General features: G+C 36.7%; 1 protein-coding gene across 1 annotated transcript; it reads left to right on the top strand.

Annotated features, from left to right (window-relative positions):
• Window positions 1-4010: 4010 nt before the first annotated feature.
• On the top strand, window positions 4011-181505 carry LOC103351386 (GPI transamidase component PIG-T-like). Its single transcript, XM_070057144.1, is given in 6 exon segments — window positions 4011-4178; window positions 69059-69147; window positions 179571-179789; window positions 180002-180635; window positions 180694-181300; window positions 181303-181505. Coding segments are annotated over 6 exon segments (1920 nt in total).
• Window positions 181506-288358: the final 106853 nt, after the last annotated feature.

Here is a 288358-nt window from a genome sequence, read left to right on the forward strand (position 1 = left end):
AACATAAAAAGATCTTTTTTTCTAGATGAAAAGGGGGTAATTACTAGTTGGCAGAAGAAATAAAAAGTCAATTTAACACCCTTCCATATCAATATGAGAAAGAAAACAAGGGTTTCTATAAATAAGTTCCCACCCCAGTTTGAGTTGTTCAAGTCATTCTAGTCATTCTATAGTTATTAATAACTCACGAACTGGAGAATCAAATCCATCATTTTGTGTTACCACTCCAGCCCCGCCTGTTGCTGACAGATTATGATTTACAACATATAAATTGTGCTACGGGGCTTGACAAGGTGAGTGTGATTTCATTTAGTATTTTTTGAAACCATCTTAGATCTCACTTTGACACATATCTCAACTGCAAATTTTCACCGAAAATAAAATGGATAATTTAATGAAAACAGATATTGTATACCAAGATGTGTTTGCATATTTACATACTTGCAATTAAATCTTGAATGAAATCTTTTGACTTTTTGAATATAAGTGTTTATAACAAAATCTAACAGTTTTATCCTTTAATTTCTTTTGTCACCAGAAACCTTTTAGTCTTAATAAATAATGTTTGCCTTTCTGGTCACAGCCCAAACAGAAAGCACATTACATCAGAATTTTAAATATTTGCAACACTCTCAAAAGCCAGTTTTCTGCTGCAACCATGCACATAGGAGAACAGGCCCTAACTGCAGTGTAAGAGAGAAATGAGATCAAGAGATTGACTTTGGCCAGTGCAAATGAGTACAGAGCACATGTATTCCATACAACTGAGTTGGCTCATCAATTCTCCATCTTCTCTGTTCTCGGCACAGGATGAGTAAGAAATATTAGCTAATTAAATGTGTCACAAAATATAAGCTACCTAGAATACTCTTTGATGCATGACTTGCATCTTCTCTAGAGACGGGTTGAAACCTACAGCACACTTTATGGAGGTCACAACATGCTTTTGCAGCCTGCAATAAGTCCTTGAAGTTCTGGGATTCTTTGTTCCTGTTAGAGAACCTAGTGTCTCTTGAATAACGCTAATACTTCTTAAAATGACCCTAAACCTAGCTTTAAGATTTTTTTAACAGCTAGTATAAATCATCATCAAGCAAGCCACAGACTTTAGCATGAAAGAGATGTGCTTCTCTCAAGATAAATATCCACACAGTGTCCCCAGAAATTTCATGGAAAATGCACATCAGAAAAAATGGTTCATGGATTTCAAAAAATTCGGGCACTAGAAGAAACCATTTTAATCCTATTTTCCATAATTTTTGTAGTAGCCTCATGTATATATAGTTCTAATTAGTAGTAATTCTTCAGAACATCTAAAAATGTTATATGATTTGATAAAGGAAAATAATAATTTGTAATACTTGCTGCATATTATGTTCTAGAAAATGAGTTAAGCATTCTCTTTTGAGGATTATTGCATTTAACACATATATTAACTCCTTTAGGAATTCACTACAAATGTTACTTTCAGTTTATAACTATTGAACATGAGAAATGTAAGGTTAAGAATTTTGGTCAAGTTCAGGCAGCTAGCAAGGACCATGGAATTTAGAAAAGAATGTGTCTTAAGGAAAATCTGGAAACATGAATAGTTAGGTTCTCTTTTAATTGAGGAAACTGTAAATTTCAAAGTGCTGGTTTCTCTTAAAGCAGGAAATCAACTTCAATTAAATTGAAACAATACACAACACTCCATTGTTCAGGCTCTATATTATAAATCACTGTGCCTGCTGATACTAAAAGCCAAAAATAGGGAATATTTACGACTCAAATTGGTATATAATGAGTCTACCTGATAATTAAACAAAAAACTGAAATAAAATTTGCTTTTTGATCACAAATAAAGAATATAGGATATTGTAATTTTACTGATAGGTACAAATGCAACATGACATTTTAAAGTAAATGTTAATAAAAGTACTTGACAAAACATGTTTTTGTAGGAAATAATGCTAGTTCATATAATTTTAATGACATAAATTATGTCACATCATACTATTTCTTTATTTCACTTTTCTTCAAAAAATTACAGAATACTTTCTTCTGCTGAGAACTATTATTTACCAGATTACTACTACTCATCTCTTTTGGGCAGAGCTTTTGAGATTGATTCAAAAATGATTAAGAAGCTAAAATATCTGTGAAATTTCTAACATAAAAGATAATGAAATAATGCAATGTAGCTGAATAGATATGAATATGAACAAACCACTTTCATTCTTTTTTTTTTTTTTTTTTTGACAGGCAGAGTGGACAGTGAGAGAGACAGACAGAAAGGTCTTCCTTTGCCGTTGGTTCACACTCCAATGGCCGCCGCGGCCAGTGCGCTGCGGCCGGCGCACCGCGCTGATCCAATGGCAGGAGCGGTACTTATCCTGGTCTCCCATGGGGTGCAGGGCCCAAGCACTTGGGCCATCCTCCACTGCACTCCCTGGCCACAGCAGAGAGCTGGCCTGGAAGAGGGGCAACCGGGACAGAATCTGGCGCCCCGACTGGGACTAGAACCCGGTGTGCCGGCGCCGCAAGGCAGAGGATTAGCCTAGTGAGCTGCAGCGCCGGCCCACTTTCATTCTTAAGGCACATGTTTTTTTAACAAATATTATCCAAATGTTGGTACATTACTTAAACATTCCCTGAGGGACAGCATGGGAGAATATGAAAATTAATAAAATCATTAATTTATTCACTACTCAGCTTGAGTATCAGTGCAATCTCCAATAAATGTAGTGAAACATTTTGAAATTTTTGCTGAAAAAAATATTTCTGTTAGCAGAGGCTTGGGATAGTTTGCTCACTGAGTGACATTCTTTGTGTCAACATGGAGTGTGTGTGAGGCATTCACCACAGAGCTGCTACAGTTCATGACTACGTCTTATCACTCTTAAGGATCTCAGTGTTCCTAGGTTTTCATGGAATTATTAATAAAACATCAGTGCTAATAGAAATCCTGAAAAACATGATCCCCAATGTCACATTCCAAATTTTTAAATCCCTAAAGAATTAACTGTCTAATGTCTGAAATCTCTCAAGTCCAAAAATCCTGAAAATGCCAATGTCAAATATTAAAACCCAAATGTTGAAATGCTGAAAGCTGAAATCTCCAAATCCATAGCCCCACGGAAACAGAAACAAGCAACAGACAAAGAACAGGCTCTATCATAAGAAGAGAAAGTAGAATTCTGGAGAAGGGTTGGCCAGGTGATACGACAATGATAGAAATTCATTTTAAAAATCAACATTTCTTTGCAAATGGCCTTTCAGTTGACAAAACTTCAGGAATATTTAATGATTTAAGCCACATTTGCTTGAAGAAGGCAAAAAAGTTACTGATAGTTTCAACAATAATTATGTGCATGGTAGGATAAGAAGACAAGTGATGGTATTGCCGTCTGATCAACAGAATTGTTTCCACCAACCGCATCATCTGCATGCATACAAGCAGAAAGGATTTCTGCGTTCGCAAGACAATACCGAAGCATGGCACAGAAGATGTGGAAAATGCACAGGGACTGCTCATGTCAGTTTATACTGCTTCACAGCGTTTTGAAGAGAAGTACTACATATACCAGAAATAGGAACACATTCTCCAAGGAAAGTCATGCCCTAAGAGAAATAAAGATAGCTTTCCACTGCAAAACAAGACTTCAAAATACAGTTAATAGGGGCCTGTGCTGTGGCACAGCGGGTTAAAGCCCTGGCCTACAGTGTTGGCATCTCATATAGGTGCCCATTTGAGTCCCGGCTGCTCCATTCCTGATCTAGTTCTCTGCTATGTCCTTCTCTGTAACTCTTTCAAATAAATCAAATCTTTAAAAATATGGTTAATAATCATGAAAGATGGCCAGAAATTAACTACCTCCATGAAATTGCCTCTTATCTCCCTATAAGTAACCTATGCAGTCCGTTGAAATACATGAGAAACTATAGGAAGAGAAAAGGTTTGTTTTTACTTATGGTTTTGAAGTTTCACAGGTGAAGGCAGGGTGGCTCCTTTGCAACTGATGAGAGCAATGGTGGAACACCTGCAGAAAAAGAATCACGTGAAAGTCAAGAAGATCATCTCTTACATGGCCCAACTCTCAGCCTTTTCCACGAACCTCAGTGGCCTGAGGACTTCACACCAACAGAGGCCGGGAGCATATATGTCCAGCGAAATCATTTGGCCTGGCACTGCCAAGGTAACTGCAGGTGGTACTCAAAATTCAGTAAGTCTACAAGCAGGCTGATTTTTCAAATTGATAAATTTGTATGGCCCACAAATGAAGTTGTAAATATCCAAATGGTCCTTGCAGGAAAAAAGAAAAATGTTCCCCATTCCTGCAAACTTCTGTAATTGAAGGTTGCACTTTCTTTGTACCATCTAATTATGGCACATCCTATTCAAATCACAACACTGTCTCAGTAATACACTTCTTCATATGTGAACTTTACTTTTATCTCATTACATTTTCCCTTATGCGATTTTTTTTTACAATTCACTGTTACATATTTCATCTTCACACAATTCCCAATAATGTTGTAAATTATGTAAAATCTTTCATAGAACAATTATTTTCATTTTATGTGTTTTTGGCAAATTTGACTGCTTGAATGCTCATTATTACAAACTTGACTTTATATGTAAGTTTGTATGTGTGTACAGAAAACTACTGAATCTTCAGTAAATGAAGAGGTATCATTTTTTCTATACTTGCATTTGAAAAGATGAAATTTCTCTGAACTAAGGTTTTTGAGTGGCTGCATAAACAGTGGTGACTCATCATGTGTTTGGTCATATTGAAATACTTTGTATTTCAGATGACAACAGCTGGAATATGGGGCACAGAATTACCAAACATGGATGTATGTTTTTATATTTAACTGTTTTGTTTAAATAAACTGAACATTTCTCTGTATTTTTTTAAATTATTGATATATCTGCCTCTCACTTTAAAGAGGGGTTGAGGGGGAGAGCGTTGTTCTTTCTTTCTGCTGATTCACTACCCACATGACCATAACAAGCAGGGCCAGTTCAGGCCCAAGCCAGGAGCCTCAAACTCAAGCTAGGGCTGCTACATGACTGACAGGGATCTAGGTACTTGAGCCATTATCTATGCTTCCCAGGGTGCACACTAGCAGGAAGCTGGGTTGATCCCTGGCACTCCAATATGAGACGCGGGCCTCTCAAGTTGGCATATTAACTGCTTCACCGAGTGCCCATCTCCATTTCACTTTTTGATCTATTTTTTTATGAAGATGATCCATCTGCTCATGACTGTTACATTCATGACTAACATCAGTATCAACAAATGTATCCTTATAAAAATATGTATCTCATTACAGCCTGTTTTGTTGTATCAAGTGGCCTAGAAAGCAACCTGTTGTATGTTTATGTTTCTCAAATAATTCTCCTTTTAAAAATGAAATAAATATCTCTCAGTTTTTAATGATTTTTTTCAGAGTCATGTTTTCAGGATTTTGATTTCTCATTATTTTAACTTTGAGGATATAGCATTCAGGACTATGGCTCAAACGTAGAGAATACTACTACACATGTGTTTTCCCCCTAATTGAAAATTTCCAAGTTTAGTGTTCAATGATTCAAAAGCAGCATATTTTTTCTTACACTAATCAACTTAAGACATTATTTTTATAGTAAAATCCTTCACAGAATACTAGCTACAACTAAAGAGAAATTACCTTTGCAAATGGCAATTGTTCCTATTTGACTTTGGCTCTCCCCTAATGATCCTGCATCCTATCTAAGGCTACATGCTGCAAATGTCCTTTTGTAGGAGAACTTGAGTCCAGCATGTGGACAAGGAAAGGAAAAGGTCAAACATAAATGCCTTGTCTGAAACTTAAATCCAATTACCAGCACAAGGGATTAAAAAGACCAATCTTTTTAAGACGATTTGCCAGAAAATCCTTTGCTCTACTAGCATGTGTTTTAAGTTACTCTTATACATTATTTGTTCTCCTTCTACTCTGCAGTTGTTCAACTGAGAATGCCATTTTCCATTTTGTGTTTCATAACACCTTCAACAGTAACCCTTAATTATCATTTAAATGTATTAATCATTTATAAATGACACAGCATTTTTTTCTTCATAGGTTGCCTACTTAGAATGAAGTAATGTTAAGCCAAGGATAAACAGAAAATGAAAAGAATACAGTAAAATAAAAACTGCCTATCAAAGTTTTGGATTAAAAAGCTGTAAAATAAATAGTTGAAACAAAATTTTAAGCATTTGTGTAGGACTTTTTAACTAAAATGAATGACCATTTAAAGATTATTTGATTCTGTGTTTATTTTCCCTGAAAATATTAGAATGTGTGTTTTGGATAATACATGTGTTTCTGTTGTTGATAACTGAGTATGCAATTGCCAGTTGATTTCACACATAAGTTCTTGCAAATAATATCATTTTAGAATTCAGGGATTTAAGTATTTTAAATATCAATCTATTAGTTCTTTAACTATATAGAAGTAAAAATTTATGGCACATGTAAGCCATTGTTAAATTGGCATGGTGCAGCATTCAAACTTGTCCTCTGTAATATTTCACAGCATTTGCATTTAATTTTAGATTTCAGGGGCCAGTGCCATGAGTCACTTTTTTGTTTGGAGACTCTTTATTACTGATTCAATTTCCATCTTGGTTATTGGTCTGTTTAGGTTTTCTATGTCTTCATGACTCAATTTTGATTATATGTGTCTAGGAATCTATCCATTTCTTTTAGGTTTCCCAATTTGTTGGCTTACAGCTCTGTGTAGTAATTTATGACAATTATTCTTATTTCTGTGGTATCTGGTTGCATTTCCTTTTTCATCTTTGATTTTATGGATTTCATTTATTTTTTGCTTGTTTAGTTTGGTCAAAGGTGTATCAATTTTGTTTATTTTTTCAAAAACACCAGCTCTTCATTTCACTGATCTTTTGCATTATTTTTGGTTTCAATTTTGTTTATTCTTGATTTTTTTTTCTTTTCTCCTACTAATTTGGAGTTTGGTTTCTTGTTTTTCTAGGTCCTTGAGATGCATGGTTAATTCATTCATTTGGCACCTAACCAATTTCTTCATGTAGGCATCAATTGCTAAAAACTTCCCTCCTAACATTGCATCTGCTGTATCCCATACATTTTTATATGATGTATTGTCACCTTCATAGGTTTCCAGAAATTTTTTGATATCTCTTTTGATTTCTTCTATGACCAGTTGTTTATTCAGGAGTATGTGGTTCATTCTCCATGTGTTTGTATATGATATAGAGTGTCTTGGTTTGTTGATTTCCAGCTTTATTCCATTGTGGTCAGAGAAGATACATGGTATGATTTTGATTTTTTTGAATCTGCAGAGACTAGCTTTATGGCCTAGCATATGGTCTATCCTAGAGAAAGTCCCATGCACTGATGGGAAGAATGTGTATTCTGCCACTGTAGGGTGAAAGGCTCTGTAGATACCCGTTAGGAACATTTGGTTTACAGTATTGATTAACTCTGTTATTTCCTGCTGATTTTCTATCTGGTTGACCTGTCCATTGCTGAAAGTAGAGTATTGAAATCCCCTGTTAATATTGTGTTTGAGTCTATGTTTCCCTTTAGGTCCATTAACATTTCTTTTAAACAGCCAGGCATCCTGTAATTGGGTCCAAATGCATTTATTATAGTCACGTCTTCCTGATGAATTGATCCCTTAATCATTACTTAGTGCCCTTCTTCAAATCTTTTTTTTGACAGGTAGAGTTGGACAGTGAGAGAGAGAGACAGAGAGAAAGGTCTTCCTTTCATTGGTTCACCCCCCAAATGGCTGCTACAGCCGGCGCGCTGCGCTGATCTGAAGCCAGGAGCCAGGTGCTTCCTCCTGGCCTCCCATGCAGGTGCAGGGCCCAAGTACTTGGGCCATCCTCCACAGCACTCCCGGGCCAAAGCAGAGAGCTGGACTGGAAGAGGAGCAACCGGGACAGAACTGGAGCCCCAACCGGGACTAGAACCCGAGGTGCTGGCACCACAGGTGGAGGATTAGCCTAGTGAGCCATGGCGCCGGCCCTTCTTCAACTCTTTTAGCAGTTTTTATGTTAAAATTTTGTCTGATATTAGGATTACAACACCAGATATTTTTTTTGGTTTCTGTGGGTATGGAATATCTTTTTCTATCCTTTCACTTCCATATGCATACATCTTTTGTTGGAAGGATATGTTTCTTGTAGGCAGCAAATAGATGGGTCTTGTTTTTTAGTCCATTCAGCCATTTTATATCTTTTATCTGTAGAGTTGAGGCCATTATAAACATTCCTCAACACAATCAAGGCAATATATGACAGACTCAAGGCCAGAACCCTACTGAATGAGAAGTTGGAAGCATTCTCCCTAAGATCTGGAACCTTACAAGGATGCTCATTTTCACCACTGAATGTAATATACTTCTGGAAGCTTCAGCCAGAGCCACTAGGCAAGAAAAAGAAATCAAAAGGATACAAATTAGAAAGGAGAAAATCAAACTATCCCTATTTGCAAATGCCACGATCCTATACATCAGGGATCCAAGAGGCTCCACTGAGAGAGTATTGGAACTCATAAAAAAGTTTAGTAAAGTGGCAGGATATAAAATCAACATAAAATAATCAGTAGCCTTTGTATAAACAGACAATGCCATGGCTAAGAAAGAACTTCTAAGATCAATCCCATTCACAATAGCTCCAAAAAGAATCAAATACTTTGGAATAAATCTAACCAAGAATGTCAAAGAACTCTATGATGAAAATTACAAAACACTAAAGAAAGAAACAGAAGAAGACATTAAAAAATGGAAAAATCTACCATGTTCATGGATTAGAAGAATCAACATCATGAAAATGTCCAAACTGCCAAAAGCTATTTACTGATTCAACACAATCAAAACCTCAATGACATTCTTCACAGGTCTAGAAAAAATGATGCTAAAATTCATATGGAAACACAAGAGACCCCGCATAGCTAAAGCAATCTTTACAACAAAAATAAAGCCAGAGGCATCACAGTACTTGATTTCAAGACATACTACAGGACAGTTAGAATCAAACCAGCCTGGTACTGGCATAAAAAAAGACTTGTACACCAATGAAACACAGTAGAAACTCCAGAAAGCAATCCATGCTTCCAAAACCAACCTACATTTGACAAAGGAGCTAAAATTAATACCTGGAGCAAGGACGGTCTCTTTAATAAATGGTGCTATGGAGATTGGATCTCCACATGCAGAAATATGAAACTAGACCCCTGACTTACACCTTAAACAAAAATCAACTCAAAATGGATCAAAAACCTAAATCTACAAACAGATACCATCAAATAATTACAGAACATTGGAACATTGGGGAGACTCTTCAAGACATTGGCATAGGCAAAATCTTCTTGGAAAATACCCCAGACGCACAGTCAATCAAAGCCAAAATTGACAAATGGGAATTACATCAAACTAAGAATTTCTGCCCTGCAAAAGAAACACTCAGCAAAGTGAATAGGCAACCAACAGAATGAGAGAAAATATTTACAAACTGCGCAACTGATAAAGGGTTAACATTTAGAATCTATAAAGAGCTGAAGAAATTCAACAACAGCATAACAAATAATCCAGTTAAGAAATGTGCAAAGGAATTGAACAGGCATTTTTCAAGTGAAGAAATTCAAATGGCCAACAGACACTTGAAAAAACGCTCAGGATCACTAGCCATTAGAGGCACATTAAATCCACAATGAGGTTTCACTTCACTCCAATTATAATGGCTCTCATACAGAAATCGACAAATGATAAATGCAGATGAGGTTGTGGGGGAAAAGTACCCTGGTACACTATTGGTGGGAATATAAACTTAAGACAGTATGGAGATACCTCATAAATCTCAGTATATTCCTAACACATGATCCAGCCATCCCAATCCTGGGAATTCATTCACACCAAAATAAATCATTATATGAGTTATCTGTACTCCTATGTTCACTGCAGCACAGTTTTCAATGCGTAAGATATGGAATCAAACCAGGTGTCCATCTACTGCTGACTGGATAAAGAAATTATGGTATATATACACTATGGAGTACTATTCAGTTGTTAAAAAATGAAATTTTGTCTTTTGCAGCAAGACTTGTTGCAATTGGAAACCATTATACTGAGTGAAATAAGCCAGTCCCAAAAAGACAGGTATCATAAGTTTTCCCTGATCTGAGCTAACAGAGTACTTGAAATGTAATATATTATAGTGAAATAGACATTTTGAGAATCAATAATTGTTTATAGCCCTTGACTCTTCCATTGAAGAATAGTGCTTTTTGTTTGTTTGTTTTCTTTCTCTTCGTACTATTTGCTCAAGTCTTTTACTTAGAGTAGGGTTAACCATATAATCACTAAGTATACTGAAAATAGATCATTGGAAAAATTAAGAGTGGGAATCTGAGATGGAGGGAGTGAAAGGGTTGTAGCCTTGGCGGGATGGAGGGTAGTGGGGGAAGTGTCACTATATTCCTAAGTCTGCATATATGAAATACACAAAACTTGTATAACTTATATAAAATTAAAAAAGGAAACAAAGATAAAAAGATTTAAATCGAGCAATAAATATCCCACTTATGGTAACTTTGAAATAAATACTATGTCATTGAAATATTTTCAGAATCAAAAGATTGGGACTTAATGGGTTAAGGCAGAAATTGTGCAGTAATTTATTCTGGTAGTCCTAGGAAAGTTAAATGACATGTTCTTCTAGCATGTGGTGAAAATAGAGCATATTACATTTGTGTAACAATACATACTACTGTTGATTACATCAAGGACATCATTTATTTTTATAAAATATTCCAGGGCCAGCACTGTGGCGCAGCAGGTTAAAGCCCTGGCCTGAAGTGCCGGCATCCCATATGGGTGTCGGTTCTAGTCCCAGCTGCTCTTCTTTCAATCTAGCTCTCTGCTATGGCCGGGTATAGCAGTAGAAGATGGCTCAGGTCCTTGGGCCATTGCACCCACATGGGAGACCCAGAAGAAACTCCTGGCTCCTGGCTTCAGATCGGCTCAGCTCTGGCCCATGAGGCCATCTGGGGAGTGAACCAGCAGATGGAAGACCTCTCTATGCCTCTACCTCTCTCTGTAACTCTTTCAAATAAATAATATAAATATTATAAAAAAAGGAAATGTTGCACTTGAAATTCTTATTATTATATTGATTGCCTTATATTTTATACCATAAAAGCCCTTACTTGGATGTGGTACCATTGCCTACTGTTCCTACACCTCTCTGCCTTATATTTTGAAAAAGTTTACTAGGTTTTGTTGTGAACTGAATGTTTTACTTCCCCAAATTTAGAAAGTAGAAGTCCTAACCACCAATGCAGTCATATTTTAAGGTGGAGCCTCTGGGAAGTTGCTGAAATAGGGCTATAAAGATAAAGCCCTCATTATGAGATTAATGTCCTGCTAAAAAGCAGATAAAACACCAAAGCTTTCCCCTCCCCACTGCCATTTTAGGACACAGTGAGAAGGCAGCTGTCTATAAGTCAGGGAGAGGACTCAAAGCAGGAAACAAGTTGCCAACTGCTAGAGCAATGAGAAACAAATGTTTGTTTTATAAACCACCTATTCTGTGATATTTTGTTATAGAAATCTGGGTTTATTAACAAAGGTTTGGGCAGAGTGGAGATGTGCTACAAAATCTAGTTTTAGGAAAATATTTTAAATTGCAAGATCTGATATAAAGTAATTTAAACATTGTCATCTACTCCAATTACATGACTAAATTAAGGAAAATTTTGTTTTAATCAAGCCTTTTAAAAATGAGTACACTCTCCCTGCACAAGTAATTAATAACCCATGAATGTTAATTACATTTGCTAGGTTAATTTTCATCCAGTATTATATTGCCGGAAAGGTTTGGAATTGATGAATCATCTTCCATCTGAAGTGTCACTTTCAGAACTAAGGGCTAACTATATAAATTTTAGAGATGTGTCTTTGTCAAGGCTTGGCTTCAGTCTTGTATCTCAAATTTGTGAAGAGAATTGACAATTAATCAAAAAAGCAGTGAACCCATTTGCAGAGTGCATGTCTGCCTGCTCCATTTTATCTAGTCTACAGAGTGACTCTTACTCACTTGGTCTCTACACCATGAACTCTATTAAGCCATTTTTGAAATGCAATTTTAAATTTTCATAAAATATCTCAGTATTTTATAAATTACAGTAAGCTTAAACAATCAAGAGAGTGGTAGACAAGGCACCTCCAGAAATGAACTCTTCCTGTGTTCAGGGAGAGCCTTTGGCAACAGTAACAACTTGCTTATAATTACCTGGTTGGTATTTTGTTCCTGGAAGAATAAGGCTAAGGCAATCCTGGTGGCTGATCTTCCCTCAGAGTCTCCAGGACAGCAGAGCCTGTGCCCCTCCTTCCATTCCACTTTAAATGAAGTCACTGTCCAAGCTAGTGCTATTGTTATACCCACACGGAAACCAGCTGTATTGTGATGAAAAAAGCTGATTAAGATAGTACAAATCTACCATCAGAGACACGCCAGACCTAGGTCACTGATGATGTCATTCAGTTTCTGACCCAAACCACTCTGAGGTTCCTCTCCATGGAATTATGCATAGTAATAAATTTCTTGAACATTTTTTCATGTGCCTGTTGGCCATTTGGATTTCCTCTTTTGAAAAATGTCTATTGGGCCGGCGCTGTGGCTCACTAGGCTAATCCTCTGCCTTGTGGTGCCGGCACAACGGGTTCTAGTCCCGGCTGGGGCGCGGGATTCTGTCCCGGTTGCCCCTCTTCCAGGCCAGCTCACTGCTGTGGCCACGGAGTGCAGTGGAGGATGGCCCAAGTCCTTGGGCCCTGCACCCCATGGGAGACCAGGAGAAGTACCTGGCTCCTGCCATTGGATCAGCACCGTGCACCGGCCACAGCGCGCCGGCCATGGCGGCCATTGGAGGGTAAACCAATGGCAAAGGAAGACCTTTCTCTCTGTCTCTCTCTCTCACTGTCCACTCTGCCTGTCAAAAAAAAAAAAAAAAAAAAAAAAAGAAAGAAAAAAGAAAAAAAGAAAAAAGAAAAAAGAAAAATGTCTATTGAGGTCCTTGGCCCATCTCTTAAGTGGGTTGTTTGTTTTGATCTTGTGGAGTTTCTTGATTTCTTTGTAGATTCTGGTTATCAACCCTTTATCTGTTGCATAGTTTGCAAATATTTTTTCCCATTCTGTTGGTGGCCTCTTCACTCTCCTGACTGTTTCTTTTGCAGTACAGAAACTTCTCAATTTGATGCAATCCCAATAGTCAATTTTGGCTTTGACTGCCTGCACCTCCAGGGTCTTTTCTAGGAAATCTTTGCTGGTACCTATATCTTGCAGGGTTTCTCCAATGCTCTCTAATAATTTGATGGTGTCAGGTCGTGGATTTAAGTCTTTAATCCATGTTTTGTATATTTTTGTGTAAAGTGAAAGGTAGGGGTCTTGCTTCATGATTCTGCACGTGGAAATCCAATTTTCCCAGCACCATTTATTGAATAGACTGTCCTTACTCCAGGGATTGGTTCTAGAAACTTGATCAAATATAATTTGGCTGTAGATATTTGGAATGATTTCTGGTGTTTCTATTCGGTTCCATTGGTCTATCCATCTGTTTCTGTACCAGTACCATGCTGTTTTGATAACAAGATCACTAGCAATCAGGGAAATGCAAATCAAAACCACAATGAGGTTTTACCTCATACCAGTTAGAATGGCTCACATTCAAAAAACTACCAACAACAGATGCTGGAGAGGATGCGGGGAAAAAGGGACACTGACCCACCATTATTGGGAATGCAAACTGGTTAAGCCACTATGGAAGTCAGTCTGGAGATTCCTCAGAAACCTGAATATAACCCTACCATACAACCCAGCCATCTCACTCCTTGGAATTTACCCAAAGGAGTTTAAATTGGCAAACAAGAAAGCTGTCTGCACATTAATGTTTATTGCAGCTCAATTCACAATAGCTAAGACCTGGAACCAACCTAAATGCCCATCAACAGTAGACTGGATAAAGAAATTATGGGACATGTATTCTATAGAATACTATACAGCAGTCAAAAAACAATGAAATCTGGTCATTTGCAACAAAATGGAGGAGGAATCTGGAAAATATTATACTGAGTGAATTAAGCCAGTCCCAAAGGGACAAATATCATATTTTCTCCCAAATCGGCGACAACTAAGTGAGCACCAAAGGGGAAACCTGTTGAAGTGAAATGGCACTATGAGAAACAGTGACTTGATGAGCTCTTGTCCTGACTGTTGATGTACAATGTAATACTTTATCCATTTTAGTATTTTTTCTTTGTTTTGTTCTAGTACTATTGGTTGAACTCTGTAATTAACACACAATTATTCTTAGGTGTTTAAATTTTAACTGAAAAGTGATCCCTGTTAAATGTAAGAGTGGGAATAAGAGGGAGGAGATGTACAATTTGGGACATGCTCAATTGGACTTGCCCCAAATGGTTGAGATAGAATTGTGCCAAGGGATTCCAAAACAATCCCATCAAGGTGGCAGGTACCAATGCCAACTCACTAGTCCAAGTAATCAATTTCAGTTCACAATTGATCACACTGATAGGTCTAAGAGTCAAAGGGATCACACAAACAAGACTAGTGTCTGCGAATACTAACTGATAGAATCAAAAAGGGAAAGAACAATCCAACATGGGAAGCGGGATACACAGCAGACTCATAGAATGGCAGATGTCCTACATAGCACTCTGGCCTCAGAATTAGCCCTTAAGGCATTCGGATCTGGCTGAAGAGCCAATGAGAGTATTTTAGGCATGGAAAGCCATGATACTCTGGGAAAAAAAAAAAAGAAGACCTAAATGAAAGATCTCTGTGAGTGAGATCCCTGTGGAAAAACTGGGCCATCAAAGAAGGAGGTACTTTTCTCTGAAGGGAGGAGAGAACTTCCACTTTGACTATCACCCTGGTGGAATAAGATTGAAGTCGGCGAACTCAAAAGGATTCCATAGCCTTGGCAACTCATGACTAGAGCCTAGGGAGATTACTGACGCCACAAACAAGAGTGTCAAATTGTTAAGTCAGCAACAGGAGTCACTGTGTATTTATTTCTCATGTGGGATCTGTCCATAATGTGTTGTCCAATGTGAAGTAATGCTATAACTAGTACTGAAACAGTATTTTACACTTTGTTTTCTGTCTGGGTGCCAACTGATGAAATCTTTACTTAATATATACTAAATCAATCTTCTGTATATAAAGAGAATTGGAAATAAATCTTGATGTGAATGGAATGGGAGAGGGAGCGGGAGATGGGAGGGGTGCGAGTGGGAGGGAAATTATGGGGGGAGGGAAGCCATTGTAATCCATAAACTGTACTTTGGAGATTTATATTTACTAAATAAATAAATAAATAAATAAATTTCTTAACTTTTTAAATTATATTGACCTAAACCTTCTTCAAACTACAGTTTATAGCACTCTATTCAAGCTAAATCTGTTTAGAGCAAATATATTTCTTTCTACTCTTAAGATAATTTTAATAGAAGTTTTAGCTTCATAGCAAAATTGAGAGGTAGGTACAGAGATTTCCCTTATGTACCCTCGCTCTACACATACATGGCCTCCCCACCATGAACACTAGAGTTGTATAATTTTTTCACTTGATGAATCTATAATTAACACATTATCATTCAATGGTAAATAACGTATACACATTTGTATATAACATGAAATTTACCACTTAACATTTTTATGGTACAATTCATTACTATTGAATATAATAACAATGTTGTATAACCATCACCACTATCTATTTTCATAACCTTTACATTACAACAAGCACAAATCCTTTACCCATTAAGCAACAGTTCTCCATTCCTCTTCTCTCATGCCTCAGTCTCTAAAATCCTGTAAATTTTGTTCATTCTCTATGGATTTTATTTTTCAAGATAACTCATGAACGTTGAACCACATATATCTCCTTTTGGGTCTGGTTTAGCCCATTGTATGAAGGACCAGTGGCTCCTGCTTCATCAAGTTAATCATTTTTATTCATATATTCAAACCTAATCACCAGTGTGACAGTATTAAAAAGTGGGGCAAGTTTGGCACTGTGGCACAGCAAGTTAAACTGTTGCTTGTAATACCTGCAGCTCATATTGGAGTGCCAGTTCAAGCCCCAGCTGCTCTGCTTTTGATTCAGCTTGCTACTAATGCCCCTAGGAAAACCGGAGATGATGACCTAAGTACTTGGGCCCCTTGCCACCTTTATGACCAGGCTCCTAGCTTCCGCCTGGACCAATCCTGGCCATTGGGGCCATTTGGGGAGTGCATTAGTGGGTAGAAGATATCTCTTTTTCTCCTCCCCTCTCCTTTTTCTATGTCACTTTTCCTGTAAAATAAATAAGTACAAATAAAAAGTTTTAAAAAGTAGGGTTTTAGGAAGTAATTAGGTTGTGAGACAGATGCTTCATGAATGAGATTAGTATCCTTATAAAAAATGCCTGAAGGGCATTTTTATTTGTCATTTCCATCATGTGAAGACACAAAGATGCTATACTATAAATCAGGAAAGAGGCTCTTACCAGTATGGAATCTGCTATTGCGTTATCTTGGACTACCCAGCATCCAGAACTTTGTGTGGTTTATAAGCCACTCAACCGATGGCATTTTGTCAGAACAGCCTAAATAGATTAAGTCAGAGAGAATCTCTGGCATTTTCAAAAAGAATTAGGAGGGCAGGGCTGCAGGAAGTTTGCAGCAAAGTCCCAAGGTAAAGAGCCTCAGGAATACGGTGAGGAGAAAGCATAGGGCCCTGAAAGCTGATACAACAATGACTACCTTTTATTCAGGAGGAAAAAGAGAAGGTATTGAAAGTTGTAAAGCAAATGAGTGATGTGGTTTTAGTTATGTTATGTTCTTGCCTGTATGTTGCAAATAGACAAAATGTGAAGGCAAATATAGAAAGAGAGAGGGAGGGTGGGTATATAAAAATTCAAATGGGACACGATGTTGTGCCTGACTACTGCTTAATAGCAGCAGTGAAAAGTGTTGAGATATTTGGAGACTATAGTTGCTAAGATATCAGGAATGTACACAGGAAAATTGATTGGAGACTATGTAATAATAGCTTATTGTATGAGATTATAGGTCCAGGATAGGTCAAGGTCCTGCTTGGGTTTCTGGGTAGGTCAAATATTTAAAAAGTTAAGAATTTGATAGGACACGAAATGTTGGTAGTGGCAAACTGCAAATAAAAACAGAAAATCAGAATTTAAAGATATCATAGAATGAGGGAGTATGACTACAAAAACGGGAGAAAGCAATTGACAGAATTTAATGGTATAAAATTCTAAATTGGAGGAATTTGAAGTGAAGAAAAAGGCAGAACATTCTGAAAATAGCAAAGAGAAGCAAGACATAATATTAATTCCACTTACATAGACAATGGTTAGAGAACAGAGGATGAGAAAATATGAGGATACTTCAAAAAGTTTGCGGGAAATGGAATTAAAAGGTGAGTTTATTTTGGTGCAGAAAATGTTGAAATCAGGCATTTTTTATCTTTTCAAAAAACACATGTCCCATTAACTTTTTGAAGACCTCTAATATTTACCATTTAGAGGACTGCATGGGAAGAAGCAGTACTGGGAACAGGTGGATGACAAAAAGAATGAGAAAGAAAAGGGAAATTGAGAGGCTTCTGGAAACTGAGAACTTTCTGTGTACCCTGTATAATTTCAGTAGAATCTTTCAAGACATTTAAGGATGCACTTGTATTATTATTATTCCCTATTTACCAACAAGCATTGAGTGGCCAAAAAATATAAATCACAGAATGAAAATCATATAATAATATTAACATAACATGGTAGCCAGACTATGATTCAATCCAAATGTGTGACTAGGTCCACATAATTTTTAACTTATTTAAAGAATGTAGCACCACACTAATTAAGTAAAATTATTAAAACTTATTTCAAAATGTATCTTACATTTACCAAGTTGAAGAAGAAAGAATGTATTATTCAGAAATAGACCTGGGTTAGTATCCCAATCATGTCACTTAATAATTTTGTGGCTTTTGGCAAGCCATGTAAAATTTCTATAATACTTTAAGATGAAAGCAATATTACTTAAATTATAGAATCATGATAAATATATAGGATGTTATTATGGCTATAAATCACTGAATCAATCACAAATGTATATGCATAAACATAAATATAAAATAAAGTATATCCTATTTAATAAGAGTAATTGGAAGAGTATCATTGAGACTGTTCAGTAAAATGCATAAATCCTCTATTAACTTCACCTGTTTATTCACCTCTGTTCACATTACCATATGAAATAAGGAACAGTTCTACCACCCCAGAAAGTTTTCTTGTGCTACTTTCCAGTCAATTATCCCCACTGGGATCAGAATATTATAACTACTATGACTATGGTTTTCTTTTGCTTATTGCTGGATTTTATTTATGTAAAATAATACAGTGTTTAGACTTTTATATCTGGATAATCTAGCTCAACATCATGTTATTAAGATTTACTGACTAATTTATATATATATCAATATTTTATTTTTATGATGTGCTAATATTTTATGTTAACATAATTTGGCTGGCGCTGCGGCTCACTTGGCTAATTCTCCGCCTGCGGCGCTGGCTCCCCAGGTTCTAGTCCCAGTTGGAGCGCTGGATTCTGTCCCGGTTGCTCTTCTTCCAGTCCAGCTCTCTGCTGTGGCCAGGGAAGGCAGTGGAGGATGACCCAGGTGCTTGGGCCCTGCACCCGCATGGGAGACCAGGAGGAAGCACCTGGCTCCTGGCTTCTGATCAGTGCAGAGTACCGGTCGTAGTGGCCATTTGGGGGGTGAACCAACATAAGGAAGACCTTTCTCTCTGTCTCTCTCTCTCACTGTCTAACTCTGCCTGTCAAAAAAAAAAAAAAGATTTAAAAAAAAATTAAAAATAACATAATTTGTTTTTATCCTTTGTAGATATTTTCCTCCAATTTTTACCTATTAACAAGAAAGCTGCTTTGAATATTACTATATCTGTCTTTCTGTGTCAATATATACACTAATTTATATTTGACATATCCATAGAAACTGAATGACCATGACTTTGGATATGTGTGCCATTTATCTTTGTAAAACATTTACAAACTCCTTTAGAACACAACTGTAAAGGTTTTACTCCCTCCCACAATGCATGAAGTTTCTTTGTTCTGTATCATCTTCACTACTTGGTATATTCAAATTTTGTGGTATGCTTCAACAGTGATATCTCACACAATCTTTAATTTCATTTTTCTGATGACCAAGGATGTTCCATATCTTCTTACTCTTATAATCAATATTGTTGTATCCTATGAATTTGTTGTTCAGTTCTTTTGCCCATGCTTTAATTGAGTAGTTTTTCTTGTAGATATATAGATTTTATTTACTCTGGGTAGAAATAATTTGTGATGCTTTAAACATATCCTATCATTTTGTAGCACCTCTATTCATATTTTATTGTGGTAAGAAAACTTATTTTGATATGTGTCCTCTTGCATAAATTTAAAGTACATAATAAAGTGCTATTAAGCACAGTCACCATGTTGTGTAGCAGATCACTGGAATTAATTCTATTCCTACGACTGAAACTTTATACATGTTGAATAGCTGCATCCATTTCTCCTTCCCCTAGGCCTTGGTAACCAGCATTCTGTATTCTAGTTGTATGATTTTTACTCTCTTAGATTTCTCATGTGTGAGGGTATCTCACAATGTAAGTAGACAAAATGCATTAAAGGACGTTGAATTTAGTGCAAAAATTTTGACATCCATGCATATTTTTTCATAATATGCATTTCCCATGACCTTTTTGAAGAACCTTTTGAAGTAAAATCATGAATATGTCCTCTGACTAGCTTATAACCATGAACACAATGTCCTCCAATGTTTTCACAAATGACCGGATTTCTTCTTTTCCAAAGCCAGAAAACATTACACTGCATTCATATGCCACATTTCTTTATTCAGTCATCTGCCTATGAGCGCATAAGTTGCTTCCAAAGTTTTGTTATTGTGATGCTGCAGTGAACTTGGGAGTACAGCTATTCTATTCCAGCTCCTGATTATTCATTCCCTTAAGTTTATCGCCTCATTGTCAGAACCATAGCCCTTAACTCATAAGAAGAAACTTCTGACTCTGTTTTGCTTGATGTGCTTAATGACAAAACTCTTGACTTAACTCATTAAGTAGCATTTATTGTAACCTACTCCTATGCATTTTGTCTAGCCTCATAAGTTATCTTTTTAATTTGAGACTAAATTTGTCCTTTAAAGACATCACTAATGTTCCAGCTTTGAATCATTTCTGAACTCTCTCATTGATTATGCTACCCTCTTCAATATAGTTCTTATCACAGACCCACACAGAAAACTCCATTCAAAAAAAAAAAAAAAAGAAAAGAATAGGCTCATTTAACATTGGACAATATGATCAACAGAAAATAAAGAACACTGGAAAGTCACATATAATCTCGCATTCTCATAAATTCCTTAGCCCTGTCTTAAGTCTACTTTTGGTGACCTTCTCATTCTTCCCTGTATGTTGACATACACATCTAGAAATCAGATTGCAATGCCGTATATACTTACACTCTAAAATGTGTGTGAGAGAGAGAGGGAGAAGGAGAAAGGGAGAAAGAGAGTGAGACAGCAAGAGGGGGAGTGGGAGGGAGAGAGAGAAAGGTTCCCAGAAGATAAAATGGCTTATATGAGCAGGTTGTACTCAGAATCCCTCTCATTGAGAATGATATTTTCTTTGTTTTCATTATTTTAATGCAAATAGAAGAGAGGAAGCATAAACTATATCTTTAACTTATGTTATTAAATGAGAAATCTAGTATGTATGATTATACGTAAATCCCTGAAAACAGTCAGTTTTTGTATTGCAGATGCTACAATCAACCTTCATGCCCTCCTCACAGGTCTAATAAATTCCCTATTTCAAATGTTTACCAATTTCTGCAGATGAACTTTATTCTAATAAATGCAAACAATGTCACAGGCATTTCTTTTACTAATTGCATGCTCCAATTCATCATTTCTAAACAAGTGACAAGAATCAAGATAAAGAACTGTTAGATGATGTTGAATGACTTTTGAATTACTGAGGGCAGGACTCAGCCCCACCCCACAGGCTTCTGCTTCCTTGAGTCCCAAATTAAATGCTTTCCTGATCGAAGCACCCACAAGATTCTTTAATTCATCCATCAGCATTTAAATACAAATGCCATTGTGTATCTGCTTGAGATCTCTCCCTTAGGATGGAAGAAACACTGAACACAATTAGGAAACACCACCTGCTCAGTACCTAGTATGGAGGAAAAAAAGGTTTTTTAAAATCTGAAATCAGTTAGCTTAAGCTCAACAATATCACCTGTATTACCAACCATGGAAGTTGTAACTTACCAGAGGACTGAAATGAAATTACATGACAGATACCTTTTTTGACTTTGGCAATTTCTGTGTGAACCTGTCAAGCTCTCCGTGTGACTGATGAGGCCACTGTAGACCTCTATTTAAATTCAACACTTGGCACTCTGTAGCATGATAATAACAGTTGTTACTAGGGAAAATAATAAGTCATCAGTATGATACATAGCATGGCCCAAAAGAAGGCCTGTCAAGTCCTCAGCTGTGGCTGACAGCTGTCCTGCTATACAGAATGAGGGAAAAGATGGTTTTTCAGCTGGCTTTTATTGATGCTAAAGCTAAAAAACCCAGAGAATTTTCATTTATTTCTAAAAATAAAAGGGAAGATCACAGATCATGTGGTTTCACCCTGTATTTTTCAGCAAACTCAGTCATTGGAAAACAGCCAGAGAACTGCAAAGGGTCACAGGACTCAACTAGTCAAACAACATTTGTTCTTTCCATTCTCTATCACTTAGCATCTTGCCAAGAATACAAAGGCTTTCTCTTACTTGAAATTTCTTGCTTTTGGTCTGTTTGTATCCATTTTCTTGTTTCTATTCCTATCACTTAGAGAGGTAATATTTAAAAAAGATTATTTTATGTTAATAGCACTTATTAGTTTAAATAGCACAAGAAATGGAAATTTTGACTACATTTGAAAAATATTTGCAATATAAATTTTGAGAGTATTCAGACTTAACATTTTAGGGAAATGAAAGACCAGACTATATCAATTACTAAACCTCAAACTAGAAGAATAAAAGTTCGCCTTTAGATTGTTTAGATATTATAATACATCCCCATAAAATTCTTGGACCTAGCCAGTAGAAAGCACATTAGGGTAAACTGTCTACCTGTAGTTTTCATACTTCCACAGCAGCCGAGGTAGGTTTCAAGGGTGATGTAGAGTTGATGGTGAAAATAACAATGAAAGCAAGGGCCAGCATTTATAGAATATTTACTGGATGTCAGATACTTGACTAAGCACCCCAGGTAAACATTTCTGAAGATTTATGAAAATCTTAGTCAATCTTCTATTGTACATTATTATATTATCACCACTTTAAAAAAAAACAGGAAGCTAACTTAAGTATTACAGAACCTGTGACATGGACTATCATTCCAGTTTGCTGTGCCTTTAAACAAAAAACTGTTCGTACTACCTGTACTACACTGTGTTTGGTAACCTTCAGGTAAATTCTCTAAGAGAAAATAGTATCTATTATACAACATTTCATCTCACATCTTCAGTAACACATTATTTATTAAGTGCCAAAGCAGAGAGTGCAATGGAAAATATGTATCCGAATGGCCTAGGCAAGGAATCTGAATCTATTTAGGAATCTACTTAAATAACAGGCAGCAGAATAGAATCTGAAACCCCAGATTTCTGCAATTGTTTTAGAGTGGACAATAAGAAAAGTGACTAGAACATACCCTCAGGGAAATGTTGTGAAGCACGAATGGCATTGAGAGAGAATAGGAAGCCTATAGGAAGGACATCTTTTTACTTCAGATAATTGTGGAACAAATTATTGTGGATGTAGTGGTAGACACAAATACGATTATTGTTACTCTGAAATACAGTTACTCTTTTCAGGAGAAGAGAATGAAACTATGATTCAGAATGAGTTTACATGGCAGTAAGAAGAGAACTGGGACATGCCTTTTAAAATACTGATGGGATATTTACAACAACTGAAGTGTTTTAATTACTGTTAACTAAATTAAATTCTCAGAAAAAATAAAAAATGAATTAACTTTCCATGACACACTCAGGACTTACTCTAAATAATTAGATATTTCAATAATATAAATACCATTCATATGCAGTTACAGTATGTGATAAAATAAAAATCTTTTTGCATGATAACTTAAGAATATAGGCAGATGGCATCACATCAGAGAAGGGCTATCTAGATGTTGAAGAAAACCCACCATCTTCATGAAGTAACTGAAGGGAAGGCAGATATTTTTGTGATACTGGATGATCATATATGAAAGCAGGAAATTATCCAATTTCTTTTATTTTTTAAAGATTTATTTTATTTATTTGAAAGAGTTACAGAGAAAGGTAGAGACAAAGAGAGAAGCCTTCCATCCACTGGTTCACTCCTCAGATGGCATCAACAGCCAGAGCTGAGCTGATCCTAAGCCAGGAGCCAGGAGCTTCTTCTGGGTCTCCCATGCAGTGCAGGGGCCCAAGGACTTAGGCCATCTTCCACTGCGTTCCCAGGCATAGTAGAGAGCTGGATCAGAAAGGTACTAGCCGGGACTAGAACCGGCACCCACATGGGATGCTGGCAGTTCAGGCCAGGGCGTTAACCCGCTGCATCACAGCGCCGCCCCAGAAATTATCCAATTTCTTCATTACTATTTTAAGATGTGGAACTAACAATAATGGAAGGGAAAGTAGTCCTACAGCAGTATATAAAATAATTTATGGTAAAGCATTTGGTAAGATTCAACACCCTTTCATGATAAAAATGCTCCACAAGTTAGGTATAAAAATAACATTACTCAAAACTATAAAGGCTAAATATCACAAACAAACAGTCAATATTATACTGAATGGGGGACAACGGAAAGCACGTCCCCTTAGATCTGGAACCAGGCAAGGATGTCCACTCTTGCCACTCTTATTTAATATAGTACTGGAAGTTTTAGTGAAAGCAATGGAGGAGGAGGAAGAACTAAAGGGCATCAAAACTGGAAAATAAGTCAAATTATCCATTTCTTAAAAACCTAGAAATAGACTTGCCATATGATCCAGCAATGCCACTACAGGGTATATATCTGAAAGACATGAACAGGTTGTACACACCATGTTTATAGCAGCACTGTTCACAATGGCCAAAATCTGAAATCAGCATAGTTATCAGATGAATGGATAAAGAAAATGTGGTCTATATCCACAATGGATTATTCAGCTATAAAAAATAATGAGGCCGGCGCCACGGCTCACTTGGCTAATCCTCCACCTGCGGTGCTGGCACCCCGGATTCTAGTCCCGGCTGGAGCACCAGATTTTGTCCTGGTTGCTCCTCTTCCAGGCCAGCTCTCTGCTGTGGCAGTAGAGGATGGCCCAAGTGCTTGGGCCCTGCACCCACATGGGAGACCAGGAGGAAGCACCTGGCTCTTGGCTTCATGTTGGTGCAGCACACTGACTGTAGCGGCCATTTGGGATGCAAACCAACGGAAGGAAGACGTTTCTCTCCGTCTCTCTATCATTGTCTAACTCTGCCTGTCAAAAAATAAATAAATAAATAAAAAATAATGAAATTCTGCCATTTGAAGCAAATGGATGCAATTGGAGGACATTATGTTGAGTGAAATAAGCCAGACCCAGAAAGACCAGTACCACAAGTCCTCCCTTATATATGGGAGCTAAAATTCAAAAAAAAAAAAAAAAAAACAAGCAAAAAAAGAAATAAAAAAGAAATGTTTATGTGTATCAGTATTGCTGCAAATATAGTTATGTAAAGTTTGTTTTATACTACGTCAAACCAATGGTTAAGAATGTTACACTACTATAGTTTTAATGATCTGCCGGCGCCGCGGCTCACTAGGCTAATTCTCCGCCTTGCGGCTCCGGCACACCAGGTTCTAGTCCCGGTCGGGGCGCCGGATTCTGTTCCGGTTGCCCCTCTTCCAGGCCAGCTCTCTGCTGTGGCCCGGGAAGGCAGTGGAGGATGGCCCAAGTCCTTGGGCCCTGCACCCCATGGGAGACCAGGAGAAGCACCTGGGTCCTGCCATCGGATCAGAGTGGTGCGCCGGCCGCAGCACACTGGCCGTGGGAGCCATTGAAGGGTGAACCAACGACAAAGGAAGACCTTTCTCTCTCTCTCTCACTGTCCACCCTGCCTGTCAAAAAATAAATAAATAAATAAAATAAAAAAGTTTTAATGATCTGTGATTAATTTAAATTTTACCATATACAGATGAATTGGTCATTTTTCCATTCAATTATTGTTTATACCTGTTGTCTGCATTATCTCTGAACTAGTGTCTTTTTTTTTAGTTGCTATTGTTATTTGGTGAAGTATTAAGCCTTTTTATGTAAATTTAAAATATTATTTCAAAAATAAACAAAACAGGAAAGGAAGGAGGGTGGGAGGGAGAGAGGGGAAAGGATAGAGAAAGTGAATATCATTATGTTCTTAGAAGTGTACCTACAAATCACATTGGATTTGTTAAAAACTAATAAAATTTAAAGTTAAAAATATTCAAAAGAGAGATTAACTTTGCAAATAAAAAGAAGAGATAAAAGTTTTAAAAAAACCTTTACTTTTGTGGAAGTAATTGCCAAAGAAATAATAATTCCATTTGCACATTTGATCACACAGCAGTCACTTCTCTGTAGTTTTTGTCATAGAGAAAATGAAAATATCAAATTAAAAGGTGAGCTTGACGGAAAAAGAACTGGTACCCTTTAGCCTAACAATATATTTCAAGAAAAATCACTACATTTAGGTAATAGAATTATTTGCCAAAAGCTTAACAAAGAGGAATATTTCATATGAATGTTTCAATATATTGTATATCTTTTAAAAACAAAACATCTCACACTCCACATGTATAGTTATGTGTCTCTGTAGCTTCTGCCATGTTTAGGCAAGTTGTCATATCTAATTATCCTCAATCCCCACCATTCCATGATATTTCTTGCAGCAACATTAGTAACAATTATCATTTTATTATCCAGCTTTAAATATTGTCTTTCATATCCAAATTCCTTCCACCATTTTAATTTCCTCTTTGCCGTGTAGGCTTTTCAGTTTCCTTCTCTTGTTGCGAGATAGCAATCTATTCTTATCTAAAACGATTTATAGTTGTATCTGAGATGCAAAGAGATCTATGGAGAGACACAGAGACAAACTGCATGTGGTGATTCAATCCCCAAAAGGTCTGCAACTGCCAGGACTGAGCAAGGCCAGAACCAGGAGCAGTGGGCCCAATTAAGGTCTCCCACGCGGATGGCAGAGAATAAACCACTTAAGCCATCGCCTACTGCCTTCCAGGGCATGCACAGAGAGGAGTTGGGACTTGAAACCAGACCTTGATTCAGAATGCTGGCATCTCAACATTCATGCACATGGATCCCTTTTGTACCACCACACAATCAATTCCTTTTAGCCTATTACTTTGTTTTTTTTTTTTCCTTTTCATTTCTTTTTTTTTAATTGTTTTCTTTGAAAGAAAAGAAACCACAAGACTCCAAGTACTACTTTCAAACTCAACCGCATCTAGGAATTTTAATGCAGAGCTACTAAGAAGGAAAATGAATTTCCTAAAACCCGTAACTACTCAATGACAGACCTGAAAATAAAATGATCGATCCTTTTGGTCTAGTGCTCTAGGAGACATCATCATGCAATCTTATGTAGTGACCTTAACAGTTAAAGAGAAATGCTTAAGGCCGTTACCGCGGCTCACTAGGCTAATCCTCCACCTTGCAGCGCCGGCACACCGGGTTCTAGTCCCGGTTGGGGCACCGGATTCTGTCCTGGTTGCCCCTCTTCCAGGCCAGCTCTCTGCTGTGGCCAGGGAGTGCAGTGGAGGATGGCCCAAGTGCTTAGGCCCTGCACACCATGGGAGACCAGGAGAAGCACCTGGCTCCTGCCATCGGATCAGCGTGGTGTGCTGGCTGCAGCGCGCCAGCCGCGGCGGCCATTGGAGGGTGAACCAATGGCAAAAGGAAGACCTTTCTCTCTGTCTCTCTCTCTCTCTCACTGTCTACTCTGCCTGTAAAAAAAAATGCTTAAATGTCAAGTATTATACTTTGTTAAATATAAGAGTGGGAATAAGAGGGAGGAGATGTAAAATTTGGGACATGGTCAATCGGACTTGCCCCAAAAGGTAGAGTTAGAAACATGCCAGGGGATCAGGCAGTCAAAACAAAAATTAACATTTGGAATTGCATCAAATTGAGAAGTTTCTCTACTATAAAGAAACAGTCAGGAAAGGGAAGAGGCAACAGAAAGAATGGGAAAATATTTGTAAACTACGCAACAGATAAAGGATTAATAACCAGAATCTATAAAGAGATCGAGAAACTCCACAACAACAAAAGAAACAACCCACTTAAGAGATTGGCTAAGGACCTCAATAGACATTTTTCAAAAGAGGAAATCCAAATGGCCAACAGACACATGAAAAAATATTCAGGATCACTAGCAATCAGGGAAATGCAAATCAAAACCACAATGAAGTTTCACCTTACCCCAGTTATAATGGCTCACTTTCAGAAATCTACCAACAACAGATGCTGGACAGGATGTGGGGAAAAAGGGACACTAACCCACCATTCTTGGGAATGCAAACTGGTTAGGTTAAGTCACTAAGGAAGTCAGTCAGGAGATTCCTCAGAAACCTGAAGATAACCCTACCATACAACCCAGCCATTCCACTCCTTGGAATTTACCTAAAGGAAATGAAATTGGCAAACAAACAAGCTGTCTGCACCTTAATGTTTATTGCAGCTCAATTCACAATAGCTAAAACCTGGAATCAACCCAAATGCCCATCAACAGTAGACTGGATAAAGAAATTATGGGACATGTACTCTATAGAATACTATACAGCAGTCAAAAACAGTGAAATCCGGTCATTTGCAACAAGATGGAGGAATCTGGAAAACATCATGCTGAGTGAAATAAGCCAGACCCAAAGGGACAAGTATCACATGTTCTCCCTGATCAGCGACAACTAACTGAGCACCAAAGGGGAAACCTGTTGAAGTGAGATGGGCACTGTGGGAAACAGTGACTTGATCAGCCCTTGTCCTGACTGGTGATGAGCAACTTAATACTTTATCCCTTTTAGTATTTTTTTGTCCTACTTAATACTATTGGTTGAACTCTGTAATTAACACAAAATTACTCTTATGTGTATAAATTTAACTGAAAAGTGATCTCTGTTAAAGAGTGGGAATAAGAGAGGGAGGAGATGTACAATTTGGGACATGCTCAAGCTGACTTGCCCCAAACGATAGAGTTAGAAACGTGCCAGGGGATCCCAATACAATCCCATCAAGGTGGCATGTACCAATGCCATCTCACTAGTCCAAGTGATCAATTTCAGTTCACAATTGATCACACTGATAGGTCTAAAGTCAAAGGGATCACATAAACAAGACTAGTGTCTGCTAATACTAACTGGTAGATTTAAAAAGGGAGAGAACAATCCAACATGGGAAGCGGGATACACAGCAGACTCATAGAATGGCAGATGTCCTAAACAGCACTCTGGCCTCAGAATTAGCCCTTAAGTCATTTGTATCTGGCTGAAGAGCCCATGAGAGTACTTTAGGCATGGAAAGCCAAGAAGACACTGTGGCAAAAAAAAAAAAAAAAAAAAAAACCCTAAATGAAAGATCTCTACAATTGAGATCCCAGTAGAAAGAACAGGGCCATCAAAGAAGGAGGTACCTTTCTCTGAAGGGGGCAATGAACTTCCACTTTGACTATGGCCTTGCCTAAATAAGATCAGAGTTGGCGAACTCAAGAGTCTTCCATAGCCTTGGCAACTCATGACTAGAGCCTAGGGTGATTACTGACGTCATAAATAAGAGTGTCAATTTGTTGAGTCAACAACAGGAGTCACTGTGCACTTACCCCCCATGTAGGATCTCTGTCCTTAATGTGTTGTCAATGTGAAGTAATGCTATAACTAGTACTGAAACAATATTTTTACACTTTGTTTTTCTGTGTGGGTGCAAATTGATGAAATCTTTACTTAATATATACTAAATTGATCTTGTGTATATAAGTATAATTGAAAATGAATCTTGATGTGAATGGAATGGATGAGGGAAGGGAGATGGGAGGGTTTCAGGGAGAGGGAATGGCACTGTAATCCATAAACTGTACTTTGGAAATTTACATTTATAAATAAAAGTTTAAAAAGTGTTTTTACACTTACAAGATGTAAATTAATAATGATATAATCAAATAATTACATTTTTCAATTCCAAACGACAATATTGTTTGTTTTAGGATATTAGCTCTTTTATGGAAGAAAGAAAAAAAGACAAGTCAAACACTGACATGTACAGTAAGACTTATCAAATCAGGGATCATATTGGTAATAAATATTACCTACTGTTGCAAAATACCATTTATTGAGATTTTTGAAACATTTCATTAGAATATATAGTATGTTTTTATAAAGGGAATATAGTGTACAGATTCAGCAGGCATTAAGCCCTTACTGCATACTCATTGCTACTTGAAGATACTTAGATTTATTATACAATTTAATTTCCATGGACATCTTATGGATAGGCTACTGTTACTGTCTCCATTCTTCAGTAGAAACTGAAGTTTTCATCAGATTGAATATATTTTCTAAGATACAGATTAGTAAAGCAAAATGGATCATTCCTAAATACATCAGGAAACCAGAGTTGCAGTCTTTTTGGTCTGCTGCAATCAGTTATCACAGACTTAAACTGTAGGCTTAATCAGTAAATATTTATTTCTCATGGTCATAGAGGCTGAGAATTTCACTATAAAGATACCTCTGCAGGTGTAATATCTGATGAGGGCTTGATTTATGTTTTGCATACAGCTCTCTATTCCCTGTATATCAGATACCTGAGAGAAGATAGGGGACACATGCTTTTTTGTGTCTCTTCTTATCACTACATTAATATCATTTAAAAGGTCTCCACCCTGATAATTAATTAGCTTACAAAAGCACTTCTTCCAAATGCTATAGCACATGGTGAATTTGATTTGATTTTTTTTAAAGATTTATTTTATTTGAAAGACAGAGTTACAAAGAGGCAGAGGCAGAGGCAGAAAGAGAGAGAGAGAGAGAGAGAGAGAGAGAGCTTCTCCATCCGCTGGTTCACTTGCCAGATGGTCACAACAGCGAGAGCTGTGGCAATCCGAATCCAGGAGCCAAGGGCTTTCTCTGGGTCTCCCACATGGGTGCAGGGGCCCAAGGACTTTGGGCCATCTTCTTCTGCTTTCCCAGGCCACCGGCAGAGAGCTGCATCGAAATTGGAACAGCAGGGACTGGAACTGGAACCCATGTGGGATGCCAGCACTGCAGGCAGCGGCTTTACCTGCTAGGCCACAGTGCCAGCCCCAGATTTGGTTTTCAATGTACCAATTTTGGGAGGACACAATATTCAGTCCATAACTAGTGCTAAAAGTGTTATTCCTACATAATCATTTTTTCTCATTCGATTATTTTCACTCAATGATTTAATAAGGAGATTCAGTGGAATTCTTCCTGGTATGCTTGTAAGAGTGTATTTGTAAGGGAAATGGGTGTGCATTGGAAGGCCACAAAACACACCAAACACCGGAGTCAGTGGAAGTGTTTATTGGAGAAAACCCAGCAGGTAGGAGGGAAGGAGTGAGGAAGGAGAAAGAGAGAGAAGGAGACAGAGACAGAGTTCAGGAAACGGAGAGGAAGAGAGAGAGCAACTGAAAGGATAGGAGAGAGAGAGGAGAGAAGACTAGAAGAGCCAAGAGACAGCCTTGTATTCAGGAACAGGTCCTTTTACAACTTTGCCAGAGGGCGGGCAGGGAAGTAGGAGCAGCGAATCCCATCAGGATGGGGGTGGAGCTTGACTCTGGTGGTTGGGCCATGTGGCCACCTGGCTTCTAGCAATGGTGGCGGGGCTAGAGCCTAGGATGGTGTCAGGGTGTAGATTGTGCCATAGATAAGACTGTGCCATTTTCCTAACAGGCATGCATGTATGTGTGGGTGAAGAGGGGAGAATTCATGAAGCAGGACCAGTGGATTGATAATCTGGACGATCATGACATATATTATTGATTCCGGTGATTTTATGGTAAGGTAAGAGCTTATTTCCTATTGATTTGATCAGTGAATAGTTCTGTGTGAGGCATACTTGATACTGACAATCTTAGCCTGCAAACTGGAGGTTAAAGTTGACTTAAAATAAGAACTGTCAAAAGCATAAATCTAGTCCTAAGTATTTCTACATGGCCTACTGACTTTTATAAATATATCTGGGATATGGGAAGCATGGTGGTCACCTGCCCCCAAGTACTTGTTTGGTAATGAAATGACCTCATTAAACAATTATAAAAATATAACTGAAACTGCTAATGCGTATTCTAATTGCAAAAGAAATCATACAAAATAACAAAAACTCCTATATATTTGATTCAAATTACCTGTTTTTCTTCCTGGAATAAAAGTATTAAAAGTGAAAACAAAAACAATAACTAAACTAAGAGTAGACAGAGGAAACAGAAATAAGTAATAATGTTTTATATAAGTGTGTGTGTATATGCACAGGGGTGTGTGTACAGTGACTGAATTTAAGTGAATAAATTTGCTAATGAATGAAAAGGTCAGTGTGTATTTTATTTATTTATTTATTTGAGAGTTATAGACAGTGATAGAGACAAAGGTCTTCCTTCCGCTGGTTTAGCCCCCTCAAATGGCCGCTACAGTCGGCATGCTGCACCGATCCGAAGCCTGGAGTCAGGTGCTTCCTCCTGGTCTCCCATGTGGGTGCAGGGGCCCAAGCACTTGGGCCATCCTCCACTGCCTTCCCGGGCCACAGCAGAGCACTGGACTGGAAGAGGAGCAGCCGGGACTGGAACGAGCGCCCACATAGGATGCTGGCGCCACAGGCGGAAGATTAACCAAGTGAGCCATGGTGCCAGCCCCAACTCGGTGTATATTTGTATATGTTTATGCGTGTTTGTGTGTCACTGGGATTATTATTTACCTTTAACAGAACTTTCAAGCAGAAAACCAAATGGCAGTGTCACTTTATAGTACATAAAGAATCAGAAAAAAAAGTCTTTTATATAATCCTGAGAGAAATGTTGGAAATAAATTAAGAGAATTATAGTTAAAATGCCCAAGTGCCTTGCAGTCCTGAAAAAGTAATTAAGTAGAAGAAATTGCTTTTAGAGCTTGGAAGGATTTAAAGTGTCACCATTAAACTCTGAGTTGGCTATTCCATTAACAAAATCCATCCTTGAACACTGCTATCCTGTGCATCGGAATGTACTCACTTTGCGTACAAAAACATAAAGCTCCCATTTTGGAGTTACTACTGGATAGAAATATCCATTAATAGAACTTCCCATATTTTCTTGATATAAATTTAGTTTACAGTTGTAATAAGCCTGAATAAGTCTTTCAGAAGAAAGAGATTCTTTGTACATTTTCAATGATCGTGCTGGTATGACAGAATGCCCACTTTATATTTTTAAAGGCCAAAAATAACTCAAGAAAAAATTTTTGGCATATAGAAATGATACATTTGTTAATTTGAGTGATTCAAATTTATCTCTGACTGTGTCTTTCTCATATTCCTGTTGGCCTGCCTTCTTTCTTTCCTTTTAATCTTCTGTTATTTTTAATATATTTTATTGGAATTCCAAGGTGGTTGGATTTGCATTTAAGTATACTGGTAGAAAATGAAGCTACAGAGTTAGCTCATAACTATGCACAAATGTTATTATTTGAAGAGAACAGATCTGGGGCCAGACAGAATTAAATTTTGGATAATGCCAATGACTAGTATGTGATTTTATTACTTAAAGAAACCTAGATTCCAAGACTTTTCATTTGTAAAAGAATAATAATGAACCTAATTTAGTATTTGTTAACCTACATAAGTTTCTTCAGGTATTCAAAGAAGATAATTTATTACCATTGATTTAGGTTTCTTACATAGAAAAATCCTCCGGAGTAAAACAAATTCAGCAATACTTGCAGGACTTCTGGAAAACCAGGCTACTTAGCAGGTGTGCAAATCCCTCTCTAGAGGTTTCTTGTCAGTTCAGCAGTGGGCAGAATGCCAGTCTGCTTAATTCCACTTTCACTTGGGCAGTTCTTAACAACGTGATATGGAGCAGGGAGAGGCATTTTAAGATGAAATCTGTTCTTCAGATCCCCACAAAACAGGATGCCTGCAAATGTGAAATGAAACTCATCACTAACACAAGCTGAGTAATGAGTTGACCACTCAAGTCTTGAAATTTCATAAGTTACATTTATCAGACCCACCATTTGTGGCTCAATCAACAAGCCATCAGGTATCCACAAAATCTATCCAAAATATATCCATTTAAAATTTGACATTAATGTTGTATCTTATAAAATATTTTTCAGTAGATATTTTGCCATAAAAATATAACAATTCTTGCTATTTTCTTATCTAGTTTTAAGAAAAAAATGAATAAAAATTCTTTGACTTGTCAGTTGTTTAGTTATTTGAGATTTGTGATGCTTTTTCCAGAAGTCATGAGGAATCCTCTCTTATAGAAGTGATTATGAATCTTTTAATTGTCATATTTCCACTGTTACAAATTAGCTCTCTTCTGCTAACATAGAAGAGCATACACATTTAACACCAACCTTCCCTTAGAATTGTCAGACATCACCACTGATTTTTATTTGATAAACTGAACTTTGATAAAAATCATACTCGAAGTTAATTTTGATATTAAATCTCTTCTGAAAGACTTCCTGATGGATTAGTCATTTATACACACTGATTAGGAACAAGACAAGAAAAAATGATTTTATGTACTACTTTTGGTCTGTTTGCTCTTTAAAATCTTTGTTTACCAATACTCTTTCTGTAAAAGAACAGCATGTTTCTGGGTTCTAACTCTACATACACAATTGTAGAAAACAGCATTTATAACTTCTGCCTGCTTTAGGAATTGTACAGCTAAGTGAGAACAATGCAAAAGAAGAGCTACATTGTAAAATGGATTTGTTATGTGTTAGTTCTATGTATTTAGGTACAGAAAATGTTCTCTTACATCATGTTCTAATCATGTTCTAGATAGATGATCGAATTAAGTGTGAATTTGTCTCATGGAGTCTTTACATGCACTATCTCATAAGCATTACGAACCAGAGAATTCAGACTTGAATACCCCAATACAGATGTAAGGGTTGATTTTATTGGTATTGACACTGCCTATACAATTTAAGTTTCTAAGAAGAAAGTAGAGCTGGTAGGAAGTGCTACAATCAAGCTGTCTGATATCAAAGAGGATAAATGTCCCTAGGTCAAGCCTGGGGGTGGAGCTGAAGGCAGGGGAATTCATTCCCCTGACCTGGATCCCATATTAGCCATAGAAATACGTGAAGCTCAGCACGTATAAAAGTAGGTTGTCCTCTCTTGCTTAGCTGTAGAGGGGAAGGGAAAATTATAATGAAGCATTTGATATGCCAATAGGAGTACTTGAACAATCTGAGGGGAAGGGAAATGAAGAGGATAGAGAGGGAAGGTACTGCTACTTCATCACATTCAGAACCATCTAACCCAGCAAAGGTAGAAACCAAAGTAGCCGGCGCCGCGGCTCACTAGGCTAATCCTCCGCCTAGCGGCGCCGGCACACCGGGTTCTAGTCCCGGTTGGGGAGCCGGATTCTGTTCCGGTTGCCCCTCTTCCAGGCCAGCTCTCTGCTGTGGCCAGGGAGTGCAGTGGAGGATGGCCCAGGTGCTTGGGCCCTGCACCCCATGGGAGACCAGGAAAAGCACCTGGCTCCTGGCTCCTGCCATCGGATCAGCGCGGTGCGCAGGCCGCAGCGCGCCGGCCGCGGCGGCCATTGGAGGGTGAACCAACGGCAAAGGAAGACCTTTCTCTCTGTCTCTCTCTCTCACTGTCCACTCTGCCTGTCAAAAAAATAAAAAATAAAAAAAAAAAAATAAAAAAAAAAGAAACCAAAGTAAATGCCGATGAATTAAAAAAAAAAAAAAAAAAGATTGTGAGCATACAAGTCTTACATTTAATGCCAGGGCATTCTCCTCTAGAATATGTAAACTGCAACCTTATTTTGGGAGGTAGTCTAGGAATATTATTATATTTGGAAACTTGATTTTGTTTGCCTCATTAGGTCCGTTCAGTTATATATTAATACATGAGCATAAGGTTTGTGATATCACACTAGCTTTAAATAGGCACAATGACATTTGAAGTTACCCACTAAGAAAGAATCAACTTCTACAAACTTAAATAACCTCACTTTGGGGAAATTACTTTTGATTGGTGAATATATGGATCACAAATATTGCTGGTGTGGGAAGTAGTGATGGGAAATAATCATATAAACCACTATTTAACATATGTTGTGGATAATTATATTAGGATTTAGATGTTAGTTTAGTGAGATCAGTCAAGCCAGTTAATTTAAGACAAAATCAACAACAATAAACACTTTGGTTCTATTATACAACCCTCAGCCATTAAACTTTGCTAAGATGTATCTACTTATCTTTTTATCATCTATAAATCTATCAAACTGTGTGTATTTCAGAGTAATGAGTGATATATTGTATCCTTGCATGTACAGATATTTTTCCTGGCTTCGCTCTATGCAAGTTATTAAGCAAATGCAATTTTGAGTAAAATATTCAAAAACTACTCACTGCCTTCAAGGAGCATAGTCACAAACCAGAGAACTCTGGCAAATAAACAGGCAATTACAAGACAGGTTAGCAAGTCTGATAAGCAGGTGAAATATAGAATAGACTCATAATGAGGCACATGAGAAGTAGGGGGCCTCATTTAAATTTGGGGCTTACCAACACTTTGCCAAGTGGATCAAAAGCATAAAATTTGCATTGTTCCAAAGGAGAGACAATATCTTCTAACACATTAATTTCATCATTGGAGAGTCTGTAATAAATTGGTTATTACTTGCCCAAGTAGCTAATTACTATCAGATTGTGAGCAAAATTCAAGATTCCAACTATGAACCTAGCGTTCTTTCAATTAGTGGTACAGCTTCTATTTAAAGTTCATTTTGGTCAGTAAAAATTAGTAGAAATGAAGCATCCAGAATATTAATTTTTGTTACTTTTTAAGACAAAATTTGCCACTTATATATGCACAATAAAAATACAAATATAAAAGAAATCAAAGTGATAGCCTACAAATGAAAGTCTTAAAAATTTTATTAAAATCACTGACAAAATTAGATCCACTAATTTTAATAAGATTTATATTTTTGGAGTGTGAAAATCCATGCCACATTTGGTAGGGATAAAATAAATTGGTTCTGTATCTGATCAAGTTGGTTTGGAATTTTGGATTTGTGTCAAATTGTATCATTTGATATGATACACTGTACTCTGAAATACTACATTTTTACTATACATAATATTTTATTAGCAATTTAATTAACAAGCACTTTAACCCCCATCTGTGATACTAGAAAAGAAGGTTCATTATTACAATTAACTTTAATTGTAAGCACAAGTCTACTCAGGATAATAAAAACAATGCAAATAAATTGGCCATCCTATAAGCCTGAGCTCAGGTGGAGAGGTGATGGCATCTGACACTCAGGATAAGAGGATTGAATACCAAAGCTCATAAACCACTTTGATATCACTATCTCAAACCAATTTGATATAGCGAAAATGCCTTTATAACTACCAAAGCTCATAAACCAATTTGCTATACTGATAATGTCTTTACAATTATGATTGGTTTATAGGTTACATATAAGCCTGTGACTTTGTTATAAAGGCAGATACATTTTATACAATATCTGTTTAAAATGACTAGTTCTTTGGTGTAAGAATTAGTAAAACCTGTGTCTGAACTGTAACTAAGATTCTCTAGGTTGCTTAGTCATAGCATTTTGAGATGTGCTCACGGAAGAGTTCAATGATCTTTGACATGTGCTAAGTGCTATCTAAGGAATGTAAACTTAGTGATCATAAAGGTGAAATATAAAGTCACAACTAATTACACTTTTGGAAGACTGGCCTTTGATACCCTGTAGCAGGTCTGCAAACTAGCCTATAACGGGCCAGAGACTGCATATTTTAGCTTTGTAGACTATATGATCTCTGTGGAACACAATGCATTGTAGCACACAAGCAGTCCTAGACTATGTAGAATTAAATTGGCATGGCTGTATCCCAAAAAAACTTATTTACTAAAAGAGATGAGGGAGAACACATCAGCAAAATGTTGGATTAAGCAACTCCAAGCTCCTTTCCCTGCATGGAAACATCAAGAAATGAGCAGAAACTGTCAGAACCAACATTGCCAGAACACTGAGAAATAGTCAAAGGTTTACATTTACTCCAATGTAAACATGGAATCAGGAACAAGCAAACTAAAAAATGGTAGGAAACCCTGTGGCATTTTTACTTGCTCTTATTTTATACACTGCCTGGTAGGGGAGCAATTTTTTAAGACAGCACCTCATATTTCCGGTGTGAGCAAATAGTCCATGTTTCCAGAGGAAGAAGAGCAAACTGTCTTCACAAGTTAAATGTGTAACTATTTTAACCTGTCTAGATGTAATTGAGGCACTTATATCAGCTAGTTCTCTCTAGTTTCCATAAATGAGAAAAACCTATAGATACTTGAGGGTAAAGATCCAGACCCAAGATAAAAAAAGCTGAAGAGCGAGTTTCTTTGGAAAATTATAGCACTAGAAAAAACCCACTGGGGCTGGTGTTTGGGAGTAGTAAATTAAACCACCTCTTGCAACACCAGCATCCCATATCAAGTGATCTTTCGATCCCTGGCTACTCTGCCTCTGATCTAGCTCCCTGCTAATGTGCCAGGGAAGCCAGCAAGATAGCCCAAGTGTTTGGGCTCCTGAACCCATGTTAGTTATGTGGTTGGAGTTTTTGTTTTCTAACTTGTTGGCCCAGCCACAGATCTTGCAGCCATTTGGGAAGCGAGCCAGCAGATATAAAATACTCTCACTAGCTCTCAATCTGTCTCAAATAAATAAGTATTACAACTAGGAATTAGAAGGGATTTGGAACACCTCACATATGCTGAGGATAAGATGCACGATCAGGAAAGACAAGAGATAATTTTTTTAAAGATTTATTTATTTGAAAGAGTTACAGAGAGAGAGAGAGAGAGAGAGAGAGAGAGAGAAGTCTTCCATCTGCTGGTTCACTCCCCAAATGGCCACAACTGCCAGAGCTGAGCTGATCTGAAGCCAGGAGCTTCTTCCAGGTCTCCCACGTGGGTACAGGAGCCCAGGGACTGGGGCCATCTTGTACTGCTTTCCAAGGCCATAGCAGAGAGCTGGATAGGAAGTGGAGCAACCAGGACTCAAACTGGCGCCCAGATGGGATGTCAGCACTGCAGGTGGTGGCTTTACCCACTGTGCCACAGCACTGGCCCCAAGACTAGAGAGAATTTTAAGTTGTCTTTTGCCAGAAAGTAATTCCAAACCTCAGTTAAAGCCTGGCTAAGTGTTTATGGAGGAACTCAACACAGACCCAACACAGACTCAAGACAGAGATAGGTAGTTTGTTGTTCTTTGTTTTTTCTACTAGTGTTCAAGGATGGCATTTTCAACATATCAGCTGAACAAAAGCTGAGAAACAGAGACCTTAATAAAAGCATATGAAAACAAACACATTTTCTCTAAAAACTATTGTAAAAAATTATCAGACTAACATCACTAAATCTTCCAACAACTTTTAAAAGTACAAGACAAAAAAGAAAAACAAAACAAAAACAGCAGACCTTGAGGAAGAAGGGGATCTGATTTCTAGAATTACAATACTGAATCTTTAAATGGTCATTCTCACCAAAATGTCACAGAGAATGTAAATAAGCAGGGTGTCTGACCTACTTAACAAACAAAATAAATGGCAGGTATTATCCTTGAGAAAACCCAGACACTTTATGTCTCAGAAAAATATCTTAAAATAATTACCTTAAGCCGGCGCCGCAGCTCACTAGGCTAATCCTCCGCCTAGCGGCGCCAGCACACCGGGTTCTAGTCCCGGTTGGGGCGCCGGATTCTGTCCCGGTTGCCCCTCTTCCAGGCCAGCTCTCTGCTGTGGCCAGGGAGTGCAGTGGAGGATGGCCTGGGTGCTTGGGCCCTGCACCCCATGGGAGACCAGGAAAAGCACCTGGCTCCTGGCTCCTGCCATCGGATCAGCGCGGTGCGCCGGCCGCGGTGCGCCGGCCCCAGCGCGCCGGCTGCGGCGGCCATTGGAGGGTGAACCAACGGCAAGGGAAGACCTTTCTCTCTGTCTCTCTCTCTCTCTCACTGTCCACTCTGCCTGTCAAAAAATAAAAAAATAAAAAAAATAAAAAAAATAATTACCTTAAATACATGCTAAGAGCTAAAGGAAAACATGGACAAATAACTAAAGGAAATCAGGGTGAAACATGTGAACAAGATAAAGATATAGAGACTGAAACCATAAGAGAAACAAAAAATTCTGGAATCAGAGTAAAAGAGTTGAAATGAAGAAATGAGAAGAGGGGTTTGATAGGAAATACGAACAGCTGGAAGGAAAATTAACAAACTGATGATGGGACAATAGAAATTATCTAATCAGAGGACCAGAAAGGAAAAATAAAATGAGTGAGCAGTACTCAAGTGATTTTTGATATATTACCAAGAGGACCAACGTATATAGCACACTCCCCTTTCAGAAGACAGAAAACTAGGGGAAGAAAAAATATTTGAAAAAATAACCAGTAAAAATTTGCCTTATTTGAAGAAATATATTAGTATACAAACAAACAAACAAACAAAACTCCAGATATTTCAGCTATGATAAACTCAACAGATTTACACTGAGACATATTGTAGTCGAACTGTTATGAGAGAATCAACTCATCATATACAAGAAATCATCAACAATTTTAAGAGCTGTTTTCCCATCACAAGCTATGGAAGCCAGAAGACAGTGAGATGGCATGTTTAAATTCATTAAAAAGAATATATGTCAACCAAGAATTCTGAATCAAGCAAAACTATAGAAATTGAGGGAGAAATTTAGAGATTTCAAGGTACATAACGCTTGTGGGCATTCATAATTAATAAAATTGTCCTATGAAGAATGTTAAGGTAGCATTTGATTTCTGGCTAACATGAAAAATTTTAGATAGTAACTTGAAAGTGGATGAGGAAACAAAAATCCTGGAAAAAGTAACCATGTGGACAACAATCTAGTATTATTGTATTTTTGTTTGTAACTTGGTTGATTCCTACTTATAAATAATCATAAATCTATGTTATTTGACAGAATATATAGAGATACAATTTATAAAACAACTACATAAAGTGAAGGTCAAAACTCTTCAGAAACAGTGCTTAATACTACTGAAGGCATGCTGATAATCATTAAAACTAGAGATTCCTTAAATTACAATCCTTATGATAACCACAAAGATATTATTTTGAAAATACAAACATAAGAAAATGAGAAAGAATTCAAAAAATTCACTATAAAAGAGTAAACTAAAAACAAAAAAGGCAATAAGAGGAGACATGGTAAAAATACAGACATTATACATAAAACAAAAAGCAAATGGCAAAGTGAATTCTCATCAGTTATTTCTAAAAAGGTAAATGGGTTAAACTTTACAATCAAAAGGATGGAATTTGTGCAATGGATAGAAACACAAATTAACTCAAAGTGGAGCAAGACCCAAATATATAGGAGCATAAATAATGAAAGTCTTAGGGGTAAATCATTATGAACTTGGACTTGGCCATGGTTTCTTATATAAGACACCAAAAATAACACAAGCAAAAAATTAGAAAAAATTATATGAATTATACCTCATCCAAATGAAAGACTCTTGTGCATCAAAGTACATAATCAAGAAAGTGAAAAACAACCTACAGAATTGGAAAATGTTTGCAAATCCTATATCTGATAAAGAATTAATATCCAAAATATAAAGCAAATTGCAATGTAATAGCAAAAACACAATCCATTTAAGATATGAGCAAAGGACTTCAGCTGATATCATGGTGTATAGGGAGGTGAAAAGAAAATATCATTAACCATTCATGAAATAAGAAATCAAAACCATGGGGCCAGCATAGATTGCCACCTGCAAGGCTGGCAATCTCATATGGGTACTTGTTCCTGTTCTGGCTGCTCCACTTCCAATCCAGCTCCTTGCTAGTGGCTTAGGAAAAAGTAACAAAAGATGGTTCAAGAGTGTGGATCCCTGCCAACCACTTGGGAGACCTGAATAAAGCTTCTGGCTCCTGGCTGCGATCTGGCTCATCCCTGGCTGTTGCAGCCACTTGAGGAGTGAACTGGTGGATGGAGGATCGATCTGTCTCTCTCTCTCTCTCACTCACTCCCTCTCCCTCTTTCTCTGTAATTTTTTTCAAATAAATAAGTACATTTAAAAAAAATCAAAATCACAACAATGAGGAATTAAATATCTTCAGATGTCTATCATCAAAAAAAGGAATGCAGCAAAAAGAAACTCTAAATTATGTAGCCACTTACAGGCAATCAAAGTCAAAACTGACAAATGGGATTACATCAAATTGAGACACTTCTGCACTGCAAAAGAAACCCTCAACAGCAAAGCAAGGAGGCAATTGACAGATTGGGAGAAAGCATTTGCAAACTATGTCACTGATAAAATATCTAGAATATATAAAGGCTCAAGAAACTCAACAACAAAACAAACAACCCAGTTAAGAAAAGGGCAAAGGACTTAAACAGGCATTTTTCAAAAGAGGAAATCCAAATGGCCAACATACACTTGAAAAAATGCCCAGAATCAATATGCAAATCAAAACCACGATGAGGTTTCACCTCACCCCAGTCAGAATGGTTTTCCTACAGTAGTCAACAAACAACAAATGCTGATAAGGATGTGGGGGAAAAGGTACCCTGATCCACTGTTGGTTGGAAAGTAAACTGGTAAAGTCACAGTGGAATACAGTATGGAGATACCTGAGAAATTTGAATATAGACGTACCATATGACCCAGCTATCCCACTCCTGGGAATTTACCGAAGGGAAATGAAATCAGCATATGAGATTATCTATACCCCCAAAGTATATTGTAGCTCATTTCACAATAGCTAAATATGGAATCAACCCAAATACCCATTAACTGAAGACTGGATAAAGAAATTATGGGATATGTACACCATGGAGGGAGGAGAGAGAGGAAGTAGAAGAGTAGAAGTATGAGTAGAGTAGGAAGAATCTCTATGTTTCTAAAGTTGTATTTATGAAATGCATTAAGTTAGTATACCTTAAATAAAAGGTTTCTGGGGAAAAATAAACCCTAAAAAATAAATTATGAGGCACTATGGAAATCAGTTTGAAAATTTCTCAAAAAGTTAAACATAAAATAATCATATTACCCAGTAATTATTATATACCTGGAAGAACTGAAAATAGTGGCTCAAATTTGTATTTGAACACCAATATTTATTGCAACATTATTCAGAATAGTCATAAGGTAGAAAAAAAAAACTCATGTTTTTAACAGATCAATGAATGAACAAAATGTAATACATAAATACAAAGGATTATTTTCAAAATGATATTTATTCATTGGCAAGGCAAGTGACAGAGAAAGGAAGAGGCACAGAAAAAGAGTTCTGCTGGTTCACTTCCCAAGTTCCCATAACAAGCAGGACAATGTCAGATCAAACCCAGGAGCCGGGAGCTCCCTCTGAGTCACTCACATACTGGCAGGGACTCCAGTACTTGTAGAATCATCTGTTACCTCCCAGGAGCATTCACAGGAAGCTGCATTGGAAGCAGAGAGGCTGGGTCTTGAACCAGGCACACAGATATGGAACACAGGCATCTCAAACAGTGGGTTAAGTCATAGTACCACAACACTCTCCTCATTACAAAGTATTATTATTTCACCAAAACGAGGGAATGAAGATCTCATGTATGCTCAAACATGATGACCCCTGAAAACATCAAGGTAAGTGAAATAAGCCAAACACAAAATGACAAATGTTGTACAATTCCATACATAGAAAGTATCTACAGTAGGAAATTTAGTAGAGGCAGAAATACACATTAGAAGTTTCTGCGCTTGGAGGAAGGGAGCAGTGTGTGGCTTAGCAGATTAAACCACCACCGCAGTGGCAGCAATCTATCATGGGTACAGATACAAGTCCTGGGTGCTCTGCTTAATGTGCTTGGAAAATCAGCAGAGGATGGGCCAAGTGCTTCAGGCCCTGCACCCACTGGGAGACCTGTAAGAAGCTCCTGGCTCCTAGTTTTAGCCTGGCCCAGCACCAGCCACTGCAGCCATTTTGGGGCGTAAACCAACAGATGGAATATCTCTCTCTGTGTGTGTGTGTGTCTCTCTCTCTGTAAATTTGACTTTCAGATAAATTAAAAAAAAAAGAAAACAGAAGTTCCCAGGGGATGAGGGAAGGGGTAAACAGACACTGTCACTTAATGGGAACAGAATTTTGTTTGAAGTAATAAAAACACATTGTAAATAGCCATGATGGTTACATAATTTGTATTTAACTGCCACCTCTAAACTGAATACTTAAAATATTAAATAATATACTTATGTTATATATGTTTGGCCATAATAGAATTATAAAACCAAATAGCTGCGGGCTAAATATAAGCCATGTAATACTAGTTTTCTGACCACTGTCTGGGAGTAATTTACAAGATTCACTTTGAGGGTTTTTAGTATTTAGAAGATTTTTTAGTATTTACAAGATTTATATTTAGTATTTACAAGATTTTTTAGTATTTACAAGATTCACTTTGAGAGTTTATTGAAACTCAGTTGCTTCTCAAAGCTTTTGATTCTTCAGTTGTGAAAACCAAGGATTTTCATTTCTAACAAAAATCTGCTGATTCCACTGATCCAGTTACTGTATTTTGAGAACCATTATTCTACATCATGTATAGAGGTGTTCTCTGCCTCATCATTGCAATTATTTATTTACCATATGTGAACTGGTTATTTTATTTTAATCTAATTTTGTGCTATCAGATTTTGGCTCAGTCAGGCAACAGCAAATATACATTTAACATCATTATTGCCTACCAAGAAATAGAGAGAAACAAAGTTGTGCAGAATTTAAATATGAACTCTGATGTCAGATTGTCTGGATTGGACTAAAGTCCCAGTTCTGCCACCTTTCTCCTCTGTAACCTTGAGACAATTAGTGGACTCCACTGACTTTAGATTCCTTATCTGTTAAGTAGAACTAATAATAGGGGCCCCTCATAAAATGTTACCAGAATTTAAGCATGAGAGTAACTCAAGTGTTTATGGAAACATGGAATTATAAGTTTATTTTGCTGCAAACAACTTTGAAATTCATGCACATGAATTAGCCTTAAAAGTTCACAGAAATGCATATTATGCAAAAATTATGCAAGGATTTCAATATTTGGCACCAAAATAAGCTTGTCTTTTACTGCCATTTTTCCACGGGTGCTTCAGTACACTCGTCCTTCCAGTAAAGGTGCTGGCACCCTTCCTTACAAGTTCTAGGAAAGGTTCACAAAAGTAAGGCAAGGTCAAGAAAGAGCACCCATGATGAAGCAACTTGAAAAATGCCCATGTGAGAAATCTTACCTATCATTCTTATGATATTTTCATGCATTCAGTGTGTTAAAACAAATATGACACAGAAATTTAGCTCTGAGTTTTATAAAGGATATGATCTACCTACTGGGGAAAGAGAAATGGCAAAAACTCAAAGAGAGTATACTAGGAGATCCTTAGTAGTAATGTTTAGTTTCCAAATTGTAGTAAAATGAATGTGTGGTTATTAACAGAAATGGGGAGAACATTTGAGCTTATGAATTATTCACATTTATTCTAAACCTAAGTAAAAATGTGATAAGGGAGTGAACAAACTGGCTATAAAGTGTCATTCTTCCTGTTCTCTTTTATTTATTTTGAGTTGGGAACAGACTGTGTTACGTATTTGTTCCTGCTAGTGAGAATCCTGGCTAAAAGTGACAGTTGTCTTGGTTACTACTGGAAAAGCAATGTATGCTCCTGGTTTTGAAGACTGACTTTTCTCATTGATTCAACTACTATGCAATGAAAGGTCTAAAGTCTCTCTAAAGTAACTCGAAAGCATTTCCAAGCTGTTTCCAATTTGATAGGCACTAATTTGCATAAGTTAGTATTGTGATGTGTGGCACCTTAGAGACCAATTTCTGGCTGGTATTCATGTCTAGCAAATAAATTTGCAGGAATGATTTCACCTTGATGATGAAGTTTTTACTGAGGTGGCCTCCAGTCAGCCCCAGCAATGCTGAAAGAAGTATTTTCCATCCTTCATTTCCTACTTCCCCTCATTGCTGTTTATAGACTCTTTGGACTTGATTCTCTGGCATCTCAAAAGATTTGCTGCTTGGGCATTTTCCAGTCTCCCTTTTTAAGAAGATTTATTTATATATTTATTTATTCAATTAATTTATTTGAGAAGTAGAGCAATGAAGAGAGAGACAGAGGAAAGAGAGAGACAGAGATCTCTTTCATCTGCTGGTAAACTTCCCAATGGAGAGAGAGACTGAAACCTTCCATTTGCCAGTTCACTTCCTAAATGGCTATAATACTCAGGACTGGGCCAATCCAAAGCCAGGATCTAGGGACTCCATTCGGGTCTCTTTTATGGGTAGCAAGAACCCAAGTACCTGGGCCATCTTTTGAAGCCTTCCCAGGCACATCAGCAGTAAGCTGGTGTGGAAGCAGAGCAGCCGAGACTTCAGTGAGAGGTCTAATACAGAATGCCAGCAGCGCAAGTGGAGGCTTAACCCTCTGGGACACCATGCTGGCCTCGATGGCATATTTTGTTTCACAGAAGTTTTTTCACAATTGTTAATTCAGCTTTTGGAGTCAGCTTTTGCATATTTATTTTGGACAAATATTTGTTGTGTGTTTGCCAGGAGTTTAGGGTCCAGGACAAGTAGGTTTGGGTTCTTACAGGTCAGAGAGAAACTCAGAGTTGTCTGTAGGTTTGTGTCTCCTTTACTGACAGTAGTGGTGAGAAATGCACAAGGAAAAGTCACTTTCCCTTTCAGCAGTGAGGTCACAGGAGACAACCACTTGTGTCCAGGGCAGCAAACATACACATGTATGTAGTGACATATACATACATCCACCAATAACCCCATATACATACATCCGCAAGCAGCCACCTGTGTGTCCACATCCATCCATAGGTAGCCACACACATCTAATCATGCTCCACTGTTGCTTACATGGGTTTACAGAAAAATCGTGGCCTGGAGCCAAACTGTTACATAACAGGACTGTGGGCAACTAGCCAAGCAGGTGGACCTCTTGGTTACTACGACACCGGTTACCATAGAGAGAGAGAGATGGGAGCACAGATATGGGGGGTAGGGCGAAATACATGGGGGTATTTGATAAACACCATCTGCCCACACTATGTAATAGGCATTCAGCAATCCCTTATTATATTCCAGACATTAAGCAGGTAGATTAAAGATGTACTTTTTAAAAAGATTTATTTATTTGAAAGTCAAAGTTACAAGGATACAGGAAGGGACACAGAGAGAAAGAGAGGTGTTTCATCCACTGGTTCTCTCCCCAGATAGCTACAGTGGCAGAGGCTGGGCTAGGCGAAAGCCAAGAGCTTCTTCCAGGTCCTCCACACGGGTGGCAGGGGCCCAAACACTTGGGCCGTCTTCCTCTGCTTTTCCCAGATCATTAGCAGGGAGATGGATTGGAAGTGGAGTAGCCAGGACAAGAACTGGTGCCCATAATGGATGTTGAAATAAGGTGGCGGCTTTACCCACTAAGACATAGCACTGGCTCCTGAAGGAGTATTTTTGTTTTACCACTCTTACTAGAGATATTAAGAATCTCAGATTGGAAAGAGAGCTAGAAGACAAATTGGACAGAAAAGCAGGAACGGAAATTTTAGCAACACAGATACTGGAAGTAGACAGGACTAAGTGTGAAGGGGCTCTGAAAAGTGTTCTGTTATTAGGAAGAGGAGAGTGATTAGCTGAGCATCATCAGAAACAGTCAGGTGAACCCCCACCCACAGTGGATGAAGGTTCTCTGATGCCTGAGTAGCAAATTGAAATTAAAATGCCTTTGGTATTATACGTTGGCTTGACAAAATGAGATCCCAGTTAATTAATATGGAAAAATGCTACTGCTGGGCTTTCAAGAACTAAAATATGTTATATTAGATATAATATGTGAGTGACTTTTTTCCCCATTCATCTTTATTTGACTGTGACTAAAACACACCTCACAGTGGATTATTGCAACCTCAGTACCATGGTCTCATTCATTAAGCCCCCACATTCAGTGCCCAATATTATTAAAATCACTAATTCCATTCAATCAGCATATGGCAAATATTTCTCTCTATAGATTTGGCTAGCATGTTCTGTTCCATCCCTATTTCTGCGGTCTCTCAGTTGCAGCTGTCCTTCCCCTCTAAAGAGACACTGTAACCTGTACTAGATTAACCATGAGGGACCTCAACATGCCAGTTTTGCAGACAAGATCCTAACTGCCTCCTCCTTTCTACAGGAGCACAGGTAAAGTTATTACACTGACAACATCCTCCTTCAAGGAGACAGAATTAATAAACTTGCTAAGGACTTGAAAATCCAACACAGCATTTTCTCGGTTCTGGAGGCAGCATAGTCCTAATTTACAAACATCATTTAATCTCATAAGGATGCTAGTTTATAAAACAGCCTAAAAACGCTATGGAATCTGTCCAGATTAAAACAGCAGAGCCCTCAGAAACTCCTTCACTGTTGAGGTCTTAGCTACTTCCTCCCCAGTCCGCTGGAGTCTCTGAATTACCTGTCATGGTCAACAGTTGCCCATGAGCTTCTGTTACAAAAAAAAAAAAAAAAAAAGCTGTTCTTCTTGACTCGTTGCTAGACAGCACTAGAATAAGATTTGGTTACCACACACAGTGGGCACTCCTGGACAAATATTCTCTCAGGGATCCTAAGCATGTGACCTCCAAACTCAGCTCTGGAGGTTATTACTATCTGGGACATTCAAAAAATAAGCACAAATTATTGGCTCCACACTAGTGCAAGAGCTGTGCTACTTAAGGAGTTTAGTAATGCTTCCTTGCCTCATTTCCTCATCAGTAAATTGGAAATGTTGTAATGGTTCCTCCTTTAAGATGTATTATGAGGATCATATTAATAAATATATTTAAATGGTTATAACCTGGCTAACATTCATGAACAATCCATAAATGTGAGCTATTAATATTGAGAAAACATAAAGAGTGACGGACATCTAAAAATATTCCATGTAAAATATTTTAAAAAATAGTTAGCTCCAAAAGAATTAAGATGCATGGGTGTTGTGTCATAGTTTATGTTAACTTTTTTGAGATGCCCGGATTCCGTATCAGAATGCCTGGTTGAAATTCTAGCTACCCTCACTTCTGACCTAGCTTCCTGCTTTAATGACAGTTAGGCAGCAGATGATGGTCCAAGTACCTGTGTTGCCGCCACCCACATGGTAGACCTACCTAGAATTCCTCATTTCTGGTTTTGGCCTGATCTATCCCTGACTTTTAGACATTTGGAGAGTGAATCAGTGGACAGAAGATCTCTCCCCTTGTGCCCCATTCCCTCTCTGTCATTCTGAATTCAAATAAATAAATAAATCTTTCATTTAAAAAATGTGGATATCACTTATGAATTATCAAATCAAATCAAATGTTTTTAATTCCTACACAAAATGACCAAGTGCTCATTCATACATAATGCTATTGTAAGTCAAGAGCAATGGCCACTTTAATGCATTTTCATTGGGTGTGTAAACAACTTAATTTTTATAGAATCCACATAAGTAGTATCTACCAGCATTTGCAATGTACATATTTTCTACTTGGCAGTTCTTCTATTTAACCCTGCAAATATTTTTTTTTAATCTTAAATGGGAACATTTCTGTACACACATTTATTTTTTTCTTTATAAAATCATACAAAAATATTTAAGAACCATTTGTTTAAACAAATTGGGAACAGACATCCACACCTTTTACTCAAAACATTGCTACACACACTATGACTACATAAACACTCTCATATGTATATAATTCAGCAAATATTATCTGGGCAAGAAAAGTGTGTTTCTTATTCCAAATTCATTTTTAAATAAATGAATACATTTTCTGTTTTAAAAATACTGAAATGGGGCATGCATTGAGTCTAGCAGTGAAGACATTAAGATACCTACTGATGCCAGTCTCCAGCCGCTGATTCCTGCCTTCTGCTACTGCAGACCCTGAGCAGGCGGCTGTGATGCTTCCATTCATGGAAGCCGGGTTACCAACTTGGAGGACCTACATTGCGTCCCCAGCTTCATCCCTGCAGCTCACCCCCTCCCCTGCCACTGTGGACATCAGGAGAGAAACAGCAACTCTGTCTCTCTTTTCTTTCAAATAAATACATATTTTAAAAATAAAAGTAAAATACTTATATAATGAAATTTTTATTGAGACAGGGAATTGCTTGAAGTAGTCAAATAGTTGGTAAGGAATATTGACACTTTGTAAAATTATGAAAAAAAGATATTTCTGTTTCATTAAAATGCATGTATAAACACACATGGTGTTACAAATGCAACATACAAAACATTAAGTAGGTATTAAAGATACCATATAGTTCTTCTATGTAGTGCCTAGAACAGAGACAATGCGGTCTATTTATTATCTTTTTGGCTATTGTTGCTAATAGATATTTATTTGACAGGTAGAGTTAGACAGTGAGAGAGAGAGAGACAGAAAGGCCTTCCTTCCATTGGTTCACTCCCCAAATGGCCAGCAAAGCCAGCGCTGCACTGATCTGAAGCCAGGAGCCAGGTGCTTCTTCCTGGTCTCCCATGCAGGTGCAGGGGCCCAAGCACTTGGGCCATCTTCCACTGCCCTTCCCGGGCCACAGCAGAGAGCTGGACTGGAAGAGGAACAACCGGGACCAGAACCGGCGCCCATATGGGATACTGACGCCGCAGGCAGAGGATTAACCAAGTGAGTCACGGTGCTGGCCTCATATTCTGAACATGGGGAAAATTTTGAAAACAATGTGGTCTTTAACATACTTTTAAATCAAAGTCTAAAAACAAGATTATGCCAGCTAGAATCCTTTATAAATAACATTTCTCTTTTTTTGGTAGATACAATGATATAGTCTATGGGTTCATCAGAAATAAATACTATGAAATATAATTTCTCATAAGTGGATACTTAATATTTTGAGGAAATTCAAGTTTATGTCTACAGCTTTATTTAGCTGCCATGATAAATCCATGCCCTATCTATAAGATCAGTGGATAGATACCTATATAATTCATTATGTGTGATATTTAGAAGCCACCTACACAAATCTAAAGCAAAGATCAAAGTCAACATTTCCCAAGGAAATGAATGAGAGAGAACTTTGTTCAGGAATTAAGTTATTTTAGAAAGAAATGAACCATATGAGCAGCAGGTGTGTATGGTAATAGAATGACTCTATGTTTCAATTAAGAGGCATTTCCCTACGGAATAATTACATATGTTGTTTACTCAACTATATTTTAAAGGCCATTAACACTTCTGTAATGTACTAATGTACTTTTCTCCCAGGCTACAAGGTACAGCTTTAAGAACATTTACTCTCATTATAAAATGAATACATAATAGGTACCCCGTTTATTGCAAATATTTGTTCCCTACAAAACAAGGTATCCTGAAATTAAAACAAAACATATTAATAGCCTTACTTACAAAGTTTAAGTGTATAATATTTGTCATAGCTTTATTGCAAGCAATTACACCATGGAATATATCGAAGAGGATAATTCTGAGACATGGTAATATGAGTATCACTCTTCCAATGGAATATTCTGTAAGTGCCATTAGTTATCATAATCACTTCCAGGAAGAATATAAAGGGAATGCCACAACATGTGCAACCAGAAAATTACTATGTGTTGTCTTTCAAACTAAGTAGCTATCAACATGAACTTAAACATTACTCCAGGAGACAGAGTGGAAATGATTGTATTTCTTTGGAACAGTTTCTTGAAAAATCACTACATTATTGTTTTGTAAACAGAAGAAATCCTGCACATTTTAAGGGATTATAGAAGACTGAAAATACAGAAAGCACAATTTTCTTTCTTAGATCATAAATCCACAGAAATTTTGAAAAATTTTTATAGCATTATGTTCTGCATCAGAGAAAATCAGCTAACTAGATTCTCTAAGACAAGCTCAGAATAAAGCCCATAGAAGAAGTCAATATATTAGCTTTCAAAATGTTGAACTTGGTTACAAAGATATCATATTTTAAAACTTTTAGCTTTTATTTTCAATGCTGCGATAGCAAAATTACTGAAACTGACTCCATATATTTATTGTCAACACACGGAATCCTAAGGAAAGAAGAGAAAGTAATTCTTGGGGCTTAATTTGGGGATTGAAAAAAAAGTGGCCTACTTTTATATCTCTATCAATTTTTTTCAATTATTGTCAAAATACTCATAGAAATGGCTGAAATACTTCTTGGCAACAAGTATTTCTGACAAAAATAATTTTGGACAAGTTGCACCAGTTTTTCCTAGGAAAGGCAATAAGTGTGACTGACTGTTGAGTGTAAATGTCATAGTTGGCTAAACTCCAGTCTCTTTCTCTCAAAAAGTTGGCCCCTTAGGCTATTAAAGTTGAATAGCCAGGATAAAGTTTCACATCATGCAAATCAGTGTTAGTTCAAAATGCATTTTTAAATGCCTGTGGGAACCACAACAATAAACCTTAAACTTTTTTGGTTTTTAACAGCTTTGTTCTGAATAATGACTGTTTTCTCAAAAGTAAACTAAAGACAGTTTAGCTGAAAGAAGTTCTGTTGGAGAGACAACCCTTTACAGTAATTTTACAACTAGCAGGTTTGAGTATTTTCTTCAAGTAATTGCCTGCTATTGTAGTGTCACACTTTCCTTCATGATAAAGTGTAAATTTTTTTCTTAGCCCTTAAATTTAGTCAGTATTTAATTTAGCAATGATATACAACCAAGTATGTGTCAGGCCTTTAAATGTTCTCACCTTGGGGACCTGTGTTGTGCCACAGCAGGCTAAGCCACTGTTTGCAATGCCAGCAGCCCATATCAGAGTGCTGGTCAAGTCTGGGCCACCGGCTTCCAATCCAGCTTCTTACTAATGTTCCTGGGAAGGCAGTGGAAAATCATCCAAGTGCTTGGGCCCCTGCCACCCATGTGGCAGACCAGGATGGAGTTTCAGGATTCTGGTTTCAGACCAATCAAAGTCCAGCTGTTGCAGGTACTTGGGGAGTGAACCAGCAGATGAAAGATCTCCCTGTCTTCTTGGTCTTCTTGTTGCATAACAGCAATCTTTGTCTACCTCCACATGATTTTCTTCCTTCTGTGTTTTAGTATCTAACACCAGTCATATGGTGTTAAGTGTCCCTCCTGCTACTACTCTATCACTTCAGCTTCACTAATTCTATCTGCATCACCCTATTCCAAAATACATCACACTCTGGAGTAGCAGTGGTAGGACTTCAATACGTCTTTTTGAGAAGATGCATTCAATTTATAATACTACCAAGGATCGAAAGTAATGTATATATATGGTTTAAAATACTATGTTGAATGACGCTAGGACTCTGTCATAATAGAAGGAAGAAGTAACATCACAATATGTTCTCATAGAGAAGACAAAATCTGAATGGTACCATTACTTATTAAAAAAATCCTGTATAGAGCCAGTCTCAGTAATTAAAGAGACCTTTATGTTTGATATTTGCCTTGATCTTCATATTCATTTTCTCTATGCCTTGTAACATGTTAACAACTAGTATATGTCTTGCCTATGATGAAATTTTAAAATCATGGTTTATATACTGGACATTTAATGTAATTTTGATATAAAACTGAAATCTTAGCATTAAGACAATTTAGGTTAGTATGTCTAGTAGTTCATCTGTAACATGCTAAGTAATACTTTTATTCAGTCTGATAAAGTAGCTTCCTGCTCACCTGGACTTCAATGAGAAATTACTCGAAAAAAACAAGCAGTTTACCTCTGGTCATACAACCTATCCTGTTCAGCTTCATTTTCTCACATAATTATTTCTATTGTGGTTTCAACTCTAGGAATGAGTCTAAATATTGTTAAGTAGGAAATTGTTTTGAAGTTCCCCTATGAGAATAAATTTTTTTTTAAACTTTTATTTAATGAATATAAATTTCCAAAGTACGACTTATGGATTACAATGGCTTCCCCTCCATACCGTCCCTCCCACCCACAACCCTCCCCTTTCCCACTCCCTCTCCCCTTCCATTCACATCAAGATTCATTTTCGATTATCTTAATATACAGAAGATCAGCTTAGTATACATTAAGTAAGGATTTCAACAGTTTGCTCTCACACAGAAACATAAAGTGAAAAATAATAGATGATTTTTTTTAAATGATGATGAAATCAGAGCAGACCTTTTGTCATGTTTAATCCCAGTGAGGGTCAAGTTGGGAATTGATCATTTCTTCTTTTTTTTTTTTTTTAACAGAAGATCAGTTTAGTATGCATTAAGTAAAGATTTCAACAGTTTGCACCCCCATAGAAACACAAAGTGAAATATATTGTTTGAGTACTTGTTATAGCATTAAATCTCAATGCACAGCACATTAAGGACAGAGATCCTACATGAGGAGTAAGGGCACAGTGACTCCTGTTGTTGACTTTACCAATTGACAATATATTTCCACAACAAAATATTATCTAAATATTTTCATGAAAAATAAAAAAATAGCTGACTCTCAAAACAAGAGTTATTTAAGTTTCATGATCAGGAAAATAGAAAAGAAAATATAACTTGGGCATCAAATTTTCAAGGAAATATTATTGCCCAGTTTTATGCTGAATAATGTTTTTCCCAAAAGGCTAAATGGCAAATTTCTACTAAATCTTAAAAAAAATTAAAAAAATTAAAAAACTAAAGTTGATGGACATCAATGAATTTTTTGCTTTATGAGTTTATCATTATCCTACTTCCTATGGTAAATTTTATAAGATGGTAGTACTAGGCACATGTACCCATTGAGTACTTGATACATGACTAGTTGTACTAAGGAGTTGAAGTTTGAATTTATATTTAAATTAAACTTAATTTGAATTAAAAATTATGCAGTCTAAAATACTGTTTGTGCTAAACGCCCCTTGATTGTCTTGGTTGAATTACTTACCTTAACCATTGAAATTATAGGTTTCGAACTGAGATGTGTCATGACTATACGCATCATAATTTGAATATTAAGGATACCAATGTAATGTAAAATACCTTATTAATAAGTTTTAATTATATTACATATTCCAGTAATAATATTTTTCATGTATATTATCTACCTAATTGAGAGAGAGAGAGAAAGATAGATAGAAAGATAGATAGATAGATAGATAGATACATACATACATACATATATACATAGATCGGATAGTCTCCCGCACCTTTGAAGATGGGCCAGGGCAAAAGTTAGGACCTGGGAAGTCAAACCAGATCTCTTACATGGGTGACAAGAACCCAAGAGCCCAATGACTTGAGTTCTCACCACTGCCTTGAGGGTCTGCGTTAGCAGTAATCTTAAGTCAGAAGTTGAAGCTGGGTATGGAATGCAGGTACTCCAATAGGTGAGGTAGGCATCAGAATCATTGTCTCATTTACTTAACCAAATGCCTGCTGCTAATTTATTTTTATTTTTTAAATGAGAGCTATAAATTTTACACGTACATATGTGGATTACTTTATATTTCTATTGGAATAGAATTATTCTATTGCTGTAGCACTGTGATCTGAAAAAAACATGGATGTTTCACATTATTGAAAGACTTTACATACAATTCAGTTTCAAGGTGAAGAAGGGCATTATGTTTACTAGAAAATGTAAAATGGAAAGGAGTATTTTAAGTTTGCGTCTGCCAGTAAAAGTAATTGTTGGCTATACTTCATAGCAGGTTAAACTTAATGAGCATATTCTTATCTTGGTGTCCCTACAAAATCTAGAAGTAATGCCATTGCCTTTTATTTCTAATCAAATTTGGGATTATAGAAAATGACTCTTTCCCCCACAACATACACACTGACTCACATACATGGGAAACCATATTTCAACTTGTTTCTTACCTTCGGTTTGGAACTTGTAAAGTGTAAACTGTGCAAAGTGGAGAGACTGATTTCAAGAAGTATAAACCCAAAAACAACTTTTTTGGAAGAGAAGGAACTGAAATTTCATATTCCTTATTTATTTTATTTCATCTTTCACTTGTTAATTGTTTTGTCTTAATGAAAGAAGAAAATGCAGTGGCAGATGAATTATAGGAAAATAGAGTAAAAGGAGCACTACAAAATCTGTGCCCGTCTATTCTTTTCATGCCAAATATCTCACTTAAACTTCATGATTACCTGATTTTGTAGTAGAAGTGTAGAATTTATATTGAATTCACTTTACTAGCAAGAAAATAATAATGTTGTGTTTTGCTTAAAGTTAATGTGTATCTATATAGAACATGCTGAGTTAAATTATTTCAAATTTTCCTTCACTCCATTATGCAGCAAAGTTAAAGACAGTTTAAAAAATAATGCAATTGTTGTTTAAAAGAGATGCTGCAGATTTTAATAATTGTTTATTTGCAAATTTTCATTCTTAATATCAGGTAATAATAAAGCAAAAATCATATATATGTATTTATGTATATATATGATTTCTTTTACAATATTTAATTTCAAATCAAATCACTTGGGAAAACACACACAATAATGAGTAATAATTTAATGTTTTACATCTCATTATATTCAGTCGATTTTCATATGAAGACTATACTCAGCACCTCTGAGGAGTTAGATCAAATAAGGCTCACTAAGACAAGCACTCTAAAAAGAAAAACCTAATTCTAATACAAACATACTGTGTGAAAGACCTAAAGACCTCTCCTTTATATATTTCCTCAAATAAAATACTGTCTCCATTATGTTATTAATTTGTTAGATTGCTGTTGTTTTTGTTGCATGTAACAACAGTCAGTCCTGGATTATTAGTTTTAAATAAAGCTAAGCAAAGCACAAATAACTTCATAGATATCAGTAGTTATTGCATTATATGCATTCATAAATATTCAGTTGTATATATAAGATATGTACCATGTATTTATTTCTGCGTCTTTAGTTTCAGTTAGATGTCAGTAACAGTCTCACATGATAAAAATGTTTTAATATTTTAAAAATGATTTGACTATTGTATATTATTCTTTGATTAAGTGCAAAATAACAATTTTTAACTCTACACATGATTGTAATGTTTTCCTTATTAAACAATGCATTGGTGTTAATTGTCGTAAAAAAAACTTGTATACCTCTGATTAGTAACATTAAGGAAATTTCCAAAAGATAGAATTAGAAGAGAAATATATTTTTAAAATATGGCTGAAGAAGATATAAATATCCATTATCTCCTCTGCAACTTTTCTATTTTCTATATAAAAAATATATCCCTCAATACAAGTTATCCTGTGTATCTCCACCACCTTGGGCTTGTTTCCAGATGACTATTGTTTTTAGGTGTGAATCACTGCAGGGCTTAATCTACTGTTTTGAGAATCAGGGTGCCAAATACAGAAAGCAGGGAGAAGGACTTCAGTGTGATCATAGTGTTTCTTGGTTTGGATCTGTAATTTAGCACAAGTAGCTTCAAAATTCAGCTCTATAACAGGGAAGTAATTCCCTATAAAAACCTTCTAACCATAAATGCCACTGAATTTAATTGGAAAAGCCTTGAATTTGAGCACCGATCTTCCAGAAAATGCCAAATTAAATGGAAAATTACTCTGGTTTACCTTGTAGATAGCTTCACACTTTAGGAAATTGCCTTGAAAAAGAGATTCATTCTGTAGTAATAAAGTATCCAGTGTGCCTTTAATACTACACAAAGACTCTCAAAACCCTAGATAACAGTGTCAAAATTTGAGTTTCATGGTATTGTTGCAGGAAAAGATAAATAAGCATAACACTAGGTAGTGTAAATTTAACTATATTTCCACAAAAATATTAAGGAATACAAATCTAAGAGTTCACTTACTTAGGAATGATCAGAAATTGGTCTGTAGTTTTCCTTTGTTTTTATTTTCATTAGAAGTCACTTTGAAGCTGCAAGCATGACTACATTTTTTCACGGCACTGAGCCCATGGGAGTTGTATGACAGGGGTACATGTAGGAGTTTACTGGCCTACAGTGAGGAAACATCATTTTTTTCACGAGGAAGAAAGAAACCTGAGAATCTGTTGGCTCATCAGGAAGCCTTGAGACAGCATCTCCCCTCTGAAGCCTTCTTTGGCTGTATCAACAGAATATCCAACTCCTTCTCTACATCTTTATTGATACCTAATGTTATGATGATGTGTAATCCCATATTAAAAGTCATTTCATTGACTCTATTTACTGGCATAAAAAGGTGAGGTGGGAGATTTTCAACTTGACTACAGATGTTAAGAAAGTATATTATCTATGAAGAGTCTCAAATAAAGGGACACCAGAAAGCTTGGTTTCATTTTAAATGGATATGGGATAAAATCTTCTTTGTATAAAATCAGAGAAAATAATATGTTAAACAAAGTAAATTATGTAAAGTTACTATAATGCTGTTTTCCAGGTTTTGTGAAAGACTACAGAATTATAGAACCAAAGTAAAATAAGCATTTACTTAACAAGAAGTTGTAAATTTCACATCTGTCCACAACAAACCTGACTGTGACTACCTGGAATAAACACTGAAATATGGCTTCCGTTTCTCATTAAATTTCTAAGCCTCACAAGAGTACCACCATATTGGAAAGAAATTCATAAACTGGAGAAATGGGTTTGTGATATGCATATCTTGGCTTCCCATAAAGATATGGAGAAAATTTTATGCTGGGAACATATTGATGCCAAGTTAAAAACAGTGAATCAAGAACAGTGGATCTCTCTCAGAAAAAATGAGTGTGATAATTTCACAAAAAGCAAAATCAGGAGTGGATATTTTTTAATTAAAAAAAGAAGGGGAAAAATTGGGTAATTCCACCAAAGTAGCAAAGTACAGGAAGAAGTATATTGATAAAAAAATTTTGAGAAATCAAAAATGTTTGAAGATGTAATCAAAAATGCTAAAGGAATATGGAATTTATATTAAATAAAACTCATATAGGCATATGCAGTACAAATATAATAGTCAACTATATTATGGCAAAAAACTCAGTTTTGACACTGAATAATTCACATGTGATTTAGTCAAACAAACAATATTGTATATAAAAATACATTAGTTGACTATAACAGAATTCAGTTTTAAATTTTCATGTGGAGTGAACATGAAGGCTAGAGGTACATATTTCATACAAAGTAGAAGGCTATTTGGTTCCACTGTAAATGCAGATTAAAAGGGAACAATAGCTATTATTTTGAGGCATACTCCTTTAAAATGAAATTTGAAATGTTACTTAAGGTTGTAAATTGCCTTGCATAAAACAAATATAAGGTTTGAAAAAGATTTTAATTTGCAGTAAATAATATTACATGTTCTATGCATGATATAATTAATGAATTATATTCATTATCTGTAACATGTTCATCTACATAGATATATATATATCATGCTATTATTTTTAAATAGTATATCATTAATGCTATGGATGGAATATTCTATCTCATCAAAATTAGTATGTTCAATGTGACTACAATTGGATATACGATCTTTAGGTTAAATTAGATCATGAGGATAGGACACTAATCTGATAAGACTGACATCCTTCTCAGAAGAGGAAGAGAGAGCAGAAACTTTTTACTGTAGGCAGACAATGAAGCCATGTGTAAACAAGTAGGTCATTTGCTATTCAAGAAGAGAGACCTCACCAGAAACCATCTTTGATCTTGTTTTTGTAGCCTCTAGTACCATGGTAAATAAGCATCTGCTGTTGAAGCTATTCAGTCTATGGCTTCAATGTAATTAGCTCTAAAATTGTGCAGTGTATAAATTTTATATGCCGTATATGCTTTATGAAAATTTTTCTGGATTTAAGTATCAATTGCCTGTAATATACTTAAAAATTGTAACTAAGTCAGAATTGAAAAGTAATGAAGAATGGTTAGTGGCATACAACTCAAAGCAAATGTTATCTTTTTATTAAGCTGTAATCTCCATGAGGATAAAGATCTTGGTCTTCTCTTCACTGCCCTATTCCAAGCTCCTAATAGTTGAATATTTGCATAGAAAAGAGCATCTACCAGTAGACATTCTTCAATGTGGAACAGAGAAAAACTATTGTAGAGCCAGAAAACAGAGAACAGGAAAGAATCCATTGCTGGGATATCAATAATCAGAACAATGTATATTTGAAGAATGTGAGAAAATTGTCACAGACAGAAACTACTCTGGAACTTAACTACCTTATTGCTAAATCATTTTGATTTCAGCAGAATATTAAGAAGTTGGCTCTCTTATCTAAAGTTGTTACAACTATCTTTGTCATTTAAGATTACTCTATGTAGACATTCACATTACCAGTTACAATTTACAATCTCCAAGGTAGTGCTTGCAATATATAGCATGGGTTTTTAGCAACTGTTTATTATTATTAGTCATAACTATAGGAAGATAGTGCTTGGCCACTGCTACCCAAACAGGAGATCCTGATGGGGTTCTTGGCTCCTTTCCTCAGTATGGTTCAGCATGGGCTGTTGAGGTTATTTGGGGAATGAACTAGCAGATGGAAGATCTTTCTCTTTGTCTCTCCCTCTCTCTCTGTTACTTTGCCTCTCAAAAATATTTTTTAAAAAATGCTAGAATTTGTAATAAATGGCACATTTATTTCATTTTATGTTTGTAAACATTTTGCTACAATGCAGTATACCTAACAAAAGCACATACATGTTCAGATCCATGAGTTTTTTGTCATCTAATCATTCTCAGAACCAAAACCCAAATTAAAAACAAAGCATCACTTTACCCCATGTCCTCAATATTTCCTCCATTCTTTTTGTTTTAATGTGTGAAATAAGAGTATATTGTCGGGGCTGGTGTTGTGGCATAGCAGGTAAAGCCTCCACCTGTGAAACCAGCATCCCACACTGGCACTGGTCTGAGTCCTGGCTGCTCCACTTCTAGTGCAGCTCTATGCTAATATGCCTGGGAAAGCAGTGGAGGATGGCCCAAACGCTTAATCCACGTGTAAGACTTGTATAGAGTTCCTGGCTCCTGGCTTCAGCCTGCCCTAATGCTGGCCATTGCAGTCATCTACGGAGTGAACCAGCAAATGCAAGATTTCTCTGTCTGTCTATCCCTCCTTCTCTAACTCTTTCAAATAAATATTTTTAAAAGAAGATTATATTGTCATTTACATGGTAGGATTCAGTGAAAAAACATTACATTTTGTAACTATATACCAAATGACCTGATATAAAAAGTATGCAGTCCTAAAATTCGCAACAAAGTGATACATCAAGAATCAATATGCCAAGTAAAACAAGCAAGACCCAAAAAAGAAAAATATCATGCTTTCTATTTTTTGTGGTCAGTAACATATAGAGAGAGGATAAAAATTGTGTATATTTTATTTTCTTGAGTTTTCTTTGCTCTCAGTTGCTTAATATTCACATATATCCATTTAGACAACTATGTTAGAATTTTGTTAACAAATAGAATTTTGTTTGCAAATAGATAATGCTCAATTTTTATTTCAGCATACTTTAGAAATGACAATTATGAAGATTAATGATTCTGAGTTATTTATCTTGTCTCTAGTTATAAGCATACAGTTTACCATCATTTCATGTTTATTACACAGCAGCTGATTTAGATTTATGTCCTTTATAAACAGTAGAGAAAAGTTCTACATGTGTTCATGAGAGTTTTTGTTTTCATAGGCCACAAAATATAGAATTTACTTCAGTTTGAATGGGAAGTTGATTCTACATTTCAGGAAATAATGTTCAGTATATATCAGAGTGTGAAATATTTATGTAGATTTTGGATGCAGGCCTGCAGAGTACTGCTAGAGTACATAAAGGCTAATTAGGAGGAGTTCCAAGATGGCAGAGTAGGGAGGGAGCTTACTACTCTAGTTCAGGAGAAAATAGTTTTAAAAAAGTGGAGAGAGTGCAGTCTCAAGGAAGATCTAGGGAGAAAATGGCTCCTCTACAGAAATTAGAGGGACATGGTGGACCTATGTGGAAGGCTTGGATACCCACAACTCAGGACTCCAGCAGCTAACAGCTTATGCACCAGTGTTGGAAAGTGAGGTGAGACCACATCACAGCAGCCCAAGCCACTGGCAGGAAGAGCCAAGCTGAAGGAAGAGCCCAGAGGGAACCCTGCTTGGAGCCTCATGGGGGAGAATATACTGCCAAACTACAGCAAGGAAAAAAAAATAAAAAGGATGGACACCTTTCTCTCTCCCTGATCACTTTAAAACAATGTCCTGTAATAGAGTGGGTACAATTTTGGACATATGTAACAGCTGTGCCAGCTCATGTCCATGCCCAGCAACCAGCTGAGTGGAGACTCCTGACTCTGGTGTGGAGAACTAACAGGTGGCTGGGAGCTTGTGACTATGGGAGGCTTCAGTACTGGGCCTTTTAAAAAAATCTAGGGTGTGTGGGAGAACTCCTGGTGTGGCTGGGACTTTGGGCTAGGACTTTGGCATCCACATGCTCAGGGCTTCCTGATGACCTGGTGAGAGAAATTAGTAGGGAATCTGAACTTGCAATGAGGTCTGCACAGATCCTTTGTGTGGTCCTTGGGTCAGAGTAGACAAAAACATCATACAAACTGGGGCTAGCACTCATACACTAGTCTCCTTTGATGGGAGGAGCTCAGCTGAGCAGAATAAACCTTCCATCTGAATAAAAAAATAAAAGAGAGGAGATTTACCATGACAAACCTGGGCGTGTCATTTCAGGCATGCACTTAATCCTGGATAACTGAACAGAGTTCCCTGGCCACAGCCACTACAAGCCTCTAGATATTTACTGAAAGCAGACATTCCACTTACCTACAAAGTACAAAGATTAAAGCCCCCACAGCAAAAAGGAGAAGGAGAAGGAGACGAAAGAAGAAAGAAGAAAGAAGAAGAAAGAAGAAAGAAACCAATGAGTATTTCCACTAATGTTGAACAAATGCTGAAGAAACAAGAATAAGAAGACAAGATGACACCCTCAAAAGAACACAACATTTCAATATTAGATTGTGAAGATGATGAGTGGAAGAAATGCAAGAAATAGAATTCAAATTATTGATCATAAGATTACATAGAAGTAATCAGAAGCCAATGCACCAACTACTGAAATCCAATACAAGACATGAAAGAAAATTTCTCTCAGATAATTGAGATTTAAAAGAGAACCCAAAATGAAGTGAAGAATCCAATGGAGCAAATAAAAAATGCAGTGGAAAGCCTGAACAACAGAATTGGTGAGGCACAAGAAATAATATCAGGCTTAGAAGACAAATTATACAGTCTAACGAAAGACAAGAAGAGGAAATTATGAAACTAAAAATCACTGTTGGGAATCTACAGGATACTATCAAATGACCCAACATATAAGTTCTAGAAATTCCTGAAGGCGTGGAAAGAGAGCAAGGATCAGAAGGTATTTTTAGTGAAATAATAACAGAAAACTTCGCTAATTTGGAGAAAGAAAGGGACATCCAAGTACAGGAAGCACAAAGAACCCTTAATCAACATGACCAGAAAGGATCTTCACCGTGACACACTGTAATCAAACTCACCACAGTAAAACAGAAAGAAAAGATTCTAAAATGTGCATGAGAAAAACACCAGATTACTTTCAGAGTATCTCCAATTAGACTCACAATGGACTTCTCATCAAAACCCTACAGGCTAGGAGAGAATGGTGACATATATTTCAAGTCTTAAGAGAAGAAAAAAAGTCAACACAGAATACTATACCCTGTAAAGCTCTCATTTATGAATGAAGGTGAAATAAAGATGTTTCATAACAAACAGATATTGAATTTTTCACCACTCATCCAGCCTTAAAAAAGATGCTTGATAATGTGTTGCATACAGAAACACAGAAACATGGTCATCACTATGAAAGAAGATAAAGGAGGAAAATCTCTCAGTAAAAGATTAAAGAAAATTCAAATTAAAAATAAAAAAAATATATCAGGGCAAAGTTGTCACTTATCAATATCACTTTGAATGTAAATAGCCTCAACTCTCCAGTTAAAAGATGCAGACAAGCTGAATGGATTAAAAAACAAAACCCATCTATTTGCTGCCTTCAAGAAAAACATCTCACCAACAAAGATGCATTCACACTGAAAGTGAAATGATAGAAAAAAAATTCCATGGCAACAGAAACCAAAAAAGAGCTGGAGTAGCTATGATAATATCAGATAAAATATACTTTAACACAAAAACTGTTAAAAGAGACAAAGAAGGGCACTATATAACTATTTTTTTTTTGACAGGCAGAGCTAGACAGTGAGAGAGAGACAAACAGAGAGAAAGGTCTTCCTTTCCATTGGTTCACCCCCCAAATGGCTGCTGTGGCCGGCACACTGGGCCAATCCGAAGCCAGGAGCCAGGTGCTTCCTCCTGGTCTCCCATGCAAGGCACTATGTAATTATTAAGGGATCAATTCAACAGGATGATGCAGCTATTCTAAACATATTTGCACCTAACTGCAGGGCACCTGGTTATTTAAAATAAATGTTAGAGGATTTAAAGGGAGACATACTAGGCCATAAAGCAAGTCTCAAAAAATTCAAGAAATTCAAAATTGTACCAAGCATTTTCTTGGATCACAATGGAATGAAGCTGAAAATCTTCAACTAAGGAATCTGTAGAACACATGAAAACAATTGAGACTGAACAACATGTTCTTGAATGAACAGTGGGTAATAGAGGAAATAAAAAGATAACTCAAAAAATTTCTGAAAAGCAGTATTAAGAAGAAAGTTTACAGCACCTGAGATCTACATCAAGAAATTGGAAAGGCACCATATAAATAAGCTATCAATGCATCTCAAGGACCCAGGAAAACAACAGCAAACCAAGCCCTAGTAGGAGAAAAGAAATAATTAATTATAAATAATTAAAATCAGAGAAGAAATCAACAAAATTGAATAAAAAAACAAAGATCAGCAAAGTGAACAGCTATTTAAAAAAAACAATATTGACACATAATTGGTCCAACTAATCAAAAAAAGGAGAGAGAAGTTTCAAATCAATAAAATTAGATTTGAAAAAGGGAATGTAACAACAGACACCACAGAAATAAAAAGAACCACCAGAAATTACTACAAAGATCTGAATGCCAGCAACCTGGGAAACCTAGAAGAAATTCCTGGACACATACAACCTACCTATATTTAGCATGAAGACATAAAAATTCTAAACACACCCATAAGTAAGACAAGAACTGAATCAGTAATAAAGGTCCTTCTAACAAAGAAAAACCCTGGATTGGATGGATTCACTGCTGAATTCTACCAGACAATTAAAGAAGAACTAACTTCAATTTTTTCCCAAGTTATTCAAAACAACTGAAAGGAAGGGAATCCTTCCAAATTCTATGAAGCCAGCATCACCTTAATTCCTAAATTGAAAAAAAGATGCAACAGAGAAAAAGAATCAGAGGCCAATTTCCATGATAAACATAAATGAAAAAATCCTCAAAAAAATTCTAGCCAATTGAATCCAATCACACATCAGAATGATCGTCCACACAGACCAAGTGGGATTTACCCTAGTATGTAGGGGTAGTTCAATATTCCCAAATCAAAAAATGTCATATATCACATAAACAAACTGCTGAACAAAACCCATATGATTATCACATTAGGTGCTGAGAAAGCATTTGATAAAATACAAGACCACTTCATGATGAAAACTCTAAGCAAATTGGCTATAGCAGGAACATTCCTCAACACAATCATGTTAATCTATGACAATAAAATCAAAATGTCCATTCTTCTGAAAGCAATTCACTGATTCAATGTGAAACCAATGAAAATACCAAAGACATTCTTATCAGATCTAGAAAAAAAATGATGCTAAAATTCAAATGGAGGCACAGGAGAACTTGAATAGCTACAGCAAACCTATACAACAAAAACAAAGCTGGAGGCATCATAATACCAGATTTCAAGACATTGTACAGGGGCCAGCGCTGTGGTGTAGTGAGTAAAGCTGCCGCCTGCATTACCAGCACCCCATATGGGCACCGGTTTGTATCCTGGTTGCTCCACTTTCAATTCAGCTCTCCGCTATGTTCTGGGAAAATAATAGAAGATGGCCCAAGTCCTTGGGCCCTGCACTCATGTGAAAGTCCTGGAAGAAGCTCTTGGCTCCAAGCTTTGGATTGGCACAGCTCCTGCTATTGTGGCCAATTGGGGAGTGAACCAGTGGATGGAAGTCCTCTCCCTCTCTCTCTCTCTGTCTCTTTCCTTCTCTCTCTGTGTAACTCTTTCAAATAAATAAATAAATCTTTTCATAAAAGGGATACTACAAGGCAGCTATAATCAAAACAGCCTGGTTCTGCCACAAAAATAGATGGATTGACCAATGGAACCAATGGATCAGAAATCAATCCAAACATCCACAGCCAACTTATCTTTGACCAAGGAGCTAAAACCAATCCCTGGAACAAGGACAGTCTCTTCAACAAATGGTGCTGGGAAAACTGGATTTCCTCATGCAGAAGTATGAAGCAAGACCCCTACCTTATACAAAAATGCACTCAACATGGATTAAATATCTAAATCTATGATCCAACCCCATCAAAGTATTAGAGAACACTGGGGAAATCCCACAAGACACTGGCACAGGCAGAGTTCTTGGAAAAGAACTCAGAGGCACAGGCATTCAAAGCCAAAACAACAAATGGATTTACTTCAAATTGAGAAGTTTCTGTATGGCAAAATAAACAGGAAAGTGAAGAGACAACTGACAGAATTGTAGAAATTATTTGCAAACAATGCAACAGATAAAGGGTTAATAACCAGAATCTACAAAGAGATCAAGAAACTCCAAAACAACAAAACAAACAACCCATTTAAGAGATGGGCCAAGGATTTAAACAGACATTTTGCAAAAGAGGAAATCCAAATGATGAACATACACTTGAAAAAATGTTCAGGATCACTAGCCATCAGGGAAATGCAAATCAAAACCACAATGAGGTCTCACTTCACCCTGGTTATAGAATGGCTTTGATTTAGAAATCAACAAACAACAAATGCCGCTGCAGATGTGGAGGGAAAGGTACCCTAATCCACTGTTGATGGGAACGCAAACTGGTAAAACCAGTATGGAAGACAGTTTGGAGATATCTCAGAAATCTGAATATAGTGCTACCATATGACCCAGCCATTCCACTCCATTCCACTCCTTGGAATTTACCCAGGGAAATGACATAAACAAATAAAGAGTTATCTGCACCCCCATGTTTACTGCAGTAAACATGGAACTGGCATGGATAAATAAATCACGGGATATGTACTCCTAGGAATATTATACAGTGTTAAAAAAGAGATATGGTCATTTGCAACAAAATGGATGAATCTGGAAAACATCATACTTAGTGAAATAAGCCAGTCCCAAAGGGACAAAGATCGTATGTTCTCCCAGACCTGTGACAACTAATTTAACACTTAAAAAGAAACCTATAGAAGTGAAATTGACACTATGAGAACCAATGACTTGTACAGCCTTGTCTTGACTGTCAAGGGAAAGTGTATTATTTTATTTATTTTATTATATTTTTTCTACTTAATACTATCACTTGAACTCTTTGCTTAACATCGAATTATTCATAGATGTATAAAGTCAATTGAAAATAGATACCAGTAAAAAATAAGAGCAGGAATAAGAGAGGGAGATGATGTATAGTTTGGCACACATTCCCATGTACTTACCCCTAAGGGTAAAGCTAAAACTTGCCATGGGACTCGGACTCCAAATCCCATTAAGCTGGGTGATACTAATGCCATCTTACTTGTTAAATGGATCATATAAGTGTGAATTGATCCTATAGATAGGATTAAGTGTCAAAGTCATCATAAAGATAAGCCCAAGTGTCTGGTAATAACAATAGATAGAACAAAAAGGAGCAAATGTTCTAACATGGGAAGCAGTCCATCCAGCAGACTCATAGAATGACAAATGCTCTAAACAACACTCTGACCTCAGAATCAGCCCTTAAGGAATTCAGATCTGGCTGAACAGCCCATGAGAGCATTTCAGGCATGGAAAGCCAAAACAACGTGGCAAAAAAAAATGTTCTACATGAAGGATCTCTGTGAGTGAGACTCAGTGGAAAGAAGGGGTCATCAAAGAAAAATGTACTTTTCTCTGAAGGGAGGAGAGAACTTTGACTTTGCTTATGGCCCTGTCTAAATATTGACAGAGTTTGTGGACTCAAAGAGCTTCCTTGGCAGCTCATGTCATGAGCCTTTAGGTGATTACTGATGCCATACATAAGAGTGTTAATTGTTAAGTCAACAACGGAAGGCATTGTGCACTTACTCCCTATGCAGGATCTCTGTTCTCAATGAGTTATGTTGAGAGTTAACTGTAAAATTAGTTTTGTGTGTGTGTGTGTGTGCAAATTGTTGAACTCTTTACTTAGTACAGAGCTGGTGTTCTGTTTACAAAGTTAACTTAAAATGAATCCTAATGAGAATGGGACTGGCAAGAGGAGAGAGGGGAGGAGAAAGGGTGGGAGTATGGGTGGGAGGGCTGGTATGGTGGGAAGAATAACTATATTCCTAAAATTGTACTTATGAAATCCGTATTCCTTACAAAATAAAAAATAAATTAAAAAAAAACAAGGGTCCATAAAGAAAGCCAATTACATTTGGTATGGGGTGAAGAAGGTATCAATTTAATAGGGGAAAATTTTAATGACCTGATAAATCTGAAACTGAGTATAGCAAGTTGCAATAACTGTCTCATAGTGATTATAAAAAATATTATGAGCCATCAATTTATTTGGTGTTATGTTCATTTAAAATTTATTCTTTATTCAACAGAAAATATTATTATGAGAACCAAAACCAAAATAGTGGTATCCTAAGAATCAAAAAGGTTTTGTCAAATGGTATTTGCCAGGGCCTGTGGTGATAGGGAAGGGGAGTGTCAAGGAGATATTAGTCAATAGATACAAATTTCTAATAAAAGGATAAGGTCAAGAAATATATCATACAACATGTTGATTATTATAGACAATATATGATATTCTTAAAAAATTATAAGGAAGTGGATAAGTGCATTCACAACACAAATGATAACTATGTGATGCAGTGAATATGCTAAATCTATGGATTTTATGTCTCCACAATGTGTATACACTTCAAAATATCGTGTATGTGAACAGTACATAAAATTTTATCAATCAATTTAAGCAGATCAAGGAAGCATTAATTCCTAATACATTTATTTTTAGGATGTTTATTAAGGAATTCTGGACATCTTTGTTTATCTATACTTTTATTTATTGCTAAGCACATAGAGCCAAATATTTTGTTATTTTGTAGTTATAATTTTGTAGTATTTGGGATAGCTTTAACAATAGAAGATACCAATACAGACTCCAAGGTATTTCTATCTGAAATATCACTGAAGCAAATCACTCTATCGATACATTAATTCAAGAATGTTGGAAACTCACTACACTCAAAGGACTGTGTAAGGCACTTTCAGGAAATGATCCAGATACTGTGTAAATGGACCACACAAGTTATTCTTGATTTACTAAACATTGTTGGCCTACCACAAAATAAGGACTAGGATGCTAACATTTATTCAGCATCTATTTTGTGTCCAACACTCTTCTAGGTTCCATCTCTGATGTTGATGGATGATCTTCATTTAATAATTGGAACACTCAAGTTGCAAGAAAAGAGCAACTGCACTGAGACTATGGAGTAAAGCTGGAATTCGATTCTGTTTGTTTTCATTTTAGTTCTATATAAACTCTCCACTTTTCCCATTTGACAATGGATTTTGAATATAACATCTAATTGATAAATGGCACTTTTCTATGTTCCATATATTTTGTATGTAACATTCTTTTGGATACTTCACAAAAGATTCTTTAATACTCAAAGGGCTGATTATATAGTTAATACATATGTGAAGAAACAAAAATAAAGTATATGGGTTTTTCATATTTTTTGATATACAAAACTTCCAAATTTTACTAACTTTTTAAATATAAAATTTATATTTTAGAATAGTTTCCAAATACAGAAAAATTACAAATTATGTAGAATAGTTCCTAAATACTCCGCAGACTTTCTCCTGTTATTATCCCACATTAGCATATTTGTTATATTTAATGAACCATCATTAATATATTATTATTAACTAAAATGTATGCCTTGAATATCCTTAGTTTGCATCTATTGTTCTTTTTATATCCCACGTTACTTTTAGTTGTCAGGCCTCACCGGGGTTCCTTCCATTGTGATAACTGCTCAAACTTTCTTTGTTCTTGGTAACCTTAGAAGGTTTTTTTAAAATTTATATTCATTTATTATAAAGGAAAAAAGAGAGAGAGAAATGGAAACAGAGAGAGAGAGAGATCCTCCATTTCTGATTTTTTCTCTAAATGCCTATGAAACCCAAAGTGAGTCAGCCTGAAGCCAGGAGTCTGGAACTCAATCAAGGACCCTGCTTGAGTGAGAGTGACTCAAGTATTTGAGCCATCACTATGGCCTCCCACGTGCATTAGTAGGAAGTTGGACTGGAAACGGAAGAACCAGGAGTTGAATCAGACACTTCTTTATGGAATTCAAGCATTCCAAGAGGCAAATTGTTTGTTGCATCAAGCTTACTTCTCTTTTATAAAACACATTTGTTGGGGCTGGTCCAGTGACGTAGCAGGTAAAGCCACTGCCTGCAGTGCCAGCATCCCATGTGGGTGCTGGTTCAAGTCCTGGCTGCTCCACTTCTGATCCAGCTCTCTACTATGGCCTGGGATAGCAGTAGAGGATGGCCCAAGGCCTTCGGCCCCTGCACCCACATGGGAGACCTGGAAGAAGCTCCTGGCTCCTGGCTTTGGATCAGTGCAATTCCAGCTATCAGAGTCATTTGGGGAGTGAATCAATGGATGGAAGACTTTCTGTCTCTCTCTGCCTCTGCCTCTCTGTAATTCTGCCTTTCAAATAAATATATAAATCTTTTTTAAGAAAACACATTTAAGAAAACACATTTGTTTATTTTCACTTTATTTGGAAGATAGACAGAAATTAATTTTATTAACAAAAATTGTATTTGTTAACACATTATAGCGCTATATTTCAATACTTGCACACAATATGTACTGAGCAAATCAGGGAAATCAACATTTCCCCTTTTTTGACCTTATTTTATGATTGGAGATTTCAGAGCCCCTTTCTCCTGTTTGCTTGTGAAATATATGTTAATGTACTTATCAAATGTTTTGTAGAATATCCTTCAATTGGGGTTTGTCTGGTGCTTGTGTTGTGCTAGTGTGAAGGGTATTTTAGGAGGAAACCAGAGAGGAAGTATAATTGTTTTCTATACTTAAGAGGAACACGCGCTATTAATGTGACATCACTGATGGCATTTTCCTTGATCACTTGGTTAGGTATTACAGGTTTCCCCAAAGGAAGTAATGAGCACTCCTTATTGGAAAGCAATCCCTAACTAAATCACATATTTTAGGGGTGGAGGCATTATATTCCAATTTTTGAGAAGAAAATATTTTTCCTTTTTATAATTATAAAAGTAATAATTACCAGTTGTACAAACAAAATATAAAAAAAAAAGCAAGCAACAAAGTATAAAAAGAAAAGTTTAGTGACAGATGTTTGGTGCAGCAATTAAATTGCTGCTGGGAACACAGGTAGCCCGTGTCAGGGCACCTGAGATCAAGTCCCGCCTCTGCTCCAATCCAGCTTCCTGCTAATGTGACTGGGAGTTAGGAGATGATGACCCAAATATGTGAGTCCCCACCTCCCATGTGGGAGACCAGGAAGGAGGTCTCAGCTCCTGATTCACTTCCCTTTCAGGCATTTGGGGAATGGAAAAGGAGATGGAATATCTAACTATGTCTCTGATCTCCAACTTTCAAATAAACTAAAAATAAAAGAGTGAAAAACAATTAAAATTTTTAAATAAAAATGAAAATGCAGCTATAACCCTATACACTCATTTCATAGTACCAAGGACTTCACAGTGTAATAGTTGTAACGTAAGTGACATTTATTTAGCTTATATTGTTAGGAACTTACTAGTTTACATTCACTTTCAGATTTACAATAAATTGAAGGGGAAAGATTGATGCCAGTCTGCTATTTGTTCTACATCGAGTCACTTTTACCACAATGGGAGCAGTCATAGGCTCACATGTTTACAGGCTACTGTTTCTACCTATATCAAAATCACAATATTTTGCTTGCATCATACTTTTAGTAATAAGTCTATTTTTTTAGTAATACTGGCTCTGAATTTGTAAAATGAAATTCGTTTGTTTAAAACAAATGTTTTAAAATTAAAAAGTGAGCCAGTTAAAAATGTGTAAGAATACAGATTTCATGCTTACATTGCAAAGATGGGAATGGCTGATGTTTGAAAATATTAATTTAACATAAAATAAAACTATATAAAATATTGGTAGGGTTCAGTTATGTTTAAAGTACATGGGGCTGTTGTGTAAATGCTTTTGGCTCATGTCTGCCTATATAATAAATTTAATTTAAAAATGTGTTACAAATTCATGGGATCTGAGCTGTAGTTATTTATCAAAGAAGCTGTGGAAAAATGAGTTTAAAAACACAGTTACATACAAGGGTATTTCAAAAAGTTGTTTTGGAAATTGGAATCAAAAGATAAGCTTACTGTGGTATAAACCTCTTTAAAATTCATGCGTGGTTTTTAAAAATACATGGTTTCAACTTTTTCTCTTAAAACTGTACATATGAAATACAAAAAAAAGCTATTGCTAAAATTAAAGGAAAAAAGGAAAGGGGGCTGAGGAAGGGAATAAGGGAGGCAAGTATGGTTATCTTCTTGGAATTGTATCTAAGGGGGCTGGCATGGTAGCATAGTAAGGAAAGTTTCCACCTGCAATGGTGGCATCCCATTTGGGTACTGGTTCTGGTCCTGGCTGCTCCACTTCTGATCCAGCTTCCTGCTAATGGCCTAGGAAAAGTGGTGGAACACAGCCCAGGTGCTTGGGCCCCTGATACCCACATGGGAAACCTGGCAGAAATTTCTGGCTCCTGGCTTCAGCCTGGCACAGCCCCTGGGGCTGTGGTCATCTGGAGAATAAACCAGTGGATGGGAGATCTCTCTCTGTAAATCTAACTTTCAAATTAATCAATTAATCAATATTGGAAAAAGAATTGTATCTATGAAATATATGAATTCTGTTCTCTTTGTATTAATAAAAATTAAAAATATTAAAAGGTACACATTTGCCATAAACTTTTAGAAGACACTTCATACTTCTTTATTGCTCAATAATTGTATTTGAAATTCATTCCTAGTTTTCTGGTATTATTTCTTAATGTTTAGGCCCAGAAACCACTAATCCTTGGTTATTTTTGGAAAGAATAATAAAAAGGCATAATCCTTCAAAATTTCATATGTCATTCCCCCAGAAAGCTGGTTCAGTTACTCATAATGTCATGTATCTTCAATATGGCTGTTTGTATTGAAGCTATATAGATTTTCTTGTCTCTGCAGTTCCTGAACACTATTATTTAATGCTAACCACATTATTACTCATGGTGCTGTTTTATCCACTGTACCACAAAAGAATGGTGCATTCCACTGAGTTTTTCTCAGAATTTATTGCTCTGTTTTGTTGATGATGATCACCAAGGTAAATGTAGTCTAGAGACAGTAAAACCATTAAAAGATCATTTTGAAAGTAAAAGGGTATGTTCAATACATTCTTTGGGGTTTCATTGTATAGATATACTAAAATACACTTGCCAACTGTATGTCTTTTTTTCAAACTCTCTAATCCTTACTTAAAAATGATCTCTTTGAATGCTGATAATAGCTTGGACTTTTGTACACCCACCACCAGCAAGAAGGAGAGAGGTGAGAAACCCCTTGTCTGTGTGAGGAGAGTGGAGCTGGTCTACTTCCAGCATAGTTTAAGTGCAACTTGTGAGGATTTGCTGAGAACCCCATGTAAATAAGGAATGAAAGAGGGCATCAGCTGGAAGAGTCCAGGAATTTAGACAACCTTCAGAAAAGACAGAAAAACCGACCATTGTGGATACTCCAGGGAACCCTCTAGCCACTTAGTTCTCAGAGTTGGAAGTATGGGTGGATGACAGTCCTGGGTGCCATTATAGGGAACCTCACAAGTGAATAATGTCTGTATCTACACACTTGCTGCCTCTGAAGCTGCATTATGGTGAGGACAGGAATGGAATAAGTGGAAGCTCATACATAGCCCCATGCATGTGGCTCAAGTTCATGGGTGGATAGGAAATCAATGGGCAAGTGTCCTGAACTCAACCTGTGTCTGTTGTCTGTGTGAGTCCAAATCAAGATATCAGCACTATTTGCCGACTCTGATCATATTTAGACAAGGTCATAGTCAAAGTGGAAGTTCTCTCCTCCCTTCAGAGAAAGGTACCTCCTTGTTTGATGGCCCGTTCTTTCCACTGAGATCTCACTCGCAGAGATCTTTCATTTAGGTCATTTTTTTTTTTTTTTTGCCAGAGTGTCTTCTTGGCTTTTGACGCCTGAAATGCTCTCATGAAATACAAAAATACATATGAATTACAAAAAAAAAAACGTTATTGCTAAAATTAAAGGAAAAAAGGAAGGGGGTTTGAGGAAGGAAAGAAGGGAGGCAAGTATGGTTATCTTCTTGGAATTGTATCTAAGAGGGCTGGCATTGTAACATAGACCCAAAAGAGTCCTATCTATGACCTTGTCTAAATAAGATCGAAGTCGGTGAACTCAAAAGGCTTCCATAGCCTTGGCAACTCATGACTAGAGCCTAGGGAGATTACTGATGCCACAAACAAGAGTGTCAAATTGTTAAGTCAACAACAGGAGTCACTGTGAACTTACTCCTCATGTAGGATCTCTGTCCTTAATGTGCTGTACATTGTGATTTAATGCTATAACTAGTACTCAAACAGTATTTTTCACTTTGTGTTTCTGTGTGGGTGAAAACTGTTGAAATCTTTACTTAATATATGCTAAATTGATAAAGAAAATTGAAAATGAATCTTGATGTGAATGGAAGGGAACGGGAGTTGGGAGGGTTGCGGGTGGGAAGGAAGGTAAGGGGGTGGGAGCCATTGTAATCCATAAGCCGTACTTTGGAAATTTATACTCATTAAATAAAAGTTAAAAAATACAAAAAAAAAAAAAGATATCAGCACTATTAACAACTCTATAAATAGGACTTTTTCGGGTCTAGCTAGGTCCCCAGGGCACCTGGTTGGCTGTAATTGGCTGGAGAGGATAAGAGTTTCTTGACAAAGAGAAACATGAACTGAGATCTAGACAGGATTCCCATCTCAGATGTCACTTTTGGTATCTTCCAACCTGAACCGTAAGAAGGTAAGTGAGTCAATTTTAAGAAATTGAAGCAAAGCATAGTGCCTCTGTTGCCAGAAGTAAATGGCAGGGCCTCCATCTGCTTGGGTATAAGGATACTGTCAACCTGGTTATGCTTCCTATGCTCCCCTTGGGATTTGGAAGGACATTTTTCAGTTACTAAAAGTCCTTTAGCCAGCTCCATACAGCCTATGTTTTTTTCCCCTTTAATTTCTGCAGAGGAGGGACATAAGGATGGCTATTTTCTTAGAGTTCTGCATCCATTATCAGTTTATATGGTTTGAGCCTCGGTTACTCTGCTTCTGTTTCAGCTTCCTGCACATTTGCACCCTGGGAAGCATTAGATGATGGCTCAAAGAAATACATGAAATATGTTCTCTTTATATTAATATGTTTTTAAAGAATCCGTTGGCATAGATAATTTAATAGTTCTCTCAAAATCCATGTATCTTATAACAGATTTTTTGAAAATAGTTGATAACTTTATTTTTTAAAAAAATAATTAGTCATGACTTGCACACTTTCATATATTGCATTTATATGTCCCTAGCAAAAAGTAAAATATATATTAAAAAACTTTATATTTTTATCATGTTTGCTGTTTTTTTAATGAACCCCGAGTGTTTCCTAAATTTAGTTTATCAATCAATTTATACTAAATATTTTCTCAGTTTGGTGCTTACCTCAAAATTATGGTATTAACATTTAGTTTGTGTAAAACACCTGTCACCAATAGTTTCCCTTTGCCTTTTATATTTTAGAAATACATCTGTTTTTGCCACTCCTGCAAGTTTATTCATCCATATGGATGCTAACAGTTAGGGACAGGTAGAAAAGTAGCCCATAGTGGGTGGTTGGGGTGTAGGTATGTAACACAGCAGTTAAACCCCTGTCTGAGATGCCTGTATCCAGTATCAGTGTCCTGGCTGGAGTCCTGGTTAACCTGCTGATTCAACTCCCTGCAACACGCACCCTGGGTGGCATTAGATGATCACTCAAGCACTGGATCTCCACCATCAACATGGGATATCTGGACTGACCTCCAGGCTCCTGCTTCCAGCTGGCTCAGTCCTGGCTATCACAGACATTTAAGGAGTGAATCAGTAGATGGGTGATGCTTCTCGGTTACCTCTCAATTCTACTGTATGTTGTTTATTACTTTGACTTTTAAATTTTTATTTCAACCCATTTTATTTGTATATATAGACTTCCAAAATGTATGTGCTATCAAAAACAAAGTTGAGGTTTTTTATTTACAAAATATATTTTTAAGTTGATTGTAGAATTTTAATTCATGTCCACTGATTTCTGATTTTTGTTATTCATAAAATTCACATGGATACATAGGATAGTAACATACTGATTCACCTTATTTCTCATTAATATTTTTAATATGTATGGCAGGGCATTGTTATAGCTTTTATGCAATTTTTAATTCTTTATAACATCTTGCTTCAAATTCAAACTTAGATATAAAATAGTATTTTGATACACTTCTCAAAAGAATGAAGAAATTTAAATTATTACCATAATCTGTTAATTTAGCTCACATTACTGATTCCTGTGTGACAAGGTAAAAATTATCAAAGTATTGAGGAAAGCTCCTTCTCAGTCTCTTTCTGCATTTTTATGATGAAACTCCTGTACTTTTGATGGTGATAAGTGAGACTTATGGGCTAAACAGTAGAACTGATATAGAGGCTAAATTCACACAAGAAAAATTATGGAACCATGGGTTCTGAAGAAGTTGTGTTGAGTATGGGTTTGAGAATAGGGAGGGCCAGGGTGCTTTGAAAAATCATAGAACTTGAGGGGCAAATACAGGGATGGATTGTTAATAAAATTATCTCTAAAACAATTTAGGGCAATTCATCCTCTGCTGTGTCTTTAGAGAATCTCAGCATGGACACAGGACTCTCAAAGCTTTTAGATTTTATTGTGAGCTTAATTTGTATGCCACATCATACTTGATTCAGAATGTGCAGATACAAGTTAACTAGGGTCAATTTAAAGTCACATTTTTTACTTTTGACATTAGTATTCAAATGTACATCATTAATAAATTGTCTCTAAAAGATAGAAAGTTTCAGTGTTCACTATTTCTCCTTGATGTTCTGTGATTTACTAATTTTCATGTTTTTAACCTTGTTGCTCTCTTGAGTGACAGTGAATCACTCTCAGACAAGTCTTCCAACTTAGTCATCCCTTCTCATTACTCTTGGTAACGGTCTATCTAGTGAGAAATTGTTCCTTAGGCTATAAAAATTAGTCTGGTCTATTCAGAAATGACTTGCAATATAAAAGATATAATATGCATTTTCCTTGTGCTATGATATTAAATGTCTGATGATTAAATAAAGTTTACTGAAATGTATTACAGCCTATTATGATCAGTGATTCTCTTTTAAAATTTTATCTCAATGACTATTTAAACTTCAATTTTCTTAGGTAGATTCTACTTCATATTGTATAATAGATTTCTCACTATGTCAAATATATTTAAATTATCCTATTTATTATAATTACCATGTCACACACCTAGAGCTCAGAAGTAAATATATTTCTAATCCTTACTATTGAAGGAATTATTGCAACATGAAATATGTATAAGCATATATAAACATGTTTAATATGTTTACTTAGGTTAGCTACTAAAATTATAGTGAAAGTAATCTGTTTTCATAATGACATTTATGAATTCTATGTGCTTAACCAATTATTATATTTAAACACAATTTATTTAATACAGTTTTAACTTATATGTCACAATAAGATTGTGTTTATTGTTAGACATAATCAAATAATAGAAAATGACTTCTAAATTTATGGCTTCATAATAAACTACATATGATTTGCTTAGAAAGTTAAATAATAAAAGTGAAAATGATAGAGATATTAGATCATAATTGTAAAATACAAATGTATATTTATAAACATGATTATATTTATGTATATATATATTTATGCATATACATACAATGATATATTTAGTCTTTTTCCAACTTTTATTTAATGAATATAAATTTCTAAAGTAAGCTTATGGAGTACAATGGCTTCCCCCCACATAACTTACCTCCCACCCACAACCCTCCCCTTTCCCACTCCCTCTCCCCTTCCATTCACATCGATTCATTTTCAATTCTCTTAATATACAGAAGATCAGTTTAGCATATATTAAGTAAAGATTTCAACAGTTTGCACCCACAAAGAAACACAAAGTGAAAAATACTGTTTGAGTACTAGTTATAGCATTAAATCACACTGTACAGCGCATTAAGGACAGAGATCCTACATGAGGAGTAAGTTCACAGTGACTCCTGTTGTTGACTTAACAAATTGACACTCTTGTTTATGGCATCAGTAATCACCCTAGGCTCTTGTCATGAGCTTCAAAAGCTATGGAAGCCTTTTGAGTTCCCCGAGTCTGATCATATTTAGGCAAGGTCGTAGGCAGAATGGAAGTTCTCTTCTCCCTTCAGAGAAAGGTACCTCCTTCTTTGATGATCCGTTCTTTCCACTGGGATCTCACTCGTGGAGATCTTTCATTTAGGTCATTATTTTTTTTGCCAGAGTGTCTTGGCTTTACATGCCTGATATACTCTCATGGGCTTTTCAGCCAGATCCACATGCCTTAAGGGCTAATTCTGAGGCCAGAGTGCTGTTTAGGACATCTGCCATTCTATGGGCCTGCTATGTATCTCACTTCCCATGTTGGATCATTCTCTCCCTTTTTGATTCTATCAGCTAGTATTTGCAGACACTATTCTTGTTTATGTGTTCCCTTTGGTTCTTAGTCCTATCATTATGATCAATTGTGAACAGAAATTGATCACTGGGACTAGTGAGATGGCATTGGTACATGCCACGTTGATGGGATTGAATTGGAATCCCCTGGTATGTTTCTAACTCTACCGTTTGGAGCAAGTCAGCTTGAGCATGTCCGAATTGCACATCTCTTCCCTCTCTTGATTCCCACTCTTATATTTAACAGTGATCACTTTTCAGTTAAGTTTCAGCACTTAAGAAGAATTGTGTATTGATTACAGAATTCAACCAAAAGTATTAAGTAGAACAAACAAAAAAAAATACTAAGAGGGATAACATATCAAGTTGCTAATCAACAGTCAGGGCAAGGGCTGATCAAGCCACCATTTCTCGTAGTGTTCATTTGACTTTAACAGTTTTCCTTTTTGGTGCTCAGTTAGTTGTCACCTATCAAGGAGAATAAGTGGTATTTGTCCCTTTGGGATTGGTTTATTTCACTCAGCATAATGTTTTCCAAATACCAAACAGGGATCACTTTTCAGTTAAAATTTAAACACCTAAGAATAATTGTGTGTTAATTACAGAGTTCAACCAATGGTACTAGAACAAAAAAAATACTAAAATGGATAGTATTACATTGTACATCAACCGTCAGGAAAAGAGCTGATCTTGTCACTGTTTCTCATAGTGTCCATTTCACTTCAACAAGTTTCCCCTTTGGTGCTCAGTTAGTTGTCGCCAATCAAGGAGAACATATGATATTTGTCCCTTTGGGACTGGCTTAATTCACTCAGCATGATGTTTTCCAAATTCCTCCATTTTATTGCAAAAGACCGGGTTTCGTTGTTTTTGACTGCTGTATAGTATTCTATATAGTCCATGTCCCATAATTTCTTTATCCAGTCTACTGTTGATGGGCATTTGGGTTGGGTCCAGGTCTTAGCTATTGTGAATTGAGCTGCAATAAACAATAATGTGCAGACAGCTTGTTTGTTTGCCAATTTCATTTCCTTTGGGTAACTTCCAAGGAGTGGGATGGCTGGGTTGAATGGTAGGGTTATATTCAGTGTTCTGAGGAATCTCCAGATTGACTTCCATAGTGGCTTACCAGTTTGCATTCCCAAGAATGGTGGGTTAGTGTCCCTTTTTCCCCACATCCTCTCCAGCATCTATTGTTGGTAGAGTTCTGAATGTGAGCCATTCTGACCGGGGTGAGGTGAAACCTTATTGTGGTTTTGATTTGCATTTCCCTGATTGCTAGTGATCTTGAACATTTTTTCATGTGTCTGTTGGCCATTTGGATTTCCTCTTTTGTAAAATGTCTATTGAGGTCCTTGGCCCATCTCTTGAGTGGGTTGTTTGTTTTGATGTTGTGGAGTTTCTTGATTTCTTTGAAGATTTTGGTTATCAACCCTTTATCTGTTGCATGGTTCGCAAATATTTTTCCCATTCTGTTGGTTGCCTCTTCCCTTTCCTGACTGTTTCTTTTGAGTACAGAAGCTTCTCAATTTGATGCAATCCCAAATGTTAATTTTGGCTTTGACTGACTGTGCTTCTGGGGTGTATTCCAAGAAGTCATTGCCCGTTCCTATATCTTGCAGGGTTTCTCCAATGCTCTCTAATAATTTGATGGTGTCAGGTCGTAGATTTAAGTCTTTAATCCATGTTGAGTGAATTTTTGTTTAAGGTGAAAGGTAGGGGTCTTGCTTCATGAATCTGCACATGGAAATCCAATTTTCCCAGCACCATTTATTGAATAGACCGTCCTTACTCCAGGGATTCGTTTTGTATCTTGATCAAATATGAGTTGGCTGTAGATGTTTGGATTGATTTCTGGTGTTTCTATTCTGTTCCATTGGTCTATCCATCTGTTTCTGTACCAGTAGCATGCTGTTTTGATGACAACTGCCCTGTAGTATGTCCTGAAATCTGGTATTGTGATGCTTCCAGCTTTGTTTTTGTTGTACAAGATTGCTTTAGCTATTCCAGGTCTCTGTGCCTCCATATGAATTTCAGCATAATTATTTTGCAAATCTGAGAAGAATGTCTTCAGTATCTTGATTGGCATTGCATTGAATCTATGAATTGCTTTTGAGAGAATGGACATTTTGAAGATATTGATTCTTCCAATCCATGAGCATGGAAGATTTTTCCATTTCTTGGTATCCTCTTCTATTTCTTTCTTTAACATTTTATAATTTTCATCGTAGAGATTTTAACGTCCTTGGTTAAGTTTATTGCAAGGTATTGGATCGTTTTTGTAGCTATTGTGAATGGGATTGATCTTAGAAGTTCTTCCTCAGCCATGGCATTGCCTGTGTATACAAAGGCTGTTGATTTTTGTGCATTGATTTTATACCCTGCTACTTTGCCAAACTCTTCTATGAGTTCCAATAGTCTCTTAGTAGAGGTCTTTGGGACCCCTAAATAAAGAATCATATCATCTGCAAATGGGGATAGTTTGAGTTCTTCCTTCCCAATTTGTATCCCTTTAATTTCTTTTTCTTGCCTAATAGCTCTGGCTAAAACTTCCAGAACTATATTGAATAGCAGTAGTGAGAGTGGGCATCCCTGTCTGGTACCAGATCTCAGTGGAAATGCTTCCAACTTTTCCCCATTCAATAGGATGTTGGCTGTGGGTTTTTCATAGATTGCTTTGATTGTATTGAGGAATGTTCCTTCCAAACCCAGTTTGCTTAAATTTTTCATCATGAAAGGGTGTTGTATTTTATCAAATGCTTTCTCGGCATCTATTGAGATAATCATATGATTTTTCTTCTGCAATCTGTTAATGTGGTGTATCACATTGATTGTTTTGCACACATTCAACCATCCCTACATACCAGGGATAAATCCCACTTGGTTTGGGTGGATGATCTTTCTGATGTGTTGTTGCATTCTATTGGCCAGAATTTTATTGAGGATTTTTGCATCTATGTTCAGCAGGGATATTGGTCTGTAATTGTCTTTCAATGCTGCATATTTTTCCGGCTTAGGAATTAAGGTGATGAGGGCTTCATAGAAAGAATTTGGGAGGACTTCCTCTTTTTCGATTGTTCTTAATAGTTTGAGAAGAATTGGAGTCAGTTCTTCTTTAAATGTCTGGTAGAATTCAGCAGTGAATCCATCTGGTCCTGGGCTTTTATTTGTTGGTAAGGCCTTTATTACTGTTTCAATTTCTGTCTCAGTTATGGGTCTGTTTAGGTTTTCTATGTCTTCCTGGTTCAATTTAGGTAGATTGCATGTGTCCAGGAATCTATCCATTTCTGATAGGTTTCCCTGTTTGCTGGCATACAAGTCCTTGTAGTAATTTCTGATGATTCTTTTTATTTCTGTGGTGTCTGTTGTTACGTTTCTTTTTCACCTCTGATTTTTTTTGGTTTGGGTCTTTTCTCTTCTTTTTTTTAGTCAGTTGGGCCAATGGGGTGTCAATTTTGTTTATTTTTTCAAAAAAACATCTCCTTGTTTGGCTGATTTTTTGTATTGTTTTTTTGGATTCAATCCTGTTGATTTCTTCTCTGATTTTAATTATTTCTCTTCTCCTACTAGATTTGGGTCTGGTTTGCTGTAGGTTTTCTAGATCCATGAGATGCATTGAAAGCTCATCTATTTGGTGCCTTTCCAATTTCTTGATGTAGGCACCTATTGCTATAAACTTTCCTCTTAACACTGCTTTTGCTGCGTCCCATAAGTTTTGGTATGTTGTGTGTTATCCTCATGTACTTCCAGAAAATTTTTGATTTCTCTTTTAATTTCTTCTATGACCCATTGTTCATTCAGGAGCATGTTGTTCAATCTCCATGTGTTTTCCTATGCTCTAGGGATTCCTGAGTTGCTAATTTCCAACTTCATTCCTTTATGGTCTGAGAAGCTGCATGGTATGATTCTAATTCTTTCTAATTTGCTGAGACTTGCTTTATGGCCTAGTATGTGGTCAATCCTAGAGAAGGTTCCATGTACTGCTGAGAAGAAATGTAAATGCTTTCTGTGTAGGATGAAATGTTCTGTAGATATCTGTTAGATCCATTTGTGCTATAGTGTCATTTAAATCTACTGTATCCTTGTTGATCTTCTGTCCTGTTGATCTGTCTAGTGTCCGTGCCGGTTCCCCTTATTTGTTCGTTTTTTCTCTCCTCCAGTCCACCTGGTGAACTTACCCCAGTGGGGCTTTCGTTCCCTCTAGGCTCTTTCTGCCTTTCCCCACCAATGTCTTGGGTTACCGAGGTTTTTATCTCACCTCCCCTTCCAGCGCTGGTGCACAGACTCTGTGGCGCGGCTTCTGTGGCTCGGCTGCTGCGGCGGCTCTGCTTCTGCCGATATATTTAGTCTTTACAATGTCGTAAAGAAAGACAACTTTCACATATAACATGCACTAACTGGGCAAGGTTTGCAAACTGATGAGATCTTATTTTTTTACTTGTAATTTTTTTAAGTATTTTATTTTTTGAAGGCAAAGCACACACACGTGAGAGAGAGAGGGGAGAGAGAGATAGAGAGAGAGAAAGATTGATTGATTCCACCCACTGATTCACTCTCCCAATGGGTACAAAAGTTGGATTTGGTCCAGATCAAAGCCAGGATACAGAAACTTTATCCAGGTTTCCCACATCTGTGGCAGAAACTCAAGTACTAGAGAGCCATCACCTGCTGCCTCCCAGGGTTCATGAGCAGGAAACTGGATAAGAAGCTGTGGTGGAACACACTAAGATAGTGGGATGCTGGCATCCCAACCAGCAGCTTAACCCTCCATTCCACAATGTTCACTCCTTACCTAGTAATTTTTATATACTTAAAAAATTAATTTCAAGAAGAAATATTTTTCAAGGGTAGATTACTTTAAAAAACTAAAAAAACTCTTTTCAATCCTTACCACATTTTCAAACCTGCTATTTCATCTTGTTTGTGTTTTCCCACTTATGGAGCTAAATCTGTCCCCCTCCCCTGCTGAAATTTCACGTGTTTTCTCATCAGTGGGTTCAAACACTATTCATTAAATCATACCCTTTAGCACAGAATCAGGCCATAGATGGGGAGAAAATATTTTCTAGACACACATAAGTAGCACTAGTATCCGAAATATTTAGACAACTCAAGTCTCAACAATATATACATACACTAACCCAAAATTCCAACTCCACATAAAAGTGGGCAAAGGCCTTGAGCAGACAACTCATCAACAAAGATATAAAAAAAAAGATCTTTAACTTCAAAAGGTATTAGGGAATTATTGATTAAAATGATGAGATACCACTGAATTAGGATGGTCAAAATCAGAACATTGACAATACCAAATGCTAATGAGGATGTGGAGTATCCAGGATTCTCATTTATTGCTGCTTGGAATACAAAGTAACACACCTGCTCCAAACTCAGTCTAGCAGTCACTTAAAAGACCAAATGCATTCTAATTACAAGATTCAGCTTTGGGGCCAGTGCTGTGGAGCAGCAGGTTAAGCAGCCTCCTGCAGTGTAGGCAGTCCATCTGGGCAGTGGTTTGAATCCTGGCTGCCTCACTTCAATCCAGCTTCCCTGCTAATGCACCTGGGAAAGCAGCAGCAGATGGCCCAGTCCTTGGGCCCCTGCACCTACATGGGAGACCCAGAAGAGGCTCCTACCTCCTGACTTTGGACTGACCCAGGTCCAGCTCTTGTAGCCATTTGGGGAGTGATCCAACATAAGGGAGATACTTCTCTCTCTCTCTCTCTCTCTCTCTCTCTCTCTCTCAGTTTCAAATAAATAAATAAATCTTAAAAAAAAAAAAAACCCAGGCTTCATAGTTGTTTGTATTTATCTAAATGCATAGCAAATTTATGTCCATGCAAAAAAAATGCTGCACAATTCTTTTGCCAGGCTTACTGATAATTGCCATACTTGCAAGTCACTAAGATATAGGTGAATGGACAAATATAATGGTACCTCCAGACAATGAAGTAATAATCAGCACTGGAAAAAAGTTATCTATCAGCCCATGAATGGGAATGCTACATGATCCAAATATATGACATTCTGAAAGGTAAAACTGACAGTCAGTAAAGTAAATTCAGTGGTTGCCAGGAACTAGAATGAGGAAGGGATGAATACGCAGAATACAGAGACTTTTTATGACAGTAAAACAATTCATGATATGAAAATTACAGATATCTTTGGCTATGATTTGTAAAAAAATAAAATATATCAGGCTAAGTGTGAAACCCAATGGAAATTTTGAACTTTTTTGAGAATACTGTGTTAATTTAGGTTCACTGAATATAACAAATGCACTACCATGGTAGGATATGTTGATAGTGGGGAAGGTTGCTGATGGGTGGGGGCAAGAGAGATATCATAAATATTTTTACTTTTTGCTCTATTTTACTGTGAAGCCATGCCAACTCTAACAATAACTGTAAAATGTAAAATGTAAAACTATATCACTATCACATTTTAGCTTTTTTATTTAACATGTATATTTAATTATGTAGCAATACCTCAGGTGAATGTATGTTTTCCAACACTTACAATCAAAGAAGTACCTACTTCTTTGAGATAGTTTATGTTAGCACATTTTTTGATGATCAAATATCAGATCAGATACATTGTATCTCATGATGAATTCCATTGATTTGTAGTTCTTCAATTATAAATTTAGAGACTGAAGAACATGCCACTACTTTGCAGTGCCCAACCTTTATGATAATTTGGGAGAAGTGATGAATGAGTACTGAAGTATAGTGACACTTTGCATCCTGGAAGCAAGCAGAAGTTGCCATAGTGGGAATTCAAGTGCAGAAATATATATTTCTACTTTATATGGTGCATTTGCCCACACAGAGAACATACATTCTTTCCTTTCAGAGAGGTATTCCTAAGAGTTGATAAACAAGCTTTAAAAAGAAACAGAATGAGACATTAGAATACTACACACAAATACTACACACAATCTGGACACAGACTGAAAGAATTAATGTGTTTATAATTTAGGATTTACACTTGCAGTCATTCTTCAGAATTTATGTAGTTGTATGTCAAATTAATTGTGTTCAAGTAGGGAAAATCAACCAAACCCAAGGTATTTTGACACTTTGGAATAAGAAAAGCATTGAATCCATAATGAAACATTTGATTTCAAAGCCAGATATCCCCACTTACTTGTTCTGTGAACTTGGGCAAGTCACTGAACTGGACCAGTTCAAATATTTATTGGAAATATGGTAAGTTTTGCAACTGGCTGAATAGAAATACTCTTTTCTATGAGTCAAAGACCTTCTGGTCAAAATATCCAATGTCTTTTAGACTCAGAGTCTTCTGCTAACAAAGGGAAATAAGAACGTATAACCTGCACATATTCAGAGTAGTATAACCTTTCTGTATATTACATAATATATAATGGGAATTTAAGAAGTGGTAGTTTCTAATACATACATTCATAATAATCTTAAATACTGAAAAGCAACACATACGGCAGGTTCTGTATCAAAATTACATTCTAGCATTCACCTGGAGCCCATAGCTTCCTGATTCCTAACTCTGTGTCCTTTCCTCTCTATTTTTCTAGTTCTCTACCTCCAGAGTTCAGTAGATTTCTCAGTATCTTATATTAACAGTGCTCACTATTCTCTTATGGTATTAATCCACAGTGCCCACATTCTCACAGTCTTCTTCTCAATAGTGCAAACATGCTCTAGGATAATAGAATATAAGCCTGATGTCAACAGAATTTCTTAGATATGGAATATGAGATTAACAGATGAAAATACTCTATAAAATTTTATAAAAGTTGTATGCTTCTATGCAAGGGCATCTGCCACAAATATTTAGAATAGAATCCATAGGTTTTGTTATATTAATAAAGGTTATTATGTTGCCTTCTATATATTTAAACACTAATATTTTATAAGTAATAAGAAACTGTAAGAAAAACAATAAAAATCTCTACCACTTCTGAAATTTTAACATATTTTAAGCAGTATGCCAGGGGCTTTATATATATAATCATAATTAATTTTTATGAAAACTAGTGAGAATTAAAGATGAAGAAACTGATTTTCAGGAAGATTAAGTACATTTTTTAAAGTCTCATACTGATTAACAGCAGGGACCATATTACACAAAGTTCTACATGCCTGCAGCGCCTGTCTCCTCAGCACACCATACTGATAACCTTATTCAGTCACAGCCTAAATGACTTGCACAATTTAATGCATTATCTCTTGCAGGACAAGTGACAGTACTAAATATGTCATTAGTGTATATTAAGCTGAGTAAATAAAGTTTTATTTAGCTCGTCAGTGAGTGGGTAGTGATGGTCTTCTTCAGTATCACTACTCTTCTTTATAGTCAGAGTAAATAGAAAAAGTACATATAGTCAAATATCAACATGATCCTGGATGAAATTATTGTAATCTATCTATACACACACACACACACACACACACACATATATACACCTATGTACAATGAAAAGCTTCTATTAGGAATTAATATGAATTTATGTGCAATCGTGAAACATTTTTAAAAGATTTATTTACTTATTTGAAAGGCAGAGTTATAGAGAGGCAGAGGCAGAGAGAGAATGAGAGAGAGAGGCAGAGGCGGAGGCAGAGGCAGAGGCAGAGGCAGAGACAGAGGTTTTTCATTCACTGGTTTACTTCCCAAATGGCCACAATGGCCAGAGCTGGGCAGATCTGAAGCCAGAAGCAGGAGCTTCTTCTGAGTCTCCCACCTGTGTGCAGGGGCCCAAGGAGTTGGGTCATCTTCCACTGTTTCCCAAGCCATAACAGAGAGCTGAATCGGAAGTGGAGCAGCCAAGGCTTGAACAGGCATCAGGCATCCAAATGGAATGCCAGGATTGCAGGCAGTGGCAGCTTTAACAACTACGTCACAGCACCAGCCCCATCATTAGTGGAATTTTTAAAATATTCATGCAAGCGTGGTCTTATCAAATTTTCCATATTGATTATTTGAAGGATTGTTGTATTATTCTAGAAGAACCAAAATATGTTTTAGTCTTGGCTCTTGATGCATTACTTTAGGTATAATGCAAAATATTTTCTTTTTTCATTTGAGAGACAGACACACATACATAAAGACAGAGAGACAAGGAGAGGCAAAGAGAAACAGAGAAAGACTTCATTTACTGGTTCATTCCTCAAATGGCTTCAGTGGCCTTCAGGACAAAACTGAGAGCCAACAATTTGACCCAGGTCTGTCATATGAAGGCAGGAACCAAAGTACTTGAACCATCACCCCTACATTCTAAGATCTGCATTAGCAAGAAGCCCTAAAGGGGACTAGGAGCAGGAAATCAAATCCAGGTAGTATAATAAAGAATTCAAGTGTTTTAGCCAGCATTTTAACGGCAAGGGCAAACACGGGCACCCTAAAAGGTTTATAAGACTCATCTTTCTCAACCAGAAGGAATCAAATAATCAGTTTTTCTTTTCCAAAGCAAAATTATTTGTTCTAATTTTTGCCATCATGTTTTTCTCATCTTCAACAATATGTTGAAAAAAAAGTAATATTAGGGCATTTTCTGTTTTTATGATAGTTACACTCTCTTTCTATTCATACACACATACACATACACATGATCTGATCATCTATTGTTGCAGCAAATAGTAAAAATTAGCTTTTGCTCTTTCTTTAAACAAAACAGCTTAAGTTAAATGTATAACATCTTCTTCTTATACTGTAAGTATCTCAATACATATGCCAAATAACATGATTACTAAGCAATTTAGAGAAGCATTTTGCCTGTTTTGTTCGATAAATGCTTTTCATAAAATACTTGCTGTCTACATTTTTTCTCTTTAATAAGACCTGCAACAGGATGGACTAATTAAATTATTGGAAGTTTTAATTTGATTTCCTAGATACATAGTGAGATATGGTATACAAGCAATATGCTTATATTTACAGAAAACAAAAAAAATGAATAGCAAAATACATTTTTGGAACTCTACTGAGGTGAAAAAAGCAATGTAGAATTTTGGCCAATTTATGATATCATGGTTTAAGAATGAAATAAGTTAATGTACCTTTTTATTTTAAGGTTCTAAATTTGCAAATATGTTTCTGCAATTAATAAACAAAAATTACTCACAAGTAAAAAATTATATGTATACAAATAGGATATCTGAGAAATTTCCTAATATAGTGTAATTTATTTTTAAAATTTTCTAAGCATTTAGTTTTATTTATTTGAAAGGCAGAGTGACAGAGAGCAAAGGGAGAGGCAGAGAGGGAGAGACATAGAGGGGGAGACATAGAGAGGGGAAAGAGTGGAACAGGGAGATAGAGAGATCTTTGTAATAGTGTAATTCAGAAGTCTGGAATGAATTTAATGGAAACAGGTGGCTTCTGAAATTGACATGCCCTGATGCATAGGTGCAGACATATAGGTCGTATATACAGACATATAATCTCTTTAATTTTTGAATTTTGTATGATATTTCATTCAATCATATACATTTATCACATGATTTTTGTGCACAGTGCCAAGTTAAATATTTTGGGAAACTTCTAGGCTCACAATCTGTGGAAGGCAATGGTCATTGAACTGATTAACAAGCTAGTTATCAGTAACATAATTGAGAAATACACAAAAATACTTTTAAAAAGAGTGGTTGATTATTAAGTAAGAAATAAATAAATGTACTTATAATAGTGAAGGTTGTTCCCAGTGAGTATTCATTGAGGACCTCTTGTTAGACCTGTGCATGCAGAGATTATTTGATTATGGTAAGATACTTAAACAATATTCATCTGTAGCAGTAGCAGAGGCATGCCAATTTCTGAAATTATTCTGAAAACTCCAAAAAGCATTTGGTTCTATCTGTCTACACTAAGATGAAATTTATGACATCCATTACATGTAATACTTTGAATCAGCAGCACAGTGAGATTACTCAGTCAGGGTTGTAAATAGCCAGGACTTGACAGCAAGTGCATTGGGAATAGAATTTGTCATTGAAGGTGAGGGTCAGGAGAAGATCTAAGCAAGGGCAAATAGATTAGAAAAGGAAGCATGATCATCAAGATAAATGAAGTGTCTTTTATAAGAAACTCTAATCTACTACAGACTGCAGTGTTAATATATCACTTATATCAAATGCAAGGAAGAGAAAATTAGCAGCGAAAATGCTATTGCAATATTCATAACTAAATTTTTAGTCATGCTTTATTACCCACTTTTTGGTGGCTGAGAGTTAATTTGATGTACTGTGTTATTTATCAAATCTTATAATGAATCGAAAATACAAAACTCTATGTAAAATAGTTAATATATTATCTTATTTTTATAAAGGTTGTATTTAAATCAGTTTAACTTAATGTGATAGTTTTCTAAAATAATATATTTCTTTAATATTTGGGTGAATTAATGATCCCTATGATTTATATTTCCTTAAAATTGACACGCTCTTACACAGAAGTAAAAGCTGCAAACTTGTAATCCTCATTAGAAATTTAGCTAGAGCACATAATACTATCATATTGCTTTTTTCAAAGAAAGATAGCTAAACCTTGGCTATGGTTGATAGTAAATCTCTATCACCTATGCAAAAAATAAGAACACTGTGAAGCAAGTTAACCTAGCAGTTAAGACACACTCTGAATACCACATCAGAGTACCGGGATCTGATGCTTGTCTCAGGCTCCTGATTCCAGCTTCCTACTGGTGCAGAGCCTGGAAGCTGCAGCAATGGCTCACATTATTGGGTTCCTGTCACTCACGAGTTTCTCCAGCTGTTTGGACATTTGGACATTTGGAGCGTGAACCAACAAACGGGACTGATCTCTCCCCACTCCATGAAGTAAATCTTTAAATTAAACAAGTATTTTCACTACCTTTGTTTTGTAAAATATCTTGTATATTTCAGTTGTATAAGTATACATATATGTAAAGTTTATCAATGTATTTTAAATGATTTATAGCTCTACGACACTAATGTTTTCACTAGTAATATGTTACTTAAATATTTTATTTTTCATTTTATTTTTTAAGGATTTATTTTATTTATTTGAAAGACAGAGTTACAGAGATAGGTAGAGATATATAGAGAGGGAAGTCTTTCATCCGATGGTTCACTCCCCAGATAGCTGCAACGGCCAGAGCTGCGCCAACCTGAAGCCAGGAGCCAGGAGCTTCCTCTGGGTCTCCCATCTGGGTGCAGGGGCCCAAGGGTTTGGGCCATCCTCTACTGCCTTCTCAGGTCACAGCAGAGAGCTGGATTGGAAGAGGAGCAGCCGGGACTAGAACCGGAGCCCATATGTGATGCTGGCACTTCAGACCCGGGCTTTAACACATTGCGCCACAGTGCCGGCCCCTATTTTTCATTTTCTAATTTTTCAGAGTTTCCTGGATGTTTGTGTGGATATAGATATTCAGATTGAAATTCACTTCTGATTCTAAAACTCAGCTTCAAATCATATAATATGTTCTTATTAAAATATCACCAAATAATTATTATATGCTGTGTGAATTCATATGTTGCATGTTTCCTTTTTTTTTTTTACCTAAGTATACTCTGATTATGATAGAAGCAAATTCTGTCACACATAGCTGTTAGGGTCTATCAAAGAACTAATTTTTCATATTATACAGAGTATAGAATACTAGAATGAGACACTTTAATTACCTTGGTGCTTTCTAATTGTTTAGGGTGTTTGGAGTTGTCAACTTCAAGCTCTATGAATTTTCAAATTACCATTAATCCCTGGAGCTCAGATGCCATTCTCAGGCACAAAATTCAGTGACAGAACATTTAAGGACTCTAACTATGTCCCATGGATTATAGATGTGTGACTAATAAGTCAATGTACCTTTATAGATTGTGTACTGCAAATCCGCAAGTAAAAGCTAAAATGAATCTTCCAAAGTGTTCATATATGGATAAAATAGGTCTGAACATGAAGGGGCATTCTCTTGCCTCCCTATGCCTTAGTGTTGGAGAAAAATAAATAATTAAAGTGTTGTTAAATTCATCAATAAAATTTCTTTGAGTTTTGTAAGGCAACAGAACTGATAGAACTCAGTAAAAAAAATCAGTTTAACTTGTGTTTACAAGTATGTGTTTAGTATAGTGGAGTAGCTCTTAAAACCATACATAAAATGTAGTGGGAAGTGCATTTTACAGTTTAAAGTTCAGGGTCTGGAGTTAATAATGTAGGATAACAGGGTATGATTACTGGATTTAATTCTTGACTCAACCAACTCATGCATAATGTAAATTCAGTCCATACATACAGTTTTTCTATAGACTTGCTTGCCTAAAACAATAAAATAAAAACAAAAACAAAAGTTCTATGTTAGGAATCACTACTTTTCATTCTGGAACTCTGATTATAAAGTACATTAAAAATTGCCCAAATCCCCTTATTTCATCTGTAAGTCAGTATGTCATAAATAGTTTAGTGCTCTGATGAGGTTACGTAAATTACTATAAATAAAAGGGCTTTGAATTGTGTAATCACTGCATTTTTTTCAGGCCACAGAGGCCACTAGTGGCCTTAGGTTGAGCAAAGATAATTGACCCAATTGAGAATTTAAACCTATTTTCTGGTTTCATTAACACAATCTGGGCAGATGAATTAACCAGGCATCTAAGGTTTACGCTGTCAAATACAGAGCTTCTCAGCATCTAAGCAGTATACTGATTTCTTTTGGGAAAACCATTTTTGTAAGGAAAAGTTCTAAATTCTTATCCAATCACAATACCTCTCAGAAACCTGTGTCTATGATGATCATTGCCAAAGTCATCTGGTTAACTACAGGGTCCTGTGGCTTTGATTGCTCAAGCATATAGTTAAATAGTTATTAATGAAGCATTTTTAGAATACACTGACACATTTATGAGAGCAAAAGACTCGTTAAAGAAAGTGTTCAAGAAACTGACCAAAAACATTTCAAGGTTAAATTTTAATATTGAGTGAAAAGAAACAAATGTAGTTTTTCAATAGTTCGTTCCAGTTATGGAACTGACTTATGGAATGTTAGCCTGGAGGAAATATGTTATATCCAATAAATATTTTTGAGAGGAAAAAAAATTTTAACATATTTAAGTTTATTATAGGAACATTTCGACAACTTTTATAAATGTCAATCAACCCTTGTTCAAATTAGAAACACATAAAATCTCATGGGAGTTTATTCAGAAGTGAATCTTCAATTCTCAATACAAAAGTGAAGATACTAACACAAAACATCCAGATAAATTGTTTTCCATTTTTGAATAGTTCAAAAATAGCAACACAAAATACATCAGTGACCACACAGATATATTCTTTTGAAAAACGAAGCATAGAAGCATGCATTTAGTTTTGAGGTTAAGGTACAGACACTGCCTCAGTGTCTGGGTCTGAATAGTGCCTCCAGCTTCTGATTACCAGTTCCTGTCTTTGAAGATTCTGGGAGGCAACAAGTGACTGCTCAAGTAACTGGGTTCCTGTCACGCAGGTGTGTGACTGGATTGTGCTCATGGCTGTTGGCTTTGGCCCAGCCCTGGTAAGAGCTGAAAGAGGAGATGGGAATTCTTTCTCTTTCTCCATCTACATCTTAAATAATTTTTTAAAAGGAAGCATCTTTTTAATTTTGATTTTGTTGTTGTATGTTTATTTATTATGCAGGCTTATTTTAAAAGTTGGTATTATATGTATATATACCATAATCTCCTTATCCAGTCTTCAGTTGATGGACAGCTGAGCTGATTCCATATCTTAGCTATTGTGAGTTCTGCTGCTATAAACTTGAGGGTAAAGATAACTCATATGCTGATTTCTTTCCTTTAGGTAAATTTCCAGGAGTAGAATAGCCATAAGGTAGATCTATTTTCAGTTTCAAGAGCAGTGAAAATGTTCTTGTGTATCCTATAAAGGATGAAAAATAATGCCTACTCTATACACATATTATCATACATCAAATTATTCACAGTGTTATATGTAACATTGTTAACATGTAACATTGGGAATTTGATACAATAAAGATGTTTTAAGAATGATAAGAAAGAAAATGGTAAAAATACAGATAAAAGTGAAAAAATACTGGCAGATGAAAAAAGTTTTTATGTTGTGATACAATTAATATACAAAAATAATGGGCAGGGAGTATAAAATTGTCATTGAATTGTTTTTTCTGAAGCATAATTAATCCATATAAATCACGATTCATAATTCAATCATCAAAATATATGATTTTAATTTTCTGTTAACTTTAAAATCTTTGTGTGTTTGGCCTTGCTATATGCTTTGGATTGCTTAAATAAGAAATAATTTAATAAATATATCTCATTTTAATTATGTATATCATGAAATAGGGAAAATGAAGCTATAGTTATTCAGTTATATTTCTCTGCTTATAATTTTACTATACATAAATTTTCTAGAATCCCTTTTCTTGTTACTATGATTTCCAAGCTTTTCCATTTCGTTAATATCAAAATGACTTACTTATATTTTTCTCATAGCCTCAATTCTATATCAAACTTCAAAATTTACATTTTTTAACAAAGATAAAATAGGATTCACACTGAGATGCTTCTAGATGCTTCAATGTCATTGTAGGTCATATATTTTCTAAATCACAGATTCTGTAAAGTATTTTGTAAATGATATCCCTAATTTAACAGAAATTTGCTTGGGTTGCAAGGAGTTAGACTAAATTAAATGGATTTCATAGATGTTTCATGTTTTTCCAAGAAAATATTATCTGGTATATCTGGGGTTAGGGAGTTAGAATGGTATCTGGAAAGACTACAAAACTGAATTAGTCAAGCAATTTTGAAATTCTGTATAGTCACATGGGTTTGACATAGACCTCAAATAGAATATAAAAACTCAGTTTGTAGTTAAATTGCATATTGGTTGCAAATTAAGCAACTTGAAAAGTATATTTAATCTTCCAAAGAATTATGTAAATAAATTAAAGCAAACATGAACAATCCAAATGTGTCCTGGTGACACAAAATGCTTAATGTGGTATAACTTTAAGGAAGAGTATACATTCAATTTCAGTTAATTAATACTTAATTTTACGAAATTTCTAAATCAAAAGAGAAATTTATACTTTTTTTCACATGGAGTGGTATTTACACTAGTGGTTAAAATTCCCGTTTTCCACCTTGGAGTACCCAGATTGGATTCCTAGCTCCAGCTCTGAATTCCCCTTTCTGCTAATGTAGATCCTGGAAAAGGTGGTAATGGCTCAAGTAACTGTTTCCTGCCAACCCCATGGGAGTCCTGGACTGCACTCCATTAGCTGGCTTCAGCCCTAGCCTATCCTCAGTGTTTAAGGACACTTATGGAATTAACTAGGGGCTCTCTCTAGGTTATCTCTCTCTCTCACTCGGTCTCTCTCTCTCACTCTCACTCTCCAGCCCCTCCCATTTCTTTGCCTTTTCAAATAAGTACATTAAAACTATATTAGGTAAATACCAACAACTAGGAAACTAGTTCAGGAAGCTAATGCATTTTAATTACTAAAGGTTTAAAGTAAATCTATGGACCAATTAATTTTTCTTTATACAAAATACATTATAATTCATGATTATCTCAAAAAAGGAAAAACATTCAAAATGGCTCACAAAGGGCCGTATTGTGGCACAGTGGGTTAAGCCGCTGCCTGTGAAGCCAGCGTCCCATCTGTCCTATCCCTGCTGCTCTATGTCAGATCCAGCTCCCTGCTAATGGCCTGGGAAAAGCAGCTGTAGATTGCCCAAGTGTTTGGGTATCTGTCATCCATGTGTGATACCTGGATGGAGCTCATGGCTCCTGAATTTGACCTGGCCCATCCCCAGCCATTGTGGCCATCTAGAGAGTAAACCAGGAGGTGGAAGATGGATCTCTCTCTCCCTCTGTCTCCCTCTCTCTCCTCTCTTTCTCTGTAACTTTTATTTTCAAATAAAATAAGTATTTTAAATATTCTGAATTACTTACCAAGTAATTCAATAACAGAAATTCACCAAATTCTGAATTACTTATCAAAGAAAACATTACAAATTATTTTCAATCAAAAATATAAATGTAAATGCTTAAGACATTGATGGACAGTAACTGACAATCAATTGAATCCTGAAGAAAAAATAAAATACTTTCTAAGACGTCAAGCCTCATGATACAGAAATGTGCATGTTTGGGTATATGAATAGTTTGGATAATATGAAACCATGAATAGATTTAAGGAAATGTATATATATTTATATATGAATTCCATGTATGCCTAAATATGTCTGAATTACCAATAACTCTTCTCAACTTCACAAAAGATACATATACTCCCTTCAGCAGCCCAAATCTTAGAAAAGTGAGATGCTCAGGCTATAGAAACTCCTATGATATAAAAATAGGGCACTTTCCTTAATGATCAATCAGGTATCTATAAAATCACGGAGCAACCCTATTATTCATCATATCCATAGTTTAGTGGTGTGAGAAAGTGAAGAAATCTGGATTCAAACTCGGGAAGGTCACTCTAGTTCTTACCAGTCACAGCAGGAGGACTCCAAAAAGGCAAACCCCGAAAGGCAAAGGCATCACCCACAGAGCTCTGTTGACCGAAGCTCATTTTCTGATACACAGCAAACATCATGCTCAAGGGTAAGCATGATGTGGGACGGGGAGAAGAGTATTGATTGAATATGCTAGATCCCATGTTTTGGAACAAAAAATAGATCAAAAATGAAAGTGTTCAGAACATTTAGCATATTCCAATATTACATATTTACAAAGCTTCTCAATAATTCTGTGAGAGAGGTCTTAGAATCTTAATTTTACAGATGACTAACAGAGGCCCCAAAAGGTGACATGACTATTTTCAGGACAGCATAAGAAAGAACTAAGTGTTAAGAAAGATCAACTTGGGGATTGTTAGTTTCTGTTTAATCTAACTCAATACTTCAATAATTACAATAGCACCTATGATAAATAGACAGTAGGGATGAGCTAATAATACATTTAGGACTCTTTCCAAGGTCCAGTGTAGAGGCATAGCAGGAAAGGCCACCACCCGTGATGCCAGCATCCCATGTTAGGCTTGGGAAAGGCAGCAGAAGATGACCCAAGTGCTTGGGCCCCTGCCACCCATCTTGTAGACCCTGATGAAGCTCCTGGCTCCTGGCTTCAGTTGGCTCAGCCCTGGCCATTGCAGGCATTTGGGGAGTAAACCAGGGGGTGGATCTTTCTCCCTCTTTCTTTCTGTCTGTCTCTGTCTTTCCCTGCCCTATCCCACACCCCTGTGGCTATCTTTTTAAATAAATAAACATATTTTTTTTTAAAATAATAAAGGATCTTTTCCCAACTTCATATTATATGAAATGCTATAGGTTTTTTTTTAAAATAGTATTTTAAATTTACAAACTTTTGTCATATTATATGATATTTCAACATAAATATACCATTTATAGTGACCAAATTAAGTAAACAAAGTTATTAAAGTTACTAAGACATAAAAAATCATGCACTATGAATATTAAAACCAGTGATGTGTGGCAGGCATTTGGTGCAGTAGTTAAGATGTCACTTGTGATACCTGCATCCCGCATTGGGGTCCTTGGTTTGTGGCCTGAGTCTGTGTGTATAGCTCAAGTAGTTTGTTCCCTGCCATCTACCTAGAAGATGCAGATTGAGTTCTGGGCTCCTAGCTCATGCCTGGCCCAGCCCAAGCTGTCACAGGCATTTGAGGAATGAACCACTAGATGGTACATCAATGATTGCTATTTTATTTTTATTTTTATTTTTTTGCTTTCAAACTTTTATTTAAAGAATATAAATTTCCAAAGTACAGCTTATGGATTACAATGGCTTCCCCCCCATAACGTCCCTCCCACCCACAACCCTCCCCTTTCCCACTCCCTCTCCCCTTCCATTCACATCAAGATTCATTTTAGTTTCTCTTTATATACAGAAGATCAGTTTAGCATACATTAAGTAAAGATTCCAACAGTTTGCTCCCACACAGAAACATAAAGTGAAAAATACTGTTTGAGTACTAGTTATAGCATTAAATCTCAATGTACAGCACACTAAGGACAAAGATCCTACATGAGGAGTAAGTGCACAGTGACTCCTGTTGTTGACTTAACAAATTGACACTCTTGTTTATGGCATCAGTAATCACCCTAGGCTCTTGTCATGAGCTGCCAAGGCTATGGAAGCCTTTTGAGTTCACCAACTCTGATCATATTTAGGCAAAGTCGTAGGCAGAATGGAAGTTCTCTTCTCCCTTCAGAGAAAGGTACCTCCTTCTTTGATGACCCATTCTTTCCACTGGGATCTCACTCGCGGAGATCTTTCATTTAGGTTTTTTTTTTTTTTTTTTTTTTTTTTTTCCCCAGAGTGTCTTGGCTTTCCATGCCTGAAATACTCTCATGGGCTTTTCAGCCTGATCCGCATGCCTTCAGGGCTGATTCTGAGGCGAGAATGCTGTTTAGGACATCTGCCATTCTATGGATCTGCTGTGTATCTCACTTCCCATGTTGGATCATTCTCTCCTTTTTTTATTCTATCAGCTAGTATTTGCAGACACTATTCTTGTTTATGTGGTCCCTTTGGTTCTTAGTCCTATCATTATGATCAATTGTGAACAGAAATTGATCATTGGGACTAGTGAGATGGCATTGGTACATGCCACCTTGATGGGATTGAATTGGAATCCCCTGGTATGTTTCTAACTCTACCGTTTGGAACAAGTCAGCTTGAGCATGTCCCGAATTGCACATATCTTCCTTCTCTTATTCCCACTCTTATGTTTACCAGCAATCACTTTTCAGTTAAGTTTCAACACTTAAGAATAACTGTGTATTGATTACAGTATTCAACCAAAAGTATTAAGTAGAACAAACAAAAAAAAAATACTAAGAGGGATAACATATCAGGTTGGTCATCAACAGTCAGGGTGAGGGCTGATCAAGTCACCGTTTCTCATAGTGTTCATTTCACTTTAACAGGTTTCCTTTTTGGTGCTCAGTTAGTTGTCACCGATCAAGGAAAACAAGTGGTATTTGTCCCTTTGGGATTGGCTTATTTCACTCAGCATAATGTTTTCCAAATTCCTAACAGGGATCACTTTTCAGTTAAAATTTAAACACCTAAGAATAATTGTGTGTTAATTACAAAGTTCAACTAATAGTATTAAGTAGAACAAAAAAATACTAAAAGGAATAAAGTATTACATTGTACATCAACAGTCAGGACAAGAGCTGATCAAGTCACTGTTTCTCATAGTGTCCATTTCATTTCAACAAGTTTCCCCCTTGGTGCTCAGTTAGTAGTCACCGATCAGGGAGAACATATGCTATTTGTCCCTTTGGGACTGGCTCAATTCACTCAGCATGATGCTTTCCAAATTTCTCCATCTTGTTGCAAATGACCGGGTTTCGTTGTTTTTGACTGCTGTATAGTATTCTATAGAGTACATGTCCCATAATTTCTTTATCCAGTCTACTGTTGATGGCCATTTGGGTTGGTTCCAGGTCTTAGCTATTGTGAATTGAGCTGCAATAAACATTAGGGTGCAGACAGCTTTTTTTGTTTGCCAATTTCATTTCCTTTGGGTAAATTCCAAGGAGTGGTATGGCTGGGTTGAATGGTAGGGTTATATTCAGGTTTCTGAGGAATCTCCAGACTGACTTCCATAGTGGCTTAACCAATTTGCATTCCCACCAACAGTGGGTTAGTGTCCCTTTTTCCCCACATCCTCACCAGCATCTTTTGTTGGTAGATTTCTGAATGATTATAGTAATCACAATGGATGACCCATTTACTTGAATCCTACCTAGCTCTTCAAGGTTTCATATTGCTATGAATGTTCATATGAAAGTATTTGAGCAGAAACAAACTTTTACTTTGCACTAATTATTACCTAAAACTGAAAGTTTGGGGTTGTATGAGAAAGTATATGCATAACATTATAAATAACTTTTATGTAGTATAGAATGATATAAAATATGATAATAATTCAGTTTGAAATTCAATTCAATATGAAATAATTCAATTGGGATCTCCCATTTGGGTGGCATGAACTCAAGTTCTTGATCTATTATCAAGATGTGGATTAGCAGGGAGGTGAAATTAGGAGTGTCAGAACTTGAACCCAGCACTCCATTATGGGATGTGAGTGTTCCAAGTGGCATTATTAACTGCTATACCAAATGACCACCCAAGAAAAAACTTTTTAAAGTATAACTGATAGTTATGAATATTTTAATTTTTAATGGGTACATGAAAGATATTTCAGGGAAGGGGGGAGGGAAAGGGAAAAGGAAAAAGAGAGGGAGAGAGGGAGAGAGAGAGAGAGAAAGAGAGATGGAGGGAGTCAGTCTCCCAACTGCTGGTTTGTGCGGAAATTAGTTACACGAGGTAATTCAAAGATGGCGCCCAAAGGAAGTAGGGTGGGCAGAATCCAAAGTTGTTTACCCCTAAAACTAATTGGCTATGCAACATCAGTTGAAGTGGCAACAACTGATGACAAGGGTATAGACATATGGCTAGTCCTATGAAAATCTCCCTGCAAGAAATCTTTTAAGTGATTGGTTGGTCCTTATGCCTTGCCCCAGTGACTGAAGTTTTGTGCTTTAAAAGGCTTTGTTACATGCCGAAATAAACGGGTTCTTGCTTGACTTGACTCCCCGCTGCGTCTGACTGTCTCTGGGAACAAGGGAGGCTGGGGAACGGGCGAATGGCGCCCTTACCATTCCTCGGGCCAAGTCCATCCTCTTACGGGTGGACTAAGACCCTGCACTGGTTCATTCACTAAATGCCCACAACGGTCAGGACTGGCGTGGGTTGAATGCAGAAGCAAGGAACTCAATCTGGTCCTCTCCCATGGGTGGCAGGGAACCAATTACTTGAGCCATCACCTAGTGCTTTCCAAGTACACTTCAGCAGAAAGCTGCAACTGGGAGCAAAGCTGGCACTCAAACCCAGGCACTCAATATGGGATATGGGCATCCCAAGTGGCAGCCCAACTATTGTGCAAACGCGTGCTCAGACTTTAAGTACTACCATTTTGCTGTATCATCTTACATTGATTTTCAAAGGCATTCCTTCAAGTATATAAAGTCTATCAGATATATGGTGATTAAGTAGAGTTTTTTTACTGCTGCTAAATGACATCAGAAAAATATAATCCTGTAGATAATCTTTACTACTACTTGCTTCTTCTGTGACAGATGAATTACTTAAATAAAACGTTATACTTTCTATATTTGCCACCACTGTTTACACACAAGAGATAAATCTATGAAGAAGACAGACAAAAATATTTTGCATAGAACTCACTCTTAAGGATGTCAGGCAGTTAATAAACGAACAAATAGTTGTATATGAAACACATCAAATAATTCATTAACATGCAAGAAACAGATATTTAGCATCTATACACTCAATAAAGCACAGAATATTTAGATCCTTATGGACCTTGTGCTCTAGAAATAACTACATAGCAATGATTATACCTGGGGAAAGAAGGGTATATTGTCATGTAGATGATATTATTCAAGAAGCCATATTTATAACTATGTACCAAATGATATGACAGTCTCACAATTGTTAGATTACCAACATATTAACTTCCACATATACAAATATGAGAAAATATTATATATTCTTTCTGCAAGCAAAATATTAAAATTGTTAATTTTTGAAAATTTAATACTTTTTTATTGTGACTACGAACTGTGAAACTTTCCATGAATAAGAAACCTTGTTATCAAAAGATGTATTTTGGCCACATGATGCCACATTAACACTTTGGAATGAAAATATTGTAGAAGTCAGTTTTTAATTAGTTACATTACTCTGATTTTAATACATGTATATATGAAAATTATCCTCAACATTGTGATAAACTGTTTTAGATAGACTATAGAGTTATGTCAAAAGTGCTAAAGGACACACAGCCATTTCATATTTCTAAATATAGTATAATTAAATTATCATTGGCTTGTAAAATTGATTTATGTAGGTCGGCACCGCAGCTCAATATGCTAATCCTCTGCCTTGTGGTGCCGGCACACCGTGTTCTAGTCCCGGTCGGGGCGCCGGATTCTGTCCCAGTTGCCCCTCTTCCAGGCCAGCTCTCTGCGGTGGCCCTGGAGTGCAGTGGAGGATGGCCCAAGAACTTGGGCCCTGCACCCCATGGGAGACCAGGAGAAGCACGTGGCTCTTGGCATCCGATCAGCGTGGTGCGCCAGCCACAGCGCGCTGGCCGGGTGACCACTGGAGGGTGAACCAATGGCGAAAAGGAAGGCCTTTCTCTCTGTCTCTCTCTCTCTCTCACTGTCCACTCTGCTTGTCAAAAAAATAAAAAAAAATTGATTTATGTAAGTGAAATAAGTTTCATGTATTTATATATATAGTTATAAGAGCATAATGATACTTCTCACCCTACCGTCCCTTGCTCCTACTCTCCCTCCTCCTTCCTTTGTTTTTCTTTACTTTTTTCAATGACACACTCTGAATTTACTTTACATTAAAAGTTTAACCTCCGGATTTGCCGGCAAGATGGCGGAATAGGAAGGGAGCACACTGATAGTCCAGGGAGAGATAGTTTAATAAAAGTGGAGATACTGCAGGTTCAAGGAAGAGTAGGGGAGGAAACAGCAGAAGAAACTCTTCCGGAACGCGTGATTCACAGTGGACCTGTGTGGAGAGCGTGGGAGCCCACAGTTCGTGACACCAGCGGCAGACTAAAAACACCAGCGCTGGAACGCGAGGTGAGCCGAACCTCAATAGCCCGAGACACCGGCAGGCAAGCGTAGAGAGGAGACTAGAGGGAACGACCGCCGGGGGGGTGGGGGGGAGTTCACCAGGCTAACTGGAAGAGAGAGAGAGAAAAAAAAAAAAAAGGTGACTGGTACGGACACGGGTTTCTCTCTCTCCGCTCACCTCTCAAGGGCGAGCAAGACAAAGAGCAGGCGCCATCTTGGACATACGTCATAAGCAGAGCGACCTCAGGTCTGCACCGGCCCTGAGCCTAGCAGAAAAACCTGACTCTGGGCGGGGCGAATTAACAGGAGATTAGGACCTAGTAAATTTGTGGTGCTACTGAACTGAGACTGTGAAAAAAGAGATGGTGGGGGAGAGAACTCACGGAACTCACGTGAGCACTCTCCAGAGACGCTACAATTCCGTAACTTGGGCAACCCAGTGGGAGACTGAAGGAGAATTTGAGCCCACTCTGAGGGCCAAACAGATTCCCTGTGTGGTCCTAGGGAAAGAGCTTCCGATCTCTGGCTCCTGTGCGTATATCATTTGCCTGCTAACTACCTCCAACTTCGTTCAGCTGTGCAGAATTACTTCCCTTTTGAATCAAAAAAAAAAAAAAAAAAAGAGAGAGAGAGAGAGGGAGGTTTACCACGCCTAACCTGGGAGTGTCACCTTTGGCACACCAAACAGAGCTCTCTGGCCACACCCATCTCAAGCCCTAAGGCTCCATCAAAAACAGATAGTCCACTTAATCTAGAGTCATAGTATAACAAGAAAAAGCACCACAGTGAAGAAACCAAATATCTCCAATATGCCAAATAACAAACACAAAAACCGAGGTAATAAAAACAAGGAAGTCACCATGACGCCCTCAAATGAAAAAGACACCCCAATTCAAGATTATGAAGATGATGACATAGAAGAAATGCAGGAAGCAGATCTCAAAAAATTGATAAGAACATTAAGAAGTTCTCAAAAACAAATTCTTGAACTACAGAAATCCTTAATGGACAAGATAGAAAATCTCTCTCGTGAAAATGAAATATTAAGGAGGAATCAAAATGAAACGAAACAACTAGTACAACAGGAAACTGTGATAGTGACTGAAGTGAAGAATTCAATAGATCAAATGAAAAACACAATAGAGAGCTTACAAACAGAATGGGTGAAGCAGAAGAGAGAATATCGGACTTAGAAGACAGAGAACAGGAAAGGATACAGTCAGACCAAAGAAAAGAAGAGGAAATTGGAAATCTAAAACATATTGTCGGGAATCTTCAGGATACTATTAAAAAACCCAACATTCGGGTTCTAGGAGTTCCTGAAGGCATGGAGAGGGAGAAAGTATTAGAAGGCCTTTTTAGTGAGATATTAGCAGAAAATTTCCCAGGTTTGGAGAAGGACAGAGAAATCCTAGTACAGGAAGCTCACAGAACCCCTAATAAACACGACCAAAAGAGATCCTCACCACGACACGTTGTAATTAAACTCTCCACAGTGAAACATAAAGAAAAGATCCTCAAATGTGCAAGAGAGAAACGTCAGATTACTCTCAGAGGATCTCCAATCAGACTCACAGCTGACTTCTCATCAGAAACTCTACAAGCAAGGAGGGAATGGCGAGATATAGCCCAGGTATTAAGAGAGAAAAACTGCCAGCCCAGAATATTATATCCTGCAAAGCTATCATTTGTGAATGAAGGTGAAATAAAGACTTTTCATAGCAAACAGAAATTGAAAGAATTTGTTGCAACTCGTCCAGCCCTGCAAAAGATGCTTAAAGATGTGTTACACACAGAAACACAGAAACACGGTCATAAATATGAAAGAAGGTAAAGGAAGGAAACCAAGGAAGGAAACCTCACAGCAAAAGATCACAGGGAATTCAAAGCATATATTAGAACTTATCTTTGGCAAATGGCAGGGCAAAGTTACCACTTATCATTAGTCACATTGAACGTGAATGGCCTGAACTGTCCAGTTAAAAGACACCGATTGGCTGATTGGGTTAAGGAACAAAACCCATCTATTTGCTGCTTACAAGAAACACATCTTTCCAACAAAGATCCATACAGACTGAAAGTGAAAGGCTGGAAAAAGATATACCATGCCAACAGAAATGAAAAAAGAGCGGGCGTAGCCATCTTAATATCAGACAACATAAACTTTACCACAAAAACCGTTAAGAGAGACAAAGAGGGACACTACATAATGATTAAGGGATCAATTAAACAGGAAGATATAACAATTATCAATGTATATGCACCTAACTACAGGGCACCGGTTTATCTAAAAGATTTGTTAACGGACTTAAAGGGAGACTTAGACCCCAATACAATAGTACTGGGGGACTTCAATACTCCACTCTCAGAAATAGACAGATCAATAGGACAGAAGATCAACAAGGATACAGTAGATTTAAATGACACTATAGCCCAAATGGATCTAACAGATATCTACAGAACTTTCAATCCTACAGCTAAAGATTTTACATTCTTCTCAGCAGTACATGGAACCTTCTCTAGGATTGACCACATACTAGGCCATAAAGCAAGTCTCAGCAAATTCAAAAGAATTAGAATCATACCATGCAGCTTCTCAGACCATAAAGGAATGAAGTTGGAAATTAGCAACTCAGGAATCCCTAGAGCATACGCAAACACATGGAGATTGAACAACATGCTCCTGAATGAACAATGGGTCATAGAAGAAATCAAAAGAGAAATCAAAAACTTTCTGGAAGTAAATGAGGATAACAGCACAACATACCAAAACTTATGGGACGCAGCAAAAGCAGTGTTAAGAGGAAAGTTTATATCAATAGGTGCCTACATCAAGAAATTGGAAAGGCACCAAATAGATGAGCTTTCAATTCACCTCAAGGATCTAGAAAACCTACAGCAAACCAGACCCAAATCTAGTAGGAGAAGAGAAATAATTAAAATCAGAGAAGAAATCAACAGGATGGAATCAAGAAAAACATTCCAGAAAATCAGCCAAACGAGGAGCTGGTTTTTTGAAAAAATAAACAAAATTGGCACCCCATTGGCCCAACTAACTAAAAAAAGAAGAGAAAAGACCCAAATCAATAAAATCAGAGATGAAAAAGGAAATGTAACAAAAGACACCACAGAAATAAAAAGAATTATCAGAAATTACTACAAGGACCTGTATGCCAGCAAACAGGGAAACCTATCAGAAATGGATAGATTCCTGGACACATGCAACCTACCTAAATTGAACCAGGAAGACATCGGAAACCTAAACAGACCCATAACTGAGACAGAAATTGAAGCAGTAATAAAGGCCCTCCCAACAAAGAAAAGCCCAGGACCAGATGGATTCACTGCTGAATTCTACCAGACATTTAAAGAAGAACTAACTCCAATTCTTCTCAAACTATTCAGAACAATCGAAGAAGAGGGAATCCTCCCAAATTCTTTCTATGAAGCCAGCATCACCTTAATTCCTAAGCCAGAGAAAGATGCAGCACTGAAAGAAAATTACAGACCAATTTCCCTGATGAACACAGATGCAAAAATCCTCAATAAAATTCTCGCCAATAGAATGCAACAACACATCAGAAAGATCATGCACCCAGACCAAGTGGGATTTATCCCTGGTATGCAGGGATGGTTTTAATGTGTGCAAGACCATCAATGTGATACACCACATTAACAGACTGCAGAAGAAAAACCATATGCTTATCTCAATAGATGCAGAGAAAGCATTTGATAAAATACAACACCCTTTCTTGATGAAAACTCTAAGCAAACTGGGTATGGAAGGAATATTCCTCAATACAATCAAAGCAATGTATGAAAAACCCACAGCCAGCATCCTAATGAATGGGGAAGTTGGAAGCATTTCCACTGAGATCTGGTACCAGACAGGGATGTCCACTCTCACCACTGCTATTCAATATAGTTCTGGAGGTTCTAGCCAGAGCTATTAGGCAAGAAAAAGAAATTAAAGGGATACAAATTGGGAAGGAAGAACTCAAACTATCCCTCTTTGCAGATGACATGATTCTTTATTTAGGGGACCCAAAGAACTCTACTAAGAGACTATTGGAACTCATAGAGGAGTTTGGCAAAGTAGCAGGGTATAAAATCAATGCACAAAAATCAACAGCCTTTGTATACACAGACAATGCCATGGCTGAGGAAGAACTTCTAAGATCAATCCCATTCACAATAGCTACAAAAACAATCAAATACCTTGGAATAAACTTCACCAAGGAAGTTAAAGAGCTCTATGATGAGAATTACAAAACCTTAAAGAAAGAAATAGAAGAGGATACCAAAAAATGGAAAAATCTTCCATGCTCATGGATTGGAAGAATCAATATCATCAAAATGTCCATTCTCCCAAAAGCAATTTATAAATTCAATGCAATACCAATCAAGATACCGAAGACCTTCCTCTCAGATCTGGAAAAAATGGTGCTGAAATTTACATGGAGGCACAAGAGACCTCGAATAGCTAAAGCAATCTTGTACAACAAAAAGAAAGCCGGAGGCATCACAATACCAGACTTCAGGACATACTACAGGGCAGTTGTAATCAAAACAGCATGGTACTGGTACAGAAACAGATGGATAGACCAATGGAACAGAATTGAAACACCAGAAATCAACCCAAACATCTACAGCCAACTTATATTTGATCAAGGATCTAAAACTAATTCCTGGAGCAAGGACAGTCTATTCAATAAATGGTGCTGGGAAAATTGGATTTCCACGTGCAGAATCATGAAGCAAGACCCCTACCTTACACCTTACACAAAAATCCACTCAACGTGGATTAAAGACCTAAATCTATGACCTGACACCATCAAGTTACTAGAGAACATTGGAGAAACCCTTCAAGATATTGGCACAGGCAAAGAATTTCTGGAAAAGACCCGGGAGGCACAGGCAGTCAAAGCCAAAATCAACTATTGGGATTGCATCAAATTGAGAAGTTTCTGTACTGCAAAAGAAACAGTCAGGAGAGTGAAGAGGCAATCGACAGAATGGGAAAAAATATTTGCAAACTATGCAACAGATAAAGGGTTAATAATCAGAATCTACAAAGAGATCAAGAAACTCCACAAAAACAAAACAAACAACCCACTTAAGAGATGGGCCAAGGACATCAATAGACATTTTTCAAAAGAGGATATCCAAATGGCCAACAGGCACATGAAAAAATGCTCAAGGTCATTAGCAATCAGGGAAATGCAAATCAAAACCACAATGAGGTTTCACCTCACCCCAGTTAGAATGGCTTACATGCAGAAATCTACCAACAACAGATGCTGGCGAGGATGTGGGGAAAAAGGGACACTAACCCACTGTTGGTGGGAATGCAAACTGGTCAAGCCACTATGGAAGTCAGTCTGGAGATTCCTCAGAAACCTGAAGATAACCCTACCGTTCGACCCAGCCATCCCACTCCTTGGAATTTACCCAAAGGAGTTTAAATTGACAAACAAAAAAGCGGTCTGCACCCTAATGTTTATTGCAGCTCAATTCACAATAGCTAAGACCTGGAACCAACCTAAATGCCCATCAACAGTAGACTGGATAAAGAAATTATGGGATATGTACTCTTTAGAATACTATACCGCAGTAAGAAACAACAAAATCCAGTCATTTGCAACAAAATGGAGGAATCTGGAACACATCATGCTGAGTGAAATAAGCCAGTCCCAAAGGGACAAATACCATATGTTCTCCCTGATCGATGACAACTGACTGAACACCAAAAAGGAAACCTGTTGAAGTGAAATGGACACTATGGGAAACGGTGACTTGATCAGCATAGCCCTGACTGTTAATGAACAACTTAATACATTATCCCTCTTAGTAGTTTTTTTGTCTGTTCTACTTAATATGACTGGTTTAATTCTGTAATTAATACACAGTTATTCTTAAGTGTTGAAAATTAACTGAAATGTGATCCCTGTTAAACATAAGAGTGGGAATAAGAGAGGGCAGAGATGTATAATTTGGGACATGCTCAAGCTGACTTGCCCCAAATGGTAGAGTTAGAAACATACCAGGGGATTCCAATTCAATCCCATCAAGGTGGCATGTACCAATGCCATCTCACTAGTCCAAGTGATCAATTTCAGTTCACAATTGATCATAATGAAAGGACTACGAGTCAAAGGGAGCACATAAATAAGTCTAATACCTGCTAACACTAACCGATAGAATAAATAAAGGGGAGAGTGATCCAACATGGGAAGTGAGATACTCAGCAGACTCATAGAATGGCAGATGTCCTAAATAGCACTCTGGCCTCAGAATCAGCCCTAAAGGCATTCCGATCTGGCTGAAAAGCCCATGAGAGTATTTCAGGCATAGAAAGCCAAGACACTCTGGCAAAAGATCTCTGTGAGTGAGATCCCAGTGGAAAGAACAGGTCTTCAAAGAAGGAGGTACCTTTCTCTGAAGGGAGGAGAGAACCTCCACTTTGACTATGACCTTGTCTAAACAAGATAAGAGTCGGTGAACTCAAAAGGCTTCCATAGCCTTGGAAACTCATGACTGGAGCATAGGGAGATTACTGATGCCATAGACAGGAGTGTCAATTGGTAAAGTCAACAACAGGAGTCACTGTGCACTTACTCCTCATGTAGGATCTCTGTCCTTAATGTGCTGTGCATTGAGATTTAATGCTATAACGAGTACTCAAACAATATATTTCACTTTGTGTTTCTATGGGGGTGCAAACTGTTGAAATCTTTACTTAATGCATACTAAACTGATCCTCTGTAAAAAAAAAAAAAAAGAAATTATCAACTCCCAACTTGACTCTCACTGGGATTAAACATGACAATAGGTCTGATCTGATTTCATCATCATTTAAAAAAAACATCTATTATTTTTCACTTTACGTTTCTGTGTGGGAGCAAACTGTTGAAATCCTTACTTAATGTATTGTATACTAAGCTGATCTTCTGTATATTAAGATAATCGAAAATGAATCTTGATGTGAATGGAAGGGGAGAGGGAATGGGAAAGGGGAGGGTTGTGGGTGGGAGGGACGGTATGGGGGGGAAGCCATTGTAATCCATAAATCGTACTTTGGAAATTTATATTCATTAAATAAAAGTTAAAAAAAAAGTTTAACCTCCACTAAAAAATGTAACGTATATGAGAAAAATTGACATTCTGAGATTTAATGATTGTTTATGGCCCTTGTCTATATTCTTGCAGAATAGTGTTTTTTCTACTTATTTCTATTGAAAAATTATTAAATTTTAAAATGTAACAAAAACTATTAAAACTATGTAAATAGGTTGTATATTTTATCATGTGTTATTTGCTTGAAACTTCATAAGACAATAGGATAGAGGAAGGAGAACTAGAGGGCACTGATAAATGTTACACAAAGAATTATGATGGATTGTTATAAAAGAATGATGAGCAATCAAAAAGGAAGCATTATATTAGCCAAGATTCCAGTGACAACAAGGAATATACTCATTTTAACATTTGTAGTCCTGAATAACAAATTGTGCAAAGGCTCTATGATTGGCATTAAATTGGATAATTTGAGGTTTAAAAGACAACCAGCATGATAGGAGCTTGTGGCATAAGTGTCATAAACACTGGTGTCTGAGAAGAAAGTGCAAGTTATATACTTTGGTGAGAAAGGTGTGTATAGAAGGTTTCGCCATTTTAAATCATATATTGACTGGAAAAATTACATTTATTTATATCTTCATAAATATCCACATGTTTAGATTTATTTGTGGGTATACATTGTATTTGTATGTGTGTGTATGTATGTGTGTTTCTGGAAACAATCACATATTGACCTGAAAGATAATACTGAATTCATATTGTTTGATTCTATGGGCTTTTTCTTATGTTTGGCTGTTTTTTATGAATTGCTCCAAATGAGGTGTTTGAAGCATATCCAGTTGATCTGTCACATTCAGGGTGGTCTGAAATGAAAAGATAAATGCCAGGGAAACTGCAGTACTGGATGAGAGAAACAGGTCACAATTTGTCCAAGAAGGAAATTATTGAAAGAGACAAAGCTGTTACTGAAATATCAAGAACAAGATCTTTAAAAAAAAATAGGTAAGGATTTGCATCCAAATGCTTGGATGTGCATAGATATAATGTCTTCTGTATTCATTTTATTTTATTTCTATTATGTCTCTAGTCACAGCATAAAAATATTTGTGATTTCTTTTTATGAAATACTGTTTTATCTAAATTCCATTTCTTTGAAGAGCTCATTTTGTCTTCATTGTCAAGTGTCTATGCTGACAACTACCATGCCCATTAGCTAGACTTGTCCTCAACCTCAATCCATAAAGTTGTCAGTGAGTTCCTTTCTATAAGCTTTGAGATCTCCCTTTTTTCTCACCCACATTGACATCAACAATAGCAGCAGTGTTGTCATTTTTCAGATCTAGTCTTCCACTTCTTTGTACTCTTTCCTGTTTCTAGAAGCTGCATATAGAATGTATGGAAAATATCTTTCTGCTCTTTCCTATAGAAAGTTGAATTACAAAACTCTTAGGTGCCACTATATGAATGTTATACAAAGCATTATGATGGATTCTTTGTCGCTCCCCCTCTTCGTGGAGGAACGACACTAAACCCTGCGCTGTTCTTTTGTCTGCTTGGCCCTCCCCGGGTTTGCTGCTGGTTCTTCCCGGGTTGGCTACTGTCCCTTCCACCTCCGTGGAAGGGCGGTTCCCCCTGGCCACTTTCCCCACTTCCGCAGGGGAGCGGCACACCGCCGGCCGGTTCTCTCAGGGGCTGCACAGGTGTTCCCTCAGATGTTCCCCTTAGATGTTCCTGGTGCATGTTGTCTCTCTCCTCCTTTATAGTCCTCTTCCACCAATCCCAACTCTGCTACCCACACGCCGAGTACGCTGCTCTCCTCCAGGAGTAGGTCCTACAGTTTATTGGTTGAACTGGAGGCAGCTGTGTAGAAGCTGTTTCTCCCTTCTCAGCGCCATATTGTGGGAGAGCAGATGCATAGAATAAGTCTTAATTCCAGTAACAGTATAGTCCGAGTTGCTCCCCACATTCTTACAAAAGAATGATGAGCGATTCATAAGGAACCGATATTTAAGTCAAGATTCGAATGACAAAAAGAATACATTCATTTTAACATTCACAGTCAGGAATAAGAAATTAAGCAAAGGCCCTGTAGTTGGCATTAAATGGGCAAACTTTGAAATTAAAAAGCAACCAATATGCTAGGAGCTTGGTGGAAATAAAAGTCACAAATAAAAGAAATAATTATCACTCATTTGAAATTTGACCCACAAAATGCAATTTTGCAGGCATGTAGATGTTTTCATTAGAGAAGCTCAATGATTCCTTAGAATAAAGAAGAAGAGAAACAAGGTAAAAACACAGCATAGCAACATTGTAGAAACAAAATGAAGAGTTTTATTTTAGAATAAAACCATGGGCTTCCCCTTTTCTTCTCACTATCTGTATACTGCATTATAGCAATTTATAAGAAATAGTGTTATTAATACTCACAGTCTTGTTATCTAAAAACAGCAATGTAGTTAGAGGAAAGTTAATACAGAAAGAATTTATTTTAAAGGTAGGGGTTTGTTTTTACATTTTTATTAATACAGCCATAAAGTTTATGTATAACAAAGAATTTAAGTATGGAAAGAATTTATATCTTATCTTTTAGCTGTCTCATTGAACAAGCCCTAGAAAAGTTTTTAGGTGCTAACTAGCTACTATGAGAAACACAAAATGAATAATGGAGTTAATTAAAGATACTTAAAATGGGAAAGATAAAAATTTCCTTGTTAAGTATAATTGATATGAAAAAAATTTAATTTGAAAGGTTAACAAGCACTTTAAAACTACTGAGTCAAGTGAAGAGTGATGCACCTAATATAATTACGTGCAATTTGAGGATATGTTCATTTTTATGTATTGAAATCCATGTTTCATTATCCCAGGCAAAATCTGACTTTAGGATACTGATGATTGGGGCTGGCATTATGGCATAGCAGGTTGTTACCACTTGTGATACCTGCTTTCTAAATCTGAGAGTCCAGTTTGACTCCCAGCAGCTCCACTTCCTCTCTAGTTTCCTACTAATGCATCTGGGAAGGCAGCAGAAGATGGCCCAATAATTTGTGTCCCCTACAACCACATAGGTTAAAGTTCCTGGCTCCTGGCTTCAAACCCTTGTTGTTGCAGTTACCTGGGGAGTTCACTAGTGGATGGAATCTCAATTAATTTCTCTCTCTCTCTCTCTCTCTCTCTCCCCTCTCTCCCTCTCTCCCACTCTTCCTCTCTCCCTCTCTCCCTCCCTCTCCTTTTTTCTTTCTCTTCTCCTCCTCCTCCCCCCTTGTTTCTCTCCATCTCCCTCTCTCTGTCACTCTTTCAAATAAATAATATATAAGCAAATCTGTTCTTAAAAAGATACTGTAGGCCAGATCGTGTAAAATATAAATCGAAGACCTATTCACAATTTAAATAGAATAAATAATTTTGCAATTAAATTATATCTGTATAACCTATTTGTTTTGATAAATCACTATAAATGCCATCATTTTTACACTCAATACATATTATTTCGATAAAACATATTTATTTGAAACTAATACCCAAGTCAGTGTCCCTGTTCTCTAAAGCTTCTGTGACCCACATCATGTCCATGAGACAAAAGGAGGATAATAAAGAAAAATATAGAGTAAATTAGAGCATCTTAACAGGTGCACAGGAAAGTTATCAACCTCAGTTTGAAATGGGAGAGGATGATTTCAGGAAATGTTTCTGAGTGGAAAAGAATGAATGGTCCATCATTATCTAAGCCAGGAAAGAAGGGAACAGGGCTGTAAGCAGAGAAAATCAGCAGGTGGTAAAAGGAAAAAGGGAAACCCAGCACGTTTGTTAGCACGAGGTAGTTGGAATCACATCATCCTATAATGGACAGGAGAACATAGAAATAACAATGCTAAAAATACAGGCAGATGCCAAGGGCTTAAAATTTTCATATAGAAAAATAATGCATTTAAGCTTTGTTTGAAAGTCACCATTGGGATTTCAAGCATAACATAATCAGAAATGCATTGATAAACTATTTCAATAGATACTTTTTCAGAGATATTTAGCAATATCACCCACTCTAGTACACCAAAGAAGTAAAATGACAGAACCATGAAGACAGGAGCAAAAAAGATAAGAAGCAAGGCATCTCAGTGCAATTTCGTTTTTTTTTTTTTTATTTCTCCCTTTTTTAAAAATCCATTTTATCTCATATTTTTTCCATGAGTAAAGCATTATTTGTGGTACATCAGTGTAGAAGGCCTTGTGAAATTGTGGTGAAGTGTAATAAAGATTAACATAGCCTAACATGGATGATGCTTATCAGAGTTTCAAACACACAGTCTTTGACCTTAAAGATCAGCATCATCAGAATCACATTTCAAAGTGCAGTGCAGTACATTTGAAGTCTCAAGTCACTTCAGGGTCATACTGAACTCAGAACAGACTTAAAGCGATCTTTGAAAGAGACAAGCATTAAGATAGTCCTTTAGTTGGATCTTAACAACCTCCTGCATTGATCTTCCTTTTCCTAAGAGATAACCTTCTTCATTGGTTGGTAAAACATTCTTTTCTCTGCACGCTTAAGGTATTTTGGCAATTCTAATGTGAGAGCTTAGTTCTAGAAGGCTCATCCCCTTATCACAGTGATACAGGATAAATATGTGGAGGGAAGTGAGTCATGATTGGAACTCAATCTCAGTATCACATATTATACTACATATTATATTATTTATTATATATTTGACATATAACATATTATATGAATTTAGTATGCATTATATAACATTGCAATAGAATGCATTACTTATGTATAATATAATATTTAAAGTTATATGTTATAGAATTTAATTGGATATAAGCTTATCAGTTGTTTGATCACAAATTAAATAGACATGGTTTTATTGAGTAAATAGAAATCAAATTGGGGAAAATAGGGAATAAAAGTTTTGTAAAAGGAGAAGTTAGACACTGATTGATTTTGGTTAGTAAGAGCAAGTGTGTCAGTGAGATTAACACATTATATTGTACTTAGAACATTAGATCAGAAATGAAAATCAATTTGTAGACAAAGATATTAAGGCAAAATATATAAATAACCTAAGAGCAAGCTTCCAGAGAGAGAGCTTTAAGTCACTCCAGGAGTATTAAAGAGATGACTTCCAGGATTGAATGATTATCTTTACCATCCAAGGTCAAAGGTGTATCTCATAAGCCTGTGCTGAAAGCGAACACTGAGCAGCTGTTTTTGAGTAATAATAAAAATCTCAGGGATCTTCCCTGGGCCGAAAGTCTGACGAGTAGAGTCTAACACACTGATCAGAACTTCAGCTAAAGAAACACAAGCAGGATAAGCCAAGTCAATGCCGAGTAGACTAAGTTGCATCTTTGTACATTTGGACTATTTATTGAGTTGATGAATTATTAAGAAATGAATCTATCCTCCATGAGAATAAAGGCCAAAATGAGAAAGGGGGTTGAATTCAATATATCAAGCCTAGCCACTTTTTAAATTTCACTAAGGAATTATAATTTCAAAGGAATTCTTAGTTCACTTCTGAATTCTTTTTTGAAAGAACAAAGTCAATATCTGTAGCTATTTAGTAAAAACACGTTTTCAAAAGGTATGTAGGGTTATTGAGATATAGCAGGAGTTAAAAATATGAAGATTGCTTAGCTTTACAATTGGCTTATAATTAAAGCAGAGAAATATTTGATGACACTTACACAAGAGAGATAAGGAGTCAAATCCCTCAGTCCTTGTGAAAACAAAATACAACATTTAAATAAAGACATGAAGAAGGAAATTGCACAGAATTTTGATTATTTAACTAACAAGAGAATCTAAGATTCCCCGTAAGCCAAAACTATAGTCATTTTATCTCTGATTGAAATGCAGTGGCATTCTGTGTGACATCATTTTTTATGCATTCATTCATTGATTCATTCAATGCATATTTATGAACATTTACTAAGTGGCAGAGGCCTTGTTAGCTACTAGGTCTAAAGAATAGTAATGGAAGCTGTCCTATAAGACAGAAATAATCGAACAATGGCAAGACTGTGGTTGTGGGGAGCAACTCGGACTAGACTGTTACTCGAATTAAGACTTATTCTATGCATCTGCTCTCCCACAATATGGCGCTGGGAGAGGAGGAAACAGCTTCTACACAGCTGCCTCCAGTTCAACCAATAAACAGCAGGACCTGCTCCTGATTGGAGGAGAGCAGCGTACTCGGCGTGTGGGTAGCAGAGTTGGGATTGGTGGAAGAGGACTATAAAGGAGGAGAGAGACAACATACACCAGGAACATCTAAGAGGAACACCTGAGGAACACCTGAGCAGCCCCCGAGAGAGCCGGCCGGCGGTGTGCCGCTCCCCCGCGGAAGTAGGGAAAGTGGCAGGGGGAACCACCCTTCCACGGAGGTGGAAGGGACGGTAACCAACCCGGGAAGAACCAGCAGCAAACCCGGGGAGGGCCGAGCAGACAAAAGAACAGCGCAGGGTCCTGTGTCGTTCCTCCACGAAGAAGGGGAGCGACATAATGGTGCCGTGACTCGGATATGAAGCCTAGGCAGGGTTTAGTGTCGTTCCTCCACGAAGAGGGGGAGCAACATGTGGTAAATATTTTAGAATGAAAAGAACAATGTATTCAGGATTACCTGATAGTTATGACGTAAAAAAACAGAGGTGAGGTGTAGCAGTCGCAAAGGTTATAGTGAGAACTGGAATAGTCATAGGAGGAGTTAGCAAATTCAAAGCAATGCATTTGAAGAATAATATTTCAAGCAGAGGGAACTGCACATCCAGCAAGAGTTTTGTTCTAAGAAGCAAAAATCGAAAAGACAGCATAGCTTTAGCAGAATCAAGAGATGGAAAAATTGTGATGAATGGGGTTGTAGAGGTAAGCTGTTAAGATTACAAAAGAATCCTCGGACTGCAGCCTGGAAGTTGAAACATTTTTGCCATAATAGCTTCAAGAGACACCCGCCTGAACTACCAGAGTGGAGATAATCTGGACATGAACAGATTTAAAAAAAAAAAAAGTGGTTATGAATTAGGTACTAGCAGTTTCATTTGCTAAATGGATAAGATTCTTGGGGATTATTCAAGAACTGTTTCATTCAAGGGATTGAGAGAGAAAACCAATTATTAAGAGTTGGTTATGATTATAAATTGAATAAGTAAAATGCGATATATAAACTTACTAGATTGCTTGGCTGGGAAGGGAAGAAAAATGTAATGACCTTGCAATGTGGGATTTGGACAGAGTTCCATGCTTATGGGAAGAAGAAAACAGAGAGAAAGAAGTTAAACATAGAACAGAAACACTGGAATGAAAATCAGATCTTAATGAGAAAAATGTGTTTGGTTCCAGAGCAAACGTAGAAGCATTAGCTTTGCATAGGTGTGTGGTGGGAAGTGGAGTTCATCTCTCATTTTTACAGCAGGTAATGTTGGATGATGTTGCCGGCGTGACCCAGCCCCAGCTGTTGCTGACATTTAGGGCCTGTGGCTGACATCTGGAATAAGTACACATATAAGGCAACTATAGGAGATGGCTATGGATGGCAAGTGAGATATTGTTCTTCAGACACTTGGTACATTTGGAATTTGTTCATCTTTAATGAGAATCCTAAGGCTGCATAGAAAGTCAACACAAATTGTTCATTTCAGAACACGTTCAGATCACACTTCTGCCAGAGAATTAATATAAAAGAGATTGCAGCTGCACGTACTATACCTACTAATTTTTGTTCCCTTAGAATCATCATGTAATGATAACTTGATCATATTCTGGAGAAGGTTATAAAATCCTCCTGTTTATTAAAAATATTGCTGATGATTTCACAGATGTGTGAAGACTGGGCAGGGGTGGGACACAGCAGGTGGTGTGGCGCAGTTAACTCCTCTCTTGGTGGGGGGGGGATGATCCTTTTTCCTCATATGGTAAATTTATAAATATCTTAGTGACAAAGTGTCTTGTACATGGAGGAGGATAATCAAACCATCAATAGGAAATATTTTTCATTAATTGATTTATGGCTCAGTTTTCATCCTGATTATTAGATTTCAAGGCTAATGAACCAAAGTCAGAAAATACAGAATGCCCTAGGAATAACAGGCCTGTTGTTGACTGCATTTGGCCAATTCCCTGTTACAAATAGAGTGTGAATTCTCATCCATCCTGTCCTCCAATTTTGACTACATAAGGGAAGAGTCGAGATGTGTAGAACAGAGAAACTACAGAACACAGTAATGATAAACATTGTTTAAGATTATCTTTCAAGGCATATGTAGAGCTGTAGAATTTCAAAGTCTAATTCCTGTGACAAAGTCTAAAACAAAAAGAAAAAAAATTAGAAATATGTAATGATTATATCATAGTATGATTAATACCATTATTTTTTTTTTTTTTTTTTGACAGGCAGAGTGGACAGTGAGAGAGAGAGACAGAGAGAAAGGTCTTCCTTTGCCGTTGGTTCACCCTCCAATGGCCGCCGCGGCCAGCGCGCTGCGGCCGGCGTACCACGCTGATCCGATGGCAGGAGCCAGGAGCCAGGTGCTTTTCCTGGTCTCCCATGGGGTGCAGGGCCCAAGCACCTGGGCCATCCTCCACTGCACTCCCTGGCCACAGTAGAGGGCTGGCCTGGAAGAGGGGCAACCGGGACAGAATCCGGCGCCCCGACCGGGACTAGAACCCGGTGTGCCGGCGCCGCAAGGCGGAGGATTAGCCTAGTGAGCCGCGGCGCCGGCCTAATACCATTAATTGTAAACATTAGAAAGGATTAATAGAAAATACTGTGTTATGTATGTTTTCCCATAAAAAATGATAGGCTTTAATAATCATTAGTGGAAATAGAGAAAAACATTTTATAATGACAAAACTGTATTGTATTATAGGGACTAAATCATTCAAAATGTCTCCAACATTTATGTGCAACTTTCAAGCACTTATTTGAGCACTCAAGACATTTTTAAATTACAGAGATCAATAAAATATTTAACTTCCAAACCACTGTACCTTAGCACAAAGTCTTTAATACAAGTGATCAGAGGCTGTGAATGCCATATAGCATAGCAAATGACCAGATCTTTTAACAAGGTACCTTTTCATTTAGCACAATTGATTTAAAGTTCACCCATGTTGTAAGTATGGATCAACACTTAATTCCTTTTTATCCCTGAATAATATGCCATTGCATGTGAATGTCATATTTTGTTTACCTTTTCCCTACTGAGAAGCACTTGAAATTCTTTTACAAATTCTTTTTTTCCCCTGCTCTTCAGACTTAAAATTTTGATTGTCTTACCTTCAAATTCACTAATTACTGAAAACCGCTTTTAACACCTGTGATCTATATTTAAGCTTGTGGTCAGTTTTTTTTCTTTTTTTTTAGCTATTTGTTTTCAGTATCAGTATTTTTTGTTTCTTTTGATGATTTCTCTCACCTCTCTCTATGTATATCTTTCTTTTGAAGATTTCTTTCTCTTTTTCTCATTTTGATCAATATTTATTTCATGATTTCTATAGTTGTTTGCTCTTATTTTTCTTTTAGTTCTTTGGGCATATTTAAGACTTAGCAATATTTTGACAGTTAAATCCAATGTCTGGGCTTCCTCAGGCAAGGCTCTATCAATTATTTGATTCCTTTGAATGTACCATATTTTCCTTGTATACCTATGTTGTACAGGAGTGTGTGTTTGTGTATGCGTGTATGGGTGTATGTGTATAAAATGGTACATTTGAATATGATAATATAATTGTGGATATGAAATCCTTTCCATAACTGTTTTTTATTCTTGGTTTCAAGTTTTGAAACCATTGTTTTCATTTTTCTTCCAAAATTTGCTTTGTAGAGACTATAATCATGTCATCATTGACATAGTTACCTATTCCTTTAGCTTGTGTTTAACTGTTTGACAAAGATTTCTTTCAATGCTAACACACATGCACACACACACACACACACATACAAGCAACAGTTCATTAACAAATCTACACCATCACAGAAAAGAGCAAACATCCATCCTAGTATTTGCATGAGGCCTCTGTACTGTACATGCTACTACTTACACATCTTTGCAATGAACACACAAATTAGGTCAAGTTCTGTTCCATTTTCAGGACCTTTCTAAGCACGTGTGTTGTTTTAGGTAGATGTGGATTTCTAAAATTTGCCATACACACAGATGCTGTTGAATGTACTAATTCCCAAAAATCTCTCTCAGCTTTTCAAGTCTTAGGCAACATTTTGTACATATTAGGATGGTAATACTTTGTTTGGGACCGGTGCCATGGCTCACTTGGCTAATCCTCCGCCTGCAGCACCCAGTTGCTCCTCTTCCAGTCCAGCTCTCTGCTGTGGCCCCAGAGGGCAGTGGAGGATGGCCCTCCCGGCCATCCTGGGCACCTGCACCCGCATGGGAGACCAGGAGGAAGCACCTGGCTCCTGGCTTCAGTTTGGCACAGCACTGGCCGTAGAGGCTATTTGAGGGGTGAACCAATGGAAGGAAGACCTTTCTGTCTCTCTCTCACTGTCTAACTCTATCTGTCAAACAAATTTTTTAAAAAAGTACATTATCAGCTTATTTAAAAAATATTTTGCTTTTAAGGTATCTGTGGATTGCTATTTTGTTTTTATGAATATTCATTCAGTGTCCTTAGGTTTTCAGACTCAAGTTCCAAATTTGGTAACACTTAGCAGTTCAGGTGTTTGCAAAGAACATAAAACAAACAGGGTCAACACAGTGCTTGGGATGCTGGAACAAGGATTTGAGATTTGGGTTCAAATAATTCAAGGTGGGTGGTTGAACACAAGGATCTCTAATAATAACTGTTGCTTGATAAGTAAGCTGCTTGCATGAACAAACTGTAATTTAAATAAATTAATTTCATGAAACAAAATGTGAAATTATTTATTGGTAAAGTCAGAGCTTCTTGAGAATATTTTACTGGATCAAATAGTGACATTATGTTGACAAAGGTAGACTCCATTCTTAATCCTAATAGGTAAACTCTATGGACTCAGATGGTATCTGTTATCATCAGCAAAACTCAGTTAATTGTACCACAAAAGCCAAACAATTATAAAAAGTTTCTTAGCTTATGAATGAAATTGAAAGCAATGACCAAATGTGCCTAAAGCAATTTATATTTAAACACTTTCTTTGTAATACCTTGAACAGAGTTTCACTTATCTTCATCCAAGGAATTAATTCATAAAATATCTTTTTTGGGGAGAAAATATTTATGGATTTTATCAAATGCACTGAAAGTTGGGAAGCAGAGGCATCCAAGTTATTCTTTTATGCAGTACATATTCATGAGTAAAATTTTGAAGACAGACATTTGAATAGACTCTGGCTGTCATTGGACGAAGCATTAAATATGTACGAAGTTACTATTTTTAATCTTTAGGATTTTCCCTGCAGATTTTTCCTACAGCATGTCAGGGTTCTGTACAGTAGAAACTATAAAATAATGAAGCAGGAAGAGGGCTTTAACACCACTTTACACATTCCTTCCCTGGTGACATGTCATTTTATAGTCATTGTTCTTGTTTTGTATATAGTGTTACGAAAGTATCAAAACCAAGCTAGGCCAACACATTCTAAATGTCTAGACATAAACATAGCTTATCACTGGTTGTAAACTAATAATTTTGAATTTTTAAACACATCTATTTTAAAATACATTTTCATATGTATCCAGGAAGAGAAATGGTTCTTGCATGAGGATATATAGTAGCAGGAAGATTACTATTAGTCTATTAGTACCAACTACAGTCAGAGTCACACGGCTTTATTAAGAGCAAATAAGTTTTTTATTCAAATGTGAGCTAAAACTCCACAAAATTGTACATATTTAATATACTCAGATTCATCTTACTAGAAAACATATTTATTAATTTGATAGAGTAAAAGAGAGAGACAGAGACATAGATCTTCAACTTGCTGGTTCATTCTCCAAAAACCGGTATGGGCCAGTCCAAACCCAGGAACCAGTAACTCCATCGGAGTCTCCTAGGTGGATGGCAGGGACTCGAGAATTTGAGCCACAATCTACTGCCTCCCAAAGTGACCTTTACCAGAAAGCTGGAATGTGAACCAATCCCAGGACTCAACGCAAGCACACAAATACAGGACGCAGACATCTTGAGCAATAGCTTAACTAATGTGCCAAACGCTGGCCCCTAAACAGTTTTTAAATAAGTCCTTGTTGTTCTTATCTCTTTCTCATGCACTTTACTCAAGAATATCCTTAGAACTTGACTGACACTTTACCCAAATAAATTTTTCTTACCCATGATACCCTGCAGTACTTTCACAACCTTATAAATCTATACTCAGGAATCTGTGCTATGAAGTAGGTGTGGACTCCATAGCTATTCTTTAATGTTTGACAAATTTGCTTATATCCTGTGGGCAGCTGAAGTACACAGTGCAAACATGAACAATTTTCTTTTGGAGAGAGATAGAGCCAGTTAATGTGGAAACTGTGCTTTCTCAAAGTGAATCAGGATAACTGGAAAGCACAGCTCAATGACAAAACTTAACAACTTGTTCAGGATTTAATGAAAAGCTGAAAGGATGGAGATATGGGTAAGGGCTGATGAATCAGTACTAAAATATAATTAGACAGACAAAAGCAATTCTGGAGTTTTAACGCACAGTAAGGTGACCAGAGATAACAATATTATGCTACATGTTTTTTAAAGCTCAGCGAAAGGGCTTTGAATGAATGTTTTCACCATAAAGAGATGTTAAATGTTTGAGGTTTTTATATATTTATATATAAAAGATTCTTGTTCTTTTTTATAAAAAATTATTTTATTTATTTGAAAGACAGAGTTACAGAGACAGAGAGAGAGGTCTTCCGTCTGCTGGTTCACTCCCCAGATGGCTGCAACAGCCAGAGCTGCACTGATCCGAAGCCAGGAGCCAGGAGCTTCTTCCCAGTCTCCCACATGGGTGCAGGGGCCCAAGGACTTGGGCCATCTTCTATTGCTTTCCCAGGCCATAGCAGAGAGCTAGATGGGAGAGGAGCTGCCAGGTCTAGAACTGGTGCCCATATGGGATGCCGGTGCCTCAGGCCAGGACTATAACCCCCTGCACACAGTGCTGGCCCCAAGATCCTTGTTCTTGACCACATCTCTATTCTCCCTAAACATAGATTATGTTTTTAAATATATAACTATACCCTGTCATGTATTGTCATATTATTTTTAAGTTTTTCAAATAAAAATTAACAAATGAATATTTTAGAGCAAAATGTTTTTGAAATTGGTATTTTTTCCGTAATGCACATTTCTATTAACTTTTTGAAGTCCCCTTACATATATGGGTTGTCTGTTATTCTATCAAAGAATCAAAATATGGTTTTCATGCCATTGAAAACTCTACTACCATGGTCAAAAATGGATTCAATTTTTCGGAGGTAGGGGTGTAATTCAAACATAAAATTGGAGGAGGACATCTGTATCATAAAATTAAACATACTTGTATGGCCATATTTTGTAGTAAAATATAAAATATGTAAAATTTAATTCATAAGAGTATCCAATGCGGGGCCTGTGCTGTGGTTCAGTGGGTTAACGTCCTAGCCTGAAGCGCAGGCATCCCATATGGGTGCCGGTTCTAGTCCTGGCTGCTCCTCTTCTGACCTAGCTCTCTGCTATGGCCTGGGAGAGCAATGATCTGGCTCTGTTAGCCATCAAACTTTTAATTCAGCTAGAAGGTGGCTGAAGGGTAAAGGGTAAAGCCTGGATGACAAATCCTTCATTATCTTTAACTCAAACGTCCACCCACTTGCTCTTTCTTACATCTCATTAAACAGTACTGTTTCATGACATCTTCCAGATGCAAGCTGATCTGAGGAGCTAAATTTTTTCTAGCAGGGTAATAAAAGAACATTGATTACTTAATCAACAGTGTCTGCCATCACTTCCCTCTGTGGCTGCTAACTGGATGTGTATCCTTCCCATTAAATAAACACGGTCCCCATCCCACTGCCATAGTTATATGACCTCAAAATTACATAAATTGTTGCATTCACATTAAAGCTAAATTCCAGTGTAGCTCATCATGGGCACCTTACTTCTCCAAGGTATATAAAATACCATGAAAGAACAAGATAAACACAGTAAAGAGTAACAATAAGGAAGGAAGTGTGCAAGAAGCATAGAGTATCAGTTCCAAAACAGCTATCAAATTTTGCTCTGAAGGAATGATCAAACCTTGCCTGTAAGGGGCCTGCGCTGTGGCGCAGTGAGTTAACGCCCTAGCATAAGGCGCTAGCATCCCATATGGATGCTGGTTTGAGACCTGGCTGCTCCATTTCCGATCCAGCTCTCTGCTATGGCCTGCAAAAGCAGTAGAAGATGGACTAGGTCCTTGGGCCCCCGCACCCAAGTTGGAGACCCAGAAGAAGCTCCTGGCTCCTGGCTTTGGATCGGCGCAGCTCCGGCCATTGTGGACAACTGGGGAGTGAACCAGAGGATGGAAGACCTCTCCTCTCTCTGTGTAACTCTTTGAAATAAATAAATAAATCATTAAAAAAACTTACCTATAAGAACCCCATTCTTTGGGTGCCAATTTGTACACTTCCTGCATCATCCTGTGGCAGGACCCTCATCATATATTTTGTTGCATGCCCACTCTTGAGGTGTGTGCTGAAGGCAATGCCATTTCTAAACAGTGCTGTTTTCACAGACCACTTCCCGTTGCATTGAGTTCAGTGTTCCAGAGACTGCCCTAGGAACTGAAGCCTCACAAACCCTTGTTAACATTTCCTTTTTCTCTATGCACCTTGCTTGCACTTAAATAAATGGGTTTCCCTTAAGGGAATTCAAAATTGGCAGCATCTAATTGGAGTGGCAGCATCGTTTATTTTTTATGGCTATAATGCCCAATTTGAGCAGCGGAATCTTTGTAGGAAATGCAAGAGAAAGACTTGAGTTCATAATCTTTTTCTCCTGCTGAGAGAGTTTCTTATAACAGCTTCTTTTTGGCACATAGAGAGACAAAGTTTTTTGAACCATAATAGTTTGTAAACATTAGGAATCACACTGAATTTTGATTGTATTCCACAGCTTGAGTGCTTGCAAACAGGCTTTTCTTTCCTTCTTGGCTGGAATAGTGACTGATCCTCATCTTACGCTGTTTTCCCTTTCAAGGAACACCTGGATGAAATGAATGAAATAAATAAGAAGGCAATTCTGACTGACTTCTTTTTCTCCTAAGACTGAAACTCAGTCGTGTACTCAGTGGATCAATCATGTACTCAGTGCATGTACTCAGTGTATAGAAGTTGGTCGGAAGTGCTCAAAGATTTACACGTACATCAGAAAGCTCACCAGAATTTGAGATTTTCTGTGTTTTGAATGATAAAGAGACAGACACAAAAGGAGGGAGCTCCTGTCCACTGGTTTACTCTGTGAATGCCCACAGTGGCTCCTGGCTGGAGGGTGATAACTCAGTCCAGGTCTACATGAGGGCCAGGAATCCAATTACTTGAGCCACCACTGCTGCCTCCTTGAGTCTGTGTTAGCAAGAAGCTGCATTACAGATTCAGAGCTGGGTATCACACCCAGGTAGCTGGATATGGGATACAAGCATTTTAACCAGTGACTTACTTACTAGGTCCAAATATATGCCCTGCATTTGAGATATTAATATCAATATTCACAAATGTGCATAGCAAAACCTCTCCCTGAATGAAAATTCCGTAATTTAAATCTTGTTACTTGCCACAATACAGTTATGTGTCATTAATTACATAGCTATTAGTAATGTGTTTACCATAAAAAGAGTGATTTGATCATTTATTTGTTTATTGTGTTGTTTGCTAACAAGTAATTAAGTATTAGTTGTGGACAACTGCATGATGATACCCTTTCCAATTAAAGGATTTCAGATCCCATTCTTTTTCTGTTCCATCATTCGTAGCATCAGACTCCCCAATCATGTTTTTAAATGTCTGTGATTACATTTGAGAATATCACATTATATACTTGAAATTTTCTAAAGGCATAGATCTAAAATGACCTCACAACAAGTAGACTAAATGAACACAGTTTGAGGAGATAGTAATCATTTCACACTGTATATGCATATCCAAACATCACACTGTACACATTGAATATATATATGTGTGTGTGTGTGTGTGTGTGTGTATTACTCATGACAAAAGTATCCGCAGGATGGGCTTGATAACTTTTAAGGGTACATTCACACAAGGTCCAGCTCTGTGAAGGAACTCTGATCTGGGTTTAACTTTCTCTTGAAATTATAACAATTTTATACATGAACTTCTGTTTTGTAAGTAAAATCCATGAGAAGATAAAGCCTGGGTATGAGCAGAAGAGATGAGCTGTGGCAGCGTGTGCACACACAGGCTCAGGCCCAAAAAACAACTTTTAAGCCAAGCAGCTGTTGGCTAGAAAGTTATAGAAAATATCAGAGTAAAGAATAAAATGCCACTGTAGAAATTAACACTTTAAATTAAATTCAGACTTACACAAAGAAAATTTATTGGAGAGTAAAATATTTAAAAGATTTAATACCTGTTGAAGTGAAAGGGACACTATGAGAAACAGTGACTTGATCAGCCCTTGTCTTGACTGTTGATGTACAATTTAATACTTTATCCCTTTTAGTATTTTTTTTTTGTTCTAGTTAATACTATTGGTTGAACTCTGGAATTAACACACAATTATTCTTAGGTGCTGAAATTTAACTGAAAAGTGATCCCTGTCAAATATAAGAGTGGGAATAAGAGAGGGAGGAGATGTATAACTTGGCACATGCTCAATCGGACTTGCCCCAAATGGTGGAGGTAGAAATGTGCTAGGGGATTCCAATACAATCCCATCAAGGCGGCAGGTACCAATGTCATCTCACTAGTCCAAGTGATCAATTTCAGTTCACAATTGATCACACTGATAGGACTAAGAGTCAAAAGGGATCACATAAACAAGACTAAGTCTGCTAATACTAACTGATAGAATAAAAAAGGGAGAGAATGATCCAACATGGGAAGCGGGATACACAGCAGACTCATAGAATGGCAGATGTCCTAAATAGCACTCTGGCCTCCAGCCCTTAAGGCATTCAGATCTGGCTGAAGAGCCCACGAGATATTTTAGGCATGGAAAGCCAAGACACCGTGGCAAAAAACAAACAAACAAAAAAACTAAATGAAAGATCTCTGCAAGTGAGATCCCAGTAGAAAGAACGGGCCATCAAAGGAGGTGGTACCTTTCTCTGAAGGGAGGAGAGAACTTCCACTTTGACTATGACCTTGTCTAAATAAGATCGAAGTTGGCAAACTCAAAAGGTTTCCATAGCCTTGGAAACTCATGACTAGAGCCTAGGGAGATTACTGACGCCATAAACAAGAGTGTCAATTTGTTAAGTCAACAACAGGAGTCACTGTGTGCTTACTCCTCATGTGGGATCTCTGTCCTTAGTGTGTTGTCCAATGTGAATTAATGCTATAACTAGTACTCAAACAGTATTTTACACTTTATGTTCTGTGTGGGTGCAACCGTATGAAATCTTTACTTGATATATACTAAATCGATTTTCTGCATATAAAGATAATTGAAAATGAATCTTGATGTGAATGGAATGGGAGAGGATGCGGGAGATAGAAGGGTTGTGGGTGGGAGGGAGATTATTGGGGGAAAAAGACACTGCAATCCAAAAGCTGTACTTTGGAAATTTATATTTACTAAATAAAAGTTTAAAAAAAAAGAAAAAATATTCTGCAAGTATTACCACCTGTAAATCTATAAAAAGATATGTTCCTATATTTTTATATAACTTATTATAACTATATATTAACATTATTTTCAAATCCTATAAAATATAGTTATGAGCTATAGTAACAATTGCATCAGCAGAAAGGTTTTTCTCAAAAATCATCTGTGATCTCACGTTTGTCAAGAAGTGTAGTAACAATTTCAACTACATACTTTAAAAATGAAGTTGCTGGGTTGGCCTTGTGGCGTAGAGAATGAAGCCGCCACCTGCAGTGCTGGCATCCCATATGGGCAATGGTTCAAGTCCTGGCTCCTCCACTTCCAATCTGGCTCTCTGCTATGGCCTGGGAAAGCAGTGGAGGGTGGAGGATGACACAGGTCTTTGGGCCCCTGCATCTGCATGGGATACCTGGAAGAGACTCCTGGCTCCTGGCTTTGGATCATTGCAGCTACAGCTGTTATGGCCATTTGGAGAGTGAACCAGCAAATGGAAGATATCTCTCTGTCTCTGTCTCTGTCTCTCCTTCTCTCTGAGTGTATCTCTGACTTTCAAGTGAATAAAAAATTTTTTTAAAAATGAAGTTGCTAAAAATATACAATTTGCGATGTTTGGCCTTGCAAATATGTCCTATACCCCACATTGGAGTGTATGAATTTAATGCCCAGCTCTGGCTCCTGCCACTAGCTTCCTGTTAATGCAGACCTTGAGAGGCTATAGTGATGCCTCAAGCAACTGGGTTGCTGTCATCTTCATGGGAGATCTGAATTGAGTTCCTGGTTTTTGGCTTCCATTCAGCTCAGTTCAGCCAGCCATTGTGGGCATTTTGAAAGCAAACTATATGTATAGTTTAAAGTATATATATATATATTTAAAATATATTTTATTACATAATTAACTTTCTGCTATTTTAAGTTTACTCATATATTAATATTACATTTCAAGATTTAAAGTAGTAAAACATTTTCCAGATATATTCTATATTTATCCACATATTTCTCCTGATCAATGAACAGAATTCCCTATGTTTTCCTCCCTTCTTTCCTTCCTTTTTTCCTTTATTTCTTTCTTTCAAAGGCAAAGTGGCTGAGAGAAAAGAGAAGAGGGAGAGAGAGAAATCTTCCATCTACTGGTTTAATCCTGAAATGGCCACAACAGTCATGGTTGGGCTAGGCCAAAGCCAAGAGCCTGGAACTTCATTCTGGTTTCCCACACACATGACAGCAGTGCAAGTGCTTGGGCCGCCTTCCTCTGCCTTCCACAAAGACATATTACCAGGAAGTAGGATAGGAAGCAGATCAGTCAGGACTCCAACCAGCATTCTGTTATCCAACACCTGTGTGGAAAGTAGCGGCTTAACCCACTGTACCACAGTGCTGGCCCCTCCATGCTTTTATGTGCACTGGATCTAAAAAATTATATAGTTGTTACTGGGTATATAAAATAACTGCAGGCATAATGCTTGTGTTGCAACCAAGAAGAATTAAGAAAGTTGAAAAAGTAAAAAGTGAAGCTGTGTGTGAACTATCTCGCTCTCTTAAAAATATTTTTTCCCAGAAACCTTCCTACTTGCTCAGTAGTTGTTATAGTTTGTTGGACATGATTATATGTTATGCTCTATGATTTCATGAAGGCTTTGGAAGCAAAGCACTTTCAAAAGTTTATTTACTTTCTTAAAGGAAGAGTGTGTATGTATGTGTGTGTGTGTGTGTGTGAGAGAGAGAGAGAGAGAGAGAAAGAGAAGGGAAGGGGAGGGGAGGGGAGGGAAGGGAAGGGAAGGGAAGGGAAGGGAAGGGAAGGGAAGGGAAGGGAAGGGAAAGGAGAGAATATGAATCGATCTAACATCTTCTATAGCAGCCAGGGTTGAGCCAGGTCATAGCAAGGAGCGCCATGTCAGTCTCCCATAGGGGTGGCAGAAGCTGAAGCATATTCGTCATTGTCTGCTGCCTCTTGGGCATATTAGAGGAAGCTGAATTAGAATCAGAGGTAGAACCTGAACTCAGACACTCAGACATGGGATGCAGGCATTCCAAGCTGTGGCTTTGATTTTTGCAATGCCCCAAAGTGCAGCATTTTAAATTGAGCATACTGCCAAACCAGGGGAAAAAATCTTTTGTAGGTGAATCTTTGTAGGGGAAGAAAGGTGAATATCTATCAAGGTATCAAGAGGAAAGTGTTCATTTTGTCAGTTTTCAGACCATGCCTTTGACTTTTCACTTTATCATACTCAGAGTAGTCTTGTTCTAATAACTATTTTATGACATAACCTTCATTATTCCAAAATAAAATTCCGAGTTTCACATGTTACAAACATAACATAACATAATATAATGGACAAAATCAACCTTAACAAAAGTCCCAAGGAGAAATAAAAGGAAAGCAACTATCATTAAGTGATATTCATTTAGATATGTTTATATTAGAGAACAATGAATTGGTCAATGGTCTTCTCTATATATAGAATTGATAGAATGGTACTTGAAGCAAAAATTAAAGTTTTAATGGCAGTTACACTCCATAGGCAGCTGAATGTGTTAAGTAGTGCTACCATCAGTGGTATGGTTTTCTGAAAATGATGGTGGCAAGGGAAGTCACTGTTTGGAACAATACTTAAGGCACTGCTTGAGACACCTGCATCCATATCAGAATGCATGGTTCAAGTTCCCACACCTCTGCTTCTGATCCAGCTTCCTGATCATGTGCAACACATAACAACTCAAGTACTCGGTCCATTGTCACTCATATGTGAGACCTAGATTGAGTTCCAGACTCCTGGCTTAAGCCAGCCCAATCCTAGCTACTGTGGGCATTTGGAGACTGATTCAGTGGGTGTCAAAATCTCCTTCTGTTTATCCTGAGGCTTTCAAATACAACAAAAAGTAATAGCATGGCTGGCGCCGCGGCTCAATAGGCTAATCCTCCACCTAGCGGCGCCGGCACACTGGGTTCTAGTCCCGGTCAGGGCGCCGGATTCTGTCCCAGTTGCCCCTCTTCCAGGCCAGTTCTCTGCTGTGACCCGGGAAGGCAGTGGAGGATGGCCCAAGTCCTTGGGCACTGCACCCCATGGGAGACCAGGAGAAGCACCTGGCTCCTGGCTTTGGATCAGTGCAGTGCGCCAGCCCAGCCGTGGCGGCCATTGGAGGGTGAACCAACGGCAAAGGAAGACCTTTCTCTCTGTCTCTCTCTCTCTCACTATCCACTCTGCCTGTCAAAAAAAAAAAAGTAATAGCATGAAATTTTCCCTTTTAATAAAGGGATGGGCATTTTGGTTCAGTGGGTTAGGCAGCCAACTGGAATTCCCATATATCATAATTTAATGCCTGAGATAAAGTCCTGCCTTTGTTTCTGATATAGCTTCCTACTAATGTACCCTGGGAGGAGCAGATGTGACTAAACTACTTGGGTCCCTGCCACCCACAAGGGAGACTCAGATGGAGTTCCTAGCTGCTGGCTCAATCCTGACCCAAAAACTGGCTCTTGTGAGTATGTGCTAGTAAACCAGCTGGGGGAAGATATTTCTTTCTCTCTCTCTCCCCCATCTGTCTGCCACTAAGCCTATCAAATAAACAAATAAAACTTTAAACAAAATTAAATGAAGATTAGGAGAAAATAATTGTGATTTTTTTTCTTGATTTATGCTGAAGTCATGTTCCTGGGCAAGATAGGGGAGTACATATTAAAAACAAGCAAACTAAAAAGCTAATATCTAGATTCATATAAATAGATATTTTACATAGATGTCTTAGGGGAATATTGAAATACGTGCAGCTCTATGGCATATTCTTCCTTTGGCAGGAATATTGGAAATGTTTAACGTCATTGACACCAGCACTCTAAATATTGGTAATGTTTTACAATCTAAATGTAAGCCAAAACATTCCAAGAAATGGGCCATAAAGAGATTAAGACTTTCCCAGAATAACATTTGATTGGCATCATTTTCTTTCCTTTAGAAAATATGTTATTTTAAGCATGATTCATATATATATATATATATGTGTATATATAGTGCTGGTGCTTTCTTTCCAGGTGAAATTATGGCATATTTTTACTAAAATATACAGTTTGTCAAATGAATTATGGCATTTCCCTCTTCCATACTGTCATTCACACTGCATCATTTGCATGAGAAGCCTTGATCCTATTGCATACATAGTTACTCACTTGTGAAATTTAAGTCAAAGAATATTTTCCTCAATCTTAGTGTTTTCAATTCTAGGTAATATCTTTAGCTAGTAACCATTATATACTTTTGTCAGAACTTCCTCAATTTGTGATATTGGCAAAGTTACTTGATATCATTCAACTTCAACAACTAACTTTCTAATTGAGGATATACCAGAATATACATCGTATAGTTATTAGGATTATTATAATTCAATAATAGAATTGTGTGGTGTATTTAGGATTGTCCTAATTTTGCTGTTATTTCTCATAAAATTTTGTCATGCTTTTATTTTTTTTACAAATCTGTTACAAAATATTTGTAAGTAATGATGTGGCATAACATCATAATATGATATATGCATACAAGGTGTAAAAATTGAATCATGATAATTAGCATTTCCATCTCCTCCACCATTTCTATGAGTGAGAAATCTTTAGACTTTACTTATTTACTGGTTTATGAGTCAGAGACAGGAGGAGGAGGGAAGACAGACAGAGGAAAGGGAGAGAAAGAGAGAATGTTGCTACCTGGTGGTTAGCTCTGCAAATGCTGGAGCCGGAAACTCAATCCAGGTAGCCCCTGTAGATGTCAAAGACCCAAGTACTTGAGACATCACTTACTGCTTCCTGGGATCTACATTAGAAGGCAGCTGTAACATCATATCACATTTTATCAATCAAGGTGTCCATGAAGAGATAATCTATATTTATACACACACACACATACACACACACACACTCTGGAATATTATTCATTCATAAGAATGAGTGAAATTCATCAATTTGTGAAAACATAAAATGGAGACATTATGTTAAGTGAAATAAGTCAGGCGCTGAAAGAACAAGCACCACATTGTCTCACTCATGTATAGATGCTAAAAAAGTTAATCTCATAGAAGAAGAGATTAGAATAGTGGTCAATTTACTGGGAAATGTAGGAGCGGAGGAATTAGATTAGATGAGTAGTTTAATTAGAAGAGATTAGTTCTATTTTTTACAGGACAATAGGGTACTTAGAGTCTACAATAATTTATATTTCAAAATAATTAAAAAAGATAACTCTGGGGATAGACATTTGGCCTAGTGATTAATCTGTCAGTTGGGACACTTGCAACTCATTTCAGAGTGCTAGAGTTTAAGTCCTGGCTATGCTCTCAAATCTAACTTCCTTGGTTGCACAACTGCAAGAAGTTGAAATCAGTAGATGGAGGTGGGCATCAAATCCATGTACTGCAAAATGAGACACAAGCATCTCAACCCATGCCTTAACCTACTAGGCAAAAGCCAGCCCCTTCAGGAAAAGTTGTAAGCATTTAGGTGTCAGATATGTGTTCAGCTGCATTAGGAATATTGCAGTTTTCCTCTAGAAGATTATCAGCAATGACAGGAGGTTATCCCATGAGCACACACACCACAGAGGAGAAAAGTTTCTAGCTTTCAGATGTGGGGAAAAAAGCAGCTACAGCTACAGGTTATTGTATCTTTTTTTGTTTTAGATTATTGCATCTTAAAGAGTGGGGGAAGACAAGAAACTGCAAGCCAAAACAGAGAGGAGAAATTGACTTGTTTGCCAGTACAGCAATCAGTTTGAAAAAAGTACAGCTTCTCAGAAGTATAAAGAAAGACCCTATTTTACATCCTATACAAAAATAAACTCACAGTGGATTAAAGATCTAAACCTAACACCTAAAACCATCAAATTATTTGAAGAAAACTTAGGGAAAACAGTGCAACACATGGGCATAGGCAATGACTTCTTGGCTAATACTTCAGAAGCACAAGCAATAGAAGAAAAATACACAAATGGGATTACATCAAGCTAAGAAGCTTCCACACGGCAAAGAAAATACTCAGCAAAGTGACGAGGCAACCAACAGAATGGAGAAAATATTTACAGACTATGTAAAACTATATATCTGATAATGGATAAATATCCAGGATATTTAAGGAGTTCAAGAATCTCAACAACAAAACAAACAATCTAGTTAGTAAATGGGAAAAAAGACAGGAACAGACATTTTCCAAAGATGAAATACAAATGGCCAACAAACACTTGAAAAGATGTTCAGGGTCACTAGCATCAGGATAACACAACTAAAATTGCCATGAGGATTCACTTAACCCTATTTAGAATTGCTATCATCCAAAAATCAAAAATAACAAGTGCTGACAAGGAGGATGCTGAGACAAAGGTCCTAACACACTGTTGGTGGAAATGTAAACTACTACAACCATTAAGGAAGATATTATGGAGATTCCTCAGAAATATAAAAATAGATCAAATGTGACTCAACCATCCCCCTCATAGGAATATTCTCAAAAGAAATGAAATCATCATATGAAAAAGTTATTTGTACCTTCATTTTATGGGAGCTCATTCAACAATAGCTAAGAAATAGAATCAACCAGATGTCCATCAACCTATAACTGGAAAAAGAAAATATGGTATATATACATGATGACATACTACATAGCTATAAAAAAAGAATGAAATCCTATTTTTTATAATAAATTGGATACAAATGATGACCATAATGCTTAATGAAATATGACAAATCCAAAAAGACAAATATCATGTTTTCTCTGATTTGTGGTTGTAAATATGTTAAGCGCAAAAAATAAACATATATTAGTGAAAATCTTGAAATTTGGTTATTGTTTATGACCCTTGTATCTATTCCAATGGAACAGTGGCATTTTCACTTTTCACATATAGAGCACTTTGTTTAGTGAAACATGAAGACTGTGATTACTCTGTAAATTTAAAATATGTTATCCCCCAAATTAGAAGACAAACAGGAAGAAAGGAGGAGGAAGGGAAGTAACATTATATTCTTAGAATTTAGCTATATAAATTATATGAAATCTGTTCTCTTTACATTAATAAAAAAAGAAAAAAAGGACATCTCTGAAGCAGCAAGATAACTCAACTTAAATGACTGGACAGTTCATTATTGGGATAAATAGTTTGGATACTCTGAAATAAACAAAAAATTTTTTATTACCTAAGAATCATTGGCCGGCGTCGTGGCTCACTAGGCTAATCCTCTGCCTTGCGGCGCCGGCACACTGGGTTCTAGTCCTGGTCGGGGCGCTGGATTCTGTCCCGGTTGCCCCTCTTCCAGGCCAGCTCTCTGCTGTGGCCCGGGAGTGCAGTGGAGGATGGCCCGAGTCCTTGGGCCCTGCACCCCATGGGAGACCAGGATAAGCACCTGGCTCCTGCCATCGCATCAGCATGGTACACCAGCCATTGGAGGGTGAACCAACAGCAAAGGAAGACCTTTCTCTTTGTCTCTCTCACTGTCCACTCTGCCTGTCAAAAAATAAAAAAAATAAGAAAAATTATGGGAAATAATATTTCTTTGAATCTGTTCCCAGCAGAATTCTGGTTTCCTTTAAAGGGGGTTACAACAAAAATACTTGGAAGTATAAGGTATTTCCTCTTCTGATAGTCCAATAGATAATTGGGGAAACATTGCTGATACAAAATGTTGCATGGACTTCATTTGTTGTGAAAATTATTCCCTTGGGGTTGTGGGCACCTCTAATGATTGGTAGTTTGTATTCTTGATGTCTTTGGGAACAAATTATAAAATTTTTTGTAAATTTTCTTCTTCAGTCCTCTGGAAAGTGTATTAATTTTCTGTTGCTGTGTAACAACATACTATAAATTTATCTACAAACAACACATACTTAATAACTCATATTTGGGGACCAGCATCTGTGCACCTCTTAATGGTGCTTTAATTCAATCAATGTGTTGAACAGACTGTATTCTCAACTGGAGGCCACATTGGGGAAGAAACAGATAGGAAGCATTTGTAGGTCATCAGGTGATAGCTTTATTTATTTTGTTGAGACTGTATTAATGGTGGTAATGGCTTTTTGTTGTTTATTAGCTGGAAGTCACTCTTAGATCCCATAGAACATCGAAAATTCCTAGAAACCACATGGAATTCCTTGCTTTTTAATTGATTAAGCCCATAAGAATCTTTTTATAATCTCCCCCCCAACCCTCATAACATGGAGTGCTAAATTCATATATTGTAATGTAATGATAAGTATGACCTCCAGTCTCCTTTGATGAGTTCTGTTGTTTAGAAGAAAGTCACACATTTTTCTTAAACTCTAGGGAAGCATTCAAAGACATGGTCATGAGGACGTGTGAAATTATTGGAAATTACGTGGTATCTCTGAGAAATATGCACACCTTGCCTTGTATTAAATTTATTTATTCTTGAATTCCTGTAGAGTTTCAATTTTTATCATCCAATCCTGACACTGATGTAATATAGCCCCTAATATAGTATTCAGAAACATGCAAGGCAATATTAGGCCATATCACAAATACACTATAAAAATACAAAACAACAGAATTGTCACTGAATCCATGAGAACATGGAAATAAATTCTTTTATTCTGACATAACAATGACAAGTAATACATGCCATTTAGCTACTTGAGACAAATAACTGAAAAACTTTATTAAGCTGAGATCAAGCAGTAATCATAACATAACCTTATTTAGATAATCTTTTACATTTATTTATATTTGGACAATCTTTCCTCAAAAAAAATTTGCAAATGTTTAGGAAGTAGGTTTTATTTGTTTTATTTTTATTTTTAAAAAGGTTTATTTATTTATTTGACACTCAGAGTTACACAGAGAAATAGAAAGAGAGGCAGAGAGAGAGAGAGAGAGTGGTCTTCCATCTGCTGGTTCACTCCCCTGTTGGCTGCAATGGTCGGAGTTGTACCGATCCAAAGCAAGGATCCAGGAGCTTCTTCTGGGTCTCCTACATGGGTGCAGAGGCCCAAGAACTTGAGCCATCTTCTACTGTTTTCCCAGGCCATAGCAGAGAACTGGATGAGAAAAGGAGCAGCCGGGACTTGAACTGGTACCCACATGGGTTGCTAGCACTGCCAGCGGCAGCTTTACCCACTACGCCACAGCACCAGACTCTAGAAGTAAATTTTAACTTAAATATTTTATAGATGGAAATTTGGTGACCTTCAGATATGACATCTAGTTTAATTTTATATGTTCTTTCAAATAAAAAACTTTTTAATATTGTGATGATGGTGTGTGGCTTGTTTTTGAATCTTAATTAACTCTGAAAGCCATAAGACTTTGTTAAAGTGCTTAAACTCATTGAATCTTAGCATAATAATCAGGAAAGTAATGATGTGGGCTAAAGGGAATATAAAAGGTTAGTAAACTGTCAATGGGGTGCAGGGCCCAAGGACTTGGGCCATCCTCCACTGCACTCCCTGGCCACTGCAGAGAGCTGGCCTGGAAGAGGGGCAACTGGGACAGAATCCAGCGCTCCGACCGGGACTAGAACCTGGTGTGCCGGCAGCGCAAGGCGGAGGATTAGCCTAGTGAGCCGTGGCACCGGCTATTTCCCATAATTTTTAACACATTTATGGCACATAGCAACAAATGAGCAACATACTGATTAAAAGTACCAGATCTGGCCAGCGCCGTAGCTCACTAGGCTAATCCTGCACCTGTGGCGCCGGCACCCTGGGTTCTAGTCCCGGTTGGGGCGGCGGATTCTGTCCCGGTTGCTCCTCTTCCAGGCCAGCTCTCTGCTGTGGCCCGGGAGTGCAGTGGAGGATGGCCCAGGTGCTTGGGCCCTGCACCCCATGGGAGACCAGGAAAAGCACCTGGCTCCTGGCTTCGGATCGCGCAGCGCGCCAGCCGCAACACACCAGCCATAGCGGCCACTTGGTGGGTGAACCTACGGAAAAAGGAAGACCTTTCTCTCTTTCTCTCTCTCTCTCTCTCTCTCTCTCTCTCTCAGTGTCTAACTCTGCCTGTCAAAAAAAAAAAAAAATTACCAGATCTATCTCTGAATTCACTATGCCTTAAGTGCAAAATTTCAAGAAGCTCATTTAATCTCTCTAGTTTCAAATTATACCTTCTATTTACACTAAAACTATTATCTACCACATCGTGTTATAAAAAGAATTAAAAACACATGTGGTATAGTTCCTAGCATTTATAAATACCTCTATAAGTCTTGACTAATATTCTGATTATTACTTTATTCATGCCTCAGTACTATCAATCCTTACATTTATTTGCTTCTACAAATTTTTCTCCTTCTTAGGAGAAGAAAACATTGTGTTCCTCCTCTTCTAAAATCATACTTTCTTGTGTATTTTACATTCTTAGTAGACTGTTGATATCCTTTTTTTCACTCAATATTTATTTATTTATTTTACATGAGAGGCAGAGGGAAATACAGACAGACACAGATAGACCCCATTCGGTGATTCACTTCTTCAATGCCCACATGGCCAGAGCCAGGCAAGGCCAAAGTCAGAAACTGGGAACTCAACCCAGGTCTTCCATATCAATGACAAGGACCCAAGTACTTGTACCATCACTATTGTATTGCAGGGTATGTGCTAGGAGGGAGGTGAAAAAAGGAACAGAATCAGAATCACGACTTGAACCCAGGGATCACAATATGGAATGTGGGTGTCTCAATCAGTAGACTAATCATTAGCCCAGATATCCACTCCTTGTGGTATTGTTTTGATTCTATTTTCTTCCTTTAGATTGTCAAAAAATGTAATGCTGTTTTGCATTGTTGAATTCCTTTTAAAGTAATTCCCTGTAATTGTGCTTCAATGATTACTATTTGACTACTCCTGTCTTCATGGGACAGATTACCTATTGGTTGTTAGTTCTAACCTTCTTTAATATTCTATTTCCTTCCTGATCTTGTGGTAAGAAAATAATTCACTGGCACTTTTGATTGTTCCTAATCATTTTTGAGACCAAAATATTAATAGGAAACCGACTTCTTCCATGTCCTAAGGTATAGATATATAAAGGTGAAAAGATATTATTTATAGCTACAAGGCACTTAAAACAAATTTAGAATGGAGTAATATGTAAGAAAATAAAATCAAGGTGAGGTGTGGAAACCAAAATAGGAATAATTAGATGAGATTTCTCCCTGATCTGTGGTGTCAAATACAGAAAGCCAAGAGGGCTGCCGGCGCCGTGGCTCAATAGGCTAATCCTCCACCTTGCGGCGCCGGCACACCGGGTTCTAGTCCCGGTTGGGGCGCCGGATTCTGTCCCGGTTGCCCCTCTTCCAGGCCAGCTCTCTGCTATGGCCAGGGAGTGCAGTGGAGGATGGCCCAGGTGCTTGGGCCCTGCACCCCATGGGAGACCAGGAAAAGCACCTGGCTCCTGGCTCCTGCCAGGATCAGCGCGGTGCGCCGGCTGCAGCGGCGGCCATTGGAGGGTGAACCAGCGGCAAAGGAAGACCTTTCTCTCTCTGTCTCTCTCTCTCACTGTCCACTCTGCCTGTCAAAAAAAAAAAAAAAAAAAAAAAAAAAGCCAAGAGGGTAGGTGGAATGACCATAATGATCTGCATTTCAGCTTCTGCCTTTCATTTTTGTTCCAAAGAGTACACCATTTCAATTTTTCTATTTTTCTCACTCTCTGTATATTTATGTGTGTCTCTCTCTGACTTAATTTATCGAGTTTTTGATGTAATCTAAATCTGCATTATACCTTATCACAAACATAAAATACACACTTTATTACTGCTATATTTATTTTTCTCTTGTGCCTAAAGGTTAGTGAAGGAAAAAAAAATTGAAAAAAATTGCTTGAACTACAGGTTTTGTTGACATAAGTGTTTGATAAGAACCATTGTGACAAAGCCTCTCCTAACATTAAAATTACTGTTCTTGCTCCTAAGTTAATCAATACTCTAATTGCAGGCATCATCCATCACCTTTTTGTTTTTCTCCTCTCTACCTCTTCATTGCTAATGTGGAGCATAGTGTATTCTTGTTATGTCTTCAAGAGATACTTATTGAAGTGAATTCCAAACTAATAATGTGGTCTTTCTGTATCATAGTAGTGTAATTTAATGCAAAGCATTTGAAACCAATGATTCAAGTGCTTCTAAACACACAGGAGAACTGATGTGAATCACAATAGTCTTGACAGGTTAACTATCTCTTCATAAGTAATTGGGCATATCAGGATGAGATCCTTTTTTGTATATCTTTAGTTCTAGAATAAATTACTTTATTTGCTGTCTTTACAGAAAGTATTTTCATTTCTTTGGCCTATATTAACTCTATCCATGACCAATATTAATGCCCTCCTATAAAATAGAGTTAATTTAATGTTTATTTTTAAACGTCATAATTTTGACAGTTCCCATGTTTCCTGGATTACTACAAAACGATTAAGTTGAATATAAAGAATATGAAGGAGAAATACATTCTCTGACACATATATTTCTGTGTTCCTCTCACCATTCCTTTTTTAGCTACACGTTTTCTAGTTTTTTCGAAGGTTAGCACAAATGGAAAAAATTATTAAAAAAAAACCACAAGACACATATACCTGGTATACATCTTTATGAAAACTTGTCTATTGCAGCAGAGAAAATAGTTGGCAGACCTGCCATCAAGAATCATTACTATCATTATTGTTTCAAATAAAGAGGGAGAGAGACTAAGAAATATGGCAAAGGACTTCGGAACTGCAACTTAAAAATAAGATGAGGGTTCAATTGCGCTAATATAGATAAAGCAGTCTTGACAAGAATGGAATGCACCTATCCTTGGTATTCTCTTCAAGATAAGTGACTACATTTTAACTACTAACTAAAAACAGAATAGTTTGGGGGAATTATAAAGTATATAACTGAAATGCATATAACTTAAATTTAACTTGTAGATGAACATCAGACAAGGCAAAGATAAAAAATCCAGTGAACCTAGAAAGTGATTTACCTCTTGCTGGCAGGAGGTTGCATAGCTGTGGGCCATGCCCTGATGATGTGGTTTATCTTCTATTGTCAAGAAGAAAATGTATCAATATTACATGGTTTGTGTATTCACAATTTTACTGGCCTCACATCAGTCATACTCAATCAAAATCACTAATATTTGACATAGGAATTTCAATATTACCCTTAGGTTATTTGAATACATACTGGCATTTGAGAATCCTGGTACAAAGGATAGAAGGATTTATATTCAATTACCCTATCACCATCAAACTCATTTGTAAATTGGGAATATTCATGTTAAAATTGCTATAAGACAAACTTAAGAGACAGAAAAAATTCTGACAAAATCCACAAGATTCATACTTACTGTATATCTTAGAATTTTAAAATGTGTCATGATAGACGAGAAAGTGCTTATTGATTTATTCTATTTTCAAAAAAATCATTGAAATCTTATCAAAGAACAGTGATGAAAACAGAAACAGGGTTCATCACTGTGGTGTAGTAGGTAAAGCTGCTACCTGCAATGCCAGCATCCCATACGGGTACAGGTTCAAGTCCTGGCTGCTCCATTTCTGATCCAGCTCCCTGCGAATGCTCTTGGGAAAGCAGTGGAGGATGGCCTAAATGCTTGGGCACCTGAGCCCACATTGGAAATCTGGATGAAGCTCACGGCTCCTGACTTTGGACCAGCTCAGCTCTGGCTGTTGTGACCATTTGGGGAGTGAACTAGTAGATGGAAGTTCTCTCTTCTCTGTCTCTCAAATAAATACAATAAACAAATAAATGAAAACAGAGAAACATAAAAATTCTTCTCTCAAAGTAGTATCAGTATTTCCTTCCACTTCAGTTCAATACGAAGAAAGATAAAATAATGTAAGTAAAATAATATAATTAAGCTATGGTACATATGAAATAATCTATGGTATCATTCACTTTGAAGGATATATTATACAATTTTCCATCATAAATATTTTCTTTCAGCAATTTGAATGTGATTCTCTTATCATCTGACTTCCATTGTCACTTTGAAAATCATTTGTCACTTTTACTATCATCCTTCAAGGAAGGACTTCTTTGTCTACCATTATAAGGTTTTCTTTGCCCTTGGGTTTTCAATAGCTATACCATGATGCTTGACTCTCTCTCTCTCTGCACTCATATGTGTGTGTTTGTGTGTGTGTATGTGCGTGTGTGTGTGTGTGTTATCTAAGGTCTATAAAGCATCTTGACTCTTTGGTTTGAAATTTTTTTGTCCCTTTGGATTTTTTCAGACAGTATTTCCTCAAACATTATTTATCTTCTCTCTCAGCTATATTCTGGGTCACAAGTTAAAATCATCTAAGAATTTTAAATTATTTACTATGTTACTGCCAAGTTCTCTTGTGTACTTTGTAGCACATATCATTTTTGTGCCTTAGATGGATATTTTTTCTCTATATTTTCCATTTCATCATTTTTCTTATGTTTTATGTAAGTTGTTTTTTGACATATGCATTTAGTACCATATTTCTAAATACTATCAAATTCAGATAAAATGGTCTTTCTTACAATATATTTTCTGTGACATAATTTTCAGTTATTTTTAGACCTCAATCATTTTGAGTTCATTTCTATTATTTTTCCTGTCTCTGTCTTTCCTCCCACTTTGTGTATGTGTGTCTCTCTCTGTGTGTGTGTGTGTGTGTGTGTGTGAGAGAGAGAGAGAGAGAGAGAGAATTATTACATAACAGAGAAAATCTTTTTGTTATCAACAAATAATGTATGGGGGTCTCCTCCTAATCCATTTAAATCTAGCCCATTCATTACAGAACCTGTCTCTCAGGACACATTCTTTTGGAATTCTTGACTCGAAATCTAGGTAGTGTCCACAGCCGCTTCTTTTTGAAAGGCTCTGAATTCAAAGATTTGTTTTCTCAACACCAGCAGAAGCAAGGTTTTGGTCTTATAATTATTTTCTGCTTGGTTTCTCTGATTCTCACTCGATACAAAGAGCTTATTTTTGCAAATTTCTTATTAGCTTTTTATTGCTATGTAAAAAGTTACTACAGACTACTTATTATCTCATCATTTCCTTGGAGTCTGGGCATGTTTACCTGGTTCCTCTGCTCAGAGCATCATGGGCTATATGCAAGCTTCAGGCAGGTTGCCTGGTTGCTTTCCCACCTGGAGGCTCCCATGGAGACTTTACTTCCAACCTCATTGAAACTGTTGGAAGAATTCATTTTCCTCATGTCTGTATAGCTGAATGTGCTAGTTGTCAGCTAGAGACTGTTCTCTGGCCCTAAAATATGTTCACCATTCACAGGGTCTTCTGGAAGCTCTTGTCCATACTGGATTCTCCAATTTAGCTACTGACTCCACTAATCCAACAGGGGAGGGTACAACATAAGAGAGCACCCAGTTCCCTTTCAAAGGTCCTCACCTGACTAAGGGAGGACCAGTGTAATTCCCCTTTCCATTATCTCAAAATCAACTGATTTGGAATCATACTCATATTTGCATAGTACTTTCACCTTTGCCATATTCTGCTAACTTGAAGCAAGTCACATGTCACACCTACATTCTCCCTCTCTGCCTTTCAAATAAGTAAAATAAAATTTTAAAAATATCAATTCTCCATTTGTTTATAAAAATTTATAGTTATAAATTATAACAGACTTTTTAGACACAAATACTGTAAATACATTCAAGAGAAAATTAGCTTAAGCCTTACCAGTAACACCAGTTAAAGAAATGCAATCATTGAATGTTGTCTATTAAGGAGTTGTTGAATATATTATATCTCTAAATTTGGAGAACTAAGGGACCAGACAACATCAGAGAACCTCTTTTTACAAGTTTTTCTTTTGTCCAAAATGATACAGCAAGTCAATGAAAAGTAGAGAAGGCTTATTTTTAACCTTTGTTGTTTTCTGTCTAGATCTTGTAAATAATTATGTATATTTGACATCTAATATCTCTACCTAGAAGTCAGTGCAAAATAATCCAGGAAAGCTGTGTATAAATTTTTCATTACTTATTTGGACCCAAGAGACATCTTATCGTTTTTTTTCTATATAACCTTGAAAAAATTTTCTGAAAACTATTTTAATTCATATTCAAACAAATAACCCAAAATTAATTTATGATACTAGATTGTAGATTTCATATTAATTTATCCTAAAATTTGGGACTAAAAATTTCTACTTAACACTTCATAATTGCCTCATAAATACATTATCATATTTTAATATAATACATCGATTGCCAAAAAGCAGTATCCTGAAAATTATGGAACCAGAATCCTACAACAATTCTCTATTACTTCACAGCTCACCAATTTTATTAAAGTTCAAATAACAGTGCATGATTTGACATACTTCCCTTTACTTTCTGCCATTAGAGAGAAATGTTCCAAATAGCAACTAATCCAAAGTAAGGAAAGAACTCATCAAAGTCTCTAACAAGTAACATCTATAATACCCATGTAGCCTGAGTAGAAAATAAGTGTGTTTTCCTTTAAAAAATCGCTAAGGGCTAAAGAAACAGCATAATGATACTTATACTGAGTGCTTAAAAAGTGATCATGGAACTAGACGTGGGATTTTTGTCATCAAACACACACACACACACACACACACAAACTTCACATACCTCACATACAACCCTTATGTCGAGGCCAGATGGCAATTGATAAGGATTTATCATTGCAGACTTTCTTATATTATTAAGTGAAGAAAAGTGGATATCTTTTAAATATGCTTTACGGTTCATAAACACAATGAAATCAGAAGGAAACTAATTAGGACATTAAGGTGGATGCCTAATGATTTCCTATTAAAAATCTCACAAAAGTGTTTTTTGAGGACAGGAAGGAGCAAGAGCATGTTTTGGTGTTTAAGTACACATTGCAGATGCCTAAGCAGTTGTCTGCTAAAGCTTTGAGTACCTTTCTCAAAACACTTGTAACAAACAGATTTTCTTCTCTGGTTCTCCAGAAAGTCAACAAGAAAAAATACTTTGAGCATCCCCAGAACCTGTTGTCATGACCTTTGCTCTTGATAGGTCTGTTTTCCCTTTGACTGGACTACTTCTACCTCTTGGTAGCCATTGCTTTAATTGGACTTTGTCGCAACTGTACTGACACAGCCATTTTTCATTTTCTGCTTCAATTCTTCAAATAAATGCTTCAATATCTTGGTGCCTCTTGCTTAAAATGTCAATTGAATCTTTGCTTTTGTTTGCAGTAGACCTGATTGCAACAGTTTTGGCACACATCCAGAGGAACATTTACTCCACTTTGATTTCAAGTCAGAATTATGTAAGCCAAACTAATTGAGACGTCTATGGTATTAGCTATTGTCTCTACTATTAATCATTGGTTTTCTTAATTATGCCATGAAATGTTAATTTTTTCTTGCAAATTGATATGTATGGTTTGCTACTCTGGGCTTAACCTACAGCATTGTCTTGCTAAAAATCATTTACCCTTTGTAAACTTTTGGTTCCTTCCTGGTACTTTCTCCATAAATTTTTCATAAAGCACAGTAATTTCATCATTCAGCTACCATAAATTTAGCTTTTGTTATTGTTTCATATCAGCAGAAATCATGCAAATCTCAAACTGATTATCTTATCCTTCTTAGAGTCTCAAACTAGATTTTATCTAGGTACATTATAACAAGTTAGTACAAGTTTCTTTTGCAGAAAAATTTGAAGTCTTTAACATAGTTTTTTCATAATGCATATTTTCTATGAACCTTTTGAAGGCCTTTTACAGCATGACTGATTGATTGCTATTGACCATGTTTGTCAGATTAATAGAAGATAAATTAAACTCAGAAATAAAGTTTCTGAATTTGCAAGGCAGTAATAAATGAAATACAATCTACAAATTCATTAACATATGAGACTAAAAAAGACAACTGCTTCCCAACTTCAAAAGATAAGAGATAAGCTTAGAAATGCTGTGAGTAATAAAAGACTAATTGAAAGTCATCCTTGGGGAGAGGATAAAATCAAAGTTATGTCCATCACACCATGGAGTAAATCTCTAAAGCACTGGAAAAAGTACTCATAAATTCTTTCAACTGTAACATGGCCTCAAAAATAGACTAAAATTATGGCATTTCCACAAAACTCAATGGCAAGAAAGCAAACACATACACCAAATCTTATAAAAATATCTGTAAAACAAACACCAGGAATACTATTACTTGTATATGAATCTGATTGGATTCCAAAATGTAAATCTCAGGCTGACTACAAAAGTAATTTGTATTCTGAACTGTTACGTAATCTGTGCCATTGTAAGAATTAACATCTTCCAGCTTACAAATTTTGTTGACTGGAAGCTAGCTAAAAGATCTTTCAGGACACAAACAAGGCATATTTGCCAAAGCCATCATCTAAATATGACTAAGGAAGATGATACAAATAGTTAAAGCTTCCTGTGTGTATCCTAATGGTTTTCTTTTTTTTTTTAAATGTTTCTTTTATTTTTCTTAAGATTTATTTATTTATTTGAAAGGCACAGTTACAGAGAGGCAAAGGCAGAGAGAGAGAGACAGAGAGAGAAAGAGAGAGAGTTCTCCCATCCACTGGCTCACTCCCCAAATGGCTGCAAGGGCCAGAGTTGGGCCAATCTGAAGGCAGCAGCCAACAGCTTCTGGGTGTCTCACTGTTTGCAGGGGCCCAAGGAGTTGGGTCATCTTCAACTGCCTACAGGGCCATAGCAGAGAGCTGGATTCAAAGTGGAGCAGCCAGGAATCCAACAGGTGCCCATATGGGATGCCAGAATTGCAGGTGGAGGCTTTAGCTGCTATGCCATAGTGGCCACAGCGTCAGCCCCTACTACATGGTTTTCTATTTTCAAATGGATATTCTATTTTATTCATCTTTCTGTCTCACCTTATACATATGATGTGTAATTAGATATATTTATTAAATATATTTAGACATGTACATATTTAAGTTACTGTATCTAAAGATGAGAGGAGCCCTCATTGGGCTGAGTAGAAACACAGGTTACAATTTCGTATAGCAAACAATGTTGGCTATACAGAATTTGCTTCTGTAAGCCTAACAGAGTATTATGTCCTCTTAGCATAGCTCCAAAGAGCAGATTTATGGAACCTTGTATGGACAATAGGTAGAAAAATGCATTAGACTTAGGACAGCAAGTTATTTCAGACAAAGACTGTGTTGTGCCATTCTATTTCCCAGTGTTTTATTGTATTCCAAACCTGCTTACTTCCGGTTCTGAACAATGAACTTAAAAACAAAATGAAACATTGTTACACTGTGTCCTGTTTCTGCTGGAGATATTCTGGAGGTATTTTGAAATGTGAAGTATTTGTCTTTTTTGGTAAGCAACTTCCTTAGCGAAGTCTAATTTTGAATTTCAAACATTAATAAAGAAAAAGAATTAGAAGAAATTCATTCTGTGGAATGGGTGGTTAGCATAGTGGTCAAGACACCTGCATACTACAACCCAGTGCCTGGGTTTGATTCTGGGTTCCAGCTCCTGATCCCAGTTTCCTGTTAATATGGACCCTGGAGGCAGAGGTCATGGCTCACATAATTTGGTTCCTGTCAACTTTGTGGGAGACTTCAGCCTGGCCCAGTCCTGGCCATTGCAGACATTTTGTAAGTGAAGCAGTGAGTGGGAGTTTTCTCTTTCTCTCCACTTTGCAAGTAAATAAAAAACAAACTAAAAAAATCATCCAAAACAGGGGTTGTTAGGGAGTTGTGAGAGCCAGTCTTTATATATCTATATATTTCATAAATAGTTATACACAGCAAAGTCATTTTGGCCAATTTACCATGTCTTTGGACTTTTCACACATACACTGAAGGGAAGGCCTAGCTAGATATTGAAAGATATGCTTTACTTCAATTTTATTTTTGAATAGGTGAAACCCTTGGGTTGTTGGCACTCTCCATTTTCTTGCTACCTACTACCCATAATCACAACTAATTTGCATCATGTATATTACTTATAAAATTTATACATTTAAAAATTTTCCTTGCTTAAAATTCATTGGAAGAATATATATGCTTTAACTGAAAATTCTAAGACAAACATAATATTCAAGCATGAAGGAATATTATAGGAAGGCAGATGATGAGATAGTCTCTTCTAGCCAGGGAGGATCTCTCTGGGGATAAATAGGCTTAAATTCAACCTGAAATATTTAGAAAAAAATCACACTTTAGAAAGTTGTCAAAAAAAAATAAGGGGGGGGGGGGGCTGGCGCCGTGGCTCACTTGGATAATCCTCCACCTATGGCACTGGCATCCCATATGGGTGCCAGGTTCTAGCCCCGGTTGCTCCTCTTCCAGTTCAGCTCTCTGCTGTGGCCCAGGAAGGCAGTGGAGGATGGCCCAAGTACATGGGCGCCTGCATCCGCTTGGGAGACCAAGAAGAAGCACCTAGCTCCTGGCTTTGGATTGGCGCAGCGCCGGCCATAGTGGCCATTTGGGGGGTGAACCAACGGAAGGAAGACCGTTCTCCCTCTCTCTCTCTCACTGTAACTCTACCTGTTAAATAAAAAAAAAAAAAAAAAAGAATGTTGTCAAGATTAGTTATTTATAGTCATTCTCCAGAAGTACTGAAGTGAATATAAACATAAAATAAAAAGAATAGCCAGCTATTTCCTGATAAACTTCTTTCAAAGAAGTTCCCAAGGATGATAGGAAATGATAATGATACTGAAACAAACTATTACTGGGAATTTTTAAATAAAATTCAAGGCCTATTGTATTTATTCATTTTGAATAAATGAGGCAGCTATGAAGTTCAAATGTGCTTATACTCCTGTTAGGGAATGAATAAGAAGAAGAAAAATAATTCCTTGAGATTTTTTTATGAAATGGTTTATATTTAGGTTTCAACCTAAAGGCAAAACATTAAACCTAGGTTACTGATTGTACATAAAATGTAATTACTGTCAACATGCCATAAAGGAAAAGATGAGCACATTTGATTCTGATTAATATTTTTAACTCTAATTTTGAAAATATTGCAAATTTGCAAACTAGGAAAATAGTTTTATTACATTTAGGTTAAGGGTACAGTATTAAAAATTTGAGAAAGAAGATAGAAGTGGTAGAGGTGGGAGAGTTGATTTTCCAACTACTAGTTCACTCCCAAATGGCCACGATAGATGGTGATGGGGCTGGCTGAAGTCAGGAGCCAGGAAATCCATCCAGGTCTACTGTGTCAGAAATTCAAGTATTTGAACTTCTGATGTTTCCCAGGAATGTTATCAGGAAACATATTTAGAAGTAGATCAGCTGTGAGTAGGAGAGGAAGCAGTAGTTCCAAGTAGGTGGTAGAGGGTGTTATTCCATAAGATATATGGAGTTCAAATAAAACAAGCAAAAAAAGAGCCCAATAAAAGTATGGTTATAAAATATTAAACAATCAATTTATTAAGTCCTAGAATGAATAAAATATATGTATACCTTTGTTTCTCATTATGAAAACTAAAATTGTAAATAAACATTTTCAAAAGCACTAGATTGAGAAAATTTAAATATTTCAAAAATAATTAGTATTGGTGAGAATTATAGGAAAGTAATTTTCTCATGCTTTGAGTTATATTAATTCATCCAATCATTCTATAGTGTAACCTGAAAATAGTTTTATTTACACTTGCTCTTAAATTTGAAGTACTCCTTATGTACTTCATCTTGTATAAATACTCAAGAAATGGGATATGGTATAAGTGTGTTTAGTTTATAATAGAAAATATTAAAAAATCCAAAATTTACTATAGAACTTTAAATATGAGCTGAATATTCATTAAAATTAAAATCCATTTCTTACTTCTATTCAGTCTCATTAACGATTCCCAATCAGTGGTAGAGGTTTGTTTTATCCATGCTTAGAAATGTGCCATCTCTGATAAAATCTGTTAACCAGGTTGAATCATAGGGCTAAGGAGATGTAATTTAGCTACTGACACAGAGAGAAAGAAAATGAGTACTTACAGATTTATGAATAGTTTTATAGGATTTAACTAGCAATAGAAAAAATAGAGTACTGCAAAATTAAAGTATAAAATTAAGAGTTTGACTTAGGAGCAGCAGCTGTCATTACACTGTTATTCATTAACAATGCGAATACTTTGTAACAAAGACAAGCCTTAAAAATCTGATAATTGAATAAGTAAATAGATGTTTCATACTGTTTCATTTGCTTAGAAAGGTGAGATTTGAGAATATACAGTGATTATGTTTTCAGCTGGAATGAATGTATGTGAAAGGACTCTACCCTTTTGTTTGAAAACATCAGTTCTACAAAATGGCTTAAATGCTCATAGGGAATTTGGAAGCTGCTTTTATTTTGAGAACAAGCTGCTGAACACATTAATGGAGTAACCCCAACCAAGTGGAGCAGATGTAATTGTAAGAAACCTTGAGATAACATTATGCTTTGTTACTGAACCACCTAAAACAAAATAATTGTTTTTAAGTTTCAATACAGTTCAAAACAAAAGCCACAAACATGTTTTTCTTATACTCCTTTCCATTGCTAAGCCTCATTAATCCTTAAGGTAAAGATGACCTCCTGAAATACAAAGGTTACTCACATAGCCCAGCAACACCAAGAGGTCACAGTTTACCTATCCTTTTAAATAACAAGCCAGTCCCGAAAGGACTAACACTGTATGTTATCCCTGATCTGTGATAACTAATAGAGCATCTAAAAGGTAATCTACAGAACTGACATTGACAGTTTAAGATGCAACGACTTTCAGCAGCACTTGTCTCAACTGTTGAGGAACAGGTTTGATTTTGTTTTTGTTTTATTTTTTCTTATACTATTGGTTAAACTCTTTACTTAGTATAGAGTTAATCATTTGTGTATAAATTTAATTGAAAATAGATCTTAGTAAAAATAACAATGGAAATAGGAGAAGGAGAAGTAAGGCTGGAATTCAGATAGGAGGGCAGGGACGGTGGGAATAATCACTATGTTCCTAAAGTTCATGAAATGCATGAAGCTTGTATTCTGTAAATAAAAGTGTTCTAGGGAAAAATAAATAAGTAATAATGGCCTCTAGAGCCAATACGTAATTTGTTTAAGGGCCTTGAACTGAACCTTTGTTTGAAGGTGACCTAGGAAAAAGACCATCCAAAGAGCACTGCCCTGTTACTGTTCCCAGAATAATAATGATATCAAAGCACTAAGAAATTCAGTTGAAATTCATTTCACATGGGGTCAGAGCTGTGGCGTAGTGGGTAAAGCCACGGCCTGCAGTGCCAGCATCCCAAATGGGTGCTGGTTCGAGTCCCAGCTGCTCCACTTCTGATCCACTTCTCTGCTATGGCCTGGGAAGGCAGTAGAAGATGGCCCAAGTCCTCGGGCCCCTGAACCCCTGTGAGAGACTCCGAAGAAGCTCCTGGATCCTGGCTCCTGGCTTCAGATCAGCGCAACTCTGGCCGTTATGACCATCTGGGGAGCGAACCAGCGGATGGAAGACCCCTCTCTCTGTCTCTACCTCTCTCTCTGTGACTATGATTTTCAAATAAATAAATAAAATCTTTAAAAAAAAGAAATTCATTTCACTTTCAGTTGCCATCCTAATTTATACCTAAGGTCTTCAACAAGTTTGTGGAAAATGAGTTTGTGGAAAAATTATATATAGATTTCAAAACTGTTTTGCACAAAAATAAACTTTAATTGCATTTTCCATGGATTTTTGAAGAGCTCACATACAGCCTTCTTTAGTCCCTAGAGAATCTTTTTGAATTGACTTAGATCTGTAAATTTTATGTTAACTATATAGGTAATACTAATTTTTATACTTATAGAAGATGACAATTTTTATGTCATTATAAATATAAAGCAATAAACACATTATATAAAGTTTAATCATTAAGTATGTTAACATTTAAATATATTTATTTTCCAATATTCAATGCATATTACTTAATTTTTTTTGAATAAAATCCCTCAGGGAAAATTCCAAGTAATATTTTTACCTTAATTTCACTAGTTTTCATCTATAGTTTCTGTTTTTTTTTTGTTTTCTTAAATAATTTGCAAGAGAAAAATAAGAACGAAATTTAATAACAAATACCTTAAATTTGATTTTTTCTCAAGTATTTAACAATAATCCATATCAGATTTAACAAAGACTTCTATATTAGATATTTTTAGTATTTGGACTGTACTTCATTTATTGAATTTGGTTTTCAAGGAATTCACAGTTGTCACCATTTATATTTCTTATTTAAATAGCACTTTATTAAATTATATATGCAATCAATGCAAATGGAGAACACAAATAACTTAATTACTCTTGGGTAAATATTCATTTCCCTCTCCTTCTCTGTGAGTGCAGTCTATTTCTCTGAGCAATCTACTGTGTGCTTGACCGAATCTTGATTTGGACAATGATTTCTCAGTGAGTAAGACAGCAAAGTCCTGAAACATCTATGTGCAGTGGATATTGCTCTTTTTCTCCCCACTCTGTCATTTCTATAAGAAGCTGCCAATGAGAAACTCCTTCTTCCTTCAAAATAAGAAACTCATGGCACATATCTGCACCAAATAATTGGAGGAACTGTTAACACCATGATTTTCTGTTCTTGTTGATACTTACCACTGACTTGCAAGGTAGTGTATTGTGCAGCAAGAACTGAGCTGAGATATACAGGAATAAAAGAAGTAACTCAGATGAATTTAAAATCACGTAACTTAGATTTAACAATCTATAAATGTTCTGCCTGCTGTGGGCTGTAGTCAGTATGATTTACAGAGAATGGAAAGTGTTTTTTCTTCCAGTAGATTAATGAAAATTATCTTTGTCCACCCAGATTGCTCTGACAAAAATACAGGGTGGTTTAAAAACAAGAGAAATTTATTTTTCAGGACAATGTGTAATAAGTCACTGAAAAATATGAATCATAACAAAATTTCTTATAATCTTTCTGGAGAAGAATTCACAAGGTGGTGAAAAATAATCCATACTGTACAAGGATATAGATTTTGTTTAGCTCACATTAGCTTTGGACCATGTTATATTTTTAAAATAGAATATGTCACATAAAATATCTATCTAATCTAATCTACTTATCTTCAGAATTATATTTCTCTTAATAAAAAGCTTTAATGCCATTTCAGATAGGCTGTGCTCCCTGGACTTCATACTCTTCCAACAGTGAGGCTATTATTTCCTATTCATCTGACTTGAGTACATGACCCTTAATCCACAGTGGATCTGGCTATGCGTGTTAGTTTCAATTCTTTTACATGTCCAACTAAAGTAGTAGACAATGATAGCTGATATTTATAAGAAGGTACATTCTTTCATAATCAAGAAGACTTTACCTTAGAATTAAGTGATGTCTTTGAATTAAATTTTCAACAATGTTAGAATGTTCTCTGCTTATCTAAGCTAGCCAGAAAATTAACCTGGCCTTACATTGAGTGAGCGCTGGAGTCAATAAAATGTTTATATTTTAGGAATAATGATGCATTCAACATATAAATCAATTTAAAAGGCAAAATAAAATTCCTATAGGATGAACTTCCTTTAAATTTAATATTATAGTCTATTAAATATGGTGTTTATAACTGAATTATAAACTTAAATACTTTAGTTTGTATATGTAGATCTATATTTAATTGTTAAACATTTATTTAATTTGTATATGCAGATCCTATGCATTTATACACAACAAACCTCCCATGTATATCCAGACTGTTTAGGGTATAATCTACTCTACATAATCGTCATTTAAAACTGCTAACATTGTTTTTTGACAATTTATTTATATGCAGATTATCATCACGATTTTCCATTATTATGTTGTGCTGTAATAAAATTAGGACCATACATCATAATGATGTGAATAAATTCCTCATAAGAATGACCCTGGACAACTGTGATTTGAGGATTGCTAGATGTAATTAATAGAGAATTATTTGTTTTACATTTAACTCTTCCCAGCAATGTAAGTGTGATTCTGACAGTATGTTTTCTTGTAATTTGCAATAAAAATAGATTTTCTTTTATCACTGAGCCTTTTTTTTTTTTTTTTTTTTTTAATTTTTGACAGGCAGAGTGGACAGTGAGAGAGAGAGACAGAGAGAGAAAGGTCTTCCTTTGCCGTTGGTTCACCCTCCAATGGCCGCCACTGCAGCCGGCGCACCGTGCTGATCCGATGGCAGGAGCCAGGATCCAGGTGCTTTTCCTGGTCTCCCATGGGGTGCAAGACCCAAGCACCTGGGCCATCCTCCACTGCACTCCCTGGCCATAGCAGAGAGCTGGCCTGGAAGAGGGGCAACCGGGACAGAATCCGGCGCCCCAACCGGGACTAGAACCCGGTGTGCCGGCGCCGCAAGGTGGAGGATTAGCCTATTGAGCCACGGCGCCGGCTTTATCACTGAGCCTTTTTAAAGTTGCACACTATTACATGTTTCCTCATGGTATTGTGCTATCAGTTTTGTTATCCAGAAGCCTTTTTGACTATTTACTTAGTACAATGTCATAACACATGAGTGTAAAACAATAGAATCTGGAAACAATATGAGTTAGTGTACCAAATTTAATTTATATTGCAATTTTCTAGAATAAATCAGAAATATTTTCAGCATTTAAATTTGGAATTATAAACTCATGTCTATTTACTTTAAGCTAAAATGGTTGGTGGTGGAGAAAGTGTGCCCTGAGTATGAAGCAAAAATAAGCAGATTTATAAATTTCATGTGTTTTGAATTTAAGGTTGTATCCAAGAAATTATTCCAAAATGATATGATGATAGAGTGAAAAAGCAAAAATTGTGGAGTAAGAAGACCTGCCTTTGAATCTCGGATGAGGAACTTACTAACAAGGGCAGTAAGGAAGATGTTCAATATCTCTCATCCTTGATTTACTTTCATGCTATAAAAGGAAACAGAAATACTTCAGAGGTATGTCAAGATAAACAAATAAAATAGTCCAAATTAAAAAAAAAATCCCAAAACTACACAATGAAATAATTTATTTATTTATCTATGTTTTTTATTCTACTTATTTGAGAAACAGAGACAGAAAGAGATATCCAGACACAGAAACAGAAAAAGATCACCCATCCACTCACTGATTCCTTCCCTAAATGTTTGCAGCAGCTTTGGATTGGCCAGGCAAAACCTGGAACTAGGAACTCACTTCATATCTCACATGTGTGTGGTAGTGTAGCAGGATTCGTGAACAGAAACGACAAGGCCAGGAAGCAGTCTTAATCTATTAAGTAGTCTTAATTTATTATTTATAAATAATAATTTATTATTAGTAAGACTCAGTTGGATTCATATCCAAAAAGACTGGTTTTAGCCTCTTTGTCTCCTTTGTATGGCTACATACATAAATTTGATCGGATATTCTAATGTTACATGACAGCCACAGAAATTGATAGCACAGTCACTATGATGTTTTTTCTACATACATATACTGCGCTGTATGTCTGGCAAGGGTTAACACCATTGCTCTGTACCAGCAAGCACAACCTGAAATGGTTCCATATAAGGAGATAATAACTACAAGTGAAGCATCCACAGGCAAGGAGGTAATGACCATATTCTAGTCCCCAGGCAAGTTTCTTTTTCTCTGACCCTGGGGAGGCCTTCACCGCAACAGGAACTTGACTACCTGAACCAGTACCTGCTGCCTCCAAGGGTGCAGATTGACAGGAAACTGAAATCCCGAGTGGAGTCAGAACTCATACCCAAGCACTCTAATTTGGAATGTGGGTTTCCCAAGAAACATCTTACCCACTAGGGCAAATGCCCATACCAATTTACTTACTTTCAAATGAAAGCTTCTAAAAATAATTATATAACATATTTTTACTTTTAGGTTGGGAAATGTAGACTTTCTGCAATTTGACTGTTGAAAGTTGAAGGTTACTTTCTGTTGACTAACATTTACTTGGGTGCACGATAACAAATTACTTAAAGTTAATAAGTAGTGAGCACAGGTAATCTTTTAGTAAGGCTAGTGTCATGTGCTGACAACTTGAAAAGCCCATGTGTTATTTCTTAGCTCTCAGTAAAGAAATATTTATATTCTTTATCAAGTGTGGTTTCACAAGGATTAGGATTTGTAAAGTATTTTGAAATTCTTCTTTAAGTATTAAAATCATTACACAAGTATTTTCTACTATATACAATAAGGGGTTTACATGGAATATTTATTATTAAGTAAATGCTCCAGATTATCTAATTTAATGAGATTCCAACAGGTATAAAATGATAAAAATTTTATGCTAATAACACTCATTAAGAAGCTCATACTGGCCTGCGCCGCGGCTCACTAGGCTAATCCTCTGCTTGCGGTGTTGGCACACCAGGTTCTAGTCCCGGTCGGGGCGCCGGATTCTGTCCCGGTCACTCCTCTTACTGTCCAGCTCTTTGCTGTGGCCCGGGAGTGCAGTGGAGGATGGCCCAAGTGCTTGGGCCCTGCACCCCATAGGAGACCAGGAGGAAGCACCTGGCTCCTGCTTTCAGATCAGCGCGGTGCGCCGGCTGTGGCAGCCATTGGAGGGTGAACCAACGGCAAAGGAAGACCTTTCTCTCTGTCTCTCTCTCTCACTGTCCACTCTGCCTGTCAAAAAAAAAAAGTATCCAGTCTAAATACATATTTTAAACTGAAAAGCAGGTAATATTTCCATAGTTTATATATAAATATATTATATATAAATATATATTGATATATAAAAACTATATACGTATATAAATACAGATGTAAGCATTTAGAAAGTATCTAGTCTAAATACATATTTAAACTGAAAGCAGGTAATATTTCCATAGTTTATAAAATATATTATATATATAAACTATATACATATATAATTATATGTATATATAGTCACTTTTTTAACAATGCATTTGATTTACTTTAAACAGGAATTCTTTATAGTTGGGAAAACAAAACAATTGAGTAATTTATCTAAGGCCAAGTGATAATTAACTGCAGTGTCAAGATTAAAATCTACATTTTCTAATGCCAGTTATATTTAAATCTTGTTTTTCTAATGTTTTGGCTCTTCAAGGAAACCAAACATAGCCTATGAGCATTTGACAGTATGTTGATAACTATTCATAAGTTGATTTTTTATTTAGTAATTGTTATATTCCCAAGGACAATGAGCAACTCGATGAGTCTTGAGCCAGTGTTTTCTTCCTAACCCTGTGATTGACCATCTGCCTTGTGCTTTGCGCTCACTGCCTTTTATTACCTAAGAGACATGCCCCAGATAGGCACAGGTAACAGATGGGATTTTCTGTGGTTTAGAGTGCTCTTCAAAGGCAATTAGCATGGAAAGACCTTTGGAGTGCCTGGTGTCACTTTGTTTTGGTACAGTTCAAATCTGAATTCACTGCACAAATCAATCTCATATTTCCCCCAACATTACAATCACAGCCAGCAAATTACTGTTTCTGAGCTTCAGAATTGTAAATATCTCCACCGCAATTGCAGTTTTCACTGTTGTCTGCTGAAGTAGCAGCATTTATTTTGAATGTAAGCTTTGCTTTCTGTAACAGTTCTGTGTTTTTTTCCTTTCTGTAGTCTAGACGAAAGGGTACATGGGAGGAAAAACTCTCTTGTATTTCAGTGTCACTGAAGATAACATTATTATTCTAGATGATGGGACAGAATAAAAAAAAAAAAAAACCTCTAGTAAAGTAGGGTGATATAAAGTTCCAAATGAGACTAGAGTTTATTCATTCTGTTTGCTTTGTATCCATGAGCAAAACTTAAAGACTGGATGACAGGACACAGTGAACAATCGGCAAACACCATGTTTTAACCAATTTATGTTAAATTCACATAAAACTCAAACCCTCCCTTAGAAAAACAAAAACAATTTACCTTTAGTTCATGCATCTCATTAAACAACCCTGAAAATGCAATTTTAAATTGAATTCTATTGAGCTCCTGTGTTGAAGGCAGCATACATCATAAAGTGGCATATGGTTAAAAAATTGTTCTTTGGATAATTGTCCAGAGCCAAGTACCCTCTCATTCTGGGTAGACTTAGGGTTATTTTTCATTAATGTGTATGAATGGAAACTCTAATTCACAGAAGTCTTACTTTTTTAATCCTAAAATAATTTAAGCTCCAACAAATGGTTTGGGTAATAATTATGAGTCAGAGTTACACACTTGGAAAATTATGTTTGTTTGTTTAATAATACATAAAAATAGAAACAGTGGACTAGAAGTGGACTGACATTTCCTAGATAGATTAGTGAAAATTATATTTTGTCTTCCTTTCCTTTTTTTTTTTTTTTTTTTTTTTTTTGACAGGCAGAGTGGACAGTGAGAGAGAGAGACAGAGAGAAAGGTCTTCCTTTGCCGTTGGTTCACCCTCCACACTGATCCGATGGCAGGAGCCAGGTGCTTCTCCTGCTCTCCCATGGGGTGCAGGGCCCAAGCACTTGGGCCATCCTCCTCTGACTTCCCGGGCCACAGCAGAGAGCTGGCCTGGAAGAGGGGCAACCGGGACAGAATCCGGCGCCCCGACCGGGACTAGAACCCGGTGTGCAGACACCACAAGGCGGAGGATTAGCCTAGTGAGCCGCGGCGCCGGCCTGTCTTCCTTTCCTGTACACAAAGGTATTTTTCACTTCCACACATATGTGACATAAACACTTCATTAAAGCAGATGTAGGCAACACTGCCAAGTAGATTAAGTGTCTCCGTAGGCAGCTCTTTTTCTTTCCTGGGTCTTGATCTGCTCAATTCACCCCTCTTTGCTTCACCATTACATAGGGGATCTTTCTACTATCCTTTTGTTTTTATAGGTATCATTGTTTCCTTGATAAATGCAGAGCTAGAACGATGTGTTTGTTTGACGTAGAAGGTACACAATGATTTAAAAAGATATAGAAGAGCTTCACTAGAGAAAACAGATTATGAAGTTTGTTTAGAACAAGAATCACAAATAGAGTTTTTGCCAGTGTCCACTCTGAACACAGATGTGTAAAACTGGCTCACAGAGCTTATGTTTTCCTGTTAATTCATTGAAATAAAAACTTCACATAAAGCAGTATACTATTGTTTTAGGATTTATTTTAGTTATTTGAAAGGCAGAGAAACAGAGAGAGAGAGACAAAGAGAGAAAGACATTCATCCACTTGTTCATTCCCCAAATGACCACAATGTCCAGGGTTAGGCCAGGCTGAAGAAGCAGCCTAGAACTGCATCCTGATCCCGCATGTGGATGGCAGGGGCCCAAGTACTTGGAACATATTACATTACTTTCCAAGGTGCATTAGCGGGGAGCTATATCAGAAGCAGAGTAGCTGGGATTCCCATATGAGATGCCAGTGTCATAAGTGGTGGCTTAACTTGGTACACCAAAATGCTGGACGAAAGACACTGGATTCTTACCCATTTTCCTTAATGCATGAACCTTTGGTGATAGGGAACTTTTTTATACTCTAAGAAAAGCAAAAAAAAAAAAAAGTGATAAATTTAACTTACACTAGTAACTAGTGCTGTGGAATTAACAAATAAATATGGGAATATTTGAACTGGAATTCACCTAGTACTTTTTAATTTTGTATTTCTCTCATTGCAAATTGATAATTTATAGTTGTTTATACATGTGCAGTACAAGGTGATATTATGGTTTATGAATACAGTGTGGAATAATTATATCATGTTAATTAACATATCACTTCATTTTTTAAAAAGATTTATTTATTTTACTTGAAAGTCGCAGTTACACAGAGCAAGAAGGAGAGGCAGAGAGAGAGAGAGAGAGAGAGAGAGAGAGAGACACCAAGGTCTTCCATCTGCTGGTTCGATGGTTCACTCCGCAGATGGCTACAATGGCTCGAGCTGCGCCGATCCAAAGCCAGGAGCCAGGAGCTTCTTCCAGGTTTCCCACATGGATGCAGGGGCCCAAGGAGTTGGGCCATCTTCCGCTGCTTTCCCAGGCCAGAGCAGAGAGATAAAACTGAAGTGGAGCAGCTGGGTCTTGAACAGATGCCCATTGTGGGATGCTGGCACTGCAGGCAGCGGCTTTACCTGCTACACCACAGCACCAGCCCCAACATATCCATCACTTTAAATACTTATTATTTTCTTGTGATAAGAATTTTTAACATTTACTATGTTCCTTTTAATTTTTTAAAAGATTTATTTATTTATTTGAGAGGCAGAGTTACAGAGAGGCAGAGGCAGAGAAAGAGAGAGAGAGAGAGAGAGGTCTTCCACCTGCAATACAAGTTGTATGGGTATGGTTTTTTGAGAGGCTGGCATTCTGAAAAACCCAGAAATATAGATTTTAAAATGGAAAAAATCCTATTTTTAATTTTTTGTAAAATTTAAGTTTTTAAAAGCCTTGTCACCCTGAGAGCCACATACATATATCTCCCTGGAGCTACATGCATATATGGATCTCATGTCTGAGTCTATGTGTATGCGTGTGTGTGTGTGTGTGTGCGCGTGCACGTGCTTGGGATTACATTTAGTTCACAGGCTAAGAATTTTCATTTTCTCAAATTAAAAATGGGTTTTGTAAAAACACAATTAAATCATGAAGTCATTACCATGACAAGCAGTTCAATTAATGCAACATACTACTGTATATCTTAAGGGTGTCAATTATTACCAGCTAATTAGCACATAAATAAGAACAGTACAAATTTTACCTTTCCACAATTCACCCATAGTAAACCATCTAGAAGGAATTAAGATAAAACCAGAAGATGGGGTGAATATTGAGCACAGAAACATCCTGAATAGCAGGAATTACAACAGGCTGAGCTGTTGGCATCCTCTATTCCCATCACAGTAAATGCGCACTGGCATATTGCAGGGCATTTCATGACATATGCACAGACAACGGTGACCTGCACTGCAGAACTTCTGAATCAATGATATGTTGAATTATAACATTATTGCAATAAATCTAATTAAAGGGCATTATTTTATTTATTGTCTCACTTAGGCTTCTTCTAAAGATCTTGACAATGGCAAGATAATTCTTTGTACCACAGAATTAGGTGGCTCTGACATACACATAGGCTTAGATGTACAGATATGCACATATATACGTAACATTAAGTACATCATCACTGTCCAAGCTGATGATTTCATTCAAAATTAACACCTAATCAGCACCCATAGAAAGGACTGGTTATTACGTTATTATCAAGTTATTATAGCACTCTCTGTTGTATCTTCTTCTAGTTCATTTCCCTAAGGTTGTAACCAATAACCTAATTTTTGATAGTAAATAACCTGAAATTCATTTTCATATAATATTTTAATGTATGAATTTAGTGACTGAGTGCTTTTATTATATATAATGTTTGTGAGATTCATCTACATTATAACATGTGAGGTACAGACCATTCATTATTACTATATGATATTTATTCTATGAATTTATTCATTCATAAATAAATTTAATACTTATTTATGAGCTTTCTCTTGATTAGACTTCAGAAGTTCTCCAACACTATTAGAAATAGTGCTACTTCTCTCTGGCCTCAGAATCAGCCATTAAGGTATTCAGATCTGGCTAAAAAGCTCATGAGAGTTTCTCAGGCATGGAAAGCCAAGACACTCTGGCAAAAAATTACCTAAATGAGCCGGCGCCGTGGCTCAATAGGCTAATCCTCCACCTTGCGGCGCCGGCACACCGGGTTCTAGTCCCGGTCGGGGCGCCGGATTCTGTCCCGGTTGCCCCTCTTCCAGGCCAGCTCTCTGCTATGGCCAGGGAGTGCAGTGGAGGATGGCCCAGGTGCTTGGGCCCTGCACCCCATGGGAGACCAGGAAAAGCACCTGGATCCTGGCTCCTGCCATCGGATCAGCGCGGTGCGCCGGCTGCAGCGGCGGCCATTGGAGGGTGAACCAACGGCAAAAGGAAGACCTTTCTCTCTCTGTCTCTCTCTCTCACTGTCCACTCTGCCTGTCAAAAAAAAAAAAAAAAAAAAAAAAATTACCTAAATGAAAGATCTCTGTGAGTGAGATCCCAGTGGAAAGAACGGGCCATCAAAGAAGGAGGTATGTTTCTCTGAATGGAGGAGAGAACTGCCACTTTGAATATGTCCTTGTCTAAATAAGATCGGAGTCTGCAAACTCAAAAGGCTTCCATAGCCTTGGCAGCTCATGACAAGAGCCTAGGGTGATTACTGACGTCATAAATAAGGTTGTCAATTGTTAAATCAACAACAGGAGTCACTGGCACTTACTGCCCATCAAGATCTCTGTCCTTAATATTTTGTGCTATGCGAATTAACTGTAAAACTAATATTCAAACGGTACTCTACACTTTGTATGTTTGTGTGGGTGCAATCTGTTAAAATCTTTACTTAGTATATACTAAGTTGATCTTCTGTATATAAAGACAATTGAAAATGAATCTGATGTGAATGGAATGGGAGAGGGAGTAGGAGATGGGATGGTTTATGGGTGGGAGGGTGGTTATAGGGGGAAAAAACCACTATAGTCTAAAAGTTGTACTTTCGAAATTTATATTTATTAAATAAAAATTTTCTTAAAAAAGGAAATAGTGCTACTTCTACATTTATGCAAGTGATTGGAGGACACATATTTACATTTCCTGTAGGTAATGGAATCTACAATCAGGACATCAGTTTTATCCATTTATCACTGGCTTTATGAGTATTGCTAAATACTAATAAAAATAATTCATTGAATTGCTTCTACTTTAAATTGACAATGTAGTATAGAAGCGCTCATCTTGAACATTCTTTACAATATTTTTTTTTATAAATTTCCTTTTGTATTTAGGCATTCTAGTAGGAAAATGTATTAATTTTAATTTCCCTCATTACTCATATAAACTGTCACGTCTTTTATTATTGTGCATTGGATATATCATTTGTCAAAGTGTAAATTATAAATCGATTGCTATCAACATTTTCAAATTAATGAAATACATCAATTTATTGTCATTTTGACAATAACTTTGTCAATGTCTGAAACATAAAAAGCAGACTATCAAATCAATAAAGGCATTCAGCTGTCTTTAAGAATCCCCGCAAGAGGCTAGTGTTATGCCAAGGAGGGTTATATCACTGTGACACTGGCATCCCATGTAGGTACCAGTTTGAGTCTCAGCTATTCCACTTCTGACCCAGCTCCCTGCTAATGCACCTGGGAAAGCAATGGAAGGTGGTCTAAGTACTTGAGCCTTTGTCACCCACATGGGTGATCTGGATGGAGTTCTAGGTGTATGGCTTCAGCCTGGCCCACTCCCAGCCATTGCAAATATTTGGCAAGTGAACTAGCAGGTAGAAGTGCATTCTCTCTCTCTTCCCCTGCTCCTGCATCCAATTTAAATATTTTGAACAGAATAATGCTAACATACAGTATCTCAAAACCCTCTTTCTCTCTCGCTAACTCTGCCCTTCATATGAATAAATCAAACTTAAAAACATCCCCCCAAATGCTAGAAATCACTTCTAGTTTAATATTCTCTATGACTAGATTCCTTGAACTCAGATAAGTTGAGGATTTCAGAAAACTTGATTATCAACATGAGAAATTTCTATATAAATGACTATTTAGTTTTTTTTTTACTTTACAATTATTTCGAACAGCAGCAATTTTTAAGAAACTAGACACATGGTAATATACTAATTATTTTCCCTCTTATGAAGAGAACACTACAACAAATTCAATTAATATGATAACTTTTGTGTTTATTAATTAGACATCCAAAAAAGTTTCATGTGTCTTAAAATCACATGTTTCCCATAGTATCAAATACTTTATTTGATTGCTAAAAGAGATAGGTTAAAAGAAGTTCACGACATAAGGACTTGAATCCACATTGATTTTCCATGAGCAAATCATTTCTGATGGTTTGTGATGATGAATTGTGTCCAGATCAGAGAAGAAAAAGGGCTCCTTTGCCTCAATTCTTTTTTTAAGATTTATTTTTATTTATTTGAAAGGCAGAGTTACAGAGAGAAGAGGAGAGAAACAACAAAAGAGAAATGCCTCTATCTACTCTTTTTGAAACATTTGACATCTCCATGGCACAGGGCCCACACATCAATTTTTAGACCTCTTTCAACCAAATGTGACCTATCTCTAGTTCAAAACTTCATACGAGGGAAGGAAACACATTCAAAAAGGAGAAAAGTATCATGAGAAACATTAGGGCAATTTAAAAGCTGTTGAACACACACAGTCAACAGCAAGGTTAGTCACAGATTTTTTAGGTCATTAAAAGTAATTAGTCTTGCTATAGCAAGTAGCCCACTTAGCTATATTTTTAGAAGAGACACAAAATGAAAGCAATAGAACGTATTGAAAGCAAAAAGAAAACATTACTTTCTTAAAATATATAAATTAATGTATTGATTTTTACGTAAGTAGTTTGTCCGAAACAGCGAGCAGGAGCAGTCTGCAAGGTACAAACACCAAATTTGTCCCGGGATATCATATACATTGTTACAGATAACAATTTACTATAATTTGGTTGTTTTTTCTATAGATTTTTTAACTGGCTATCTAAGATATAATACAAGCTAAGAAGATGATAACTGTTTCTTTTAAAAAAAGATTTATTTATTTATTTGAAAGTCAAAGTTACACAGAGAGAAGAGAGGCAGAAAGAGAGAGAGAGAGAGAGAGAGAGGTCTTCTATCCGATGGTTCACTCTCCAATTGGTTGCAACGGCTGGAGCTGTGCCAATCTGAAGCCAGGATCTAGGAGCTTCCTGCAGGTCTCCCACGCAGGTGCAGGGGCTCAAGGATTTAGGCTATCTCCTACTGCTTTCCCAGGCCATATCAGAGAGCTGGATTGGAAGAGGTGCATCTGGGTCTCAAACCGGGCCCATATGGGATGCTGGAGCTTCAGGCCAAGATGTTAACCAGCTGTGCCACAGCGCCCGCCCTGATAACTGTTTCTAAATAGCTAATATAATTATGTATAAATATTTAAAATTAAAATTTGGAATTTCAGGCTGGCGTCGTGGCTCAATAGGCTAATCCTCCACCTTGCGGCGCCGGCACACCAGGTTCTAGTCCCGGTCGGGGTGCCAGATTCTGTCCCGGTTGCCTCTCTTCCAGGCCAGCTCTCTGCTGTGGCCCAGGAGTGCAGTGGAGGATGGCCCAAGTGCTTGGGCCCTGCACCCCATGGGAGAGCAGGAGAAGCACCTGGCTCCTGCCTTCGGATCAGCGTGGTGTGCTGGCTGCAGCGGCCATTGGAGGGTGAACCAACGGCAAAGGAAGACCTTTCTCTCTGTCTCTCTCTCTCACTGTCCACTCTGCCTGTCAAAAAAAAAAAAAATTGGAATTTCCACTATTGAGGGCTTTTAAATATCAATGAAATTATTTAACTATTCATAAGTCTATTTTCTGTTGTGTTTGTGTCTATGTGTTAACAATTATCTTCCCAGCATTTGTCCCACCTATTAGTTTCTAAGACTTATCCACACAAATTTTTTCAGAATATTTTTATTTACTTCTTTGATGTGCAGAGGTCTTTAGTGATCTCGGTTATTTCAACCTAATTTTTAAAAACTGACCATTTTTGTGAACGTTCTGAAGAGGTTACTGATTTTATTGAATATATAATTGAAGAACTGAGCAAATTGACATCTCTTACTGTTTATCTGTTCTCTGTATTGCTAAATTCTGTTTCAGTTCTTGTCTTATTTCTTTCTTACTTTTGCATATACTTTGATTTTAATTTATTCTTTTTTCAATCTTCTTAGTTTTAGAAAACTGAATTTTAACATTTTTATTGCCTATGTAGCTATTTAAAGTGTAATTCTCTAAGTCTCACTTTAGATGTACTGCACAAATTTTGAGATATTGTGTCTTAACATTATTCTGTTCAAAACATTTAAAATTTTCCTTTTTCACTCCTTGTTTGGTCCTTTAGTTCTTTGTGAGTAGGCTATTCTTTTAAGGCTTTTCTTTGAACTTTCATATATTTGAAAGTTTTAATGACTTCTAATTTGTGTTTTAATTATGATGCATGCTAGATATAATCCTTCTAAACTAATAGAGACTTCTATTTTGCTTCAGTGTAAGTCTTCTCTTAGTTTATATTCCTAGGCACTTACAATAAATGTGAATATTACATTTGTTTGAAATAGTGTTCTACACATTTCAATTATGTCAAGTTATGTCAACTTGATTGATAGTGTTGTTCCACTTCAATATGCTTACTTATTTTCCATCATCTTGTCGATTACAGAGAGAGGAGTATTGAAATAAACAAATACATTTGTAGATTGTCTATTTCTGTTTCCTACACCCTCCAATTTAGCTTAAATTAATATAAAGCATTTAGGACTTGTATGTCTCCTTTGTGAATTGATCTTTGAATTATTATGAAATGTATTTCGCCCTAACAAAACGTGCCCTGAAGTTTCTTAGCCTGATATAGTAGTCACAGACTGCAGCTTTCTCATGCTAAGTGCTTGCATTGTTGTTCATTCATCCTTTTGTTTCTAATGTCTGTTTTTGTATTTTTAAGGACACATACTTTTTTTATAAATTTGTATCCATCCTAAAGTTCCCTACCTTTTAATTTCTAGGACTTAACTGTATTACACTTAGTAAGATTAATTAATGCATCGGCTTATGTTTACCAACTATATAACTTTTCAATTTATCTTGTTTACTTTGAATTTTTGCTTTTTATTTGAATTCATTGGGAATAATTTGTTATTTTGATATTTTCAATTTATGTCTACTATCAGTTTATTAGCTATTAATGTCATATACTTTATTTCTGTATGTCATAAACACTATAATGTTCTTTTAGAAATAAATTTACATTAAATATTTATGATGATCTTAAGAAAATAAAAGCTTAGGAGAAATATACTTTGTAGTTAAATATGTATCCTTGGTGGCATTCTTTGCTCCATTTTGTAGATCTAAGTTTCTAATACATGGTATTTTCTTTCTGTTAAATAATGTTCTCTATTATTCTGTGCAGTGTATGATTGCTAGGAAACAACCTGTTCAACTTTTATTTTAAAAAATGTTTGATTTTATGTTCATCTGATGACTTGGTTATCTGCGGTCATCATGATCAACACTAACCCTTTGTCACATATGGGGAAATATTTTAACTGCTTTTATTCCTCCAGATATCTGTCGGGTATATGAATATAAAGAAATATTGTTTTGCCTGGTCACAAATCACCCCTTACCGAGTTTCTTGCTTCATTCAGATACAGGTTTTGATCTCAAGGATGCTGCCCAATGACTTTCTTTCTTTTGAAGAAATTTATTAATATATTAGATTCTGAGGGGCACAACAAATGCATGACATTTACTGCAGGACAATTACATCAATTTTCATATCCATGTGATATTAATGCAAAGAAAACAGAATTCACATAGTTCACATACACAATTCCAAGAATATAATATTCTCTTTTCCTCTCTCTCCATGTGTGTATTTCTTTCTTTTCTTTTTTTAGTTTTTGAGATAATATATTTTTAATTTACAATAGTCAAAGACTTAATGTTCCCCTAAATAAAGAGTTCAACAAATAAAATCTCTAGTTCAGCATAAATACAGGTAAGAGCTACAGCTATAAACAAGAATAAAATGAAAAACTGACTATTTCACTCATATATAGTAAATTTCAAAATAAATGTCTACACTCAGCTTCTGCTACCTGAGGAACCCAACTTAAAACAATGATTTCCTTTCAGATTACCCACACATATGAAGATTTGGTATGCAAAGATATAGCTGTCTCATAGAGGTATTCATAAAAACTCTTAAACCAGCCCCAAACACAAATAAGTTTACAGAAAACAGTTTCAAGAATTTTGTGGAAAATGGAAATAAATGATGATTATTATGGTGCAAAATATTTTGAACTCAATGTGTATTCATGTATGTGTATGTGTGTGTCCATTTTTCTACCAAATATTTCCAAATATTCTTAAATTTTTATTTTGAATGAGAATTAATTAAATCACTTTTATAATGGTCAAGTGCTGTTAAGTTTAAGTATCAATTTTGTTAAAAACCTTTGACAAAGTTTACTGTTATGAGTATTTCAAATTTTGACAGCATTGTTCTATTCAATTTTCTTCAATCTATCCACTATTCTTAATTTTCCTTAAATTTTATAGTTTTGATGATCTATTTTTATATATTATTAAATAAAATATATAATATAAATATAATATATAATATAATATATATATATATTCTTATGGACTGTCAGTAATACTAGTCACTTACATGGTTTCATATTTCTTAAGCCCTGAGAATTTTCAACTATTATCCAGTTATGTTAAAGTACTGAAATGTCACAAATCTATTTAATTATCTCTAATAACAACAAGAAAATTTAATTTTTATGGCTATATTTTTTCTTTTATTTATACCTTATAATCATAAAAGGAATGTTTAATTTCCATTGATGCAATAACTTTCACAATTCTATACAAAATTATTAGGCATGTATACATTAATTTTAGGTTAAATATAATAATACACACAACCAGAATAGTATTAATCTCTGAATAAATCACCATCATATTAATTATGCCCTTAAAAGTTATTACTTTTGAGCATTTCTTATTGAATGCCATAATTATTCTATAATGATTTTAATACTGCTATTTCATAACTATCATCTTAATTATAATAAATTTGTGATTAGTTTTATCATGTTAAAACATTTCTCAAAAGAGTGAAGAAACTGTGGTCAGCATTGTAGCTTAGTGGTTAAAGCAGATGCCTGCAATGCCAGCATCTCAGATGGGTACCAATTCCCAACACAGCTGTTCCACTTCACATCCAGCTCCCTGCTAACAGCCTGGGAAAAACAGCAGAGGATGGTGCATGTCACTGGAACCCTGCCACCAATGTGGGAGACCTGGATGAAGCTTTTGGCTTGTGGATTTGGCCTGACCCTGTGCTAGGCATTGTAACCATCTGTGGGGTGAACTAGTGGGTGGAAGATCTCCCTGTCCTCCTCCCCTCTACCTACCCTATAACTTTGAATTTCAAAATAATACATAAATAAATCTTAAAAAATAAAAGAATGAGGAAGTTGAAATCATAGGAGACACTTAAAAGTTTCGAGTAAAGAAGCCACTACGGAAGTCAGTCTGGAGATTCCTCAGAAACCTGGCAAACAAAAAAGCTGTATGCACATTAATGTTTATTGCAGCTCAATTCACAATAGCTAAGACCTGGAACCAAACCAAATGCCCATCAACAGTAGACTGGATAAAGAAATTATGGGACATGTACTCCATAGAGTACTATACAGCAGTCAAAAACAATGAAACCCGGTCATTTGCAACAAGATGGAGGAATCTGGAAAACATTATGCTGAGTGAGTTAAGCCAGTCCCAAAGGGACAAATATCATATGTTCTCCCTGATCGGTGACAACTAACTGAGCACCAAACGGGAAAACTGTTGAAGTGACATGAACACTATGAGAAACAGTGACTTGATCAGCTCTTGTCCTGACTGTTGATGTACAATGTAATACTTTATCCACTTTAGTTTTTTTGTTGTTGTTGTTCTAGTACTATTGGTTGAACTCTGTGCTTAACACACAATTATTCTTAGGTGTTTAAATTTTAACTGAAAAGTGATCCCTATTAGGAAACTGGAAAACATTATGCTGAATGAAATAAGCCAGTCCCAAAGGTACAGATGTCATAAGTTCTTCCTGATCAGTGACAACTAACCGAGCACCAAAAAGGAAACCTGTTAAAGTGAAATGAACACTATGAGAAACGGTGACTTGATCAGCCCTTGCCCTGACTGTTGATGAACAACTTAATACGTTATCCCTCTTAGTATTTTTTTTGTTTGTTCTACTTAATACTTTTGGTTGAATTCTATAATCAATACACAGTTATTCTTAAGTGTTGAAACTTAACTGAAAAGTGATCGCTGTTAAATATGAGTGGCAATAAGAGAGGGAAGAGATGTACAATTTGGGACATGCTCAAGCTGACTTGCCCCAAACGATAGAGTTAGAAACATACCAGGGGATTCCAATTCAATCCCATCAAAGTGGCATGTACCAATGCCATCTCACTAGTCCCAGTGATCAATTTCTGTTCACAATTGATCATAATGATAGGACTAAGAACCAAAGGGATCACAGAAACAAGACTAGTGTCTGCAAATACTAGCTGATAGAATAAAAAAAGGGAGAGAATGATCCATCATGGGAAGTGAGATACATCTCAGACCCATAGAATGGCAGATGTCCTAAACAGCACTCTGGCCTCAGAATCAGTCCTTAAGGCATGTGGATCCAGCTGAAAAGCCCATGAGAGTATTTCAGGCATGGAAAGCCAAGACACTCCGGAAAAAAAATGACCTAAATGAAAAATCTCTGTGAGTGAGATCCCAGTGGAAAGAACAGGTCTTCAAAGAAGGAGGTACCTTTCTCTGAAGGGAGGAGAGAACTTCCATTCTGCCTACGACCTTGTCTAAATATGATCAGAGTCGGTGAACTCAAAAGGCTTCCTTAGCCTTGGCAACTCATGACAAGAGCCTAGGGTGATTACTGACGCCATAAACAAGAGTGTCAATTTGTTAAGTCAACAACAGGAGTCACTGTGCACTTACTCCTCATGTAGGATCTCTGTTCTTAATGTGCTGTACAGTGTGATTTGATGCTATAACTAGCACTCAAACAGTATCTTTCACTTTGTGTTTCTATGTGGATACAAACTGTTGAAACCTTTACTTAATATATGCTAAACTGATCTTCTGTATATAAAGAGAATTGAAAATGAATCTTGATGTGAATGGAAGGGGAGAGGGAGTGGGAAAGGGGAGGGTTGCAGGTAGGAGGGATGTTATGGGGGGGGAACCATTGTAATCCATAAGCCGTACTTTGGAAATTTATATTCATTAAATAAAAGTTAATAAAAAAGACAGACAACAAAAACTGATCAATTTAAGATATGTAAGGGTGCACCAGCTTCTAGAAATTTTAGAGGTTTTTCTTATCAATCAGTTGGGGATGGCACTGCGACTTAGTGGGTTAAGCCACTGCCTGCAACACTGACATCCAAAATGGGCACTGGTTTGATTTATGGCTTTCAAAGGTCATAAATGTCAAAAAAAAAAAAAAAGCTATAACCTGTATGGGGCCTTTAGTGAAGCAGGAAGGATGCTGCTTGGTAATCCTGCGTTGTATCAGTTCCAACTCCACTTCAGATCAATCTTCCTGCTATTAGACACCCTGGGAGGCAAATTTGTGTGTTACAAATATGTCTGTCTTTCTCTGCTGCAACTTCAAATACAGATCAGCATTCCTCTCTCTGGAGGTAGCATATCACTCCATTTTGTCTTGCTGTCACAGAATACTACTGGATAAAGAAAAGAGGCTGAGCCGGTGCTGTGGTATAATGGGCGCTGTGGTATAATGGGTTAAGCCTCTGCCTGAGACGCTGGTGTCACTGGGCTGCTACATTTCCAATCCAGCTCTGTGCTAATGCATCCGGGAAATCAGTGCAGGATGGGCTGGATGCTTGGGCTCCCGCCACCAACGTGGGAGACCCAGAAGAAGCTCCTGGGTTCTGCCTGGCCCAACTCTGGCTGCTGTGGCCATTTGGGGAGTGAGCCAGTAGATGGAGGATCTCTCTATATCTCTCATTCTCTAACTATGACTTTCAAATACATAAATAAAATTAAGAACACAAAAAACAAAGAGATAATGTCTGAAGTACTTGGATTGCTGCCATCCAATCAGAAGACCCCAACTGAGATCCTGACTTCTGGTTCTTGACTTTGGCCTTGTCGAGCCCTAGATGTTTCAGGTGAATGAGAAGTCAACTAGCAGGTGGCAATCTGTCTGTCTACCTCTTCTCTCTCATCTCTCTCCATTTGAAATAAAAACAAGTGCTGAAATGGAAGCAGTAAACCACACGTATGTTAACGATTTGTAGGAGGTGAAGTCACTGTGTTCACCTACAACAGGTGTCCTAGAACCTCTATTAAATAAGATGTACGAAGGTAATACATCAGGATTCCTCAGAGAGAAAAACCAAAAGGATAAATAAATAGGCAGACAGATGAGAGAGGATTTATTAGGGGAATTGGATCAGGCAATCATGGAGGTGGAGAAGTCCACAATAGACTCTGGGAGATTGGCAGCATGACAGAACCCAAGGTCTGAAGCCTCAGAAAGGTTGACATCTAAAATTAACCAATATAGGTAATTGGCACATGAAATCATAATAATGTAAGTATAAATAGGAAGAAAATTTGCCCACAGAGGAAAAAAAATGTGTCAACACTGCTAGTTATAGAAGGAAAATAAATAATAAAACCTTGCCGTTGAATATGTGAGCTGTGAAGAGACCCAACTTGAGACTATAATACATTGTAAGATTAAGCATTTACAGAAATATTGGGACAAAACAAATACATAGAAGCTTCAAAAATGTCAAGGTAGGGAAGTAACTTGGCTGAAATAGAAAAGAGATCATTCTTACTGCATATGACTACACTGCATTTTGTTCTATTTGAAAGAACAGAAATATTTCACATTTGATTATTAAGATTTTTTAATGTTAAAAAAGAATGGTACTGAAAAGTTGTGTATCAGTGAATATATCTGCACTTTAGGTTAATACATGGCTTAAATGAATATATTAACTACATAAGAAACACCATATCTGGACAAAATGAGGTGATTTATGAAAAGTGAGATTCCATGTCTTTAATCTGTTAATATACTGGTAAAAATCAGAGAGCAATGGGAAAAAGTGGGGTTTTAATGTAAATGTGGTGGTAAAGTACAAGCCTAAGAGATGTAGCTCACACTCAAGAAAATGAAACTAAAGATAAAACTGGGACATTTCAATAGAGTTAAGTCCTGACTGCTTCACTTACAACCCAGCTCCCTGCTAATGCACCTGGGAAAGCAGTGGAAGCTGACCCAACTACTTGGGCCCCTTGCCACTCCTGTGGGAGACAAATGAACTTTGGGCTCCTGGCTCTGACCTGGCCCACCCCTGGCCATTACAGCCACTGTGTGGCGAAACACCAGAATGAATTTATCTCTCTAACTCTGCCTTTCAAATAAAATAAACACATCTTAAAATGAGAAAAAAAAACAATCTATATGGTTCTGATCTGAGATTTTCTCTTCAACATGCACAAAATCTTTATCATTCTAAAATGACAAATATGTTTCCTGATTATTAAAACGTTCTTGAATATAAGTAATGATCTCCTTAGGTTACTAATGTCCCCTCGACCCCAGGAAACAGAGAAAGTCATTCATATGATATTAAATCAAATAGAAGATGTCAAGGGCATTTATAATAAATGCATTCTTAATCAATAACAATTTTTGGCAGTGTCTCATGATAAGAAATGAAAAATGAAAGCCGAAAAGTCTGATAAGAAATATTTCTGCTATAGCTGTCTTTTACAGAGTGAAACTGAGTTTTTGTTTTTTGGTTTTTTTTCTGGTTGAGTATCAATGAAGATAAAGAATTTAACAAAATGAAATAAAGATTAAAAGTGCTCTCCTCCTAGCTTTATAGATTCTTTATTAGGTTAGATGAGATGGGATAGTAACTTAATTTCTTTTTAACTGTAAATTTTGAAATATCCCAAGCATTATAAAAATAAGTGAAAGTCTGACTTCTACCAACTCTGAAATTTGAAAGAACATTTTCTATATTTACAGGATTTCATATATATAAAGAACTTAATTATCAATAATACAGCTAAAGATAAGTCCATGAAAATAACCATACTAAGTTTAGTGGGTTTCATAAAAATAAATAATACTGTTTTTCTAAATTTCTGAAGTATATATAAATGATATCACACTAAAATTATACTTTTTATATCTACTTTTCTTATTACAATTTTGTTTTATGTTTTAACTTATAAATGAATATCCATCAATTTTAATAGTTTTTTATATTTCAAAAATAAATTTTATAATGTCAAACATAGCATTGGGGATGTTTTATGTGTATATTATAAATTCAATAATACAGAATGAAATCATAGAACTTATATGGATGATTACTTTAAAAAGTATACATATATTTAATAATTGGAAAGGCAAAGTTACAGAGACAGGGTGGTACAGAGAAAGAGAGAGAGAAAGAGAGAGACCGACTTTCCATCTCCTGTTCATTCCCTAAATGGCCTTATTGGCTAGGGCTGGTCAGGCAATAACCAGGAGCTTCAGCCAGGCTCCCCTGTGAGTAACAGGGGACAAAACACTTGGACCAACTTCTGCTCCTTTTCCTGACCATTAGCAGAGAGCTGAATCAGAGATTGGTTAGCCTGGACTTGAAGCAGCCATCACATGAGATGCCAGTGTTGCAGGAGGCAGCTTAACCTGCTTTCCCATGATGTAGGCCCCTGGATGACTCTAAATTGAATTCTGGATCAGGAATATCAAAAAATTCACCAGGACTTCAATATAATAATTAGGAAAACAAGAATTTAATACTATTTTTATTTTTGATAGCATATCATTTTTATATTTTAAATTTTAATAAATTTTTTAAATTATTTATGCATTTACTTGAAAGGCATAGGGATAGAGATGGAGATATGGGGAATGAGGGGAGAGAGAGAGAGATCTTCCATCTGTCAGTTCACTCCCCAAATGGCTACAACAGCCAGGGCTGGACCAATCCAAAGCCAGGAGCATAGAACTCCATCCAGACCTCCCATTTGAATGGCAGGAATTTAAGTACGTGGATCACCATTTTCTGCTCTCCCGAACACAGTAGCAGGAAGCTAAATCAGAAATGGAGCAGCCACGACTTGAACAGGTGCTCATGAGAGATGCTGGCCCCCAGTTTTTAAAACATTTAACAGACACATAAAAATTTCCAAGTTTATGGGATGCTATTATGATATTTCATGACATGTATACATTGTATACTAGACAATGAGGGTAAATATATTTATCTCTTCAAGTATTTTACATTTCTTTATGGTATTATAGATACTGGAATTTTTGAAAGCAGTATTGCATCAATATTCTGTGTATGATAATCGTGATGAACTTACTTAGGAAGATAGTCATAGGAGAAATCTGCCTAATGATTCAGAAAAAATTACATGCAAATTTTTGTCAAAATATTAACAACTGGAAAATGTGGAATATGAAATTCATCATACTACTCTTTGACTTCTCTATAGCTTTGAATTTGTTTCAAAGTAAGAAGTAGAAATTGAGTGTATACAGGTTTAATTATGAATAAAAATGAATGTAAAAAAGAATGTAAACACTTGCATATATAGAAGTGTTGAAATACGAAATGGAATATAAATTTATATTTCAGCCTTATCTAGAAATTACAAAAATTAAATGAATAAAAATATAGATTTACTCTGAAACTTGAGATTTTGCATTTGAAAAAGACTGTATAAATGGTTTCAATTCACTCTTTGGAATAGAAAGGAAGGCATCATAAAAATCTCAAAAATTGAGAATGTGGTGAACTTTGAAGATTCCAGAAAATGAAGTAGAAGCCCACTTTATAAAAAATACAGTTGGACTTCAAAAAAACAGTGTTAAAGTCCTTCCTAATATAATTCATAAATGATTTATAATAATTTTGACTTCTGTATCTATCTATAAATGCTAGGTGCTTATGAGTGAAAAGGGAGATAAACTTCATGGAGGAATGGAATGGTTTTCTTTCAGACAATGAAATGAAAAGAATGAAGGGCAAAAGGGCTTTATGTTGCTACAGTGGTGGCCTGAGGCACCTGAGCTGAACAAGGTGGGAAGGAAATAAAAAGAGGGCTGAAAATTGGAAGATTATAAGAACCAGGACATTTGGTATGGAAGATCCTCTGTAGTCGGGAGAATTGATCATGCATTAGAAAGGAAAGGATATTATTTCACACGATAAAGCTGGAAAGACCCTGATGTAGGGGCATAACAGATATTAAAAGAGAATATGAGTCACCTCTGTTCGATCTTATATAAGTACCTGTCTCTTCACTCTAAAGGAAATATTAATACTGTTAGATACTATCTCAGTTTTAGTGATAATCATTTTCTTTCATTCTTTTGTTATTATTGCTACTAAAGGCAACAATGCATAATGCATTTACTATTCATTATAATGAGACATTTTTACACATACTTTGGAAAGAATGTATTCTCAGAATATCTAATATCTTTAATATAGATAAATATTAAATACCCCATTGTTATTTTTTCTTCAAGAAACTAAATATGCTCTTTCTGAAAATTTTACTTTTAATATCCGTAAAAATCATCTGAATTTTATTAGACCAAATTTATAAGATTGTTCAACTGTCTTTTTGTATATTAGGAAAAAGACCAAAAAATTAATAAAGAAATGTCAAAGAGAATATATTTATAGTTCAGCATTTTTTCTAGCACTACAATTATATTAGCATATGAAATAAAAGTGAAAATGAGTTTAGTATATTGGAAATAAGTTATGTTAAAGATTCCTAGATGTCTAACAAAATCAGTGACTTTCCTATCTCTTCACCATTATTCAGTGCTGTAGTAATGGCTTGGAATACTTGTTGAAATGTTAAATTAGCATAGTCTTGCCATAATTATTTATTTTAATTAGTTTGCTGCATTTGCTGCAAACAGTGAAAGTATAAGCTATTATGTAAATATGAAAACAATCATACAGAAAGACAATAAAACATATAACCTATTATTTCAGTGTAGAAAAATCAGATATGACTTACTTATTTGTATATCTATATATGTATTTGGAACACTGCATTTGAAAGAATATTTGCATTATATAGTTCATGCTTTTAACAACAAGGGTAGGGACAGGCATTTGACCCAGCAAAGACTGCTTGGGTTGCCAGCATCTCATAGTAGAATGTTTAGAGTTGAGTGTTCTGATTCTAGCTTCCTGCTAATACATACACTGGGAGTTTTTATGGACAAGTGCATTTTTTTGTCCTAAATATGTCCTAAAACATAAGAGTATGAGAACCTTTAAACCATAAATCAGCTTCTGAGAACCTATGGATATTTTATATAAAGTTTTATGGATATGTGCATTCATTTGTCCTAAGCAGAGGATACAAAAATAAATCACTCTGAAAAGGTTATTAGAGCCATAAATATTTAAAAGTATGCTATTTTCAGTATTTCTGATAAATGTGTCTTGATTTGTTTCCCGTAATCATTCCAAGGAGAGAAATTTTTTATCTTTTGCTTGTGTCAGATTTATCCCATCTTTTTTTTTTTTTTTTTTTTCTGAATGACTTCATTTTAGCTTCAGGCAGGTAAGTACTATTATCAAAGAAGCTGGTTAAGGTGGGAATGGGCATTTGGTGCAACAGTTAAGAAGCATTTTTTCCCCCATATCCTTGTGTCTAGAGTCCTAGGTTCTCCACTATAATTCAGCTAACGTGCACTGTGGGAGGCAGTAGATAATGGCTCAAGTCTTTATGTCCCTGCCTCTCACATTGGATACCTGGATTGAATTATGAGCTGTGAACTTCAGCCTTGCCCCATTCCATCTGTTGCCTGCGTTTTTGGAGTGAGTGAATAGATGGGAGATACCTCACTAACTCTCTATCTTGCAAATTAAATGAAAATAAGTAAGTAACACCAGAAAATTAAAATAAAAGCTGGTTACAGAGAAAGACTTAGCTCCACCTTTTATTTATTGACTCCTGAAATCTCACTCATGGTGACTGTGTGTGTGTGTGTGTGTACATACCTATGTGAACTTGTGTTTTAGCTAATAAACACAATCTTACAAAAATATTGCTTGTAGAAAGTATTTAGGAATTAAAGAAAATTATCTAAGGACCTAATATGCTAGCAGTAATAAAGTATATTTCTTCCCCACTTTGCCCTCCTTTCAGTTGTAGAAATTTACAGTATAACTTACATTTCCTAGTTACATAGTTCATTTAAAGTAGTTCCTCACAGGGGTTTTGGAAATCTACAAATATTTGAGGTCTAGAAATGGGTGAGCATGAGACAACCAGAACAAAGGCCTGTGGATTAGAGCCTAATGCCTTACACTGAAGTGGAAGCATCGCCTGACAATAGTCACATTGAGTAGCTCTAGGGGATTAAACTAAGAGGCTGGCAACCCATATGGGCTGCTCCACTTCCCCTCCAGTTCTCCACTTGTGGTCTGAGAAAAAGCAAGGGAAGATGGCCTAAGTATTTGGGCCCCTGCCCCTCCCCTTCATGTGGGAGACTCAGATGAAGCTACTTGCTCCTGACTCCTGGCTTCAGCCTGGCCCAGCCACAGCTGTTGCAGCCAACTGGGAATGAACCAGTTGTAACACTGACTTAAAAATAAATGAAAAATAATTTTTTAAATTTAGGATTAATTTGAATACAAAAAAGACTTTAAAATAAATAATTCTTTAATTTAGGATTAATTTAAATAATAAACCAAACTGTTACTAAGTTTCTAGTCATTTTTGCATTATTTTAAATACTCTCACATACATTTGATTTAAATATATCTGCTAGATGTTAAATTAAATGATGGTTGGATGGATTTCTGTGGTTATGTATGTGTGTGTGTGTGTGAGAGTGTTTGTGATATTTCAATGTTTAGGTAGCCATCAAAAACAATTTTGTCTTTCTATGTCTGGCTTATTTCACTCAACATGATGTCCTCTACTTCCAATCCACTTGACTATTTTAATTGTGGACTATGGTCTTTTTAGTTTTAATTTGTTGAACTCTATATAGTAGAGTCATTAAGTCTTTGCATATAGTGTAATTTTTAAAGATGTATTTATTTATGTATATTTTTGAAAATCAGAGTTACACACCTACACGGTTGTTGGGGTGAGGGTGGCGGGAATCTTCCATCTGTTGGCTTACTCCCCAGATGGCCACAACAGCCAGTGCTTAGCCAGGCCAAAACCAGGAGCCAAGTCCTTCATCCAGTTTTCCCATGAGGATGGCAGGGGCCCAAAAAGGCCATCTTCCAATGCTTATCCCAGGTCATTAGCAGGGAGCTGGATCAGATGTAGAGCAGCTGGGACATAAACAGGCACACATGTAGGATGCCAGCATCTCAGGCGGTAGCTTTACTCACTACACCAGAATGATGGCCCCTTCAGTTCAAGTTTTGAAATACAGTAGTGTGACTTTTCCAACTTTGTCTTTCATTTTCAGAATTTTTTTCAGAATTTGAGGTATTTAGGGTAATGATTTCTATTTCTGTAAAAATCTCAGACATTTACAGGCAATTAATTGAATCTGTAGATGACTTTGGGTCATACTCTTTTTTTTTTTTTTTTTTTTTTTTTTTTTTTTTTTTTTTGGCAAGCAGAGTGGACAGTGAGAGAGAGAGAGACAGAGAGAAAGGTCTTCCTTTTGCCATTGGTTCACCCTCCAATGGCCGCCGCTGCTGGCATGCAGTGGCCGACGCACCACGCTGATCCGATGACAGGAGCCAGGTACTACTCCTGGTCTCCCATGGTGTGCAGGGCCCAAGCACCTGGGCCATCCTCCACTGCACTCCCTGGCCACAGCAGAGAGCTGGCCTGGAAGAGGGGCAACCGGGACAGAATCCGGCGCCCCAACCGGGATTAGAATCCGGTGTGCCAGCGCCGCAAGGCAGAGGGTTAGCCTAGTGAGCCGTGGCGCCGGCCAGAAAATGTATTTTATGAAAAACGATATGCATGGATCTGAAAATTTAATACAATGATCAAATGTGCATATTCGTGAAATGTGAAGGCATCTATGAGTAGAAGACTCTGCAGAAGGATGTGGACAATCTGTTGTCACAATGTGGACCCTGATTCAATGCACTTATTTTTATATGGATTTTATATAACCAATGCATAAAGGGGGAAAAAGAAGAGCAGAATGTTTTTACTCAAACTGTGATGTAATCAATATTGAATACAATAAGTCTACTTCTATTTCATCATCATAAATTTAAGAAAGAGAGTCAGGGGCTGGCCTTGTGGTACAGTGGATTTAGCTACCACTTGAAATAGCAGTACACCATTTCAGAGTGCTGGTTTGAGTCCTGGCTGTGCAACTTCTGGCCATTCTCCCTTTTAATAGGCCTGAGAAAGCTATAGAAGATGGCCCAAGTCTTTGAGCTCTTGCCACCCATATGGAAGACCTGAATGGAACTGTAGGCTCTTGGCTTTGGCCTGTACCATCCCTGATTGTTGATTTTGGGAAGGAACCAGGGAATTTAAGGTCCCTCCCTCCCTCCCTTTCTCTCTCTCCCACTCTCTCTCTGTCATTCTGTTATTCAAATGAATAAATACATTTTTAAAATTATACTCAATGTGTTAAGCACACAAAAAATTTAAAAAGAGTCAGAAGATATATAAGAAGTCTGGGTTCCTTCCCCAGTATGCAAAAACCTACACATTGAATTTGTTCTCCTATGTTGCGGGGAAATTAGGCACATGAAGCAATTCAAAATGGCGCCCAAAAGAAGTAAGGTAGGCAGAACCCAAAGTTGTTTACCACTAAAGCCAATTGGCCACGCAGCATCAGGGGAGGTGATGACAACTGATGACAAGTGTATAGACATATGGCTAATACTGTAAAAAGTTGCCCCATAGAATGACCTTTAAAATGATTGGCTGACCCTCATGCCCTGCCCCAATAGTCCTGTGGTTCCGTGCTTTAAAAGGTTTTGCTATGCACGCAAAAAACGAGTTCTTGCCTGCCTTGACTCCCCGCTGCATCTGACTGTCTCCAGGATCAAGGGAGGCTGGGGATTGGGCGAGCGGCAGACTTACCTTTCCTCGGACACAATCCATCCTCGTTCAGGTGGACTAAGACCCTATTCTGGTGCCCAACGTGGGGCTCGACCAGGGGCGCGTCGGCTGACGCTAAGTGATCTCTCAGGGTAAGTGAAACCCTCAGTATGGGTAATGCAGTTTCGTCCAAAGAGGACCGGGCCTTAAACCCCTTATAGGACGTGGGAGAACCCAGAGACTCAGAGGAAGATGGTGGGGAAAGAGAATTGGTCTAAGTTTGATCCGGAAGTAAAAACAAAAGTAAAAATCACCCGGCCTAGCCCAACCGCCCCAGAAGGACCGGAACCCCCCTCCCCACCAGTATATCCCCGGGAGCAGAAGCGTCTTCCCCCTATGTGGAGCTGCAGAGGGAGCTGTGTGATCTGGACCTTTGCGATTGCCCGAGAGGAGGGAGGAGAAATGAGGTGACCTATGCGGAAGCAGCCACTAGCATGCTGGCGGGCATGCCACTTGCTCTACTGGTGCTGCTGCTCCTGGGGCCAGGCGGCTGGGGCCAGGCAGAGCCCCAATGCGATACCCTGTGGGAGGAGTCCATTAACACCCTGCTGCCTTCCAGGAACGTGGCTGCCACCTTCCAGGGCCCCTGGGCATGCCTGCTGCTGCCGTGCCTGCTGCAACGCCTCGCTGACCCTGCCGAGGGCTGTCGTGCACTGGCTGCACACCTGCTGGCGCTGGGCCTGTGGTGCGCCACGTGCCTCCGTGATACCCTGCCACACCAGCTGCCCGTGCTGGCCACGCGCCTGGCCGGCCCAGGCCCCAAGCGGCTGCCGCTGGAGCCATGCGAGGAGCTGCGCCTGGTGCTCGTGCGGCTGCTTGGCCTGGCCATGGAGCTGGGCAGCGCTGCGGCTGCACCACACCTGGACGACATGGTGCGCGTGCTGCACTGCACTTTTGCTGCCATGAGCTGTGAGAGCTGCGTGAGCGCTGCCGCCCTGGTGCGGGCCACACCAGACCACTTCCACCTGCAGGCCAAGGTCCTGATTGTGCCGCTGATACACACCATTACCCACCACCACGTACCAGGACGTCATCCTTGGCAGCCGAAAGATCTATGCAGTCTTCCTGCTCGACACAGCCCTGATCAACAGTTCCCGCAACCTCAACCTCCAGCTCAAGTGGAAGAGACCCCCAGAGAGCAAAGCCCCTCCAGTGCCCTTCCTGCATGCCCAGCGCTATGTGAGTGGCTATGGGCTGCAGAAGGGGGAGCTGAGAACCCTGCTATGCAACACCCACCCATACTGTGTGTTACCCGTGCTGCTGCTAGACACCGTGCCCTGGTACCTGCGGCTCTATGTGTACACACTCACCATCATGTCCAAGGGCAAGGAGAACAAACCAAGTTACATCCACTACCAGCCTGCCCAGGACCGCCTGCAACCCCACCTCCTGGAGATGCTCATTCTGCCGCCCACCAGCTTAGTCACCAAGGTCTCCATCCAGTTTGAGCGGGCCCTGCTCAAGTGGACTGAGTACACTCCAGACCCCAACCACGGCTTCTATGTCAGCCTGTCTGTCCTCAGTGCCCGTGTGCCCAGTGTGGTGGCAGCCATACCAGTGGACTGGGAAGAAAGCCCCCACTTCAGTACCCTGTTCCTGGTCTCTACGGCTTCAGCTACTTTGTGCGACTGTACACAGAGCTGGGGCTGGAGAGCCTCCCCACGCTGGACTTCAGCATGCCCTACGACGTGATCTGCCTCATGTGCACTGTGGTGGCCGTGTGCTACAGCTCCTTCTACAAACTCCTCATCAGAACCTTCCACATCAAGGAGCCTAGCACTGGTGGCCTGGCCAGGAGGCTGGCCTAAAGGAACAACTGTTAAAACAAAAAGGGGGGACCAGCCCCCATCTCAATGGGAGTGAGAGATGACGAGGACGGGTCATTGGATTAGTCAGAAGGGTCTCAGGAAAAAATCTGATACAGATGTGAAATTGTTAATGAGACCTTAGGCCAATGGGTGAAATCCCAGAAGGGAGGGATGTTTTGACTATGCAGGGCTACAGGACTCACACCTTGTATTTTGATAGGGATATTGGTGCACAATAATGATTCCTGCACACTAGTAACCCTCATCCCCCATGTACTATATCACACAAACGAAGAAGTGATGGTGCGCCTACACTGGCATCAGTGACAAGACGTTATGACCACCGTGGCAGTAACCACACTCATAGGTTTGGGTGCCACAGGGGTTGGCTTAAAAGCTTCATCTTTAATAAAACAAAAAAGGAGGGGTTCTGGGAAGTACAGGCTCAAATAGATTCAAATCTGGATAAGTTGGTCGCTCAGGTTGCTCGGCAAAACCGTAGGGGGCTGTATCTTCTTTTTCTCCAGCGGTGCGGAGGGGTGGGTTGTGTCAAGCCCTAGGAAAAGAGTGTTGCTTTTATACCAATCATTCAGGAGTTGTCAACCAAAACCTTGATGAAGTGCATAGGGAATTAGAGGAGCAGAAAAAACAGTTAAATAATGGATGGATGGTATGAACAATGGTTCAGTTGGCCCACATGGCTGACCACACTTATTTGTACTTTTGGGCCTTGCATTCTAATTAAGCTGGTCCAACTTATCCAAGCCAAAATGGAACAAATCCAACTCATGACCCTCTGATTATATTATGACAAAGTTAATAAAAAAAAAAAAACCCTCTGTGCAGCCAGGACGTACTTCCTGATGGAGGTGTCCATATGCTCGAACCTCAAATGAGGTGGACAATCGGATAAACTAAAAAAGGGGGACCCTGCGGGGAAATTAGGCACACGAGGCAATTCAAAGATGGTGCCCAAAGGATGTAAGGTGGGCAGAACCCAAAGTTGTTTACCACCAAAGCCAATTGGCTGCGCAGCATCAGGGGAGGTGACGATGAATGATGACAAGTGTATAGACATATGGCTAATCCTGTAAAAAATTGCCCCATAGAATGACCTTTAAAATGATTGGCTGACCCTCATGCCCTGCCCCAATAGTCCTGTGGTTTCGTGCTTTAAAAGGCTTTGTAATGCATGCAATCAATGGGTTCTTGCCTGACTTGACTCCCCACTGCATCGGACTGTCTCCAGGATCAAGGGAGGCTGGGGATTGGGCGAGCGGCAGACTTACCTTTCCTCGGACACAGTCCATCCTCATTCTGGTGGACTGAAGCCCTACACTATTTCATTCTTGGTTGCACATCAAAAATTCCTTGTGTTTGATCTCACTTACGTTCATTTTTATTTTCTTGAAATTGACTGAAATTTACATCAAATGGAATATCAGATTATCTACATGTCACTGAATCAACCAATATACTTATAGGAATTCAACTGTTTTTTTAAAGAATTATTTTATTAATTTGAAAGTCAAAGGAGTTAGAGATAGAAGTATAGCCAGAGAGAGAGAGAGAGGTCTTACATTCTGCTGGTTCACTCCCCAAATGACCACAATAGCCAGGGCTGAGCTCATCTGAAGCCAGGAGCAAGGAGCTTCCTCCAGGTTCCCCACATGGGTGCAGGGGCCCAAGGAGTTGGGCCATCCTCCACTGCTTTCCCAGGCCACAGCAGAGAGCTCAATCAGAAGAGGAGCAGGCGGAACTCAAACTAGCACCCATATGGGATGCTGGCGCTGCAGGCTGGGGCTTTTACCGACTGCACCACAGTGCCAGCCCCTCAATTGCTTTTTAAGGATAAGTTCTACTACACAATACATGATATTTATAGTAACTAGAAAGGCTTAATGACATATTTAGGATCTCTAAACCTAGGGTTTTAGACTTTTATTCTCATATTTCTAGGGTGCTATAAAAAATGAATGTTTCAATTTTCTAACTAGTTTATTTGCTAGCACAATTCATCAAAGTCACCCAAGAGAAAAATTGCCAAAGGTTATTACCAACAATGCAAAAAATATATTTATTCTACTTATACCTCATTACTTGAAAATAAGGCAGTATTATTCTCTGATTTCAACAATTTTCAATATGTTGGTACAGAATACATGTGGGGATATTTTGTTAAGCCAAAAATGTTAATGATTATTATTTTTTCTCAGCAGTTAAAAAAATTGTCAGAAAATTCCATTCATTACCTTCACCTACCCTCATTAAATGTTTTGCCATTGAGAAAATGCAACATGGTTGACAGATTGACACTGTAGTTTTAGAAGCATGCAAGATTTATCTTTGGGAATTTTATGATTGCCAATAATTTATTCTTCCAATTAGCATATATTCAACTCCTACTAATGACATCATTACTATCTTAGGCTATTTGGTAGATGTAATGAATTAAGTCAGGCTGCTACACTGCTAGTAGTATTCATCCATTCTAGGGGAGGAAGTGGTGTTCTTAAACTAGTACAAAAAAGTCAACTGAAGTTATATTATTTGCATGGCAAGAAAATGAATTTAAGGATTTAGAGGTTTGGGGAAATCCTTTCCATTATAGATGAATAAAAGAGACAATGAAAAGGTGGAGATGGAAGTTAGTCATTAGACATATGACTGTATTAAACAGATAAATAGGGAAAGCATCCTAGAAGTTTAGAAGGACAACGGGTATTTACATTATTAGAAATGGGATGAGTATTTTCAGTATAACACAAGAATCATTAGAGCCAGAGAAGAGTCTAAGGTTACAAGAGCACAAGAATCTAAAATTATGATTGCTAAAGTATCATCAAGGAACAGCCATCACATTCCTTTGATCAGGGAAATAGTGTCATTATGATACTTTGCTAACCTAAGTACTTGCTACACACTAGCAAAATGGTAATTGAGATAATGCTAGAGAAGTCTTCCTAATATGCATTTTGTCAGTTTTAAACTTTTACTGATTATTTTTTATTTGAAAAGTGGAGAGTCATCAGTTTTAAACAGAATCATATATAAGACATGGTCAACGCAGTTACTACCACTAATACTACCAATGACAAGCTAACACGTCATGATATTTGCTCCAACATGACATGTAGAAAAATATCAGATCGATTTCCCCCTCTTATTGTAAGACAGCCTGAAAACTTCTGCAAATAATCTTGAAAAAATATTAGCATAGTCTCAATCTCTACCATTCTCTCTCTCTTTCTCACTCTCTCACTCTTTCTCTCTCTCACACACACACACACATATATTTTCTAAGAACAATTTTCAGTCAAACATCATAAAAAGCAAATGAGGAAAGAGAGATAAAACTAAATTTAAGTTCACAGTCCTCTTTAAGTATACAATGGATATTACTAAAGATACAAAACATGCCTGTGCATTTTTTTCCTCTCCACAATTAAAAGATTCACACCAAGGTGTGTGAAGGGTTTTTTTGTACTTTTATATTAATAATTGACATGATTCATTTTTCAAGGTGAAAAATCTCTAAACAGAAAAAGTAGTCCAGTTTTATATAAATTCAACTTTTATATACTACATTGTTGTTTTTTTTTACTTTTTTTTTTGACAGGCAGAGTGGACAGTGAGAGAGAGAGACAGAGAGAAAGGTCTTCCTTTGCCATTGGTTCACCCCCCAATGGCCGCTGCGGCCAGCTCACTGTGGCCAGCGCACCGCGCTGATCCGATGGCAGGAGCCAGGTGCTTCTCCTGGTCTCCCATGTGGGTGCAGGGCCCAAGCACTTGGGCCATCCTCCACCGTACTCCCGGGCCACAGCAGAGAGCTGGACTGGAAGAGGGGCAACCGGGACAGAATCTGGCGCCCCGACTGGGACTAGAACCCAGTGTGCTGGCGCCACAGGTGGAGGATTAGCTTATTGAGCCATGGCGCCGGCCACTACATTGTTTTTACTACAAAACATCCCAATGTAAATATTTCCATGTTGTTTAATATTTTATATTAAAAACCAATTTATTATAGTATTTTTAATGAATTAATCCAGGACACTAGGGCCCTTTCACTTAGTGTTTTTATTACCTTCCATATCTGGTTTAAACATTGTGAACAACATCTTGATTCATCCCGGTGATGCAAAAATCAATTCTAAGTCGGTAGCATTAATTGTGTTCTTTGTCAAACGATCAAGAAGGAATTAAGTACTTTGGCGGGAGCTATCTTGCTGGTGGTGGAGCTCTATGTGTTGCAGCAGGAGCTTTATAATGCCTGACCCTCTATTTTTCTTCTCAATTGATAATTTCCTTTGGATAGTAAGTCAACATCCAAGGTAAATGCCAATAGATGAACTGAATACAAACAATGCTACTGAGGTAAAGATTACCCACAGGTATAAGATGGGGTAGAGTTAATGTTCATAGATTGCCAATAACATTGCAATAGAAACTTGTAAGTAGACTTCATAAAGCATATTCCTTTTTGTCTTTGACTTTAAAAGATAAGCCACACTAATCTGCAAATAATTTAAATGTGATCCATATAATAACATCTTGTAATTACTGTAAAACTCATATTTGTGCCAGATTTTTAAAACTGTAATTCAACAACATTACAAAGAAAAAAATGAAACTAAAATTTTCACTCTCAAATTCAATATAAGTAGTTTATCTCACGTACCTCAATAAATCTTATTTTTTATTGATTTAGTATTTATTGTATTTAGTATGTTAGGCTATCAACTTGTTTTCTTTATTATGGTTATTTAACCAAGATACTCGTGCTGTTTATGATAGTAGACCCATTATTTTCTCAATTGTCTGAATTAGTTTAGCAGTGAACAACTCTGGAGTTTGACTTTAATTTGATTCACAACCATTTAATTTCTTATTTATTATTCACTTGTATTTCATTGCTTAATCATTACTTTCTACAAATGTGGATTCCTTTTCCTCTGGTATACATGCAATGTAATAATAAAAATGTATTTTTTGCAAAAATTATTTCAGTTACACAATATAAATACCTGTGCATGAAACTTAAGTAAATAAACTTCAAAAATTCTACTGCTTTGTTTACATATCAATTTTATTTTTTAAAATAAAAATATTTTAAACATATACTGAACATGTACACAACAAAAACATGACTCAATTCTAATATTAAGGTGATTATATCTATCATTATTATAACTATTATGACTATTAACATGCAGGCAATATCTAGTTCTTTGGAAAATTTCTATATGCCTTTTGCAAAGAGTAGATAAGAATTATACTCTTCAGAACAGGCTTTTGTGCTGTGACTACTGCATAAAACAACTAAAGAGAGAAAATTAAGAAGCACTCATATCAGCAGAAGAATAAGGGGGAAAGACAGAGGTCACTGGCAACTTCATAGCAGAAAAAAAGAACTATGAAAGTTATTCTTGCAAATGAATGATCATAAATAGAACAGCATAGAGTGTTAGTTAAGTCAGAAGAGCCCATTTACAAGTTCTAAAAGATGACTTTATCTTATGTGATACGGGTGACCTTCAGCAAATTTCTTAATTTCTATTAATGTACCTCCACATCCCTCATTTGGAAAATGAGCATAATAAAAAGTCGTGAATCCTAGGCTGCTTTGATGACTATGTAATTGACCTATTTATTATATGTAAATAAAATAGCACAGTGACAGGTAATAAAGTAAAAATTTCAGTGGACAAAATTGAAATAGGCAAGGAAGATGCATTTTAAAATCTACTGGGATTGGGGAAGGTCAAGGGAATTCTGAACATACCTCCAAGGAAATAAATGGTAGTCTATTTTAGGAGATGGAATGGGAGAGATTACACGCCACTGGTGTTTGTTAACTACTTTTACCCAATGAAAACCTATCTTCTATTAGTTTATTAATAGGAGGTAGTTTACATACATGGAGGAAGAAATTCACTGAAGTTGGGGACTTAGCCTTCTGCAGAAACTGAAAAATAGGATTTCTATCTTCCTTGATGAGATGATTACATTTAAATGGATAATGACCAGGTCATTAAGAAAGACATTCTCAGGCTGAAAACTGGCAGGAAGCTTTTGAATGTGTTTACATCTAAAAGGACATGAAAAAGAGTTTGCAACATTTCTACAGTAGTGTAATTTAAGAAAAAGGAGGGAAAGGACTGTATTTGTTAGGCCATCTGGAGTCCATAAAAGCTAGAACAAGAAGAATGTCCAGACAGGAAGAAACCTGTTCTAATCTTTAAACTTTGCACCTCAAACGGGAAATGTTAGACTCCTCTTCCTCTTCATCACTGATAATCGGTAGGCACTTAATAAGTACAGGTTGTTGTTAGCGCTACTATTTTTATAGTTAATATTAACACTGGTATCACCTACACACAATTGTGGGCTAACTTTCTGGTGAGTTGGATTAATGTATCAGAAGGAGTTCTCAGACAAAGTTTCATATGTATCATATGTAGCAACTTAAATTCACATTTGAAATAATTTAAGTAAAATAAAATTAAAACCTGTATCACCTTGTGGCATTAACCACATTTCACATGCTCAATAGACATAAAATGTCATGGCTAACACAAAAGACAGTGCACACATAAAACACTGTATACCACTGTAAAAAGTTCTACTGAATGATGTCGTTCTTTAGCAAAGAAAATGAGAGCTCTGCTGTATTCATTCTTTTTCTTTCTTTCTTTCTTTTTCTTTCTTTCTCTTTTTTCTCTCTTTCTCTTCTTTCCTCACTCTTTCTCTCTCTCTTTCTCTCTTTTTATTTAATGAATGCATTTTTATAGAGATACAACTTTAGGAATACAGTGGTTCTTTCCCTCATGTCCCCCACCCCACTCCCTTCCCACCTCCCATTCCCTCTCTCATCTCCTTCTTCATTATGGATCATTTTTAGTATGACTTTATATATAGAGGACCATCTCTGTGCCAATCACAGAGTTCAACAATTTGCCCCCATGCCCACACACAATATATAGAGTACAGTTTGGGGAGAGAATTTGCAATCGATTCTCATATTGCAATTCAATAGGGACAGCGGTCCTACCTGGGGAGCAAGTGCACACTGACTACTGTTGTTCCTTTAACAGTTAACACTCTTTTTTTATGATGTCAGTGATCACCCGCGGCTCTTGTCATGAGCTGCCAGGGCTATGGAGGCCTTTTGTGACCATAGACTCTGTCGGTATTTGGACACGGCATAAAAAAACAGGATGTTCGCCTCTCCCTTCAGAGAAGAGTGTCTCCTTCTTTGATGACCCTTCCTTACCTCTGAGGTCTTGCAGAGATCCTCAGTGTAGGGTTTTTTTTTTTCCTCCAGAATCTTGGCTTTCCATGCCTGAGATGCTCTTGCAGGCCTTTCAGCCTGACCAGGAAGCCTTATGGGTTGATTAAGAGGTGAGAGTGTAATTTACTGCAAAAGTCATTCTAGGAGTCTGCTGTGTGGATTCCTTCCCATGTTGATCCCTCCTTCCTTTTTTAATTCTATTATTTTTACTGGGTATTTGATGTTAAGCAAAACCAAGAGCAGGTTCTTTAAAAAAATAAACAAAATAGACACACCAATGGGCCAACTAGCCAAAAAAAGGAGAGAGAAGACTCAAATCTGTAAAATTAAAGATGGTAATGGATGTGTAACAACAGAAACGACAGAAACAAAAAGAATCATCAGAAACCACTATAAAGAGCTGTATGCCAACAAACTGGGAAACCTGGAAGAAACAGATAGATTCCTGGACACATACAACCTTCTGAAACTGAGCCATGATGATATAGAAAACCTAAACAGATCCATAGCCATGCAAGAAATTGAATCAGTAATAAATGCACTACCGAAAAAGAAGAGCCCGGGACCGGACGGCCTCACCGTTGAATTCTACCAGACATTTAAAGAACAACTAATCCGAGCCCAGGACTGGAAGACTTCATTGCTGAATTCTACCACACATTTAAAGAATAATTAATCCCAGTTCTTCTCAAATTATTCGAAACAATTAAAAGGGAGGGAATCCTCCCAAATTCTTTCTATGAAGCCAATATCACCTTAATTCCTAAGCCCGGAAAAGACACAACAGAGAAAGAAAACTATAGACATATCTCCCTGATGAACATCGATGCAAAAATACTTAACAAAATCCTGGCCAACCGAATCCAACTACACATCAGAAAGATCATTCACCCAGACCAAGTGGGATTTATCCCTCGCATGCAGGGATGGTTCAACATTCGAAAATCTACCAATGTGATACATCATGTTAACAAATTAAGAAACAAAAATTATATGATTATCTCAATAGACACAGAGAAAGCATTTGACAAAATACAACACCCTTCCATGATGAAAACTCCAAGCAAATCATGTTTAGAAAAAACATTCCTCAACACAATTAAGGCAATTTATGACAAATCCATGGCCAGCATTATATTGAATGGGGAAAAGTTGGAGGCATTTCCATTGAGAACTGGCACAAGAGAGGGTTGCCCCATATGTTCTTATAGAACTTTTATAATTTTCTGCATTGATTTTAATTCTAATTTCAAATTTAAGACCTTTGGAATAAAAGGTTTAAAATAATAATATTGGATGATGTTTTGGTGAAAACTTTATGGAAGAAAGGAAATTAGTACATAAGACAATATTGATTATTTTCATTTGAAAAACATGTGATTAACATTACTTGTCTCTGAAAATGTATGACCTAAATAGGTCACACCTGGTGGTACATATCCACATTCACATATATCATAGCCACATGTATGTTATATGAGTGTGTGTGTGTGTGTGTGTTGGTTTGAAGATTTGATGATTATCTAACAACTATCCGTGTTGATTTATCTTGTGCTATACAGATAGAGCTGGTTAGTACATGGAAGAGCACTGTAGAAGACACAGAATCCTCAGCTGAGAGTGTTTTTGCATTACGATCCTGCTTAGAAGCAAATGGATTGACATGAACAGTGTAATGATATACACAGAGCTGTATTTTTAATAATCCTATAATCAGCCAAGAAATGGAATCACTCGAAATATCTAAATACTGATGAATGGATAAAGAAAATGCTTTACATTTGCACAACAGAATAAAATCATAATTAAAGTCATGGAAATTTAAGGTCATCTTGCTTTAGAAGTTTGTGAAACCATGCATACAAGTGATGTCAAAAACTATGAAAACATGTATTATTGATAAAAAAAAAATAAAGGGGCTGGTGCTGTGATGTGGTAGGTGAGGCCACCACCTGCAGTGCCAACATCCTGTGTGTGCATGGGTTAGTCACAGCTGCTCCACTCCTGATCCAGCTCCCTGCTAGTGTGCCTTGGGAAACAGCTGAGGATGGCTCAAGTCCTTGGGTCCCTGCACCCACGTGGGAGACCCAGAGTAAGCTCCAGGCTCCTGGATTCTGATCAGCCCAACTCTGGCTATTGTGGCCATTTGAAAAGTGAGCCAGTGGATGGAAAAGTCTCTTTCTGCCTCTGCCTTTCAAATAAATAAATAAATATCTTCTTTTTAAGTACAGATTTCAAAAATGTAGGTACCAAAATAAGCTTATCTTTTAAATTATTTCCACTAGGCTTTTTCAAGTGCCCTTATACCAGTCAGCCAAACATTATGAAATTCTGTCATTTGTTAATAATAATCAGTACAGCACATTGGTAATAAAATTTTTAAAATAGCAATAATCATGTATTTACAAAGAACAATGACATCTTACTATCCAAATTTACCTGAAGTTATCAAGGTCATTTTTTTTTTAAGTTGCCAAAGGTGTGTGCTAAAGAAAAACAGGAAGTTCTTGGACATTTGTTAACTTGACTAATTGTGATTAAAAATTCAAATGAGTTGTGAAACATAAATACTAAGCTGATTTAGTTGTTACAGTATTAAAGTTATTAACAAGACTTGATCTAATGACCTCAAAACGTAGATCTAAACATAGGTTGGATATCAAATGTCCAAAACTATATGGTTGTTGATATAGCCTGTTAATTTTTTGTGCACTTATTTTGACAAATTTAGTGTAAATTTTTTTAAGATTAATCCCAGAGTAGTCCTGAACAAACAATAAATGATAATTCTCAGGAAAAATACTGAAAACCAAATAGCATTATTAAAGAAATGAATAAGTGGAACAATTTGGAGCAATAATGCTTTGATATATTCAGAAAATACCCTATATCTGCATCTCAAATGAGCCGTAAAAATGTGCTTTGTCCAGTGGCAAAATTAGTGTTTTCAAGAATAGAATGTATATGAACTTGACAAGAATAATTACAATCTATATGAAAAAGGAAAGAGCTGTAACTAAAATGCTAAGTACAAGCATAGTAATTATAGTTGGTTTACATTTGTACTGACATATTCAATATTCTAGACAAGTTGAAGGCATTCTTATATTTTTAAAGAGACTATACTTTATGTTCTGATGATTGAATATAGGAAGAATAGAATCAATTGAATTTAATATTTAAATAATAAATCAGTTTAGAGAGTACACAGTTTGTGGACTGTGTTACTTCAATGTGTTTTAGAAGAGCTTTTGGTACAGTGGTACTAATGTACAATGAAAATCACAAAAGCCCTCCCATGTAATCAAAATACATTTTAAATATTAAGCCATGAAATGGAAATTCTCAGTACTCGATTAAATTAAAATGTCTGTATGCCCCAAGGACTTTTCTTGGGGAAAGGTAGTGTTCAAAATACATGAGATTATTCTTTGAAATGCTTTGACTTTTTCCAACTAATGGACTTTGTTTTTCAAGCAGTTTTAGACTTGCAGCAATACTGAGTTAAAAGTAACAAGATTTTCCACATATCACCTTCTTCCCATAAGCACAGCCTCTCCTGCAATTAACATCATTCACCTTAGTGGCACATTTATTAGAAATGATGAACTTAGGTTGACATGGCATTATCATTCAATGTCCAAAGTCTACATTTATGCTCAGTGTTTTATTGTCCATAAACTTTGACAAATGTATAATGTCATATATGTACCACTATAATATCATGTAATTGTTTCACTGTCCTAAAAATCCTCTGTGTTCTGCCTATTCATCTCTCCCTGTCCTCTAACTCCTGGCAATCACTGATTTTTTAACTGTCTCCAATTTTGCCTTTTTCAGAATATCATATAATTGGAATCATGAATGATTGGCTTTTACATGCATTTAAGTTCCTCCAGGCATTCCATGGCTTCGAAGCTCATTGATGTATTCTCTGTATAATATTCCTTTGTACAGATATATCATAGCTTATTTACCCATTCAAGAAAGGACATATTGGTTGCTTCAAAGTTTTGGCAATTACTAAAAACAATGCTATAATCATCCATGTGCAGGTTTTTGTATAGACATGTTTCAATTCACTTCAGTAAATACCCAAGAAATCCAGTAATTAGGGGATCCTATTAAAAGCAAACCAAGGAGTCACCACTCTGGTGTAGCAGATTAGGTTACCATCCTGGCATCCTGTACTGGAGTGCTGGTTCAAGTCCTGGCTGCTCTACAACCAACCTAGAACTCTGCTAATGTGCCTGGGAAAGCAGTGGAAGACAGTCTAAATCCTTGGTCCCCTACCACTCACATGTGAGACCCTGAAGAAGTTCCTGTTTCCTGGCTTGAGCCTGGCCCAGAACCTGCCTTTGCGGCCTTAAGGGGAGTGAACCAATGGACTGAAAATCTCTGTGTGTCTCTCTCTCCTTTTCTCTTGCTGTAACACAGCCTTTTAAATAAATGAATAAATAAAAATTTAAAAACCCAATATCCATTGTTTTCTTGTAACCACTGCATCATACCATGATGTAATTGGAATTGAACTTATTCTCCTGATATGATCAGCTAGAATACTGAGAAAATACATGAATCAACTGTTAAGATATTAGATCTTAGGAAACAACATGATCCTTGAGAGAACTGGAACATGTCACAAATATTATGATCATCTCAGCTATGTACTCAGAACACCTTGATTCTACTATGTAGGGAGAGGGATGCCTGGTGTAGTGGGTAGAGCCGCTACCTGCAGTGCTAGTATTCCATATGAGTGTTGATTCAAGTCCTGGGTGCTCCACTTCTGATCCCTCTCTCTGCTACGTCCTGGGAAAGCAGCAGAAGATGGCCCGAGTCCTTGGGCCCCTGCACTCACATGGGAGACCTGGAAAAAGCTCCTGACTCCTGGCTTCAGACAGGCGGCAGCTCCAACCATTGCAGCCATCTGGGGAGTGAACTAGAGGATGGAAGACCTCTATCTCTGCCTCTGCTTCTCTCTAATTCTGCCTTAAATAAATAAATAAATAAATCTTTTTTAAAAATCTAACTTTATTCATTTGAAGCTTGATATCCAGTTTTCCCAATATCATTTGTTGAACAGACTAACTTTTTTTTTTTTTTGACAGGCAGAGTGGACAGTGAGAGAGAGAGAGACAGAGAGAAAGGTCTTCCTTTTGCCTTTGGTTCACCCTCCAATGGCCGCCGCGGCTGGCGCGCTGTGGCTGGCGCACCGCGCTGATCCAATGGCAGGAGCCAGGTACTTATCCTGGTCTCCCATGGGGTGCAGGGCCCAAGCACTTGGGCCATCCTCCACTGCACTCCCTGGCCACAGCAGAGAGCTGGCCTGGAAGAGGGGCAACCGGGATAGAATCCGACGCCCTGACCGGGACTAGAACCCGGTGTGCCGGCGCCACAAGGCGGAGGATTAGCCTAGTGAGCCGCAGCGCCGGTCGAACAGACTAACTTTTACTTATTGTGTGCTCTTGACATTTTTAGTGAAAAAGAGTTGAGTATAAATGCATGGATTTTTTTCCTGAGCTCTCTATTACAGTGGTGGATATGTCTCCTTTTACATTAGTATTATGTTGCTTTGATTATAATCACTATGCAGTAGTTTCTTAAATCCATGTGATGCTGTGCTGTAAGCTTTATTTTTTGGCTCCAAATTTCTTTAGTTATTCAGGGTATTTTGTAGTTTTATATTAACTTTAGAATAACATTTAATTTTAGTAGATACTGCATAAAGCCTGACATTTTAAGATGGTAAGTTATAATGGAAAAACTATGACATTGGTCTAGGCAGTGACTTTTTTTATGTAACTACAAAACCACAGCCAAAAAAAGCCAAGATAAACAGTGGTATGATGCCAAACTAAAAAGCTTCTACACTTCAATAGAAAACATTAACAGAGTGAAGAGACAACCTACAGAATGACAGAAAATACTTGCAAGCCATTTATTTGATAAGGGATTAATATCTAAAATATATAAGAAACTCAACCAACTCAATAGAAGAAAAAGCAATTGCCAATTAAAAATGGATAAAGGACATGAACAGAGACCCTTGAAAAGAAGACATAGAAATGACCAACAGGCACTTGAAAAATTATCAGTATCACTGCTACAAATTAAAATCAGAAAAACATAAGTTAAAACCATAATGAAAAATTGCCTTACATCTCTTCAAGATGCTATTACAAAAGAGGGAATATAAGTATTGGTAAGAAGGAGAATAAGGATGGTGAACATGTCCTTTATTTATCCTTTGGGGCATCTCTCTGTCTACACAGGTTCCACATCACATATGAATCATGGAATTCTTCTTTTTAACATTATTTTCTACTTCTTTCTGATATCCCATTGTTCTCTCCTGTCCCCAGTTGCACTCACAATGATCCTGCTATTCTTCTGGGATTCTGACTCCAAGTATTAACTACTTGTATGTGGTTCCGATCAGATTTTCCTATTGATAGAACTATTTTCATGATTATTTTTTAAGCTGAGTTCATTCTACATTCAGAAAATATAATCCAATGATGAATTTATTCTATTGGTATGGTTCTCAGTGAAACTCTTGTATTTTGGTATTCTACTGTTACTACAAGGAAGAATCTGAGACTGACTAGCTTATAAAGAAAATAAGTTTATTTAGCTCACAGCTTTGGAGGCTGAACATGCATAAAGCTGACTCTAAGAGCCCATTAATTGCATCATATCACAGCACACAACATCACCGCAGGGGCACATGTGAGAGGGAGAGATCATAAGATCTCTCAAGACAGTCAAGCTTATCCACTGGAACAACGGAGGTCCCATGCAAGCTACATCTATTTTATCTGTGGGTAGCACCCTCAATGATCTAACTACTTCACAATAAGCCCCACCACTTATTTGCTGGTTTCATCCCCAGTTGGCTGCAGTGGCCATAGATGGGCTGGTCTAAGCCAGGAGTGAGATTCTTCTGGGTCTCCCATGTGAGTTGCAGGTTTCCGAGAACCCAGGCCATCCTCTGCTGCCCTCCCAAGCACATTAGTAGGAAGCTGGATCAGAAGTGGAGCAGCCAGCACGTGAGCTGATGTCCATATGGAATGCTGGTTACCCTCTATACTACATCAGCCCCATCAATGAAATCTTATATTAGTATTACATTAATAGAGATTGTGCACTTAATTATTTTATTCATCCACAATTTTGGAAAATTATGTATTAGTCATTTCAGTAATCATGGTTCACTGAGTTTTACAATTCTTTCTAATGCTGACATATTTCACTATGAAATATCAATACAAAATTACAGTAGTTAATATCAACAAAGAGATCTTCAAAGCATGCTATAAATAATGGAATGCTATCAGGTTCACAGTTAATGATAAAACATTTTGAATGCACATTTTTAATTAAATGTCTCATTTTATCATTTGAAACTTGTTATTTCCTCACTTTTTAAAATACTTTTATCTTTTTAAAAATTTATATATATAAATATCTCATAAATACAACATTATGGACATAGTAATTCTTCCCACAATACCCACACTTCCATCCATTCTCCCCTCGCCCCTTCCTGTTCCCCCTCCTGTTTTATCTGAGAAAGAAAAAAAGAACGAATGGAATAAAGAAACTAAGAGAGCTGTTCCTCAACAGTCTATACAAGGGCTGCTCTATTTTGTACTTCTCAAAGGTGATTTTGCTTTTTCCCCCTTCCTCTTTTCCCTTCCTGCCTTCCTCTTCTTTTCTTTTAGAAACTTGTCTTTAAAGACCCCAAGGATGATACATCTTTTGTGAGCTCTTTCACATAACTATAAGACATAATAATATCCTCCATTTCATACACTAAAAGGAAGTGATTGTTGAGAACAAGTTTTACTACTAAGTTCCATGGTAGAACTCTTTTGGGGACAGAGGTCCTGCATGGGAAGTTAGCACACAGTGACTTTTTTTTTTTTTTTTAACAAATAACACTCTAATGTATGACATGATCTGCCTTGGGTATGGAAGCCTTTTTGATACACTAGCTCAACAAGACACTAAGCAAAGTAGAAGTTCTCTCTTCCCTTCAGAGAAAAGTACATCTTCTTTGGTGGTCATTTCTTTCCACTGGGGTTTCACCCCCAGGGGTCCTACCCCCAGGGATCCTTTATGCAGGACACATTTTGCTGGAGTGTCATGGCATTCCATGCCTGAAATGCTCCCTTTGGGATCTCCAGCCAGACAGGAGGGCCTTAAGGGCTGATTCTGCGGTTGCAGTGCTACTTAAAGTGATTCTGTTTATTATTGTTTCCCTTCACTTAGTCCTACTTATATGATCGCTTTATCACTTGTTCCTTTCTATATGGTCACTTTACCACTTGACCCTATCCATTTGGTCTTCATAACACTTAAGCTGCTATTTTTATCACTCAGCTTCAGGGATTTTGGGGTCCTAAGGCAAGTTGTTTAGCTGTACCCATAGAAGTGGGTCTGTAGGGAATACGTAAGACTATACTGCTTGGCAGTTTTGAACTTAATAAATTTCAAAATTATAGCTTTAAGATCCTGGTAATTCTTCCCACCATGCTTGCCCTCCACTCACATTCCCATTACCTTTCTGCTTCCCTTTCTTATTCCCACTCTTATTTATTTACTAATATCTATTTTCAATTAACTTTATACATATATAATTAACTCTATGTTAAGTCTAGAGTTCAATGACTTATAAAAAAGAGAAAAAGAAAAGCAAAGTATTATAAAGGAAAAGAAAAGATAACCAAAAGTATGGAATAAAAAACTATTTCTCAACATTCAAGAGAAGGGCTGTTCAAAATCATTGCTTCTTATAGCATAATTTCATTTCTGCATGTTGCCTTTTGGTTGCTTTTTAATATTCACAGGACAGGGAGAACATGTACCTTTGAGACTTTTTTTTCACTAAGTATGATGTTTTCCATTATTGTTCATTTTACTGCAAATGAACAGACTTTGTTTTTTATTTGTTCTACTATTGTGTAGTATTCTATGATGTACATGATTCCATGCCTTTGCTATTGTGAACTGAGCTGTCATATACATGAGGTACAGACATCTCTTTCATATGCTGATTTCATTTTTCTTGGTTAGATTCCCAGGAGTGGGATGGCTGGATCATATGATAGGTCTATGTTCAGACTTCTGATGTATCTCCATGCTGTTTTCCATAGTGGCTTTACCAGTTTAGATTTCCACTAACAGTGGATTAGGGTGCCTTTTTCCCCAAATTTCTTTTTTGTCCCAAATCTTCCTCAGAATTTGTTTTTTTGTTGATTTCTATAGGAAAGCCATTCTAACTGGGGTGATGTGAAGCCTCATTGTGATTTTGATCTATTTTCTCTGACAGTTAGTGATCCTGCACATTTTTTTATGTGTCTCTTGGCCTCTTTTTTTGACAGGCAGAGTGGACAGTGAGAGAGAGAGACAGAGAGAAAGGTCTTCTTTTCCATTGGTTCACCCCCCAATGGCTGCTGCGGCTGGCGTGCTGTGGCCGGTGCACTGCACTGATCCGAAGCCAGGAGCCAGGTGCTTCTCCTGGTCTCCCATGGGGTGCAGGGCCCAAGCACTTGGGCCATCCTCCATTGCACACCTGGCCCACAGCAGAGAGCTGGACTGGAAGAGGGGCAACTGGGACAGAATCTGGCGCCACGACCAGGACTAGAACCCGGTGTGCCAGCGCTGCAAGGTGGAGGATTAGCCTATTGAGGCGCGGCGCTGGCCATCTTGGCCTCTTTTGAAAAAATGTTTGTTTAAGTCCTTTGCCCATTTCTTTACTGAATTGTTTGTTTTGTTGATATTTAGTTTATTGAACACTTTAAATATTATGATTATTAATCCTTTCTCAATTGTATAGTTTGTAAATATTTTTCCCATTTTGTCATTTGTCTCTGTGTTTGGCTGAGTGTTTCTTTTGCAGTGCAGAAGCTTCTTAATTTGATCTCATTTCATTTGTCAATATTGGGTTTGATTGCCTGTGCCTCTGGGGTATTTTTCAAGAATTCTTTGTTTATGCCTATAGGGTTTCCACAGTGTTCCCTAATAATTTCATATTTTTTGGTTGTAAATTTAGGTCTTTAACCATTTTGAGTGGATTTTGGTGAAATCTGTCAGGTAAAGGTCTTGCTTCATGTTTCTGCATGTGGTGATCCAGTTTTCCCAGCACCATTTGTTGAAGAGACTGCCCTTGCTCCAGGGATTGATTTTAGCTCCTCAGTTGAATATATGTCGGTTGTAGATGCTTGGACTGATTGCTGGTTTTCTATTCTGTTCCACTGGTCTATCCATCTGTTTTAGTACCAGAACCAGCTTGTTGTGATTAGAACTGCCTTGTAGTATGTCTTGAAATCTGGAATTGTGATGCCTCCAGCTTTGTTTTTGTTGTGTAAGATTGCTTTAGCTATTCGAGGTCTCCCATTTTTCCATATGAAGTTCAGCATCATTTTTTCTGGATCTGAGAATGTCGTTGATATTTTGATTGGTATTGTGTTGAATCTGTAAATTCATTTTGGAAGAATGGACATTTTGATGATATTGATTCTTCCAATCCATGAACATGGAAGATTTATCCATTTTTTTGTAACTTCTCATATTTCTTTAATTTTTTTTTTTAATTCTCAACAGAGATTTTGTAATCCTTGGTTAAATTTATTCCAATGTATTTGGTTATTTTGTAGCTATTGTGAATCAGAATGAACTTAAAACCTCTTTCTCAGCTGTGGCATTGTCTGTGTATACAAAGGCTGTTGATTTTTTTGTGTGTTTTGATTTTATATTCTGCTACATTTCCAAACTCTTCTACGAGTTCCAAAAGTCTCTTAGTGGAGTCTTTTGGATCCTCTGTATACAGGATCATGTCATCTGCAGACAGAAGTAATTTGACTTCCTCTTTCCAAATTTATATCCCTTTGACTTTTTTTTTTTTTTTTTTTTTTTACAGGCAGAATGGACAGTGAGAGAGAGAGACAGAGAGAAAGGTCTTCCTTTGCCATTGGTTCACCTTCCAGTGGCCGCCGCGGCCGGCGCGCTGCAGCCGGCGCACTGCACTGATCTGAAGGCAGGAGGCAGGTACTTATCCTGGTCTCCCATGGGGTGCAGGGCCCAAGCACTTGGGCCATCCTCCACTGCACTCCCTGGCCACAGCAGAGAGCTGTCCTGGAAGAGGGGCAACCGGGACAGAATCTGGCTCCACGACCAGGACTAGAACCCGGTGTGCCAGCGCCGCAAGGTGGAGGATTAGCCTATTGAGCCGTGGCGCCGGCGCCCCCGTGACTTCTTTTTCTTGTCTAATGGCTCTGGCTAAAACCTTCAGTACTATATTGAAAAGCAGTAGTGAGAATGAGTACCCTTGTTTGGTTCTGGATCTCAGTGGGATTGCTTCCAACTTTTCTCCATTCAATAGGACACGTGCTGTGGGTTTGTCATCTATTGCTTTGATTGTGTTGAGAAATATTCCTTCTATTTCCAATTTGCTTAAAGTTTTCAACATTAAAGGGTGTTGTATTTTGTCAAATGCTTCCTCTGCATCTATTGAGATAATCATATGGCTTTCATTTTTCAGTTTATTAATGTGATGTATCACACTGATTTGCACATGTTGAATCATCCCTGCATACCAGAAATAAACCCCACTTGGTGGATGATCTTTCTGATTTGTTTGATTCAATTAGGTAGTATTTTGTTGAGGATTTTTGCATCTATGTTCATCAGGGAAATTGGTCTGTAATTCTTTTTCTCTGATGTAACTTTTTCAGGTTAAAAATTAAGGTGATGATGGCTTCATAGAAAGAATTTGAGTGGATTCCTTCCCTTTCGATTGTTTTGAATAACTTGAGAACTGGAGTTAGTTCTTTCCTAAATGTTTGGTAGAATACAGTGGAGTGCTGGCACCATGGCTCACTTGGCTAATCCTCTGCCTGCAGTGCCAGCACCCCGGGTTCTAGTCACGGTTGCTCCTCTTCCAGTCCAGCTCTCTGCTGTGGCCTGGGAGGGGAGTCGAGAATGGCCCAAGTGCTTGGGTCCCTGCACCCACATGGGAGACCGGAAGGAAGTACCCAGCTCCTGGCTTCAGTGCAGTGCTGGCCGTGGTGGCCATTAGGGGAGTGAACCAATGGAAGGAAGACCTTTCTCTCGGTCTCTCTCACTGTCTATAACACACACACACACAGTCTCTCTCTCTAACTATGCCTGGCAAAAAATAAAATAATAAAACAAATAAAAAATTCAGTGGTGAAGCCATCTGGTCCTGGAGGGTTTTTTTTTTTTTTTTTTTTTTTTTTTTTTTTTTTTTTTTAGAGGGTCTTCATTACTGATTCAAGTTCTGTTTGGCTATTGATCTGTTTAGGTTTTCTATGTTTTCATGGCTCAAATTAGGTAGGTCATATGTGTCCCCCATTGGTATTGTATCTGAGTCTATATAACCCTTTAAATCCATTAACATTTCTTTTAGATACCAGGTGCCCTGTAATTAGGTTCATATACATATATAATAGTCATGTCTTCCTGTTGAATTGATCTTTCAATCATTGTATAGTATCCTTCTTTGTCTCTTTTAATAATTTTGTATTAAAGTCTATTTTGTCTGCTATTAGGATGGCTACAGCAGCTCTGTTTTGTTTTCAGTTATCATGGATTATCATTTTCAATCCTTTCATTTTCAGTCTGCATGCATCTTTGTTGGTGAGATGTATTTCTTGTAGGCAGCAAAAAGATGGGTCTTCTTTTTTAATCCATTCAGCCAGTATGTATCTTTTACCTGGAGAGTTGAGGCCATTTGTGGCTATTGTGGCTTTACCTGCTACGCCATAGTGCTAGCCCCTCAGGGTGGCTATTGTTAAACGACTATGTTGCCCTGTCATATTTCCATTAATAGTCCTAACATTTTCCTTTAGGTTTCCTTTGTACTTCTACTTTTAAATTTTCTGCCTTCACCTTCTTTCGTAGTGACATTCCTGTTTCTGTATTTCTGTGTGTAGCACATCCTTGAGCATCTTTTGCAGGGCTGGGCTAGTAGTTACAAATTCTTTCAATTTCCATTTGTTGTGAAAGATCTTTAATTCACTTTCATTCATAAATGAGAGCTTTGCAGGGTACAGTATTCTCTGTTGACAGTTTTTTTCTCCTAAGACTTGGAATGTATCTTGCCATTCTCTCCTTGCCTGTATGGTTTCTGGTGAGAAGTCCACTATGAGTCTAATTGGGGTTCCACTGAATGGTCTGGAATTTCACTCATGCGTGAGCATTTTAGGATTTTTTTTTTTATGTTTTACTGTGAAGAGTTTAACTACAAACTACAATGTGTTGTGTGGTGTTGTGTTGAAGATCTTTACTGGTCACGTCTATTGGGAGTTCTGTGTACTATTGGGAGTTTCTGTGTACACAGAAAGTATCTTTATTTCTCCAGAATGGGGAAGTTTTCTGTTATTATTTCACTAAGAAGGCCTTCTAATCCTTTCTCTCTTTCCATGCCTTCAGGACATCCTAGGACCCATATGTTGGGTCATTTGATAGTAGCTTATAGCTCTCCGACAATGTTTTTTAGTTTTCTAATTTCTTCTTTTTTTTTGTCTGACTGTAAAATTCCCAGAAATTTGTCTTCTAGTTCTGATATTCTTTCTTCTGTCTTATCTATTCTGCTGTTAATGTTTTCCACTGCATTTTTTATTTGATCTATTGAATTCTTCATTTCTAATATTTCATTCTGACTTCTCTTTAATATCTCATTTTAATGTGAAAAATTTTCATTTAGTTTGTGAATTTGCTTCTAAGTAATCTGATGAGTAATTTTTCTGAACTGCATTTCTGGCATATCTTCAATCTACTCATCTTCACATTATACTATTCCTTTGAGGGGCTCATTGTGTCTTCCTTATTCTTATTTGTGGTTCCTCCTTTGTTTTTCTTCATTTGTCTTATTTATTTATTTATTTATTTTTGTCCTGGTTGTTTTTCTCTTTGATTTGTGTCTTTGCAGTTTAGTGGGATGTTCTATACCAAGAGGAGTATTAAGAACTGTGTGCTGGATGTGGCCTGGGTGCTCTTTTCAGTATTCCAGGGTGGAGCAGGTATCCAAGGTACGGCTCCTGGGGGGCTCTGTAGATTTCCTCTGGTTACCTGGTTGGAGGAGGCTGTTCACTTCTGTTGTGATCCGCCCTTCTCACAGTTGCAGGATACCCCAGTGTTAGTCCTTGGTGAGCTCAGTACTAGTTCACACTGCTTAATGAACTGCACCTCTAATCTGTAGAGACTTTCCTGTGAGCATGGTTCCTTCTGTTATGAGCTGCTATGGGTCTGTGTGTTGCGAGTGGGTGTGCAAAATCCTGCCTACTGGAGCCCAGTTCACTTCTCAGTGGTGGTAGGGGTGGGTACGAGCTTCTGATAGGCAGAGCTTCCCCTTGCTGTACAGCTTGCATGGTGGGGGAAGAAATTCTTCAAATTGCTGTGGCCCCCATTTTTGGATTGGCGGGGGTGAGGTGAAGTGACCCGACTATTGATAGGTGTGTGTACAGGAGGCAGTGGCAGCAGTCCCCTGCTTGTGTCCAAAATATAAAAAACGAGGCAAAATAGTTTCTCCCAGATAGCTGCAAGTCCGAGTTGGGGGAAGGAGGAGGGAAGTAGGAAGGGAGGTGACCAACCTCCCTGTTTGTTCCTTTATATTTTCCTTTCTTCCTACGTGGAACTTCAAAAGCAGTTTGCCCTGCTCTCTCTCCCACTACCATCTGCAGCTCTGTGGACCCACAGATTCCCCCCTCACCTAGTCCTCTGGGGGCCAGGGCTCACCTCCCCTGTTCCAGTCTCCACCATTTCCTTTTCTTATTTGCTCTTTCAGCACAGACCTGGACATTCTCTGCTGTTCTTGTTGGATTTCCCACTGCGAATTTCCCACAGCCTTATCTCAGGCATGTATCTTCTCCCTGCCTGATTCAGATCATCCTATTGCTATTCTGCAATCTTGCATCCCCCAGGTTGTCCCTCACATTTATTTTCACCTTTGTTCATTTTTAAGAATTTTTCAGCCAAATAACCAAATCGAGAAACCAACAGTGTATCTTCCAGTCATCTTCCCTGAAGTGAAAAAGATACCTTATAACAAAATTGGCTAGTCTAGGTCAAAAAACAATCTCATACTTCTGCACAAAGGTATCATCAGACTTCAGGGTCCAACAGAAAGAATTCCAGTTGTGCCATAACTTCCAGTTATGTCATGAACATATTTGAGTTACTATTTCATAAAAGCCTTACTGCTTGAGTAAATGACATTCTTAGGTAAAACTGGATTTGTTTTTTTCTAAGAACAGTTATAACATGAACAAGGGCTACTAATACAGTTTGGTCTAACTGCCTCAAATTCTTCTAAGGCTATTGCAGTTCTATCTGACATTGGTTTGCACCATCAATGAAAATGTCAAGTCAAAGGGTGATACATACCGTCATACTGTTCTAAAAAGAGTTTTGACCCCAAGGGCATCAAGAAAGAATCTCAGGGACCCTCAGGGCTCCAAAGAAGCTACTTTGAAAACTGTCACACTAAGTTGTAAGAGAAAGCAGTGGGGATCATGCAGTCTTCAGATGAGAACTGCTGCTGTCTCTGTAGGGTACGGCAAAGTGTGTTGTGCTCTGTGTTCGAGAAAGGGAGAAAGGATTTTCCAAAACTATGGCTGCAAGCTAAGATTTGATTAGCTCCCACCAATGTACCACATATTGAAATTTCTGTCTCTCCTCCTAGTCATTCTCCAAGTCTTATCCAACTTCTGGATACAATAAGCAAGTACATTAGCATGGTATACATTAAGAATCATTTAACTTAGATTTTCCAAGTGTTTGACAGTAGAACTAATCACAGTGAATCCCAAAAAGTAGTGCATCTTCTGAGTTACAAATTTAATATTTAGGGGAAAATGAAGGGATTCCCTCTGATTTTTATTTTAATTGTAGTGCCGAATGCACAGAGATTTATTTACTTATTTGAACGAGAGAGTTACATAGAGAGAGAAGGAGAGACAGACAATGTAAGGATTCTATACCAAGGATATGCATCAAAGGACAGAGAAAAAAATTCCAGGCCAGGAGCATTTTTTATTAATAATGTTAAATAAGATATTAAGATGTTTGCTAAATATTTCAGTCACAGAGAATGTCATGAACAACTAATTACTCCTAAAAGTCCTTATGAGATGTACAATTTGGGACATGCTCAAGCTGACTTGCCCCAAATGGTAGAGTTAGAAACATACCAGGGGACTCCAATTTAATCCCATCAAGGTGGCATGTACCAATGCCATCTCACCAGTCCAAGTGATCAATTTCAGTTCACAATTGATCATAATGAAAGGACTAAGAGTCAAAGGAAGCACATAAACAAGTCTAGTACCTGCTAATACTAACTGATAGGATAAATAAAGGGAAGAGTGATCCAACATGGGAAGCGAGATACTCAGCAGACTCATAGAATGGTGGATGTCCTAAACAGCACTCTGGCCTCAGAATCAGCCCTAAAGGCATTCTGATCTGGCTGAAAAGCCCATGAAAGTATTTCAGGCATGGAAAGCCAAGACACTCTGGCAAAAAAAAAAAAAAAACAAAAAAACAAAACAAAAAAAAAAAACAAACAACACAACCCTAAATGAAAGATCTCTGTGAGTGAGATCCCAGTGGAAAGAACAGGTCATCAAAAAAGGAGGTACCTTTCTCTGAAGGGAGGAGAGAACCTCCACTTTGAATATGACCTTGTCTAAAAAAGATAAGAGTCGGAGAACTCAAAAGGCTTCCATAGCCTTGGAAACTCATGACTGGTGCATAGGGAGATTACTGATGCCATAAACAGGAGTGTCAATTTGTAAAGTCAACAACAGGAGTCACTGTGCACTTACTCCTCATGTAGGATCTCTGTCCTTAATGTGCTGTACATTGAGACTTAATGCTATAATGAGTACTCAAACAGTATATTTCGCTTTGTGTTTCTATGTGGGTGCAAACTGTTGAAATCTTTACTTAATGTATACTAAACTGATCTTCTGTAAAAAAAAAAAAAAAAAAAAGAAGAAATTATCAATTCCCAACTTGACTCTCACTGGGATTAAACATGACAATAGGTCTGATCTGATTTCATCATCATTAAAAAATCATCTATTATTTTTCACTTTATGTTTGTGTGGGAGCAAACTGTTGAAATCTTTACTTAACATATGCTAAACTGATCTTCTGTATATAAAGAGAATCGAAAATGAATCCTCATGTGAATGGAAGGGGAGAGGAAGTGGGAAAGGGGAGGAATGCGGGTGGGAGAGACGATATGGGGGGATGCCATTGTAATCCATAAGCCGTAGTTTGGAAATTTATATTCATTAAATAAAAGTTAAAAAATGTAAAAAAAAAAAAAAACAGTCAACAACAACAACAACAACAAAGTCCTTATGAGTCCAACTACAAGTTCATCTCTTAGGCTTTGTCACCTATTCCAGAGAGCAGGCTCTCTTTGACTCCTGTGGATGAATGCTTCTATTGCTTGAAGATCCAATCTTCTCTTCCAAAGCCAGAAACCCATTACAGTTGCAGCTCCACCTGAATGTCTTCTTGATCTACAAAGATATCAATTGTGTTTACAAGGACACCAGAGTTCTCTTCATCAACATATTTCCAAATGTTTTGGTGAAGGGACAAATGTTAAGTATGGGACAAGTATAAAAAAGAAATTTGAGGCCTGCTCTGTGCCACAGTAGGCTAGGCCTCCATAGGCAGCGCCAGTATCCCATTTGGGTGCCAGTTGGCCTCCCAGCTGCTCCTCTTCTGATTCAGCTCTCTGTTGGTGGCCTGGGAAAGCAGTGGAGGGCAGTCCAAGTGCTTCAGCCAGCCCCTTCACCCACATGGGAGACCCAGAGGAGGCTCCTGATGTTGGATCGGCTCAGCTCAGCCCTGGCCACTGTGAACCAGCAGATGAAAGACCTTTCTGTCTGTCTCTCCCTCTCTCTGTGTCTGTAACTCTACTTCTCAAATAAATAAAACCTTTTCAAAAATAAATTCTGCTGTACAGATACTATATTCAAATAATGTGTTCCATGGCCAAGGCAAAGATACATTTTAATTCCTTATCAGGTATAGGCGAGACAAGCCTCTGAGACAGGCTCAGTGAGACTGAAGAAATCAGAGTTCTGGATTACCTCCTGAGCTACTAAATAAAACTATGAGCTGTTTTAAGATTCTTCTTTCCTTATCATTAGGAGAGGGGAAAGCATCTTGTTTGAGCTATTTTATCTTGGTTGACAGAATTTTCAATTGAAAACTGATTAATGCAATGGAAGTATACTGATATCAGGATATGAATACTTCTCAATCTCCATAAATATTTGCATTTTCTACAATGCATGCATACTTCCAAATATCATTTGGTTAGGTTTTTAAAATTTGATAATTATATTTCTCATAGAAGAGAGTCCTACTCCATGGGTTCTAGTTATTTCATCCTGTTTGAAAAAATATTGTGTTCTTTCCACTGTGCTAAATAGTTTCTCTCTCTCTCTCTCTCTCTCTCTCTATATATATATATATATACACACACACTCTTAATTTGCCCTTAGTAAAAGGTTTGAAGATTGCAACTGATCACTAAAACAGATGACATAGGCTGCCTAGTTAAGATACAATATGGTTTGCAGTTGATGGAGATAAAGATCCCAAGAAATTCAATTTCAAGTATATGGATTGAAATTATTGGCATTTTAAGAAACAATTTGATGTTATGAATTGTTCTACATCTTCTCAGAAATACTCAAAGGGTTTTAGAAATAAATATTTTGTGACACAGTACATAAATATCACTTATGATTAATAATCTCTTAATAATTTGCAATACAACATACTAGTACATTGAATTGTTTTATTTCTTCCTCCTATGCTCATTATTCTGCCAATGTTATTCACTCATTTATTCATTTAGAGTATCAAGGAGTTGGCCAGAATCAATTTGTGGGGCTCATGGAAACACTACACAGGGGTGCTTTAAAAAGCCTTTGGAACCATAAAAAATAAGCTTATACCAGTAACAAAACTGAAAATTCATGTATACAAGTGGTCTGCAAAAGTTTCATTGGAAATACATATTAAGAAAAATGCAAATGTTTCAGGTTTTGCACCAAAGTGAATTCTTCTGTTTATGTGTTTTCCAAAATTATTTAATTTTTTTAAAAAGATAGATATTAAAACCATAATATTCAAACTTGTGTTTCTGACTAAACTCCCTTTTTAGAAAGAAGTCCAAACTTGTTCTCCAACCAATCTGAAATGTCCATTTCATGGTATATTCAGAGGTTTGCTGCTTCAGCAGCGATAACATAGGCGTTGGTATCAGGAAAATTCTGGATCAAAATGTTAACTACAACCCCAAGTTATTATTTGACTATTGTACTATTGGTTTCTATCTGCCAAATGGGGATGGTGATGATTAGATACCATGGTTGTTCTAATTGCGGGAAACATCCCTGATACTCCATACTCTTATGACTCCTGCTTTATTGTGAATTCTGACTAGACATTTAGGCCAATTCATCAACTGCTACCTACTCAGAGAACAGGATATCAGGATTTGGTTGCATAAAGTAGCAAAAGTTTATTTTTCCTTTCCTTACTTTTCTTACACGGATTCCTTTCTGACTACATGTGTATACTAACGAGGGGCAGCCTACATGGTTTAATTGTAATATTTTTCCATTTTCAAGTCTATATAATTACATACCACATCTCATACATGGCTAATTGCTACTCCTTTATGAATTTCTATTAATTTCTATTTACTTTTTTTTGTTTTTGCACTATTTCCATAAAACTGTAATCAATGCATACTATGTTCAAAATTGCATTTTAAATGATAAAACTAGAGTTACAAAGACAAAAGGGAATCTCTATAAAAATAAGGAGCTGAGAAGTATGTAGAATGAAATATTAATATTTGCCATAAAATGGAAGGGACTGCTATGTGAAATAAGCCAGACCCAGAAAGACAAGTATCACCTGTTTTTACTTTCTTATTTGTGGAAATTAATATATAGAGAGTGCTAAAAATTGTGTGTGGGGGCTGGCACTGTAGCATAGTGGGTAAAGTTGTTACCTGCATGCCTGCATCCCATATGGGCACCAGTTCGAGTTCCAGTTGTTCCACTTCCGATTTAGCTCTCTGCTATGGCCTGGGGAAGCAGAAGATGGTCCAAGTCCTTGGGCCCCTCCATCCACATGGGAGACCAGGAAGAGGCTCCTGGTTCCTGGCTTCAGATTAGCTCAGCTCTGGCCGTTATAGCCATTTGGGGAGTGAACCAGGGGATGAAAGACTCTCTCTCTGTCTCTGCCCCTCTGTAATTCTGGCTTTCAAATAAATACAAAATCTTTAAAAAAAATTATGTGAATGTCATATCATTTGTTATATGATTATAAATATTGCTTTACTGAATCATTCCATGTACATGATATACCCTTTTGCCCCATGTTATTATTATAAATCCCTCATTTTGATGTTATTATCTGCTATCAAGAAAGAATAGCATATAAATATGTATATTTATATTTGTATGCATATAATGTTTGCAGATTGAATAAATGTGAAAAAATGTTAAAAATGTAGAATTTTAGAGTTGAAAATAGTAAACTTATTTTAAAATAAAGTTAAGGAGCTTACAGTCAAGAAAAATCTCGAATATGGCAATATGATGAAAAAAATACCTGGAATCTTCAAAATTTAAAGGAAAATGTGTATTATGAAAAAATGCACATGGGTTTCAAAAAATTTTTGCACCAAAATAAATATACCTTTAAATTCCATTTTCTTATCAACTTTTAAAATACCCTCTTAGATGTATTATACTAGGAGCTAGCCTTATGTTTGAGGACGAATTAAATATGTGTACATGTTTTCATTCTAAAAGTCATAATATCTTATGGAAAAAAGATTATTGACCTGAACTGAAATACATATAGAAGGCATAACAGTCAAAGTGTGGAATCAACCATGGTATTCATCATCAGATGAATGGATAGAGGAAATACGGTATAGATATAAAATAGAATACTCATCTATAAAAATGAATGAAATTCTATCATTTGCAGCAAATGGTTGGAATTGGAGCATATCACGTTGAATGAAATAAGCCAGACACAGGAAGACAAATACCACATTTTCCCTTAGATATGCAGGGAGGAAGGAAGGGAGGAAAAAAAGAAGGGAGGGAGAGAACAATGACAAGCAAGGAAGGAAGAAAAATGTCTCTGCTGTTTTTGCTGCAAATACAGTGTCTTGGCAAACTTTATTTTAAAACTATGCCAAACAAATTATAGTAATTACATGCTACCACAGATTTAATGGTTTTGTGACTATTTTAAAATGTACACGAATGAAGTTAAACGTCTTTTAGTTTGGTTATCATTCATGGCCTTTGCCCATTTCCCTGCTAGATTACATACAGTCTTTTCACTTTTCTTTGTTGAACTCTTTATTTATTGGGTTAGTATGTCCTTGAATGCAATGTAAACTTAAAATATTATCTCAAAAATAAATAAACTATTGAGTTAAAAAAGAGAACAGAGAGAGAAGATATTCCCAAGTAGAAAAGTTGATTCAAGTTTTCTGATAATGAAAACAGCAACAGGAGCACTGAAAACAAATGGTACATGGGATAAACAGAATTGTGTGACTGTGCTATAAGATGTAGGATGAGAAGATAATGAGACAGCAAGTGGCAACTGTGAAATTAGGAAGAGATGGTGAATGTGAGGATAAGAAATAGAAATTTGATTTGAAAGGCTTTTGAAAGCTTTTGAACAGGGGCGTACCATGATCCTAATTAAATTGTTGGAAGATTTCTATAATGGTCACATTTGTTATTGATTGCAGTGGTAAGACCCTGAAGGCTGCAAGAATGTTCAGTTGCAAGATGTCAAGGAAGAAAGTTAGAAAAGCAGCTGTGGAAAAGAAGAGAATTTTTATTTGGAAATGAAGTCTAAAAGTGATCTGGGCCATTTACAATGCAATAAAAGCAAAAACCTCTTTTGCTCCCTATAAAATCAGAATAACAAGAAAGAAAAATGCCTTACTTATCTTTTGTCCTTTCCTACTCTATCACTGAAAAACCATGTTATTTATCCTTCGGGATCAAGCAATGTGTATTCTGACAGCATAATCAACCCCAACTGGCTTTTACAATTGATCCTGCTGCCTGATTTCTATCAGGTCTTTCAGTTTCAAGGAACACAATATATGTCACCACTAGGCTGGGCAGATCGTTCTCATGTGATTCAACTAGGGTGACTAATCTGAAGTCTGGATCACAGGAAATGTCCCAAAATAATAAACACGGTATCTGCCCATGTCAAATCCAACTGAATATTTCTGCTTCTGTTGTTATGTGAATTACAATAAAAGGAGCTCAAATATATTTCAATTGTACCTTAGTATCTAAACTATATGTAACAACAAATAGAGAGTATTTTATTTTCAAATAAACTTTGGACAAGAGATAATCTAATAATGTATAGAAGGTACCTCTTTGTTTAATACTAGAAAGCAGAGCTATTCTTCGAAATCTTTTCTACTTGTCTGAATTATCACTGTTTTTGAGCTTACCAATGAAAGGTAGTGATATAGGCAGGCAGAGGGGATTAAATTGATTATATTTGTGAGCTGGAAGACCACACCTTCACCCTGCCCCCTTTTGAGATTGCATGCCCCTTTCTGACCTCACCTGTAGACCCACCTGACAATTAGACTTTGGAACCACTACCCTTTGAAAGTGAATAAAAGGCCAGCACTTCCTGGCGTGTGGCCTTCTAGCCGCCACTCTCTGCTTTTCCACCTGTGCTATGCTACCTGTGGCTGCACCTAACCACACGCTTGCTCCACACAGCTCTAGGCTATTCTCTGCCTGGTATGGACCCAACTTACATTTCTAGATTTCTTTCTCCTCTAAATAAAGTCATCACTCTCCTGTATATTTCTTTCACTGAATAAATGCTAAAAACTGTACAGTGTTGCCTGCTTCATTTACAAGCAGCTGACATTTATAATTTTTTTTTGACAGGCAGAGTGGACAGTGAGAGAGAGCCAGAGAGAAAGGCCTTCCTTTTGCCATTGGTTCACCCTCCAATGGCCGGCGCGGCCAGCGCAGGGTGCCTATCTGAAGGCAGGAGCCAGGTGCTTCTCCTGGTCTCCCATGGGGTGCAGGGCCCAAGTACTTGGGCCATCCTCCACTGCACTCTGGGGCCACAGTAGAGAGCTGGACTGGAAGAGGGGCAACCGGGACAGAATCTGGCGCCCTGACCGGGACTAGAACCAGGTGTGCCGGCGCCACAAGGCGGAGGATTAGCCTAGTGAGCCATGGTGCCAGCCAACATTTATAATTTTTATCTAAACATATTGCAAAAACTCTCAAAAATAATGAAATTTTGAATAAAGTTCCCCAATTTCAGTAGCAGCAATAATTATTATTATTTAGGACTAGGTTTTATTTATTATTTAGAAGTAAACATTGAACTTAATGCTTTGCATGAGTTATCTCCCATAAATTATATCCATCTTATAGTTAAGTAAATTAAAATATATAGATATGTAATTATTGCTAGAAATAATGGGACAGGTAAGAGGGGGAAGCCACTCAGGAAACTTTGTGATGCTGAATTCTAGATTTTAGGCACTCCTTGACAGTCCATTTTCCAATATTTAATGACTTCTGTTCAAGGACCAAAATAACATTTTCCATTGCAATGTTCATGCTGGTTCTGTTATATGTATTACTCTGAAAATAATATTATATGTTATTTCCATCTTTACTTGTGATATTTTATTGTCAAAGGAATTCTGAAAGATTAGCATCTCTTCTACTTTAATACATACCCAATTTTACTGATAAATATATGACAATAAAAATAAGTTAATATTTATTGATGACTTAATGTATACTCTAAATTAGTTTGAATCCAGCTCAGAACAGTTAAACTATATAAAAACAGGAAGAATAGGTACGTAATACTTTGAGTATTCTCTCCATCCAGAGCACTGTCTTTCACCAAATTTGTCTATGTAATTCCAACTCATTAATCATATTTAGAGTTATAATTAACTGTAGTACACCTTCGGGTCAAGTAGACTTTCAGTCGCTCTTCGTATCAGTATCTACTAATGCATGACAATGTACACTAAATATGTATTGCTTTATATTCCTTACCTTAACACCACCATATTTAATCGCCTACACACTGTGAACTCTGCAAGTAAAAGAGACTGTTCACCATTTTATCTTGTTTTGAAATGCAGTATTGTAAATTGAATTAAAGAGTGAGCTAATTATTGGTCCTTAATTTTCCTCTCTCTACATCCATTGATATTCAAAGTGGAGAGATGCTCCACTCTCAGCCTGGCAATTGCTTTTGGTGCCTGAAATACCAGTCTCTGAGCCTGCAGTTTCAGGCTAACAGTGGTAGAAGGGTCTTGCTTCCAGTGATACAGAGCCACCTCACTGTGATGCAGAGTATGTCTTTCCAATGCTTTTCACTGGAGGTTCTCTCTAGAGCCTTCTACATGAACAGTTGGTGTAAAAACATGTCCTAGAAATAGGAGTATTTAACTCCCAAAGAAGCAATGCTCAATTAACAAGGGAGAGTCCAATATAAACCATCAAGTTCCCACCTGCCCCCACAGGCTGTGATACCAAGCTTTCTGAGCATTATTCTGAAGTCTGAGAGTAATGACTAGGAAGTCAGTAACTTATAAAACACCGACATATTGACTTTCTCTCCATTTAATATCACTTTCCAAGTTTCCTCACCCTTACTCTTTTCAAATAACACTCAATTATCTGATCTAAATCTTTGCTTCAAATTGAGATACTTGGAAACCTTAAAATTCTATTGTCCCGGTCGGGGCGCCGGATTCTGTCCTGGTGGCTCCTCTTTCTGTCCAGCTCTCTGCTGTGGCCAGGGAGTGCAGTGGAGGATGGCCCAAGTCCTTGGACCCTGCACCCACATGGGAGACCAGGAGGAAGCACCAGGCTCCTGGCTTTGGATCAGCGCAGTGAGCCAGCTGCAGCGCACCAGCCACAGCGGCCATTGCGGGGTGAACCAATGGAAAAGGAAGACCTTTCTGTCTCTCTCTCTCTCTCTCATTGTCCACTTTGCCTGTCAAAAAAAATTCTATTGATCACAGTAATAACTAGATTCTCTTATATTTTTCTAGTCATGACCACTTTAGCACACTTCCCTCTGAACTTCCAATCTTATTCTTGGTCTCACTTTATCTGAAATTTATCTGACTACTAACATGGCAAATGTAGCAAATAAGGAATTCCTTTCTGGGTCTATTCCTCCTCTTTCTTCCATTCCTCTTCTAAGTTTGTACAGTGAGGGGCAGTGTTGTGGCACAGCTTAAGATGCTGGCAGCCCATATCAGAGGGCCAGTTCACATCCTGGGTGCTCCACTTCTGATCCAGTTTCCAGTTAATGCACCTGGTTAATGCAGTTCTGGCTGTTGTGGCCATCTGGGGACCGAACCAGTGGATGGAGGACCTCTCTCTTTGTTTCTACCTCTCTTTGTAACTCTGTCTTTCAAATAAATACAAATAAAATATTAAAAAAAAATCTTCCATTCTCTGGGTCACTCCCCAAATGGCCTCAAGGGCCAGAACTGGGATAGTCTAAATCCAAGAGGGAGGAGTTTCTTCCAGAATCGCCACATGGGTACAGGGGCCCACGTACTTGAATCATATTTAGCTGCTTTCCTGGACACTTTAGAAGGGAGCTGGATCAGAAGTAGAGCAGCTGGAACTGTAACTATATCCATATGGGGTGTCGGTGTTGCAGGTGTCAGCTTTACCTGTTATGCTATAACACTGGCCTCAACTCTTTAATCTGTAAAGTATTTCATTTTAGTCCACAAAAAAAGATGACTTTGGGAAATGCTATTATTTCTTAGTGGAATTGTGAAGATAAAGATTATTCACAATAATGCATAGTGAACATAAGGATGACCAGAAAACTAAATATCTAAGTGAAGATAGAACCGAACCAAAGCAAACCAACAAACAAACAAACAAACAAAAAAACCCAATTAACTAGGGAGTTCTCCAAGATGCATAATGTATTTAGCAGTTTCCTATATAAAAAAGCACCAATTCTAACAACTTATCCTCTGGGATACTGAATGTTTTCAAATGTTTTTCAGCATCTTGAAGAAAGTTGTCAACTTCTTCCTGTGTAAAATTATCATCAACTAAATTAGTTGAAGGGAATATGCTTTTAAAACATCTGTTTATGTGATTTCTTAAATTTTTTGTCATATAGCTTTCTTCTATGGATAGGAGAATTAGGTTTCTTTTCTTTTTCTCAACATGTTAATTAATGTTTACTGACTTCATAAACTCATTTGAGAACTGCTTAATATGTCCTATAATGAAGAAGATGTACAGATGATATTACATGTTAAATGTTAGAATTTGGCAAAAAAAATTAAGGCACAAGAGATCTCTGTGAGAAGCATTACAGAAACTGATTCAAGCCGGCGCCGCGGCTCACTAGGCTAATCCTCCGCTTTGCGGCGCCAGCACACCGGGTTCTAGTCCCAGTTGGGGTGCCAGATTCTTTCTCGGTTGCCCCTCTTCCAGGCCAGCTCTCTGCTGTGGCCAGGGAGTGCAGTGGAGGATGGCCCAAGTGCTTGGGCCCTGCACCGCATGGAAGACCAGGAGAAGCACCTGGCTCCTGGCTTTGGATCAGCACGATGCACCGGCCACAGTGCGCTGGTCACGGCGGCCATTGGAGGGTGAACCAACGGCAAAGGAAGACCTTTCTCTCTGTCTCTCTCTCACTGTCCACTCTGCCTGTCAAAAAAAAAAAAAAAAAAAAGAAAGAAAGAAAGAAAAAGAAACTGATTCAATTATTTTGATTAAAACAAAATAGTTTTTACTTTTTTAAAAGGTGTAAATGTGGAAGCATATAAAACTAACACACAAAAATCAATAGTTTTGTATACACAGACAATGCCATGACTGAGAAAGTTCTTTTAAGATCAATCCCATTCAAAATAGCCACGCGAGGCTCTTGTCATGAGCTGCCAAGGCTATGGAAGCCTCTTGAGTTCACAAACTCTCACATTATTTAAACAGGGCCATAATCAGAATGGAAGTTCTCTCCTCCCTTCAGAGAAAGGTACCTCCTTCTCTGATGGCCTCTTCTTTCCACCGAGATCTCACTCACAGAGATTTTTCATAAGGTCATTTTTTGCCGCAGTGTCTTGGCTTTCTATGCCTGAAATGCTCTCATGGGCTCTTTAACCAGATCTGAATGCCATATGGGCTGATTCTGAGGCCAGATGAAACCTATTCCAACTGGAGTGAAGTGAAACCTCATTGTGGGTTTTTGATTCGCATTTCCTTGGTGATAGTGAACCTGAGCATTTTTTCATGTGTGTGTCAGCCATTTGGATTTCCTCTTTTGAAAAATGCCTAAAAGAAAGATCTCTGCGAGTGAGATCCCAGTGGAAAGAACGGGCCATCAAAGAAGGAGGTACCTTTCTCTGAAGGGAGGAGAGAACTTCCACCTTGTCTAAATAAGATCGGAGTTGGTGAACTCAAAAGGCTTCCATAGCCTTGGCAACTCATGACAAGAGCCTAGGATGATTACTGACGCCATAAACAAGAGTGTCAATTGTTAAATCAACAACAGGATGCACTGTGCACTTGCTACCCATGTAGGACCTCTGTCCGTAATGTGTTGTACTATGAGAATTAATGATAAAACTTGTCTTCAAACCGTACTTTATGCTTTTTGTTTCTGTGTGGGTACAAACTGCTGAAGTCTTTATTTAGTATAGAGTTGATCTTCTGTATACAAAGATAATTGAAAATGAATCTTAATGAAGAATGTGATGGGAGAGGCAGTAGGAGGTGGGACAAGAGTGGGAGTGGGAGGGCGGGTATGGGTAGAAGAACTGCTATATTTAAAGCTTTACCTATGAAATCTGTATTTATTAGATAAAAGCTTTCTAAAAAATTAAAAATGGGAATAGGCAAGGGAGAAGGAAGAAATGTGGGAGTGTGGGCAGCAGAGAGGTTGGGGTAGAAAGAATCAGTATGTTCCTAAATTTGTATATATGAACTGCATGAAGTTTGTATACCTTAAATAAAAGGTTTCTAGGTTAAAAAAAAGTATAAAGGTAAGAAAATGTTTACATTTTGGTTCTTTTTAGAATTTTTTTTGGGAAATGCCTTTATTGCATCAAAGCTAATGAAGTTTTTGTTGTTGTTGTTATGTTCAACTCAGTAAGAAGACATATCATAAATGTATATGCACCCAACATAAGACTACCAGATATATATAAAAATATTATTATACCTAAAGTGAGAGAAAGACTCCAATACAATAACAGTAGATGACTTCAATACCCTAGTCTCATCAGTGGACTAATTATACAAACTACAAAACCAATAGTTACAATAGGTACATCAGAGTTGAAACATACTGTCAAGCAAAAGGACCTAACAGATATTTACAGGACATTAGGCCACAAATCAAGCCTCAGCTCCAGCCATTAAAGCCATCTGGGGAGTAAACCAATGGAAGGAAGACCTTTCTCTCTGTCTCTCCCTCTCACTGGCTATAACTCTACCTCTCAAATAAATAAATAAATAAATTCTTAAAAAAAAGAAAAAGTCATACCCAAATCAGCAGGAGGCAAGCAATAATAAGGTTCAGAGCAAAAATAAATGAAATTGAAACAAAAGATTAAGAAAACAAAAAGTTTGGTTTTTGAGAAATAAACAAAATAGATAAACCTCTAATCTTATTACCAAAAGAAAAAAAGAAAAACTCAAATAAGTAAAATTAGAGATGACAAAGGAGACATTACAGCCAACACCACTGAAATACAGAGGATCAAAAGAAAATACTATGAAGAACTATTTGCTAATAAACTAGAAAACCTCAAAGAAATGGATAAATTCCAAGATTCATACAACATACTCAGATTAAACCAAAAAGATGTAGACAATATAAACAGACCTATAATAAGCAATGGGATTAAAGCAGTAATCAAAATTATTTCATCAAGGCAAAATCCAGGACATGATAGCTTTCCTACTAAATTCTACAAATAATTCAAAGAGGAAGTAACTCCTATACTCTTCAAACTATTACAAAAATTGAATGGGATGGAGCTCTGCTAAACTCTTTTTATGAGGCTAGCATTACTTTAATACAAAAACCAATGACACAAAAAGAAAACTACAGATCTGTATCCTTAATTAACACAGATGCAGCAAAAGTATTTGATAAGATTCAACATCACTTCGTGATTAAAAAAAACTTCACAAATTAGGTATAGAAAGAACATTCTCAAAATTACAAAGGCTGTATATCACAAACCATCAGCCAATATCATACTGAGTAGGGAAAATCTTTCAGATCTGGAAGAAGACAAGGATATCCACTTTCACCACAATATAGTACCAGACATTTTAGGAAGAGCAATAAGGTTGAGAAAGAAATAAAGGGCATCAAAATTGGAAAAGAGGGAGCCAAAGTATCAATGTTAGCAGATGACATGGAAAAACCTAAAGACTCCAACAAAAAGCTGTTAGAATTGATAAACCAACTCAGTAAAGTTGCAGGTTATAGAATAAACATAGAAAAACACTAGCTTTTTTGTATGCTGATGAACTCACAGAAAGAGAAATCAAGACAGAAATCCCATTCACAGTAGTTACAATAATAATAACAACAAAAAAGTATTCAAGAATTTAAGCAAAGAAGTGAAAGATCTCTACAATGAAAACTATCAAACATTGATGAAAGAAATCATAAAGTTTATAAAAATTGCAAATTCTTGGTCATGGATGAAAAAAATCAACATCATTAAAATGTCTATACCAACTAAAGGCATCTAAAGATTCAATGAAATCACTACCAAATTACCAATGAGATTCTCTACAGAATTAGAAAAGGTGATCTTAAAATTCATATGGGATCACAAAAGACCCAGAATAACCACAGCGATCCTGAACAAGAAAAACTGAGCTGGAGACTTAACAATAGCTGACTTCAAAGCATACTACAAAACTACAGTAATTGAAACAGCATGGTACTGGCACAAACACTAAAAGATAGATCAAAAGAACAGAATAGAGAACTCAGAAATTAATCCATGTGCATACAGCCAACTGATTTTTCACAAAAGTGCTCAGATCACACAGTACAGTGAGGGTACTCTCTTCAAAAAATGGTGCTAGCAAAACAAGATGTATATATGTAGAAGAACGCAATTATATCTAATCCTATCACCATATACAAAAATCACTCAAAATGGACCACAGACCTAATTCAAGATCTGAGACTATGAAGCTGTTGAAAGAAAACGTAGGGAAAACACTGTAAGACATTGTTGTAGGGGACGACTTCTTGGACAAGACACTTAAAAGCACAGGCAGCAAAAACAAAACTGAAAAAAAATGGGGCTATATCAAACTCAGAAGTTTTTTGCAAAGCAAAGGCAACAATCAATAGAGTGATCAGAGATCCAACATAATGGGAAAAATATTTGCAAGCAACCTATCCAACAAAGGATTAATATCCCAAATACATCAGCAACTTAAAAAGCTCAACAATAAAAACAACCAATACTGTTGAGAAATGGGCAAAGGATGTTAATAGACAGTGCTCAAAAGAAGAAACACAAATGGACAACAAATATATGAAAAAAAATGCTCAACACCACTAGCTATCAGAGAAATGCCAATCAAAACCATGATGAGATATCACCCCTGTCAGAAAGGCTAAAATGCAAAGCACAGGGAGTAGCAAATGTTGGTGAGGATGTGGAGAAAGTGAAACACACATAGTTGTGGGAATGTAAATTAGTTCAGCCACAGTGTAAGTAGTGTAGAGATTTCTTTTAAAAATTAGAAATAGATGCCACATAATACAGCAATTCCGCTACTGGGTATATACCCAAAAGACTTGAACACAATGTATCAGGGATACCCACACCACCATGTTAATAGTAGCACTGTTCATAGATGTGGTTTTTTTTTTTTTATCTTTTCTTTTTCATTTACAGTGTTGACAATTCCCTAAATATAAGATCTATAAAAGTGACACATATGAGGGTCTTGGCATTCCATGTTTTTCTACAAATGTACTTCTAGAATGTCATATTTTCACCTGCTTAATATTAGTTTGAGTTTTTCTTTCTGGAAAAATGAACTGGAAAGTATATGGAAGTGGATATAATTTTCTTATGACCAGAGAGTGAACTTGGACTAATTGATCCAGCTCAAGGTCAATTTTAGTGAAAGAACACACACAAAAGACTTCATTATAAGTTGATTCTGAAGACCAATAAAGGGACATGGGTAGCTTGTTTTTCAACGGCAAGGTGCATTTCACATTTAAATAGCCTTTTTATAGCAGCTCCTATTTTGAGAAATATTACCAAACTTGAATTTAGATGAATATTGTATACGAAGTATACTTTAAAAGTCATTTTTAACTGACAAAGATTTTAAATATTTATATGGGATGCAATGAAGTGATTCAATGCATGTATAAGTAATGGAATTTCCAACAAGGTAAGCATATATATGTTCTCACTTAGCCTTTTTAATAGTGAAAACATTCAAAATCCTTTCTTCTATTTTTTCCTTTTTTTTTTCTTTTTGGAGTAATGCACAACACATTATTAATTCCTATAGTCACCCCATTGTGCAGAACATCAGACTTCTTATATCTATCTAAGAACAATTCAGTATCTATCAATCAACTTTTCTGCATTCCTCCCTCTCCCTTTATTCTCCCCAAGCTACTAATAACCCTTACACTCCTAATATACATAAGATCCAATTTTTCAGATTCTACATGAGTGAGATCATATAGTATTTGTCTTTTTGTTGCTGGCTTATATTTTGTTAACATGACATCCAGTTTCATCTGTATTGTTGCAAATGGCAATATTTCATTCTTTTATTGGTTGAAGAATATTCCATTGCATATATGTACCTATTAATTAGACATCTATACTCCCATTTTTTTTTCTTTTCTTTTTTAAATTTATTTGACAGAGTTAGACAGTGAGAAAGAGAGAGAGAGAAAGAGAGAGAGAGAAAGGTCTTCCTTCCATTGGTTCACTCCCCAAATGGCCACTATGGCCAGCGCTGCGCCAATCTGAAGCCAGGAGCAGGTGCCTCTCCCTGGTCTCCCATGCGGGTGCAGGGCCCAAGCACTTGGGCCATCCTCCACTGCCCTCCTGTGCCACAGCAGAGAGCTGGGCTGGAAGAGGAGCAGCCAGGACTAGAACCGGTGCCCATATTGGATGCCAGCGCCGCAGGTGAAGATTAACCAACTGAGCCAGAGTGACAGCTCCTACACTCCCATTTTTACTGCAGCACTATTTACAATAGCCAAGAAATATAAACATTAGTGTTCATTAACTGATGAACAAAGTAAATAAAATGTCATTTTATTTTTCTACTTTATTCTAGAACTGCTATGAAGCTACTTCAAAAAATTCAATGAAAATTGAATTAAAAGATATGCTTATTTGGTGCAAAAAATGTTTTCTTAAAATATGCATTTCAATGAACTTTTTGAAGCATCTTAAATTTCTGCAAATGCAAAACTGTTTACAGCCCTTTTGCTAATATGCTTATAGTCATATGGAATAGGCAAATTTTTAAATTAAACACAAGCAAAACAACTATTATTGCAAAATTCTACTTAAGAAACTTAATTGAGTGTGATGGTTGGTATTATTGGCCTGGAAATAAATTACTGATTGTTTTTAAACTACAAATATTATATGCTAAGCCTTGCTCTATATTAAATCCATTTTCCCTTATACTTCAACACTACTTATGTAGAGTACACTGATTTAGAAACTATGTTATACAATATGCAAGTGAGAATGTTAAGGCTTTGTTTGCTTATTATAATCACACTTCATATTTATCTAATACTCAACTAATGAGCATTTGCCACTTTAAAAGTATGCATTTGATTACTGTAGTGATGACTCATTTCCATAAACACAAGATTAACCCTGAAGCTTAATGAACTCTGAATTGAATGAGCATGTAATCCAATCACTGTTACAACTAATACTGCTGGCACATTTACTACTTCTTCGTAAGAGCATGTTACAGGTTGGTATATGCAAATAATTGATTCACATATAAAAAGATATTTTTATCAAAATATAACTGTAATACCAATTTTTATTTTGAATTCTGCTGCCTGTACCAGAGTGTAACAACTCAGTTTCCATTTGGGCCATTGGGAACCTTTGCAAAAAAACACTGTCATCTGATTTTCCCTTGACAGTAATCTTATTGGTAATACAGAAATGTTAATCATGAAATATTAGCAATATTCAGTTGTGGAATGCTCAGTATTGTATAGAATGTTTTAATATTTCTGATTTTTAAAAAAATCCCAAAACTGACAAACTTGATTTAGGAATCAAGAATATTTCCAATACACCATGATCGTCATTTTGAGAAATTTTGCCACATTATCTCTTAGAATAAGCACCTGGCTCCTGCCTTTGGATCAGCGCGGTGCGCCGGCTGCAGCGCGCCAGCCACGGTGGCCATTGGAGGGTGAACCAACAGCAAAGGAAGACCTTTCTCTCTGTCTCTCTCTCTCACTGTCCACTCTGCCTGTCAAAAAAAAAAAAAAAAAAAAAAAAAAAAAAAAAAAAAAAAAAAAAAAAGAATAGGCAATCAATCCCTTTACAAAGAAAAGCAAAAATTATCAGTGCTTGGCATCATCACCTTACCATGATAATTCTCACCATCTTCATCTCTACAATGTTTTTAATATATAAATCTCATCTCTGGGTAAATTTGATATTTTTGAAAGTTCTAATTTTATAATTTCAAATGATGAAACTTTTTATAAATGAAAAGCTTATTTTCCTTACTTGAAAATGTATTTACTCACTGTATTTACTTTTGAATCTATATATTCTCCACAAGCATCTTTATAATGATACTGTTATTATATCCATCTGGATGTTGATACCAAAAATATTATAAACTATCCTCAGAGTAGAAGACTACAATATCAGTACAATGGTTTCTTCAAATTCTTCATAAGGTAGGTAATGTCAAAATCAGTTCATGTGAAGAAACGTTTTTTAATGATTTGGAGATTTTATCTATATATATATAAATTTATACATATAAAACATATATATTTATATATAATATATGTATAAAACAGACATATATATAAAGCAAATTCCTCTATTTATAATGAAAATAGAATTCAATTGAGTTTTCTAAGAAAACTTTTGAACTCTGGTATAGTCTTGTCTGAAATTTTTGAAAAGAAAGAAGAATTGAATATGAAGTTGAATATGAACACAAAGCTTACTCAGCACAAAACTCTATAAAGATTAACTGTGAGCTGATGATGTCAAATATATAGAAATTATGTCCTTTAAAATAAAAATTACAAAGTGAAAATATTAATTAAATTATGATATACCAATCTTACTAAGACAGAAAAATGTTGACTAGTGAAATGACAATTTTATAAATGCAAATTTATTGAGGTTTTATGTGTTTAAAACAGTTGTAATGTCATGAATTCCTATAGGAAGGAATTTATTTAGAAATTAGTTTTACTCATTTTTTACATGAATACATTGTGTCGCTCCCCCTCTTTGGTATTTTCCCACTTCTTCCCGATTCTTCCCTCCTAGGTTTCCTATCCGAGTCACGGCACCATTATGTCGCTCCCCCTCTTCGCGGAGGAATGACACTAGACCCTGCGCTGTTCTTTTGTCTGCTCGGCCCTTCCCGGGTTTGCTGTTGGTCCTTCCCGGGTTGGCTGCTGATCCTTCCACCTCCGTGGAAGGGCGGTGCCCCCTGCCACTTTCCCCACTTCTGCGGGGGAGCGGCACACCGCCGGCTGGCTATCTAGGGGGCTGCTCAGATGTTATCCGGATGTTCCTCTTAGATGTTCCTGGTGCATGTTGTCTCTCTCCTCTTTTATAGTCCTCTTCCACCAATCCCAACTCTGCTACCCACACACCGAGCATGCTGCTCTCCTCCAATCAGGAGCAAGATCAGCTCCTGCAGCTCAGTCAAATTGGCGAGAGGCAGCTGTGTAGAAGTTGTTTACTCTTCTCCCAGTGCCATATTGTGGGAGAGCAGATGCATAGAATAAGTCTTAATTCCAGTAACTTAGTCTAGTCCGAGTTGCTCCCCACACATTGAAAATCAAAGATAACTCCTCAAGATGGATATTGAGGAGTATAGGACAATATTTTGGTTTTCCTAACTACTTTTAGTTGTTTATTTAATCTCACACAATTTCTGCTGGTACACAGATATTCTTTGATTATTCTTTTATTTTATTATTATTATTGTTACTACTACTACTAGTACCTGAGAGGCAGGCAGACACAGGAAAAGAAAATACCGACAGACAGATCTCAACTGATTCATTCCCAAAATGTCCCACAACTGCATGGAATTCAGGCACTCCAACATGAGACTCAGGTGTATTAATCATTGAGCAAGAGGCCTGTCCCAGCCAGATTATAATTAAAGTATTTATAATTTTTATCATAAACAATACATCTATATTAGCTGTTTCACTACAAGTATGTCATTTTCAAATTTCTTAATCTTATCAACTCAAGTGTTGTTAAGATTAAGTAGAAAATATAAATAAAATATTTAGAAAGTTTGACAGGGCCAGTGCTGTGGTGCATCCCATTTTGCCACTGGTTCAAGCCCCAGCAACACCACTTCCAAACCAGCTCCCAGCAAATGTGACTGGGAAATCAGCGTATGATGAGCTAAGTCCTTGGGTCCCTACACCCATGTGGGAGACCCAGAAGAAGTGCCTGGCTTCTGGCTTCAAAATGGCATAGCTCTGGCCTTTGGGGGATGAACCACTCCTTTTCTCTCTCTTCTCTTTTCCTCTCTCTCTCTCCCTCTCTCTCTCTCTCTCTCTCTCTGTGTGTGCGTGTGTGTATGTGTCTGCCACTGCCTCTCTGTGAGCCTACTTTCAAATAAATAAGAAAAAATCTTAAATAAAGCAAAGTTTGGCAAAGAGCTGAAATATATGAATGGCATTAATAGTAATAATGCTGCTTTATTTCAAGTATCATTCAATGATCAACCCACATTTACTTCTACTGCTAAATGATTATAGCTTTTAACTTTGTGTAAAAGTCTTAGGGAACTATTTTACACCAATAGACTTCAAGATTGGCATTGATTATCTATGTAATTTAGCCTCCCACATAGTTTTAGGGGCCCAAGTACTTGGGCCATCTTCTACTGCTTTCCCAGGTGCATCAACAGGGAGCTGGATCAGAGGTGGATCAGCTGGGACTGAAACTTGCACCAATTGGGGATTCTAGTAGATGGTGGCTAAACACACTGTGCCACAGTGCCAGCCCCCAAAATTTGAGGACTTTAACAAGAGATTTATATCCATAATTTATGCTGCTGGGAAAGCTTTAAATTGTTTTCTGATTCATTTGAAATTTATTGAATAGGCTAAATTACACACGACTGGCAAAAAGGATTTTGTTTTATCCTTATAATTGCTTTTAAACATATTTCTGAAGATAGCCCCAACACTTTGCTGTGGATAGCATAAGATGATAACTTAAGATGATGCCGATTTTTGCATATTTAAGGCTACTGAAATCTTGTTTTGATATATTGAAAAATCCAAAGCAACTGCATTTATTTTCTACTGTGTTGTAACAAATTACCACAAAGTTATCAGTTCACCCCACATAAATTTTATAATATCACAGCTGTGTAGGCTATAAGTCCATGCTGACTCTGATGCTTTCTCTGCTATGAGGTTTACCAGAGCAAAAATCAATCTGCCCGCTCCTTCATCTTAAGAGTCCAGTTCCTTGTAGTTGTAGAATTGATGTCCCCATTATCTTGTGGACTGTCAATTGAGGGTCACTCTTAGCTCATGGACACCTTTCTCTAGTCCTTGCACATTGTCACTTCCAATTCAGAGTCAGAAGCAGTTAATAAAATCCATCTCATGCTCAGAATCTCGGAGTTCTACTTCTGCTGCCTCTCTTCTCTGCCTCTAGCTTGAGAAATGTCTCTGCTAGAAAGGGTTTATGTGATCAGAGTAGGCCTGTTAGGATAATACAAGATAATCTTGTTTTCTAAATTGCATCTACATGATATATCACATTCACAGCTTCTAGGAAATAGGCTAGAGCACCTTTGGGGACCATTATCCCACCTGCTATACCAGTCTCAATTAAAATCTCAATTTCTCATCTAGTCCGAAGCTTCTCCAATGACCCATCTTTCCTAAGGGTCACATGATTCCGTAATTTAACACCTTTAAGTGCAAAGGGTGTTTTTATTATTTTAACCTCTCCCATTCATATCTCTCCACTCTTTCTCCAATCTCTGGTTTTCCTAGATTTCAGGATATGAGAAGGAGATGTCAAAATAAATCTTACTTGCCTGGAGCTGGTGCGAGCTGGTGTGTGGGTCTCTTCATGACTAGTACCCAAGTGGAGTGTGACTGTGCCCACGTGGAGTACTCTGGTGGATTCTCTGAAGTGTCCTTGCACTGCCCCTTTGTCTAATATCCAGCCCTGGACACACTTAACTAAGGAGTACACATGATAGCTAGTATTTATTTTGGCACTGTTCCTTCACTATTATTGAAAAGCAACAATAAAGACAGTATTTGAGATCCGGAGCACTGACCTTTTGCATTACTTATCAAATGGTCAATAGTATGTCTCTGTACTGTTGTGTATCATCATGACTAAGAGTGGATTCTGAACTAGCTGTCTGAGTCCAGGTCCTGACACTACTGGCTAAGGGGATTAAGAAAGTTTCTTATCCTTTTTCTGTTTCAGTTTCTTCATTTTCCTCATATTAAAATGTGCATGATAAGAGTGACTATCCTACACTGCTATTTCAGACTTAAATTAGCTCACATAAGTAAAACACATACACTAGAATTTGGTACTTATAAAGTTCTTTGTAAGTACTAGCTGTTGTTGTTGTTATTATTTTCCTATCTTAGCTAATCTCCTACCATTACTGTCCATAATTTCCTCACATCTTCTCCATATCCATTATCTTCAAAACTCTTATCTTTCCAGGAACAGCTCCTCATATTTCTTTGCCCAGTTATTGCTTCAACTAGCCCTATCTCCTTCTCCTGTCTCTCTCTCTCTCTCTGTCTCTCTCTCTGTCTCTCTCTCTCTCTCTCTCTCTCACACACACACACAAACACACACACACACAGCATTTCTAACACCTTTTTTTTCATGGAGGATTTGGTTCTCTGCTTCATTACAGATTACATTTCTTTGTCAATACCATCTGGTGAAAAGTCACTACGAGTACATTTGTAATTGAACAAATTGTATTTCTAGTTTATCACAGCTAGATGGGAGAATACACACTCTGTGAAAGTGGAAGATGTCTTAGAAAGATGTTAGCAAAGACATTCTTGCTTCCAGTTTGTTAAGTAACTCAGGGGAGGTTAGGAGAAGTGAGGCTTTGCTTTTGAAAGGGTGTTTTCAGAAAGTATGGTATTTAAATCACTGGAAAGGTCTACATATTACAGAGAACTGAATATAGAAAAGGTAAAGTTTTAAGCAATAAAGAAATAGAAGTGATTAATTTTAGACTGAAGGTAGGATGTTTTATATTTTGTGAGTTTGATAATGATCAGACAGAATTACAGAATCCTTTTCCTTGTATTTTGATCCATCAAGGTCTGGAATGATTTTTGTCTGATATGATAGTCTGAGGTTGTTTATGATTGGTGAAAGGACACCCCAGCCTGGCTGTGCCTATGTCTGGCTCAAAGTAATGCCCAGGCCTGGGTGAAAGAGCTGGGGCAGTTTCTAGAAGTCAAGCACTCCTTGTGTACATCACAACTGGGATTAGTTAATGTCCCTTTCCCACTCAGCTATTTTACCTTTTGATTAAAGGACTGTTCATTATTATAGCCCCAAGAACTTGCCACAGAGCCAGACATGCAATAAGTACATAGTAAGTATATTTGTTAAATTAATGCCTTACTTCTTAATATTTGTTGAAATAATATCTTGTCAAAATGTGACCAGCATTTTTAACAGACACTGGAAACCCGGTTTTATCCATTAATTCAATGTTCATCCTTTCTATCATCATTAACTGTTTTACAAAAAGAGCAAAAAAAAAAACTGAATTGTGCATCTGTTATAAAAAAATAAGTACAGACTTCAAACTACATTTTTAAAACAAGAGTTATGATTTAAAATCAAGCATAATTTAAGTTACATAAAATTATTTGTAGTTTGTGGTAAAAGTTTCTATATAGTGTTTCTGTAAAGAAAATTTAAATTACAATTGCCATTTGCTGACATCTTTAGCAATGTTTGCATCACAGTGCAATTATAACACTTTTTCCTTAACAAGCCATTGTAATGAGCCTGAGTTTGTTCACCTTGGATTCAAGGACACTACTTATGAAAATTAGAGCTCAGCATCTCATATCTAGGGTCATGTTCCTCAGCATCGGTTGCTGACACCGTGATGATACATTGCGCTAATAAATAATTAAACTGACTTCGTTCCTCTCCCTGGTACTCTACTGACAGATGAGAGAAGGTAGTATTTTATCAAAACACCATTGTATTAGTGATGCACTGGAACACAGCACTACCAGAATCTTTTCCCCAAGTGAAATACTGCTGTGTCACAGGGTCTTACAGCTCTAAGCACACATTTCCAAATCTAGCTCATGGACTTATCTGAGAAATAAAATCAAAGATTTTAATTTTGTTTTAATCTTAATATATCAAACATTGTAAAGCAAGAGTGTAATAGCTGGGAGCTCAAGCGATTCAAATTCATAAATAATGTATTTTTCTTGTATTGTATGTATGTGAAAAGGTTAGCATACCTTCTGAGAAAAAGCTTAAGATAAAGGGCAGTGACACTCACACTAAACAACTGTCCACATGAGTGAGTGTGCTCATGGGCTTTGAGATGTAGAGAGGCCATTTATATGAGGTTTAAAGAAAATGATCTCAGAACTATACTGCAGGAAAAAAATTATAAAGTGGAAACATTTTTACTTTAAGGTAAACTTTGAAAGATTTTTCTCCAAAGCATAAATCTAGTGATTTCAACTTCACATATTTAAGTGATTATGAGAAGAGCAAAAATGAGGGCATAAAGAGTCACTGTGCAGGACCAATAATAGGAAGGAAATGTAAAGGTTCTGAATTCCAGTCCATTCATTGCAATGTGGATGTATTCATTTCAGAAAAGCAGGGCGAGTCTGGCCCAAGATAAATACCCAGTTTAATCAACTCATCCAAAGAACCATCAAAGTTACACAAAGTGCTTACTGAAAGTACTTGTCCAGGAAGACACAAAAAAGGATTGAAATCCATTCCATACTCTGCTCACGAAACAATTGGCTGTTGTGTGAAGAAAACAATTTAGGCGATGCAAGATTTTTCTCTAATTAGTTTTGAAGGAGATAACTTCTGTGAATTGTCTGTCTACAGGAGCATCTTTCTTATGCTTTGTACAAAGGAGCCCTATGTCTACTAGTGTGGAAAGAAGGGAAGTGGTGAAACACAACTATATTAGTTATCTGACATTTAGTAGGTGAAAATCATTTTAATATGCATCCGAAGCTAATAGATTGAGTCTATCCTTCACTGGGGCTAGTGATACATGGGATAGTAACTATGCAAGACTTAGATCGCTCTACTAATTACAAAATAATTGATTGCATCCAGGCCATAACCTTTCTCAGAATCTTCAATACCTGATTCTTTGCTAACCTGACTCATTTCCCTAACTCAAGATTTATTCAGGACTTAACTCTTACTTTGTGTACTTACTGGGCTTTCTGCTGAGCTAAAAAAAGCTCCGAGTTTGTAGAAGCATATTTCTTATATTATTACTGTTTCACATATATTGATGAAATCCTGGACAATATTCACAATCCCTTTTTATCTAGACCTGTACTGTTTGGAATACATGAGAGAGAGAGAGGGAGGGAGGGAGGGAGAGAGAGAGAGAGAGAGAATGAGAATGAATGAATTTTCCATCTGCTGATTCACTCCCAAAGGTATCAACAGCTAGATCCAAGCAGGCCAAAGTCAGGACCCAGGAACCCATCCTGACCTCCCACATGGGTGGCAGGGACCCAAGTACTTGGGCCATAATCCTCTGCCTTCCCAGCACATTAGCAGTAAGGTGGATCAGAAGCAAAGCAGCTAGAACTCCAAACAGTACCCAGATACAGGATGTTGGCATCACAAAGGGCAACATAATTAGCTGTGTCACAACTCTGGTCCCAGCCTTGCATTTTCAAAAGTGAAATAAAGTACTACAGCTTCCTACATCCTCAGTGTATCATTTCTTCAAATAAATATTCTCTTTATATTCAGAGATTCCTCATTTTTCTTAAAATAAAATTAAGCTGTGCGATCCTAAAATGTTTTCTCCTAGTCTGCCTCCCTTGATCGTCTTCTTTCTTTAACCCCTGCATTTCCTGGAAGCAAAGTCCTCAATTTTCTCCCTCGTACTATTCCATCTACAAATACAACAAAATCTCTATTTATTATCAATTACTAGATAATAAATACATCCCTACTATGTTAATTCTCATCTGTAAGGTTCCATTTCAATGGTTTTTTTGTCTTAACAATTTCAAACCTTTTGGCTTCCAAAGACATTCAACAATTTTTAAAGGCCCTCTTCTTGTATCACTCCTTAACTTAATTTATTTTACAGAATACTCTTATTACTTTCTGCCTCCCTTAAACATTTTTCCCAAGTTACTCTGTTGCCAGTTTTTCTCTGCTTGCTTTGCATATTGTGGTATCCTATCATATTTGCTGTTCAGTCTTTCACCTATCTCATTTTATATCCATTTGCTGAGCAGGATGAGACCAGGTTGAAGCAGAAACACGGATTTTAATCTGAGTCCCCCACATGGGTGTCAGGTACTCAATCACCTGAGGTATTACATGTGTCCCTTGCGGTACACATTTGCAGAATGATACATTCAAAAAAAAAAAAAAAGAGCAATAATTCAAACCCAGGCTTTCCAAGTGGTTACTGGCCCCTTGTTCCTTATATTATTAGTTATGAAATATTTATCTAAAGCTTTCATGTACTGTCAAGAGCTGAATTCACAATTTAGCTCCTTGCCAAACATCCTTCCAAGAAAAACAAAGTCAACACAAGTGTAGTACTCCTCAAATGTGTAACTGTTAAATACCCTTCAAAACAAGGTTGCTTCTATCTATATTCGTCAAAACCAGTTTTATGTGACATCTATCTACATAGACTCACCTTATCTTCGCTTCATGCCATTTGCTAACTTTCTGAAACATGCCTTTTCATGATTAATCCCTCTGTTCAAACTCACCAACACAACTGCTGCTGAACATTCATTTATATATATTTAAAAATCATCAAAGGCATTCCACTCCAGCGTATCACCTTAACACATCATTTACACCATACTTTGGGTCTTAAATATTCCTCCAAATTTATACAAATGTGATCTCCTTAAATATCTTTTCTTACCTCATTAGAAATAATTTCTAACATAGTTATACTTTATATCACTATGTCAGTATCTCCATAGCTTAAAACGAAAATAACTACCTTACACTCTGTTGCCTTATCACCTAACTAAGGAGGGCTCATCTAATGAATTGAAAGGGATCATGTGTTGGTGGTTCTTGTCTATCCTCACAGGGTGTATTAAATATCACCTCAACCACAGGTTTTACCCTTTACCTCAAGATGTACAGTTTGAGATTTAGCCTTTACATTCTAATATGCTTCTTACTCTCATTGTAATGGTAAAATGTGCATCAAGAAAAGTTAATATCACATTTAATTAAAAATATTGCAAGGTATTTTTGATCAATGCTAAAGCTATTTTCAAAACACAATAATAAAATAATGTCAGAAGTATGATTGTTATTTCAGAAAATCATATTAAAATAAAAACAAATGTAAATAAAGTCTCACAGCAGTTTTATAAATATCACCTTTTAAGTTGTTATATAGAAGTAAATAGACCCAGAGCAAACAAACTTCAAATTATAGGGTTTTCATGGTTTAAAACTGTATTGCACCATTTCACAAGAAAATGGGTTGTTTGAAATTAAATATTTTATTATTCTCACTTCTGTTTATATTTGGAATCTGGTAGTACATATCAATAATTTCAAGAAAGTTAGGCTACCTGTTGAATCATGGTGTTCCCTCAGGGAAGAAGCAAGCATTTGGTATTGTTCATCTTAGTTTGTGCATTATCTGCAATTAGGGCAGACAATCCATAAAAGTCATACCCTCCAGAAATACTAAGGAAGAAGTCTTCCAAGGTCTGTGTGGACCTCTGGTTAAGAAGTCACTGAGTTCAGGAAATGAATATCACCACCTTTCTGATGACTATTTTAGTAACACATCTTAAACATGATTTCCAAAATCCTAGAGACTCAGTAGATGATTAAATAGATTCAACAATTTTACATTTCTAGGGCCAATTATTTACACACATATTATCCAGGAAAGTATAGCAGTGTTAGTGAACAAAATGTATTTCACTGTTTTGAGAGAAATGATAGGTGACTGGCTGACAGCAATTTAGGTTTAGTTGGAATGTGTTTTGAGAGAAAAAAGAAACTGGCCAGCACTCAAAATAGTCACAAAGTCAAGTTACCTGCCTATAAAATAGGAATATGTACAAAAAAATGAAAAGAAGGTGCTAAAAGTCTAAGTAGTTCAAAAGACTGGAGTCCTTGATATCATTAAAAGCATATGATTTTTCTATCTTACTCAGTATCCCAGCTGTTAATTTCATAGAGGTTATGACACTGTATTATTCCTTAATATATATATAAGTTCAAGCAAAAATAAAAGACAAGGAGTTAGCATTGTGGTGTATCAAGCTGTCGATTGCGATGCCAGCATCCCATATGAGAGCTGGCTGGAATCTCAGCTTTCCGCTTCTGATCCAGCTCCCTGCTAACATGCCTGCGAAAACAGGAAAATGATGCAGATGCTTGGGCCTCTGCCACCCATGTGGGAGACTGCGATGGACTTCTAGGATCCTGGCATGGGCTTGGCCTAGCCCCTGTCCTTGAGGTCATTTGAGGAATGAATCAGAAGATGAAAAATCTTTCTCTCTGCTTCTCTTTTTTTTTCTGTCACTCTGCCTTACATATATATATATGTATATATATTTTACAGGCAATATAATGTAATATAAATATAATATAATAATATATTATACATAATATCATATATAATATATTATATTATAATAATATATACTATATTATATTATATTATACTATATTATATATATTATGTATAATAATATATACTATACATCATATATCATATATCATATATAATATAATATAATATAATATATAATATAATATGATATATAATATATTATAATATAATAATACAATATAATATAATATATAATATAATATATAATAATATATAATATATCATATACAATTATACAATAATATATAATATAATATATTTTAATGTGTTATAATATATAATATAATTATTATATATTCTATATAATATATTATATATTTATATAATATATAATATATATAACTATATGTTATATGATATGATATAATATTATTATGCATAATATATGTAATTGTATATTAATATTATATAATAATGTAATATATAGTATATGATATAATAATATAATATAATAATATAATATAGTATAGTATAGTATATGAATATAATATAAATGTAAAATATATATACATATACTTTTTTTTAAGAAAAGAGATAGGAACTCTCTGGACATAATTTTTAACTGAGAGACAGCGCCTTCTTTTGGATTTCAACCTGCTCATTTGCCGAGTTGTTCTGTTCTACTGTGTTTTCAACCATTTTTCGCTCACTATATAAACACACCCTGAGTGCTTGCTTTATGACAGCCACTGCTCATAGGAAGGAGGAATGGAGAGATGAGCAGGACGGTCTCAGCTGCACACGTAGGATGCTTTCCAGCAAGGGGCTTTTGTTCTTGGATAATTTACTTTAGAAAACTTGCAAATATATATTTTTTTGATATCCCTTTGAGCTGTGAATCTTCTCAAAATTTCCTGGCAATATTACACCCAGGAATGTCTTTTTCAAGGATCTAGAAATTATCCCTTTGAAATATAATCATGAAGGACACAGACTCCCTAACTCCCAAGCCCTCGGGAAAGTGGGAGGCTAACTCCAAGAAGTGTCAGTTCAGAAGCCACAGGGCCTAATCACACCATCCAACCTCCCCTACAGTGTCCTTTAGGACTTCTTCACTAGCTCGGCCCAGTTCTTAAAGTACTCCCACTTATCTGTTAGCATTACTGTGTCTAGTATGTTGCCCTTATAGCAATAGTCTTGAATGAAGTCTTCCTTGTCTTTTTAACTGCCTGAGGTATGTTTTTCTAAACATTTATTTTATTTAAAAGGTAAAATGACGGAGAGATTGGGAAAGACAGAGAGAAAGAGATTTTCCATCCATTGCTTTACTCCCTAAATGGCCATAATAGCTGGGGCTGGGCCAGGCTGAAACCAGGAGCCAGAATCTTCACCTTGGTGTCCTACACGGATGGAAGGGGCCCAGGGTCTAAAAACATCTTACTCTGCTCCCCCAAACTGTTAGCAGGGAACTGGATCAGAAGTCAAGAAGGAAGGACTTGAACTGCCACTCCTACATAAGATGCTGGCATTGCAAGCATTGGCTAATCTGCTGCACTACAACACAGTTCCCTCCATTAGGTACAAATTTTCTGTACCACAAGGAGGAAAAGCCATTGTCTTTATTGCATTTCTATTTTATTTGATGGAGATCTGGTAGCAGGTAAATCAGTAATTTTGACAACTGCATAGTTTTATCATGTTCTTAGGAAGAAAAGGATAGAATTCTGCATCAAACATAAAATGGCTAGCTAACATCTATATTTAATTGAGGAGGATGGAATTTATGAGGGGCTATTTCTAAGCTGCGTAGAGGGAACCACAATAGTTGTTGCAGAAGCTGGAGTTAGTAGCCATGCAGTATAAAACTCTATCCCCCAAAGAATGGAATTGTAAGTGGTGATTATAATCAAAGAGAGGGAAAAGGAAGGAGTTCTATAGAGTTGGTAATACTGTGTACAGCAGAAGTACATTGAAGGCCACAGCCAGTCTTACAAAGAGAGAACTAGAAAATAAATCTCTAGATTTCATTCTCATACTTGTCTTTAGTCTCCTGCACATGCTAAACTAAACTGGAATCCAGAAGTCTCTGATATCCCCATGAGGCTGTAGTTCATAAAACTGAGCCTCCAACCTTCATTTTGCATGATTTATTTAGATAAATTTATAAAAGCATAAATTTTTTTTCTTTTTTAAGTACATATTTTTCCATTTGCTCTAATTTCTCTGAGGCTATGTTGATTGATGTGAAAAATTGTGGTAAAATGTCTGTTTGATCATTAAATGGATGACAATGTCTTAATATAGAAAAAATTATGTATTATGAAAATATAAAAAATTTGGGCACCATCTAGGAAAGATACCATGATGGATACTACACTATATTCTTGAAAATTCAACTTCGCAATTTGGAGATATTGAAAATTACTGAAAGAGATATCTTGGGTTGTACCTCCTTACTATGAAGCTCAGGGGCATTGGAGTATTGAATGAGGAAAATGAATGCCTTGGGCATTCCAAGAGCACAGAAATGAATATTCTTTGGATTACTTGGTTTGAGCCTTTGTACTGGTTTCCACAGATAGTGGGAAGCCACAAAGATATTTAGAAAAACAGATTAAGTCAATTGCATGTGTGTACATGTGCATATATACATGTACTTAAAAACCTAGTAGTAGAATGCAGCATAATCTTGTAAATAGATGCGTTAGGAGACTACAATAATAGTCCATGTGAGAATTAATGACATTTGGTCATTATGAATTGTTACCAAATGTCTAAATCAATCATGTATTTTCTGTATTCAAAGCCAGTTCTTAATCTAAGATTTCCCATGTGACTATAAACACCACCTGTGCTTGTTCATTCTATATCAAGTTGGGTCCTAACCTCTCCTCAAAGCTACTAGATTGAATATAAAAGCTTTTATCTTAAGTCTGTTGAGCTGTTTTCTAAACATTTCTAACATAAGGCATTCAAATGATTCTCATAATCCCTATGTTTACTCCCATTCCCACATCAAATCTGTCCTCATCTCCATAGTCCTTAACTACACCCCCTAAATAACTTGTAGCAGTTTTCATCAAAAACCTGTCTTACACACAGTCTTCTGTTCTGCCCAAGGTTCTGGTTACCATTCAAGCCATTATATTTGGTCCAGTCCCCTTCAGAGTATGAATACTATCTACTCTAGTAAAAAAGAAGGAAAAGGAATCAACAATGACTCTTCTGTTGTCTTAGGAACAATAACCTTAATAGTTGACACAAGTTGTTGATCTCTTTCTTCTTATCTATCCATAAAAATCTGTTTCTCTGTTTATCCCTTTTTCTAACAATATATCACATGGTTTATCAAAATCTTTTCATGCAAAATGTTTCATATTGTTATTTGATTATTGGAAGGGTTCCAGTAGCAGAGGTTTTCTCCTCTTTCAGAATGTTAGGTGTTCTTTGGAGGAAGTATTTGTTTCCCAACTGAGTGTGTTCATTGATGAAATTCCCCTTAATCCCACTTAAAGAAGTTAGCAATGTAGTACTATGGTAAATTTTATAGCTATAGAGATGACTGCAAAATACTTAGATAAAATTCTATGCATAACTTATGAAAAAATGCTTAACAGACTTACATTTCTACATGATTTTTAACTTGGTTAAAAAGAGAATCGACAAATTAAGCCAGGAGCAAATAATAAGATCTTCTCAATAGATCTTATGCCCATATCCTAAATTCAAAATTACTAATCAAATTTCACAGACAATAGCTACAATTTTCTCTGCAATTATAAAAAATTATTATAAACAAAAAAGTTTAGAAATAACTGAAGTTAAAATTATTTTACAGAAAAGCAAAAAGCTTAAAGTCTACCATTCTGTTCTGATGAAATTAAGACAATGTGGGCTGTTCATAATGGTTTACAAAAACTCAACTTCATTAACACATACACACATGCATCCAATGCATGTGTGTCTATTTGTGCATGTGTTATATTTAAAAAAGTATCAGTGATATACATTCGAAAACCATATTCTAAGCAAAGTAGTTTACTTTCTCTTCAAAGTATCACCACTTCCCAGTGTGTACTTTAATCTTTTTTTCATTTGAAAACTACTAGAAAAGTCTCCCCACACAGTAGAATAGGATTTGATTTATCTCTTCCAAATCCCTAACATTTCCATCATAGCTCTGTAGAGTCTTAAACTGGTGTTCTGCTGAATTAAATTGAATGCATTCACATTCAGGACCTGAGTCAATGCATACTATCTACTGAGTCAACAAATATTTTGCTATTAAACTCCTACTAGACTAGTAGTTAATGTGCTTGATAAGAAACTTTAAAGAGTAAGTTAGATCTGTTTTATGCAACGTGGCACTTCCAGGAGATCATGGGTGACAATCATTCCACATATCATGATTGTCAATGTGTCAACATGTCAGAAGTACTGAGTTGTTTTCAAATTATAATCCTCTTCCAGTCTTCACAGAGTTTGCATTATAGATATACTGTATCTATAGTTTACATTCTTTGTTGGGCCATAAGCAAGGCTTATATTTATTAAAAATAAAGATAATGAAGTATAAATTGCTTTCTTTAGAAAATTAAAAATGTTTTCCTCCATATATTAGCTTTTTCTATCTTATAAACATGAAACCTCTGCCTATGCTGTTAAACAAAGATTCCTAATTTATCTAAGTTCGAGTTGCAAGTTAATAAGAAGTGATTGCTTTATCTTAGATGTCCCAACACACAGAGCTATTATCTAAAAGGAGAACATTAAGTATGACTTAGTGTTTATACTGAAGCACACCCCCTGTACTCCCAAAAGGAAAATCAAAGCAAATTTAGAGGTAAGCAATACTTCTAAGGATATTGTTTAACAGTTCAAAGTGACAGCTTGTCCCAGCGCCTTGGCTAACTTTGTTAACCCTCTGCCTGCAGCACCTGCATCCCATATGGGCTCTGGGTTCTATTCCGGCTGCTCCTCTTCCAGTCCCGCTTTCTGCTGTGGCCCAGAAGGGCAGTGGAGGATGGCCCAAGTGCTTGGGTCCCTGTGCCCGCATCAGAGACCAGAAAGAACCACCTGACTCCTGGCTTCGGATTGGTGCAGCACCGGCCATAGCGGCCATTTGGGGATTGAATCAATGGAGGGAAGACTTTTCTTTCTCTCTCTCTCTCTCACTGTCTACAACTCTATATGTCAAAGGTGACGACTGACTGAACACCAAGAGAGAAACCTGTTGGAGTGAGGTGGACACTATGGGAAACAGTGGCTTGATCAGCATAGCCCTGACTGTTAATGAACAACTTAATACATTATCCCTCTTAGTAGTTTTTTTATCTGTTCTACTTAATATGACTGGTTTAGTTCTGTAATTGATGCACAGTTATTCTTAAGTGTTGAAAATTAACTGAAATGTGATCCCTGTTGAACATGGGAGTGGGAATGGGAGAGGGAAGAGATGTATAATTTGGGACATGCTCAGGCTGACTTGCCCCAAGTGGTGGAGTTGGAAGCATACCAGGGGATTCCAATTCAATCCCATCGAGGTGGCATGTACCAATGCCATCTCACTGATCCAGGTGATCAATTTCAGTTCATAGTTGGTCATGGTGGAGGGACTGGGAGTCAAAGGGAGCACATAGACAAGTCTAGTACCTGCTAACACTAACCGATGGAGTAAATAAAGGGGAGAGTGATCCAACATGGGAAGTGAGATACTCAGCAGACTCATAGAATGGCAGATGTCCTAAATAGCACTCTGGCCTCAGAATCAGCCCTAAAGGCATTCGGAGCTGGCTGAAAAGCTCATGAGAGTATTTCAGGCATGGAAAGCCAAGACACTCTGGCAAAAGATCTCTGTGAGTGAGATCCCAGTGGAAAGAACAGGTCATCAAAGAAGGAGGTACCTTTCTCTAAAGGGAGGAGAGAACCTCCACTTTGACTATGACCTTGTCTAAACAAGATAAGAGTCGGAGAACTCAGAGGGCTTCCATAGCCTTGGAAACTCATGACTGGAGCATAGGGAGATTACTGATGCCATAGACAGGAGTGTCAATTGGTAAAGTCAACAACAGGAGTCACTGTGCACTTACTCCTCATGTAGGATCTCTGTCCTTAATGTGCAGTACATTGAGATTTAATGCTATAACGAGTACTCAAACAATATATTTCACTTTGTGTTTCTATGGGGGTGCAAACTGTTGAAATCCTTACTTAATGCATACTAAACTGATCCTCTGTAAAAAAAAAAAAAAAAAAAAAGAAATTATCAATTCCCAACTTGACTCTCACTGGGATTAAACATGACAATAGGTCTGCTCTGATTTCATCATCATTTAAAAAAAATCATCTATTATTTTTCACTTTATGTTTCTGTGTGGGAGCAAACTGTTGAAATACATACTTAATGTATACTAAGCTGGTCTTCTGTATATTAAGATAATCGAAAATGAATCTTCATGTGAATAGAAGGGGAGAGGGAGTGGGAAAGGGGAGGGTTGTGGGTGGGAAGGACGGTATGGGGGGGAAGCCATTGTAATCCATAAGTCGTACTTTGGAAATTTATATTCATTAAATAAAAGTTTAAAAAAAAAAGTGACAGCTTAAGGAAAAATGAGGAATAAATAAGTGAATAGAACATTACTATATTGAGTTTAATAAACTGAAAAACAAGTGATGAATACAAAATTGTTTCCCTGCATTATTGCCCTGAATTTCATATAGCATTACCACAGCTTTGAGAATATTCATATCAAGACAAATACTGAAAGTTATATAATTTAGGAGGACTACATGGACAGCAGATATTAAATTTACTAATTCCAAATTGAATAAGCTGCTCTTACCACACTATGAAATGACTAGCTCCTATTTGCATACACATATTTATCTTAAAATAAAAATGTGTGATTAAAAACTATTTTATTTTTCTTTAAAAACTTAAACATACTCTAATACCAAGTGAAACCTAATAACAAGTAAAGTCAATATATGTATCCTTGACAGGGACACAAAATTGATTGAATAGGATGTTGTAATATTGATTTTTCATCTTTCCGGATGGTTAGAACAATAAAGATATAACATGTATTTCACTGGAATGTTCATATTAATTGTCAAATCAAAACATCAGAGGGTAATCTGTATTTGTGGCTAAGCCAATGTCACAGAGAATATATTTAGCCTTATGCATTAAATAACTAGAAAATTAGACAAAATATATAAAAGATCAGATACAACATGTCTGAATACCTGAGAAAAAAGAATTAAAAAAATAGGATTGGGGGATAATAGGAGCAATGGTCACACAAACATGTAAAAACTTCTGAAAAATGAGGGAAAGGCACTACTTCATAGTATTCTCCCATTTTCCAATTCAGAATTTCATAGAGTAATTGGGAATAGTTTTCAGAGATTCTTAACAATACATTTCATTGATAGTAAAATTTTGATGACAATGTACCTCAGCAAGAAACTGTATACTGCACTGCAAGGTGTCCAGCAGGTAACAAATCTTCCCAGGCAGAGGAATCACAGGATTTTATTGGGATTCCTGGTACCAGGCGAGGTTCCCCGGTCCCAACAGAGCAACAGAACAGGGGCCGGGAAGTCCCATGTCAGAGATTGGGAGAGCTCCTTTTATAGATTCAGTGCATGGGTGTTAAAGGTTGAGGCGGGTCTGATCCTCATTGGTTGACCTTTAGGCACCCGCAGGGACCTGGACAAGGACTTTTCTTCCCAAAAAGTACAGGTAGGAACTTTCCATTCCTGGAAGTATAGGCCTTCCTTCCATGCGGATCCCAAAGCTACCACTGTACAATTTATCTGTGATACCCAATCCCTGAATTGGTCCCACTCGTGCAGTGTTTTCTGTCTCCTGAAGGTCTCACCTTTGTGCAATGCCCTATCCCTGGGTGTACAAGAACTGTGTCTTACTTCTTAACAAGAGAATATATCTGGGTGATGGGATGTTATTTTGTTTTTAAGAGCAAAAGGTAATGTTACTTCTTTCATTGGCATGCATTACAAGACAATGGTGATGGAATGCCATGGCCAAGAGTGTCACTTTACATAAAACTTAATCTTAGCAAGTCTTAGCAATAGACTCTTCTTGGCTTGATGACATAAATGATATTTTTGGGGAAGCCTAAGTGGTAAGGAGCAACAGACCATCTGTTTGAGAGTATGAGGGTACTTCAGAATGTTAATGGAAGTATGGAAGTAAAAGATGAGTTCATCTTTGTACAAAAATAATGGAAATTCATGCATATGGGCCATCTTCAGAACACTAAAAAAATGCACATTCTAAAAAACTTACCCTAATTGATTTCAAATCTTTGCACCAGAATAAATATTTTTACTTCAATCTTCCCCGGATTGTTTTGAAGTATCCTCATGTAAACTTAGGTCAGATACAATAACTGAGTAACACACAACTGGCAGACAACAAGAAGTTGAGTCCCTTCAACTTATAGCTGCAAAGGATGCTTTTCAAAACCCATTCTGCCTCTGTTGAGACTAAGAGAACGCAGACTGTCGAAGAACTGCATGGCAGCTTTGTAAGAGTCTGAGCAGAGGACCTAACATCTGGACTCCTGACCCAAGAAAATTCTGTGATATCACATGTGTTTTATTTTAAACCAGCAGTAAATATAGCATCCATTCATAATTTTCTCAGAAGCTGTTTTAGATCAAGATACCATAATAAAATTCCACAGACCAAGTAGCTTAAACAACAGAAAATTATTCTCACAGTTCTGGGGAACAAAGTCCAAGATCAAGCTGCCAGAGATAGGTTTCACTCAGAGGTCTTCTCTTGGCTTGAATGTAGTTGGCAGTTCTCTGTGAGCACACCACGCTCATCTTATCCTGGATGGGTGGCATAAAGAGGTGGGGGGAGAGAGAGAGAGAAGTTGAGAGAAAGAGAAAGAGAGAATGAGAGAGGGCTCTCCTTTCTTTTCCTATAAGAATGCAACTTCTACTGGAACAAGGCCCAGCCTACAACCTCATATAACATAACTTCCATGAGGGTTACATCTTCTAGATATAGTTACTTCAGGGGTTGGAACTGCAACACATACACTTGGGAAAATGCAAATATTTAGCCCATAACTAAAGCTATGCATTTAAAAACATCGTATTTTTGTATTATGGGATTAAAGAAAGATAATAAAGAAATTAAATCCCATTTTAGAAACTTCTGAAAACTGATAAGAGATCAACGTATTTGTTATCTTCTTAAGTAATTGTTAAACATCTTCACATATATATATATATATATATATATTTAATAGGAATGTGAAAGTCAGACTTTGTCTCAATTGTTGAGTAACAGATTTTTTTATACTATTTGTCGAACTATTTACTTAGTGTAGGGTTAATCTGATGTGTATGAAGTTAATAGAAAATAGATCTTTGTGAAAAATAAGAATGGCTAGGAGAGGAAGGAGGAAGAAGGTGGGATGAAGGTAGGGTGGCTAAGAATCACTATGTTCTTGGAAATAGACCCGTGGCTGGAAGAATACTGTCCCTCTCTCTCTCTCTCTCTCCTTCTCTCTTACCCTTCCTCCATCCCACATACACAAACTTTTTTAAAAAGTAAAATTCGTAGTTTGTTGACTATAGAATCGACAATGACTCAAATATTCCTTACATCCAATTACTAAATGTAGTATAATATATAATATTGTTATCATATATATTATATATGTATACTATATAATAATTATATGGTAATAACAAATAAATTATTTTGAAACTTAAGATTTTTGAAAAAGATATCTGAAGAATATTTTCCCTTGGAAAGTTTCAATCATAAAAGCATAAAAGTTAAAAGGCAGGAATTGGAGCCAAGTAACATAAAATTAAAATTCAAAAATTTTGTTAAGATGCTCAAGCTTAACTGAAAAGTGTTTGCTGTTAAATATGAATGGGAATAAGAGAGGGAAGAGATGTGCAATTCGGGACATGCTCAAGCTGACTTACCTCAAACAGTAGAGTTAGAAACATACCAGGGGATTCGAATTCAATCCCATCGAGGTGGCATGTACCAATGCCATCTCACTAGTCCCAGTGATCAATTTCTGTTCACAATTGATCATAATGATAGGACTAAGAACCAAAGGGATCACATAAACAAGAAGAGTGTCTGCAAATACTAGCTGATAGAATAAAAAAGGGAGAGAATGATCCAACATGGGAAGTGAGATACATAGCAGACCCATAGAATGGCAGATGTCCTAAACAGCACTCTGGCCTCAGAATCAGCCCTTAGGGCATGCGGATCCGGCTGAAATGCCCATGAGAGTATTTCAGGCATGGAAAGCCAAGACACTCTGGGGGAAAACAAACCTAAATGAAAGATCTCCGTGAGTGAGATCCCAGTGGAAAGAACGGGTCATCAAAGAAGGAGGTACTTTTCTCTGAAGGGAGGAGAGAACTTCCACTTTGACCATGGCCTTGTCTAAAAATGATCAGAGTCAGTGAACTCAGGGGGCTTCCATAGCCTTGGCAGCTCATGACAAGAGCCTAGGCTGATTACTGATGCCATAAACAAGAGTGTCAATTTGTTAAGTCAACAACAGGAGTCACTGTGCACTTACTCCTCATGTAGGATCTCTGTCCTTAGTGTGCTGTACATTGAGATTTAATGCTATAACTAGTACTCAAACAGTACTTTTCACTTTATGTTTCTGTGTGGGAGCAAACTGTTGAAATCTTTACTTAATGTATGCTAAACTCATCTTCTGTAGATAAAGAGAATCGAAAATGAATCTTGATGTGAATGGAAGGGGAGAGGGAGTGGGAAAGGGGAGGGTTGTGGGTTGGAGGGACGTTATGGGGGGGAAGTCATTGTAATGCATAAGCTGTACTTTGGAAATTTATATTCATTAAATAAAAGTTTAAAAAAAAAGACTTTATGGATTAGGTGAAAAATGTAATTGGTGGACTACAAAATAAAGCAGTGAGTTGACAGAGCAAACAGTGGTTAATTGCTGACCCCAGGTCTTCCTTCTTGAAAGGTGGAACTCTGGAGTCTTCCCTGACACCAATCTTTACAAAACATCTAACAGACCGCTGTCTTCTTTAAAATTACATATTAACTATGAAAAACTCATTTTTTAATTTAACAGAGATTATAAATAACCATCATATTTAGGCAAATTTATAATGGAATATATATATCTTAAATATAATTTAATAATGTATAATTTAATTAAATTAAATTATGATACCTAATAATTTATTCTATTTTATCTCTGTAATTGTTAATCTTGGAAATGAATAATATATTTCTAGCAATTAAAGATAAATATAATTTCTATCAATTAAAGAAATGATTTAAAATAAGATTAATTCAGAATGCATCTGACTTTAAAGAGTTTTTTGCATGAGAATACCTCAGTTGCCTCCCATTTTGTTGTGACTATAATGTTGCCTACCACAAAATTGTATTTTGTGGTGACAATTTGATTACATTTTGCCTAACTAAAACCACCATGGGAAAAAAGATACAGGAGAAAAACCACTATAAACATTACTATTCTCTGAAGAAGGGGAAAGACATTGAAAATCAACACCACTTATCCTCATATACTCAGTATGATGAGGTTTCCACTTACATTTATTACACAGTACTCAAAAACAAAGCCCGCAACGACAGGAGCAAAATATACAAAATACATCCTTCAATCAGAAAAGTCATCAGTTTCTATTATCTGGGGAGCTGTTGGGGATGGTTGGAGAAATCATCCATGAAAGTGTAGTAGATGTTTTAAAAAAAGCAGTGATTATTATTTTAAGGCTTTTTTGTCTGCTATTCTGTCTAGCATTATTGAATTTGTTTATCTGCAGAGACAGAAAATGTTTCTGAGCTCTCAAATATACAAAAATATAATTTGTCATATATGGGAGACAGCATAAGTCCTCATTAACTGCTTTGTAAAGGACATATCACGAGTGAGTGCGATGCCCTGTCATGACACTCTGCTCTTCTTGTAGAAAGCTGTTAGTGGAATAGGAAATGATGAAATGTACATAGACTAGACAACAGTAACTAAAAATTCATGGAAAAGGTATATATAATTAAAATTATATATGAATTTCAAATTCACTACAGCAAAATTTTAATTTGATTCTCCCATATATGTTTTTGGTGTACCCTCATCTATTAGTTTTTTTTTAACAAAATATTATAAAATGCAATTTTTGTCATAAATTTATTCAAATATTTCTAGTATGAGTATAGAAGTGTTTATCCTCTTTCTGTGGACACACTGATATTACTACCCAGTGAATGAAAAATGGCAATTTGTGTTTAAAAAGGAGTTTTAACTCAAAATAGAGAATGCTTGAGTAGCTAAACAGATCCTTGTATTGTCATATTTGTGGTCCACTCTCATCTACTTTACATGGTAATGAACAGCAATATTCCTTTATCCTGTGAGCTTTTCTGTTGTCTAATAATTGTAGCTTTCCTAAGGAAAATTTCTGCAGAGAAAGGTTGGCCCTAAACAACCCTTCTTATCTGTAAATGTATAATCTGGAAAAATGTTACATGTACTAGTCACTAATGTTCTTAACACATACTCTTCTCTATGGCTGTTACTTGAATTTTAGGTTGCTTCTTGAAATTCAATATTCTTTTAACAAAATCAAGCAAACTTGTGTAAGCAAAGTCATTGTCGCAATAGATAACTGCTAATAATAGAATAAGAAGAAAAAACAGATATGGAAAACCTTATCACTGCGTGAATTCCACCATCTCACTACCAGAAACAAATACAGTTTAAAATATTTGCCAACTCTAAATTCCTTTTCTTCGATTATATGAGCTTTCTTTGCATAGCTTCGTCCATTGTAACTAACTCATTTCCATAAGGACATTATTTTAGGTAGTACAAGATGATTTGTGATCTCATGTAACTATAACCATACAGAAATCCCTCATTGTCTATGCTAACAAGACATCTGAAGTATATCCTTGGGGATTTTAATTAACATAACCATACTGCAATACGTTCAAATTTGAGGCTGTTGGTTTTATTGTCAATAGGCATTTCAATTGCAAATCATTGTTTTATTGGCAGGTCACATCATTAGGACCTCATTTCATAGCAAATATCAGCTATATAACTGTATGAATGTCAGTAAAACTTCTGTTTTTACTGTTCAAATCACCATTTTTTCACTCCATTGAAATGTCTCATTCATTTGAGATCATAAATGGAATAGCCTGTTTTCCATGGAATGAGTTTGCTCCTAAATTCTCTGAATATTCTTTTCCATTTCATGTAAAAAGCTCATCTTCATAGGAGACAGAATTTGATAAATCTTGAAAGTTAACTTTTATCATGACCAAGACTAAGTTCCAGCTGAATAACTATTGCCTTACATTAAAAACTTAATCATTCTTAGTTTCTTATGTTCGTAAATTGTGGCAAAATATTTGCTTTAAATTTTCTTGCAATCCTCAAAATTGTATTTATTTTAAATTCTTTATTTTAAATATTTTAAAGGATAAATTTCTTTTTTAACTTTTACTTAATAAATATAAATTTCCAAAGTACAGCTTTTGGATTACACTGGCTTTTTCCCCCCATAACCTACCTCCTACCTGCAACCATCCCATTTCCCACTCCCTCTCCAAATCCATTCACATCAGATTCATTTTCAATTATCTTTATATACAGAAGATCAATTTAGTATATACTAAGTAAAGATTTCAATAGTTCACACCCACACAGAAACACAAAGTGTAAAGTACTGTTTGAGTACCAGTCATACCGTTAATTCGCATAGTGTAACACATTAAGATCAGAGATCATACATGGGAAATAAGTGCATAGTGACTCCTGTTGTTTACTTAACAATTGACACTCTTGTTTATGGCGTCAGTAATCATCCTAGGCTCTTGTCAGGAGTTGCCAAGGCTATGGAAGCCTTTTGAGTGTCCAATTCACTTCAACAGGTTTCCTTTTTAGTGCTCGGTTAGTTGTCACCAATCAGGAAAAATACATGATATTTGCCATATATTTGGGACTGGCTTAATTCACTCATCATGATGTATTCCAGATTTCTCCATTTTGTTGTGAAAGACTGGATTTCATTGTTTTTTTTTACTGCTGTATAGTATACTTCTATAGAGTACATGTCCCATAATTTCTTTATCCGGTCTACTATTGATGGACATTTAGGTTGATTCCAGGTCTAGGCACTTGTAAATTGAGCTGCAATAAACATGAGGTGCAGACAGCTCTTTTGTTTGCCAATTTAATTTCTTTTGGGTAAATTCCAAGGAGTGGGATGACTGAGTCCAGTGGTAGGGTTATATTCAGGTTTCTGAGGAATCTCCAGACTGACTTCCATAGTGGCTTCAGCAGTTTGCATTCCCTCCAGCAGTGGGTTAGTGTCCCTTTTTCCCCACATCCTCTCCAGCATCTATTGTTGGTAGATTTCTGAATGTGAGCCATTATACCCAGGGTGAGGTGAAACCTCACTGTGGTTTTGATTTGCATTTCCCTAATGGCTACTGATCCTTAACATTTTTTCATGTATCTGTTGGCCCTTTGGATTTCCTCTTTTGAAAAATGTCTGTTGAGGTCCTTGGCCCATCTCTTAAGTGGGTTATTTGTTTTATTGTTTTGGAGTTTCTTGATCTCTTTGTAGATTCTGGTTATTAATCCTTTATCAGTTACATAGTTTGCAAATATTTTTCCCATTCTGTTGGTTGCCTCTTCACTTTCCTGACTGTTTCTTTTGCAGTACAGAAACTTCTCAATTTGATGCAATCCCTATTGTTAATTTTGGCTTTGACTGCCTGTGCCTCCAGGGTCTTTTCCAAGAAGTCTTTGCCTGTGCCTATATCTTGCAGGGTTTCTCCGATGTTCTCCAATAATTTGATGGTGTCGGGTCGTAGATTTAGGTCTTTAATCCATGTTGAGTGGATTTTTGTGTAAGGTGAAAGGTAGAGGTCTTGCTCATGATTCTGCACGTGGAAATCCAGTTTTCCCAGTACCATTTATTGAATAGACTGTCCTTGCTCCAGGAGTTAGTTTTAGATCCTTGATTGAATATAAGTTGGCTGTAGATGTTTGGGTTGATTTCTGGAGTTTCTATTCTATTCCATTGGTCTATCCATCTGTTTCTGTACCAGTACCATGCTTTTTTTTTTTTTTTTTTTTTTTTTTTTGACAGGCAGAGTGGACAGTGAGAGAGAGAGAACAGAGAGAAAGGTCTTCCTTTTGCTGTTGGTTCACTTCCCAATGGTCCCAGCAGCCAGCATCACACTGATCCGAAGCCAGGAGCCAGGTGCTTCTCCTGGTCTCCCATGCAGGTGCAGGGCCCAATGACTTGGGCCATCCTCCACTGCCTTCCCTGGCCACAGCAGAGAGCTGGCCTGGAAGAGGGCAACCGGGACAGAATCCAGTGCTCCGACTGGGACGAAAACCGGGTGTGCTGGTGCCGCAGACGGAGGATTAGCCTATTGAGCCACGGTGCTGGCCTCCATGTTGTTTTGATTACAACTGCCCTGTAGTATGTCCTGAAATCTGGTGTTGTGATGCCTCCGGCTTTGTTTTTATTGTACAAGATTGCTTTAGCTATTCGAGGTCTCCTGTGTCTCCATATGAATTTCAGCATCATTTTTTCCATATCTGAGAAGATTGTCTTTGGTATTTTGATTTGTATCACATTGAATCTGTAAACTGCTTTTGTGAGAATGGACATTTTGATGATACTGATTCTTTCAATCCATGAGCATGGAAGATTTTTCCGATTTTTGCTATCTTCTTCTATTTCTTTCTTTAAGATTTTGTGATTCTCATCGTAGAGATCTTTGACATCCTTGGTTAAGTTTATTCCAAGGTATTTGACTGTTTTTGTAGCTATTGTGAATGGGATTGATCTTAGAAGTTCTTTCTCAGCTGTGGCATTGCCTGTGTATACAAAGGCTGTTGATTTTTGTGCATTGATTTTATACCCTGCTACTTTGCCACACTCTTCTATGAGTTCCAATAGTCTCTTAGTAGAGTTCTTTGGGTCCCCTAAATAAAGAATCATATCATCTGCAAAGAGGGATAGTTTGAGTTCTTCCTTCCCAATTTGTATCCCTTTAATTTCTTTTTCTTGCCTAATAGCTCTGGCTAAAACATCCAGAACTATATTGAATAGCAGTGGTGAGAGTGGGCATCCCTGTCTGGTACCAGATCTCAGTGGAAATGCTTCCAACTTTTCCCCATTCAATAGGATGCTGGCCATGAGTTTTTCCTAAATTGCTTTGATTGTATTGAGGAATGATCCTTCTATGCACAATCTGCTTAGAGTTTTCATCATGAAAGGGTGTTGAATTTTATCGAATGCTTTCTCTGCATCTGTTGAGATAATCATATGGTTTTTCTTCTGCAGTCTGTTAATGTGGTGTATCAGGTTGATTGTTTTTGAACTTTGAACCATCCCTGCTAGCCTGGGATAAATCCCACTTGGTCTGGGTGGATGATCTTTCGGATGTGTTGTTGCATTCTATTGGCCAGAATTTTATTGAGGATTTTTGCATCTATGTTCATCAGGGATATTGGTGATTTTCTTTCAATGCTGCATCTTTTTCCAGCTTAGGGACTAAGGTGATGCTGGCTTCATAGAAAGAATTTGGGAGGATTCCCTCTTTTTTCAATTTTTCTGTATATTTTGAGAATAATTGGAATTAGTTCTTCTTTAAATGTCTGGTAGAATTGAGCAGTGAATCCATCCGGTCCTGGGTTTTTCTTTGTTGGGAGGGACTTTATTACTGATTCAATTTCTGTCTCAGTTATGGGTCTATTTATAAAGGATAAATTTCTGACAGCCTCATTTGTCCTATAGGAAATGTATAGAGTATATTTCTCAATGGTACATTAGAACAAATGAATTGAACTTCAGAAAAAACGTAAACAGCATACCATATGCCACTTAAATATGCTAGATAATTAAAATAAATCATTATTATTTTCTGTGAATTAGCATCTTTTCTCTTTACAATACACATGATGGAGCATTTAATGCATCTGAATTCTCCTTCATATACAAAAATGACATAGGGGCCGGCACAGTGGCACAGCAGGTAAAGCCTCTGTCTGTGATGCCAACATACCATATGGACACCCATTCAAGTCCCAGAGGCTCCACTTCCAATCCACCTCCCTGCTAATGCACCTGGGAAAGCAGCCCCAGATGGCCCCAGTACTTGGACTCCTGCACGCATGTGGGAGTCCCAGAAGAAGCTCCTGGCTCCTGGTTTCAGATAGGTTTAGCTCTGGCCATTGCAACCATGTGGGGAGTGAACTAGAAGATGGATGTCTCTGTCTCTCCGTAACTCTGCCTCTTTTTCAAAATTTATTTATTTAAGAGGCAGAGTTCCAGTCAGAGGGAAAGACAGAGAGAGAGGTCCTACACACGCTGGTTCACTCCGCATATGGCCACAATGGCCAAAGCTGGGCCGATCTGAAGACAGGAGCCAGGAGCTTCTTCCCAGCTTCTACATGGATGTCAGGCGCAAACATTTGGGCCATCATTCTCTGTTTTCTCAAACCATTAGCAGAGAGCTGGATCGGAAGAGGAGCAGCCAGGACTCGAAGCAGTGCTCATATGGAATGTAACATGATAAAATGAAGTAATGTATAATTAAGTCTAAAGATATCAAAAGTCACAAATGTATGGAGAAAGTTTTAGAAGGAGGAAATGAAAATGAATTTATATCCTAGACCTTATTTAATACTTTATGCTATTTTAGAATTTACCACTAGTAAAATTGATTTTGTTTTAGGTCATCTAATATTTAAAAGTTCTTTCTTCTTTGATGCCTAGTACTAGTTTTCCCTTATCCCCCACCTGTCTGTCCTTTTCTACCTAATGTATCCTGCTTGTTGCAAGGTCTATTTGCACCTTAAGCAATGATACTGTTCATACTGAAGACTCTTACACTGAAGCCCACTGTTTTGTTTTGTTTTTCCTTCCCTCCTTACCCTGATATAATAAATTCTTGTTGCTGGGGTGAATACTTTCTTCTTTGATCTGAAGGAAAAGCTGTTTCTGCTTTTAAAAGTAGCTAGGAGTCTCAACACATAATGTCAAAGCCTTGCTAAGCCTCATAGATTTTGTGTTAAACGTAACTTCATGCTTAAGATTCTTCCTCCACAACATAATTTAAAATTGTGATGTATGGAGCAGATATTTAGGCTGGTGGCTTGGATCGTACACCAGAAAAACTGAGTTTGATTCTTGGCTCTGACTCTTTACTGAAGCTTTTCTCTAACACTGATCCTGGGGGACAGCGATGATAATTGGGTCCTTGCCACTCACATGAGACATCTGGTTGGTATCCCCAGTTTCCTGACCTGGTTCTTTCTCTAGCCTAGCTCCAGCTTGTAGTCATATAAGGAGTGAACTAGCCAATAGAAACTGTCTGTCTATCCTTCTGTTTATCCTGATTACTTTTCTATACCTACTACTTTTCTATATCTAATCAATTAACATTATTTCTTGATAAAGATAAATCTTTCCAAAAATTATGACATACACATGAAAATAAATTTCAGACAAAAAGTGGACAAATATTTCATAGTAAGTAAATTAAGGGTTATGTATCTACTGATATAGCAAAATTTGTACATAATTTTACTAGGCATATCCCCAATTAATCACACTTGAAGTGACATTGACAATTACACATGTTAAAAGACATTTTAAAACTACCTTTTAAATAACCCCCATGGAAGCTCATTTTAGCTGTCTTTTCATCTGTGACAATTTAGCATTAAGAGTCTGCAGAAAATCACTACCTATCATCACCAGCACACTTTGGAGAGTCATGCTGTGGTCAGGGTAAAATGAGAACTTAACAATTTCACAGTCAGTTCAATCCAACAAACATTGATGGAGTACCTGCCAAGTTAGAGGAATATGTCTAGATGTAGAGTGAAACTCCATAATAACATACAGCCTCTGCTGTTAAGGAGTTCAGTGTCTAATAGCGGTGAAAGAAAAGGCCACATAATTACCTATAATAGAAAAGAGAGCTCTATTAAGGTGCCAAGGCACGAGCAGTTTTGTCAGACTCAGACTCATAGAAGAGACACTACAGGTGGATCTGGAATCCTGGTTAGGGTTTCAACAGGTGGAGAAATCTACGGAAATAATACAGATGTGAAACTGACTTGCCTATCTAGAAGTAGTGAGAAGTTATGTAGAAACTGATTAGGAAAACAGCTTAGTTCAAATCTGGACTATCTAACCCGGGGAGTTTGCAATTTTAATCATTTGTGAATAGTACACTTTCCCTTTGTGTGTTGTCAGTTTGGACAAATCCTTTCCTTTTACATTGTTTTTATTCTCCACATGAGAACCAATTTTAAAAAATAAAGTTACTGCAGTTGTCATTTTCCCACTCATGATTTTTAAAAATCTAAACAGGATTTTAGTAAAATATGTACATCCTTACATTTTATTCAGTTTTAACTAAACATAGCAAGATAATTATTTTCAATTTGTGAAAAAAGTTTAATTGATATATTTTAACTTTACATTTATAGGGCACAGTGTGACTTTTTATAATAGAGCTATCCATTTTAAAATGATCAAATAGCTTAATTAACATATTCATTTCCTCAGTTATTTGTGGTAACATTAAAATATTTTCTAGTTATTTTAAATATGTATATTTTAAGTATACTCACTCTAATGTACAATAGGACATCAGAAATTATTCCTCCAAACTAAATTGTTACCTGTTAAAAATTAGGTACAATAGGGGCCAGCACTGTGATGCAGCATTTTAAAGTCTTGGCTCGGAGCCCTGGCATCCGATATGGGCGCCTGTTGATCCCTGTTTGTAAACAAATACATTTTAAGACACATATAAACTTGATAGACTTTAATCAGGAAAATCCATATTTAATAGTTATGATTAAAAATATGATTGTTGATATTATACAATCATAAACATTTTACATCTGTTTGATTTACAGTCTATTTTCGTTTGTATTACTCTTCCCCTCACACTTCTATGCCCCAAGTGTCTGTTGTTTATAATCTTGTAATAAACATTCCATGTGTTGTCATACAAACATAATCATACTCAGAGAAATGAATATATGTGTATTCATATAATACACATATCAATATGTATGTATGTGCTCATCTTTGTATCCATCTGTACGCAGTTGATCATAATTAGTGGATTTCATAGTTGAGAATTTCTCTACACATTAAAATTTATTTATAACCTACAAATGAATATTATGGTATTTTTGCTGTCATTCTTGGCATGTGCAGAGCAGTGAAAAATTTGATCCACCTGACCCACATTTCCTTAGATGAACTTAAACAAGGTGATGCTCTCCTTTCTTGCTTTAGTTCTAATACAGTAAACAAGTAATCTTTTGCAATCTATATATATTGTGTTCTTTTATATGTTTGTGATTTTTTTCTGCTAATTATTTGCCTAATAATGACCTCCAAGGATAGTGCTGACTGCTGTCTACTTTCCAAAGTGCAAGCAGGCACTGAAAATAACTGATTATCTAAAGCTTTATCTGTAACTGTATTTAAAGTTTATCTATAACTGTGCTTATCTAAAGCCTTATTTAAGTTTGAGTAATGTTGTTGATGTCTGTGAGTTCAATGTTAATGAATTAATGATACACACATATACTTATATATATGTATGTGTGTTTGTATACATAAATACTTACATACATAAATGTATATATGACATCAATAAAACCAGTTTTGTGCTGATTGGTAAAAAATTGTTTTGACCAGAGGCTTACAAGAGCCTAATGATATGCTTTCCCTAGAAGCCACTTTTCAATATTGTTAATTCAGTGTTTACAACAACTAAGAGAACATGCTATCATAAGTAATAAGAACTAAACATATAAATACACATACCCTTTCTAGTAAGAGCCACATACAAGGAAACATTAGAAAGGACATGGAAATGTTGCATTATCTTTCAATCCCATGAACTTTTTGAGTGCCCTTATATATCTTGCATTTCACACTCAGCATTCTACATTTCTTTGCATGTATTAGCTGGTGTGTCTCATATTAAGCTGACTTCTAGTGCGCAAAATATGTTTTTTTTTGCTTTTTAATTGTCTTTTTGTTGCAAAAGAATTTCCGATATCATTTTTTTTTGGTTTAAGAATGACCATTGATTTTATTTTTATGGATTTTATGTAAATTATCTATTTCTTCTAACTATGTGGCCTATGTTTCTTCTATTTTTCCTAAACATATTAATAGATATTTTTTTAATTTTTTTGTTAAATTCAACATTTAAATACCCAGTGTTTCTGCAATTAATTTTTTACTGGTCATCTTTCATACGATTTGGGTCTTTAAGTCACAAAATTTTATTGAAATAAGAAGATCATATTTTTTCAAACTTCCCATATGTTAGATCTCATCTGAAAAGGTTGTTTTGCACCTCTAAGCAGGTAATTATTAAGCACAGCGTAGTTAATTCCAGTAGAGAATGAGTTCAGAGGCATCTGAGAATAAGTTAAGATTCCCATTAAACTTTAAGCTATAGCGACATTCTTATACAGGTGATCTGCTTGCATGATGCCATCTAACAGTGAAATGAATCATCCCCAATGGAAGGAACTAATTCCACTGATCCTTATGAGTAGTTAGCATTACTACTATGTGGTGAGGATAGCAAAAAGTACATTTGGCACTTCACTGATTCATTGGGTCATCTCTTAGTACTTTATGATTATTTTTGTAGCATAGGCTAAACCTTTACTTCAAATCCTTCAAGATTAAATATTTGTATTATCCTTTTCTCAGTGAAAGCTACCTAGATTTGCAGAAATGATAACTCAAGGTTCCAGTGCTTAAGAATGGATATCAATGAAAAAGATTGAAAATATTAGTTGTTAGTCTAAAAAACTATTATAGTAGCAAGAGCTGTGCTTCATCTTGTTAAGTCTTCATTGTATATTTCCTCTTAAAGTATAATTAACAACCATGTTGTGGAATGTGGATACAGATAAAGTATACTTTATTTGGGAAGCAAGTAGATCTGAGTAATATGAGGGGTTGACTGTTGGGGAATTTGCTAGTGTTCAAACCACAACCCTTTGTGTTCTTTTTACTGGTAATATTGGCTTATGCCAAAATTCAGTTAGCTTCTTTCCTAATTACTAACATCTATAAACTTTTTCATGCAGTAATCTTAGGCAAGCAGAACCGCTTTGAGCTAATGCCCAAAATGGCACTAAAAGCTCGGAGGACTGCTCGCATTTAACCACTGACTAATGTATGAATAGGACAGTCTAGGCTTCCTTGCTTCAAAGTGGAACCAACGTTTATACTCCGGAGCTTCTTTAGAATCTGGCCAAGGCTGGGACTCCACATGCTGTAAGAACCTTGCTTTCTTTCTTCACCTTCACTATCTTGCTTCTCATATTCCTTTATAAGTTTCTCCTGTGAACACATTCTCAATAAGTCACTCTCAAATATAGCATCATGTCAATATCTGTTTATGGGTAACGTAATCCATGACAATGAACTACGTCATTCTGTTTTGAAATGCATGATGAAGTTTAGAAGAATTATTTAACTTTATAAAGAAAAGGTGGAAACTATATAAAATATCACAGTTGCAACTTAGTGTTTTTGAAAAAAACATTTTATAACTTCCCTATAATCAAAAACCTTTTACTTATTCAAAAAATTTGATGTAATTATAAAAATGTTAGAAATGCTCAGCTTTTTATAATTTTGTTTTAATTAACAAATAATCATATATATTTAAAATTCAAAATAGTCAAGATGTAATCATCAGATGCACATAAAATGATTTTATCACAATTTCCTCTCCAAACAACAGGAGGGAAATGGTAAGGAAAATTTTATAAAAGACCTGAAATTAATAATTTAATCTCCTTAGGAGATAAAGAAGAAAAATAATTACAGAACCTAGAATACATGAAATCCACTGACAATTTCACCCTTACTGTAAAACTAACAGCTATCCGCACAGAGTTTGCCACTCTATAAAATGGGTGCATATTAGAAAGAAGAGGGGCTAGAATGAAAACAAACATCAATATTACAATCCAAATCCAAGTCAGTGAGGGACATGGAACATAGATGCAATGCACTAATTTGAGTTGATATATTAAATACATTGCTTCTTTATAGGAAATTGAGAAATGTGACAGAAATAAAAAAAAAAAGTGTGGCAGGAATTTGGTTCATTAGATGTTACTTGGGAAGCCCTCATGCTATATTAGAGTGCCTGGGTGAGAGTCATTGCTCCACTTCCAATTCCAGGTTTCTGCTATTGTGCACTGTGGGAGGCAGCAAGTGAAGTCTCAAGTATTAAGTCCTGCCACCCACCAGGACCCAAATCGAGTTCTGGACTCCTTGCCTCATCCTGGAACAGTCCCAGCTGTTGCAAACATTTAATAATCAGATGAGTGAATCACCATATGGGAGCATATTCTCCTACCCCTCTGCCTTTAAAATAAATAAGAAAGTTAAAAATAAATTAAAATTGAGCGCTATCATCTGTACTTTGAATAACGGGATGGGAGAGGGAGTGGGAGATGGGATGGTTGCGGGTGGGAGGGTGGTTATCGGGGGGAAAAAGCTGCTACAATCCAAAAGTTGTACTCTGGAAATTTATATTTATTAAATAAAAGTTAAAAAAAGATCTAACACAATAGAAGTTTTTAACTAATTTTTAAGATGCTATTTCAGACATATCATATACATGTGATAATTTCACACTTATTTAACATTCATTAGGTGCCTGCTCCTTTTAAAGCACTGTGTTGACCAATGGATAAAATAATTGTACCAAAGAATGCTCAATATTCTTGAGAAGGGTTAACCACATTATTTTAGAAAAGAAAAAATACTTGATCAATAATCTTAACTAATACTATTAGATAATTGCCCAATACACTTTTCAAATAATTTTGGTATATCTTGAAATTGGAATTCTTCAAATTCAACTTAATTGATCCTCCCTACTGATGCACTAGCAGAAACTGCAGTACCAAAAGTTGTACAACCAGAAATTGCAGTAACAGCACTGAAAAAGAATCACTGAAAGGATAAAGTTCTAACAGTTTCTTCCAAATTGAACTTGGTAGCATTTTCTTAAACAACTTTATGTTCCTTTAATTGCCTACCTTTCACACACAGCACATTCTATTCTATGTGGAATAAAGTTTCCAGTTCAATTATCTAGAAAGCAAATTTAGAGAAATTCTTCACTGAATAAAAACAAAGAATACCTGTTGTCTTGGAAATAAAGAGACACTCAAACAAGCCAGACTAACAAACTTCACATGACTAAGCTAGATATTATAGCTATGACTTTAAGATAAAATTATGATTTCAAAATCAGTCAAACAAGAAACTAGAAATTATCTCAGGCTCATGTTATGATGGGTTTAGGGGTTAAAATATAATATCTTAGAGTATATATACCTCAAATAACACACCTTATGTTCTTTTATAATTTTTTAATTGACAAATAACAATTGCCTACATTCACAAAGTACAATGTGATCTTTTAATATATAATAACTCAAAGCATTTGTGAAGAGGAGGATCCAAGATGATTGAATAGGGTGAAGCCACACTGACTCCAGTCATCCTAGGATACGAAAGAATCAAGGAAGTACCATGTTTCCAGGGGTCTGAATCACAGATATTTTCAGTGGAGAATTGACAAAACAGAATGAAAAGGCCAGCATTGTGGCATTCCCACATGGGAGCCAGTTAGAGTCCTGGCAGGTCCACTTCTAAACCAGCTACCTTCTAAAGCACTTGGGAAATCCGTGGAAGATGCTTAAAGTCATTGGGCCCCTGCACCTATGTGGGAGACCTAGATGGAATTTCTGGCTCCTGGCTTTGGCCTGGCCCCAGTCCTGGCCATTATGACCTCTTGGGAGTGAACCAGCAGAAGGAAAATCATGTTTTCTAATTATGCCTTTTAAATAAATACATCTTTAAAAAAAATAGAATGCAGGAGCCTCCATTTTCCCCTATCAAAGTAGGAAGAAGTTCCCACACCCTGCCACCCCAAGCTTTAGCTAAGAAGAATTCATCACTGAATGTCATGTGCTGAATTTAACTACAACCTGGCGAACTGGCTTGGGTCCGAGTGACTAGTTGGCCCTGAGAAGGAAAGCCATACTGGCTCCCTTCCCTCCCCCACCTCCAGAAAGTGCTAGATTCAGCTGTGAAAAGTCACACAGCTGATCTATGTACCGCCACTGCCAGAAGAGACTAGAGCCAGAGTGAGGCCAATTTGTGGGTCACAGAACAGAGCTCTTGTATCCTACAACTGTGGCAGTTTGGGGCATAAACTCAATCACTGTACATGATCCATGGTGTTTCCTTAAGTTCCTGGGGGCTAGCACCAGCAGCACTCCTTAAAAAAGTACATCCATCCTATGAGATCTGGGTAATGAACCCATTAGGCCCTGCTACCAGGACTGGAGCAATCAATTAATATTTACTCAGTTCCACTGGAAGCTACCCAGTGGACCTAAGAAAAAGCCTACATGCATTTCACTCTTCTGTACCCATACCTGCCAGAGAAAAATCTCCTGTATACCTTCTAGTCACCCTGTAGGACCAGAACAGGGTTCAGTTCACATCCCTAGGGATTAGGATTGTTGGTGATATAAGCTGCAGTACCAGTCACACGCTCCTGCCATGTCCCGAGGAAGGGCCCATTCACATCACACAATCCTAGACAAGAGTCACAGCATTGGAGACACAATCCCAAGAATCACTCAGGCTTGCCAGTGAGACAAAGCACAACCCTGTGGTTTCTGTCAACACCAAGAGCAAGGATCTGGCTATCACAGTTCCCAGTGTGACTGACACCAAACTCTTTGTGAACTGAAGATACACACCCTAGGCAATCCATAGTCATATCAAAGTCACACTGCTCACCCTGAGAACTGCAGCAGACTAGATCACCATGTCATTTAGAAACAGCCAGCATTGATTAAGGCAAAATCAATCATCCAGAGGCTATAATTCTGGGATCACCTAGAATCAAAGCCCAAGCAAAAAGCCAAGTAATACCCTTCCTTACCTGTAATCCATCAACTCTTTTCCAAAAATCCTACTCTATATAGAGCAAGGGACTATTATTCCAAGTGCAAAGACATCAATGTAGGTTCACAGGAAGCATGAAGAAATAAGGTAACATTACACCTCCAGAAGAACACAGTAATTCTCCTGAATTAGATCCTGATATGATGGAAATCATGAAATCCCAAAACTAGAATTAAAATAATGGTTGTAAGGTAACTCAGTGTGATATAAGAGTATACAGATAAATAAATTATATAAACTGAGTGAAATAAGCCAATCCCAAAGGGACAAATACCAATTGTTCTCCTTGATAGGTGACAACTAACTGAGCACCAAAAAGGAAACCTGTTAAAGTGAAATGAACACTATGAGAAATGGTGACTTGATCAGCCCTGACCCTGACTGTTGATGAGAAACTTCATATGTTATCCCTCTTAGTATATTTTTTGTTTGTTCTACTTAATACATTTGGTTGAATACTGTAATCAATACACAATTATTCTTAAGTGCTGAAACTTAACTGAAAAGTGATCACTGTTAAATATAAGAGAGGGAATAAGAGAGGGAAGAGATGTGCAATTCGGGACATGCTCAAGCTGACTTACCTCAAACGCATACCAGGGGATTCCAATTCAATCCCATCAAGGTGGCATGTACCAATGCCATCTCACTGGTCCCAGTGATCAATTTCTGTTCACAATTGATCATAATGATAGGACTAAGAACCAAAGGGATCACATAAACAAGAATAGTGTCTGCAAATACTAGCTGATAGAATAAAAAAAGGAGAGAATGATCCAACATGGGAAGTGAGATACACAGCAGACCCATAGAATGGCAGATGTCCTAAACAGCACTCTGGCCTCAGAATCAGCCCTTAAGGCATGTGGATCCAGCTGAAAAGCCCATGAGAGTATTTCAGGCATGGAAAGCCAAGACACTCTGGAAAAAAAAAAAAAAAAAAAAAAAACTAAATGAAAGATCTCTGCGAGTGGCAACTCATGACAAGAGCCTAGGGTGATTACTGACGCCATAAACAAGAGTGTCAATTTGTTAAGTCAACAACAGGAGTCACTGTGCACTTACTCCTCATGTAGGATCTTTGTCCTTAGTGTGCTGTACATTGAGATTTAATGCTATAACTAGTACTCAAACAGTATTTTTCACTTTATGTTTCTGTGTGGGAGCAAACTATTAAAACCTTTACTTAATATATGCTAAACTGATCTTCTGTATATAAAGAGAATTGAAAATGAATCTTGATGTGAATGGAAGGGGAGAGGGAGAGGGATAGGGGAGGGTTGCGGGTGGGAGGGACGTTATGGGGGGGAAGCCATTGTAATCCATAAGCTGTACTTTGGAAATTTATATTCATTAAATAAAAGTTTTTAAAAAAAAGAAATTAGGAACAAATGAAAAAAAAATTAAAAAAAATAAAAATAAAAAAAAAGAAACACCAACAAGCCAATTCACAGTAATAAAAGAAATGCAAATCTGGCAGGACAGCAACTGTTTGATGAACCCTTTGGGGCAAGTGTTTGGTTTAACAGCAGAATCCCCACTTGAATTCCACATGGGACAAACTCGGTTTACAACTGGATCTGCTTCTGTTTCCAGCTTGCTACTAATGCACACACTCTAGGAGGCAGTAGGTTACGGTTCAATACTTGGGTTCCTGCTGCTAAGACAGGAGACACAGATTGAGTTCTGAGCTAAGGGCTTTAGCCTGGTCCAGCCTTGCTGCTCCTGGAGGCATTTGGGGAGAGAATTAGTGGCTGGGTGATCTCTGACTCTTTCAAATAAATAAAAGCTAAAAATACAAAATAATTCTGCAAAATTTCAAAGAAGGATATAAAGAACTTGAATGAATAAGAAGACTGTATGCTTCCTGGAAGCAAAATGAAGTATTACAAAGATTCAAGTTCCAACCAAATTCTCACTTATTGTAAATTCAGTTAAAATACCAATGAATTTTGTGGGAAGAACGTGTAACTTGAAAAAAATGAGTCATAAATAAACTCTGAAGCTGGGAAAAAATTATATAAACAATGAGTGTATGAATGAAAATATTACTAAGGAGTTGGAAATTATTTAAAAGAACCAAACAGAAATTTTCATGATAAAATCATGAGTTACTGAGAAAAAATATGATTAAGAGTTTTAAAAGAAGAGACCCAATGGAAGAAAGAATGTTTGACGTCAAGGACAAGAATTATGAAATAAACCAATCAGACAAAAATAGGATGATAAGAATTGAAAAGAATTAAAAAGAATGAAGAAAGTCTACATGAAATATTGGATACTATTAAATGACCAAATATTCATTTCATAGGTTTTCATGAAGGAGAAGAAAAGGAAAATGGCATTGAGAACCTGCTAAATAAAATAACAGGTTAAAAGTTCATAGATTTTGAAAGATATTGACATCCAGATACAGGGAGCTCAAAGGACCCAAGCAGATTCAACCAAAAAAGATCTTCTCCAAGGCATATTGTAGTCAACTTGTCAAAAGATAAGGACTAGGAGAGAATCCTAAAGATTTTAAGAGAAAAGCATCAAATTACAAATAAGAAAACCAATTAGTCTAATAGTAGACTTCCCAGCAGAAGCTCTACAGACAAGAAGGTAGTGGGATACTATTTTAAAGGTCATAAAAGAAAAATACTTACAACCAAAAATGGTATATCAAGCAAAGCTATCCTTTAGAAATGAAGGAGAAATAAGGTATTTTCCAGATAAGAGAAAATAGAATTCACCACCAGACCAGCAATACAAGATATTCTAATGGGTGTCCTACATGAGAAGAAAAAATCAGGAAAACACGTTACACCAACAAATTCACTAACAGAGCAGATACAATTAGTACCCAATAACCAAAACTTCATCTGTCAGTTCTTATCTATCAATAATAACCTTGACTGTAAATGGATTAAATTCTCCAGTCCAACGACTTAAGTTTTCTGAATGGATAAAAAACCATAACCTCCTCCCCAATATGCGCCTGCAAGAAACTCACTTCATAAATAAAGATTCCCATAGACTGAAAGTGATGGGCTGGAAAAAGAAATAACAGGCAAATAGAAACTAAAAATTAGCAGGAGTAGCTATCTTCTTGTCGAATAAAACAGACTGTAAATAAGAAAAACTTTAAAGAGACAATGACATCATATGTTGTTAAAGAGTTCAATTCAGCAAGAAGATATAGTGATCAAAAATATATATGCACCCAACATGTGACCAGCCAGATAAATACAGCAAAAAGTATTAAACCTAAAAGAAGAGATAGACTCCAATACAATAATAGTGGGGGACTTCAACACCCACTTTCCTCAATGGACTTATCAGCCAGCCAGAAAATCAATAAAGATGCACTGGAGCTGAAACATACTATTGAGCAAATGGGCCTCACTGATAGTTACAGGACATTTCACCCAACAGCTACAGAATACACATTCTTCTCATCAGCACATGGAACATTTTCTAGGGTATACCACGTATTAGGCCACAAACCAAGTCTCAGTAAATTTTAAAAGATAGACAATCTAAACAGACTCATAACAAGCAATGAGACTAAAGCAATAATTAACACTCTTGCATCAAGGAAGTCCAGGACCTTACATCTTTATTACTGAATTCTACAAAACTAACTCCAATACTTTTTGAACTACTACAAAATATTGAACAGGATGGAACTCCGCCAAACTCTGCAAGTAAGGCGAGCATCATTCTGATACGAAAACCGAACAAAGACACAGCATGAAATGAATACTACAAACCTGTATCACTGATAAACATAGATGAAAAGATTCTCAAAAACATACTAGCAAGTCAAATCCAAAACCACTTCAAAAAGATCATATATCACGGTCAATTGGGATTTATCCCAGAGATACCAGGGTAGTTCAACATTTGAAAATCAATACACATAAAAAATCACACCAATATCCTAAGGAACAAAAACCATATGGTCATCTTTATAGATGCAGAGAAAGTATTTGTTATGATTCAGCATCCCTTTATGAATGAAACCTTCTACAAACTAGGTATAGAAGGAACATATCTCAAAATAACAAAGAAAAACCAGCAGACAATATCACACTGAATGGAGAAAAACTGAAAGACAATGGAGAAAAACAAGACAAGACTGCCTACTTTTACCACTAGTATTCCACATAGGACTGCCAGTATCAGCAAGAGCAGTTAGGGAGGAGGAAGAAATAAGGAGTACACAAATTGGGAAAGAGGAAGTCACAACACCCATGTTTGTACAAGACATGATATTGTACATGAAATAATTTTTAACACTCCACCAAAAAGCCATTAGTACTGATAAACCAGTTCAATATAGTTGCAGGTTATAAGATAAACATACAAAAAAATAACTATTTTATACACTCATAAGGCAGTCACTGAAACAGAGAAATAAAGAAATCCCATTCACAATAGTAACAAAAAATAACAGGAATAATTTTAACCTAAGAAATTAAATATCTCTACCACGAAAATTATGTAACATTGATGAAAGAAATCTGAGGGACACAAAATAATGGAAAGTTATTCCTTGCTAATGGATTGGAAGAATGAGTATCATTGAAACGTCTATACTACCATTGCAATACCAATTACATTCTTTACAGAATTAGCAAAAATAATCATAAAAGCAAATATGGAATCACAAAATTCACAGAATAGCCAAAGGGATAATGAACAAAAAGCAAGCAAACAGAAACAAACAACAACAAAAAAAACCCAATCTGGAGGAATCACAATACCTGACTTCAAAGCATACAACAAAGTTATAGTAATTAAAACTGCATGTTACTGGCATAAAAACTGACACATAGACCAATGGAACAGAACACAGACCCCAGAAAATAATTCACATACAGAAAACTGATTTTTGACAAAAGTGCCCATACCATGCACCACAGTAAGGATATTCTTTACCAGCAAAACTAGATAGATATATGTAAAAGAATGGCATTAGATCATTACCTCTCACCATATACATAAATCAGCACAAGATAGATCAACGACATAAATTTAATATCTGAGACTGACCACAGTGCCGGTGCTGGCTTCTTGAGTAAGATCCTTAAAGCAAAGGGAAAAAAAGCAAAACAAAACAAATGGAATTATGTCCAACTCAAAAGCATCTATACAGCAAAGAAAATGACAACAGAGTGAAGAGATAGTCAGCATAATGGAAAAAAAAATACTTGTGAGCTAATCCGATACAGGATTAAAATCCAGAGTATATCAGCAGCTCCAAAAGTCAACTAAAAAAAAAAAAAAAAACTAATCCAGGTAACAAATGGAAAATTGATCTCAACACAGTTCTCAAAAGAAATATAAATATATGAAAAAATGTTCAATATCACCAGCCATCGCAAATCAAAACCACAATGAGATATCACATCACCCCTGTGATAATGGCTATTGCCCAAAAGACGGGGAGTAGTAAGTGTTGGCAGGGATGTGGAGAAACAGAAATACTTATACACTATTGGGGGGAATGCAAATTAATGTGGCCACTGAGGAAAACAGTGTGGAAATTTCTTTAGAAATAGCCTTTGCATATAATCCAGCAAAACTACTACTGAGTATATAAACCAAAAGACATGACCTCATTGTATCAAAGAAATACCTGAACCGCCATGATCATGGCAGCACTGTTCATGATAGCCAAAATATGGAATTAATCAAAATGTCCTTCAACAGATGAATGGAGAGAGGAAATGTGGTACACATATATAATGGAATTTTATTTGAGTATAAAAAAGAATGAATTTCTACAACCTGCATCTAGGTGGATGCAAATGAAGGATATGATGTTGAGTGAAATAAGCCAAATATGTTCTCCGTTATAAGTGGGAGCTAATAAAAGCACACACATACATGTATACATACACACATATATAAATCATGCTTAACGTAGCAGTATTGTTGAAAATAGTTTTGTCAAACTTTGTATCTTTGTAAAACCAATGGTTAAGAATGTTATTCTAGTTTAATTATCTGTGATTATTTTAAAATGTACTGTATGTGGGTGAAATGGTCATCTCTCCATTAGATTATTTATAACCCTTGCCTATAGTCCCAAAGAACTATGGTCTTTTTTTACCTTTTGCTTGTTCAGTGCTGTATTTAGTACAATACTAAGCCCTTGAATGGAATGATAATTAAAATTTTATCTCAAAACCTAAGGAAGGAAGAAAGGAGGAAAGGAGCAAGAGGAAGGGAGAGAAAAAGGAAATATGATTGTTACTCATATCTACAAACTATATGAAAATAAAAGTATTAAATGGTGAAAAAGAATTTGTGGAAAATGAAAAGTTTTATGTAAAATATTTTTTGAAATTTGTGCTTAGTTTTTTCATAACAAGAATTTTCATGAAATTTTAAAGATATTTCCTATGTATACATTAAGATGATCAAATCAAATTGACATACCTATCTCCTTACACTCATACCATTTTTGTTGAGGTATGAACATTTAAAACTTGCTCTTTTAGCAATTTTGAAATGTAAGGCATATATCTACTTATAATATTTATGTTTATTTATTTGAAAGGCAGAGAGACTGAGAGAGAGCAAGAGAGACGGCAAGTGAGAGCAAGTTTAAGAGAGTGTGCTGCCATCTGCCAATTCATTCTCCAAATGCCTGCAGGTGAGCAGTGATGGACTGAGGCTGGAACCAGTTACACACTCCAAGTCTCACATGAATGTCAGGAACTGAGTAACTTGAGACATCACCTGCTGCCTCCCAGGCTGTACATCAGCAGGAGACTGGAGTCAGGAGCCAAAATCAGGAATCTAGGCATTAACATATGGGACATTGGCAGCCCAACTACAACTATAACCACTACACTAAATGGCCCATGAACACGCTTTTATTGCTTTATTTTTCATAGTGAGTGAACTCTTAAAAGTATGTAAATTCAACATTAGTAACATAAATTTTGGAATATCCAAAAATACAGCATTTTTCATTTTGTGACATAAAATTTATATTAATTTTCTAATGACATGTAAGATACATATTGTTAGTGCTAAGCATGCTCTTAAGGAAGTTCAACTAACCTGCTGTTTGACAAGCATCAAAGGAAAAGTTATGTGTCTTGAATCAGTTGGCTAGCCTAACATGATTTTCTTACAAAGATGCCAAGATCAAAGAGAGACAGCAGAAGCACTAAATATTTTTGAAGGCCTAGAATTAGAATTAGCACATAGCTGCTAATACATTAAAGCTTAAAACTGAAAATTTTATGGGAGGAATTACAAAACTATGGGACTAAGGCTGTGGATACACAATTTACGAATTTATAAGCTCTATGTTGTAAGTTCATTTCAATTATTTCTTTGATTCAACTCTTCTTACCAAATAAAATCTCTGGCTGACATAAGGTCTCTGTTTGCTTGAAAATGTCTTTCTGCCACCATAGTTCTTTGATGTTGATTTGGCTAAGTACAGAATTTCATTCCCTAACATTTAGAAGGTACTCTTCTAATATAGTTTGCTTTAATAAAAAAATTAAAATGATATGTAACACATACATAATTGTAGGGTGCATGGTGATGTTTTGATGCTTGTATACACAATTGCCAATCAGATTAAACATGCATTTCCTCATTTTTCAGTAATTTCTGGTATAACCATTCAAAATCCTTTCTTACTACTCTTGTTAAGAAAAATATACAGTATACATTCATTATGTATATAAACTGTACTGTGCAATAGCAGTATCTCACTCATATCTATAAGTTAGCACTCATTAAGTAACATTATTCCAACCCACTCCCCTACCCCCTACTTCAAGGCCTCTGGTATCTGATGTTCTATTCTCAACGTCTGTGAGATCAGCTTTGTTAGGTTCTTCCTATGATGGAAATCATATGACAATTGTCTTTCTGTGATTGATTTTTAATGAAACTGATGAGATATTTGATCTCAGCCTAATTTGTGCTAATTTGCTCTTCACTTAACTTTTGAGAGGAAATTGAGATGATTTATTTGAACCCATTTAGCCTCAGTTATTAAAAGTTGGAAAAACTGTCCTTATTGATAAGGTAGACAGTATCGCTATTATGTAAGGGAAAAAATTCATCTCACTCGCACTTTCTCTTTCTCATACACACACACACAGGTATTTTGGAGATAAGCAGAGCAGAAAGAAAGTAAAATGAATGTTTGAGCTAAACTAATATAGACTGTAATGTTGCTTTTATTTTAAACTCTGTAAATCTTGAAAAAAATTAAACATTTTGGAGTTTATTTGCTCATTTGCAAAATTTAGTTAATTGGCAAGACAATTGTTAGTGTTTCAGTGTGTGTTTATTCCAGTAACTTTCTATTTCCTATTCCCTACAATGTTAAATATTAATCTGTTGAGTTGTATCTCATGCTGTAAACCGAGTGTTTTGACACTTGCTGTAACTAGAGTAATAACACAACATTTTTCTCTTCTACTACCTTTCCTCCCCTATTTTGCTCCAGTCCTGTGTGATGGAATGAGCAAAGATACTTGAAGTAAGTCTTCAAATGATGCCTGAAGTCAAGATAATTTACACTGGGCACAACAGAAGCAAGCTTCTATTTCTCTTGTTATCCTTGTTTCCTTCCTACTGAAATGCAGAGTAGCGTCTCCAGTAACAAAATGTGGACAGAAAGCTATATCAATTTACACTTATCCACAAATTTTTAACACAATTGGCCAAGTTTTGTTTGGAAGGAGGTAAACATCAACTTAACACAGAGATTTTAGAGATTTCTCCAGTATTCACTGCTAGTCTAAACTAGATTGGTACACAGAAAATCTGATTTATGTAAGACTTGCAATTTAAAATTATTTCTAAATGTATTAGTATTCAATCTTCATTTTCATTGACAAATTTGGAAAAAAATGACATATTCACATATGTCTATATCAGCATATGCTTAAAAGGCAACTGATATTCTATTAAGCTAGACAATCTGTATAAACCAGCAATAAACACACCATTAAGAAGACACTCAATTAAATTTCATGAGAAAAATACAGAGCGAAGACAAGGTCAGCTTCCGGATGTTTAAGTGGAGTCCGAAACAGAGACATGTATAAACACTCAAAATCCACATTTTTTTAAAATTTTTATTTATTTTCATTTATTCGAAAAGGAGAAACCCCAGACCAAAAACTAAGAGCCTGAAATTCAAAGCCCCTTATCAAAATAGAGTAAATAAATATTTTCTTCCATTCCATAGTTCATTTCTTCACTCTGTTGACAGTACTCCTGGCTTTTTAGTTTGATCAAATTTCATGTCTGTAATTACTTTTGTTGCCAATGTTTACCGAGGTTCCCTTTAGTAATTTTTAATATAGAACATGGTTCAATTAAAAATAATTATATTTAAAATATAAGCTAAAAGTAGAATAACGCATTTTACGTATATTGCTAGAAGCAATTTATTACTCTCACTGTATATGAGAAATAGAAAAATATACCATTTTTCTAGTATATGTTCTTTTTAAGAATCTAAAAATAAATATCTCAGCTCTCATAGTAATGAAAAATATTTTTTCATTCATTAATTTAAAAAACTAGTATGTGAAATAAAGATTCAAACAATGATTCTATGAACAAAGGAGAAGCATGGTACAACATCAAAAAGAGGGTTTTCTGTGAAGATTTCTAATTCATTTATTTTATTATTTTGCCTTCACTACAGAAGCCTGATAATTTGAGATTTACTTATCTTATTAGGATCTATACAAAGATAACTTTTAACCTTTTCTCTGAAAACAAAGGGCATCTTTTCTAGGGTAACATCTTATTTTCTGATTTAGGCACCATGTACAAGAGCTTCACATGAGAGAGCTTATTAAATATGAACTTGTCAAGCTCTAGCCCAGACATATTAAATCAGAAGCATAATCTTGGAACTATGACTATGCTGTGCACTGAATTCAAGAGATTTCTTTTCTTGCTAAAGTTATGAGAAAAAGAAAATTCAATATTATTGAGGTTTTAAGTTATAGAAACAGTATAAACGTTCTTTTTATCATGAAAACACATATTAGTTCTCCATTATGTGCCATAAATCAAAGATTCAGGAAGGTTAAATAGCCTATCCAAGAACATATGAATTCCAACAGGATATTTCAGTACTCAAAATGTGTCCTCAAGGTTTTGAAATTACTCAATCAAACCATGTATGGCTATAGGAATTTCTATTTTGGATTAATAAACATTTGATTTAATATACAATCAACTTTTCTCTGACAAAGATAATCATAACATTTAAATGCATTTTTCTGTCATCTCTAAATGAACACAATTTTTAAAAGTGATTGAACAGGGATGGGTATTTGAATAATAGTGTAGGTGCCACTTGCCATGGTTACATCTCAGATCATAATGCCTGGGTTTGAGTCCTGCCTGCTCCTTGTTCTGCCTTCTTTCAAATACACACTCTAGGAGGCGTATGAAGATGGATCAAGTACTTGAAACCCTGTCACTCATGTGGGAGACTCAAATTTAGCTCCCAGCTCCTGGCTTAGTTCTGGCCCACCCTGACATTGTCTGGCATTCAGGGAATGAGACAGTCGATGGGAAACCAATCTCTGTCTTTCAAATAAATAAAATATAGTTAATGTATTTATTAAAATGACTGAAAATGTGATTTCAAAAATATAAATCAAACAAACCTAATTATTCAAATGAAATCAACAAGCAATCAATGTTAATTGAGTATATACAATAATTTCAGAATCAATAAATTATTAAGGTATCTTTCTAGCATATTGTAAAACAGAAATTGAATAGAGTGATTTTTCTGGAGTTTCTATTATATCATGTTCCAGAAACTTAATGTCAAGTTTCTTGATGATTTAAATCTTATATGCAAAAAATAGACAAAAATTAAAATAAACATGAATAGCAAAAAGTAGCTTAGATGTGTTTGATGGTATGCTTAATTATCCTTACTCTTGATTCCATAACAAGATAAAATCACAAATTCATTCACATTAAAGCATGTCCCTAATATATTTGGAGCTTTTTTATAAAGTTTTAGTGTGTGTGTATTGAAATATGAATTTTCTTATAGAGAAAATGTTTGAAAAAAATTACTTGTGCTGAGTGTTGAAGCACATGTAATATAATACTGATGTTACAAAATAATTTTGAACAATTGTTGATAAGGAAAGAAATGTATCCATCTGTGCACAGATTCATTACATGAAATTGAGCATAGATTAGCTCAATAGGCTCAAGACTTAATTATTTTTTGAATTTAAAAATAACAATTTTGTTTCCTAGATCTTTCTATCGTTATGAGTGATAGGTTTTTATTCTGTGGTCTTTTAATGTATTCAGATCAAAATGTTAAACTCACTGACAATTAAACACCTGTGCTATGCAACTTTGTGCTGATTCAATGTGAATTTCCAGATTGGGCACACATACTCATTAAAACTAACGAGAGCTTTATGGTTAATTCCCTATGTGCCAGGATGAATATTGTTCCCTAGCGTTCAACAGCCCTTAAATTTTTCTCATTTCTTACCTGTTGTGCCAACTGCTAATAGTTGGATTATACCATCTGCTTCTTTCGCATACTTACCTGATGAGGAAAGAAGGAAAGGAGAAGATTCTCAAATAGTGCATTGAACCACAGTATAGTTAATCCTCTGTATGAAACATACACAAAACTGTATTGACACTCTTGAAATGGTATAATTCTTAAAGAATCTCTAGTCTAACTGTAAGATCCATTAGGCATTAAAATTTTAATTTCTGAAACTTTCCCTGGGAGAATGATGAAATGTATTAGAAATTAGTTTAATAAAATGGCTAAATATACTGAAAGTAGGAACTTATTTTCCAGGGCAGAATATTTATATTTATTTGAAAGGCTGAAATATGCATGTGTGTGTGTGTGTGTGTGTGTGTGTATGAGAGAGAGAAAGAGAGAGAGAGAGAGAGAGAGAGTGCGAGTGTGCTTCTCTTTGCTAGCTCATTTACCAAAAGTACACATCAACTAGAACTGGACAGGACACAGAGGCAGGAAGAGGGGAACTGAATCCAGGTCTCCCACATTGATGAGGATATCTCAATTACTTGATTCATCACTGCTGTCCCTCAGGGTTTGCATTGGCAGTATGCTGAATTTAGGATTTAGGAATCATGCTCAGGCACTTAAGTAAGGGATATGGGTGTCTTGACAACCAGGGTAAATGCTCACTCATTATCATTCTCATGCAACAGTTGTTTTGTGATTCATTATGTTATGTATTTGTCATTCATAGTAAGGAGACTTCATGAAGGTGAAAATGTCTCTTAAAACAATTATTTCACTATACAGGTGAGATACAGACTTAGCACTTCAATTTTTTTTCAACTTTACTATGCCAAAAATGAGTTTTACATTATATCTGTTAAAGAACAACATTTCTAGATAGCACAGAGAAGGGTCAGACATTACATGGCAGAAAGCTTTCCTGAAAAATCAAACTTGGTGATTGAAGGCTTCAGAGAGGCTCAGAAACAAGTATCTAGAGTACAAACACCAAATTTTTACAGGAGAGTTGAAAATGTATAGCTGACCTGGAAGCATTACTCTTTCCTAGGCACCAGCTTAGCAGTAAGTTCGGTTAGTCACTTGGGTCATGTAAAGAGTGATTAAAATTTAAACTACAAGTTATAGAGGAAAACCAAAACCTCTGAAAACCAAAATGGCATGATTTGAAACACGAAGATGTTTAGGAATATACAGTCTCACTTGAACTGGACATGAGAGAATTACAAATATGATTTAAGGCCCTAGAAGAACGGGTAAATAGAAACACAGGCTTTCCAATCAATCACTTTTGTATTTGATTATTTATTTATCTGAACACAGTGAGTAAAGAGTGATGTCTTATTGCTTTTTAATATGAAAGTCAATGATGAAGAAAATGTTTGGCACCTTTTTTGCATGCTTATTTTATATAACTATTTTTTATAAAAGATCTCTTCAACTTTTTGCCTTGTTTTAGTATAATGGAGCTGACCAAGTACCTCTCCAGTTAAAAGATACAAACTGGCTGAATGCATTAAAAAAATAAGACCTATCTATTTGCTTCCTGCAAGAAACACATCTCACTAATCTGGAGACTGAAAGTGAAAGAATGGAAGAAGATATTCCATGCTAAAGGAAAACAAAAAAGGGCAAGTGTAGCCATGCTAATATCAGACGAAACAGATTACAACACAAAAAAAAACTGTTAAAAGAGAAAAAGAAGGGCACAATATAATGATTAAGGATCAATTCAACGGGAATCACTAATGGATCTAGCCAGAGTCATAGACTGTAATAAAATAGTATTGTATTTCAACAAATTGGGAAACCAAGAAATGGATAGATTCCTGGACACATACAACCTACAAAAATTGAGAGATAAAATAACTAAACAGAGTGTCTTGGCTTTCCATGCCTGAAATACTCTCATGGGCTTTTCAGCCAGATCGGAATGCCTCTAGGGCTGATTCTGAGGCCAGAGTGCTATTTAGGACATCCACCATTCTATGAGTCTGCTGAGTATCTCGCTTCCCATGTTGGATCACTCTCCCCTTTATTTATTCTATCAGTTAGTATTAGCAGGTACTAGACTTGTTTATGTGCTTCCTTTGACTCTTAGTCCTTTAATTATGATCAATTGTGAACTGAAATTGATCACTTGGACTGGTGAGATGGCATTGGTACATGCCACCTTGATGGGATTAAATTGGAATCCCCTAGTATGTTTTTAACTCTACCATTTGGGGCAAGTCAGCTTGAGCATGTCCCAAATTGTACATCTCTTCCCTCTCTTATTCCTACTCTTATGTTTAACAGGGATCACATTTCAGTTAAATTTCAACACTTAAGAATAACTGTGTATTAATTACAGAATTAAACCAGTCATATTAAGTAGAACAGACAAAAAAACTACTAAGAGGGATAATGTATTAAGTTGTTCAGTAACAGTCAGGGCTATGCTGATCAAGTCACCGTTTCTCATAGTGTCGATTTCACTTCAACAGGTTTCCTTTTTGGTGTTCAGTCAGTTGTCACCAATCAGGGAGAACATATGGTATTTGTCCCTTTGGGACTGGCTTATTTCACTCAGCATGATGTGTTTCCTCCATTTTGTTGCAAATGACTGGATTTCGTTGTTTCTTACTGCAGTATAGTATTCTAAAGAGTACATATCCCATAATTTCTTTATCCAGTCTACCGTTGATGGGCATTTAGGTTGGTTCCAGGTCTTAGCTATTGTGAATTGAGCTGCAATAAACATTAGGGTGCAGACCGCTTTTTTGTTTGCCAATTTAAATTCCTTTGGGTAAATTCCAAGGAGTGGGATGGCTGGGTCGAATGGTAGGGTTATCTTCAGGTTTCTGAGGAATCTCCAGACTGACTTCCATAGTGGCTTTACCATTTTGCATTCCCACCAACAGTGGGTTAGTGTCCCTTTTTCCCCACATCCTCGCCAGCATCTGTTGTTGGTAGATTTCTGCATGTGAGCCATTCTAACCGGGGTGAGGTGAAACCTCATTGTGGTTTTGATTTGCATTTCCCTGATTGCTAATGACCTTGAACATTTTTTCATGTGCCTGTTGGCCATTTGGATTTCCTCTTTTGAAAAATGTCTATTGAGGTCCTTGGCCCATCTCTTAAGTGGGTTGTTTGTTTTGATGTTGTGGAGTTTCTTGATCTCTTTGTAGATTCTGGTTATTAACCCTTTATCTGTTGCATAGTTTGCAAATATTTTTTTCCCATTCTGTCGGTTGTCTTTTCACTCTCCTGACCGTTTCTTTTGCAGTACAGAAACTTCTCAATTTGATGCAATCCCAATAGTTGATTTTGGCTTTGACTGCCTGTGCCTCCCGGGTCTTTTCCAGAAATTCTTTGCCTGTGCCAATATCTTGAAGGGTTTCTCCAATGTTCTCTAGTAACTTGATGGTGTCAGGTCGTAGATTTAGGTCTTTAATCCATGTTGAGTGGATTTTTGTGTAAGGTGTAAGGTAGGGGTCTTGCTTCATGATTCTGCACGTGGAAATCCAGTTTTCCCAGCACCATTTATTGAATAGACTGTCCTTGCTCCAGGAATTGGTTTTAGATCCTTGGTCAAATATAAGTTGGCTGTAGATGTTTGGGTTGATTTCTGGTGTTTCTATTCTGTTCCACTGGTCTATCCATCTGTTTCTGTACCAGTACCATGCTGTTTTGATTACAACTGCCCTGTAGTATGTCCTGAAGTCTGGTATTGTGATGCCTCTGGCTTTGTTTTTGTTGTACAAGATTGCTTTAGCTATTCGAGGTCTCTTGTGCCTCCATATAAATTTCAGCACCATTTTTTCCAGATCTGAGAAGAAGGTCTTCGGTATCTTGATTGGTATTGCATTGAATCTATAAATTGCTTTTGGGAGAATGGACATTTTGATGATATTGATTCTTCCAATCCATGAGCATGGAAGATTTTTCCATTTCTTGGTATCCTCTTCTATTTCTTTCTTTAAGGTTTTGTAATTTTCATCGTAGAGATCTTTAACATCCTTGGTTAAGTTTAGACACTCTGGAAAAAAAAAAAAAAAAAAAAAAAAAAACCTAAATGAAAGATCTCTGTGAGTGAGATCCCAGTGGAAAGAACAGGTCTTCAAAGAAGGAGGTACCTTTCTCTGAAGGGAGGAGAGAACGTCCACTTTGAATATGACCTTGTCTAAACAAGATAAGTGTCGGTGAACTCAAAAGGTTTCCATAGCCTTGGAAACTCATGACTGGTGCATAGGGAGATTACTGATGTCATAAACGGGAGTGTCAATTGGTAAAGTCAACAACAGGAGTCACTGAGTCACTGTGTACTTACTCCTCATGTAGGATCTCTGTCCTTAATGTGCTGTACATTGAGACTTAATGCTATAATGAGTACTCAAACAGTATATTTCGCTTTGTGTTTCTATGGGGGTGCAAACTGTTGAAATCTTTACTTAATGTAAACTAAACTGATCTTCTGTAAAAAAAAAAAAAAAAAAAAAAAAAAAAAGAAGAAATTATCAATTCCCAACTTGACTCTCACTGGGATTAAACATGACAATAGGTCTGATCTGATTTCATCATCATTTAAAAAAAATCATCTATTATTTTTCACTTTATGTTTGTGTGGGAGCAAACTGTTGAAATCTTTACTTAATGTATGCTAAACTCATCTTCTGTAGATAAAGAGAATCAAAAATGAATCCTCATGTGAATGGAAGGGGAGAGGGAGTGGGAAAGGGGAGGGATGCGGGTGGGAGAGACGATATGGGGGGGAAGCCATTGTAATCCATAAGCTGTACTTTGGAAATTTATATTCATTAAAGAAAAGTTAAAAAAAAAAAGAAAAGGAAGACCTTTCTCTCTGTCTCTCTCTCACACTGTCCACTCTGCCTGTAAAAAAAAAAATAAATACAATAAAATTAAAAAAAAATAACTAAACAGACCAATAACCAAAACAGAGATTGAATCAGGAAAAAAGACCTTCCCAGCAAAGAAAATATGAACATTCTAAGGAAAATAAATGGAGTAAGAACTTGTCTAATGACCAAAATTTTCTGTGTGGCAGAAGAATTTGAACCCACAATTATTTATTTCAAAGCCATGATGCCTATAAGTTAGTGCATAAATCAATTTCAGGAAGACAAATAGAAATATTTTTTTCCAATTCTTTCTACCAAATATAACGAATGATGCTATACATTATTTATGAAACAAATATAAAAAGGCTTACAAAAGTGGGAGAGAATCAGACTTCATGGGAAGATCAAGATCTGAGGGAAGGCACAGTGATCTGAGTCACCTTTTTTATTCATGGTTTACAAACTGAAGAAAAAAGCCTTGCTAAAATGTTAATTATCACAGACAAGGACTAATCGAAGGACCAGGAACAGAGGGAGGATAGTAATAATGAAGCTTACAGAAAATACAATTTTTTGATAAACTTTTAACTTATATTTTTTAAACAACTGGCTAGAAATAAACAGTATTAAAAGATTGGTTCTATAATACACATGTACATTTTAGTGGTATTTTCAGAAAAAAATAATGAAACAAATATTAGTTTGAAAACAAAAACTATTCATTAGACTTTGTACCATAACAATAGCTTAAATTTATAACTTCTTCAAAGGGAGAAGAGTTATATGCCCAGGAACAAAATAAACTAGCAACATTTTTTATAATTGCATCTACTTTTTGAGGCTGAAATTCCTGTCAAATTTCATTTATAGCAAGTTTTCATACCTTTTTAAAAAGTGAATGGATTTCTTGGCATCAGTATATAATTAATATTCGCTCGCCTTAACATAATATGAGTTTAAGTAAAATACTTATCACTCTGACACTGTCCTTATTTCACAACAGGAATTTAAAAAGAAACTTAACATTTTCACATACATAAAGTCTTAGTCATACTCAGGGTTATTTTTTTAAAGTCTTTAGGGATATCTTAGAGTAATAAACTGACTTTATCATATAAACAGCTTGAAAAGTGCTTAAATTCTTCACCCAAATTGTGATATACAAAAAGATTATTATAAAGAAAACTACACATCAAACAAAGCCTCAAGTAGGAGACACAGCATTTATCTTGTTTATAATTTCTTTTGTACTCCCAATGTTTAGAGAACTATGTTCATTTAAGCCTTACTAGTTCAAAAAAATGTTAAGGAAAGGTAAATAAAATATCTGAAAAAGCAGATAGTTTCACCATTTGTAACAATTCAGTTTTAAAATAGCTTGATTGTTACAGCAGCTATACATTAATCACCTTATTATAAAACTCAACATTTATAAACATTGATTTTATTTTCAAAAGCCAAGTTGTATTAGTTAAGAGTGTAGGTATTTTGAGAATCTAAAAGCTAGATCCGAAGCACTGTATCACTTACTGCTCCCTTTACAATTAGCATTTATCTAGCCCAAACATCAATGTAAAATTCCTGGTTTATCAAGATAAACAAATTAGCATTGGCTCAAAAATCTGCCCTATAATAAATTGTGCCTGACAGGCTCCACCCTCACTCACACCAAGAAAGACCAAATGAGCAGTGTCTGATTCAGTGTCATTAGAATTTAAGGAGGAATATAACACATGAACCAGGGTGATGTCAGAAACCGACAAGCAGAAAGCCAGGAAATTCATCCTCACGTAGCAGTACATATTGTAAGGAATCATTTGTGACCAAGGAACAGCCAGAACTTCCCCCTACACTCAGCACTAATGAGAGCACGTCAGTGTTTATAGTGATTATACGGGAAAATGTACTTCTACACCCATAAGTACTTCATTATGTCTCCCATTTCTCTCCATGACATTGCTTTACTATTGTTTTTTGGTGGCATTTAATCAAACCTAGATAATTAACCAAACCACTTTTCCTGGGAACTTTCAGAAAGTGTATTTTGTATCAGTACTACTTTTAATGGGTCATTTGTAGTACAGGAGATTACTGCCTCAGTCAGCCTAACCAGTTAATACAATTTCTCTAATCAAACTAACTAAAATTAGGATTTAGTGCTCTTGAAGAGATGTTTGACAAATTCTGTTATCGGTATAGACTCTTGATCTCATGTTTACACATCTGTTTTAGCATGTCATAGAAAAGTAGTGTATTTAGGAGCTGGCTGTTGCCTTCATGGCTGCCATAGTGTTTATACTGAGCAACATTAGTGAACAGATGTTAGAGACCAAAGATCTGGGCACATATAGCAGTGTTGCAAATTAGCCCTGAGTTTTAAGTAAGCCAAGAACACCATCCCCATTACTGGCTTATGCACACCAGTCACTATCTATTTCTTGCACAAACCTCATAAAGTTATCAGTGATCAAATCAAAGTTAAATGGATGGCAAACTTTGGGGTTATAACTATCTTCTACTCAGGCTTATACTCATTGCAAGTGATTATATTATCTACTAGCTGTATCTTAATATTTTTGGCACTTTTAAAGATAATTTTTAAAATCTCCATTACAGGGTAGAATAATCTAAATAATAATTACGTGGTATTTCAGGAAAGCTGTTTTTCATTTGTCATTAAGCTGCAAAAAATACAAATTTCAACATTAAATGCATTCTAATTTCTAAAATATTTATCTGTGAATTAAAATGTGCTCATAACAAACAGATTATGTCCTGCAGTTTACATATATCACTATTTAAAAATTTAACTGCAGATAAAACATCTAAATAATCTCACAGAATGAATGAATGGAAATAAATCAAACTGTATTTCTTCATGTTTAAAATCACTGTTCAATCTTTATTTTGTACTTACCATTTAAATGGCAGAAAGGAATGAGAATGGAGTAGGAGACACAAACTCTTTCTGGGGGTAGCTCCCAATTTGTTGACTACACAATAGGGTGAAGGCTGTAGCTAGGTCTCTATGGGATAACTGTGTCTAGCATCAGAGGCTCAGAGCTCCCTGGTGGACTGGGGTGGATTACTGCAGAGGATTCCTTGCTCGAATTCAGGACCACACAGATCTTTTGTGCAGTTCATGCCCCAGCATGATTCGGGGTTGTACCCACCGTGGACTAACTCCCATTCATTGATCTTCTTAGGAGAGAGGTATTGAGATGTTGATTACACCAACAGGTATGTGTATACCCTTCCCCTACTGACAATAGAGGATATCTACCATGCCCAACTTAGTATCATCCTGGATTATCACACCACATTTGAGCACTGACCAGAGTTCTCTAGACCCACCCAGCACATGCCTGTTGGAATTCACAGAAGGAACAGATACTCCACTAAGAAACAGAGGCATAGTTCAAAATAAAACCTATCATGGAAAAAACCAACAAGCATTCTCACAAACACCTAAAATAAATACAGAAATACTAGAAACAAGAACAAAGAAGACAACATGACTATCCAAAAGTAGCACAATAATACTTTAATACTAGAATGTGAAGACAGAGATTAATGAAATGCTTGAAAATGAATTCAAAAGAAGGCTCACAGAATTACCCAAAAGCAATGAGAAGCAAATCCATAATTTAAAAAAATCCTTAATGATATGGATGAAAAATTTACCCATAAGAAATTTTAAAGATAAATCAAACTTAAATATTAGAAATAAAAACTGAAATGTAAAACTAAAAACACAGTGGAAAGCCTTAACAAAAGACTTCCTGAGGCAGAATAAAGAAATAAGAGCTAGAAGACAAATCTTTGGAATGGCTCACATACACAAATCTACCAACAACAGATGCTGGTGAGGGTGAGGGGACAAAGGGACACTAACCCACTGTTGGTGGGAATGCAAACTGGTAAAGCCACTATGGAAGTCAGGCTGGAGATTCCTCAGAAACCTGAAGATAACCCTACCGTTCGACCCAGCCATCCCACTCCTTGGGATTTACCCAAAGGAAATTAAATTGGCAAACAAAAAAGTTGTCTGCACATTAATGTTTATTGCAGCTCAATTCACAATAGCTAAGACCTGGAACCAACCTGAATGCCCATCAACAGTAGACTGGTAAAGAAATTATGGGATATGTACTCTATAGAATACTATACAGCAGTCAAAAACAATGAAATCCGGTCATTTGCAACAAGATGGAGGAATCTGGAACACATCATGCTGAGTGAATTAAGCCAGTCCCAAAGGGAAAAATACCATATGATCTCCCTGATCGGTGACAACTAACCAACCACAAAAAAGGAAACCTGTTGAAGTGAAATGGATACTATGAGAAACAGTGAATTGAGCAGCCCTTGTCCGGACTGTCGATGAACAACTTAATACACTATGCCTTTTAGTATTTTTTTTTGTTCTACTTAATACTATTGGTTGAACTCTGTAATTAACACACAACTATTCTTAGGTGTTTAAATTTAACTGAAAAGTGATCCCTATTAAATATAAGAGTGGGAATAAGAGACGGAGGAGATGTATAATTTGGGACATGCTCAATCGGACTTGCCCCAAATGGTAGAGTTAGAAATGTGCCAGGGGATTCCAATTCAATCCCATCAAGGTGACATGTACCAATGCCATCTCACTAGTCCAAGTGATCAGTTTCAGTTCATAATTGATCATAATGATAGGATTAAGAGTCAAAAGGGGTCACATAAACAAGACTAGTGTCTGCTAATGCTATTGATAGAATTAAAAAGGGAGAGAACAATCCAACATGGGAAGTGGGATACACAGCAGACTCATAGAATTGCAGATGTCCCAAACAGCACTCTGGCCTCTGAATCAGCCATTAAGGCATTCAGATCTCGCTAAAGAGCCCATGAGAGTATTTCAGGCATGGAAAGTCAAGACACTCTGGGGAAAAAAAAAAAAAAAAAAGAAAAAGAAAAAGAAAAACCCTAAATGAAAGATCTCAGTGAGTGAGATCCCAGTGGAAAAAATGGGTCATCAAAGAAGGAGGTATTTTCTCTGAAGGGAGGAGAGAACTTCCACTTTGACTATGGCCTTGTCTAAATATGATCAGAGTCGGTGAACTCAAAAGGCTTCCATAGCCTTGGCAACTCATGACAAGAGCCTAGGGTGATTACTGATGCCATAAACAAGAGTGTCAAATTGTTAAGTCAACAACAGAAGTCACTGTGTAATTACTCCCCATGTAGGATCTCTGTCTTAAATGTGTTGTACTTTGTGAATTAATGCTATAACGAGTACTCTAACAGTATTTTACACTTTGTGTTTCTGTGTGGATGCAAACTGTTGAAATCTTTACTTAATATACACTAAATTGATCTTCTGTATATAAAGATAATTGAAAATGAATTTTGATGTAATGGAATGGGAGAGTGAGCAGGAGATGGGAGGGTTACAGGTGCGAGGGAAGTTATTGGTGGGGGGGGGGGAGCCAATGTAATCCAAAATCTGTACTTTGGAAATTTGTATTTATTAAATAAAGTTTAAAAAATCTATTATTTATTATTAAAAAATAATTGTATCAATATAAGACCAGTTTCAGAATAATGAAAAAATGTGCTATTAAAAAAAAAGAAATAAATATGAACTGGAAGACAAATCTTTGGAAATATCTCAGACCAAAAAATAAGAAATTATGGGCCGGCTCTGTGGCATAGCGGGTAAAGGCACTGCCTGCAGTGCCGGCATCCCGTATGGGCGCCAGTTCCGGACCCAGCTGCTCCACTTCCAATCTAGCTCTCTGCTACGGCCTGGGAAAGCAGCAGAAGATGGCCCAAGGCCTTCGGCCCGTGCAACAACATGGGAGACCCAAAAGAAGCTCCTGTTCCTGGCTTCAGATTGGTACATCTCTAGCTGTTGTGGCCATCTACAGAGTGAACCAGCAGATGGAAGTCCTCTCTTTCTCTCTCTGCCTCTGCCTCTCTATAACTCTGTCTTTCAAATAAATAAATAAATCTTTAAAAAAAGAAATTATACAAAAAAAGAAATTATAAAAACTAATTATAAAAACTAAAATGGTATTCAAGATTTAGTGAATACTATCAAATGACCCAATATACTAGTCTTAAGATTACCTGAAATTGTGGAAAAAGAGAATCGATTGGGAGGCCCATTCAGTGAAATAATAATAGAAAATGTCCTTAATTTGTTAAAAGCAGGGATATTTAAATAGAGGCAGCACAAAGAACTCTTAATAGAGATGACCAGAAAAGATCTTTACCATGACACATTGTTGTCAAACTTCCAACAGTAAAACAAAAAGCAAAGATACTAAAATGTGCACAAAAGAAATGCCAGATTACCGTCAGAGGATCTCCAGTTAGAATTACGGTTGATTTCTCATCAGAAACCCGACAGTTTAGGAGAGCGTGGAGAGACATAGTTCAAATCTTAAGAGAAAAAAACTGTCAACCCAGAATACTGTAACCTGCAAAGCTCTCATTCATGAATGAAGGTGAAATAAAAACTTCCATAACAAAGAGAAAATGAAAGCATTTGTCACCAATCATCCAATCTTACAAATGATTCTTAAGGACGGGCTACACACTGAAACACAGAGAGATATTCATCATCATGGAAGAACGTGAAGAAAGAAAATCTAGTAAAAGTTCAAAGGAAATCCAAAGCAAGCAATAGGAATATGGGAAAATGCAGGGCCAATTCGTAATCTGTTTCATTAGAACATGAAAATTTTTCTAGGATATGCCAAATGGTAGGCCATAAATGAGTCTCAGCACATCTTAAAAAATGGAAATCATACTGTATTTCTACTCTGACCACAATGGAGTTAAACTGGAAATTAACAGCTTAAGCAAAACATATGGAATACAGCAAAAGCACTGTTAAGAGGGAAGTATGTAGCAATTGGTGCCTACATCGAGAAATTAGAAAGGCATCAAAAAAATCAGGTATCTACGCATTACAAGGACCTATTCAGACAATAGACCCAAAAGTGGTAGGAAGTAAAAAATAATTAAAATTAGAGAAGAAATAAAATTGAAACCAAAATAAAAAAAAAAAAAACAGGACAAAAGATCACTGAAAGGAAGATCTGGCTCTCATTTTGAAAAAAATAAATAAAACTGATATAGCACTGGCCCAAGTAACCACAAAAAAAGAGAGTGAAGAGGCTGGCACTGAGTCACAGTAGGCTAACAATAGCCTGTGGTGCTGGCATCCTATATGTATACCGGTTCATGACCCAGCTGCTCCTCTTCTGATCTAGCTCTCTGCTATGGCCTGGGAAAGCAGTATAAGATGGCCCCAGTGCTTGGGCTGCTGCACCTGTGTGGGAGACCCAAAAGAATCTCCTGGCTGCTCCTATGGATCAGCTTAGCTCCTGCTGTTACAGCCATTTGGGGAGTAAACTTGCAGATGGAAGACCTTTCTCTCTGCCTCTCCTTCTCTCTCTAACTCTACCTCTAAAGAGAGGAGACACAAATCAATCAAATCAGAGGAGAAAATGGAGAAGTTACAATGGATACCACAGAAATAAATTCATTAGGAATCACTGCAAATAGTTGTATGCAAACAAATTAGAAAATCCAGAAATGGATAAATTCCTGTGCACACAAAATCTGCCGAAATTAAGTCATGAAGACATACAAAACCAAAACAGACCAATAACCAAAACAGACCAATAACCAATAGAGAGATGAATCAGTAATAAAGATGCTCCCAACTAAGACAAGCCCAGGACCAAAAGCTTCACTGCTGAATTTTACCAGACTTTTTTAAAAAAAGTAATTCCTATTTTTCTCAAGCTATTCAAAACAACTAAAAGAGAGGAAACCTCCCAATTCTCTTATATGAGGCTAACATCACCTTAACTGCATAACCAGAAAAAGACACAATAAAGAGTGAACTACAAATCAATATCCCAGATAAACATAGATACAAAAATCTTCAAAAAAAATGAATCAAATCCAACAACAAATCAGAATGATCTTTCACCCACACCAAGTGGGATTTATCCCCTAGATGCAGGGATGATTCAACATATGCAAATCAGCAAATGTGATTTTATATTTTAATGGTATCACATTAGCAGATTGAATAAAAACCATATGGTTATCTCAAAATTGATGCAGAGAATCATTTGATAAAATATAACATCCTTTCATGATAAAAAATCTTAAGCAATTTGGGTACAGAAGGTATATTTCTCAACACTATCAAGACAACTTATGACAAACCCACAGCCAGCATCTTATTGAATGAGGAAAAGTTGAAAGTATTCCCACTGAAATTTGGAACCAGACAAGGATGCCCAGATTCACCACTGCTATTCAATATAGTCTTGGAGGTTGTAGCCATTAGGCAAGGAAAAGAAATTAAAGGGATACAAATTGGAAAGAAGCATGTCAAATTATTCCTGTTAGCAGAAGACATGATTCTATGTATAGGGAAACCAAAGACTCCACTAAGAAACCACTAAAATTCATGAGACTTTGGTAAAGTTGCAGACTATAAAAACAACACACAAAAATCCAATAGCCTTTGGATACACAGACAATGCCATGACTGATAAAGAACTTGTAAGATTAGTACCATTCATGATAGTTAGAAAAAAATTAAATCCTTGAATAATTTTAATAAAGGAAGCGAAAGATCTCTGCAATGAAATTAAAAGTCATTAAAAAAAGAAATGGAAGAAGGCACAAAAAATGGAAAAATCTTCCATGTTTGTGGATTGGAAGAATTAAATTTTCAAAATATCTATACTGCCAAAAGTGATTAACAGATTCAATGTGATCCCAAACAAAATATCAATGACATTCTTCTCAGATCTTAAAAAAACAATGCTAAAGTTCACATGGAAAAACAAGAGACCTCTAATACCAAAGTAATCTTAAACAACAAAAACAAAGCCAGAGGCATCACAATACCGGGTTTCTAGGCATACTACAAGGCAATTATACTCAAAACAACCTGATACTGGCACAAAGAAAGGCAGGTAGACCAATGGACACTACAAAAATCAATCCATGCATCTACAACCAACTAATCTTTTACAAAGGAGCTAAAACAAATCCCTGGGGGAAATAACAGTCTCTTAAACAAGTGGTGCTGGGAAAATCTGATCTCCATATGCAGAAGTATGAAACAAAACGGTACTGTGCACCTTTTACAAAATTCAATGCAAAATGGTTGAAGGATCTAAATCTACAACCTGATACCATCAAATTACTAGAGGAGAACACTGGGGAAACTCTGCCTATTGACACAGGCAGACACTTCTTGGAAAAGACGTCAGGAGCACAAGCAATCAAAGCAAAAATAGAAAATGGGACTATATCACGCTAAGAAATTTTTGCACTGCAAAGCAAACACTCGGCAAAGTGAAGAGGCAACCAACAGATTGGGAGAATATATTTGAAAACTATGCAACTGATAAAAGATTAATATCCAGAATCTATAAAGAGCTCAACAAGAAAGTCAACAACAACAACAAAAATCAGTTAAGAAATGGCAAAAGGACTTGAATAGGCATTTTTCTTTTTTTTTTTTCAATGATATATTTTCTTCTTTTTTTTTTAATCTTTTATTTAATGAATATAAATTTCCAAAGTACGACTCATGGGTTACAATGGCTTCCCCCACCCATACCGTCCCTCCCACCCACAACCCTCCCCTTTCCCACTCCCTCTCCCCTTCCATTCACATCAAGATTCATTTTCGATTATCTTAATATACAGAAGATCAGCTTAGTATACCTTAAGTAAGGATTTCAACAGTTTGCTCCCACACAGAAACATAAAGTGAAAAATAATAGATGATTTTTTTTTAAATGATAATGAAATCAGATCAGACCTATTGTCATGTTTAATCCCAGTGAGAGTCAAGTTGGGAATTGATAATTTCTTTTTTTTTTCCAGAAGATCAGTTTAGTGTACATTAAGTAAAGATTTCAATCGTTTGCACCCCCATAGAAACACAAAGTGAAATATACTGTTTGAGTACTCGTTATAGCATTAAGCCTCAATGTACAGCACATTAAGGACAGAGATCCTACATGAGGAGTAAGTGCACAGTGACTCCTGTTGTTGACTTTACAAATTGACACTCCTGTTTATGGCATCAGTAATCTCCCTATGCACCAGTCATGAGTTTCCAAGGCTATGGAAGCCCCTTGAGTTCTCCGACTCTTATCTTGTTTAGACACGGTCATAGTCAAAGTGGAGGTTCTCTCCTCCCTTCAGAGAAAGGCACCTCCCTCTTTGAAGACCTGTTCTTTCCACTGAGATCTCACTCACAGAGATCTTTTTGCCAGAGTGTCTTGGCTTTCCATGGAATAGGCATTTTTCAAAATAGGAAATTCAAATGTCTAACAGATGCTTAAAAAAATCCTCAGGGTTGGGGCTGGCACTTTGGCATAGTGGATAAAGCCATCTCCTGCAGTGCCGGCATGCCATGTGATCTCCAGTTCGAGTCCTAGCTGCTCCACTTCTGATCCAGCTCTCTGCCGTGACCTGGGAAAACAGTAAAAGATGGCCCAAGTCCTTGGGCCCCTATACCCATGTGGAGACCCGGAAGAAGCTTCTCATTCCTGGCTTTGGATCAGCACAGCTGTGGCCCTTGTGGGCATCTGGGGGGTGAACCAGCAGATGGAAGAGTTTCTCTCTCTGCCTCTGCCTCTCTGTAACTCATCCTTCAAAGAAATAAATAAATCCTTAAAAAAAGTCATAATGGTTGCAGTTAAAAGAATATATTTGAAAAAGAAATGCTCAGGGTCACTACCCTTCAGAAAATGCAAAAAAAAAAAAAAAAACACAATGAGTTTTCACTTCACCCATTTAGAATGACTCTCAAAAAAAAAAAAAAAACAACCAAACAACAACAACAAACAAAAAAACAATAAATGCTGGTGAGGATATGGGAAAAAAGGTATTCTAATCCACTGTTGGTGGGAATGTTAAAGTACAATCACTGTGGAAGACAGTATGGAGATTCCTCAGAAATCTGAAAATAGATAAACCATTTGACCCAGCAATTCCACTCCTGGGAATTTATTAAAAGAAATTAGTTTATGAAAGCATGATCAGTACCCATGATCACTGTAGCTCACTTCCCAATAGCTAAGATATGTAATCAATCCAGCTGTTCATCAACCAATGACTGGACAGAGGAAACCTAGCATATGCGCACTATGGAACATTACTCAGCCCCCCAAAAGAATGAAATCCTGTCTTTCATAACAAAATGGATGCAACAGAAAAACATCATGTTTAGTGAAAGAAGCTAGTCTCAAAAAGACAATTACCATATCTTTTCATTGATTTGTGGTAACTAATACAGTGCTAAAAATGTAATATGCATTAGTGAAGTTGACATTTTGAGATTTGATGATTGTTTATTGCCCGTATCACTATTGTGATGAACAAGATTTTTCCTTCTTACTATTTGTTAAATTCTTTATTTAGTGTAGGGCTAATCTTATAGGTATACAATAAATTGAAAGTAGATTGTAAAAATTAAAAGAAAGAATAAGAAAGGAAGGAGGAGGTACCGTGGGAGCATGAGTGGGAGGGAGTATGGGGTGGGAAGTATCACCATAATCCTAAATCTATATATATGAAATACATGAAATTTGTTCCCCTTAAAAAATTAAAAAGTAAAACTGTTCCTAGGTATGAAAAACTAGACAAGACATTCATATCTGTATATCTTACTGTTCTACTAAAAAAAATCTGAGAGGCAGAAAGAGAGAGAGAGAGAGAGGTCAACAGTGAAGTCTTCCTTCTGCTGATTCTCTTCACAAATGATGCCAACAGCTGGGCTGGACCATGGAAAAGCCAGTAGGCAGGAATCCAGTTTTGCATCTTGGGTGGGTGTCTAGCAGTGACTACATGGAAGGGTGAAATAAGCAAGAAGATGGAATTAGTGGCAGGACTTGAATTCAGGCAAAATGATATATGATGCAGGCATTCCAAGATACAGATGTCTTAACTGCTAAGCCAAATGCCTATACTACTTCTACTACTTTATTTGTATTCTCTAAAGAATTATCCTATGAAAAGTCAGAACTTTATCTTCCAGAGAGGAAAATTACACATTTCTAATAAGAACTGAGTTAATAGTAATGTATTACATATAAGTTGTTCTAATAAAATAAGAAAATGCCATATATCACATGGTAAATAGAGCTGAAAATATTAATGTCGATAACAAGTGGATGATCTTTATAAATATTGTGATTGCTAGGTCCATAAGTATGGAAGATGAATTAGTGAAGAAATCAATCCTTCAGTAAATTATAGTAGAGGAATCAGGCTGGGCCAGTGCCGCAGCTCAATAGGCTAATCCTCCGCCTGCGGCGCCGGCATACTGGGTTCTAGTCCCGATCAGGGCGCCAGATTCTGTCCCAGGTGGTTGCCCCTCTTCCAGTCCAGCTCTCTGCTGTGGCCCGGGAGTGCAGTGGAGGATGGCCCAAGTGCTTGGGCCCTGCACCCACATGGGAGACCAGGAGAAGCATCTGGCTACTGGCTTCGGATCAGCACGGTGTGCTGGCCACATCGCACCGGCCATTGGAGGGTGAACCAATGGTAAAGGAAGACCTTTCTCTGTCTCTCTCTCTCACTGTCCATTCTGCCTGTCAAAAAATCAATAAATAAATAAATAAAAATAACAACAACAACAAAAAAGAATCAGGTGCAGGAACCAATTTTCTATATTAGTCTTGATGAATCTACCATTGACTAATACAGGTGAATGAATGAATAATATTGATATACTGAATTTTTCTATACTTTCTTCTTGTACCTGAACT

This window comes from Oryctolagus cuniculus, chromosome 15 (genome assembly GCF_964237555.1).
Source record: "Oryctolagus cuniculus chromosome 15, mOryCun1.1, whole genome shotgun sequence".
Lineage (NCBI taxonomy): Eukaryota > Metazoa > Chordata > Mammalia > Lagomorpha > Leporidae > Oryctolagus > Oryctolagus cuniculus.